Source organism: Sus scrofa, chromosome 14, assembly GCF_000003025.6.
Source record: "Sus scrofa isolate TJ Tabasco breed Duroc chromosome 14, Sscrofa11.1, whole genome shotgun sequence".
Classification (NCBI taxonomy): domain Eukaryota; kingdom Metazoa; phylum Chordata; class Mammalia; order Artiodactyla; family Suidae; genus Sus; species Sus scrofa.
In genome coordinates this window covers 32,620,400-32,908,757 of record NC_010456.5, presented here as the reverse complement: position 1 = coordinate 32,908,757, position 288,358 = coordinate 32,620,400, and the positions used below count along the sequence as shown (strand labels likewise).

Sequence of the window (288,358 nt, the reverse complement as noted above, 5' to 3'; positions counted from 1 at the left end):
TCCTGTTGCCACCTGTTGGAGTTTTACCCAAGCCTTAAAGCCAAGCTCAGTTGCCACTTCTTTCATGAGGCCTTTGCTGTTCTTTCTCCAGCTGTTTTAATCTCTCCTTCTACTGACCACCAAGGGCCTTTCTTTTGTCTTATGTTCTGCCATCTGTTATGGTTAATTCATGTCTGTTACTCTGTTGAGTCAAGGACTGTGTATTTAGAGCACTTCCCACAGTGGGCTGAGCACCTTGTCTGAAGTAGAGTGCGTGCAAGACTCCATTCACGGAGTTCCCGTTGTGGCTCGGTGAGTTAAGAATCCGACTAGTATCCATGGGGATGTGGTTTTAATCCCTGGCCTTGCTCAGTGAGTTAAGGATCCAGCGTTGCCACAAGCTGCGACTTAGGTCATAGATGCTGCTCAGATCTGGCATTCCTGTGTCTGTGATGTAGGCCAGCAGCTGCAGTTTCTAGCCTAGGAACTTCCATATGTTGCAGGTGCAGCCCTAAAAAAAGAAAAAAAAGGAAGAAAAAAAAAAAAACTCTGTTCACAAGTCAAATAAGCATATATTTAACCTCCTTTGATTTACTCACTCTTGCTTAATTCCTTCCCTATTATTATTATTACTGGTTCCCAGTCTTTTAGTTATGATGACCATCCCCTTTAAAAAATCTAATCCAATGGCTTTTTACAATATTTTTGAACAGACTTTTTTTTTTTTGTCTTTTTAGTGCCGCACCGGCAGCATATGGAGGTTCCCAGGCTAGGGGTCTAATTGGAGCCATTGCTGCCGGCCTACACCAGAGCCACAGCAACGCCACATCCAAGCTGTATCTGCGACCTACACCACAGCTCATGGCAATGCCAGATCCTTAAGCCACAGAGTGAGGCCAGGGATCGAACCTGCAATCTCATGGTTCCTAGCCAGATTCACTGCACCACAATGGGAACTCCTTGAACAGACTATTAGCTTATACTTTGTAAGATTTACTGATTATCAGTATGCAATTCAGTAATTTTTAGCAAATTTATAGAATTCTGCCACCATCACTGTGACCTTGTGTTAGAACATTTCTATACACCTGCTCCCCTCCAAAAGTTCCCTGGTGTCCTTTTGCAGTCAGTTTCTGCCCCCACCCCACCCTCAGCCCCAGGCAAACACTGATCAGCTTTTGATCTATATCAGTTTACCTTTTCTAGATTTTTTTATTAAATGGATTGAGACAACAGGTAGATTTTTTGTGTGTCTGGCTTCTTTAGCATAATATTTGTGAGATTCACTTACATTGTAGCACATATCAGTAGTTAGTTCCTTTTTTTTGCTGAAGAGTATTCCACTATGTGGATAATAGTGCATTTTGTTTATCCATTCACCAACAGATGGACATTTGGGTTGTTTCTAGTTTACAACTATTATGAATAATGCTACTGTGAACATAAAATTGATTCCCACACATTTCTTCCTGAAGGCATATGCTTCATTTCTCTTGAGTGGACTTACTATCTGGTATGTAAATTTTTTTTTAGGGCTACACCTGTGGCATATGGAAGTTCCCAGGCTAGGAGTCAAATTGGAGCTGCAGCCACTGGCCTACACCACAGGCCCAGCTACAGCAATGCAGGATCCAAGCCTTATCTGCGACCTACACCACAGCTCATGGCAAGGCATTGAAACTGCCTCTTCATGTTTACTAGTTGGGTTATTAACCTGCTGCACCACAAGGGGAACAACTCTGTGTAACTTAAGAAACTGCCAAACTGCTTTTCAAAGAGGCTTGTATGTGGAGTGACCTCTATGGCACAGCAGGTTAGAATCCTGCATTGTCTCTGCAGCGGCTTGGTCACTGCTGAAACATGAATTCAGTCCCTGGCCCAGTGCAGTGGGTTAAGGATCCAGCATTGCCACAGCTGCAACTCAGATTTGATCCCTGGCCCAGGAACTTCCATATATCAGAAGTGTGGCCGGGAAAAAAAAAAAAAAAGAAGGCTTGTATCATTTTACATTCCCACCAGCCATGTCTGAGAGTTTCAGTTTCAACACAAGAGGACCCTTTTTTAATATTAAAAAAAAAAAAAAAGGAGTTCCCATCATGACTCAGTGGTTAACGAATCTGACTAGAAACCATGAGGTCACAGGTTCGATCCCTGGCCTTGCTCAGTGGGTTAAGGATCCGGTGTTGACGTAAGCTGTGGTATAGGTTGCAGATCAGGCTCGAATCTGGCATTGCTGTGGCTGTGACGTAGGCCGGTGACTACAGCTCTGATTAGACCCCTAGCCTGGGAACCTCCATATGCCACCAGTGTAGCCCTAGAAAAGATAAAAAGACAAAAAGACAAAACAACAACAAAACAAAAACAAAAACAAAAAAAGACCGTGTACTCTCACATGACAGTAGATGTCATTTTATTATCTCCAGAATAAAAGAATAAAAACGACACTAGGGAATTATCAATAATTCTAGAAGGATTTATATTCTATAATCAGAAAAGAATTTAATGGCATGATGTATTTAGTCCTCAAGCAGTGCTTTATATTCACTCTTACAGCAATTCAGTGTCCCCTAAGGATTCATGGTTGGGAGCTACACCATGGTGTGTGGTCCAGATGACTTGTTTAGAAATATTAGAAAAGGAATAAGCTATCTTTTTATCCATTTTCTGTAAAATAGAGACCTACTTCCTAAAGTGGTTTAGAAACTAAAGCATTTGGCCTACAGTATGTGCTCAATTAGTGACAGCTCTTACTACTAGAGATTAGTGTGACTTTATGATAGAGTATAGGCTTTGGAGCCATGCAGGTGAGAATTCTGACTTCCCTGAAACAGGCTACATTTTTAAATTTAATTTTTTCATTTAAAAAAATGTTACTGAAGTGTAATTGATTTATAATGTCTTAATTTCTGCTGTACAGCAGAGTGATTCAAATATACATATACATGTATCCATTCTTTTTCAGGTTCTTTTCCTATATAGGTTATCACAGAATATTGAATAGAGTTCCCTGTGCTCTACAGCAGGTCCCCATTGACCATCCATTCCATGTATAAGTGTGCATATGCCAACCCCAAACTTCGAATCCATCCCATCTCCCACTTTCCCACTTTGATAACCATAAGTTTGTTTTCAAAGTCTGTGCATCTGTTTCTGTTTTGTAAATAAGTTCATTTGTATCATTTTTTAAGATTTATCATATAAGTGATGTCATATATTTGTCTTTCTCTGATTTACTTCACTTTTATGATAATCTCTAAGTCTATCCATGTTGCTGCAAGTGACATTTCATTCTTTTTTATGGATGAATAATATTCCATTGTATATATGTACATCTTCTTTATCCATTCCTCTATTGATGGACATTTAGATTACTTCTATGTCTTATAGCACTGCTGTAAACGCTGGGGTGCACGTATCTTTTCGAATTATGATTTTTCTCCAGACGCCCAGCGGCGGGATGACAGGATCATATGGTAGTTCTATTTTTTTAGTTTTTTAATGAACCATCATACTGTTTTCCATAGTGCTTATACCAGTTTAAATTCCCACCAATAGTGGATGGCTCCCTCTTCTCCACACCCTCCATAGCATTTGTTGTGTATAGATTTTTTTTTTCTTTTTTAGCCACCCTGTGGCATATGGAGTCCTGGGCCAGTGATCAGATCCCAACCACAGCTGGGACCTATGCCACAGCTGTAGCACCCCTGGATCCCTAAGGACCCACTGTGCCTGGCAAGGGATTGAACCTGAGTCCTGGCACTGCAGAGATGCCGCTGATCCTGTTGTGCGGGAACTCCTATTGTTAGTAGACTTTTTAATGATGGCCATTCTGACAGGTGTGAGGGGATACCTCATTGTAGTTTTGATTTGCATTTCTGTAATAATTAGCAATGTTGAACATCTTTATGTGCTTTTTGGACATCTGTTTGTCTTCTTTGGAGAGATGTCTATTTAGATCTTCTGACTATCTTTTTGATTGGGTTGTTTGGTTTTTTTTTAATATTGAGCAGCATGATCTGTTTGCATATTTTGGAGATTAATCACTGTCACTTGCTTAATTTGCAAATATTTTCTTCCATTCTGTACATTGTCTTTTCGTTTTGTTTATGGTTGTCTTTGCTGTGCAAAATCTTTTATGTTTAACTAGGTCCTACTTGTTTATTTTTGTTTTTATTTTCATTACTTTAGGAGGTGGATCTGAGAAGACATTGCTGTGATTTCTATCAAAGAGTGTTCTACCTGTGTTTTCCTCTGAGAGTTTTACAGTATCTGGTCTTACATTTAGGTTTCTAGTCCATTTTGAGTTTATTTTTGTGATGGTGAAGAGAACATTCTAATTTCATTCTTTGACATGTAGCTGTCCAGTTTTCCCAGCACCACTTATTGAAGAGACTGTCTTTTCTCCCTTTGTATATTCTTGCTTCTTTTGTCATAAATTAGCTAACCATAAGTGTGTGGGTTTATTTCTGGGTTTTCTATCCTATTCTATTGATCTATATTTCTACCTTTGTGCCACTATCATACTGTTTTTATGACTTTAGCTTTTTTGTAGTATAGTCTGAAGTCAGGGAGCCTGATTCCTCCAGCTCCATTTTTCTTTAGCAGAATTTCTTTGGCTATTCAGGGTCTTTTGTGTTCCCATCCAAATTTTAGAATTTTTTCTAAATGAAAAATGCCATTAGTAATTTGATAGGGATTTGCATTGAATCTTTAGATTGCCTATAGTCATTTTGACAATATTAATTCTTCCAATCCAAGAACATGTTATATCTTTCCATCTGTTTGTGTCATCTTCAGTTTCTTTCATCAGTGTCTTATTGTTTTCAGAGTATAGGTTTTTTGCCTCCTTAGGTAGATTTATTCCTAAGTATTTTATTCTTTTTGATGTTATAGTAAGTGATATTATTTCCTTAATTTCTCTTCCTGATCTTTCATTGTTAGTGTATAGAAATGCTACACATTTCTGTGTGTTAATTTTGTATCCTGCAACTTTAGCAAATTCATTGATGAGCTCTAGTAGTTTTCCACTAGAATCTTTATACAAACAGTGACAGTTTTACTTCTTCTCTTCCCATTTGGATTCCTTTATTTCTTTTTTTTCTCTGATTGCTGTGGCTAGGACTTCCAAAAATATGTTGAGTAAAAGTGGCAAGAGTGAATATACTTGTCTTGCTGCTGATCTTAGAGGAAATGCTTTCAGCTTTTCACCATTGAGTATGGTGTTTGCTGTGAGTTTGTCATATACGGCCTTTATTATGCCCACTTTCTGTGGAGTTTTTAATCAAAAATGGTGTTGTATTTTGTCAAAAGATTTTTCTGCATCTATTGAGATGATCATATGGTTTTATTCTTCAGTTTGTTAATGTGGTATATCACACTGATTGATTTATGGGTATTGAAAAATTCTTGTTTCCTTAGGATAAATCCCACTTGATCATGGTGTATGACCCTTTTGATATACTGTTGGATTCAGTTTGTTGGTATTTTTTTTGAGAATTTTTGCATCTGTGTTCATCATTGATATTGACCTATAATTTTCTTTTTTGTGATATCTTTGTTTGGTTTTGGTATCAGAGAGATGATTGCCTCATATAATGAATTTGGGAGTCTTCCTTCCTCTGCAATTTTGGGGAATAGTTTCAGAAAGATAAGTATTAACTCTTCTCTAAATGTTAAATAGAATTCATCTGTGAAGTCATCCTGTCTTGGACGTTTGTTTGCTGGAAGTTTTCTGTTTGTTTTTTTTTAATGGAAGTTTCCAGGCTAGGGGTCAAATCAGAGCTGCAATTGCCAGCCTACACCACAGCCACAGCAATGCAGTATCCAAACCTCATCTGCAACCTATACCACAGCTCATAGCAATGCTGAATCCTTAACCCGCTGAGCAAGGCTAGGGATTGAACCTGAATCCTCATGGATACTAGTCGGGTTCTTTACCACTGAGCCATGATAGGAACTCCTGTTTATAGGTTTTAGCTGTTAACAAATAATGCTGTTTTAAGCAATCTTGGACTTCTATTTTGGTAGATGTAAACACACATTTCTGCAGGGTATACACAGAGGGAATTGCTAGGTACAAAAAAACTTTTGACAGCTGCTTTGATTATTCCTGAACATAGAGTCTTAGCAGTGAAATTAATGGATCAGAAGATATAACCATGGAAGATGATTTCAGGCCTTCTATGAATTTACTCCATAATCAGCAAGATTTATTCTATTTTAATTCTTCTACAGTGTAAACCGTGTAAACTTAGCTACACTTGGTTCAGTGTGGAAAAAAACTATAGAATCAGTAAGCAGTTTCTTTGTACTGTGAGCATCAGACTTGTTCTTTTTTTTTTTTTTTTTTTTTCTTGCCTGTACCCAAGGCATGTGGAAATTCCTGCACCACGGCTCACAGCAAGGCCAGATCCTTAACCCACTGAGCAAGACCAGGGATCGAACCCACATCCTCATGGGTACCCAATGGGTATTGGGTTCTTAACTCACTGACCTACGATGGGAACTCCAAAAAATAAAATTCTTAATATTTAAAAATTTCCAGAATTCCCTCTGTGCCACAACAGGATTGGCAGCATCTTGGGAGTGCTGGGATGAAGATTCATTCCTTAGCTTGGTGCAGTGGGTTAAGGATCCCTCATTGCCACAGCTGCAGCTTAGGTCCCTGCTAGGCCAGGGATTGAACCTGCGTCCTCATGGATGAACGCTCAGATTCGTTCACTGAGCAACAACAGAAACTCCTTCACCTTGACATTTTAGGAGTTATATTATAGACAACCATAAGTTGAAAATAACTGAGTATATACATGCTTTCCCTATATTCAACAAACTTGTCTACTTTATGCCTGGCATGGTTCTGAGTACTGGGGTTATGGTGCCCCGTTGTAACTGACATCAGGAGCAGAGACAGTAACTCAATTAACAAAGAGTAAGTGTCAGGTGTGATAAGTGCTCTAGATTAAAATTAAACAGGGAAAGCTCCCATTGTGGCTCAGCAGATTACAGACCAGACTAGTATTCATGAGGATGTGGGTTCAACCCCTGGCCTTGCTCAGTCGGTTAAAGATCTAGCTTTGCTGTGAGCTGTGGTATAGGCCACAGGCGCAACTCAGATCCCATGTTGCTGTAGCTGTGGTGTAGGCTAGCAGCTGCAGCTCCAATTCGACTCCTAGCCTGGGAACTTCCATATGCTACTGGTGCAGCCCTGAAAAGTAAAAAAGTTAAAAAGGGAGGTACTAGAGTTTGACACATATAGGGGCAGGGTGAGCAAAGGAGGCCTCTCTGGTGAGATGACGTTTGGGAAGAGACCTGAGTGAGTGAGGGAATAGGCCTTGGGGCTCTTTAAAGGAATAGTGTTCCAGGCAGCAGGGCAGCAGATGCACAGATGGTGGTGAAGAGTATGCTCAACATGGCTGAGGATGGCGTGGAGACCAGGACAAGAGGAACCAAGAGAACTTCTTCCAGTGGATGGAAGAGCAGATCAGAGATGTGGGTGGAATCTTATAGTCTTGTCAGACATAAGTTCTTTATTATATTTTATTCTGAGTAGAATGGAAAACTTCTAGATGGTTCTGAGCTGCAACATGATATGACTTGGGTTTTTAAGTCTCTGCTGCTTGGAGAGTAGGCTCTAGAAGGATGAGTCTGGAAGCAGAGCTACCACCTGGATGATTACCTACCGCAGTCAGCAGTCTAGGTGAGCAATGATGCTGCCCAGATCTGGGTGGGGAGGTGCAGGCAAAGAGTAGCGGTAGCATGCTGGATATTTCTTTTTGCTCCATATATACTCATAATGCTTATGCCAAGCACTGTCCTAATAGCTTTATAACTATCAACTCATTCAGGCTCCTAACAACCCTCTGAAGTAAAGTTTGAAGGTACAGCCCACAGGATTTGTAGGTGGATTAGATGTAGGTAGAAGGGAGTGGGGAGAGGAGTCTGGGATAGTTCCTATGTGTGGGCCTAAAACTCAGAATGGAGTTGCCATCTTCTGAGAGCAAGAAGATGCAGGAGAAGCCCTAGAATCAGGGGTTTGGTTTTGGTACATGTTGAGTTTGAGATGCACATCAGCTGTCCAACTGGACCTGTTGAGCAGGCAGTTAAATATAGGAGCCCAAAATCAGGGAAGGGGTCGGGGCTGGAGATTTAATTACAAAAGTGGTCTGAGTGTTCAGGAAGGAGTGCCAACTAGGGGTCTGGTTTTTGCTACTAACCTAACCAGAGGTGGGTATGAGGGGGCATTTCCTGTGCGTGTGGTTGTATAGTGGCATTTTTGTTGACTTTCAGATCAGACCTGCATTTGAACACTAGCTCTATCATTTACTGATTAAGTGACCTCAACTATGTGACTTAATCTCTTAGCTTCACTTTCTTCATCTATAAAGCAGGTTGACAGAACATATCCCATAGCATTGTTAAGATAAAATGAAATAACTTGTGTTACCCAGAGCAGTGCTTGGACATGGAAAGTACTTAATAAATGTTCATTATCTTCCTTTTCCTCAGATGTAGTTTGTTGCTTTCTACCCGGATTAATAGAACATGAGCTTCTCTTCCAGAATAAGAGAAATCTGAATTTAAAGCCAATTCCTGCATATACTTTTGGGGTTGCCTATTTAATGACAAAAAGGATTTCACTCAAATCTATTTTCTGGGGAGTTCTCATTGTGGCGCAGGGGAAATGAATCCAACTAGTAGTATCCATGAGGACTCCGGTTCAATCCTGGGCCTTGCTCAGTGGGTGGGGGATCTGGCATTGCCGTGAGCTGTGGCGTAGGTCACAGACTCAGCTCAGATCCTGGGTTGCTGTGGCTGTGGCGTACGGTGGCATCTGTAGCTCCAATTCGACCCCTAGACTAAGAATTTCCATATGCCTCAGGTGTGGCCCTGAAAAAAAAAAGAAAAAATCTAGAAGCTCCCATCGTGGCGCAGCAGAAATGAATCTGACTAGGAACCATGAGATTTTGGGTTCCGTCCCTGGCCTCGCTCAGTGGGTTAAGGATCCGCTGTTGTGGTGAGCTATGATGTAGTTCGCAGACGCGGCTCAGATCTGGCATTGCTCTAGCTGTGGCATAGGCCAGCAGCAAAAGCTTTGATACAAACCCTAGCCTGGGAACCTCCATATGCCGCAGGTGTGGCCATAAAAGGACAAAAGACAAAAAGAAATTTTTTTAAAAAAATCTATTTTCTGTCAGACAATGATAACCTTATAAAAGAAAGGAATTTTGTGAGGTTTATCGAAGGTACAGGGGAAGAAGTTGTGGGTTCTGAGTATGAGAAGATTACCTGTGCAAAAGCAGAGTGAAGGTAGAGGTAGAAGCACCAAGCAGCAAATCCACAGGTTAGTCATGGGTAATTTACATCAAAGCCTAAGGAAATCCACTTGAGTCCTGGAGATGACCTATAGGAGGAAGTAATGCCCTTTTGGGGGATTGGCTGTTTAAACAAAGAGACTTATCTCATTAACTACTTGATGGTCCTGCTAGAAATTTGCTAAAGGGACACTCCTGGGGTTTAGCTTAATCCCACTTCTGTTTTCTACAGTCTTAGCTTGACTATCTCAAAAAGTATTCATTGAAGGTTTTCAAATTTTATTTCATACAGTAAACATTTGAGCATCTACTGTGTGCCATGTGCTTTTTTAGGCAAAGATGAATATGAGATAAAATTCCTATCCTTAGGTCCTTCACAGTATGAGAGAAAACAGACATGAAAGCAAATAAACAGAACAGACTATGTGGTAAACAAATAAACAAAATAGAGTATATAGTATTCAAAAGAGAGTATTTATACAGGACTGAAGATAAGGTAGTCTTTTACCTGAGGAGATTATAAAAGCAATATAGGGTTCACCTCTGAACTGGGCATTTAAGGTTAAGAATTCATCAGGTGAAAATTATCAGGGAAAGATATTTTAAAAAAAGGAGCATACTATCAGTAAAGCCATGTACAGGGAAAAAAGACAAAGGCATGATTTGATTAATAGTTTCATTTTTATGGTGGCGGGAAAAGAGTGACCACCAGTTTGGGAAGCTATTTTTCCTTAACCCTTCTCCAGATCCAATCAGGAACATTTGAGCTTTCTAACCCTCTTTGAAGGTCTAGATGAGTCCCCTGGTGAGCCAAATGAAATAAAAGGCATTAAAAATACTAGAACTGTCTTTCTTTATTAGGACTAGACATGACAATTATTTTCTGAGGGAATCCTGAGTGTGTTCCTGTGACATCATTTGTCTTCCAGTGAAGGACTCCTCAATGTTTATTTACCCCAGCCCATACCTATCACTGACCTAAATTAAAATTTGTTAAGAAGAATGTCATTCAAAGTATCTATCTTCCCCCTCAGCCTTCCTATTTATTATGAAAAGGTTCTTAGTTTCTTTCCCAAGTATATCCGTGTAATATTTTGAAAGCATAAACATTTCAAATTCTGGAAAGTCTGCAGTGCTCCTAGTATTTTCAACCCTGAGGGAACAGGGAGACCTGTTCCAAGACAGACATGTTCTTGCAGACAGTGCATTTCCTCAGTTTAGCTGGAAAGTAATCCTTTTTTTGTTTTTTAGGGCTGCACATGGAAGTTCCCAGGCTGGGGTTTCAATCAGAGCTGCAGCTGCCAGCCTACACCACAGCCACAGCAACGCAGAATCCAAGCCATATCTGCAGCCTACACCACAGCTTACAGCCATGCCAGATCCTAATCCACTGAGCAATGCCGGGGATCAAACCCACATCCTCATGGATACTAGTCTGGTTCGTAACCCACTGAGCCACAACGGGAACTCCTGGAGAGTAATTATTTTAGCTCTGCTATGTTTCCATCTACATTCCCCTTTATAGCCCTGAGACCTTTCAAGGTTTCTCTGTTACCACCACACCACCAGTTAGGACTGTCATTCTCTCCATCTATCTCTATGCCACATTTTCTTAAGCTCTTTGAGATCTGCCCTCTTTTACATTTAATCTTTTAGACTTTTCTGTGCCAGTGACTTGAACATCAGATCTTTGGTGGGGGGTTGATTTTTGAGGTTATTAGAGCTATAATAGTGATAAAAATAACAACAGCAACAGCAGCTCTCATGTATAGTGTTTGCAGCAGAAGCTCTTCTCCGCACTTTAAATATTTTAACTTATTTCATCCTCACAAGGGCCTTTTGAGGTAGCTGCCACTTTGGTCTCATTTTAAAAATGAGGAAACTGAGGCACAAACAGTTACGCAGTTTTGCCTGAGCCTGCACAATACAGTAACTGGTAGAGAAGAAAGATTATATTCTTCTCAGAGCTTGAGTTTGGAAGACAGCTGAGTCTTATTCATGTCTGTATCCTCAATTAAAAGCATAGAAAGCAAGCGTTCCATCCATGTTGGAGTTTGTGCAAAGGGCCAGGCCATTAAGTGGACACAGAGGATTGTGTCATTTTGGCTTTGAAAAAAAAAAAAAAGATAAAAAGACTAAGCGAAGTAAAAGCTCTGATTGTGGATACAGTATATTGTCAGTACCTGGAGCCTGTTTTATTGTATGAGTCCTCATAGGACATTTAAAAATAATAATTTACAAATCTGTTCTGACTTCTTCTGAAATATTTTTCATTTAACTAGCAATAGGGATCTGACACTGATTAATGACCCTCCTCCAGAAACAAAAGCAGATTAGAATTTGTCCTTTTCAATTAAAAGCCTGTTTTGCCAGGGCTTTTGGTCTTTGATGCTGAGAGATTACATTTGTGACAGTGATTAAAAGGATGATAATAAAGTTGTTAGTGTTCTAACTTTAAAGTTAGTTTAAATAAATCAAAATTAGATGTGGCCTCTGTCTAGTGGGCATACACCTTCTAAATCTCAAAGAAGTACAGCTTTTCACATATCTCATGTAAGCAGGCCTTCCCTCCCATGAGTAATATTGCTAGTGGCATCAGGCTCATTCCAGGGGATGAGTTTTTGGCATCCCTGAAAATCATCCAACATGTAACTATTTATTTTTGTCTAAAAGAAAAAAAATGGTATTAAAATGGAAATAAACTGAAAATGATAGTCAAGTGCTAAGTAGCTGTGTGATCTTAGGCAGGCCCTTACTTTCACTCACTCAAGTCATATCAAAGGCCTGTGCAGTGATATGCTTGGGTTCCCACTGGTGTGCATGATTGTGTGTATCAGTTTAGTACACATGTTGGTTCACAAGTTCACTTATTCTGATTTGTTCATCTGTGGGTTCTTGCCATACCCCACCAGCAGCTTTCTCACCACTGCTCCCCAAGTTTTGGAGGTCCGCCTTCCTTGTGCCCATCGTACCCTCTCTGCTTAAGGAAATCTTACCTATCAAGATTCAGCCCAAATCCCATCTTCTGGGCAAGTCTTCTGTAACCATGACTAACTCCTTTAGCTGCCTTCATGCAACTTCAGTTCAGGTCAGCCAAACACTGCAGCCCAAGATTAACTGCATGTGCTGAAACCCTAATATATTTATGGCTCCATGTGGCTCAGTCTGTCCAAAGCATTAAGCACAATTTAACTACCAACCTAGATGTTCCCCTGACAATCTAGGTTGTCTGTTTTCTTTTCTCTTTTTTTTTTTTTTTTTCTTTTTTGCCATTTCCCGGGCCGCTTTCGCGGCGTATGGAGGTTCTCAGGCTAGGGGTCGAATCGGAGCTGTAGCCACAAGCCTACGCCAGAGCCACAGCAACGCAGGATCCGAGCCACGTCTGCGACCTACACCACAGCTCACCGCAACGCCGGATCGTTAACCCACTGAGCAAGGGCAGGGACCGAACCCGCAACCTCATGGTTCCTAGTCGGATTCGTTAACCACTGCGCCACGACAGGAACTCCGTCTGTTTTCTTTTTTCAACCTTCCTTTCAGTCTGTTTTCTTACCCTTATGTAAGTAAGTCTTTGTTCCGATTTTTTTTTTTTAATCTCTTTCTCAGGGTCCAATTTTCTCTCTTGTTCTCCATTGCCCCTTGTCTGTGGACTTATTGCCAGAAATGGAACTGAGAAAAGCAAAATATCCTTAGAAGAATGAAGCAGGGGGAGGAACTCCACAAGCAAAGTGTCACTTCTCTTGAGGATGCTACAGAGGGGAGAGATGTGAACACTTTGACATGAATAAATGCTGTCCTTTCATTGTGCTGAGATCATTGGGAGAAGTACCAAGTTGGGTAAGAAACATTCACTTCCTCTAAGATTTACAAAGTCTTTGCTTTGAAATACACCAAAGCGTTTAATTGTTAAGGCCCAGTGATGTGTTTTAAGGTTGAAAAAACTCTAGTACCACCTGCTCTCTAAAAAAGGTGGTAACCAAGGTATCCATTGAGGTCACTGAATGGTGAGATTTTAGATATTTGGTTATTTAGTCTCAGTGCTTGGACACTGATGCTATCAAATGGAAGGTGTTTTTTGTCTTGTTTTGTTCTGTTTTGTTGCAGACGGTGAGGGGGGTATGTAATTCAAAGCCACATTTAAACAGAAAGACATTCTCTCTCAGAAGCAAGAGGAAAAAACGTGGTCCAGCCTGTGCACAGGCTGCCCTCCTTATTTGCACACATGCGCAAACTCATGAGAGGCTGCCAACTCACCACAACCCTACAGCCCAGCCCTTGGTGCAGCCGCCCCCACACAGGCTGCCCCAAAGGCAGTGAGGAGGCTCCCCCAAGATTCCCTGGCTTTGGAAACAGGCTCACACACTTTCCTGGGCTGGCTGGGGTCTTCTTTTTCCTCTTCCTCCTTTTCCAGGTAAGGCAGCCAGCACCTCTCAGGAAGACCCTCAGAGATGGTAAAAATGCGTGCCTCTGAGTGGAAAGAGCTCTATGGGCTTGTAGTTTATGTCTGAATTCATTGTCTAGCTGTGTGATCTTGGGCAAGTCATGAAACCTCTCTGAACCTCAGTCTCCTCACCTCTCAAATGAGCAGGAAAAAGTATGCCAGTTGTTGTGAGGGTTCAAAATAATACATGTGCAGTCCTTGGCACCTGGCAGGTACTAAATACCTGGTAGCTGGTATTCCATCCAGGAGGGGACAGAAGCCTCTTCTCCAAACAGGGTCCCCAGACAAGCAGCATCAGTTGTTCCCTGGGTTCACAAGGCAGAGCCGAGTTACAGCAGCCATTATAACCAAAGCCCCAGGGCCATTCCTCTGCAGTCAGTCAGGGAGGATGCAGCCTTGGCTGGTCCAGCTGTGCTGGGCCTGGGGTGGGTTGGGGGGGGGCACAGGTCTGATCCCAGCTTGAGCACAGCCTCTTCTTTAGCCCCTCCAGACTCCAGCCACATGTGAATACCACCATGTACTGTAGGCTCCGTATTTAATCTTCATGTGTCAGCTCATTTAATCTTCAGTCAGTCCTGGGAGGGAGTGCTGTTCTCTCTACTTTTCAATACAGAAAACCAGCCCTACAAGATGAACAATCATTTCCCCATCATCACCCAGCTTGTCCATCATGGAGGCAGGATTGAAACCCAGGGTCATTTGATTCCAGAGGCGTAGCTGACCAAAAGCCTTTCCTTGACCAGACTCTCGCTAAACTCTCCTTGACTAAGCTCTCTTCTTGACTGGGCCTCAACCATGACTTATAAAACCTGCAGATTCTCAGGAGGAATGATGCAGGCCACCCCCGTCACATCTGAAGATTCGAACCAACACTAGCAGAGTTTCCAATGGCTCAAGGCGACATCCCTAAGATGGCCTGAGACAGGGAGTATACCTGCCCGAGGAAAGGCTGCCAGAAGTTACTGCTTATTCTAGCCAGCGCCTCGAGAGAGGTTCATGGCTCTCAGTTTCCGTGGGAGGCGAGGAGCCTAACTTCCATAAGCACCAGTTAGCAAACCCAGATGGGTGTCATGTGGACCACTGCCCTCCCCCCTCCCTGCTTTCTGTAGATGTAGCAAGAAATCCCCTATGTAAACCCCGCCACTTCCCCTCCCTGCTCTCTCATTCTCCCTGCAAAATGCCCTCTGTACAAATGGAAGTTGAGGTCAGTTCCTGCCGGGCCCTCTTTCCTATTGTGATAGCGTATTACTGATTAATATCTGTCCCCTAATGCTTTAACTAGTGCCATCGGTGATGGCTCTTTACCACTAGGTTTTCTGTCTAATGCTGAGATGTGATAGAGAATTCCCTGAAGCCACTTCTCTACTCAGCCATCCTGATTAAAAGACCTTGGCCCCAGAGTACTTTTCCAATAGGTGATCACAGGTTTGGATCCCAGGTAGCTGTGGACTCCTACCTCTTTCTGCTCTGACACTCACACACACTGGCGAAGTTGATGGCAGGGAGAGGGCTGGAGCCGAGTGGCCCTGGGGAGGGCAGTATAACTACAGATCCAAATGTCTCAGAGATGCTCAACCAATGCTGCAGCCCTGGCCTTCCAGCAGGTCTCACTATGGTTACAGAGGGGTGAGCAGCAGCACAGGCCTACCATCCCCAAGGCATGCCTAGGGACTCCACAGTGGGAGTGATGGTGGAGAACACTGGAGCCTGGTCATTCAGCATCATTCCTGGGAACATCCTGAAGGGACCTACCCCAGCAAGCTGCCTAGCTTCTCTAGGATTATTCTAGAATTACCTGACAGAATCTGAAGTCAGGGCTTGGGGGAGCACAGGCAGTTGTGGATGTCAAGATCACAAGTCACTTTAGGGAGCATGAGGTTGGGGGTGGGGGGCAGGGGTAGGAATGGGAAGGAAGGAATGGAAGCCCTGATAGGGCTGGCATCCTTGATAGAACCCTGAAGACCTGGGGCCACTGGGGAGGGCTCAGCCCTAGGGGAATCTAGCCCCCAGTGCCTGCCAGGAGACAGCAGAGGACTGTGTGTTCCATTCATTGCTTTGGACTATGAAATAGTTGCAAGGGGAAAAAATCATTAGTCTATTGTGGTTACATTTTGTTCCCTTTCCTAGGACTGGCTACTAAGAAGTCAGGCCCAGCCAGGTAGGAATGGTGGTGAGATGTTAAGTGTTGCACAAATAAAACTGGTCAGACACGCTCACCACCATGCCAAGCTTGTTCATACCCAAGCGTGTACCAACCACACACTGACTCCCACCCCAAAGAAGCCCAGTGCTGGCATTACCACATCAGTTTCTGGCCAAGCAGAAATGCCCCTGCTTGCTGAAGGGGGAAAAAGAGTCAGATAAGGACCTGGAGACATTCCCTTTATTCTTTGGATTCTTCCTTCATATCTTTTAAAGGCCCTGCCCCCATCCCTTGCCTTTACTTCTCTTTTCTTAATTTTTTAATTTTGTGGGTGCCTCTTTTGGAGACCTCTGCAGCACTGGGGAACCAGCTCTAATCCTCCTTTATTTCTTCTTCATTTTAGTGAACTTTGGAGAGCAGAAGGAACTTTTAAAAAGTCAAAGCATGTCACCACTACCTAAACTGTTTTATCACGCTTAGAATCCACACCAAACTCCGCCCCAGGCCCCTCAGGCCCCATGTGACCCAGCACCTCCTCCTCTCTCTGCTCTCCAGGGCCTCTGCATCTGCTGCTCCTTCTGAAATACTCCTGCCCACTCTTGTCATGCAGGTCTGGCCCAAATGCCTCTCCTCGAAGGAGTCTCCCTTCCTGAGCCCCCAGCTCCTCATCCCTAGTACTGCCCACACCACATCATCCACTAGTCCCCTAGCACCCACTACTGCACCTACCACAGCCTTCATAGCACCTACATAACCTCCACCACCATTTCAGGCACTCACCACCATCCCCCACTCGAGATGTGGGCCTCTTGATAATAGCAACTTCACCTGTTTGTTTTCCTGCACATCCCCCAAAGCTTAGACCAGTGTCTGGCCTAGAGTTGTGGTGCAGTTGATAGCAGTGAGTGGAATTATTTCACAGAATCAGAGACTCTGGGTAAGGCCACATCTCTGTGACCTGCGTTCTTAGGGCAGGGTTCCCGAGCCTCCCTGCTTAGCAGTACAGTATCTGAGGGAGATGTGGGGTTGTCCCACAGCACAGCTTCTATTTTCATCCCCACAACTGCACCACTTAACACACAAAGTTAACCTCAGAGGCCATGAGAGAAATTCTGACGCTGTGTGATACACCAACACCGGCCAAAGCACTTCCTTTTTCAAAACCTCCTCTTCCCTAAGGCTCAAAATAAGAACTCAGGCTGCTAGAACCCTGCCAGAGTTAGCAAAAGATTGTTTACCTGTGTGGCTGGTATGATAAATTTGTTTGGGGGTTTGAATTTAACTGTACCTTAGCGAGCAAAAGCAGTAGAGGAGGGCCTGCCTTCATAGACCACTGGGCCAAGAATACCTGGGGAGCCGTTTCACAAGCCCCCGAGGCCCATGGCCCTGGCTGCAGCAGGCGGGCACTCTCTCCTTGAGGGGGTCAAGTCTGCAATGCAGCAGATGAGGGATGGTCCTGCTCACCTTGGCTTGACCTGAAATAGGCAGCTGTTGGCCGCATCATGACACATCATGAGATTAGCAGACCAGGTCCTAATGACCAGGGGTTTATCTCCACCTGTCGCTTGAGCTCATGGGACACCCATTCCTGAAATAGCTCAGACCTCAAGTGAGTGAGCATTTCCACCTTCCTCCAAGCTCTCTGAACTGTAATAGCATACTGCCCACCACCTCCCCCCACACTCTGACTATAGAGCAGAGGGAGGAGTGGCCCTCACACACCAGAAGGTCATGGTCCTTTGCCAACCTTTACATAAGCAGCAGTGGGGCAGCCGATTTGGGACCTGCCAGGGGTCACTACATCTGTGGCCCCCCACACATACAAGTGGGATGATGCAATGGGCAGGATCCCAGGTAAACTCAAATATGAGGAGGCAACAGAATACTGAGACACAGGAGCTAAAGTGTGAGCCTTTATTCTCCATTCATTTTGTATGACATAGAACATTCATGATATCTGAGGTATATTTTCTTGTTCCCCAAAAGTCCATTTCCGAAGTAACATCTCAGTGTTCTGTGTTTTGGACACTCAGAAGAAGAAAATCAGATGGCAGTAGTTTCATGATTTTGGTTTCATTCCTTTTTCCCAAGAGTGCTCCTGCCTTGGGTCTGTAGGCTGCTGCCATCAGCTGGGGTGGGAAATGGGGAGGCAGGGAGGAGGAGGCCCCCACATTGGGAGTAAGCACGGATGGACACAGCACCCCAGCAGCACCCCTGCTATCTGTCCAGACTCTCAGAGCCTGTATGCAACACAGCCAGAGAGACGGGGTCCTGGACTGAAGACCAACTTTCCAGGCTCTGTACCAAAACCCACTCAGCTCTCAGCTAATCCTCTTCCTCCGTGCCTGAAACAGGGAATGCCAGGCCTCTCACAGAAGTCTCTTCTGTGGGGACCCAACAAGGCTAAGTTCACAATGATAGCCACAGGACAGACTGCTGGGCAGGGTGCAAGAGTCACACATACCAGGCCTTTCAAACTGCACCACTTAAAATGTAGGCACCCTGGCCCAGCAGGGACATTCCGGCTCCTGAGGTCCTTGCACATCTATAGGCCATGCTTCAGCTCCATCTTGGCCACTGCCGCCCGGTGCACCTCATCAGGGCCATCAGCAAAGCGCAGGGCTCGGGCCCCAGCAAAGAACTGAGCCAGTGGGAAGTCGTTGCTCAGCCCTGCTGCTCCAAAGGCCTGGCGGACACAGAGGGAGAAGGGAGGAAGTGGGAAACCCTCATCCCTGAGAGCCCAGGAACAAGTTCCTGCTCCTAAGATCCCAGAGAGGCTCATAATAGCCACCTTCCTGGAGATATCCCCTGACACCTGCGTGATAACCATGTTGAGGGAGACTTCAAGTGGGGCCATGCTTGCCGTCCCAGGAATGCCAGACTCCCCAGGTCTGCCCTGCAAGGTGACTTCTGCCATCAGGAAATCTCTACCAGGGCCAGGAGGCATTCTGCATGTCTGAGAGACTAAGCCTGGTGTGGTAAGGACCCACGTTCCCAAAAATCTGAGCCCAACTTCTTGCAAGCTGAGTGACCTTGGACAAGTCCCTTCATTTTTCTGTGCCTGTTTCCACATATTCAAAATGAGGTAGGAATGGGACTCCTAAGGTTGTTCTGAGGAGGAAAAGGAAAGTCACACGCCTGGTGAGTATGCGACAGAGGGCGGCTGTTAGTTTACTGGAGGTTGGGCAGCTGAAGAGAGGGGGTTTGCATCTGTTGTAAATGATCCAAAGGAAACAAGCATCCACCGTCTGTGCTCACCTGAATGGCACGATCAATCACTCGGGAGGCCATGGATGGAGCTACCATTTTAATCATGGCAATATCCAAAGCTGCAGCCTGCAAGGAGGCAGAGATGTGGTGAAGAGGGCAGAACACTTGGAAGAATGATCAGTTTCATAAGGAGTAGAAACAATAGCTCAGAACAGAGACCTGAGGTCCTGCTGGACCACAAGCCATGTGGTGCCCACCCAGCACCAAAGCAGGTAGAGGGGGCAGTGGTGGTAACTAGGAAGGTGACTCAGGATGATGTGTGGTATGGGTGGCTGCCTGGTGAAGGATAGACTATGGGCGTCTTCCCAGGTGACAGGCAGTATCACCAGCACGCAAATAACAGGATGGAGAATGGCTTGTGCTTCATTCACGGTCACTGCCAGCTCTGTTTCCAAAGGGAAGGTGCACCAAAGCCAGCAAGGACTTGGGGAATTGAGCTGCAAGGACCTGCCCTGGGACTGGGATTTGGAGCAAAGCCCCTGAGAGCCCTCATTCCTGGCACTAGAGTGCCAAGGACCCAGGAACTTGAGCCTGGGCCACCCTACACACCCCGTTACTGAGGCCTCTTAGCTAAAGCATGGAGGCCCCATGGAGAGCTGGAGAAGGCAGGGGTCGGTGTGGCATTGTGCCTGGCCATCAGAGGCACTCAGAAAGAACCGTTTAAGGAATAACATCACCCTTGAAAATAAGCTTTTATTTTGGCTAATTCCCTGGCTTACTCTCAGTTTGCCTGATGCCTGGAAGTCCAGGCAGGGTCATAGCTGAGGCTGGGAGCCATGTGGCCCTCACAGGCTCCCTGTCTTGAACCCAGAAGGTCACTGGGTCAGTAAAATAGAAAGTTCAGTCCTCTTTTATTATACCTTTTCTGTTTTTGAAAAACTGCCCAAGTCGTTCCAAGGAGAATTGAAGCAAAGTTAGTTATGTCAAGAAACCAAGCACTTGATCTATGGTTTGCTGAAATGAGGAGGGAAGAGTCTGCATCTAGAGATCCCCAGGCTGGCATCTTTCACTGCGACCTCAAGACCTGTCTTCCGTGAGGCCCCTTGGTCTCCTACCTTATTTCCCGCCACATCCATGACATGGGCAGCTTTCAGCACCAGCAGCCGGGCCTGCTCAATCTCCACACGGGACTGGGCGATGTCTGCCAGAATCGTGCCCTGCTCTACCAGGGGCTTCCCGAAGGCCACACGGGACTTTGCCTGTGGACACAGGAGAAAGGACAGGAGGCACAGGGCTGTGCCTTGCAGAGGAGGTGGGCAGAAGCACATGGGAGAGGAAGGGGCTCGGAAGTAGAACTTCACAGCTCATCAGCCACTTTGCCAGCTCTCCAGCCACAAGAAACTTCCAGGGAGAAGAGCCAGATGCAGGCGTTCATGGGCACCATGGAGCTAGGCAACGTGGTGGCTGCACAAATTACCTTCTGGAAACCCGAGAAGGGCAGGCCTGGCTGCCAGGAGCAGTGCTTGATTTGAGCTGTCTCCCGCCCAGGGCTACTCCAGGAACTAGGCAGTGACTGTGGGTGCTTCACACAAGCCAGAAGGGCATCCTCTGCTGAGGGGGCTGGGCCTGCTTCACACCCTGGGACGCCCTCAGGAGTAAAGTCAGGGTGCCAGCGCCCCCTTGTGGGCAACTGTTACTGCAGTGGGGATTCTAGAGCAGTTGAAAGTTACAAGCAATCAAAGTCTATAAGGGGAGTTCCGTGGTGGCGCAGTGGTTAACGAGACCCCTAGCCTGGGAACCTCCATATGCCGTGGGAGCGGCCCAAGATACAGCAAAAAAAAAAAAAAAAAAAAGACAAAGTCTATAAGGGATCCTTCCCCACCTCACCCCGTCTTTTAACTAAAAACAGTTATGACACAAATAATATATCTAATAGCAAAAGAAGTACACATTTTCAGACAAAAAAAGAAAAAAACACCTGGTATTCCATCATCTAGTCACACTTTATATTTGGTAGATACCTTTTTGTATGCCTACACATACATATGCATTTTTGTACAAAAAAATAGTGTCACACTCTATATAATGCTTTGTAGCCTACTTTTTTTTCCCTGTTAAGAGCACCTCATTGTACATTAAGAAAGAAAGAGATTTCTACATCATTTTGGAATTTCACTGAATGCCCATACCAGGCTTAGCTGACCAGGCTCCAACTGTTATATATTTCTTTCTGGTCTTTTTAGGGCCACACCTGCGGCATATGGAGGTTCCCAGGCTAGGCGTCGAACTGGAGCTGTAGCCGCTGGCCACAGTTACTCTGGATCCGAGCCACAGCTGGGACCTACACCACAGCTCATGGCAACACCGGGTCCTTAACCCACGGAGCGAGGCCAGGGATCAAACCTGCGTCCTCATGGATACTAGTCAGTTGTTTCCACTAAGCCACAACGGGAACTTTATAGCTTGCTTCCAACATATTATAGTCACAGCTGGTGTGAACCTCTATATCTAATCAAATTACTCCCGTGTGACCAAGTCCTATGAGTGGAACTTCCACGTCAATACTATGGCACCTTCTAAGATTTCAGAAATTTACAGTAAAACTACTCTGCAGGATGGAGCAGGAGACTATACCTGAGCCCTTAGCAGTATTTTATTTCAAAATAAAACAAAAAACTGGTCTCAACTGAGAAGAGTGTGGATTTCAGGTTTACTCAGTAATGCAAGCACACCGGACTACATCTGTTCTTTGGACAGAGTATCTTATATTTTTTAGTCTCAAGTGTTTGCTTCATCTTTGTGAAATCGGTACCACTGATACGAATTACTATTCCCAGCAAGAGCTTTCTTTTGGGTGGGCTTCCAACCTTTGAGGGGGTCACAGCAGAACAAAATTTTGGGGCCATGTAGTGGAGAAGGGTGATGCAGGGCTGGACGACAGAACCCCAGGTTCTCTCTGGTATCTAATTTTTTTTTTTTTTTTTTTTTTTGGCCATGCCTCAGCATGTGGCAGTTCCTCTGCCTGCCAGGGATTGAACCCGCACCACAGCAACAACTGCGGTGACAATGCTGGATCCTTAACCTGCTGCACCATAAGAGAACCCTCTGGTATCTGATTTTTTAAAATGTCCTGGTAGTATGAATGGCCCTCAACAGGTCATGACCCTGTGGACCTTGGAACCTTGCCCTCTACTGCAACAAAACCTGGCCTTTTCCTTCTGGTCACCTCAACAGTGTGGCCCGTTCTCTGCAGCATTTCAAATTTCAGCAAAGTAGCAGATGCAAAGCAAAGGCAGGGACACAGCTTCTTATAAAGAATATCACCTAGCTTTACCCACTGAGTCTGCTCTCAGAAAACAGAATTTGGAGTCTGATAGGAAAATAAATGGGTGGTTCTGGGACAGAGACGGGTACAAAGGGAAGCACTCACTCGTGCCTTCATGAGCGCCAGTGCCCTCTCCGAGCACCCTATCAGCCGCATGCAGTGATGGATCCTGCCAGGACCCAGTCGGCCCTGAGCGATCTCAAAGCCCCGGCCGGGGCCCAGGACCATGTTCTCCTTGGGCACACGCACCTTCTCAAACAGGACTTCGCCATGGCCACCTGAAAGACCCAAAGCGTTCCCCTGAGTGATCCGCCTGTCCATTTTCCTCAAACGTGTTTATCCTTTGCCTCAGGCAGGTCACCTATGGCAATGTTCCTGCCCTTCTAAAGCCTTCTAACTGGGACATGGTTGAAGGGGGAGATAGTGTAGGAAGGAGCCTATTAAAGATGGAAAATAGGAGTTCCTGTTGTGGCGCAGTGGTTAACGAATCTGACTAGGAACCATGAGGTTGAGGATTAGATCCCTGGCCTCGCTCAGTGGATTAAGGATCCGGCATTGCCATGAGCTATGGTGTAGGTCACAAATGCAGCTTGGATCTGGTGTTGCTGTGGCTGTGGCGTAGGCTGGCAGCTGTAGCTCCAATTAGACCCCTAGCCTGGAAACCTCCATATGCTGTGGGTACAGCCCTAAAAAAATTTTTTTTTAAATAAAAAATAAAGATGGAAAATAAATCACTGATTTACACTATCAAATGAATAGTTTGGCATTCCTTTTCTAAAACATGACTCTAACTTAAGCTGACACTCCTTAGCGGTATGTGACTAACCACGTCATGATCCCATGGGAATACCGAAGACAAAATGTGAACATCATCAGTAGAGAGAAGCCTCTGTGAGAGGCTCTCCTGGGCTGCAGGCCAGCTGTCCTCGCTGGGATCTGGAAGAGAAAGGCTGTGGGGCACTTCTTGCCCCCTGCTCTGTCCTCTGTGGCCTCCTTACCTCACAGAGTTCTGCTTATCATTTAAGTTTAGAAGAGAAAAAAAGGATAAACGCCTGTCTGAAATTTGCCTGTGTGGCTGATACTCACATATGGAACTGAAATGCAGGAGCATGTGACCTTATAAGTGTCATCATATGCTTACAGGTGTAACTTCCTGAGTGGGAGCAAGCGCTGCCCAAAGCCTTTCCCCAGGCCCAGTCCAGGCCCACACAAAGAGGAGAGCTGTTCCCAGGAGCCAACCTGGTGCATCCTCCAGCCCATACACTGTCAGAGGCCGGATGATTTTTATCCCTGGAGTATCCATGGGAACCAAGAGCACAGACTGCTGTTGATGGCGTGGGGCATGTGGGTCTGTTTTCCCCATAAACACGCAGAGTTGGCAGCGCGGATCCAGGATGCCTGCCGGGAAAAGAGAGAGACAGACCCCCATCATCTGACACCAGGGCCATCAGATCACTCTACAGATGGAGTCCTAGCCCAGGGAAGCTGAAGCCAGCAAGCAGACAGGATCCTTTAACACTTCACAGGAGCAGAATGAGGACATGCAGGCTCTTGACCAGCAATAACAACTGGGTTTTGTCCCAGTGAGGAGACTCCAATATCATAAGTTTCGCTTTTTTTTTTTTTTGACTTTTTAGGGCCGCACCCTCAGCATATGGAGGTTCCCAGGCCAGGGGTCAAATCGGGGCTGCAGCCGCCGGCCTACACCACAGCTACAGCAACACAGGATCCAAGCCACATTTGTGACCTACACAACAGCTCACAGCAACACCAGATCCTTAACCCACTGAGCAAGGCCAGGGATCTAACCTGCGTCTTCATGGATACTAGTCAGGGTCATTAACCACTGAGCCACGATGGGAACTCCATAAGATTTTTTTTTTATCAATTTTTTTTTTAATGCACCAAGTCTAGCTGAAAATATAATGTGGATACAAGGAGCTGAAAACTGCTACTTTATCACAAGCAGTGGGAACATGATGGCTTTAGGCACAGGCTTCGGAATCAGGCCAGCCCTGAACTCTGCATTCCTTACTTTTAATAGGGGGCTACTACCTTAGGCAAGTGACTCAAGTCACTTCTCCATCGTAGTCTCCTTCTCTGTAAAGTGGGGATAATAGCAGGGATCTTCCAGGGAGGGGTGGGGACTCAGTGAGGTGAGGTCTCTGCAAAGTTAACAGCTGGTGAATGACAGAATTACCACTGGTCCTTCTGCTGTAGCTGATCTTATAGCAGGATCACCACTGAGGACAGGACCTGCCTCTCCAAAGGGAGATGCTCAGGGCAGAACAAAGAGAGTCAGGAGGGAATGAGAGATTCCTGGAACTGCCATATGTGGGGTCACCTGGTAACCCCCAAAGAACCTCTCGTTCTCCCAGGATTTGCTGCCTCTGCTGGAAGCAGACTCAGAATCTCCTTTGTGTCAAGTGGAAATGAAGCTGGTCCCTCCCATCGTTTCACAGGCACCAGCAGGGCAGGGAAGACATGCTTATAAATGCAGACTCATGTAAGTATAACCGAAAAATGAATTTCAGGCAGATACCTGAGATCCACCACTTGTGACCATTGATGACATAGAAGCCATCCTCCTCTCGGATGGAAGACTCGATATTTGTAGCATCTGAGGAGGCAACCTGAGTGAGAACACATTCTGATTAAAGCTGGCAAGGATCCCACCATGGTCCCAAATGGCAGAGCCCAGATGGGGTTAGGCAAGGATCTGGCCTGATGAGAAGGAGCACCTGTGAGTGACCCAAGTCCCAGGAACCAGGTACCTGGGGCTCAGTCATAGCAAAACAGGAGCGGGCCTTTCCCTCCAGCAAGGGAGTCAGCCAGCGGGCCTTCTGCTCCTCAGTGCCATACCGCACCAAAACCTCCATGTTCCCTGTGTCTGGAGCAGAGCAGTTGAAGATCTGAAAAGGAGAGAAGGCGTAACGGTGACTCCCACATCCACATTCAAAACTTCAAACCGCCCAGAAGCATGGACAGGACTCCTAAGTCACAGGCCCTCTGACACTGAAAGTCCTTCCTCTCCCCAGGGAAATGTAAGGACCCAAGACACTTTGAATATAATGGCTCAGAGCCCCTGAAGCTCATCCAAGGAGTTCCTTGATAGAGAGAAAGGAAACTGGAGCTGGTGCACGGGGCCCAAAGGAAGCCAGCCAAGCTGTGCTCACACGGAAGATGCCCACCCCCAGCAGCTTCCTTGTCCCGGCTCCAGCCTCCTGCCTGTGGTGTCCTCGCTCATAAGAAGTCAGTGTGCTGGGAGTTCCCATCGTGGTGCAATGGTTAACGAATCCAACTAGGAACCATGGGGTTGCAGGTTCAATCCCTGGCCTTGCTCAGTGGGTTAGGGATCTGGCGTTGCCGTGAGCTGTGGTGTAGGTTGCAGACGCAGCTTGGATCCCACGTTGCTGTGGCTCTGGCGTAGGCCAGCGGCTACAGCTCCAATTCAACCCCTAGCCTGGGAACCTCCATATGCCCTGAGAGCGGCCCAAGAAATGGCAAAAAAAAAAAAAAAAAGAAGTCAGTGTGCATTGGAGCCCCTAGATCCGCTGCAGCTGGAGGGAGCCCTACCAGGCAGGTGGCTAAGCTTGTGTGGAGGACAAGATATCCTCCACAAGGGAGAAGATGTTAAAGAAGGTACCTGGGGGGAGTTCCCATCGTGGTGCAGTGGAAATGAATCTCACTAGGCACCATGAAGTTGCAGGTTTGATCCCTGGCCTCGCTCAGCAGGTTAAGGATCCGGTGTTGCTGTGAGCTGTGGTACAGGTCACAGACACAGCTTGGATCTGATGTTGCTGCAGCTGTTGTGTAGTCTGGCAGCTGTAGCTCTGATTGGACCCCCCATAGCCCGGGAACCTCCATATGCTACAGATGCAGCCCTGAAAAGAAAAGAAAAAAAAAAAAAAGAGTACCTCAGGGGCATACAGAGACGTGCCCATGAGCTCACACAAGTGTGCATACTCCACGTTGGTCAGTCCTGCTCCGTATTTTCTCTCAGGATCAGTCTCTATGGGTAGAAAAAGATTCCAGAGTCCTTCGGCCTTGGCTTTCTCCTATCATGGGAAAAAGAGGTCAGGGATCCATCGTGGGTGATTTCATTTTATTTTGGCCCATAGAAAATGAGGCAAATCGAAACCATCAGGCTAGATACAAACTCAGCAGACCTGTGGGAGGAGAATATGAGGGTCCCCAGGGACAGCTAAATCCTAACTGACTGAAAGTGGTTTACTTCCCCGGTGTCCATATCCTGGACACCCCACGTACCCCACATCCATCATGGTTAGCATTACTGTTGCACAGCTTAGAACTCCAGCCATGAGCACCAGAGAGTAAAGGGTCCTTTAGCAAGCATGATAGGAACCAGCCCAGTAGCCTCAGCTGCCCTGCTGGGTGCCTAAGGGGATCCTCTAAACCAGCTTCCTTTACAAAGCACAACTTCGTTCCTGGGAAAATACCCCGGATTTCTGAATGTAGCTCCTGACAGGGAAAGTCGTAAGTCTAGCCTGGGGGTCAGGAGTCCAGACCGAGTCAGACTGACCAGTTCAGACCCTGCCCCGCCAGATCTGCTGGAAGACCTTGGGCAAGATACCAGATCTCTCATACTTGTTTTGCTTTTTGCGGCTACACTGTGGCATATGAAAGTTCCCAGGCTAGGGGTCAAATCAGAGCTGCAGTTGCAGACCTCTGCCACAGCCACAGCAATGTGGGATCCAAGCCACATCTGTGATCTATTCTGCAGCTTATGTCAACGCCAAATCCTTAACTCACTGAGCAAGACCAGGGATCAAACCCACATCCTCAAGAACAGACACTATATCAGGTTCTTAACCTGCTGAGCCACAATGGGAACTCCAGGATACTGGATCTCCACATGGCAGTTTCCTCATCTGTGAAACTGGATGTCACCACCCACCCTCCCAGTCATAGCTACTGAGTATTACAGTAGGAATGGACTGTGACTAACTGATGGGGAAAAAAGAATGGCGTGGGAAGGTTATCAGAAGCTCACAGTAGATAATGAGGCTCAGAAATGGATAGGAGCCTGGCAGCTCAAGGTGATGACAGGACAGATACTCTGCAGTCCTGCTGTGCAATGAGTGAGTACCAGCTGTTTTCTGTCTTGAAAACTATTCACTCTTCTGGTCCCAGAAAAGAGACAGACCTGCTGGCCTAGCCTGGCCGGGAGGCTGGGCTGGCACCTGGACTGACAGTTCTGCCAGACTGTGTCCAAAGGTGAGGAGAGAGGCCCTGTAGGAAACTGGGGTGCTGCTACCCAAAGGGGAAGAGACACTAGGCAGCCAACCAGTGTCCATAGCGCCTACCTTGCTAGGTTTTGGGAGATTAAATGAGGCAACACACAGACTATGAAGTGCTGAACTCAGAACCTGAGGGCTGCACAAAACATTCATGATTATGGATATTCTTCCCACTGGGAGGGCTCCAGCTGGCTGATTTGTACATTACGTTGGGCCCGGTCTCTATGACACATACTTCTAGAATCAGCACACACACTGGTCTCGTTGATGTGTTAAGCTAACTAGCTCAGAGTGTAGTGACGAAGAAGGACAGATTAGTTAAAACAAACAAAGCAGGAAGAGAAGGGAGAAGTAAGAAGCAAGGGAGTTCTGAGAAGAGGAAGAAAAAGAAAATGAATACAGTCATCTCCTTGTGGGAGGGGGGAAGCCCACAGATTTGAGCCCAGAAGATCTGGACTGAGTCCGGGTGCTATTATTTCTAGCTGTGTCCCTGGACAAATTTGAGTCCTCATCTTTAAATTGTGGTTCATAATGTTCACAGGATTTGTGAGATGCAGTATATAACACCAAGTACTTGTCATATGGGTAGTGATGACATTTTGGATAAAAGCCATGCGCCACAACTTCACTCTACCCAAAAATCTTAGTTGTCATTATGATTCCCTTTCAGGTATGACCAGAAGTAGAATGTTCCCTAATCTAGTTTTCTCCTATGCATTCATTTTAGATTCCAGAAGTGTCTGCAGCATGAGTATGTGCTTTCCCAATCCTTTTTACTTCAAAAAACCGATGCTACAGAAACAGTAAATGGACAGAGAAGTAGGTGAGAGCATTTGTTGCATATGCTTGCACAGGATCCAAACCCCTTCTTATTCTGAGGAACACCCTCACTGTTTAAATTTCAGTGGTGTCAAGTATCCCAGTGCAGAAGAAGAATGAAGTCAGGCACATACCCTGCATCCTGACAGTGAAGGCGTGAACATGGGAATTACGCCCAGCCAGCCGAAAACTCCCAGTTCAAATTTCAAGTCCTAAGGAGGCATCCAGATCTCCTGGCCCCTGCACTAGTGACAGCCTTGGCCATGCTCCCTGTAGCTGGCCTTCCCTTGGCTTTACTGTCTCCTTCAACTGGCTCTTCAGCCTCCATCCATGTTAGCAGGTAGGAAATGTTCTTTGAAGCTTAAGTGACCTGGGGTGACCTAGACTAAGATCCCCAGAGTGTCCCTCAGCGAAGGAAAAGGTGGACAAATTATGGTGCACCCACACACCTGGGGGTCCATCTCCAGGCTCTGACATGCTAGGGTGAGAAATAATTAAATTATATAAAGTGTGAGATTCAAACAACTTTGTTAAAATAGGAATAATATCTATTAGTATATAATAGAAAAAAAAAGAGCTGTGAGCCTAATAAACTAAATTATTATTATCATTTTGTCTTTTTAGGGCCGTACTCATGGCATATAGAGGTTCCCAGGCTAGGGGGTCAAACTGGAGCTGGAGTTGTTGGCCTACACCACAGCCACAGCAATGCCAGATCCTTAACCCACTGAGGCCAGGGATCACACCTGCGACCTCATGGATGCTAGTCAGATTCATTTCCACTGACAAAGAACAGCAGGCATTTCTGTTACCAGCTAAAGTGGTATTACTATGTGCCAGTAGCATAAACAGTTTATAGTTGATATGGCCGTTTAGCTTTGATATTATGAATTCTTTAAAGAGAGACTTATTTAATGGACGTAATTAATATCACTTTGTTTCAAATTGACATGATTCAAATATGCATAAAATGAGCCACCTGCCCCAGGGTTTTAAACCACAGACCTGGCATTCCTCTGCCTAGGTACAGCTATAGGCCACGACAGGGTCACACAGAAGGGGCAGTGAAGTGAAACTGAGTGACCTAGAGCTGGCTCTTTTTGAACACGACGGAGAGAGGAGATCAATCAGCCCTCCCGTCTCTTCACTGCCTGGGAGGAAGCAGATGCGGCCGGTGGGCCAGCTGAGGCTGGGCTGTGCTAACGTGGTCTCCCCACCTCTCGAAAGGCTGCTTTACCTTGAGATCTTCAACCAGAGGGGAAGGGGTCCACCTCTCAGCTGACGCCTGGTGACTCTGCAGCTCTGGCTCAGCAGGGTACACATGTCGCTCTATAAACTGCTTCAGCCGCTGATACACCTCCCGGACTGGTGGGGAAAGGCCTTCTGGAGAGAAGACCAGAGCTCCCTTTGAGGCATGAGCTGGGGAAGAGTCTGTCGAGGTGACATAACTCCTCCTGCCCAGGGTCCTCGGCAGGAACTGTGGCCTGGCCCACGTGTGGTGGGACCTTGTTAATGGTTTGGTGGGTGGCATCTCTTTGAATACCCGGAATCCTTCTTTGACTGCGAAATCCCATGCCAGGTTAGACATAAATTCAGTCAGCTTTCCACTTTGCTCCGCGGTCGCTGAGCTTGCTTGCCCTAAGCAGAGGCAAAGAAAAGCAGTAAGTACCCCCCCAAACAACCTGGAATAGTAATGCTAGCATGGACAATATTATTGTTACATCAGCAGCTACTGCCACTTGCTGAGCACTTGACATGCACCAGACTCAGTGCTAAGTGCTTGACATGTATTACTACAGCTCACTGAATTCCTGGAGCTGTATGACTGTTTTAATCCCCACTTTACAGACAAGGATCTGGGTTTTAGGGAGGAGATGTGCCCAAGCTTACATTCTTGGGATGGGAGCCTGAAGTTGAACTCAGTTGGCCTGCTCCCTGCTCTCAACCTCTTCTCCTCCTAAAGAAACCAAATCAGGAATTCCCCCAAATCACTTCTGCTGTCACCAGTGGGTTACAGGAAGCCCTGCCACAAAACTGATAATAACTGTGTCACAGGGTATTGGATTCAGAGCCAGTTTCTGAGCACCATTTGATCTAGATCAACACCATCATCAGCATCGCAGAACTCATTCTAGTCATGCTGTTTCTTTATTTAATGGGGCGCCAAGAATTTTTTTAAATGATTTTTGAAAAAACTTAATGTATAGTATATTCTCTTTATGAAGTGCACAATTCTGTGAGTTTAGTCAGGCAACCACCACTGCTATCAAGATACAGTATATATATATTCCCATCAGCCCCAAGTTTCCATGGTGTCCCTTTGTACCTTTTCCCCTACCCCTAGGCAACAATACTGATTTCCATTCCTGTAGTTTGTATTTTTTAGAATGTCACATAAATACATACATCATATTTTCAGTGCAGCTTCTTTCACTCAGGTATCTGGGACCCATCTATGCATCTCCTTATACCGTGACTATTGCCTCATATTTATAGTGGGCTTTTTCACAGCCAGCTCTCCTGGATTCCTTTTCGCATTTCCATGTTCTCAAAAGACTATTTTCCTCATTTCCTATGTATCAATAAGTGGATCTTTGCAAAGGTCTATTTTACTTCTGGCTCCTGCCATGGACAAGTGCTAATTCTCAAAAGAACCATTTTTATGCAGCTTTGGTATTAAAGATATTAAGCTATTCCTTACAAATAAGGAACGAGATCCACCCACTACATAGCAGAGGATGCAGCCCTCTGGACCTCAGCAAGTCTTTCCTCAGCCCCTCTGGGTGCTGGATAAGGACCCAGGCTTGGCGGGCCAGTCAGGAATCAGGCAATCCCCTTCCCAAAGTCACAGATGCACAGTGAGGGCCACTGAGCACAAGTGGGCTACATTTTCCCCTCATTACTTAAGGCTGTACACATCTCATCGAAGGGAAAAGTACCCTCCCCTTACATTCACTGTTATTTGTAATGGTTTTCTTTTTTTAAAAGCGGGTATAAAATATTTTCTTAATTATCATCACCTTAATTGGTGATGCTTTCTTTGACTCTTAGAAAGCCACTTGTATGAGCTTGGGTTGACTTAAAACTTTCAGTTCCAATATATTTTCCCAAATGTAGTCCCAGCAGAAAAGACTGTATCACTGGCATCTTCCTAAATTGCAGTCACCAGCATTTTTTCCTTTCTAGAATTTCAGTAGCATCTACAAGAAACTTAAACTTCAGCACCCACTTATTAATGAAGGAAAGTGATACTTGAGGTTGGCTGCCACAGACCATAAATCAGTCCCCAGTCTCTGGACACTGTGGTCCTCCTGCCAACCTAAGGATGAGCCCACAGAGAGAATGCCTTTGAAACACAACCTCTTTCTCCAAACCCCACTTTCTCAGGGCAACACCAAGGATCTCAGCTGTTCAAAGAGAAAAAATGACTTTAACAGCTGATTAAGAAGATAAATGTACAGAAATCATATTTTTATTCAAAAGTTGAATTTTTTCCCCTCATCAAATGATCTTATCCAATTCTTTCAAAAAACAGACTTCACTGTTTTTATGTGAGAAAACTAAGGCACCTCCTCAGTATGCGTGCTGGCTTTCCAGGTGGGAGGGGAGGGAGTGAACAACCAGGATCAGAGGAAGATAGGCCGGGAAGGACAGACAGCACTCATTTTTCTGTGTGGTGGCAAACACCTGGGGTGTTTTGCCTCTGAACTGAGGGAAGCTTGAGGCCACACCAGTGGCTCACAGGATCTTGGAAGGTTTCAAAGGGCTTCCTGATAGGCAACTTGAGGACAGACTGGCAGGGTTAATTGGTGTAGAGACTTTGGCATGGATGATTCTTTTTCTTTAGCTGAGCTACAACTGACAGAGAATGGATAATTCTTAATGACCAACATTGATCCAGCCATCCCCAGGCACTGGAGCAGAACACAGCCAGAACTCTGCAGCCCACCAGAAAATGCCCACAGGCAATCAGGCCTGTTCATCACTGTTTGGATTTCGCAGCCATCCTATTTAATTAAACATTCCTGGCTATGATATAGAGAAGATTAGCATGGCCCCTGCACAAGGATGACATGCAACTTTGTGAAGCTTTCTGCGTTTTTTGTTGAGTACATTTCTTACATCAGATTTTAGTTTCCTGGATATGGGAATATGATTTCACATTTACAATACTGAGGTAGTAAACCTAAAATGTGAGGCTTCAATAGTATTGAGCACTGCCCGGCTACAGTTAACTGTATCCATATTCTAGGAAAAATAAAAGATGCTGAAAATTAAAAAAAAAAAAAAAGTTCCCAGTTAGCTTTCATCACAAAACCATAACAAAAATTGGGAAATGCTGGCTTAGCACTGATGCCTTCTGAAGGAAGAGAAAATATCATTTCCAGGAATTACCACTTATTGAGACCTCACCCCTACTGCCCTGGATTTCACTGAAGTAAATCCCCAACACCATGTCATTTTGTCTATATTTCATTTATGTCTAAAAACAAAGACTTTAAAAAACACAACAATTTCATTATCACACTTAAACAACAGTTAACTATGGCTCCTTAATATCATCAACAATCCAGTTAGAATGCAAATTTCACTGTCTCATAAAAATTGTTCATATAATTTCTTTTTTGCAACAGGGACCTACATAAGGTCTAAATACTGTTTTTGGCTAATATGTCTTTTAAGTCCCATTTAAATCTATGGGTTCGCAACTTCTTCCCCCCCTCCCGCCCCTTTTTTATTTATTGAAGAAACTGAATTGTTTGCCCTGTGAAGTTTTCCAGAAAGTGGATTTTGGAATGGCTGTGCCTCAGTAGTGCTGGTTAACGTGCCCCTCTAAACCCTCCGTTTCCTGTAAATTGGTGGTTGGGACTAGAAGCTCCATCAGATTCAGGTTCGCCTCTTGAGGGAAGCATCAAAAGGTATGGACTGTCTGGCTGCCTCTCTGTGATGTAAGCACTACTAATGCTTATTCTCCAGAGCCATTTGTGTATTGGGGGGCACATTGGTGTTATGCTTATTCTATCACTGTGTCCAGGGTGCTTCTCTAGAGGAAAACTTTCCCCCATCAACTACTTGGTGAGCCTGACATATCTGTGTAGGAAAGATGGGATGAATGTTTGACTCTTTTCCCTTTATTTACCGATTTTCAGAATAACGGGTTGCTTCCCTGGCAGCCTCCAAAGCCACTCATGAGACTCTCTCTTTGTTTTAGTATCACTCTTTACCCATGGATTTAAACACACTTGATGTGTTCCCTCCATTTTGGCTGTCATTCTTACTAGTGCTCCAAGTTCCTGTCATTAACAAGTGGGAACCTATTCAAGTTGACTCCTGAGACTTTCGAATACGACCCTCCCAATCTTAACAACCCCCCTGCTTTCTGGTATGTCAAGATGTTCCAGGTTCATCTTGAGATATTCTGCCCTAGACCTGAAATCAGCCACTTCTTGGAGGAGTCCCAGTTCCTTCTGTTGGGAATGGAATTTAGAGATTATAATGTGGTTAATTAGGGGTACTTAATGCTACTGTGTCACTCACTGTTTCTAGGTCTTTTCAGTAGATTCTATATGCTTGCTTCTACTTGCCTTCCTTACACATCAGAAATTTAATCTGCCTTTTCTATCTTCTTAAACAATTTAGGATGTAGATTATTTCATCTGTTACCCTGTAAAATTTAGAATTAAAACTAATAGGAAAATTCCATGGCCTAGCAGTTAAGGATTTGGCATTGTCACTACTGTGGCTCGGGTTTGATCCCTGGCCCAGGAACTTCCGCATGCCACAGGTGCAGCCAAAAAACCAAACAAACCAAAGAAACCTAATAACATTGTGCCATACACAAACACACACACACACTCTAATCATCAGTTCTAAGTAGCCATACTTAACTTTTCTTCTCAAAAGTTCAAACATAATGGGAGTTCCCATTGTGGCTCAGCAGGTTACGAATCCGACTAGTATCCATGAGGACTGGGGTTCGACCCCTGGCCTTGCTCAGTGGGTTAAGGATCCGGCGTTGCTGTGGTTGTGGTGTAGGCTGGCAGTTACAGCTCCTATTCAACCCCTAGCTTGGGACCTTCTATGTGCCCAGATTCGGCCCTAAAAAGACCAAAAAAAAAAAAAAAAAAAGACTGATATAGATCTCTACATATTCACAAGCAAAGGTCTCAATAAGTCATTGTTAAATGGAAAAAAAAAACCCAACAGATTTGCCTTATATAGGTGTCAAATACATACACACACACAAATATTTCATAGGAATTCCTAAGCATGAAAAATTTTTAAATCAAGGTACTGAAAAATACATATAATCACATTTTTATACAACTTGGAAAGCAGGATGGAGAGAGGTAACAGACATGTAGAAAAATTGGGGGGCCCCAAACTCTTTAATAGTGGCTCTTATTTTTGAGAAATGATACTGAGAAGAATGGAAAATGATTCTATATTCTTCTATATAATTGAATTCTTATCATGTATGTTTTTACTTTAAAAGGGTTTTGTACCTTATTTTAATAATTTCAAAACAATTTTAAATATTATATGTTTATATATTTATATATATTATATATATGTATTATATATATATTTATGTATATATAATATACCCTTAATAATAAATGATTATATATTTCAAAACAATGTTAAATATTATGTATATTTTTATATATTTAATATATATTTATATATATATATATAAAATATACCCTTAATAATAAATGATTGAGCTCACTGAATCTAGTAGTTCAGTCACAGGAGGGTTTCTGAGGGAGAAGTCCCTTGGCTGTGATTCACCTTCCCAGGCCCCCAGTACCTGTGAGTGAGCGCTTGTAGACTCCCTGTAGGATAGCAGCTATGCGGAAAAAGGAGAAAGCCATGTAGAAGTTCCAGTTCTCGGTGGGCGGTATCCCCATGTGAAGACAGTACATCCTGAAATACTCCTCTGCTGTAGGGATTCCCAGCTTGGTCAAATCACAGTCCCCCAAACCTGAGGCGACAGACACAGCCTTGACTAGACAACAGCCCCACACTCCCCTGTGGCCACAAGTATCTGAATTCCGAAAATCACTCTGTCCCTTGGAAATGAGGTTCACAACCAGTTCAAAGGATTATAGCTCATCATTTTAAGATGGGTGGAATCTAAGCATGAAGCTATTATTCACAAGTCTAAAAGTTTCAGATTTAAATTGGCAATAAAGGAAGGAATGAGGGGCTTCCATGTCTATCTGGACCACAGTTCAGGGTGGATGCATTTTATTTTCTATCAATAATTTGATAAAAACCATATTCAAAGAAAGATCTCACCAAATTATGAAAACGATAACTGCAACAAATAAAAATCTTTACCAATTTCTTTCATTTGTAACACTTTGATGGTTTAGAAGCATATAATATATTCCATTCCAAGGAATTATAGTATTACTGCCTTTTTGTGGAAGCATGGGGGAGGTGATATTAAAAAAAAAAGCCTGGAAACAAATATCTAAATAGGAATCAAAACAAATGCCTTGATAAGGCTAATTCTATAACAATTAAATCCTATGCTGTCATTAAAATGATGCTGTAGAAGAAACACTCCATACCTCAGTTTCACAAAGTAGCCCAATCACAAATGTCCACTGAGTTTGCACTGTCCTTTGAGAATGGAGCTGGCTACATCTCTTTTGCCCCCGGCGCAGTTCCTACCTGGCTGAATGGGAAAACTGGATGGCAGGTAGTGAGCCAGGCAGCTATAGGCCACATCAGCAAGGGGGTCGCCTAAGGTAGAAAGTTCCCAATCAAGGACAGCAAGCACCTCATTCGTTTCCGGGTGGAAAAGCAGGTTGTCCAGCCTAAAGGAGCCACAGAATGGAGACAGCGCTAAGAAACTTAGAGGGTGTATTCCATGCTGGGTGTCTCGTGTTGACCCCTGAAGATGCACTCCCCACCTCTCTATGCCCTATGGGCCCTGGAGCCAGCTGCCTGCCCTCTGGTTCAGCTGGGCTGGGCCAACGGAGACACCAGCTGGAGATGGGAAGGGGGCCTGAGTATTAGTTCCCTACCTCCCTCAGCAGGTCACTGAGGGGCAAATGCATTCCTCTCCTGAGGGCCACAGCTTTGATCAGGTGGCCCTCTCCACACAGTGACCATGTCTGGGTTCTGGTAATTAATCATTCCCTGAGATGGTCTTATACAGGTCTGCAAAAGGAAGATCTAACCCTTCAACCCGTGAAGCATCTCACTGCTGACAACTATAATGAAGCTGGAAGTGGTGCTAAGTGACCCCTGAGACCAGGAGAGAAAAGGTGATCAGCTCCTGCCCAACACTCTCTCCTCAGAACACACACCTTTGCAGCCCTGAGCCTTCAGGTAAGAAGTCAGCTCCCTAGAAGTTGCCACACTGGAGAGACCATGTGGGGAACCACAGGGAAAGAGAGAGGTTTAGGGAGCTCAGCTGTTCATGTCTCTTCTGTCCCTGGGCAGGTGTGTGAGCAAGCCCAGGTGATTCCAGCCCCCGACCTGAGAGCCACCCCAGTGGCTCAGACAAGCAAGCCATCCTGTCGCCAGACTGCAGATTCATGACTAAAAACAAATCTGTTACCGTTGACAGGCCTGCAGTTTTGGAGTCATGTGTTGTACAGTAGTTACAACTGGAACCTGTGCTTATACCTTGGGACCTGGGTCGGGGGGTGTACAGCACAGGCCAGCCCCCCTCATCGAGAATCATCTGGCCAAATGTCAATGGTACCAAAGCTGAGAAACCCTGCCTGCAAAGCTAAGCACAGAGAGAGCCCATGCAGCCAATAATTCTCAAGTATTAACTGGGCCTTCAAGACCAGCTGCTTAATTTCTCTTTCATATGCCCTTGCCATTGCTTTCTACATCTGAATGTCAGCCCTTCTCAGGCGGAGTTGACCTGAAGTCCCCATGCACCACAGTGGTCCTCTGCTGACTGGGAAGGTGGAGTGGCAGCCACTCGATGAGCCTCTCCATTGCCGGGATGGTGCTGGTTTCCGTGGCTCTATACTGTTTGATCCATGTTTGCACCTGGCGGGTAATATAGTCCCCTGAGGGAAAGAGGATTAGAACATGGTATGCCATTTCAGCAACCTCCAGAGGTTTCAAAAATCAACAGTGCAGTGAAACCCTTTGTAACACCCTGAGGATTCATCTTCCCATGAATGAAGGATTTCCTGCACAGTGGTCCTGCCCCCTCAACCTGAAAGCCAATGCTGTTTTGTCTTGGCTGGATCCCTGTGATCTGGGCATTGGTCACAGCCACATAGCCTCTCAGCCTGATCCATAGCCTTCTTAGAGATCCTATGAGCTTCCTAACAGCTTTTAATAATTCCCTTTTTGGGAGCTCCCATCGTGGTGCAGCAGAAACAAATTGGTCTAGGAATCATGAGTTTGCAGGTTCGATCCCTGGCCTCACTCAGTGGGTTAAAGATTTGGAGTTGCCGTGAGCTGTGGTGTAGGTCACAGATGGGCTCAGATCCTGAGTTGCTATGGCTTGGCGTAGGCTAGTGGGTGGCTACAGCTCCTATTGAACCCCTAGCCTGGGTGTGGCCCTAAAAAGAAAAAAAAAAAATCCCTTTTTGGCTAAAGGGCAGTGATTGGCTTAGAACATGGACTCTGGGGTGGACAGTCTGGGTTTGGTTTGCAGCTCTGCTATTCTCTGTGTGATCTCATGCAGGTTATTTAACCTCTCTATTCCTTAGTTTCTTCATTGATGAGATGGTCCATAGAGTTGTTGGGAGGATAAAATATGTAAAGTCCCTGCAACTGTTCCTGGAATAAGTACCGCATGAGTATTTGCTATTATTCAGTTCCTTACTAAGAAACCCGAGAGTTACCAGAATTGAGAAACTTGCAAATTACAACTGGGAGTGTAAACTAGCAGGAGTTCTGGAGTCACCTAGCTCACAGTCAAGCTTTTCGATTAATTTGACACTTCTAAGCCTTCACTGCTTCATCTGTACAATGAGTGTACTAACACCTACTTTCCTAGGACTGTTGAGAAGCCCAAATGAAACTCATATATAACATGCCAAACACACAAGGCTGCTCAATGAATGGTGGCCATTATTACTGTCACTGTTAATAGGTGTCAACTGACAACTTCTAATTGACACTATTAAAATGACTAAAAACTAATAAACAACACATCAAGCCCCTAGCTCTAAGCCAAGCCCTCACCCCTCATTTGAGAGACGAGTGTTTCCCGGAAGCTTGAAGAAGACAGAAAGATAGGACTCCTTCTGTGGATTCCACTGTACACATCCAGACACAATTGAGAGGACCCAGCAGGACTGTAAGAGGTGGAGATCAATATCCACAGGAATTTAACCCCAAACAAATCAAACCTTTAGAACTAACTTCCAGTTTACAGAATATCAGGAAATAGAAGACAGCAGTAAATGACACCATAAGATAATATTCAAATCATAACACAATTGACTTGGTCCTTTAAAAATTTCATTTAAGGGAGTTCCCGTCGTGGCGCAGTGGTTAACGAATCTGACTAGGAACCATGAGGTTGCGGGTTCAGTCTCTGCCCTTGCTCAGTGGGTTAACGATCCGGCGTTGCCGTGAGCTGTGGTGTAGGCTGCAGACTTGGCTCGGATCCCGCGTTGCTGTGGCTCTGGCATAGGCCGGTGGCTACAGCTCCGATTCGACCCCTAGCCTGGGAACCTCCATACGCCGCGGGAGCAGCCCAAGAAATAACAACAACAACAACAAAAAAAAAGACAAAAAAAAAAAATTTCATTTAAAAAAACCAGGGGGAGTTCCCGTCGTGGCTCAGCAGTTAACAAACTTGACGAGTACCCATGAGGACGCTGGTTTAATCCCTGGGCTCGCTCAGTGGGTTAAGGATCTGGCATTGCCACGAGCTGTGGTATAGGTCATAGATGCAGCTCAGATCTGGCATTGCTGTGGCTGTGGCATAGGCCAGTGGGTGGCCACAGCTCCGACTGAACCCCTAGCCTGGGAACCGCCATATGCCGCTAGTGCGGCCCTAAAAAAGACAACAACAGCAAAAAAAAAACCCAGAGTGGGTGCTGTTCTAGATTCCTTGATCAGATCCTGATCTGGAAAACAAACTAAAAACAGAACAAAACAAAATAAGACGAAACTCACTTATAAAAGATACAAGGAGGATAATGAAGAAATCTTGAAATATGGACTGGGTTTTAGGTATTCTGGGAAAATAAATTTACTTGGATATGATAATGGTACCGAGGGACGCCCTTATTTTTAGGAAATGCATACTGAAGTACATGGGAGTCAAGTCTCAGGGTCTCTACAACTTTGTTAATCATGCAGATATATAGATATAGAAAGAGATAAACGATGGCAAGTTAACCGCTGTTAAAATCAGTCATGGGAATGTAGTTATTCATTGTACTATTGCAAGTTCCCATGAATTTGAAAATTCTCATAATAAGTAAAACACAAAAGTCACCACTGGGCCTTTGTGGGAGGAGCCCCTCAGGAAAATCTTCTACATGGATTTAGGACATCCTCCCCACCCCCATGCATACACACCACCCATGCTACACACATTCCCTTCTCATGGGAAGCAGAGGCAGCTGGCCCTGGGTCTCCGGCTCTGTTGGCCACTGGTCCTGAGCGGGCCTGCCAAGACTCTAAAACGCCCTTCCTTCCCAAAGCAGCCTGCACTCTAGGATGAGAAAAGAGGATTATGGGCTCCCTGCAAGTCTTTAGTGGAAAGGTTCTTTGTGGTAACTAGACTGTACCTAAAGGATCTTTGTCAAAAGTCCCTTTTGATTAGAGATCATGTTTGTGTGCTTTTTCTTTCCTTTACAAATTTAAATGTGTTCTCTTCAATAAATCATATATTCACATGGCTTGAAATTAAAGTAACACAAAGGAGTACAATAAAGACTTTCTCCCAAGCCTCTGACCAGGTAGTAAGCCCTTTTTCCCCAAAGGCAACCCATGTGACCAATTTCTTCAGCATCCTTTCAGAGATAATCTTCACTTGTGCAAATAAACATTTAAATTTATTCAAATATTTAATGTATTCAAATATACTGAATTTACATAAATTGTGTACGATCTATATAAAACCAGTGCCCCATCCAGCAGGTGGGTTCCTGGCATAACTTGAGAAATTCCAAGCATGAAAAGGAAGATCTGATGGCCCTGTAGCTGGATTAGTGAATGAAATCTGAGGAAGCTGCTTTATGTAGTCAGGCTCAAAACACAGTCAATGGCCAAAGAGGCTGGCTGTGGGTCAGAAAATCACACCAGATTTCTGCTCTCTTTGTCAAGCTAATGGGTAGTGGTAAGTGCATCAAAACAGTCTACTTTAAAGATAAAGGGCAAAGGATCCACTCAGCACTTAGGAGAGCCCTCCTTAAGCTGCTGTCTCTCCATTGCAGGATGGGAGGTCACACTGCCCACTGCTCCTTATGACTTTATTTCCATTCAAAGCACTGGGACAACTGCCATCTCCTTTGCCTTTTCACATTGCCATGTGAGGGGGGCAGGGCAGGGCTTTTTTACTGAAACTTTACTTAAAGTTGAGAAAACTATGACAAAGTAATGGAACTTGCCCAAGGTCATCCCACAAATTAGGACCTGACTTCTGGTTCAGGGCTCTTTCCATCTTGAAACAATGGATCAATATAGGCAACATCTGTTATCTTGGTTGTTGGCCCTTTTACTAGTAACTAGGGCTGCCAGACAAAATACAGGATGCTCAGTTAAAATGGAATTTCAGATAAACAGCAAATAAATTTTTATTGTAAATATTTTCCAGTGAGACCACCAAGATGGAGAGAAACCCCACTAAGTTGGTCACTCTGGTCAACAGGTTAGCAGATGGGAGGATGATATGGATCTGACTGCACCTGGAAGAAGTGGAAAACCCCTTCAACTAGGGCTAGGAAGTCCTGTTCTGTGGGAGCAAAATTTCTCAAACTGTTAGTTCTGAAAATTCAGATTATGTGTCTACGGAATGATGGAATTTTAGGTAACTTGGTAGAAATATGTTAGGAAGTTGATGTACATTGGTCATAAACTGCAGCCTTTGATATAGTCCTAGAGAGAAAAGGCACATTTTGGTTAAACACAGAGAAAGAAGAAAATAGAGCTTAGCTGAGAGATTCTTTTCGACTATGGCCAGGAACGCATATTTATCAAGAGTTAGATAATCTTTAACTCTTCAGGGCAGTCAAAGTGAAACTCTTTGGCTCATGCTAAAGTTTCTGCATGCAAAAGCACAGAGACAGTTATGATGGTGGTTATAAAACTGTGTGCAGGGAGTTCCCATCGTGGCTCAGTGGTTAACAAACCCAAATGGTCTCCATGAGGACGTGTATTCAATCCCTGGCCTGGCTCAGTGGGTTAAGGATCCAGCAGTGCCATTAGCTGTGGTGTAGGTCGCAGATGTGGCTCGGATCTAGTGTTGCTGTGGCTGTAGCATAGGCCGGCAGCTGTAGCTCTGATTTGACCCCTAGCCTGGGAACTTGCATATGCTGCTGGTGCAGCCCTAAAAAGACAAAAAGGAAAAAAAAAAAAAAAGAAAAACAACTGTGTGCATTTGTAAAAATTCATAAAATGATACATTTCAATACAATGCTTCAAAAAAAAATAAAGAAAAAGGGAAAATCTGACAATATCAAGTGCCTACAAGGATGAGGAACAGCTGGAACTCTCAGACATTAAAAGAGAACAAAAAAAGAAGAAAAAAGCAGAAAAAAACTATACAAACAAATACCTTGGCATAACAACTTTTTAAAAATTTATCCCTGTTGAATATTTAAATACAATGGTGAAAAACAGAGAAGATATGTATCTTAAATACTTTTGGCCAACATCAGGGGGAAAAAAAGAAAGATTTAAATGATACAGAGAGACAGAAGTTGCAGGGAAAAGAGATTCTGTAGTCCATGAAGGGATTTATCTCAAGATAAAATGTCTAGGTGATACCTCCACTAAAATGAAACTGGATTTCCATGTAGGAAGCTAATGAGCCCACCTCACATTTACCGATGGTGCCTTAAAACCCTGGCACTATGGGAATCCTGAAAGCAGAGGCACCAGGAAGGAAACATCAGCACAGAAGACAAGAAGTGTCATGCTCACCATGTTTCCCATAGTCTTCTAGGCCCGTGGCCTTGAGGTCCACACTGTGAATCTTACACAAGACTCTGTTCATGGCAGTGTAGATGGCCTGCCTCTGGCTGGGCTCCAGGCCTGGCAGAGAGGGGTCTTTGTAGGTGAGGCCTGAGCAGTACTCCATCACATAGAAGGGGGTGCCAACAATCCTGGGTAGGGACACAGACAGGGTGTTTCAATGGCCCACTGATGTGACAGGCTGTAGCCACAGCTCTGCTCTTTCTGTTCTATGTGTTAGCTTTGAGTGCTGGGTAGGATTTTGGACCCCAAGGACTGAAAACTTCTTTATTCCTTTGCACATAAGCACAGGAGGTCAGAAGTACTCCCTCTACAAACAAATCTACATGGCCAATCTACACTTCCTTGCCAGTATGCTTTTCTTCTCTTTGGTCCACTTGTAGAAGCCTAAAAATTGGATTAAGTGTCATAACACAAGAAAGCAGCATGCTGAGTGGTGGGTTTGGAGTCATATACAAGTAGATTTAAATACCACCTCTGCACTTCCTGGCTGTGTGATCAGGAGAGACTTACCAACCTCTCTGGGCTTTAGTTTTTTTTAATCTATAAAACTTCAAAGGATAGTTTTAAGAATTAAAGGAAAGAATTTTTATTGTGGCTCAGGAGATTAAGAACCTGACAGCGTCTGTGAGAATGAGGGTTCAATTCCTGGCCTCGCTCAGTGGGTTAAGGATCCAGCATTGCCACAAGCTGCAGCATAGGTTGCAGATTAGGAATGGTTCCAGTGTTGCTGTGGCTGTGGCACCTGCACGTTGCTGTGGCAGTTGGCAGCTGCAGATACAATTTGACCCCTAGCCCGGGAACTTCCATATGCTTGGAGGTGCGGCCATAAAAAGAAAAAAAAAATCTCTTCTTGTTACTGATATTTTCATCATTGTGCAGTGGTATGAATGGCATATACACCACCCCAAAGTATTAAGGTGACACACCAAAATGTCATTAATCCATATTTTCGTCATTACTAGAAATCAGTTTAGTACCCTAAAAAGTTGTTTTCAAAACTCTATTATTAAATCTATCCATCTTGAATTAAACATGGACTAGATATTAAATTATATACCTTAAGTGTAATAATGCTGATGCAGTTATGAAGGAAAATGTCTTTTTAAAAAAATGTTACTGAAGTATGGTTGATTTACAATGTTGTGTTAATTTCTGCTGTATGGCACAGTGATTCAGTTATTCATCCATATATATTCTTTTTCATATTCTTTTCCACTATGGTTTCAATAGACAACAGGATACTGAATATAGTTCCCTGTTCTATACAGTAGGACCTTGTTCTTTATCCTATGTATAATAGTTTGCATCTGCTAACCCCAAACTCCCAACCCTTCTCTCCCTTACCCCCTCTCCCCCTTGGCAACCAAAGTCTGTTCTCTATACCTGTGAGTCTGTTTCTATTTCATAGATACGTTCACTTGTGTTGTGTTTATTTTTTCTTTTTTTTGCTGCACCCATAGCATACAGAAGTTCCCAGGCCAGAGATGAAACTCCTATGTACAACCTACACCACAGCTGCAGCAGTGCCAGATCCTTAATTCACTGTGCCACAGCGGGAACTCCTGTGTTGTATTTTCAATTCCACATATAAGTGCTATCATGTGATATTTGTCTTTCTCTTTCTGACTTACGTCATTTAGTAAGGAAATCTCTAGGTCCATGAATGTTACTGCAAATGGCATTATTTCATTTCTTTTTTATGTCTGAGGGATATTCCATTGTATATATGTAGTACATCTTTATCCATCAGTCAGTGGACATTTAGGTTGTGTCCTTATATTGGCTTCTGTAAATAGTGCTGCTATGAACATAGGGATGCATGTATCTTTTCTTTTTCTTTTCTTTTTATGGATGCATCTGCAGCAAATATAAGTTCCCAGGCTAGGGGGCAAATCAGAGCTACAGTTGCTGGCCTATGCCACAGCCACAGAAAGATGGGATCTGAGCCACATCTGCAACCTAAGCCACAGCTTACAGCAATGCCAGATCCTTAACCCATTGATCAAGGTCAGCGATCAAATCCACACTCTCAAGGATACTAACTCACCAAGCCACAATAGGAACACCCATGTATCTTTTAAAATTATAGTTTTGTCTGGACATATGCCCAGGAGTGAGATTGCTAGATCATATGGCAACTCTTATTTTTAGTTTTCTGAGGAATTTACAAATTTACCTTCTCACCAACAGTGTAGAGGATTCCCTAAGAAAATGTCTTTATTCTTAGGAGATGTATGCTGCCTGAAACTTACTTTAAAAGGTTCATGAATAACAATTTATATACATACATATAAAATATATTTACTTATAAAATAATGATATAATTATTTAATAAACTTGTTATAAAATGTTTTAGAAACTTTATTATGTATTAACTACTTCTATAAAGTTATTTTATCTATATATCTATCCAAGTGCATATACATACACATATATACATATATATAGAAAACAAATGTGGCAAAATGTTAACAAATGTTTTCATCTAGATTAAGTGTAATGGGTGTTCATTGTACTATTTTTCTTCTTTAAACTTCTATGTATGTTTCAAAATTTTCATAATTAAAAAATCAGGAAGAGGGAGTTCCCATTGTGGTACAGTGGAAGTGAATCCAACTAGTACCCATGAGGATGTGGCTTCTTTGATCCCTGGTCTCGCTCAATGGGTCGGGGATCTGGCCTTGCCATGAGCTGTGGTGTAGGTCACAGATGTGGCTTGAATTCAACACTGGCGTGGCTGTGGTATAGACTGGCAGCTGTAGCTCCAAGTCAATCCATAGCCTGAGAACTCCCATATGCCCCAGGTACTGCCCTAAAAAGCAAAAAAAAACTGGGGAGGATTTCCCATTGTGGCTCAGCAGGTTAAGAATCCAACTAGTACCATGAGGGTGCAGGTTCGATCCCTGGCCTTGCTCAGTGGGTTAAGGATCCCCTGTTGCCACAAGCTGCACTGTAGATCACTGATCTGACTCAGATTCCCGAATTGCTGTGTCTGTGGCATATGCTGGTTCAGTCCCTAGCCTGGGAACTTCGATATGCCACAGGTACAATCTTAAAAAATTAGAAAAAAAAAAAATTGGGAAAAAGAGACAGACTCAAAAAGCCTCTTATAAAGCAATTCAAAACTGTTTAGAAAGCCCACAATAGGAGTTCCCATCGTGGCACAGTGGTTAATGAATCCGACTAGGAACCATGAGGTTGCGGGTTCGGTCCCTGCCCTTGCTCAGTGGGTTAACGATCCGGTGTTGCCGTGAGCTGTGGTGTAGGTTGCAGACGCGGCTTGGATCCCGCGTTGCTGTGGCTCTGGTATAGGCCAGTGGCTACAGCTCCGATTAGACCCCTAGCCTGGGAACCTCCATATGCCGCGGGAGCGGCCCAAGAAATAGCAAAAAGACAAAAAAAAAAAAAAAAAAAGAAAGCCCACAATAAAAAAAATTAAAACAAGCAACACAAAACTAGATGGATATATATTTTTAGAATGTTAGAAAAGATGTTTCCTACCAAATATCATAAGAGCAGGCATTTATCTTTCAGGATAAGTTAAAGATCTGTGAACTTCTAGGAGATGCTGCTACAAAATATCTTTTCTAGGAAGTTCCCTTCTTGGCTCAGTGGTTAACCATCCCAACTAGGATCCATGAGGATGAGGGTTTGATCCCTGGCCTCACTCAGTGGGTTAAGGATCCAGTGTTGCCGTGAGCTGTGGTGTAGGTCACAGATGCGGCTCAGATCCATGGTTGCTATGGCTGTGGTGTATGCCAGCAGCTGCAGCTCCAATTTGACCCCTAGCCTGGGAACTCCCATATGCCAAAGGTGTGGTCTTAAAAAGCAAAAAATAAAGTAAAAATCTTTTCTACCCAAATTTTATTTGTCTTTGCTCTAGCAAACTGGAATTGGAGCTGGTATAAGGACTTTTCTCTTCTGTAGCTTGAATACACAATGGAAAAAATAAATCTGAACATTACCTTGAATCTTCACAGAGGTCAAGAACTTTGGGGACAGGGACTCCAGCATTCTTAAGAGCTTTCATTATCCTGCCAGAACAAAGAAAAATGAGCGACCCTGCTGGATGATGTGATGAGATTTTTCTTGAAATTATTATTTTTTAATTATTTATTACTTTTTTTTTTTTTTTTTTTTTGTCTTTTGTCTTTTTAGGGCTGCACCCGCAGCACATGGAGGTTCCCAGGCTAAGGGTCAAATCAAAGCTGTTGCTGCCAGCCTACATCACAGCCACAGCAACGCCAGAGCTAAGCCACATCTGCGACCTACACTACAGCTCACGGCACGCTAGATCCTTAACCCACTGAGTGAGGCCAGGGATCGAACCTGTAACCTTCTGGTTCCTAGTCAGGTTCACTTCTGCTGCACCAAGACGAGAACTCCCTTAAGTTACTTTTTGATTTAAAAATCGTACATGCAAAAGTTAAAATGGAATTCTAAAATTAAAATTTTCGGAGTTCCCATCGTGGCTCAGTGGTTAACGAATCCAACTAGGAACCATGAGGTTGCAGGTTTGATCCCTGGCCTTGCTCAGTGGGTTAAGGATCCAGCATTGCCATGAGCTGTGGTGTAGGTTGCAGGTGCAGCTCAGATTCCACATTGCTGTGGCTCTGGCATAGGCCGGAGCTACTGCTCCAATTCGACCCCTAGCCTGGGAACCTCCCTATGCTGTGGGAGCGGCCCAAAAAATGGCAAAAAAGACAAATAAATGAATATATATATAAATAAATAAATATAAAATACTAGTCAGATTCATTTCCACTGTACCACAATAGGAACTCCAAAAGGAACATTTCAAAATAATACAAGAATTAATTCCCTAGAAAGATACTACAATCATAAATGTGTATGTGCCTTAAATAAGGTCCTACTGTATAGCACAGGGAATTATATTCAATATCCTGTGATAAACCACAAGGGAAATGAATATATAAAAGAAAAAAATATATATATATACATATATACACATATCATAAACTAACACAACATTGTAAATTAACTATACTTCAATTTAGTGTATGTACCTAGCAACAGAGCTTTAAAATACTGAAAGTAAAAATTATCAGAATTACAGTGAGAAGTAAATAAACCCACAATCATAGTTGAGACTGCAAAACACCTTTATCAGAAACTGATAGAACTAGACTAACTAGAAGAAGTCAGTAAGACACAGATCTGAACAATGCTGCCAACCAACTTGTAGAACACTTAGAAATACAATAACACAAACAGAACTCCATGGAAACTCCATGGGCTGTAATATATTTATTGTTTTAAACCTATTATTATGAAAATTTTCAAGTATATATAAAAGTAGAGAGATTCATATAATGAACCCAAGTTTCAATAACTATCAACTCATGGCCATGCCTGTTTGGGCTACTGCCGCAATTAACAGAGGCTCAAAAAAATCTAATCTCCTAGAGGTTTAGGTAGAGAAAAAAGAAAACAAACTGCTGAATAAAATTAGGTGACATGTTCTCCTTTGAAACAGTTTTGGAGAGTCATACTTGTGGTGTTATTAAATAAGAGTGCTGACGTGTCACTGTGGAGGCTGAGTGGAGTAAGCACGCCCCTGGCTCTAAGAATTTACCTGAACTCCCTCTCCACTGCATGTGCAGATGGAAGGAGTGTCCCCGGGGGTTTCTTCCTCAAAACCATTTGTTGGTTAGCCAGCTTGATGTAGTAGGTGGGATTTGACTGCCCATGGTCAAACTGAAGGAGCTCCAGTGGGCCTGCGAGTTTGAAAGCAAGGAAAACTCAAACCAGTTCTAGAGAACAGATGTGGACAGACATCCTTTCTTTCTAACAAGTACTGCATTTGGGATGCAGAGCTTCCCGCTTTGGAACGCACCGTAAGGAAAGCATCTCCTTCTTGGGCACCAGATGTGACTGGATCCCCGGCACACCTCCCTGCCCAGCTCGGGTCCAGAATGTCACACTGCAGTGTGGCAAAGCCTACTGTATTTACACCAGAACAATTTTCACTTTGTGCAGGTGTCCAATTTTGTCCTTCTTGCCAACTTCTCCTCCGTGAAGAAAAGCTTTTTAGTTCTGTTTATGGACCACAAGCACAGTCATGGCAACACATCTTGCTAAATGGAATGCTTTAAGCTGAGGATGAAAAGTGCCCTTGTGTGTCCCTCACCCCATACTCAGCCACACCATGCCTGACACTGGCGTGAAAGGAGCTATGGAGAGACCTGCAGCTTGAGCATAAGCTACTTTCAGGAGATGCAGTTCCCTACCCCAGCAGACTAAACTCGGAGGATCCCTTGCAGAAACAAGAGTAATTAACCCTACTGTTCACAATGAGATGAACACCACACAGATTTCTTTCACTTGGTCAGAAGAGCAGGGTATGTGAGTTTGCCTGAGTTGTCTGGTCTAATAAGAAAGGTCCCTCAGCTTTACAGAGGCTCTAGGAACAATCCAATCACTGGAAAACATCTTTACGTGAAGTTGCATACAAAAAGTGTTTTCAAAGATCAGATGGGGAGCAAAACTTTATCTCCAGGTTCAAAATCTGAGGGTTGAATGTGAATAATGAGAGACCTTTGAAGAGATGGAGAAAACTTGTCACATTTTATTTTATTTTTATTTTTTCCTTTTTAGAGCTGCACCCATGGCATATGGAAGTTCCCAAGCTAGGAGCTGAATTGGAGCTGCCTACACCACAGCCACAGCAACACCAGATCCGAGCCTCATCCGTGACCTATGCCACAGCCTGGGGCAATGCCAAATCCTTTACCCACTGAGCAAGGCCAGGAACTGAACCTGCATCCTCACATACTAGTCAGGTTCTTAACCTGATGAGCCACAACAGGAACTAAAAAGTTGTCACATTTTAAATTCGTGCAACTTTTGGAGTTCCCGTCATGGCTCAGTGGTTAACAAACCCAACTAGTATCCATGAGGACACAGGTTCGATCCCTGGCCTCGCTCAGTGTGTTAAGGATCCGGCATTGCAGTGATGTAGGTCGTGTAGGTTGGCAGCTGTAGCTATTATTAGACCCTTAGCCTGGGAACCTCCATATGCCGCAATGTGGTCCTAAAAAGACCAAAAAAAAAAAAAAAAAGAAAGAAAAAGAAAAAGAAAGAAAATTCGTGCAACTTTTAAGTCACCCTCACAAAACAGATTGTCATCTCAAAAATATCAGAAACAGGGAGTTCCCGTAGTGGCGCAGTGGTTAACGAATCCGACTGGGAACTGTGAGGTTGTGGGTTCGATCCCTGGCCTTCCTCAGTGGGTTAAGGATCCAGTGTTGCCGTGAGCTGTGGTGTGGGTCGAAGACGTGGCTCAGATCCTGCGTCACTGTGGCTGTGGTGTAGGCCGGTGGCTACAGCTCCAATTAAACCCCTAGCCTGGGAACCTCCATATGCCATGGAAGCTCAAGAAAAGGCAAAAAAAAAAAAAAAAAAAAAAAATCAGAAACATTCAAACAACCCTAAGCACATATTGCAAGTTCTCCTCCTCAGGGACAGCCGTTTACAGGCGACTGCTGCCACACTACATTCTCACATGGCAGAAGGAAGATGTACATTTTTGGTGATTCACAGAAAAGGAAGTTAATGCTGAGAATAGCAAAACTGAGAATAGCCCTCAGGTCCGCTGGGCCACTGGCTATTTTCTTCAGCACATGGCCTCTTTGTGGCACATTCCACTAGAGATTGAAGGTGAGAGCCAGACTGAAAAGCCTGGCCTTTACCAAAATACAGAAACTTAAATACCTGTGGTTTGGATCCCCAGTAAGTCTCTGAGGTACTTCTCCAAGGAATCTTTGGGAATTTCCATTGTCTTTCTCACAGGGCGGGTGTTTGGAACAACCGTTCTCAACGTAAAACCCAAAAGAGTTTTCAATTCCTTCACCGCAGTCTCTGGGTCATTAACCTGGTTTCAAAGAGAATATTAAACATGGACCTCCCGTCTACCCTGACCTCTCCTCCTGCCTGTTCTCTAGGAGGGTAGTGTTTAGAGGGAAATAACTAAAAACTCAGTTCTCTCTTTCTGAGCAAGGACTTGGGAGCCAGGATAATCAGCTACTGTGAAAACCTCAAAACGAGCTTTCTCTTCCCTTTTAATTCCTAACCACATTAAACTTTCTTATCTGCTAGAAGGAGAGCTGGTTAAAAGTCCAGGATACTCCCTCATGCTAGAAGGGCAGAATATTATGCTATAGTGTCCACTCTGTCCTATGGGCCCATCAGCTTATAATGAGAACCTATACATAGAAAGTTGGATGGTGACCCCCTCTCATGCGGTTTCTTGTACTTCAAAGCACTAGCGTGGCCCATGTGGCTGGTAGCTACTGGGTTCCCACCCGGAACAGCGTCACAAAGCCAGTCAGTCTGTCACCCCAAATGTCCTAAGCCTATCATTCACCTCCTGGTGTAACTCTTTTCTCAAACTGCCTTCTTAGTACCTGTGTGTCTTTCTTCCTACTGAAAATACAAGCGGCTAGTCACCTAGATTTCATAATTAATAAAAAATAAAAGGACTATGGAAGGAATTCCTGTCGTGGCTCAGGGAAACAAATCTGACTAGTATTCATGACGACACAGGTTCAGTCCCTGGCCCTGCTCAGTGGGTTAAGGATCTGGCGTTGCCATGAGCTGTGGTGTAGGTCACAGATATGGCTCGGATCTGGTGTTGGCTGGCAACTACAGCTCTGATTCGACCCCTAGCCTGGAAACCTCCATATGCCTCGGGTGCGGCCCCAAAAAGACAAAAAAAAAAAAAAAAAGACTATGACAGCATGGGCAAAAACCACTAACAGCAAATCCAATGGTGTGTGTAAGAGGACTAGACAGAAATGCTTACACTAGTGCCTAGGCCATAACAAGGGTCCAAAAAATAGTGACCATTACCTTAATGGTGTGAATACCAAGACTGGCAGCTGCTTTTAGATTCGGCCCTAAGTCTTCAAGCAAGATGCACTCAGAAGGCTTCCGGCCCAGCCGCTCTAAGCACAGCTTGTAGATCCTGGGGTCTGGCTTACAGATACCTTCCAGGCAAGACTCCACGACCTGAGGGAGGGAAAGGAAGGAGAGATGAATGTTCTTGTTTTGTTTCATTTTGTTTTTTTGATTTTTATGGCCGGACCTGCGGTATAAGGAATTTCCCCGGCTAGGAGTCAAATTAGGGTTACACCTGTCAGCCTACGCCACAACCACAGCAATGCCAGATCCAAGCTGCATCAGCAACCTCTACCACAGCTCACAGCAGTGCTGGATCCCTGACCCACTGAGCAAGGCCAGGGATTGAACCCAGATCCTCATAGATACTAGTTGGATTCATTTCCATTGCACCACAACAGAAATTCCCATCTTCCCTATCTTAATGGTAGCTGGGAAACTTAGTGAAACTTGAATGGGTTCCAGAATGACAAAGCATTTCGCTCATGTTGGGTATGGTGGCTGTACAGAACAGAAAAAAAGCTACATGCTTTAGCTTTAGAGAAGGTGTTTCACCTTTTTTTCCCCCCAGAAAGTATTTCACCATTTTATTGTTATTAAAAAAAACATGATTTTTAATGTCTATATTTCAAAAGTTAAAAAACAAAAAGCCATACTAGACAGATAAATCCCACAGGAGCTCTGACACCAAAAAGACTTTCAGTGGCAAAGACATGGCTCCCTTCATGCAAAGAGCCTCCTGCATCCTGATGGCCATGCCTCAACCTGCATCTGATGCAGAACTGGTGCGCAGGGAGAGCGTGAGGGGGCACTGCTGAGGGTTCAGAACCCTGAAAAGGCCGTCTCAGTGTCAGGTTCCCTCTGATGCAGCAACCCCGGAAGTCCTCTTACACTGTTCCCAGGGCTTGATCTCCTGTAAGGAGGCCTAAAACAGCCATAGAGGCCTGCAACTAAGAAGGCCTCTATGAATAGAACTAAATCCCTCATTGAAAGGACCCTTGCTCTCCAAGACCAAAGACAAACCGAAGGCCCCTCCCTCTCCTCCAAATTCCAGTTGTTCAAGTTTGGAAGAAAACTGCCCTTTCAGGCAAAAAAATGTCCTGAATAAAGTGGACCTCTCTACTCAGTCTTCCTGATCTCCTAAGAACCTGAATGAACTAAAAGACAAAGAAGTTTGTCCTAAAGAAAATATCAGTAGTGGGTAGTGGAGAAGCCAGGTGTTTTAGGCATCAATCAAGCTACCATACGTCAGGAAAGCAGTACAGCTTGGGGACCAGGGCCAAGTCTGACAAGCAGACACCTCCTCTCCTAGACAATTATGTTTGGGGAAGTGGAAAAATTCTTGAGATTTAAGTTGGATAACATCACTGGCCTTCTCTTTGTTCTATTGTGCAAGACAAAAAAGTTTTGGAGATGTATTTCATAGCCATGTGAATATACTTAATGACACAGAACTATGTATTTGAAAATGGTTAGGATGGTAAATCTTACGTCATGTATTCTTTTAAAGTAAAAAATAATGTAAAAATTTTTAATTAAAAAGCAAATTAGGAGGAATTCCCATTGTGGCATAATGACATTGGCAGCATTCTGGAGACTGGGAAGCAGGTTCAATCCCCAGCCCAGCACAGTGGATTAAGGATCTGGAATTGCTACTGATGTGGCTGGGGTCACTGCTCTGGTGCTGGTTCAATTCCTGGCCTGGGAACTTCTGCATGCCATGGGCATGGCCAAAAAAAAAAAAAAGAAGGAAAAGTAAGAATGAAAAAACAAATTAGATGAACAGCATCTAAACCACATATACTTCAGCATAAATAGATTCCTATAATATTGTTGAAAAGTTCAGGAACAGCCTCGAGTGATGATGGGGATCACAGGCATGGTTACATTAGCTTTTACCAAAATATATTTTTATCCTTATAGCTTTAGAGAAAAAAAAAAAATGTACACTCTTGCTTTTTGAGGAAATGGATTTTCAAAACTACAAGTCCCCTGCAACATCAGAACATGAAAACACATCAGAAAAGCTGAAGGAGGGAGTTCCTGTCGTGGCAGAGCAGAAACGAATCCAACTAGGAACCACGAGGTCACAGGTTCAATCCCTGGTCTCACTTGGTGGGTTCAATCCCTGGCCTCACTCGGTGGGCCTCACCCACCCTAACCCTAACCCTAATCCAGCGTTGCCGTGAGCTGTGGTGTAGGTCACAAACGGCTCGGATCTGGATTGCTGTGGCTCTGGCGTAGGTCAGCAGCAACAGCTCTGACTTAGACCCCTAACCTGGGAACCCCCATATGCAACGGGCGTAGTCCTAAAAGGACAAAAGACAAAAAAAAAAAAAAAGAAAAGCTGAAGGAAAGCACACGCCAGGGGACTTGTGAAGTTTGAATAAATATGTCCATTGTTTTAAAGAAGCTCACAGGTCTTTAAGTAGTTGAAGGGCCCAGTGTGAGCCTGGCCAACTTATTTTGTCCAGACGAAGATATTATCCTGATAGCCACACTGGATGGAAGGGATCTCTGAAAATAATCACAATGTATGAATACTTAATTATGTTCCAGGCATGCCGTAAAGTGCTTTTCATGCATTATTCCCTGGGATTCACAGAGCTACCCTAAACAAGGAAAATTGCCATTCTTGAACTACAGGCAAGAAAACTAAGGTTCAGAGAATCAAAGCTAACCCCACAGTGAGCTGCAGGGACAAGATTCCAATCTGGCTGAGGTCCCTGAGCACCCACAGGGGAGGATGCTTGGAGGAGGGCTATGCTGTGGACGAACAGAGAAACCAAAAATCAAAGTGGGTAAGGAAGCAGGCAGCTGTGCAGAGGAAAGAGAAGTCTATCTCTGACCAGCTCTATACAAGAAGTGGAGAGGTGGCAAGTGAAAACAGCATTGGGTTCAAAGGTTAATTTCCAACATTTGTGCTTCAAATTTCTCCCTGTCAATCCAACTAGAATTTATGTTCTAAAACAGAACTATCCAGGAGTTTCCTAGTGCCTAGTGAGTTAAGGATCTGGCATCACTACTGTGGCTTGGGTCACTGCTGTGGTACAGATTTGATCCCTGGCCTAGGAACTTCCAAAAGCTGAGGGCACAGCCAAAATAAAATAAAATTTAAATTTAAAAATAAAATAGCTATCTAAAGAACTTTCTACAATAGAGATACTATACCTGCCCTGCCCAACACAAAAGCCACTAGCCACACATAGCAACTGACCACTTGAAATGTGGCAAATGCATATTCCAGAGGCAGGCCTTGTATCTGTTACATTAAGCAGAGGATCCCTTCACGCCTAGCCAATGCTGAGCACACAGTAACTGCTCACTGTGTTTTCTGACCAAATAAAGTTTAAGCAAGTCATCTACCAATAATTCGTTATCTATCCCAGGACAGTGTTCTACTTTCCCTTGGGAGATGGAGACTCTTTCACAGAAGTAACCTGACATAGATACATTGACAGTCCAGCCCTTTGCACACAGTCCTATACAGGAGCCATCAGCCATACATGATTATTTACATTTAAGTTCAAATGAAATAGAATTCAGTTCCTCAATGACACTAGCCACACTTCAAGTGTGGTATAGCCATATATGACTAGTAGTGACCATAATGGACATTTCTGTTAAGGCAGAAAGTTTTTTTGGACAGTACTGGTCTAAGGATTAATGTCACAGGAACAGACAGTAATGTGGTTGGTCTTTGAAAAGGTCAAAGGGCCCATGAAGAAGTGAGGGCTGGAGTTCCCATACCAGCTCAGTGGAAACAAACCCGACTAGTATCCATCAGGATGCGGTTTGATCCCAGGCCTCACACAGTAGGTTAAGGATCCAGCGTTGCCATGAGCTGTGGAGTAGGTTGCAGACTCGGCTCAGATCTGGCGTTGCTGCAGCTGTGGCGTTGGCCAGCAGCTGTAGCTCTGATTGGACCCCTGGCCTGGGAATTTCCACATGCCAGGTTTGGCCCTGAAAAAAAAGTTATGGCTGATAGAAGTGCCTGTGTTATCTGATGACTAAGGCTCAAATCCAGAATGAAAGGGAGCCTCTAAAGCTGAGGTTTCAACCAATTATCAAATCCCATAAATGTCTGACCTTGCTAAGAGCTCAGTGATATTTTAAAAGTCCTCTTTTCCACCTGTTATGTCTAATCCTAACTTAGTCAACTGTGTGAATAAAAAAAAAAAAAAAAATTCACTCAAGACCTGCTGAGAGGCAGTGTTAATGCTGCATCCTGAAGCAAGGACAGAGATTCTGATTGTTCAGAATCACTTTGAACTTACCACATCAAACTGTTTCCGGTCCAAGGGCAAAAAGCTTTTCCCATTGGGAAGAAAAAAATTATTGCTCAAGAGTGCAGTTTGAAGGCCTTTTGCCCGAATCTGAGTTATGGCCTCAGTCATCACTGGGAACTGCTTTACCACTTGCTCATTGGTCAGCAGAAAGGAAAAGAAGTCCACAGACATGTCGGTCTTTGACTAAGAATGGGGGAGGGCAAAGGAGAACCAGCAATCAGTAAGAGTAAGAACAGCTTATCACCAACACAGAAAAACACATAATCCTGGCTTTCTACCACTCCCTGGTAATAGGACCCAGGCCCATTGGCTTGCTGCCTAAAGGAAATTTCTCCCTCAGCTCTTCTGTAGAACTTCGCGTATAACGTTGTAAAAAAAAGTGATGTAATGGTTATGGAATGGAGCTATTTATATCAATATTCCAGTTAAATGAGTTCTTTATTTCACTCCCCTCTTGTCAATTTTAAAAAGATTCAGGAGTTCCCATTGTGGCGCAGTGGAAATGAATCTGATTAGTTTCCACGAGGATGCAGGTTCAATCCTTGGCCTCGCTAAGTGGGTCGGGGATCCAGCGTTGCCGAGAGCTGTGATATAGGTTGCAGATGCAGCTTGGATCCCATCCCATGATGCTGTGGCTGTGATGTAGGTCGGCAGCTGTAGTTCCAATATACCCTAGCCTGGGAACTTCCATATACCGCAAGTGTGGCACTAAAAAGCAAAACAAAAAAACAAACAAACAAACAAAAAAAAGATTCAGAAGAACCTAAGAAAATACATCAATCTCTAAAAGTGTATTAAGCAGATGTAATTTAATTTTTAAGATCCAGGAGACATTTGATGATTTTGTATTAACTCAGCTTCACCATTATGAATTGAACATCAATTTCTGATCAATTATTGTGTTTTTAAATTCAGTCTGTGTGGGTTTTGAAAACTCATATTATGTTTCAAAATCTGCAAGGGCAAGTCTACTATTTCATATACATATACACACATATACTTTACAACAGATTTATTGAAATACAATTCACATACTATACAATGACCATTTAAACTATAAAATTCAATGGTTTTTAATATATTCACAAAGTTGTTCAAATATCACCACAATCAATTTTATAACATTTTCATCACTCTAAGAAGAAACCCCATACCCATCAGCAAGCAGTCCACTACCCATTCCCCCACCCCTATCCTCCCAGTCCTACAAAATAACAACTCTACTTTCTGTTTCTACAGACGTACCTGTTCTGGACATTTCATGTAAGTGGAATCACACAACATGTGGTCTTTTGGAGCTGGCTTCTTTCTTTCACTTAGCATAAAGTTTTATCTATATATTTATATTTAAATATTTAATAGCATAACCAAGTGAATGACATTAAGTACATTCATTGTTGTGCAACAAAAACCACCATCCATTCACAGAATTTTACTGTATCTTAAATTATGTTTTAGCAGGGTAACTGTGAGGGTTACATGAATCAATATAAATAGCTTAGAACAATGCACACTCCAGAATAAGGCTAATATTATTACTGCTTTAAATAAGCTTTCTGCTCAAAGCCACCATGTAAGCAACTCTAGTTTCAGATGAATAGCTGGTGGAGGGACTTAGGGAGTAATATTTTTACTTTTTCATTCATGTAGTTAAAGTTGAGTAACTGGGGACAGAAATAATAGCTTAAAATCTTATAATGGGATTATTAGGTTTTCCCTTCTTTATTTTTATTTTAAACAACTTAATGGATGAGTGTTGCATCCACTACTCTAGGCAAAAAGAATATAGAAATTCAAGTATGTTTATCACTCACAATTTCAGAACAAAGTTTCCTAAATTCTTGTAAGAAATCTTCTATTGTTATCTCTGCTCTCATAAATTTCATCCACGGCCCATTTTCACCACCTGAGCTCAAGGCCTTCAATACAGTTCCAGAAGGGATATGGTTCCGTACTTCCCATTCTACCAGAAGCAAAACATTCAGTAAGTGAAATAATATATGGTCAAATGGCTGGAGCTTGGGGAACAGGGGAATTACCATGCAGATTCCTGTGGTTTCACCGTGATGCCAGGTGGGTTCTATCTGAAATTCAGAGAAATTCAGGAAATACAAAATCTCAGCCTTAGACCTCCAAGAGAACAGTGACATTAATTTGTGTGACTGAGGGGACACTGCTGCCAAGCATCAGGTCCATGCCACCAGCTCGAGATGACTCTGGACACTGCATGATGAACTTTCTTCTCACTAGCTGGTTCAGATATATTAGGTCACTCACATGGTCCTAGGACAAGGTAAGGAAGCACGTGAGGAAATAAACCAGATTCTAACAGCAAGTCAAAACAAGCCCTTCATTTTGTAAACTAAGAATCCTTCATGGCGGTGTAACTGGTACACCAAAACACCCACTTGGGGGCGCTATCTTTGAAGAATAAAGAACAAAGTTTCTATCTACAGAGAACTAAGTGGATAGGTGGATCAGTATTGTGTATACTGGGAACACTTAGACAGGGGTTACTTTTCCTTGTACAAGGGTGTCTTTCTTTCTTTCTATAATACAGCTGCTGTGGAGCAAACAATATATATAGCATCTGACATAATGTACTTTACACATCTTTTGTTTTGATAAAGTAATGCCTGTACACTGAAAATATTTCAGACAATATAGAAAGGTGTAAAAAACAAAGCAATCTCCTTCTTCAGAAATAACCAACGTGGAGTTAGTTCCCTAGAGGCCTAGTAGTTAAGGATTTGGCGACATCTCTGCTGCGGCCAGTCCAATCCCTGATCCAGGAATTTCTGCATGCTGCAGGTGTGGCCAAATAAATTAATTAAAAGTGTATTTTATTTATTTTATTTTTTTATTTTTTTGTCTTTTTTTGCTATTTCTTGGGCCGCTCCCACGGCATATGGAGGTTCCCAGGCTAGGGGTCTAATCGGAGCTGTAGACACTGGCCTACGCCAGAGCCACAGCAACTCGGGATCCGAGCCGCGTCTGCGACCTACACCACAGCTCACAGCAACGCCGAATCGTTAACCCACTGAGCAAGGGCAGGGACCGAACCCGCAACCTCATGGTTCCTAGTCGGATTCGTTAACTGCGCCACAACGGGAACTCCTTTTTTTAAAAAAGAAAAGAAGTAACAAATGTGACCAATACAGTATGTCTTTTGAGAGTAGCAGGACTTTAAAAACTCAATCCAAATAATACTACTTTAATTTTTGAACTAAACTGTAGAGCAGAGTTTAGCATCTCAGAGTTGGCCAGCATGCAAGGAAAGTAGCACTCCTGCATGCTGTTGATGGGAGTATAAACAAGCACAACCTCCATGAAGTGCAAAACTTTAAATGCACATACAATTCATGTAGTAGTTCCACCTCCAGGAATTTCTCCCTCCAGATATATTTATAAAAATAAGCATAGATTATGTACATGGCTGTTATATAAAGCTGTTCACAGGAGTTCTGTTGTGGCGCAGTGGTTAACGAATCCGACTAGGAACCATGAGGCTTCGGGTTCAATCCCTGCCCTTGCTCAGTGGGTTAACGATTTGGCGTTGCCATGAGCTGTGGTGTAGGTTGCAGACACAGCTCGGATCCCGTGTTGCTGTGGCTCTGGCATAGGCCAGCGGCTACAGCTCCAATTTGACCCCTAGCCTAGGAACCTCCATATGCTGCAGGAGCGGCCCAAGAAATGGCAAAAAGACAAAAAAATAAATAAATAAAACTGTTTATAATAATAAGAACTGGAAACTTACATATATGTCAATAAAGGGCTTGCTAAATCTACCATGTTACAGCCATATATTTGAATACTATACAGACATTAAAACGCATAAAGTAGACAGAGGTTTGGCACAATATGGGCTGGAGACCTAATCTGGCTCCCATCTGTTTTTTTTTTTTTTTTTTTTTTTTTTTTGCTTTTTAGGACCGTACTTGCAGCATATGGAGGTTCCTAGGCTAGGGGTGGAATTGGAGCTGCCGGCCTACACCACAGCCACAACATCAGATTCAAGCCATGTCTGCAACCTACACCACAGCTCATGGCGGAACCTTAGCCAATGAGCAAGGCCAGGGATTGAAACTGCAACCTCATGGTTCCTAGTCAGATTCATTTCCATTCATTTCCACTGCGCTATGACAGGAACTCCCATCTGCCTTTTTTTTTTTTTTTTTTTTTTGTCTTTTCTGGGGCCACGCCCGCAGCATAGGGAGGTTCCCAGTCTAGGAGTCTAATCGGAGCTATAGCTGCCAGCCTATGCCACAGGCACTGCAACTCAGGATCCAAGCCACATCTGCGACCTACACCACAGCTCACAACAATGCCAGATCCTTAACTACCGAGCAAGGCCAGGGATCAAACCTGCAACCTCATGGTTCCTAGTTGGATTTGTTAACCACTGAGCCACGATGGGAACTCCCCCATCTGCTTTTGTAAATAAAGTTTTATTGGAACACAAGCACACCTACTTGTTTAACATGGTCTATGGCTGTTTCTGGTTCCAATGATGGAGGTGAACAGCTGTTGATAGTAACTGTATGGCTCACAAAGGCAATCTGGCCCTTGACAGAAAAAGTTTGCTAATCCCTGAACTAGACCTATGCCTACTGTTATGAAAAAGTTGCCAAAATGTTGTACTGACAGGAGTTCCAGTCGTGGCTCAGTGGCTAATGAATCCGACTAGGAACCATGAGGTTGCGGGTTTGATCCCCGGCCTTACTCAGTGGGTTAAGGATCTGGCGTTGCCCTGAGCTGTGGTGTAGGTTGCAGACTTGGCTCAGATCCTGTGTTGCTGTGGCTGTGGCGCAGGCTGACGGCTATGGCTCCGATTTGACCCCTAGCCTAGGAATCTCCATAAGCCGTGAGAGCAGTCCAAGAAATGGCAAAAAGACAAAAAAAAAAAAAAAAAAAAATTTGTACTGAGTCCAAAAAAAAAAAAAAAAGGAAAGGTACAGAACAGTTTGTATACTATGACCTAATCTGTATAGATGCAGTTTACACACACACACACACACTCACTCACGTATATAAAGGCAATTTTTGGAAGGATAAACAACAAACTTAACATAATGATGACCAATGAAGTCTGGAATGAGTGGAGACAAGTAGAGGTAGCAGCAAGAAATTTATCTTTGCATTTTTTCAAAGACATTTTTAGCACCAACTATCAATAAATGAGGTTGGCATCACTGAGTTTCTGTACGGAAAAAATTCAACGAAATCCCTATCCTCAGCCACTAACTGTTGCTTGAATTTAATTCAAGAGCAAGAACAGTAACCTGTGGGTGACAGTGCTGCCCAAATGTTCCTCCTGGTCTCCCCTCATCACCCTCTTCTCTACCCCCCAAATCTCCAGACTCCAAAGGTCAAACAGAATCAAGAGCTCACCTGCAGCCATCTTCCCTGGAGAAGGAATGAGAACTCCACCCATGTCAAAAATCACTGCTCTGTAGGTGCTGCCTCCAGAGTGTCTCCATCGCCGGGTTCCCTGGTGCCCATATGGGAGGTGCTTCAGGGAGGCAGCCCTCCAAGCCCGCTGGAGCTGTGAGGACCCTAGAAGCCACCTTATGCACATGTTGAGGCCTAGGCTGTGGAGAATGCAAAGGACACAGTTTGCCTTCACTGCCTCCAACCAGAACTCCCTCCATCCTGCTGCTCAGGGGCCCCACCTGCACATCACTGACCTCCACCAGCGCTGCACACCGGAGCTGGAACTGACTCAGTGTCTCCACCTGCCCTGACCCCTGCTTTCCTAAGTTCCTGAGCTCAGGGAAGTGCTTGGCATCCTCTTAGCTGCCCAAGTCCAGGATTCCCTCAGCCCTCCGCCAGACACTTCCACTATGGGTGCTCTGCGCTGTCCACCCTTCCTTCCAAAGATCTCCACCCACCTCTCTCCACTCTCACTGCATGATCTCACCCACAGACCAGGGCCAATGACTCCCAATGGGTCCTCTTGCCTCCTCTCAAACCCCTTATTCTTTCTTCACTCTTCAACCAGTTACCATTCAAAACTGCAAATCTGACCATATCCTAACCTTGTTCCAAACCTCCAATGGCCTCCCGCTGAAGGTTAAGATGAACTCTCAGTTCCTTAACCTGCCTGAAAAGGCTCTCTAACATCTGCCTCTCCCCTTTGGGCAACAGCTCTTCCTCCTATTTCACCTTAACCTGGATGATCTGGACACGCACAAGCACATCAGCTTCCTCAAACACTTGATGCCCTCCTCCTGAATCTGGTTTTCCTTGGCCTGGGGAGCTACCTTACATGTTACCTGTCTAATTCCAATTGTTCTTTAGGTTGTAGTTTGCCCATCATTTCATGAAACCTCTTCTGGTGACCAGAAAGGACAGATGAGGAGTCTCTCCTGTACACTCCCACGATGCCCAGTTCTCACCTCCTCCCAGCACTCATGCCACCAAACCATCATCCCTCCCACAGAGCAAGGCCATGGCCTCCTGACTGTTCTCCATTGCCTCTTTTCTAAACTTACTTTCAAAAAGCTTAGAAAAAAATATCATACCCACACAACACACATGTATACAGATATATGAATGTATATACACACATACAGACAGAAACCAAATGTGGAAAAATATTAATAATTAGACAATCTAGGTAAAGGGTGCATAATGAAAGGTATATGAGAGATCATTGTACTATTCTTTCAACACTTCTATAGCTCTGAAATAAAAACCCAGGGAAAGGAGTTCCCTGGTGGCTTAGAAGTTAAGAACTTGGCATTGTCACTGCTGTGGCACAGGTTCGATCCCTGGCTTGGGAACTTCCACATGCCATAGGCACAGTCGGGGATGGTGGTGGTGGGGAAACTGGTGAAAAAAATAATTAAACCAAATTCTATCTGCAGTCAGTTTCACTTGAAAATCTTGAAGCTTCTCATGTGATATCTACGGTTAAAAAGCTTACTAGGAAGAAAGATAGAACAAACAGGTTTGTAAGACAGCCTGCGAGTTCATGGTAGTCACTTCAGTGTCACCATAAGGACTAAATAAACTATGTAAGAGTCTAAAGAAAGGATTCTTTTTTTTTCTTTTTAGTCTTTTGTCTTTTTAGGGCTGCATCCATGGCAAATGGAGGTTCCCAGGCTAGGTGTCTAATCAGAGCTGTTACTGCCAGCCTACACCAGAGCCACAGCAATGACAGATTGGAGCCAAGTCTGCGACCTATACCACAGCTCACAGCAATGCAGATCCTTAGCCCACTGAGCGAGGCCAGAGATCGAACCCCAACCTCATGGTTCCTAGTTGGATTCGTTTCCGCTGTGCCATGACGGGAACTCCAAAAAAGGATTCTTAAGAAGTAAATGTTCAGGAGTGCCCGTTGTGGCACAGCGAACTAATATCCATAAGGATGAGGGTTCAATCCCTGGCCTCGCTCAGTAGGTCAGGGATCCAGCATTGCTGTGAGCTGTGGTGTAGGTCACAGACTCAGCTCAGATCCCAAGTTGCCATGGCTGTGGTGTAGGCTGTGGCTGTGGTATAAGCAGCTGTAGCTCTGATTCGACCCCTAGCCTGGGAACTTCCATATGCCGCAGGTGCAAGCCTAAAAAGCAAAAATAAATAAATAAAAGAAATAAATATTCAAAACTGATAAAATGTGTTTCTCATGAATTGGAAATCTGCTGGATTGGGGCATGAATGTCAAAATGAAAAATGTAGAGGCTGACATGCATTTTGGGTTTTACTTATGTTCCTATGTCAAGGCCACAGTTAATGATGGAAGGAGAAATTTATTTATAGGCTTCTAAAAATGTCAACATTTTTTGCAACATTTTGTCAATACTAAGGGCTTAACGGAGATCGAACAGTATCTGCAGGGCCTGAAAGGCTGACTTTCATCCTCACGGAGGACACTGTCCTCACACTTCCGCTAATGGATGAGTGGGCACTGCTCCCACGACCAGCTTCCTCCCTCCAACTAGAGATGATGGTTCTGTCCTAGTCATTTCCCAACACTCTTCAGAGAAGGAAAATGCTGTGATTTCTCACACCGGCTGGTACTGCCCACTGACTAGGACAACTCTGCCTGCTTTATCCACAGGTAAACTTATTTTTTAATCACAGGCTCAGTTTTACCTCCTCCAGAGAGGCTATTCTTTCTTTTTCCTAGAAAACTCTGATACTACTTTTTTTTTTTCACTCTCATTGCTTCTTTTCCATACCTTCACTAAAGCACTTACCCCATCACACAGTCCCTGTTTTCAAATGCATCTGCTCCTATACTTGTAAGCTCCTTAAGGAAAGGCCTTTTTTTTTTTTTTTTTTTTTTTGTCTTTTGTCTTTTTGTTGTTGTTGTTGCTATTTCTTGGGCCGCTCCCGCGGCATATGGAGGTTCCCAGGCTAGGGGTTGAATCGGAGCTGTAGCCACCGGCCTACGCCAGAGCCACAGCAACTCGGGATCCGAGCCACATCTGCAACCTACACCACAGCTCACGGCAACGCCGAATCGTTAACCCACTGAGCAAGGGGCAGGGACCGAACCCGCAACCTCATGGTTCCTAGTCGGATTCGTTAACCACTGCGCCACGACAGGAACTCCCCGGAAAGGCCTATCTTATTTCATCTTTGTGTACATCCCGAGACCTAGCACAGTGTCTAGACACACAGCAGGTGCTTAGTAGAAACATGACTTGGAAAGATGAATAAACTGCATGAATCGGAAAATAGGGGAAAGCAGGAGACAAGCATAGTGGTTGACAGTGTAACAAGCCCAATTTGCCTATCTCTAGCTAATAATTCTAGTTCTCTGGAACTGGCATTTTCCTTCTGTATTTTTTTAAATTTTTTTTATTACTCAATGAATTTATTACATTTATAGTTATACAATGATCATTCCTTCGTTATTATAAAGAACATTTGTCTTCTTGCCTCTCAGAATGAGATCAGTATTTTAATGGGGATTTGCTACCTAAATTATGTTTTTATAAATATGAACACACAGGGTATGTTGTCACATATTAAAGAGATGGTTTAGGAGTTCCCGTTGTGGTTCAACAGAAACAAACCCAACTAATATCCATGAAGATTCAGGTTCGATCTCTGGCCCCGCTCAGTGGGTTAAGGATCTGGCATTGTTGTGAGTTGTAGTGTAGGTTGCAGATGCAGCCACAGCCTGGGTCTGGCGTTGCTGTGGCTGTGGTGTAGGCTGGCAGCTGTAGCTCCAATTCAACCCCCAGCCTGGGAACTTCCATATGCCGCAAGCGTGGCCCTAAATAGCAAAAAATAAAAATAAAAAATAAATAAATGGGAGTTCCTGTCGTGGCGCAGTGGTTAACGAATCCGACTAGGAACCATGAGGTTGCAGGTTCGGTCCCTGCCCTTGCTCAGTGGGTTAATGATCCGGCGTTGCCGTGAGCTGTGGTGTAGGTTGCAGACGCGGCTCGGATCCCACGTTGCTGTGGCTCTGGCGTAGGCCGGTGGCTACAGCTCCGATTTGACCCCTAGCCTGGGAACCTCCATATGCCCCGGGAGCGGCCCAAAGAAATAGCAAAAAGACAAAAATAAATAAATAAATAAATAAATAAATGGTTTAGTAGAGGTTGAGTGTTGGCTCTAAACTCAGACTGCATGGGTTCAAAGTCTAGTTCTGACAAGTGCTGAGTGTGAGTTCCTGAGCAAATTATTCTCCAGGCCTCAGGTTCCTCCTCCCTAAAATGGGAATAATTATAGTTCCTGAATCATGAAACTGTTGCTACTATTACATAAAATAAAGCATGTAAAGCACTCAAGTTAGTTCCTGGTACACCATTAAATGTTTTCTATTATTACAATATACTACAAAAAAGTTCACATGACGTCTCATGTGTTATATACACATAATATGTGCATATGGCATATGGAGTTTCACATAAATCAGTGATTGACAATGGGGCAATTTTGGCCCCAAGGGGACATTTGGGAGTATCTAGAGATATTTTTGGTTGTCACCACTTGGGAGGTGCTACTGGTATCTAGTGGATTAGGCCAGGGATGCTGCTAAATATCTTACAAAGCTCAGGATGTACACTCCCTCCAAAGAATTATCAGAGCCCAAAATGTTAATAGTGCATAAGGTGAGAAACCCTCATATAAAGAGTGTAATGAAACTATTTCATAGGATGCAGTAATATCAAGCTATAAATATCACTTGGTCCTGTTATATGCATTGACAGTCCACACACTCACACGTGTCCACGATGTGCTATGACACATCTTACATGTCCCAATAGCATATGCCTATAACAGCATCCTAGCACACATACACGGTATATGGATTGATTGTGGCTTTCCATGTCTACATGCTAAAGGGAGTCTGAGGTACTGGAAAGGATGCTGACTCATAAAAACTGATGTAAATAGAGCTGCAGGCTCTACTCCTTTCACTCTCACAGCTATATAAGATTATTCCAATTTTACGCAAAACCTAACTCAAGTTCACAAAACTGGTGACCAAAATCTACTGCATAAGAACAGGAACTGGGTGTTTACCTTATTCACCAATGCATCCCCACCACCCCAACCTAGGCTCTCAGTAACCACTTGTGAAGTGGGACCCAGATGTATCTCTAGTACTGGGCTCTTAACCAGCCCACCACCCTACTTTAACAGAATCAGAACCACTGCCATCGAGTTCCGACTCCCCGTGAGCCCTCAGAGAAGTGGCTTCACTTCTCTGAGCCTCAGCGCACCTATCTGTAAAGTGTCACTGACACAAAGCAACTCAGCCTAAAGCTAGGGCGAGAGGTCAAACACTGTAAAAAGAAGCAAGAGCTCTCAGCAAGGCGCGGGTTCCTCAGACTATTCTGAGAACTTGAGGGGAACCAGAGAGACCTTTTGCCGTCAATTGAGCGGGGCTGAAAGCAAGGCCTCTCGGGCCTGGGCGCAAACCCACCGACCTGCCTAACGAGGACCGGTGATCCTCCAGACGGGCCTCTTCCACGACCTCTACGAGATCCCGTCGAGAAGGGCCCAGGTTTACCACCGCGAGGCTCACGCCAGTCACGTGTAGGCCACTTCACCCAATCAGAGCGCGCTGTGGTACGCGCATGCCTAACCTCAAGGGGTCAGCGACGGCAGCCGGGAGGCGGAAGTGAAGGTTGTTGTTGCTCCGGGGGTTGCCCACGGAGCTGCTGGTGCTGCTGCTGAGGTGGCGGCAGAGGCTCTGAGCCGTGGCGGCGCTTCCCGCACCCGGCCGCTCGGCCTCTCGGCTCATCTCCCAGCCTCGCCTGAGCCCGCCGGGGCCCGCGCCGGCCAGCGCCTGCCCTATGAGTGTGTCACTGGTTGTCATTCGCCTGGAGCTCGCAGAACACTCGCCGGTCCCCGCCGGCTTCAGCTTCAGCGCCGCGGGTGAGTTCGCAGCCTCGCCGTCTCCCCCGCAGCCCTCGCCGGGCCCTCGGGGGTCGCTCTCTCAGAGTCTGGGTCCGGGGAAGGGCCGCGGAAAAGGTTTTCGTTCCAGCAGGAAGCCGAGAAGCGGTTGGCATCCCCCTCGTTCCATCCGCCCTCAGGAGGTCTTCCCAGAAGTCATCTCCCAGAAGCCTTACCCGGTCCCTCCTTCCTTGTGCCTCCCCACCGGGCCTCTGTTTGTATTTGGCGCTTCTCTCTCCGCCCTGGGTTAGAGCCAAGTCGTGTGAGTGGATTTCTTCTAGGCTTTGTGAAGCAAGGATTGGGTACCCAGCGACACTGAAGGCCGCTAATTTAGTTAAATCGTTCTGCTTTAGAAAAATACCCATTGAGGCTCTTTGTAGCAATAGTAATAATTACAACCAAAATGTATACATTTTCTAATCTCAGCACTATGCTAAACACGTCGTGTGTACTGTTGTTTTTTTTGTTTTTTTTTTCCAATTATCTTCGTAAAATCCTATCGGTTAGATGAGTATATGACCCTTTTACAGACTGGAAAACTGAAGCCCAGGGACTGAGAGTCTTGCCTGCAATCATGTGTAAGTGGCAAAACTGGTATTCTTACTCAGCTGGGCTTGACAGTCTCAGCTCTTCATTACCAGCCATACGTCCTCTTCAGTGGAGCATGCAAGTATGACCCCTTTGAGACTCCAACAATTACCCGACAACAGCAACATTCATTCAAGAAATACTTTTTGAATCCTCACTGTCACTTGGAGCTTTTTTTTTTTTTTTGATCTTTTTCTAGGGCCGAAACTGCGGCATATGGAGATTCCCAGGCTAGGGGTCGAATCAGAGCTGTAGCCACTGGCCTACGCCAGGACCACAGCAGTGGGGGATCCAAGCCGCGTCTGCGACCTACACCACAGCTCAGGGCAACGCTGGATCCTTAACCCACTGAGCAAGGCCAGGGATCGAACCCGCAATCTCCTGGTTTCTAGTTGGATTCGTTAACCACTGAGCCACGGCAGGAACTCCTCTTGGAGCTTTAATGTGTTCAGAAAGACGTGGTCCTTGCTTTAAGGCACTAGCAGTTCAGTACAGTTCATAGAGACGGATGAATTAAATAGAGAATAAATGTAGAATTACAGCTGTGGCAACTGTGGTGAAGGAAAGGAAGAGTTTGGTAAACTATTACAAGAGGATCTCTTTGGTCTAGGGAAGGGGACTGGGGCTGCTAGGGATGGTTGTTGGAAACTTCCCTGAGTATGTGAATTTTGGGGCTGCAAATTAAAAATTCAATATGATTTAATTGGCTACTGATTTCTGAAAGTCAACTAAATTGACATGGGCCACATAAATACTTATACATGGGTCAGTCATGAGTCATTGATCAATTTAATCAGCAAATATTTAAAGAGCTTCCAGTGTGTTCTGGGCACTGAGGTGTAAAGTTCAGGGGATACAGTGGTGGGCGAAACAGCCCTGGTCTCTGCTCTATTAAAGCTTATACTAAGAGTATATCAGTCAGGTCTCTGAATTCCTTCTCCATATTTGTGTGTTTCAGTGATTTAAGACAATGATCACAAATTTTCAGGGTATGATGGCATAAGACTAACTCAGGGTATTTCAGAAGACTACCCCTAAACGTTTTTCAAAGTTTATTAGTGGACTTGATGCCTTCATTTAAGGCTCAATTAACAGTTTCACTCTACAGGTGTTATTAAAATGTTGGTTCACCTGATCATAATCACCATCAAAGCTCCCATCTAGTTCATCTGCTTTAAAGTGTACGGCTTTCAGAATTCCTGGTGTGCCACAGCAGGTTATTTTCCGCAGTTGTGGCTCACATTCAATCCCTGGCCTGGAAACTTCCATATGCTGCGGGTGCGGCCAAAAATAAATAAATAAAATAAAGAATAAAGTGCATGGTTTTCAATAGAACACCCCTGCTTTTCTGTGCTGATTGCACTGGGCATATATTGACTGTCAGGCACTGAAGGAGCCCCAGAGGTGAGTGAGATGGACACTGTGAAGGCGTCTTTCAGTCTTGGGGGAGGGCAGCAAACCTAAAAGGGAAACCTACAGATGGATACATTGAGAGTGGAGAGGAACTTGTTTTATTATCAGGTATTAATCATTCACGTATTCTTTAGTGGGGGAAATGTCTGATGAGGAGATCAAAAAGAAGACACTAGCTTCAGCTGTAGCCTGTTTAGAAGGAAAGTCACCAGGAGAGAAAGCAGCACTCATACATCAGCATCTTGGCCGTCGAGAAATGACAGATATGATTATTGAGACCATGAAGTCCAACCCAGGTATGCTTCCTAAAACCCTAGATTGTCTCTTGTAACATAAGCCCATCATGGCCTGTTTTGTACATGGTGTGCAGTGACCCCATGATTAAGTCCCACAGCATACTATTATCCTTTACTGCCTTGTGCCTTCCATGAGGTCATCAGGCTGCATTTCACCTTCTCTAAATATTTCTCCTAAATTAATCCTAACAAGCTGGGTTGAGAACTCTTCAGTGAGGAGAACTGCATACATATAGGTCAGTGGCAGATCACCTTGAATCCAGATAAGCATGTTGTGACATCCCCAAGCTCTGCTAGCTGATTCCTTTCAGGGGAGTGGATGTATATTGCATCTCCAGCATGGAGAACTGGTAGGTTTGGTTTTCAGACTTAAAAACTTTGAATATTTGTCCCACTTAAGAGTGCCTAATGGGAGTTCCTGTCATGGCTCAGTGGTTAATGAACCTGACTAGTATCCATGAGGACGCAGATTCAATTCCTAGCCTTGCTCAATGAGTTAAGGATCCAGCATTGTCGTGGCTGTGGTGTAGGTGGCCAGCTACAGCTCAGATTTGACCCCTAGCCCGGGAACCTCCATATGCCACAGTGCAGCCCTAAAAAGACAAAAGACAAAAAAAAGAGTGCCTGATGGAGGACATCTGCTATGTTGTGTACTGTCACGTGTAAGGGCCGCTCCTGAGTTTCTGCAGGTGTTAATGACATTGGTGGGGAGTGGGTAGGCAGTGATCACTTTCAAGTTGAGGTGTTCCTACAACTCTGCTATTCTTTGAATATACTTCTTAATGAAGTACATTACAATTTTTCTATCAAAGTTTATTTTTCTGGGTGTTCCCGTCATGGTTCAGTGGTTAACGAATCCGACTAGGAACCATGAAGTTGCAGGTTCGATCCCTGGCCTCACTCAGTGGGTAAGGATCTGGCATTGCCGAGAGCTGTGGTGTAGGTCGCAGATGCGGCTCGGATCCCGCGTTGCTGTGGCTGTGGTGTAGGCTGGCAGCTACAGCTCCTATTGGACCCCTAGCCTGGGAACCTCCATATGCCGCGGATGCAGCCCTAGAAAAGGCAAAAGATAGGGAAAAAAAAAAAAAAAGTTTATTTTTCTGATTCAAAGTCTTTATCTAGTTAGAATCCTTTAGCATATTTATTTATTTTATTTATTTTTGCTTTTTAGGGCCTCACCCCCAGCATATGGAGGTTCCCGGGCTAGGGGTCAAATCAGAGCTCCAGCTGGCAGCCTATACCACAGCCACAGCAACTCGGGATCCAGGCTGAGTCTTCCACCTACACCACAGCTCACGGCAACGCCGGATCCTTAACCCACTGAGCAAGGCCAGGGATCGAATCCACAACCTCATGGTTCCTAGTCGGATTCTTTTCCACTGCACCATGATGACATATTTCTTTTTTTAAATTATAGTTGATTTACAAAATTGTAATTTCTGCTCTACAGCAAAGTGACTTAGTTATACAAATATAGACATTTTTAAATTAATATTCTTTTCCATGGTGGTTTATTACAGGGTATTTAATGTAGTTTCCTGTGCTAAACAGTAGGACCTTGTTTATCCATTCTATAGATAATAGCTTACATCTGCTAACCTCAGCCAGCACATTTCCTATCACTTTATAATCTGCTCATTTTTGGTTTGTGAAAGATGAGCTGGAAGCTACAGAGGAAGAAAGGAAGTCTTCAGAAGCATCCCCTACTGCACAGAGAAGTAAAGATCAAAGTAAAGAATGTGTAAACGGTGCTCCCGATTCTCCATCCAAACAGCTTCCAGACCAGATTTCCTTCTTCAGTGGAAACCCTTCAGTTGAAATAGTTCATGGTATTATGCATCTATATAAGACAAAGTAAGAAAACCCTCTTTTCTTTTGACCTTATCTTTTGCCATGGGGCAGAGGAAAATTTCTTGCCCTGAAGGGAAGTGGATGTTTTAAGTGTCAGAGGGATAGTACTTCCATATATTGTGTGTTAATTCTTAGATGTTTTATATTTGGTTAAATCTTGTTGATGGGGTCAAAGTTTATTATGAAAGATACATTTCTAGAGAAAATACCTAAGAAAATAATCCCTAAGAAGGTAGGCAGGCAGGCGTTTGAGAAATTGAAAGGAGGGAAGTTTTTTTTGTTGTTTTTTTTTTTGTCTTTTTGTCTTTTTGCCTTTTCTAGGGCCACTCCCGCGCATATGGAGATTTCCAGGCTAGGGGTCTAATCAGAGCTGTAGCCGCCAGCCTACACCACAGCCACAGCAATGCGGGATCTGAGCCACGTCCGTGACCTACACCACAGCTCACAGCAACGCCGGATCCTTAACCTACTGAGCAAGGCCAGGGATCGAACCCACAACCTCATGGTTCCTAGTTGGATTCTTTTTTTTTTTTTTGTCTTTTTGCCATTTCTTGGGCCGCTCCCTCGGCATATGGGAGGTTCCCAGGCTAGGGGTCGAATCGGAGCTGTAACCACCAGCCTACACCAGAGCGACAGCAAAATGGGATCCAAGCTGCGTCGGTGACCTACACCACAGCTCACGGCAACGCCGGATCGTTAACCCACTGAGCAAGGGCAGGGATCGAACCCACAACCTCATGGTTCCTAGTTGGATTCTTTTTTTTTTTTTTGTCTTTTTGCCATTTCTTGGGCCGCTCCCTCGGCATATGGGAGGTTCCCAGGCTAGGGGTCGAATCGGAGCTGTAACCACCAGCCTACACCAGAGCGACAGCAAAATGGGATCCAAGCTGCGTCGGTGACCTACACCACAGCTCACGGCAACGCCGGATCGTTAACCCACTGAGCAAGGGCAGGGATCGAACCCGCAACCTCATGGTTCCTAGTCAGATTCGTTAACCACTGCGCCACGACGGGAACTCTGGAAGGAAGATTTAAAAAAAAAAAAAAAGAAAGAAAAATAGTAAATGATCCGTAACATCGTTATAGTTTCTTATTCTCACAAAGTCATTACTAAAGAAGCTGCCAAGAAGTCACTTAATGAGTTGCAATTTCACCTCCTCTTTTTACCTGTTTCTGTGGTCCAAACAAGGCTTGCTGGAGGCCAAAGGAAAGGAAGTGGTTTTCTAGATAGTCTATAAGCTGGGCCACCAGTTCCTTGAATAATTGGCAGCTGATCTCTTTAAAGACTGTCCTTGTCCTGACTTGTTTGCTAGGTCCCCACTGAAACAGAATACTCAGGTAGCCGTTTTGGATCACAGCTTTTAAAGTGAGTTGGCAGCATTTCAGAAGCAAATTTCAATGTGGGAGTTTTTCTCTCCCCTCTGTTCCAGATATTCCAACCCAGCAACACTTTCTGTAATCTTCAGAGTCGTCACCTCATGGTTCAGAATTCTCTATATTTAAAACTCTTTTCTCTTCTAGACCCTTTGAGAGAAGTCCATGGTTAGAGTTGTGCTTCTAAGTTATCTAATCATAGTCAATATTATTTAAGCTACAGAACACAAGCTGGAAATTTGCCTAATGGAGATTTATATCCATAAGAGCCTTTAACTGAAGGGTAAAAATATCAGTGGTGGGTATAATGTAGAACATATCAAAGCTTACCTTAAGCTGCTGGAGGTACGTTTAAGGGATTCTGCATTTTCCCATGTTGTATGTATTTTCAAGTAAAATAACAATCTGTTTATAAGGTTTTACACTTTTTTTTCCCAATATTCTTGGCCATAAAAGTTGTCTAATTAGTGTTGTTTGAACTAACTATACCTTGTCTATTCAAGACAGTCTAATTATTGTCTTATTAGTAAGATGACCTCCTTAAAAGAAGATGTGAGGCGCAGTGCCATGCTGTGTATTCTCACAGTCCCTGCTACAATGACCAGTCATGACCTTATGAAGTTTGTCGCCCCATTTAATGAAGTAATTGAACAAATGAAAATCATCAGAGACTCTACTCCAAATCAATATATGGTGCTGATAAAGTTTAGTGCACAGGTAAAAGTTAAGATATTAAAAATCTCTTTGCCACAGCAACTGTGTTTTTGAAACTGTGTACTAGCCCTGTGTGATTTACAGTGTTTTGCACGTGATGTCTTCTAGGCTATTGATATCTTTTGGAGTATTATTATAACTCTAGAAATATTTCTAAAGCGTCTTGATATATTCTAGAATATTGTTATAATTGTAGAAATATTTCTAATTCAGCAGACATGCAATTCTGATGTGTACCTGCTTTATATATAAATCTGATTGAGTATGAAATTTCAGGGGGGGGTTGTTTATCCAGTAGTAACTATAGTTAGAACTGTAGTTAGAACAGTAGTTCCCAACCTTTTTGAGGTTGATACTATATGACTACCTGGCATTGTAAAACTGTGCCCCTGCTTCTCTCTTTCTCTTTTTAGTAGGTGTTCTTTGGTGCATTTTAGAAAATCTTTTTTTAGTTTTGGTGACAAGAGGAGTTTTATGACATTCCTTGAATTATTAAAGATGCTTTAGGTCTAGTTAGGAATCACTGCAACAGAGAAACAGAAACACTAAAAGAATGATGAGAATTCTCGTTGTGGCTCAGCAGAAACGAATCTGACTAGTAACCATGAGGACACAGGTTCTAACCCTAGCCTCACTCTGTGGGTTAAGAATCGGGTGTTGGCATGAGCTGTGGTGTAGGTTGCACATGCAGCTTGGGTCCCATGTGGCTGTGGCTGTGGGATAGGCCAGCAGCTACAGCTCCAATTGGGTCCCCTAGCCTGGGAACCTCCATATGCCGCAGGTATGACCCCAAAAAGACACACACAAAAAAGACGATATTTTAAGCTTGTTAAAGTACTTAACTTTTTTTTTTTTTTTTTTTTTCTTTTTAGGATTGCACCTGTGGCATCGTACCCAGGCTAGGGGTCCAGTCAGAGCTGTAGCTGCTGGCCACAGCCTACAGCCACAGCAACAAGGTTTCCAAGCTGCGTTTGCGACCTACACCACAGCTCACGGTAACGCCAGATCCTTAACCCACTGAGCCAGGGATTGAACTTGCATCCTCATGGATGCTAGTCAGATTTGTTAACCACTGAGCCACTACGAGAACTCCAGTACTTGCATATTTTAACAGAGGTTTTAATTTAGGAAGGTTTTGCCATCCAATCCATTTCTTGTTGGATTAAGCATCATTTTGCATGAATCTCAGTTCTAAAAATGATAGATACTCTCTTGGTTTTACATTTTCATTCTTAGAAGTATGCATGTTTCTATATGAATATAAAAATGATGTAATCTTTAGGTGTTACTCAGGTTATTAAAGGGCTGCTTTATCCATAGGTTTCATTCAGTTTGGTGTTACGTTTTGTTTTTTTGGCCATACCTATGACATTCAAAAGTTCCTAGGCCAGGCCTCAAACCCACGCCACAGCAGTGGCAATACCAGATCCTTAACCTGGTGAGCTACAAGGGAACTCCTGTTTTTATTTTTTATGTCCTGTTATATTTTGAACTTTCATTAGGTTTTGAAATGCATCTTCTTTCTCACCTCACTGATGAACAGCCTTCCTAAATTTGCCACAGATAAACACTTACAACTTATGGATGGATAAAGATATGGGTGTGCCTCTAGGCTCGTTTGCCATTGCCTCTGACCAGACACCAAGGCCCACTTATCATCTCCTCATTACAAAAATCCAGAGTTGACAGCAGTAGCAGCCATTCACTGGCCAAGGGGAAAGAATTTAGAGAATTGGATTATATTTGTACCCATTCAGTCGGTCACTGAAAAAGAACCCTTAATGTAGAATTCTGTGTACAAGAGGGTACACAGATGTTATTTTTAAATGCAACACACCTGGAGTTCCCGCTGTGGCACAGTGGGTTAACAGTCTGGCTTGTCTCCATGGAGGTGCAGGTTTGATCCTCAGCCCGGCCTAGTGGCCTAGGTTGCAGCTCTGACCTAGGAACTTCCACGGCCCTAGGAACTTCTGCATGCCATGGGGGTGGCTGAAAAAGAAAAAGAAAAAAGTTATTAAGCTTAACTAATCTATTTGAAGTTGTCCATCTGAAAAAAGATGTCACAGAAAGCATTAATGAGACAAAATAGAGAAATAAAATCAAACAGTTAAAAAAACAACAACAGCAAAGCATCACACCTTTGAAGGAGACATTTAAAACGTGCTTCACTGGTCCTGTAGGCTTAGCCTTACAAGTTGATATTGAGAACAGAGAAGAGCCCTTAACAGCTGCTTTCACTGACTGCTAAAGACCTTCCAAGGTCACTGAGGAGCTTTGCAAACAATGGGCAAGTGTTATGTTAAATCTTACATCTAATGATATTGATGATAACATGCAACCTTTATTGACTGCTTATTCTGTGCCACTCATTCTGCTGAGTGACTCTCATGAATTATGTCATATAATCCTCACTGCTGCCCTGTGCCACCAACTGTTGTTATCCTTGTTTTACATATGACGAAACTGACTGCAGAGAGAGGTTAGTGATTTGGCCAGGGTTATACAGCTAGAAATAAGTGACTAAACTGGAATTTTGGTCCTCACCTTTAATCCCTAGTGTGTAGTCCTCTTCCAGCAGGAGTGGGATGAAAGTATGGAGAAGGGAAGAGGTTCACTGTTTGCAAAAAATTGTGTAATGGCAATATTTTACCTAGAGCTTTTACTGAACAAGCAGGGGTGATCAGCAAGTAACACAAGGAAAATCCCAGAAACAGATTGGGAGCAAAATGTTTAAGAATGTATTAGACTTTTGGAATTCTTCTCATGGTTCAGTCGTTAGCAAATCCGACTAGGAACCATGAGGTTGTGGGTTCGATCCCTGGTCTTGCTCAGTGGGCTAAGGATCCAGCATTGCCCTAAGCTGTGGTGTAGGTCGCAGACGAGGCTCGGATCCCGCAATTGCTGTGGCTCTGGCCTAGGCTGGTGGCTGTAGCTCCGATTTGACCCCTAGCCTGGGAACTTCCATATGCCTCAAGTGCCGGCCCTAAAAAGTAGAAAAAAACAAAGCAAAACAAAAAAACCCCACAAACTTCCCTGTAGCACATGCCATTCTTTACAGTCTACATATAGGGCTATGGAAATTTTGTTACTGGATTTTTTTGTTTTTTGGTTTGTTTTTTGGGTTTTTTGTTTTGTTCTTTTATCTTTTATTTTGGGGCCACACCCATAGCATATGGAGATTCACAGGCTAGGGGTCCAATTGGAGCTGTAGCTGCTGGCCTACATGCAGCCACAGCCACAGCAACGCCAAATCCAAGCCACATCTGTGACCTACACCACAGCTTATGGCAACACTAGATCCTCAACCCACTGATTGAGGCCAGGGATCAAACCTGCATCTTCATGGATGCTAGTCAGATTCATTTACACTGCACCAAGACAGTAACTCTAATTTTGTTACTCTTAATGGATTTTCTTTGTACTTATACATTATTTCTCCACCTCTGTCCCTGTACCAAGTGCAGATTGCTTAAGTTGACAGGATACTCTGATACAGCTTTCTACTACACGCTCTAGGCATAGAACCCTTGACCTTGGTATTATGCATTGTATAGTTTTTCTGTAATGCTGAATTTTAGGGTCCGAGGCTTATCCTGTCAGGGATTTATTGCACCCTAATGAGAATAGACTCAATAGTCACCAACCCTTAAGGACTTACTAGATGCCAGGCCTGTACTAAGTGCTTTCATGCATTAGCTCTGAATCCTCTCAACTATGCCATGAGGTAGGTGTCATAAAACATAGATAAGCCACTTGCCCAAGGCTGCACAGCTAGTAAGTGTCAGAGTTAGGATTCAAACACAGGCAGCCTGACTCCATGGCCTGGGCAGGTAACTTTCTTTTTATTCCTTAAGGTTCTGTTGGCCTTAGCTTTCTTTATGCTGGAGGTGTTAGATGTGCCTGCAGAGTTGTTCTGTGACCTTTAGGAAAGAAACATAGTCTTCTAGTAAGGAATTTGTAATTCGGGGTACAGGAAGTCAGAAGAGGGTTGAATTTTGTAAATCTTTGGGGCAAAAGAGAACATAACCTGTCAATGGAGTTTGTTGGCTCATTTTCATTTGTACTCTTTCATTCATAGGCCTATGAGACCCCTCTTTTGAGAAGTAAAAGTATGGTCTCAGCACTAATTGATCACTGGGACAGTAAAGGGACTTGATCATAATAGATTTTTCTTTTTCTTTTTCTCCTGAGAAGAAAACAATAAAATCAAAAGACTGGGGGGAAAAAAAAAAAACAGGGTTTCTTTAAACCTGGGGTTCTATATCCAAAAAAAGAGTTTTCTGTGTTTTTTTGGCAGTTGGCTTTTGTGTTGTGCCTTTCAGTGGTGGGTTGAAATAAGAACCATGTGTATTTTGTTCCCTGCTCTTGTCCTGTTGCTAGCACAGTGCCTGGCATATGCTGGGTGCTCAGTAAATATGCCAGCAAGTGAAGCTACAGTTCTAAGACCAAGATTTTAAAGAAGAGAACAATGTGTTCAAACATATGCTTCTTTAATATAGCTAACTCCCCCCAAAAAGGAATGATGTATCTGGTGTTGTGTAGGTTTTGTCACGTTCCCAGTATCACAAACCTTGTCCCTTCCTCTGAGGAGGCTTTGTGGCTGAGGAGCACCTACAAAGCTGGAGGTCTTTGGAGGGGCCTCTGGTCCTCAGCTGTCACGTCTGCCACCACTCCTTTTCATGCAAGAGGCCATCAAGAGCTATCCCAGGGCCCTCATTTCCCTCGTGCGTGAGTCCAGTTGCTCACTGCTGCTTATTAATTGGAAAACACCTCAGGAAAAAGCTGTTGCTCTTGAAAAATGGGAGAAGCTATTTGGGGCTGCTGCTTCATAGTATTAAAGAGATTCATTATGCAAAAACTAGCTTTTAACATTTTAAAGCTCAAATGCACTGTACCTAATACACAGATTGTTTCCTTAAGGAAAGCCTCTCCCCACATCCCCATAACAAAATCCCAAAATCTGTGTTCAGAATTGATCAGATTGATCATCCTTCCTTAGTGGCTTAGCTTGCTTGATCATATTAAAGATAAACAGTCAAGAATCCACACTTGAATTATATTACGGGAGTGAAATTAAAAGCTGCTAAAAAACTTAAAGTGGCTGTGAGATTCAGAACCCTGTAAGGGTAGACAGCCAGAACTATTTTTGCGTGGTACAATGTGTATCTCTTCCTAGAGGTTCACTGTGTGGCATTTCCTTTTGCAGAGCATCCTTGCTCTCTTTAAGCAGCTTGTCTTTAGTGGTAGCGCCAAAGCACAGAGCTTGCTATGTTTGGGCTAATGCCTGTGTGGGAGTGAACTCTAGGCAAGCCTTGGCCTCTCAGCTGCCTCTAAAAATTGCTGAGCTTTAAAGACTGGAATTGTCTCTTTGTTACTTTCTACTAAGGCTAGACTAGAGGGTTTGGTTTACTTCTGTCCACATACACAGATGCGTATGCACCTCTGCAGCTTTTCCTGCAGGGGACTGTTTCCACAGATTTCATCTGTCTTCCACCCAAGGGGACAAGATGTTAGTATTTTATATTATTTTATTTATTTGGCTTTTTAGGGCTGCACCCACGGCATATGGAGATTCCTAGGCTAGGGGTCAAATCAGAGCTGTAGCCGCTGGCATCCTTAACCCACTGAGCAAGGCCAGGGATTGAACCTGCGTCTTCATGAATACTAGTCAGATTTGTTTCTGCTGAGCCACGACAAGAACTCAAGGACTGTTAGTGTTTTATTTTTTTTATTTATTTTATTTTGTCTTTTTGCCATTTCTTGGGCGGCTCCCATGGCATATGGAGGTTCCCAGGCTACGAGTTTAATCAGAGCCATAGCCGCTGGCCTACACCAGAACCACAGCAACACAGGATCCGAGCCATGTCTGCAACCTACACCACAGCTCACAGCAACGCCGGATCCTTAACCCACTGAGCAAGGCCAGGGATCAAACCCGCAACCTCATGGTTCCTAGTCGGCTTCGTTAACCACTGAGCCATGACAGGAACTCCAAGGACTGTTAGTGTTTTAAAGGCTGGTTCATCTTGAACCTCTTGACCTTGGCCAAGAGTTTTGCTTTTGGTATTACTTTTTCGCTTGTTTAAAACCTCTTGATGGGATCTTCATCTGACTCATGTATTGCTATTATTTGGTTTATTGAAAAGAAGGGATTGCCAGTTCTCTCCATTCCTGGTCCACTGGTCCTCTATTTTTCTCACATAGATGCTGACATTTGTTTAAAGGAGCTCTTCCATAACAATCATTGGTTATTATTTGGTTCCAAGCTTTGCAAAAATAAGCATTGACTTTCAGCTACTGTGGAAGTGCTGACTAGAGGCAAAAAAAAAAAAAAAAATGACATCAAGGGAAATGTTGACTACAGCTGGTTGAATACATATTAAAAGTGTAGTAGCTGTCAGTTTATTGCACTTTGGTAGCTTCTGTGTGTTCAAGTGAAACTGTCATGTATGAGGAAAAAATATAGAAATGTAGGCTGTTGACCTGCAGAGTTCATTAGCCTATGAACCTGCTGCTGTAGATATTACTTTTGGTGGTTGCTTTTTCTCTTGAGTACAAATTTTAAAGGTGATGAAGAGAATAATTGAAGCCATGCAACTTGAATATGAGGTATGTTTTCAGGATACCTCTCCTTAACTTTTTCCTTTTCCCCATTGGTGTACCTAGGCTGATGCAGATAGTTTTTATATGGCTTGTAACGGCCGCCAGTTCAACTCAATAGAAGATGATGTCTGCCAGTTGGTCTATGTGGAGAGGGCTGAAGTACTGAAATCTGAAGATGTAAGTGTGAATAATTCTTATATTTGATATAAATATACTGGAACAGTATAAATTTGAATGTTAATGATCTTTGGAAATGGTGGGGGGTGGGGATTATTTGTTTAAATGTACAGAATAGGTCAGTCCATAGTAACAGAAAGTAGATTAGTGGGGGAGAAAGAAGTGAGGATCGACTGCTAACAAGGATAAGGTTTCTTTTGGCGGTGGTAGTTGCACAACTTTGTAAATATGCTAAAAACCACTGAATTAGACACTTTAAAATGGCAGATTTTTCATTATGTGAATTTTACCCCAATTTTTAATAATTGTCCAACATATTCTTTTTAAAAAAGAGTATTATCAGAGTTCTGTTGTGGCACAGCAGGTTAAGTATCCAGCATTGTCACTGCACCAGCTGGGGTTGATGCTGTGGCTTGGGTTCAATCCCTGGCCCAGGTGTGGCCAAAAAAGAAAATTGAATTTGAATATGTTTCTATTCCAGATCAATGAAACATTGACTGTAGGCTAAAAGAAATGTTCTTGTTTTAAATATTAACCCTTGATTTTTGTCCTAATTCTTGATTCTGTTTTGTTTGTTTTTCTTTTTAGGGCTGCATCTGTGGCCCATGGAAGTTCCCAGGCTAGGGGTCGAATCGTAGGCCAGGGTGTGCTGGCCTGTGCCACAGCCACAGCAGTGTGGGATCCCAGCCTCATCTGCTCCCTACACCACAGCTCACAGCAATACCAGATCTTTAACCCACTGAGTAAGGCCAAGGATCAAACCCGAGTCCTCATGGATACTAGTCAGATTCTTATTTATTTATTTATTTATTTTTGTCTTTTGTCTTTTTTGTTGTTGTTGTTGTTGTTGCTATTTCTTGGGCTGCTCCCGCGGCATATGGAGGTTCCCAGGCTAGGGGTTGAATCGGAGCTGTAGCTGCCAGCCTACGCCAGAGCCACAGCAATGCGGGATCCGAGCCGCGTCTGCGACCTACACCACAGCTCACGGCAACGCCGGATCGTTAATCCACTGAGCAAGGGCAGGGATCGAACCTGCAACCTCATGGTTCCTAGTCGGATTCGTTAACCACTGCGCCACGACGGGAACTCCACTAGTCAGATTCTTAATCCACTGAGCTATGATGGGAACTCCTCTCTTTTTTTTGGCTTTTTGCCTTTTCTAGGGCTGCTCCTGCGGCATATGGAGGTTCCCAGGCTAGGGGTTGAATCAGAGTTGTAGTTGATGGCCTATGCTACAGCCACAGCAACACGGGATCCGAGCCGCGTCTTCGACCTACACTGCAGTGCATGGCAGCGCCGGATTCTTAACCCACTGCAAGGCCAGGGATCAAACCCACAACCTCATGGTTCCTAGTCGGATTCGTTAACCACTGCGCCATGACGGGAACTCCAGAAACTCCTCTTGATTCTGTTTTGATAACAATTTGTAATTGCTCTGATCTCCTACCCCCGTAGGAAGCTTTCCTATAATACGTGCTCACTTGAATCATTTTATAAAGTAGTAGATTCAGCACGTTACACTTTTTTTTGTTTTTAAGCTTTTTAAGACCGCACCTACAGCATATGGAGGTTCCCAGGCTAGGGGTCAATCGGAGCTGTAGCCACCAGCCTACACCACAGCCACAGCATCGTGAGATCCGAGCCATGTCTGCCACCTACACCACAGTTCACAGCAATGCTGGATCCTTAACCCACTGAGTGAGGCCAGGGATCAAACCCACAACCTCATGGTTCCTAGTTGGGTTTGTTTCTGCTGCGCCGTGATGGGAATTCCTTGTTACACTTTTAATATTCCCCTTTCTTTTCTTTTTTTTTTTTTGCTGCACCTAAGGCATCTGGAAGTTCCTGGATCAGGGGTTGAACCTATGCCACAGCAGTAACCCAAGCCACAGCAGTGACAACATAGGGTCCTTAACCTGCTACATCACAAGAGAACTCTTTTTTTTTTTTTAAACATTCTTTTTTTTCTTTTACTGCCATACCCCCAGGATATGGAAGTTGCTGGGCCAGGCATTGAATTTGAGCTACAGCTGCAACCTACGCCGCAACTGTGGCAACACCAAATCCTTTAACCCACTGCACCAGGCAGGGGATTGAACCTGCACCTTCGCAGCAACCTGAGCTGCTGCAGTTGGATTCTTAACCCACTGCACCATGGCAGGGACTCCATTCCTTTTCCTTTAAAGTAGACCTAGAGTTCCCGTTGTGGCTCAACAGTAACAAATCCAGCTAGTATCCATGAAGACTTGGGTTTGATCCCTGGCCTTGCTCAGTGGGTTAAGGATCTGGATTGCCATGAGCTGTGGTGTAGGTTGCAGATGCAGCCTGATTCCTGCATGGCTGTGGCATAGGCTCCTAGCTGCAGCTCTGATTAGACCCCTTGCCTGAGAAATTCCATATGCCATGCGTGCAGCCCTAAAAAAGCAAAAAAAAATGTATACGTAAAGGTTTTTTTAATTTGAATTCAGCTTGATGGGAATAAGTTCTGATTAAATTGTTCTGTCATTAGACTTAGTAAAATAAAAATGGGCAAATGATGAAACCTGTCTTCCCTTTGGCCAGGTGCTGTGCAAGATGTTGGTTTTAGAAATTTTCTAAATGAACACAGCTTCTTAAGAGATTTCCTATAAATGTGTGCTCTTCAGGGACTGTGGACTAATACGACTTTTCTCAGTGGTCCTTATTGGGATGCCGCCTCACTCTGCATCAATAGTCTTACCACTGGCAGGGCTTGAGTCAGACATTGTTGAGTTAGAGGTGCCTTTCTTGACCACCTAGACCATTATGCCCCTTATTTCACACCCTGTTATAGCTTCCTGTACTTTTCTTCCGTAGCACTTAAGACGGTTGGTGATTACACTTTTTAAAAAGGTTGAGCTGTGGCACAACAGGATTTACGGCATCTTGGGAGCACTGGGATGCAGATTCGATCCCCAGCCTGGCACAGTGGGTTAAAGATCCGGCATTGCCTCAGCTGCTGCTTAGGTTGAGACTGTGGCTCAGATCTGATCCCTGGCCCAGGAACTCCATATGCCACAGGGCAGCCAAAAAAGAAAAAATAAAATGTGGAATTTTGTCTCCACTAGATGCTAAGCTCTGTAAGGACAAGAACAGACTTTGTGTTTGGGGACTTATTGAACCTGTTTTTGCTCACCGTTGTTCCATACCTTGAACAGTGTCTGGCACACATAACAGGGACTTAGTAAGCATGTATTAAATGAATAAATAAATCAGTGTTCTTGATACAATTATCACTTAGCAGAAAGTGTTAAGTTTTAATTTGCGCTGTGGAAAAATCATTGAGATCCACTCCTATTCTCCTGCTTTTTTATCTTCCTTTATAGTCGTGGCCATGAACTAGGCATCTGGTAACTTTTAGATTCTTTGTTATGATTCTGTCAGCAGTCTCCCTTCCTGGAATGTCAGCTCCACCAGGACAGGATCTTTGTCTGCTTTGTTCACTAGGGTGTCCCGAGTGCCCAGCACAGTGCTGGGACTATAGGATATGCTAAATTAGTATTTGTTGCATGGATGAAAATCTTACCAATTTAGGTTATTTTCCACAGAGCAATAATACTGGGAACATCCTGCCAGGAATCAAAAAGTAACAGGAAAACTGTTACTTAAAAAAAAAGAAAAAAAGTTTGAACCCGTGGATGATGAGTGAGGCTTATTCAAGGTGTTTCCCTGTAGGGTGCCAGCCTCCCCGTGATGGACCTGACCGAGCTCCCCAAGTGCACGGTGTGTCTGGAGCGCATGGACGAGTCCGTGAATGGCATCCTCACCACCTTATGTAACCACAGCTTCCACAGCCAGTGTCTACAGCGCTGGGACGACACGACGTGAGTGCGGGAGCTCACCCCCCACCCTGTCAAAGTGCATTGTTATCCCTTCCTAGGATTAAGAACGGCCACCTCCCAAGATGAAACACTCCAAGTATTTGAATTTATAAGCCTGGGTAGCAGGATGATAAAGATGACACATAGAAGGGCCTTCCACATTGCTTCTTCACTTTCCTCAGCTCAGGTGGGAGTCAGCATTCCTAGACCAAGTCCTGTTGGTATGCTGATTCCAAATCCTTGTGGAATGTCCCAGAGCAGCACAAGTTGTTCTTTCAAGACCCAGAAAATGAGAAGGAAGAAAAGAAAAAGTAAAGCATGACTTCGAGGCTCATGTCAAAATGACTTCTAGGTCTAGGAGTTCCCATCGTGGCGCAGCGGAAATGAATCCGACTAGGAACCATAAGGTTGCGGGTTCAATCCCTGGCCTTGCTCAGTGGGTTAAGGATCCAGCATTGCCCTGAGCTGTGGTGTAGGTCGCAGACGCGGCTCGGATCTGGCGTTGCTGTGGCTCTGGCGCAGGCCGACAGCCGCAGCTCCGATTAGACCCCTTGCCTGGGAACCTCCATGTGCCTCAGGCACTGACCTTAAAAGACAGGAAAAAAAATGATGTCTGGGTTTAAAATCTTGTTTATCGCTTGCATTTCATGTCTACCATTTACTTTGGCTTTCTTACCAAAGATTGCTGGGCTACAGAAATCTCACATCTTGGGTTTATTGTGCTATTGATGACTCAGTGGCCAGTAGTAACACTAATAACTAAGTGTGAGACACACACACCATTGTGGTGTCCTGTTTCCGGACGCAGCAGAGGCTTTATTTGTCGGGTGGCATTATGTAGACAAAGAAATGAGGTATAACCTGTATGGTTTGTTTTGTTTTGTTTCATCAAAGGTTGCTGCTCCCTTTGCAAACTGTGTTGTGGGTCTTAGCTAGACCCTGGCCTCATGGATTTCTCAGTACAGAGGGGAAGGTGCAAAATCAAATAATCACACAAATAACTGAAGTCACAGACACCAAAAGTGTTACAAAGAAGCAGTGTTGTGACTAGAGAATAGGCCCTGACGCAGCCAGCACTGACTGGGAGGCAGTATCTCAGGGAAGATGCATGGGGATTAGCCACATGAAGGGTAGGACCCAGAGAGGGTGGTGTCGGGGAGGGGCATGCACAAAGGGAAAGATCACATCCCAAAGCCCAGGAGGGAGGAGAGGTGAAAGTCCATGGGAATCCTTCCCTGTTCTCCACCTCCTTGCGAGCAGAGACCTTGTCTGGCTGGTGACTGCTTTGCCCCTCACACTTAGCAAGACACATGGGATGCAGGGGGAACTATGTAAATATCTTTGAGCAAATTAATAAACCCTGGCTTTTCCATGGCTAATTAAACTGAAGGGGAATCTTGCCCCAGTTCTGTAGAGTCCTTGGTCACTTCTGGGGTATCATTTGGGGGTTCTTCAGGGAATTGTCCAGGTTTAAATTTGCCTTGAATAAAGCCAAGCTGAGATGTATGCATTCCATAAAGTTTTATTTGTATCTTGTATCCATCTGTTACAGCATTTAAGGTCAGGATGCTTCTTTGTTTTCCCGCCGCTCCAGATTTTTATTTTCTTTCAGTCAAAGTATTGATTTACAGTATCATGTTTCAGCCAGTACAGCACAGCGATTGTTATGCATATATATACTTTTTGAAAATCTTTTCCCTTATACAGTTCCCTGTGCTATACCACCATTCCAGCTTTATTTTCAGTACAAGTTAACAATTGTAGAACCAGGAGTTCCCATTGTGGCGCAGTGGTTAACGAATCCGACTAGGAACCATGAGGTTGCGGGTTCGGTCCCTGCCCTTGCTCAGGGGGTTAAGGATCCAGCGTTGCTGTGAGCTGTGGTGTAGGTTGCAGACGCAGCTCGGATCCCCCGTTGCTGTGGCCCTGGCGTAGGCCAGCAGCTACAGCTCGGATTAGACCCCTCGGCTGGGAAGCTCCATATGCCACAGGAGCGGCCCAAGAAATGGCAAAAAGACAAAAAAAAAAAAAAAAAAAAAAAAAAAAATTGTAGAACCATAGCTGTTTCAAGTTGGAAGTTTCCTCAGAGACTATCTTGTCCAACCTCCTCATTTTACAGGAGAGGAAACTGAGGCTTAGAAGTGAAATTAGCGTGCTCAAAGTGTCAGAATAGTGAATGCTGGAACTGGGACCAGAATTCAGCCCACCTGGCAGCTGCCCTCAAAACCATACAGTGCCTTCAGCAGGGGGTTTTTGAGCCTTTGTATATGCACACTTCATTGCCAAGGTGGGGAGAGTCACTCGTCCTCCTTAGGGACATTGAGGCTGCTAAGGGAGAACCACATATCCGTATATACTTAGAGCTCAAGGTAGAGACTAGAGATGGAGGTGGCTCCCCCATGGGGGTGGCCTGGAAGGCCTGCTTACATAAGATAGTATTGGCACCAGGCCTCAAAGGGTGGTTTCTTGTCAGGGAAGGTCATTCTGACAGGATTTCTCCAAGTATCTCCTCAGGAAAATAAGATGACAATTCACAATTATTTTTGAAGGGGCAGCAGGAGGAATTTAATAAGCTGTTTTTTGCTTTTTTGCTTTTTAGGGCCACACTTGTGGCATATGGAAGTTCCGGAGGCTAGGGGTCAAATTCGAACAACAGCTGCTGGCCTACAGCACAGCCACAGCAATGCAGGATCCCAAACCCACTGAGCAAGTCCGGGGATCAAACCCACATCTTCATGGATAGTAGATGGATTTGTTTCCGCTCGCCACAACAAGAACTCCCAATTATTTTTTATAATCTTTTTTTTTTTTTTTTTTTTTTTTTTTTTTTGTCTTTTGTTGTTGTTGTTGTTGCTATTTCTTGGGCCGCTCCCGCAGCATATGGAGGTTCCCAGGCTAGGGGTTGAATCGGAGCTGTAGCCACCGGCCTATGCCAGAGCCACAGCAACGCGGGATCCGAGCCGCGCCGCGTCTGCAACCTACACCACAGCTCATGGCAACGCCAGATCGTTAACCCACTGAGCAAGGGCAGGGACCGAACCCACAACCTCATGGTTCCTAGTCGGATTCGTTAACCACTGCGCCACGACGGGAACTCCCCAATTATTTTTTAATATAGAGAGGAGATGGTATATCACAGAGTGCTAATAATATAGTACACATACGTTTACTTTTGTAATTTTTCCCCCTTTTGCCTTCTTATTCTCAGGATCATACATTTCTGAAAAATCATTCTGAAACAGTGTAGAAAATTAAATTTCAGAATTCCGCCACTACTACAGCCACCACAAAGACTGAAGGGATGACCCAGAGCTAGTTTCTCCCTTTGACAAGACTGCTTTCAGTATACTGTTGCCACTTCTGTTATTTCTTCAAGTTTTCCTGTCTTCTCTTTTGATACTGAAAAAAGAGACACAATAAATCCGTTAGCTTTCTCTTGGGAAACATAGTCCTTATCTGTGACAAGGACTTAGTGTTCTTCCTGCTTATTTCCTTTGCTTGGTTTTATTGGTTCACTGGGGTAATCAAGTGAAACAAATTATATTCTTTTTTGCAGGGAGGGGGGGCCTTTTTAGAGCCGAACCCACAGCATATGGAGGTTCCCAGGCTAAGGGTCAAATCAGAGCTATAGCTGCCAGGCCTACACCACAGCCATAGCAATGCTGGATCCAATCCTCATCCGGGACCTAGCACAGCTCAGGGCAACACCAGATCCTTAACCCACTGAGCAAGGCCAGGGATTGAACCTTCGTCCTCATGGATGCTAGTCCGCTGAGCCATGGGGACGCTAGTTATGTCTTGAGCATTCTTCCTTCTTAGTGCCCATTCATTTAGCCTCAAACATAACCCACTTTTCATTTTTGCCCATTGGACAAAAGTGTTCCTGCCTGGTATTTAGCGTTACTTTGTCTTGAATATAATAAACAAGAGTTAATGGTATTTTTTCAATTTCTTTTTTTCCAGTTTCATTGAGGTATAATTGACGGTCAAGAGTTATATATATTTAGGAGTTCCCATTGTGGCTCAGTGGAAATGAATTTGACTAGTATCCATGAAGACTCAGGTTGGATCCCTGGCCTTGCTCAGTGGGTTAAGGATCCAGCGTTGCCATGAGCTGTGGTATAGGTCGCAGATGTGGCTTGGATCTGGCATTGCTATGGCTGTGTTGTAGGCCAGCAGCTGTAGCTTCAATTGGACCCCTAGCCTGGGAACCTCCATATGCCACGGGCTCGGCCCTAAAAAGCAAAAAAAAAAAAACCAACACATGGTACAGGAGTTCCCTCAGCGGTTAACGAACCTGACTAGCATCCATGAGGATGAGGGTTCGATCCCTGGCTTTGTTCTGTGGGTTAAAGATCCAGTGTTGCCATGAGCTGTGGTGTAGGTCACAGATGCTGCTCGGATCCCAAGTTGCTGTAGCTGTAGTGTAGGCTGGCATCTGCAGCTCCAGTTCGACCCCAGCCCAGGAACTTCCACATGCCATGGGTTCTCCCTAAAAAGACCAAAGACAAAAAAGAGAAAAGAGCACAGTACAATATAATCAACTATAGTTAACATTGATGTACACCAGTTCTTTACAACTTACTCATCTTGCATAACTGAAAGTTTGTACCTCTTGACCAACCTCTCCATATTTTCTCCTTTTCTCAGTCCCTGGTAACCAACTTTCTTCTCTATATCTATATGAGTTTGACTTCTGTGCCATTTTTATTGGCTTTTTATAAATCCAAACTTTAGTATTCACGGAGCACTAGTATCTTCCTTCACTTGAAATCATTATATGATAAAATGTATGTGTTTCATGAGGTACATTACCATTTTGTTTTGCTTTTTTTAAATTAGTGAAATTTACTACAGATTTTAGTTCTAACTCTTAGGAGCAGCCTTGAGAGGACAGGATACATTTTGAATGATTTAAAACTTTGGGAAGGGAGTTCCCGTCATGGCGCAGTGGTTAACGAATCCGACTAGGAACCATGAGGTTGCGGGTTCGGTCCCTGCCCTTGCTTAGTGGGTTAATGATCCGGCGTTGCCGTGAGCTGTGGTGTAGGTTGCAGACGCGCCTCGGATCCCGAGTTGCTGTGGCTCTGGGGTAGGCCAGTGGCTACAGCTCCGATTCAACCCCTAGCCTGGGAACCTCTATATGCTGCGGGAGTGGCCCAAGAAATAGCAACAACAACAACAAAAAGACAAAAAAAAAAAAAAAAAAAAAAAAAAAAAACTTTGGGAAGTGAAGATAAGGTAGATTGAAAATATCTTAAGTCTCTAGTTATAACCTGTAAATATTGATTACCTAAACTGTGGACAGAAAAGTGGAAAACGAGGAAGATCAAAACTTCTCCCTTGTTCTCATTTATCAAGATTTTGTATATTTTTTTTTCATTTTGTTTAAGAATGGCTTGAAAGTGTTTGTCTTTTGAGTGATATTCTTAGTTATGAAGAACTGAAAGTATTAAATAAGAGGGAGGAATATAAAATTTAGTTTTTGACTTTTGGGTTCTATAACGGTTCTATATTTAATTTGTGTAATTTTTTGTTGTCATCCTTTATAGGTGCCCTGTTTGCCGATATTGTCAGACACCAGAGCCAGTAGAAGAAAACAAGTGTTTTGAGTGTGGTGTTCAGGAAGTAAGTAAAGGGCGGTTGAGAAGAATAATGAACACAGCTTTAATTGTCTGAGGTTTTTTTTCTGCCCTGTGTGGCTTAAATTCTTTCCAATTCTTTTCGAGACTGATTTTTTTTTTTTTCCTTTTTGTCCCAAGTCAGGCAAAAAAAAATCAATACACAAACTATTTTACTCCTAAGCAAAATACTTTATGCTTTCATTCTTTGGCCTTTGAAAAGGCCTAGACTTCTGTTGATAAATTGTAATTATTTTTTTCTTGCTGTTTGCATAGAGTTCCATAGAGATCAAAGCGAAGAAATAATTGATCCATAAAAGCATCCTTGCTTATTGGGTTTTAAACATATTAATTCAGGAGTTCCCATCATCACTAAGTGGTTAAGGAATCTGACTGGCATCCATGAGGACACAGGTCTGATCCCTGGCCTCACTCAGTTGGTTAAGGATCCGGCGTTGCTGTGAGCTGTGCTGTAGGTTGCAGATGCAGTTTGGATCCTGCGATGCTGTGAAACTTCCATATGCTGCACCTGCAGCCCTAAAAAAAAAAAAAAAAAAAGAAACATTAATTCAGAGCTCCTTAGAGAAACAACCAAAAATCTTGGGAGTTCCTATTGTGGCTCAGCAGGTTAAGAATCTGGCTGAGGAGTTCCCATCATGGCTCAGTGGTTAATGAATCTGACTAGGAACCATGAGGTTGCGGGTTCGATCCCTGGCCTTGCTCAGTGGGTTAAGGATCCGGCGATGCCGTAAGCTGTGGTGTAGGTCGCAGATTCAGCGTGGATCCTGTATTGCTGTGGCTCTGGCGTAGGTTGGTGGCTACAGCTCCAATTTGACCCCTAGCCTGGGAACCTCCATATGCTGAGGGAGTGGCCCTAGAAAAGGCAAAAAGACAAAAAAAAAAAAAAAAAGAATCTGGCTGGTATCCATAGGATGCAGGTTTGATCCCTGGCCTCCCCCAATGGATTAAGGATCTGGTGATATCGTGGCATCATAAGTGGCAGAGGCAGCTCACATCCGGCATTATTATGACTGTGGCGTAGGCTGCCAGCTGCACCTCTGATTCAACCCCTAGCCTGGAAACTTCCTTATGCCACAGGTTCGGCACTTAAAAAGAAAAAATTCTGAATCTTACCTTGTGTCAGTCCCGTTTCCACCCTAAGTGGACCAGGCCATGTGTTTTTATGTAACTAATTAAAATCTTTCCTCCTCCTTGGCAGAACCTTTGGATTTGTTTAATATGTGGGCACATAGGATGTGGACGATACGTAAGCCGACATGCTTATAAGCACTTTGAGGAGACCCAGCACACATATGCCATGCAGCTCACCAACCATCGAGTCTGGGACTATGCCGGAGGTGAACACCACTCTCATTTTCTAACTTGGATTCATTGTGTATGAAATCGTCTCTGTCAGAACCTCTCCACTTTCTCTCTCAGCTTGAAATCTCATAACAGCTCTGGCAAAGTCCAGTTCTCACGGTGCCCCATAGGGCACTGTCCCCTCTTAAGAGCCTGCATTGCACAGGTTATAAAGAGAATAAACATACACTCTCACCCCTCACTCTTTTTAAAATTCAAATGATTTAACCCATTTTTAAAGAAATATTATAGCAAGGCATTTAACTTGGATCTATAAAAACCAAAATGTTGTCACAGTTAAAGGCATATGGCGACCCTTTCATCTGAAGAAACAGGCCTTGGTTGACGCTTTCTTTCCTTTAGATAATTATGTCCATCGACTCGTTGCAAGTAAAACAGATGGAAAAATAGTACAGTATGAATGTGAGGGTGACACTTGCCAGGAGGAGAAAATAGATGCCTTACAGTTAGAGGTAAGATCCTAGGAATTACTAAATACCTATGTCTACTGCTTTTTACTATTCTTTTTTTTTTTTTTTTTTTTTTTTTTTGGTCTTTTTCAGGCCACGCCTGCAGCATATAGAGGTTCCCAGACTAGGGGTCAGACTGGAACTGTAGCCAATGGCCTACACCATAGCCACCGCAATGCCAGATCCAAGCCACATCTGTGACCCTCACCACAGCTCATGGCAATGCCAGATCCTTAACACACTGAGTGAGGCCAGGGATTGAACCTGCATCCTCTTAGATGCTAGTCAGGTTCGTTTCCGCTGACCCACGATGGAAACTCTGCTTTTTACTATTCTAACTTGAAAGGTTATTTGGGTTTTTTAAATTTTGCTGTTTACCCTGCATGTCAACTTTTTTTAAGTTCTATATTACTGTGAAGGATTATTTAAATATTTTTATTGTGGTTTTTTTTTCAAAGTCTTAATTACACTCAGCCTTATTTTCATGTCATGTTCCTAGTTGTCTCAAGTTCAGTATTAGGGTTGTCCTCTGTAGCTGTGATAAAAATAAAAGTTAAGGAGTTCCCGTCGTGGCACAGTGGTTAATGAATCCAGCTAGAAACCATGAGGTTGCGGGTTTGATCCCTGGCCTTGCTCAGTGGGTTAAGGATCCAGCGTTGCCCTGAGTTGCGGTGTAGGTCGAAGACTCAGCTTGGATCCCGAGTTGCTGTGGCTCTGACGTAGGCCAGTGGCTACAGCTGTGATTAGACCCCTAGCCTGGGAATCTCATATGCCAATGGGAGTGGCCCTAAAAAAGGCCCCAAAAGACCAAAAAAAAAGTTAAAATTCTTCCAATTATTATCGTGGTGGCAGTTGGAAATTGAGCAAACTTAGGTTGAGGAAACCCCAGTAGCATCTTTCCATGCATGAAAAGTCTTTTTGCATATATTGGGCTGGCATTTATGAATTAGACACATATAAATAAAGCCATTTGGGAATATTCATATAATCAAAGAAGCAATGGAATTAGCACAGTTTGATTTTTCTTCATAGCAGTATATCCCAGCTACTGTAAAGTTGATGTGTTAATTTTATGTTAAGGAAAGAAAAGTTTCACATGAGTCCATTTTATATAAATTTCAAAATGATTTTTTGTTGTCTTTTGTCTTTTTAGTGCCACATCTGCGGCATATGGAGGTTCCCAGGCTAGGGGTTGAATCAGAGCTATAGCTGCTGGCCTGCACCTACAGCCACAACAACGCCATGTCCGAGCCACATCTACAACCTACACCGAAGCTCACCACAACGCTGGATCCTTAACTTACTGAACAGGCCAGGGATCGAACTTATGTCCTCATGGATATTAGTCAAATTCATTTCCGCTGAGCCATGACAGGAACTCCCATAATGATTGTTTTATTTTATTTATTTTATTTATTTTTTTTGTCTTTTTAGGGCCGCACCTGGGGCACATGGAAGTTCCCAGGCTAGGGGTCAAATCGGAGCTGTAGCTGCTGGCCTACACCACAGCCACAGCAACACCAGATCTGAGCCAAGTCTGTGACTTACACCACAGCTCACAGCAATGCGGCATCCTTAACCCACTGAGGCCAGGTATCGAACCTGGGTCCTCATGGATACTAGTCAGATTCATTTCCCCTGAGCCATGACGGGAACTCCCAAAATGATTATTTTAAAAACAAATACCTTAGGAGTTCCCGTTGTGACTCAGTGGTTAAGGAATCCGACTAGGAACCATGAGGTTTCGGGTTCGATCCCTGGCCTTGCTCAGTGGGTCAGCGTTCTGGAGTTGCCATGAGCTGTTGTGTAGGTCGCAGATGGGGCTCGAACCCCATGTTGCTGTGGCTATGGTGTAGGCCGGCAGCTACAGCTCCAATTAGACCCCTAGCCTGGGAACCTCCACATGCCGTGAAAGCAGCCCTAGAAAAGGCAAAAAGACCAAAAAAAAAAAAACCCAAAAAAACAAATACCTTAACCTTGGGAGGAAATGGACATTTGAAAATTTGCTCAATCTAGGTCAGTGGATGGTCTAAAATGGGACTGATGTTACCATTAATAATTGTATTGATGTGGAAAAAGTTCAAATTTTTAATGTTACATTTTTAGTAACACTTCCAAATTAACTGTGTTTATTCAGTGAATTTTTACTGAGATTGCTGTTTGTCAGCCATTTTTCTATGTGCTGTGAACTCAGCATTGAGCAGGCTCCCTGCCCTCGTGGAGCATGTATTATAGTGACACACACACGTTCCCCCAATCCCTTTCGCTGTTGCTCTTCAAATCTCTTCTCTGGCCAGCAAACATATTTAGATCTCTTCCAGTCTCTTAGAATGGTCTTTCCAACATGCAGATGTGATCTTGCTTCTCCTTGGCTCACATTTCACCACATAATAACCCAGAGCCTTCCACAGGCCCTATCTTTCCATACCACACACCCCAGGCTCATGTGTCTTCACTTCCAAGAGATGCTGAACATCCACCACTCACACATCATGGTACTCCTCTGGAGTCTATCTCCTCCTCCTGTCTGTCAGGAGTCCTCTCAAATCTCACCTTCTCTCAGAAGTCCTGCCAAATCCTACTTCTCTAAGCCATCTCTCCTTTCTCTGTACATACACAGCACTATTGATTCATTCATACGCTCAGCAAACATTTCTTGACATCCAAAATGTGCCAGGCACTGGGGGTACAAAAATAAAGATATAATCCTCACTTTCAAAGGGTTACAGTTCAGTCAAGGAGAAAGGCAGGTAAGCTGTTGATTACGTGCTAATGTCATTAAGTGCTATTAATGATAGGCACAGTGCTGAGGGAGCCGAGAGGGGCACTTAACCCATCACGGGAGTGACAGGGACAGCCTCCTGAGGAAGGTAGATGGATCGGCTGATTTAACACTTTGCTTTAAAACCATGTGGTTCCATCTTAAAGTCAGCTTAAACAGAAACATAAGAGGTTTTTAATTGTACTTTTCTCTGTCCATAAGTAGATGATAAGCCCAGGAGGACAGAAGTGTAATTGTCATCTCTGTGTTCCCCTGGTTTGTTGAGTAGAGTGGACTCAAGGTGTAATATATTTTCTGAATGTTCCTCTTACTTTTCTGGAGGTCGTTAAAAGTCAAGTTTTAGTTGAATTTCAGAGACCAACAGCAGTGACTTATGTTTGGTATTCATTCTCCGTTTCTAGTATTCCTATTTACTAACAAGCCAGCTGGAATCTCAACGAATCTACTGGGAAAACAAGATAGTTCGGATAGAGAAGGACACAGCAGAGGAGGTAAGTTTCTGATGTGGTGACTGCTGAAATGCCTCTTGGTAGGACATCCTGAGCTTGTGTGGGAGAAGGCAGAGGATGGGGGAAATGAAATCTTAGAATCTTTCTTCTTAGTCTTGTCTATAGGCAGAGAACTGTTTTACTTCTACAGAGAAACCTTTGTTATATGGGAGTTGTATCTTAACAAAGCTGGGGGTTAGCACGAGGGGAGAAAAAAGAGGAGATTTGGAATTAGTTGGCTTATTCCAGTAACCTAATTCTAGATCAAGGTTCCAGGGAGAAGTAGTAAACACCTGAATTGTCATTTTACTGGAGACTTAGCCCCTGAAGGCAATGTCAGGGAGCATGAAATGCCAGACTACAATGAGAATGAAATTAGTCAAAAAGGAAAGGAAGAGATAAAAATACACTATTGCAGATGTAATCTACTAAGTATAATTTAAGAGAAGGGAAGCAGAGATAAATTCTTACCTAGGATTAGTAAATCAAGAGTTTGTGTGCTCAGCCCTGTACTATACTAAATCAAGGAAGAAATAAAATATATATACCTGAAAAAAAGAAGCCTCAGATTTAAAAGCTTAAGTGTTTTGGCATTTGGGGTTGGGACGTTGTTTGTTTGTTAACCTCAATCAGGTTTTCTAGTGCCTTGTGCAATTCCATTTAAAAAATAGAAGTATGTACGCGAGGGCTTGTAATTTGAGTCAGCCAGTTGGTTTGTCAGCTTGGGAACAGCTGCTTTGGGGAGCTGAGTATGAGCTTCTGAAGCAACAAGATGGGGCTTTGAAATGGAAGGAAATAAAGTTAGTCAGAGATGCTGATCACCATGGCACTTGATTGGTCTAGGGCAGTGGTCTTCAAAGTTTAACAAAGTAGGAGTCCCTGTTGTGGTGCAGTGGAAACAAATCCAACTAGTATCCATGAGAATGTGGGTTCGATCCCTGGCTTCGCTTAGAGGGTCGGGGATCCAGTGTTGCCATGATCTGTGGTATAGATTGAAGACGTGGCTGGGATCCCACATTGCTGTGGCTGTGGTATAGGCTCTGATTCAACCCCTAGCGTGGGAACGTCCATGTGGGGCAGGTGTGGCCCTAGAAAACAAAAATAAAAAAATAATAAGTAAATAGAAACAAAATTTAACAAAGTAATCCTTTAAAGAAGAGGCCATTTACTCTTCCAATGGGAAAAGAGAAAAGTGTGATTTTGGTAGAAACCTGGCTCAAACTGGCCCAGAGCTCCACCTGCTTGGTTTTCCCTTTGTGTTTAGTGTGTACAAGGAATCCTGAGGCTTCCAGAGGAAGGAGTTTGAAAATCAGTAAGCATCTGTGTATTCATGTATAACCTAGAGTTCTAGGAACCATTCTCAGGACCTAGAGACAGTATTCATCATTCATTGATTTCCTTAGAGTTAAATGAAAGCTTTTAGGAGTTCCTGTTATGGTAACAAACCCGACCAGTATCCATGAGGACGTGGGTTGGCTCCCTGGCCTTGCTCAATGGGTTAAGGATCTGGCGTTGCTGTGAGCTGTGATGTAGATCTCAGATGTGGCTCGGATCTGGTGTTGCTGTTGCTATAGCATAGGCCAGAGGCTGAGGCTCTGATTCAACCCCTAGCCTGGGAACTTTGATATGTCATGGGTGCCAACCTAAAAAAGACCAAAAAAAAAAAAGAAGATTTAAATTTTTTAATGATTGATTTTTTTTAATAATTATTTTAATAACTTTATGAATTCCCTCCAGTAACTGAGCTTTCAAATGGAGAACTACAGAGCAAGGTTGGAGCTCAACTCAGTGGTAACTAGTGTTGTCCTGGGGCTTAGCAGGCAGGGTCAAGCTCTGACGTTACACCAGGTCCATCGACCCTAGTTTCTCAGTATGCCTTACAAATGAGAAGTCAGATTTTTTTCCCTAAGGCCTAACACCAGCTTTTAAATGATCTTTGGTAAAAGTTCGTGATGAAATTCTTACAAGAACCAGAGCTCCTATCGTGGCTTAGCAATTAACAAATCTAACTAGCATCCATGAAGATGCGGGTTTGATCCCTGGCCTCAATCAGTGGGTTAAGGATCTGGCATTGCTGCTGTAGTGTAGATTGCACACGCGGCTCGGATCCTGTGTGGCTGTGGCCCTAGGCCAGCAGCTACAGCTCCGATTTGACCCCTAGCTCGGGAACCTCCATATGCTGCGCCCACAGCCCTAAAAAGCAAAAAAAAAAAAAAAAAAAAAAAGAGAGAGAGAGGAAGGAAGGAAAGAAAGAGAGAGAGAGCAAGAAAGTCCTCATGAGGATCTTCTGAGCAGTGGAAGTGCCTTTTCAGAGGTGCTTCATTCAGGTCACTTGACATACTGTTCTGAGTAGGGCTTGATTGGAATACGTGTGGGAAGGATGTGTCTCCAGCAGCATTCAGGAGGCAAAGGCAGGGGTCACTGCCACTTGGGGTCAAGTTTTAGATTCCCAGGGAGGAGCACTGGCGACTCTGGGCAGCCTCACTTAATGGATTTTTCCACAGACTGTACCATCATGATCACCTAGAGCTTTGTGCAGACCCTTGAAAGCTAAGCTCAGGATTCTCTGCCTTTTAAGATTCTTTAGGATTAACTGCATTCCCTAACACATGCCCATGAAGAACAAGTTGAGGGGCAGGAAAGCTAAAAATGTGAAACTTGTGTTTTACTTTTACGTAGGGGTAAGGTGGAGGCAAGGGCAGCCCTAAATTAAAAGCTCGAAGGGCTTGAAAAGGATTTTTTTGGTTTTCTAAGAAACTTATTTTAGTAGTGATACAAGCCTTTTGTTCCTGCCATTGTCCTCCTTTTGACCAGTCCTCTGTCCATTGGCACCTCCAGCAGTGGAGCACATGCAGGGAGAAACAGAAACTGACCCTGGGTTTCACTGGCAGAGGTTCTTGGTCATGGGCCTCATAAAAAGTTAATGTGGAGGAGAGGAGGGGCTGAAGGTTGAAATTCACTCTGGTGTTCAGTTAAAATACTATTCCAGTCCGCCGATGCTTTAGGTAGTGCAGTTATTAGAGTGTGTGAGCAGAATCTGTTCTAACAAGTAAAGTTCATACCCACTTGAAGGTTCCTAGTTTTCATGGGACCATGAATGAAGAACATACAGTAGGCCATCGGTACAGGCAAATTCTCTTTTCTCTTTAAACTTCTAGCTCCATACATAAATCACTGTTTTTCTACCTGTGGATTATGAAATGAGTTTGGTGGGCCACAACTGGCATTTTTTAATTAAACAGAATAGGGAGTTCCCGTCGTGGCACAGTGGTTAACGAATCCGACTAGGAACCATGAGATTGCGGGTTCGGTCCCTGCCCTTGCTCAGTGGGTTAACGATCCGGCATTGCCATGAGCTGTGGTGTAGGTTGCAGATGCGGCTCGGATCCCGCGTTGCTGTGGCTCTGGCGTAGGCCGGTGGCTACAGCTCCAATTCAACCCCTAGCCTGGGAACCTCCATATGCCGCGGGAGCGGCCCAAGAAATAGCAACAACAGCAACAACAAAAGACAAAAGACAAAAAAAAAAAAAAAAAAAAAAAAAACAGAATAGGATGGGAGTTTCCACTGTAGCTCAGAGGTAATGAACCCAACTAGTATCCATGAGGATATGGGTTAAATCCTGGCCTTGCTGATTGGGTTAGGGATTCAGCATTGCTGTGAGTTGCAGTGTAAGTCACAGACTCAAGTCGGATCTGGTGTTGCTGTGGCTGTAAGCGTAGGCCTGCAACTGCAGCTCAAATTCAACCCCTAGCCTGGGAACTTTGGTATGCTGCACATGCAGCCCTTAAAAGAAAGAATAGGATAGCTATCAGAGTGATCACATTTAATATGGTTTTGTGAAGCTCTTGTTTCATGTGTGTACATGTTCTGTTTCCTACTGAAGGCTAGTGGTCAGAAATGTTTTGGTTTTGGGGGTTTTTTGTTTGTTTGTTTGTTTTTGTTTTTTTGCCATTTCTTGGGCCACTCCCGCAGCATATGGAGGTTCCCAGGCTAGGGGTCCAATCGGAGCTATAGCCTCTGGCCTATGCCAGAGCCACAGCAACGAGGAATCTGAGCCGCATCTGCGACCTATACCACAGCTCATGGTAACGCCAGATCCCTAACCCACTGAGCAAGGCCAGGGATCTAACCCATTACCTCATGGTTCCTAGTCGGATTCCTTAACCACTGAGCCATGATGGGAATTCCCCAGAAATGTTTTTTAAACCACTAATTTAAGCCATTGTAACATTCGCCTATAGCAATATTAAAACCTTTTTTGAGGTTACTTGGTATTTTTTATCTTAATTTAAATGTGTGTGTGTGTGTTATTGTCTTTAGCAATCAAAACAGTTTGGTTCCTTTTGATGATCATTTCTGTCCTTTCCAATTTCCGTAAACTGATAGGAGTTAGTTTAAGAGAAAATGTCAAAAGGGGTCTCACGGTCTTATTGTAAAACAATATTGAGGAGAAAACTAATACCAAATAGAACCAGAATAATTTGAAAGCTATTTTTATTTTTATGACATAGAGGAACTTTTAGAAATCTCCCTTTAATTGCATGTTTTTCCAGCTTAATGACTTTGGCTCTAAAGTTAAATTCTACAAAACACGTATTTTCTTATTTAAAAAAAGATCAGGGAGTTCCACTGTGGCGCAGTGAGTTAATGATCCAGCTTGTCTCTGCAGAGATACCAGTTTGTCTCTGGCCTGGTTCAGTGGGTTAAGGATCCTGCATTGCTGCAGCTATGATGCAGGTTGCAGCTCCTGCTTAGAATCCATCCCTGGCCTGGGAACTTCCATATGCCTCATGCACAGCCAAAAAATAAAATATAAAAATTAAAAAAGGGAGGTACCCATTGTGGCACAGTAGAAACAAATCCAGCTGATATCCATGAGGATGCAGGTTTGATCCTTGGCTTTACTCAGTGGATCGGGGATCCAGCATTGCCATGAGCTGTGGTATAAGTCTCTGACGTAGCTTGGATCCCAGTATTGCTGTGGCTCTGATTCAACTAGCCTAGGAACTTCCGTATGCCATGGATGCAACCTTACAAAGCAAAAGATAAATAAAAATACATTTAAAAAGGGAAAGCAGTGCAGTTAGAGACCAGTGCTGCCAGGCAGGCTGTATGGCAGATGTTTAAAAAGAAGGCATTAGAAGCAGTGGCCCTTTTTCTGATTTTTTTTTTTTTTTTTTTTTTGCTTTTTAGGGCCACGGATGCAGCATATGGAAGTTCCCAGGGTAGGAGTCAGATCGGAGTTGTAGCTGCCAGCCTATGCCACAGCTACAGCAATGCAGGATCTGAGCCTCGTTTGCAGCCTACCACCACAGCTCATGGCAGTGCCAGATACTTAACCCACTGAGCAAGGCCAGGGATTGAACCTGCCTCCTTGTGGATGGTGGTCAGATTCGTTAACTGCTGAGCCATGATGGGAATTCCCCTTTTTCTGATCTGATGGATGTTTCCTGTGTCACGGATCTCTGCTAAGAGTTTAAATCTTGCCCAGAAGTCACTTTTCCTTTGCTGTAGAGCTTTAGCCTCCTGTCCATTGCAGAGAGAGTTTTAGAACTTGGCTTTGAACTCAGATTTGGGGTCCAGTACTGGACCCACCTCACTCTGAGTGGGTGACCTTGGGGTATACTGCCTCACCTTTCTCTCAGCCTCAGTTTCTGTAAAGAAGTTCACAAACCTAAGTTATAGCCTTGATATAAAGAATAAACAAGATACTACCTATAAAACTCCTAGCTGGTGCCTGGGCCATAGAATTTAAATTCTCAGTCACTTCCATTTCCTGTTATTACTTCGTGATCCACCTATTTCCTCCCTGTGTCATTAGGACAGTAGAATTGAAGCATTTCTCAGGTCTATAGATCTTCCCACCTGTGTGAACCCAGTGTCTACCTAACTAGACTGCAGCAGATGCCTAGCCAGGATTGCTGCCATCTGACACATACTACACCAGAATTTTTAATTTCCCTTAAATTTTTAAGACAATGTAATAGCAGTTATTTCTCTCTATAAATTGCCTTTATATAAACTCAGTGAAACAAGAACTGCTTATATCCCATGTGGCTAATGGTACATAAGAAAATTAATAGTGAGTTTGGAGGGGAAAAAACCCAAGCACCTAGAATCAGCTGTTACAAGTATCTTCAGATTATTTGGGTAATACAGTTGACCCTTAAGCCACATGGGTTTGAACTGCACAGATCCACTTAGATGTGGATTTTTTCAGTGGATACCTGCTACAGTACTTCAGGATCCAAAGATAGTTGAATCCACAAATGCGGAAGCTCACATAGGGAGAACCGACTATGAAGTTATACTCAGATTTTTTCCTTCGAGCAGGATCAGCACCCCTACCCCCATGTTGTTCAAGAGTCAAGAGCAACTTTTGGAATGTGATCTCGGGCTAAAAGTAATGGTGAGTTAAGAATGAACGGTTCTGGAGTTCCCGTTGTGGCTCAGTGTTTAAGGAATCCAACTAGGAACTATTAGGTTATGGGTTCGATCCCTGGCCTTGCTCAGTAGGTTAAAGATCTGGCATTGCCGTGAGCTGTGGTGTGGGTCACAGACACGGCTCAGATCCCACATTGCTGTGGCTCTCTCTGGTGTAGGCCAGTGGCTACAGCTCCGATTAGACCCCTAGCCTGGGAACCTCCATATGCCATGGGAACAGTCCTAGAAAAGGCAAAAAGAAAAAAAAAAAAGAAAAAATTAGAGGTTCTGCCTTCCTACATTGTTGGTGAGAATGTTAAGTTGGTATAACCACTGTGGAGAACAGTACAGAGCTTCCTTTAAAAACTAAAAATAGGAGTTCCCTTGTAGTACAGCAGGTTAGGGATCTAGTATTGTCACTGCAGCAGCTCGGGTTGCTGCTGTGACTTGGGTTCAGTCCCTGACCCGGGACTTCGACGTGCTGTGGTAACAGCCAAAATTTTTTTTTTTAAATACTAAAAATAGAGCTAACATATGATCCAGCAATCTCACTCCTTGGCATATATCCAGAAAAGACAAAAAACTAAAAGATATATGCACCCCAGTGTTTATAGTAGCACCATTTGTAGTAGCCAAGACATGGAAACAACGTAAGTGTCCATCAGATGTATGGATAGAGAAAATGTGGCCACATGACAACAGAATATTACTCAGCCATGAAAAGGAATGAAAATACTGCCATTCGCAGCAACATGGATGGACCTAAAAATTATCATACGAAGTGAAGTAAATCAGACAAAGACAAATATCATATGATATCACACATGTAATTCTAAATCTAAAGAATAATACAAATGAGCTTATTTACAAGACAGAAACAGATTCTCAGACATAGAAAACAAATTTATGGTTACCAAAGGGGAAAGGAAGAAGGTTGATCGCATAAATTAGTATGGAATTAACAAATACACACTACTATATATAAAATAGAAAAGCAACAAGGATTTACTGTGTAACACAGTGAACAATATTCATTATCTTGTCATAACCTATAATGGAAAATAATCTGAAATATATATATACACATATGAATCACTTTGTTGTACACCTGAAACTTAGAAAATATTATAAATCAGCTATACTATACTCCAGTTTTTTTCTTTTTAGGACCTCACCTTTGGCCTGTGGAAGTTCCCGGGCTGGGGGTCAAATCAGAGCTGCAGCTGCTGTCCTACGTACGCCATAGCCACAGATCCAAGTCACATCTGCAACCTATGCTGCAGCTTGTGGCAATGCCAATCCTTAACCCCCTGAGCAAAGCCAAGGATCAAACCCGAATCCTTGTGGTTCTTAACCCTCTGAGCCACAACGGGAACTTCTGTACTTCAATTTAAAAAAGAATAGGAGGTTCTGGTCTGATCTCTGTCAAACCAGCCATCTTCTATGATACTGCCTGAAGCTCTTTCTTTACTTTCTAACAGTTTTGCTTGACATTCAGTAGTAGCTCTTGATCCTTTATTTATCTTGGTTTAGGAGTTCCCGTCGTGGCACAGCGGAAACGAATCCGACTAGGAACCATGAGGTTGCAGGTTCAATCCCTGGCCTCTCTCAGTGGGTTAAGGATCCGGGGTTGCCGTGAGCTGTGGTATAGGTTGAAGAGATGCGGCTCGGATCTGGTATTGCTGTGGCTGTGGCATAGGTTGGCGGCTACAACTCTGATTAGACCTTTAGCCTGGGAACCTCCACATGCCGTGGGTGCGGTCCTAAAAAGACAAAACAAATAAAAAGACAAAAAAATAAATAAATATTCATCTTGGTTTAGCAAAATGGTAAGGAAAAGATTTCTCAAAATTTTTATTCCTATTTCAAAAATTTAGAGTAGTCTCACCTTTTCTAAGTTTGGTTTGTGAAAGTTAGAGACAGGTACTTTAAAAAAATAATTGTGAAATTAGCCCCAAAGGTCACACAGCTTTGTCTTTGTGAAATAAAACTGATCTCTGTTTGCCCTTTCAGATTAACAACATGAAGACCAAATTTAAAGAAACAATTGAGAAATGTGATAATCTGGAGCACAGACTAAATGATCTCCTGAAAGAAAAGCAGTCTGTGGAAAGAAAGTAGGTATAATTGGCCTCTTAATTAACTGTTTTATTCTAACAGGCTCCATAAACAGATAATTTCCTTTTTTTTTCCTTTTTTTTTTTTTTTGACTTTTTAGGGCCATACCCATGGCATATGTAAGTTCCCAGGCTAGGGATCAAATCAGAGCTGCACCTGCCAGCCACAGCCACAGTCACAGCAACTCAAGCCACATCTGATATGTACACCACAGCTCACAGCAACACCAGATACTTTACCCACTGAGCGAAGCCATCGCAGAACCTGCATCCTCATGGATACTAGTCAGATTCATTTCCGCTGAGCCACAGCAGGGACTTCCTGATAATCTCCTCGATGCCCATGGAGACACTATCACTGTCAAGTGTGTGTCACCATTTTCAGAGGTCTCCCTATATGAGGAGCAAGCCTACTGTGACTTCCTATTTATTAAAAACGTCGGTGTTGGGAGTTCCCATTGTGTCTCAGCTGTAACAAACCAGTCTAGTATCCATGAGGATGTGGGTGGGTTTAATCCCTGCCCTCACTCAGAGAGTTAAGGATCCAGCGTCACCATGAGCTGTGGTGTAGGTTGCATATGCAGCTCAGAGCTAGCATTTCTCTGGCTGTGGTGTAGGCCAGCAGCTGTAGCTCCGATTATACCCCTAGCCTGGGAACCTCCATGTGCTGAGAGTGTGGCACTAAAAAGCAAAAACAAAACACTGCAGCATTAATAGAAATAAAAATTCAAAATTCTCCTATACTTTTACCACTCTAACAAATTGAACTCTTCCAAGAATTTAAAAGTTAAAACTAGTTTTTTTTTGCCTAAGTCCTGCTTTCTGCAAGTAATCATTATTAATAGTACCAGTGAATATTTGCTGTTATAGATTTTTTGCTGTGCCTATATAAACATCTCACACACATCTTTTTTCTACAAAAATTGAATAATGTATTTTTTTTGGTAAAATACTGTTTTGGAGATTTTTTCTCATACTGGCACATCTGGATCTTCTTAATCACTGTAACATCCTATGAAGGTCTCATAATAATTTTAGCCAGTTCCCCACTGATGGACAAGTAAGTTGTTTCAAGTCTTACACTGGTATAAACAATGTTGCAATGAGCATCTTTCTCCATATGTCATTTAGCACAGTTCTGAGATTTTTGTTGCTACTCTTATTTTTTCTTTTTAAGGCAGCACCCTCTAAGTCTGCACCGACGGCATAAGGAAGTTCCCAGGCCAGGGGTTGAATGAGAGCTTCAGTTGCCAGTCTACGCCATAGCCACAGCAACACCAGATCCATAACCTACTGAGTGGGACCAGAGGTTGAAGCCACATCTTCTTGAATAGTCAGGGTCTTAACCTGCTGAGCCATAACAGGAACTCCCCGAGGATATTTATTTTATAGGATAAATTCCTGGAAGTAGAATAACTATGTCAAAGAGCAGGTGAAATTTTAGTTTTCATAGATGTTGCCAACTTGACTTCCAAAGAGTTTGTACCAGTTCCCACTCCAGTGCCAGCATGTGGGAGCACCCCTTTTCCCACATCTGAGCTTGTTGGCATTCTGATACATAGAAATGGTATCTCCATTGGTATTTTAATTTGTAATTCTTTACTTATGAGTAAGATTGAGCATCATTAAAGGCACTCCCTTTTCCTGAAAACTCTTCTCTAGCAAATGCAGTGCGGTCAGAGCACTTGACTCTGTAAGAATGTCACTTTTCCTCATAACTTTTTTATCACGGCTATCATCTCTAAGTCACCCATGTAAACAAAACAGAGAAGCAGCAGAAGTTTTACCATGAATCACAGAATAGTTTCTGCTATTGAAAAATTTCTGATCCTTTGGAGTTCCCACTCTGGTGCAGTGGGATCAGCAGCATCTTGGGAGCACTGGGACACAGGTTCGATCCCCCGCCTGGCACAGTGGGCTAAGGATCCAGCGTTGCTGCACCTGCGGCTTGGATTCACTCCCTGGCCCAGGAACTCCCATGTGCTTCGGGACAGCCAAAAAAGAAAAAAAAAAAATTTCTGAGCCTTTAAAAATTTCTGAGCCTTCAAAAAAAATTTTATTAAAAAAAAAAAATTTCCTGATCCATTACCACCCTGCTGCAGTGGTAGCAAATATGTCTCCCTCACCATGGGAGGGAGGAGTCTGCCCTAACCGGACTCTGAGCTCATGGCTGCTCTGTTCAGTCCCAGAGCAAAAAGGGGGACGCTGCCAGCAAATGAAAAACCCACCTTGTCTCCCTTTGTTTTGTAAAAGGTGCACTCAGCTAAACACGAAAGTGGCCAAACTCACTACGGAGCTCAAAGAGGAGCAGGAAATGAACAAGTGTCTACGAGCCAATCAAGTCCTCCTACAGAACAAGCTGAAGGAGGAGGAGAGGGTGTTGAAAGAGACCTGCGACCAGAAGGATATGCAGATTACCGAGATCCGGGAGCAGCTGCGGGACGTCATGTTCTACCTGGAGACACAGCAAAAGATCAGCCATCTGCCTGCTGAGGCACGGCAGGAAATTCAGGAGGGACAGATCAACATCCCCATGGCCTCAGCCTCGAGCCCCTCCTCTTCGGGGGGCAGTGGGAAGCTGTCGTCCAGGAAGGGCCGCAGCAAGAGGGGCAAGTGACCTTCAGAGAAACAGATGTCCCTGAGACTGTCTTCCCTGGCACCTCAAGGCTGTGCCAGGGCCTTCAGCTCAACATGAGGGTAGACCCTAAATAAGTACAAGCGAGGATCAAGCCGCAGTCGTATGGTTCTTTCATTTGCTAGTGTGTGGTGTCACAGGGTAGAGGGTTGACGAGGAGAGCTGAGGGAAACAGCGGTGTTATAAAAGGTGGCTGCTTTTTTCAACTGTAATAATTCACTAACCTCGGACGTTCTAATGACCATTTTGCCTTCCTACTTGGATAGATGCCCCAACTCTGCTATGCGTTTTTCCGTTGTATTTATTGAGTTGGTGTATTTGACATTCAGTTCTGGGGTCAGTTTTTGTGTTTTGTTTAGTTTGGTTTGGTCCCCTCAAAGGTAATGTTACCTTAGCCCTAAAGCAGCAGACCTCCCTGAGGTCAGGGCAGCTGCTTGAGAGATTCCCACTGGCCACTGAGTTTTTATGAAAATCCCCTAACATTACTCTCACCTGACTGTCATTACCTGCTTCTGGGGAACTGAAGAATTGGTCAAATGTTCCATCAGAAGAGGTTGGGTCTATAAACCTGGCATTGGCTTGTCACTAGCAGCCATCTCCTCTTGCTCCGGGGCTGGCCAGGAAAAAGCAGCCCCGGGCAGGCTGAGTGGACCCAGTGTAGGAAAAATGGTGATGTTTCTACTTTGTTTATTTTTGATGCCTCCACACCTCATTATGAACCTCAAAGAAGGAAGCTCAATGTTTGCGCCAAGGCTCAGATCTCAGAGTGGATTTTCATAACATGCATCAAGGATAAGCAGCCGGATTGATTTATCGTCCATGTGGAAAGGTAGAGTGAGGCCTCTGACTGGCTGACTATATTTTGCTGGGATCAGTATTTTCTGATTGTTTACAAAAGACGGGACTGCACGTTCGGTTTGCGGCTAGAGAGAGCTTGGGCAGGTTTTCAATTATGCTTTCAAGATATAACCAAAGGCTGCTGCTAAATTCGAAAATTAGAATTTTAACAGAGGCCCCTTTAGAACAGTCGTGTAATGCTGGTTTGTGAGCCAACAGAGGGGCTATGTACTTTTTCTAGAAACAGAAATGTCAGGAAAAAATTGTAATATGCAGTAATTAAGCCAAATTAAAGAAGATGCGTGTTGGAATTTCGCTTCCAAAAGAGGTAGCTGGATAGGGTAACAAGGTAACAAGGCATACTGTTAAATGATGGGTTTCATTTTCTGTGTTTATAATTAGCCAAAGTTTTCAAATTATTACACTTAAGAACTGGTTCTTAATCTGTGATCAGGCCTCATCCTCTTTGACCTAAATGTCTTACGTGTTACTTGTACGCACACCAACCATCCATTTTTGCGGGATGTGCGGCAGCATTTCCCAAAGAACCTGACATGTAACTTTGCATCATGAATGTACTCAGACATTCTCAATTTTTACTTAGGGCAGACCAACTCCATAAGTCCCCCTTGGACTTATGTATACAGATATCGTAAAGCAAGAGTGGGAATGGGAAGCTAACCTAATTCTCTTCCTATAGAGATTCTATTTTATTTAAAATCTATTTTTACACTAGTTAGACTCCTGCTTTTTTGGCCAAGTACTTGTCTTGCATGTCTGACCTTGTGGAAGCTGGAGTGGGTCGTAGCATATTAATTAAGAGAATTAGTAGTAGTTTACAAAGCTTGCTTCCTCCTCGTTTCTCTATGACCACCTCTGTCAAGCAGCCCTACCACCAGCTAAGAGAAGAGATTTTCAGCATAAAATCTGAAAGGTAGCATAAATGCTCTTGAAAGGCTGTGCCCAGAGGAATGAGCAGATAGGCAGATGTTTCCAAACTACTTCAAGGTTTAAAAGAAATGTTCCAGAAAAAAATCTTGTCAAGATATGTAAAAAAAAAATTTTTTAATGGTCAAAAGTCATGTTTGAATTTGACAAAATTGCATAAGATAGAAACTGTTAGTGTTTTCTGCAGGATGAAAATGAACCACTTAACATATCCATACTACCTTGAACAATGAAGCTGCATTAAAATAGCCAAACTTTGAGATGAGTCTGCCCTTTGTGACATCTGTGTCTCTTTGATTGATACTTGCTTGGGAGCTTGTACCTGAATAATCTAAGAAAGTATCTGCTCCAGGTACAGAGAATTCAGGGGAAATCCTCCAAATTTGGAATTTGGAGGCTTGGGTTAGAGAAAACCCAGGCACACAATTCTGCAAAGCAAAAGCTGTCATTTTCTACACCTGAGATTTTTTTTTCCAGCCCCTACCCCAAGCTGAGGTGGAAAACTGTCATAAATGTGACTTGTTAGGATCCCCTGGGTGAGATAAGTCACCAAAGCAACCAACCCCTCTTCCCTGCTTGCTCAATGAAGTGGTCCTCACTACGAGGGCTGAGAAGCTGATCCACACAGCCTGCCAGCAGAGTATGGAGAACCTGGTAAATCACGAACGAACGGCCTTCTGGCATCACTTGGAAACCCTTCTCCTTGTGTAGTCAAGATATACAAGCTACACACACTACCCATAATATTTGGCTGCTATGCCCGATACCACGATGCTTGGGCTGATGGCAAATTTTGGCTTGTGAGCCAGTCCATGGGCTTATCTAAAAAAGAAAAGTCACTCTTGCCACATTCGAGGAGAGCTATTTTGTTTTCTCCTGGAGAAGGCCTAGTTAACTCTCTTAGAGTGATTCTGCTATGGTACTTCCCTCCTGGCAGCAGAAGGGGAATTTTCCCGAGATTGATTTATTAAGACCCAGCTCCTGGAGTATCAGGAGTATCCATGAGGACTCTGGTTTGATCCCTGGCCTAGATCAGTGGATTAGGATCCGGCATTGCCATAAGCTGCAGTGTAGGTTGCAGACTTGGCTTGGATCCCACGTTGCTGTAGCTGTGGCCAGCAGCTGCAGCTCTGATTCAACCCCTAGCCCAGGAACTTTCATATGTCAAGGTGTGGCCGTAAAAAGGAGAAAGAAAAAAAGACATGGAGTTCCCTTCATGGCTCATCAGTTAATGATTCCAACTAGGATCCATGAGGATGTGGGTTTGATCCCTGGCCTCACTCAGTGGGTTAAGGATCCAGCATTGCCATGGCTGTGGTGCAGACTGGCAGCTGCAGCTCCAATTTGACCCCTAGCCTGAGAACTTCATATGCCATAGGTGCAGCCATGAAAAAAGTAAATAAATAAAGGAACCCTGAGTTTTACCCCAGAGCCAAAACCATGTGTCTCTGCGATGTGAAGTTGATTTTCCCTCCCTCAAATGGAGTACTGCAGTCACCCTGGAGCATTCAAAAGACAGTCTTTGCAAGAGTTCTGTGGCACAGCAGGTTATTGCTGCCAGTGCTATTGCTGCTGTGGTGCATGTTTGATCCCTGGCCCAGGAAATTCCACATGCCATGGGTGCAGCCAAAAAAAAATTTTTTTTAATTTCATTTGTTTATTAGAGGACTTTAGGGAATTATCTAAGCCTTTTTTGCTTTTTTTCAGGGGAAGAGGAGTTGTGGCCTCTTTACCCTGATTAATGTCATGTTCGACTCCTTTACACCTCTTTCCATTTTTTAAAGATAGTGGTAACCATTTACCTCTTGACGGTAACCCTTCTTCCTTGCATCCCTGAAACACGCGCCCTCCCTGGAACGCTGTCACTGACGATAGTAGGTTCTATCTGATGTTAAGTTTGAAAGCTGTACTTGCAGAGGCCGAAACAATTGCAGAATCGTTTTAGCTATTATACTTGCCATACACGGTTTCTCACTGTAATTCTGCAAGCTTAGGAGAGCCCAGAAGGAGCTCTGTAGTTGGTTCTTAATCTGGATTTTGAATTCTTGCCACATTAAAAGAAGCCCAGGAAGAGATGAACAATCTGGGTTTTTTTTGTTTTTTGTTTTGTCTTTTTGACATTTCTTGGGCCACTCCTGCGGCATATGGAGGTTCCCAGGATAGGGGTCTAATCGGAGCTGTAGCCGCCAGCCTAAACCAGGGCCACAGCAACTCGGGATCCGAGCCACATCTGCAACCTACACCATAGCTCACGGCAATGCGGGATCCTTAACCCACTGAGCAAGGCCAGGGATCGAACCCGCAGCCTCATGGTTCCCAGTCAGATTCGTTAACCACTGCGCCACGACGGGAACTCCAAAGAATCTTGTTTTATACAAGATAACTATGGTCTTTGGAGCCTAATACTCAACTGCTTCGGGTCAGAAACTTCCCACTGGAATCATCTGCAAAATGAGGTTTCAGTACTTGGCGAGGAGCTGTGCTGGTGCAGATAACATTTGTTACTCCAAGGCTAATTACCAAGCACACGATGTGAACTAAAGCAGCTTTGCTTCTTTTCAGACAACGTCCTAAATCCCCTGACCCTAAACTCCTTTCAGATCCAGGCTCTCTCAAAATAAACGCAGAGAGGTTTGAGGGTGGGGTGTCTGTCAAAGAATGAAATCACCTGCAAGGTCCACAACCCCCAGGATAAATCTACCCTAGTGTGATACAACTGATGGTGCAGTTCTTTTCAGAAGATAAAAGTGAACACAGCATAAATGTTGAATAGGGAAAACAGTTCTGACTTGGCCTCCGTGGAGATGTCTTTTGCCATTTTTGCCCGGAAGAGGCAGCAAGTTCCACATCCTAAATTGTTTCCTCATTTAAAAAGAAAGAGCCAGCTGTATCAATTCCTCATTCTAAATTCTCAATCCCTTGGTGGCCTAATAGGCCAAAAGTTCAGACTTTCCCCACAGGCTGGGAGAAGGGAGAGCCACTAAAAAAAAAGAAGGTGGTATTTCCACCATTTAAGAAACTTTCTTGTATCATTATACACCATTACCAACATGCCAAACACCGAAAGACTGCGGCGGTGCCAGTAACTGGGGAGGTGGGGGGGAAGGGGAACTCAAACTAATTTCTGGGCAGAAGAACAGATCACAGAGAAAGACCTAGAAATGAAGAAACGGAAAATTTTAGGAGGAATCAGGAGAATTGCTTGCTTGGAAACCCTCCAGTGGAGAGCAAATTGGGACTTATCCCACACAGCCAGCGGGTCCTCCAGCAGCATTTTCCAGGAATTCTCTTTTGTGAAAGACTTAGCCCACTCACACGTCATGATTAGCTTATGCTCACTCGAATCCATGAGCCCAAAACCGTTCGCCAAAGGGACTGCAATAGAAGAGCCACATCACAACTCCTCCACCTCCCTGCTCCACCTGTCCTTGGGGAACAAAATTAAAAGCCTCCTTTCAAAAACGCATGCCTCAGGAAAACAGCCTTCGCTGCATTTGTTTCCATGCTGTGCAAAATCAACACTGACTGGCTTTGATCCCAATCCGGGCCAACTGCAGATTCTGCAGCCTCCAGCCGCCCTCCCCCAGCACATTCGACTTCAATTACGTGGGAACAGGCCTGGACTGGGGGGGCGGCCGCCAGACTCTCCTGGCCCCAACTGAGGAGGCCCCGAGCTTGTGGCCCAGAATCTTTCCTGAAAGTCTGTACAGGATCTCTCAGTTGCTGCCAATCTTGTACTTTCTCTTTGGCGAGATTCCTGGTTCTGTTTGGCCACAGTCAAGCTAACGCTCTCTTTTGTTCCTTTTTTTTTCCACCTATATGCCCAGGATCTCCTCTCCTTACAGCCCCATTGCCCCTCACAGTTGTAAATAAGAATGTTCTGGGAGTTCCCGCTATGGCGTGGTGGGTTAAGAATCCGATTGCAGCAGCTCCGGTTGCTGCGGAGGCTCAGGTTCAATCCCCAGCCCGGAGCAGTGGGTTAAGGATCCAGCATTGCCAAAGCTGCAGCTTGGATTCAACCCCTGGCCCAGGAACTTCCATATACTGTGGGTGTGGCATTTAAAAAAAAAAGGTTCTGCCTTTCAGAACCAGAATCCCCTCCACCCCACCCCGGCCAAATAATCCACACCAAGAAGCCCCTTCCTGCTCCTTTAGCCCTCAGGAAAGGGCTTGCCTTTTCGATGAACTGACCGTGGTGTAGGCCAGCAACTGTAGCTCCGATTCAACCCCTAGCCTGGGAACATCCATATGCCATGCGTGCGGCCCTAAAAAGCAAAAAAAGAAAAAAAGAATGGTTATGTGTATAACTGAATCACTTTGCTCTACAGCTGAAAGTAACATGACATTATAAATCAACTGTACTTCAGGAGTTCCAGTCGTGGCTCAGTAGAAAGGAATCCAGCTAGGAACCATGAGATTGTGGGTTCAATCCCTGGCCTTGCTCAGTGGGTTAAGGATCCGGTGAGCTGTGGTGTAGGTCGCAGACGCAACTCGGTTCCCGCATTGCTATGGCTCTGGTGTAGGCTGGCAGCTACAGCTCTGATTAGACCCCTAGCCTGGGAATATCCATATGTTGTGGGTGCGGCCCTAAAAGGGAAAAAAAGACAAAAAATAAAAATAAAAAATAAAAGGAGTTCCCATCGTGGCCCAGAAGAAAGGAATCTGACTAGCATCCATGAGGACACAGGTTTGATCCCTGGCCTCACTCAGTGGGTTAAGGATCACACAGAAACAGAAGATCTCTTGAGTCAGTGTTAACATTTGTGAGATAATGTTGTGTGTTCAGCTAGTGCTCACTAAGTGCAAGGTTCTCTGGGGGACATAGACGAGCAGCACGAGGTCCCTGCCTTCTAAGAGCTCACTGTGGATTAGCAGAGATCTGGCAAGTAGACCACCGAACTCAAGCAGTAGTGTGGTGCTGTACTTATGTGCATGGGCCTGGAGTTAGCCTTCTTGAGTTCAAATGCTAGCTCAGCTGTTGCCTGGCTGTGTGATCTAGGGGAAGCTGCTTGACATCTCTGAGCAGTGATTTCATATCCTGCCAAATGGATAATAGTGTCTATCCCTCACATGATTGTTGGCAGGATTCCAGGAAAGTAGGTCTCAGCTCAGTGGACACTTTCTGTGGTCTCTGTGTTAGAGCTTTTTTCCCCATCCCTGCTCGCCAGTGGGGACTATTTTCCTTCATCTGCATAAGGCCTGGCCCTGAAAAGCTCCTCAACACAGGACTATTGGAATGAAAGAATGAAGGAAGGAAGAAAAGCCAGGCAGGGTAAAACCAATCAGACTTTGCACAACTGAAAGCAGTCACTTGGCAAGTCCATCTGTATGATATGAGCACCTAGCATACCCCCAGAAGACACAGGGCTTTAAGGATAAGGAAGGGCAATGAGAATGTAGAGAAATGCTGGAGGATTCAGAAGCAGGCACGATGACCAGGACTGGGCATGCCAGGAAAGGCTCTCAGGACAAGGCTGCAGGACTTTAGAAGGACAGTGCTGGCTAGTAGGCCCTGTTTCCTCTGTCTTTGGAGCCCCAACAACAAGTGTGAAATTATTGCCTTGAGCAAATTCTGCCTGATTAGAGGAGAGAGAGTATGTCTTCAGCTGCAAATAATAGAATCCCAACGCAAAATGGCTCCCACAATAAGGGGATTGATGATTTCACAAGGCAAGAACGGAGGCAGGTCAAGTTCTAGAGCGGTTAAATGACTGGATCAAGAACATCATGATGGAGTTCCTGTTATGGCTCAGTGGATTGTGAGCCCAACTAATATCCATGAGGATGCAGGTTTGATCCCTGGCCTCGCTCAGTGGGTTAAAGATCCAGCGTTGCCGTGAGCTGTGGTGAAGAACTGCAGACAAGGCTTAGATCTCAAGTTGCTGTGGTGCAGAATGGCAGCTGCAGCTCCAATTCAGCCCCTAGCCTGGGAACTTCCATATGCCACAGTAGCCATAAAAAGCAAAAATAGGAATTCCCGTCATGGTTCAGTGGTTAACAAACCCAACTAAGAACCACAACATTGCGGGTTTGATCCCTGGCCTTGCTCAGTGGGTTAAGGATCTGGCATTGCCGTGAGCTGCAGTTGCTGTGGCTCTGGTGTAAGCCGGCGGCTACAGCTCCAATTAGACCCCTCACCTGGGAACCTCCATATGCTGTGGATGCGGCCCTAGAAAAAGGCAAAAGGACTAACCCCCCCCCCAAAAAAAAAGACCACCTAGACAATCTGGCCTTAAAAGCAAAGTGATGCTGGCCAAGAGGAGGAAGGAGGAAGGATCTTGGACATGCAGGTCTGAGGGTTCTGCAGAATTTCTAAGCAGAAATGAATAGCAGACAGCAGATGGGATGGGTCTGGAGCTTGGAGCAGGAAAGACTTGGGAATTCATCATGTACATGTGTGGCCAAGGCTAAGGTGTAAAATGGGATGCCTAGAACAAAGTGTTGATGCAAGATCACACGAAGGCTTAAGATAGAGCCTGGAGAGAGTTCCTGTTATGGCTCAGTGGGTTAAGAAACCAGCTATTATCCATGAGGATGTGGTTTTGATTCCTGGCTTTGCTCAGTGGGTTAAGGATCCGGCATTGCTGCAAACTGCTGCATAGGTGGAAGATATGCCTTAGATGTTGCTATGGCTGTGGCGTAGGCCGGCAGCTGCAGCTCTGATTCAACCCCTAGCTTGGGAACTTACATATGCTGCAGATGCAGCCCTAAAAAGAAAAATAAAAAAAAGACAAAGCCTGGAGAACAATGGCAGTTGGACAGGAGTGAAAGAAATAGAAAAGAACATCCTGAGAGGTCAGAGGAGGGCCATTTGGGAAGATATCCAGAAAAAAGTCTTATCAGGGGAACAGGAAATGGTGGTCAGTGGTTTAGTATGTGGCTGAGAAGCCAGGCAGTATAGGGACAGAAGGAAGGCCACTGCACTCGGCACTGGGTCATTGATGACCACTGCTAGACCACTTTGAGTGGACTGGTCAGGTTGGAAGGCTGGTTATCCAGGACTGAGGAGGGCATAAAAATTTGGGAAGTGGAGCAGCCAGTGTAGACTAGACATCTGGCAGCAAAATGAAGGAGAGTGAACTGCAGAAGCTCAAGGGAGATGCGAATGTCTTGTTTCATTTGTAGGTTGGAGGAGACTTGGGCATGTTTACAGGAAGTATGTTTAAAGTTAGATGGAGATCTGTTCTTTTACTTTTTCCTTCTCCTAAGTGCACTTTTCCTTTGGGGAACTATCTTTCCCTCACTCCTTGATCCATAGCCTGCCCTTACTCTGCAAGTAGTCATGTGACTCAGGCCTGGCCAATCAGGATGTTCTAATGCCCCAGCCACAGTGATAGGTTCACGAAAGAACATGTGACACAGTTCTACCTAATGAGCATTAGCCCTAGGACTTTTGCTGGAACCCTGTCTTCTGGGATTGCCAAGTTGGTCAGAATGGAAGCCTGGATCTTTGCTACCATGTAAGGAGGAACTGCCTGGGAAATGAAGACAATACAGATGATAATAACAGACCTGAGAAATGGAGAGGGACTGAGACCCCATGACATCATTTGGGTCCCCATGTCTAAAACATTCCTCAGACAGTTTGTGCTAGGCTTTCATGCCACTTGAAATGGAGAGTCCTGCCTTAAATAGGGAAGAGGGGCTATGATTTGTCCTGGACAGGGTGACACCAGTTCTCACACTCACTCACATGTTCGTTGGCCTTAGTTCCCCACTGGCTATCGCAGAAGGCTTTGGTTCCTTGCCATCTGTATTTCTCTACCAGTGGCCCCAGTATCCACACAACATGGCAGCTAGCTTCCCCCATAGTGAGTTGTCTGAGGAAGAGAGAGTAAGAGCACCAGCCCACGATGAAAGCCACAGTCTTTTTAATAACGTAACCTTGAAAGTGGCACACCATCAGTGCCACCATGTCCAGTTTGTTGAAAGATAGTCGCTAGGTCCAGCCTAGTCACCAGGGGACTAGGATTAAGCTCTACTTTTGTTTTTTTAACATTTTGGGCATGCTGCAACGTGCGGAAGTTCCTAGGCCAGGGATCAAACCCACACCACAGCAGTGACAATGCCAGATCCTTAACCTCTAGGTCACCAGGGATCTCCAAGCTCTGCTTATTAAAAGGAGGCATCTCGGAGAATTTGTGGGCATGTTTTTTTAAACCACCATACCACCACCGATCAAGCTTTCTCCTAGCATGTCATTCATCAGATTTGGGTCACATGGTTATACTGCAACCAGTCACTTGTAAGGGGAATGGATTATTCTAAGATTAGTCACTTCTGGGGTTAGTACGGCTTCTTGGAGGCTCCCAGCTATATGGGGGAAGGGAGATGCCTGAACAAAATCTGGGAGAGAGGAAAGAATAGATGCTGGTGAGACACCAACAGTGAGTGCTGTAGGCCATCCCCAGCAGGTGAGTAACTGTGATAAGCAGGGAAGGTGTTTCAAAGAAAGAGGAGCTAAATTTAATACTTAATTAAGTCACAGATTCTTTAGTAGTATATATTTACCAGAAGAAGGAGAATAAGATGAATGGAGTTTCCTTTTTGACTTGGAACTCTATTTTGTCCCCTCTGCCCTAGAAATTTTATAATTTTTAGTTCTCTGCAGAGACACAATAATCCTTTTTATCACTGGATCTTTGCAAAAATGCTAACTGTTTCACAGTGAAAGTCAAGGTTGTGAAAATTAAAGGCTCTAACATGAAGCCAAAAATAGGATTTTTTTCTTATTGAAGTGAAACTCACATAATATAAAATTCATCATTTTAAAGTGAACAGTTCAAAAAATAATAAACAGTTCAGTGGTATTTAGTACATTCATAATGTTGTACAACTACCACCTCTGTCTAGTTCCAAAATATTTTTGTCATCTCAAAAGGAAACCCTATACCCATTAGCTGTCACTCCCCAGTCTCCCCTCCCCCCAGGCCCTGGCAACCATCAATCTATTTCTGTCTCTATGGATCTACCTATTCTGGATATTTCATGTAAATGGAATCATATACTATGTGGCCGACTGTGTCTCAATTTTTTTTATGTAGCATAATGTTTTTGAGGTTCATTCATGGTGGTATATATATATCAGAACTTCCTTCTTTTTTATGATAGAGTAATATTCCATTGCATAGATACATTATATTTTGTTTATCCATTCACCCAGTTATGGACATTTTGAGATGTTTCCACCTTTTGGTTACTGTGAATAGTGCTGTTATGAACATGTATGTACATATATTATTTAGAGTACTGTTTTCAGTTTTGGGGATTTACACTAGGAATGAAATTGTTGGATCATATGGTACTTCTGTGTTTAAGCTTTTTTTTCCTTTTTACTGCCACACCTGCAGCATATGGAAGTTCCTGGGCCAGGGTTCAAATCAGAGCTACACTTGTGATCTGTGCCACAGCCATGACAACACTGGATATGAGCCACCTCTGCGACCTAAGTCACAGCTTTCGGTAATGCCAGATCCTTAACCCACTGAGTGAGGCCAGGGATTGAACCCACATCCTCACAGAGACAACATCAGGTCCTTCAACTTACTGAGCCACAATGGGAACTCCTAACATTTTTTTTTTTTTACCACACTTGAGGCATATGGAAGTTCCCAAGGCCAGGGATCAAACCTGAGGCACAGCAGCAACCTGAGCCACTGCAACGACAATGCTGGGTCCTTAACCTGATGTACCACAAGGAAACTCCTAAGATAAACTTTTTTTTTTTTTTTTTTTTTTTTTTTTTTACTTTTTTGGTGCCAAACCTGGGACATATGGACATTCCCAAGCTAGGGGTCAAATCAGAGCTATAGCTGCCAGCCTGCACCACAGCAACTTAGAGTCCTAACCATGTCTGAGGCCTACACCACAGCTCATAGCAACACCAGATCCTCAGCCTACTGAGTGAGTCCAGGGATCAAACCTGCATTCTCATGAGTACTAGCCAGGTTCGTTACCACTGAGCCACGATGGGAATTCCCTATGTTTAACTTTTTAAGAAAGAAACCGTTTTCTTTTTTCTTTCTTTGTTTCTTTTTTTCTTTTTTTTTTTTTTTTTTTTTTTTTTGGTCTTTTTGTCTTTTCTAGGGCCACACCGCAGCATATGGAGGTTCCCAGGCTAGGGGTCGAATCGGAGCTATAGCCGCTGGCCTACGCCACAGCCACAGCAACTCAGGATACGAGCTGCATCTGCGACCTACACCACAGCTTACAGCAATGCTGGATCCTTAACCCACTGAGCGAGGCCAGGGATTGAACCCACAACCTCATGGTTCCTAGTCAGATTCTTTAACCACTGAGCAACAATGGGAACTCCAACAAACTGTTTTCTAAAACAGCTCTACCATTTTACATTCTCACCAGAAATGTACAAGTTTCCAATTTCTCCACATCCGTGCCAATACTTGTTATTTTCTATTGTTTTGAATGTGGCCACCCTAGTGGGTGTGAGGTGACAAGACAGATTTTATAGAGGTGCCCATCATTACCTAATTATCTACTTCAACTGGGTCAAAATCATGCTTTTTATTAAAAAAAGAAGTGCGAGGGAAACATTAGGCTTTTGAAGTTCCCTGGTGGCTCAGCAGATTAAAGATCTACTGTTGTCACTGCCATGGCTCGGTTTGCTTCTACGGCACAGGTTTGATCCCTGGCCTGGGAAGTTCTGCATGCCATGGACACTGCCAAAAAAAAGAAAAATGGGAGAGTTCCCATTGTGGCTCAGAGGCGATGAACCTGACTAGTATGCGTGAGGATGCAGGTTTGATCCCTGGCCTCATTCAGTGGGTTAAAGATCCAGCATTGCTGTGAGCTGTGGTGTAGGTCGCAGATGTGGCTCAGATCCTGAGTTGCTGTGGCTGTGGCGTAGGCCGACGGCTACAGCTCCAATTCGACCCCTAGCCTGGGAACCTCCATATGCCGCGGGAGCGGCCCTATAAAAGGCAGAAAGACAAAAAAAAAAAAAAAAAAAAAGAATACAACCCAGTTTCCTGTTGTGGTGCAGTAGAAACGAATCTGACTAGTAGCCCTGAGGCTTCGGGTTCAATCCCTGGCCTCACTCAGTGGGTTAAGAATCTGGCGTTGTCATGAGCTGTGGTGTAGTTCTCAGATGTGGCTCAGATCTGACATTGCTGTGGCTGTGGCGTAGACTAGAGGCTACAGCTCTGATTTGCCCCCTGCCTGGAAACCTCCATATGCCACAGGTATGGCCCTAAAAAAAAAATTTTTTTTTTTAAAAAAAAGATCAATAAGACAACCCATGGCAATTCCTGTTGTGGCTCAGCAGTAACAAACCCAACTAGTAGCCATGAGAATGTGGGTTGGATTCCTGTCCTTGCTCAGTGGGTTAAGGATCCGGTGTTGCCATGGGCTGTGGTATACTTTGCAGATGAGGCTTGGATCCTGCATTGCTGTGGCTGTTGTGTATGCTGGCAGTTGCAGCTCCAATTTGACCCCTAGCCTGGGAACTTCCATATGCTGTGGATGCAGCCCTTAAAAAAAAACAACCTGCAGGCACACACCACACACATAAATTCATTTAAAACCATTAATTTAGGAGTTCCTCTTGTGGCTTAGCAGAAACAAACCTGACTAGTATCCATGAGGACTTGGGTTCGATCCCTGGCCCTGCTGTGAACTGTGTGTAGGTTGCAGAGGCAACTCGGATCTGGCATTTCTATGGCTGTGGTATAGTCCGGCAGCTGTAGCTCCAATTTAACCCCTAGCCTGAGAACTTCCATGTGCCACAGGTGTGGCATTAAAAAAGAAAAAAATATTCTGTTAAATACTCAGTAATTCACCAGAACATTTGTTGAGCATCTATTAAGTGTCAGGTAGTGTTCTAGGCTTTGGAACTGCAAGCAGTAAAGTTCCTGTCCATGGTGGGCTTACTTTCTAATAGTAGGCAACAGATAATAAACTACCTAACATATATTTAGCAGTAATAAGTGGCGTGAAGAAAAGTATACCAGGTTAAGGGGGTACTGAGTGAGGAGGTGGGTGCTTCGTATATAATAGAGTGCTGAGGGAAGAATTCTCCAATAAGAAGAACCCAAAATGAAGTCACACATCTAAATGAAGAGAAAGGTTGAGCCGTGTGTATACCTGGGGGAAAGACCTTCCAGCCAGAAGGCACACATGCAAAGGCCCTGAGGCAAGGGTGTACTTGGCAGCTTGGAAGGCACTTCTTCAAGAAGAAGAGTGGAAGGAGTGAAAGATCCAGGAGGTAGTGAATGTTCAGATATGTAAGGCCTTGGAAGTAAGAGGCGAGGCATGTGGCATTTACTGCCATGGGAGCCATCTGAAGACTTTTAACAGAGGAGCCACATGCCATGACTTGTGTTTTTAAAGGACTGCTCTGGATGTTATTTGGAAAACAGACTTACTGTGGATAAGGAAGGAACACGCACGTTAGGAGATCCAAGCAACTGTTGGAATTAGAGATAATTGTGGCTTGGCTTACGGTGTAAGTGCTGAAGGTGGGAGAAGAAGCAGACTCTGGATATACCTGAAGGTGGAGGTATATCTGGCAGGCTCAGGATCAGGAGGTGGGGAGTGAGAAAAAGAGGAGCCACGGAGAGTCTGGTCGTGGTGGTGGCGGTGGTGCTGGTGATGAATCTGAGCAGCTGAAAGAGCAGAGGTAGAGTTTCCTGAGGTGGGGGAACAGGGACGAGCAGAGCTGAGCTCTGGCTATAGGGTGAACTCGAGAAGTCTGTTAGAAATCTCAACGGGACAGGTTCAATACCTGGCCTTGCTCAGTGGGTTAAGGATCTGGCATTGCTGTGAGCTGTGGTGTAGGTCTCAGACTCGGCTCAGACTCTTTGTTTCCATGGCTGTGGTGTAGGGCAGCAGCTGTAGCTCCAATACAACCCGTAGCCTGGGAACCTCCATATGCCATGGGTGCGGCCCTAAAAAGCAAAACTAAATCAAACAAAAGGAGATCTCAACAGGAGATGTAAGCAGTCTGGGAGTTCCCCTGTGGCTCAGCATGTTGAGGGTCTGGCATTGTCATTCCTGTGGCTCTGGTTACTGACTTGGTGTGGGTTCAATCCCTGGCCCAGGAACTTCTGCGTGCCTCAGGCATGGTCAAAATAATAATAATAATAATAATAATAATAATAATAATAATAATAATAATAAAAGAGTAAGCAGGCTGACGTTCCTGAGGGGCCAGGGCTGAAGAAAACACCGTGGGAGTCGTCAGGGAATTTGTGGTACGTAAGTCAGTAAGTAAGATTGGATCAGAAACCATCTAGGGCCTGTAGACAGGCTGAACAGAGGACGCCTCCATGGGTGCATGGTGACTGGTCAGGGAGGTGAGGAGGGACTTGTGATGGGGCTGGAGAAGGAACGACCAATGAGGGACAAGGAGGACCATGTGAGAGTCAAGACTAGGGAGCCAGGGGATGGAAGTATCCCCAGAAGGAGGCAGTGATAAACCAGGACAAAACTGATAAGTCCAGTAAAAGGATGATTGAGAATCGGCCATCAGAATTCGCAGTGGGATCACCATTGCCAACCTGGGTGAATGCATTTCTTCAAAGTGGTGGGGCTCAGAGAGAAGGGGAATGGAGGGAAAGGAGGATGGGGATGGACACCCAGTGGAGGGTGGCGAGGCAAGGAGGGGGGTAGCCGAAGAGGAGCTAAGCATCAGGAGAGGATTATGTCTGTAAAGATGAGAGGTACCACAGCATGCTGCTTTGCTGAAGAGGGTGAGCCAGGAGAGAGCAGAGCCCCGGGAATGACCTTCAGTGGAAGAGAGTCAACAGGATGTAGATGAAATCCAGGCAGATCATCTATTATGACTGTGGACACTCAGAAAACACAAGACAGTGTCCTGTGGGTGAGCCTGCTACTGAACTTTTTGAGTTTGAACCCCTTGCAGTTTGTGTAATAATCTAAGAGCATCTCCCATATTCTCTTAGCTCCAAAGCCATCTGACAGTAGTGTATTATTTGTTGCTACTTTAAAAAATGGTGTTAAAGGAGTTCCTGCTGCAGTGCAGTAGGTTAAGAATCCAACTATAGCAGCTTGGGGTGCTGCAGAGGCATGGGTTTGATCCCTGGCCCAGCACAGTGGGTTAAAGGATCTAGCATTGCTGCAGCTGTAGTGTAGGTTGCAGCTGCAGTTCAGGTTCAGTTCCTGGCCTAGGAACTTCTATATATGCTGTGGGTGCAGCCATAACAACAACAAAAAAATGGTGGTAAGATGTACATTAAAATTTCCATTTTAACTATTTAAGTGTACATTTCCTTGACACAGAGTTGTACAACCATCATGGCTATCTACTTCCTAAACTTTTTTTTTCTTTTTGTCTTTTTTTTTTTTTTTTTTTTTTTTGCTATTTCTTTGGGCCGCTTCCACGGCATATGGAGGTTCCCAGGCTAGGGGTCCAATTGGAGCTGTAGCCGCTGGCCTACACCAGAGCCACAGCAACGCCGGATCGTTAACCCACCGAGCAAGGGCAGGGACCAAGGGCAGGGACCGAACCTGTAACCTCATGGTTCCTAGTCGGATTCGTTAACCACTGAGCCACAACGGGAACTCCCTACTTCCTAAACTTTTTTATCACCCCAAACAGAAACTCTGCAATCTCTTTTTTTTCTTTTTGGCTTCAGCCACGTCATTTCCCGGGCCAGGGACTGAACCCACAGCACAGCAGTGACCTAAGCCACTGCAGTGACAATGCCAGATCCTTAACCTGCTGCCCCACAAGAGAACCCCCTGCACACCTTGAACTCTAATCCCCCATTTCCCACCTCCCCTTAGTCCCTGGCACTACCACTCTACTTTAGTCTCTATGAATCTGACTAATCATCTAAGTACCTCATATAAGGTAAATGAAATCACATAGTATTTGTCCTTTTGGGTCTGGCTTCTTTAGCATAATGTCCTAAAGATTCATCTATATTGACTAATGTATGAAATAAGCTAGGAGTTCCCATTGTGGAGCAGCAGAAACAAATCTGACTAGGAACCATGAGGTTGCAGGTTTGATCCTGGCCTCGCTCAATGAGTTAAGGATCCGGCATTGCCCTGAGCTGTGGTGTAGGTTGCAGACACTGCTTGGATCCTGCGTTGCTGTGGCTGTGGTGTAGGCTGGCAGCTGTGGCTCCAATTCTGCCCCTAGCCTGGGAACTTCCACATGCCACAGGAGTGGCCCTAAAAAGCAAAAACAAAAAGAAAAAAAAAGACGTCATGCCACTCACTGTGAGCAGGCCTCTCACCCAGAGTCACTTCTGTCTGCAAAACATGAGACAAAACACTCTGAGTTCCAAATGCCAGGCCACCCACAGCCTCCATAGGCCAGAGGTGGAAAAGGTCAGGAGGGCCTGGGCCTAAGGGACAAGAAGGCACAGGCACTACACACCCAGTCACTTCTCCCTTCCCCGCAGCTTCTCCCTACTCTGCCCCGGGTTGTGCAGGATCTGAAGGGGCAAGCTCAACCTAATTCTTACTTTTCCTTTGGAAGGAGAAAGAGATGAGGGTGAATGAGTCCATTATTTAGTTACTACAGGTCAATCTAGAAAACAAACAAAAAAACTCTTGGATTTTCCCTGGTGACTCAGCAGTTTTAAGATCCAGCGTTGTCACTGCTGTGGCTCTGGGTACAGCTGTGGTGCAGATTCGATCCCTGGCCTGGGAACTTTGGCATGCTGCGGGCACGGCCAAAAAAAAAGAAAAGAGAAAAACAGTTCTCAAACCTTGGCATGAGATAGCCTCAGTTAAAATGTCATTTATCCATATATACACTGGGGAATTTTTCAGCCTCAAGAGAGAAAGAAATTCTGACATCTCTACAGCATGGATGAACCTTGAAGACATTATGGTAACTGAAGGAAGCCAGACACAAAAGGACAAATACTGTATGGTTCCACTTATATGAGGTACTTAAAGTAGTCAGAATCAGAGACAGAAAGTAGAATGGTGTTTTTCAGGGGCTGGAGGAGAGGGAAATGGGGAGTTGGTATTTAATGAGGACAGAGTTCATTTCGGGATGATCAAAAAGTTCTGGAGGTAAAAGGCGGTGGCGGTTGCACAACAGTGTGGGTGTACCTGAAGCCACTGAGCTGCCCACTTAAAAATGGCTAAAATGGGAAATTTTATGGTATGTACACTGTTACCACAATAAAAAAGAAATAGCCCAAATGTCAGAAAGTAGACTAGTGGTTGCTAGGGGCTGGGGGAAGAGGGCAGTGGGTATGGGATTATTTTGGGCGATGATGAAACGTTCCAAAATTATACCCTGATGATGGTTGCACAACTATATATATACTAAAAAAACAATGAATTGTACACACTTCACTTATTTATTTTGCTGTATGACTCTCCTTTTCCTTTTCTTTCTTCTTTGGCTGCATCCGTGGCCTGTGGAGTTCCCTGGCCAGGGATCAAGTCCGTGCCACAGTAGAGACCCAAGCTGCTGAACTGACAATGCTGGATCCTTAACCTGCTGAGCCACAAGAGAACTCTCCACTTTTCTTTCTTTCTTTCTTTTTTGCTTTTGAGGGCCACACCTGCGGCATATGGAAGTTCCCAGGCTAGGGGTCCAATCGGAGCTGTAGCTGCCGGCCTGCACCACAGCCGCAGCAACTCGGGATCCAAGCCTTGTCTTCGACCTACACCACAGATCTCAGTAACACTGGATCCTTAACCCACTGAGCGAGGCCAGGGATGGAACCCATGACATCAGTGGTTCCCAGACAGATTCCTTTCTGCTGCACCGTGACGGGAAGTCCTTCCCCTCTTTTTATACCTAGCACTGTTTAGTATTCTGCTAACCCTGAATGCTCTTTAAGGCATAGGTGAAAGGAAAGGTTTTTAAGGTCAGCCTGGAATAAATGGTGTATTTTGTAAAGTGGTGTAATAATATTGCCCAATAAAATGAGATCAAAGGGTTTAATCAGGCCCATGGGAAGGAAAAGTAGAAAATCATAGTCACAGACCATGCCAAAAATCTGGATGAAAGCTGAAAATTTCAGCCCCATGTCTGGCTGTTTTATCTCTACAAGCAGGGCTCGGGCCATTCAGCATGTGGCCTGTTCTTTCGTTTTCCTGCAACAAACCTTTGAAAGCTTCCTTATGACTTGAGAACATCCAGTGCAGCCCTCATTCTTGATGAAGGGCAAGGGTGACCTTCTCAAGGTCATGTGATTGCATTTCTGGGGATGTATTAGTCAAGACTCTCCTGAGAAACAGAATCAACAGGACCTCAATCTGTTTATCTATCTCTATAGAGAGGGGTTATAAAGAATTGCCTCCCATGATCATGGAAGCTAAGCTGTTCCACAATTTGCCATCTGCAAGCTGGTGACCTGAGGGCTGGTGGTATAGTTCCAGCTTAAGTTCAGAGGCCTGGACACAAGGCGCACTAATGGTGGAAGTCCCAGTCTGAGGTCAGGACAAGACCCATCAGTGTCCCAGCTCAAGTGGTCACTTAGAAAATTCTCCCTTCCTCTGCCTTTTTGTTCTAGTGGGTGCTCAGTGGGTAGGATGATGCCCACACACACTGGAGAGGCCATCTGCTTTACTCAGTATACTAATTCAAAGGAAATGCCTTCACAGACACAACCAGAAATGTTTAACCAGACATCTAGGCATCTCGTGGCCCAGTCAAGTAGACACATAGAATTAGCTATCACAACCAGAAAGTGTTTTGCAGAAAGTTCAACTGGTTCTATTTTCATCAGGATGGTTTTAGCAGTCCTCAGTGAGATGATCAAGAGTCTGGAGGTTTAGAAGTCATCAGATTGTTAAAAGTAGGTCTCTCAGCTTTCTTCTGAACATTGGGAGGGATCTTATTTAAAAAAATATTCTAATTGATTTTTCAAATATCTCTAATTTTGATGAGATGACCAAAAAAACAGCTTTAAATTCTTTCCTCCCTGTATGCTCATCTTATGCAAAGTGATTCTGCAACTTGTTCCATCAAAAGATGTAGTCTATTTCCCCATCCTTCAAATTTGGACTTGGCCATGTGTCTTGCTTTGGCTAATGTGATATTAGAAAATGTGACACAGAGACCTGACAAGTGAAGTTTTGCTGCTCTTGGGAATTTTGTGACCACCACGTGAATAAGCCCAGGTTTGCCTGCTGGATGATTAGAGACATGTGGCCAAGTTGTCTTTATCATCTCCACTTGACCTAGAGCCAACTGTGAGACATGTCAATGAAGCCATTAGACCACCCAATCCGAGTTAAGCCAGTCCAGAATGTAAGAATTAATTAGTCGAATTTAAGAGATAAAAAAAGTTTATTCTTTTAAGCCACTGTGTTGGGGGTGATTTGTTACACAGCAAGTGCCAACTGATACACAAATACTCAGGATTTTTGTTTTGTTTGCTTTTTAGGGCCATACCTAAAAAGGACCAGGCTAGGGTTAAATTGGAGCTGCAGCTGTTGGTCTTTGCCACAGCCACAGCAACGTGGGATCCAAGCTGTGTCTGCAACCTACACCACACTCATGGCAATGCCAGATCCTTAACCCACTGAGCAAGGCCAGGGGTTGAACCTGCATCTTCTTCGATACTAGTTGGGTTCATTATCGCTGAGCCACAATGGGAACTCCAGGATTCTTTAAAAGGCCTATATAAACTTAAAAAAAAAAAAAAAAAAAGACTCATGTGTCTAGATCATTAAACTGTAGTCGAAGGATTTCGGAGTCATTTCCAGGATAGCAGAAGCCTATCAGTTGCTTATTCCTGTGTGAAGACTTGTCCTGTGTTGACCTTCTGAGGACAGAAATGAGCCACATGCAATGGAAGAGAACCCTGATCAAAGGAGAGTAAAAATAGCGCTCATGGAGCCTCAGCTCCATCCTCCTCAAGCCTGCAGAAGGCTGGTGACTTAGAGTAGTTCCCCCAAAGCCTCCTCATGGTTTCTTGGCTCCACTGCCTACAAGACCACATCACAAGCTATTAACTGGAAGGCAAGTAAGTTTTATCTGGTGGTGGATGAATGCAAACTGCAGACCACGTATGGTGGAAACATGTGGGTGAGGAATGCTAGCTGTTTAGCTGTCCCTGTCACTGCCTGGAAATGCCTGGGTCATTAAGGAATCACCTTGATGTCAGTCCCGTCATTGTGACCCATGGCTGTTAGCTATCGGTAGGTCTGAATAGGAAGCATATGCCATTTCAGGAGTTCCCGTCGTGGGGCAGTGGTTGACGAATCCAACTAGGGACCATGAGGTTGTGGGTTCAGTCCCTGGCCTTGCTCAGTGGGTTAAGGATCCGGTGTTGCCATGAGCTGTGGTATAGGGTGCAGACTCGGCTCAGATCCCATGTCGCTGTGGCTCTGGTGTAGGCTGGCGGCTACAGCTCCGATTAGACCCCTAGCCTGGGAACCTCCATATGCTTTGGGTGTGGCCCTAGAAAAGGCAAAAAGACAAAAAAAAAAAAAAAAAAAAAAAAAAAGGAAGCATATTCCATTTCAGGCCAAAGAAGCAAACATGTATAAACTGAGAATTAGTCTATCAAATAAGATCAATTCAGGTTTATTAAGTGCTTACTACATGCAGACTGATTTGGTACACGTGGTGGGAGTGAAAAGTTCTACCTGTATAAACGGCCCATGTGGCTTTTCAGCAGAAAATCAACAAGTGTGGCAGAAAGGGATGCAGGGGGTGAAAAGTTCATGAAACAGGCCTTTTTTTTCCATTTTTATGTAACCTAGGATTGACTGCTTAGAGAATGGCAGTTTGTGGTTCAATAAAACAGACTGAAGTGATAGAGTCTTGCTTTGGGAAATGAGGAAGGGCAGTATTCAAGGTCAGCAGTGAGTGACCTTGGGTAGCTCATTCCACTTCTCTGTTCCAGTGTTGCCATCTCTATAATGGGGTGAGTGCCAAAGGAAACAATGCAAATAAAAGTGCTTTGTAAATCATGAAGTACTATATAAATGTCAGTTATTCCTCCTTATGTCCTAACATTTTATTAGTTTTTTGGAAAAGATAGTATACAGGGTTTAAAAGGCATGGTAAAATAAATTTTCAAAATAAACTTCCAAACAGTGTTATGGGTCCCTAGTACTCTAGTGTCAGTTTTTTGTGCCTCATCTATCTAGATGTATATGCATAAATACACAGAAAAAATATACACATACCATATTTTCCTTTTGTTTAACATAAGTAGGTGTATACCATACAAAATATTCTACACATTTATGTTTTGTTATTTTGTTTCATTTTTTACTTTTTGGTTTAACAACAGGTCTTTCTTTTTCCCAGCTTTATTGAAGTATAATTGACAAATAAAATTGTATATACTTAAAGTGTACAACATGATGATTTGATATATGTAGACTTCCTAAAATGATTACTGCATTGGTGTACCTGCCATGACACAGCAGGTTAAGGATCCAGTGTTGTCTCTGTGGCGGTGAGGGTTTGATCCCCCCTGCCTGGGAACTTCCACATGCCATGGGTGCAGCCAAAAAATAAAAAATAAATAAAATGATCACTACAATCCAGGGAATTAACCTCACATAGTTACCCTTTTTTTTAACAACAGGTCTTAAAGATCCTTTCAGATCAGTGCAAAGAGCTCTCTTATTGAACAGCTGACAGTGTTCCATATTCCATTGTACTTGGGACAGCCTACAAGTCATTTAACTGTCCGCTGCTGATGGAGTTTTTATTCTTTTTTTGGGGGGGGGGTCTTTTTGCCATTTCTTGAGCCGCTCCAGCGGCATATGGAGGTTCCCAGGCTAGAGGTCTAATTGGAGCTGTAGCCACCAGTCAGAGCCACAGCAACACAGGATCCAAGCCGTGTCTGCGACCTACACCACAGCTCACAGCAACGCCAGATCGTTAACCCACTGAGCAAGGGCAGGGATCGAACCGGCAACCTCATGGTTCCTAGTCGGATTCGTTAACCACTGCGCCACGACGGGAACTACGGAGTTTTTATTCTTTGTTCCAAACAACACTGCAGATTATCCCTGTACCTTCATTTTTTTTCACCCTTGTTGGGCCTAGGGGAAGGTCCAGTTTAAGTTCTGATAGGCACTGCCAGCTTGTCTCCTGCAGATGGTGACTTTTACAAGAGTCAGTTATTTCTCTAATCAAGAAACAGGCAGTAGGAAGTTCCTGTCATGGCTCAGTGGAAACTAACCCAACCATGGGTTATCCATGAGTATCCATGAGGATGTAGGTTCGATCCCTGGCCTTGCTCAGTGGGTTAAGTATCTGGCATTGCTTGGATCTGGTGTGGCTGTGGCTGTGGCATAGGCCAGCAGCTGCAGCTCTGATTCAACCCCTAGCACCAGGAAACATCCAAAAAAAAAAAAAAAAAGAAAGATAGAAAGAAAAGAAACAAGCAATAATCTGTGGTGCCAGTTCCCTAGAAACTTGCATTTGATGAAACTAAGATTATTTTTCCAAGAGAGCCAGCTTGGGCCAATGCTATATTTCAATTAGCAAACCGGTTTAGAACCCAGATGTTGGAGAGACTGCTTGGCTTCAAATCCCATCTATCATTTAATGAGTGTGACTTTAGGCAAGGTGACTTAGCCTCTCTGTGCCTCAGTCTCCCCATTCATCAAATGGGAATATAATAATCCTATCAACTTCGTAAGGTGACTGTAGGGTTTCTCAACCAATCCCAGCACTCCTGACATTTAGGGTTGGATAATTTTCTTGGGTAGGAGGCCAGATTGTCCTGTACATTCTAAGGTGTTTTGCAGTCTCCCTGGCCTCAACTCACAAGATACTGGTAGCATTTCCTCTTCAGTGGTGACATCCAAAAATCTCTCTTGACATTGCCAATGTGAGGCAATGGGGTGAGGCAAAATTGTCCCCTCCCTATGAGAATCAATGGGTTGTTGTGAGGCTTAAATGAATTACAATGTAGAAAGAACTTAGAACAGAGCTGGCACATAGTATATGCTGTAGAGGGTCTGCAATCATCATCATGATCATTCTGAACTTATGGAAAAGAAGTACTTTTGATAATATGGGGCTCAAGGAAGACAGTGAGTATTGCTAAGTCTGTATCTGTTACGATTTTTTTTTTTTTTTTTTTTGGTCTTTTTTGCCTTTTCTAGGGTCACTCCCATGGCATATGGAGGCTCCCAGGCTAGGTGTCTAATCGGAGCTGTAGCTGCCGGCCTACGCCACAGCTACAGCAATGCGGGATCCCTAATCCACTGAGCAAGGTCAGGGATCGAACCCGCAACCTCATGGTTCCTAGTCAGATTCGTTAACCACTGAGCCACAATGGGAACTCCTGTATCTGTTCCACTTTGGAACAAGAATCCAAGTCTCTCTTCCAAGACCATGGGTCAGCATTATCAGTATTAATTAGAGTCTGACCCTCTGGGGTTCCATTATAGGGCTCCTGGTACTGTAGCAAACTGACAAGATCCCATCTTCATGGCCAGCTCAGCTGTCACTGGTGCACCGGTGCTCAGCTGCACAAAACCATTTAAAATCCCCTCCTGCATTCTCTAGATGGTACATACCTCACATCTTTGGGTTTCCATAAATCTGTGGCCCCTGAAACAATTAGCTGTCTGCAAAATTCACCCTTAAAACGAAAGTGAATGGAAACAAAAACGGAGAACTCGGAACAACAAAAGGCTGAGTTTCTTTAAATTTCTGGCTCTGCAGAGCACAAGCACTTCCACTGAAAAATAAAGAATTCTTTCTTCTGTGTCTATTTCAGCTGGCATCCAGCTTCTGTCTTGTGAATAATGTCACCACATCATTATTCTGTCCCACAAGGTGAAACAAAATGAGCAAGTGAACAACCAGAAGTGTGCTTGTGTGGAGGAAATGGCTCGTTTAAAAGCTTTTCAAATAATGTTGCTGTGTTCCCTACTATTTTGTCGCACCCCTCAGTTTTTTTCAAACCTATGGGAAAGTCATTACACACAAGGTGTGTAAATAATGCCCTCCTGGAAGCATCACACCACACACTTTCTTTTTTTTCAATTGCCTTTAGTCTTTTGGGATTCCTGGAGTGTCTACAAATAGATTAGCCTCTAAGAATTCTGAGTAACCATGGTTAGAAAAAAAAAAAAAAACAACACTGGTTTAATTAGCCATGGTCCTATTTTTGAAATTACATCTGCTTTTTTTTTTTTTTTCAAATGAGGATTGGTCTATGCAAAAACTTGAAGAGGGTGGATTTGGGGGGGGTGCATGTTAGTTTTGATTTGAATTAATTTTCATGCTTTTGAAAGTGAAATCAAGAGCATTGAGTGAATAATGTTTCATCATACATTAAACATGTTCAAATGAAGGGGGCTGAAAAGAAATGATTGCAGAAAAATGAATTGCTGGAAATATCAAATCACCTGTTGTGTGCTGCTGTACTGAGTGATAGCAAATCACTCTCTGCATTTCTCCTTTGCATGGCTACATCACTTTTTCATCTCCAAATCCTCAGGCTTGATTAATCACTGGTGATGAAAATTAAAGGGCCATGTGGCACACTGAAGGGTCATTGAAAATCAGAAAGCAAGTACAGAATGAATCCACAGGACTAGATTCCCAAGTTTGAAAGTTTTTCTCTATATGGCTTCTCACTGGGTACTTTTTTCTTTTCTGAAATAGTGGTTGAAATGTTACAGCTATTTTTGAAGGATTTGAGCAATACTTCTCAACATCTGAACTCTTTCGGGACAATGTTCTTCATTATCTTTGATGACAACTTGCCCATGATGCCTTTTTTTTTTTTATGATTTTTATTTTTCCATCATAGCTGGTTTACAATCTTCTGTCAGTTTTGTTTAAATGGATGCCTGAAAGGAGTTCCCGTCATGGCTCAGTGGTTAACGAATCCGACTAGGAACCATGAGGTTGCGGGTTCAATCCCTGGCCTTGCTCAGTGGGTTAAGGATCTGGCATTGCCATGAGCTGTGGTGTAGGTTGCAGACGTGGCTGAGATCCCATGTTGCTGTGGCTCTGACGTAGGCCGGCGGCTGCAGCTCCGATTCGACCCCTAGCCTGGGAACCTCCATATGCCGTGGGAGCTGCCCAAGAAATGGCAAAAAGACAAAAAATAAAAATAAAAAAATAAATGGATGCCTGAAAATCATTTGGGGCAGGGGGAAGTGTTCCAAAAACTCAGCTTCTATGGGATATAGTATTAGCTTGTGACTTCAGTATTTGTCTTTAAAGAATTCTGAATACACACAGAAATCACAGGAAATGTACCCTTTGGTGGTGGTGGTGGGCATGTATATTAGTTATCTATTGCTGAGTAACAAATTATCTCAAAACTTAATGACTTAAAAACAAAAGATCTAAGAGTCTCTAGCACAAGTTCTCTAACAAGATATATTGACTAGGACTACAGTGATATCAAGGCTTGATTGGAGGATGAGCCTCTTCCAAGCTCATTGACATGGCTTGTTGGTGGCCATCAGGTTGTCACTGTGGTTGATGTTGCTAAGACATCAATTCCTTGCCATGTAGGCCCCTCCATAGGGCAGCTCACAACATGGCAGCTGCTAGCCTTCTTTAAAGCCAGGGAGTGAGAGTGGGGACTCCAAAAGAAAAGCCATGGTCTTTTTGCAACCTAACCTTGGAAGTGAAAACCCATTAATTCTTTCTAAATTTTTTAGACCTAGGGAAGCCACTAGGTCTAGTTCATATTTAAGTGAAGGGGATTTAACAAGGTCTGAACACCAGGAGAACAGGATCATAGGGAGTCACTTTAATGGCTGCCTGCCACACCATTTTGTCCTAAGATACATCATCTTGGCAGTTTCACCTAAAGCTAAAGCCCTCTGACATCAGTTGTTGTTCAATAATCATGTCTTCAGAGATCCAGAATTCAGATGAAGGGTGTGCAATAAGAGACATTCCTTGGCTTTGGGTGATAATCCTCCTTCCACAAAAAAAGGGGGTGCTTTTTTTTTAAGGGCCACACCCATGACATATGGAAGTTCCCAGTCTAGGAGTTAATTCAGAGCTACAGCTGCCGACCTACACCACAGCAGATCTGAGCCACGTCTGAGACCTATACCGAAGGTTGTAGCAACACTGGATCCTTAATCCACTGAGCAGGGCCAGGGATTGAACCTGCGTCCTCATGGATACTAATCAGATTCCTTATGGCTGACAACTAGGAACTCCTGTTTCTCTTTCATAAATAAGTTCATTTGTATCATTTTTAAAGATTCCACATAAAAGTAATATTATATAATTTGCCCTGTCTGACTTACTTCACTTCCATTAGTTTCTATTTTACTATAAGATCAGATATCAAATTTTAATGATTAAACCCTTAAACATTTCAGGTGTGGACATAAAATGGCACAATCATTTTGGAAACAAGATTGACACTATCTTTAAAAAGTTAAAGTTGGAGGTCCCATCGTGGCTCAGTTGTTAGTGAATCTGACTAGTATCCATGAGGATGCAGGTTTGATCCCTGGCATTGCTCAGTGGGTTAAGGATCCAGCACTGCCGTGAGCTGTGGTGTAGGTCACCAACACAGCTTGGATCCTGTGTGGCTGTGGTGTAGGCCTGCAGCTGCAGCTCTGATTTGACAAGCCCGGGAACCTCCATATGCTGTGGTGCAGCCCTAAAAAGCAAAAAAAAAAAGAGTTAAAGTTAAATTTATCATATCACCCAATATTCCATTACTAGGTATCTACTCAAGAGAAATGAAAACATATGTCCATGAAATGTTCATAGCAGCATTATTCGTAATAGCCAAAACCCTGAAACAATTAAAATTCATATTTGTGAATAGATATGAAAAATGTGGTATAGTCATCTCAGTATCCTCAGGGGATTGGTTTTAGGAGCCCCATGGATACTAAAATATGAAGATGCTCAAGTCCCTTATATAACATGGTATAGGAGTTCCTGTTGTGGCTCAGCAGGTTAGAAGCTCATTTTGTATCTCTGAGGATGAGGGTTGGATCCCTGGTCTGGCTCAGTGGGTTAAGGATCCAGTGTTGCCACAACCTTCAGTATAAGTCCCAGATGTGGCTCAGATCTGACATTGCTGTGCCTATGGTGTAGGCTGGCAGCTGCAGCTCTGATTCGTCCCCTAGCCTGGGAACTTCCATATGCCACAGGTGCAGCTATCAAATAAATTAATAAATAACAAAATGATGTAGTATTTTCACATAACCTACAAACATTCTCCTGTATACTTTATTTTTATTTTATTTTTTGCTTTTTAGGGCGGCTCCTGTGGCATAGGGAGGTTCCAGGCTAGGGGTGGAATGAGAGCTACAGCTGCTGGCCTATGCCACAGCCACAGCAATGCAGGATCCAAGCCATGACTGTCACCTGGATCCTTAACCCACTGGGTGAGGCCAGGGATCAAACTCGCAACCTCATGGTTCCTAGTTGGATTCATTTCTGCTGAGCCAGAAAGGGAACTCCCATCTCCTGTATACTTTAAATTGCCCCTAGATTACTTATAATACCTAATACAATGTAAATACTGTGTAAAAAAAATAAATACAATGTAAATACTACGTAAATAGATGCCAGATCTTGGCCAATTCAAGTTTTGCTTTTAGGAACTTTCAGGAATTAAAAAAATTTTTGATCTGGAATTCCCATTGTGGCTCAGTAGGTTAAGAATCTTACCAGTATTGCAGTTCTCGTCGTGGCTCAGTGGAAACGAATCTGACTAGGAACCATGAGGTTTTGGGTTCAATCCCTGGGCTCCCTCAGTGGGTTAAGGATCCGGCATTGCCATTAGCTGTGATGTAGATCAAAGACATGGCTCCAGATCTGGCATTGATGTGGCTGTGGCTGTGGCCGCCAGCTGTAGCTCTGATTAGACCCTTAGTCTGGGAACCTCCATATGCTGTGAGTGCAGCCCCAAAAAGCGGAAAAAAAAAAAAAAAAAAACCCAAAAAACCAAAGAATCTTACTAGTATCCATGAGGATGTGGGTTCAAGCCCTGGCCCCCCTCAGTGGGTTAAGGATCCGGCACTGCTGTGAGGTGTGGTGCAGGAAGCAGATGGGTCTCAGATCTGGTGTTGCTGTGGCTGTGATATAGGCCAGCAGGTGCAACTCCAATTTGACTTTTTTTTTTTTTTTTGTCTTTTTGCCTTTTCTAGGGCCACTCCTATGGCATATGGAGGTTCCCAGGCTAGGGGTCTAATTGGAGCTGCAGCCACCGGCCTATGCCAGAGCCACAGCAACGTGGGATCTGAGCTGCTTCTGCGACCTACACCACAGCTCATGGCAATGCTGGATCCTTAACCACTGAACGAGGCCAGGGATGGAACCCACAACCTCACGGTTCCTAGTCAGTTTCCTTAACCACTGCACTACAATGGGAACTTCCTGATTTGACTCTTAGTCTGGGAACTTCCGTATAACATAGGAGTGGCCTGAAAAAGTTGAAAAAAAAGATTCCATCTGTGGTTGGTTGAATCCAAGGATGCACAGATTCCATCGATATGGAGGGCCAACTGTATATCCACACAATGGACTACTACTCAGTAATAACAAGGAATGAAACACAGATCCATGCTATGACATAGATAAACCTCAAAAACATTATGCAAAGTGAAAGAAGGCAAAGAACACATTGTAAAATTCCATTTATATGAAATGTAAACAATCGATAAATCCACTGAAACAGAAAGCAGATTGAGTGGCTGTTGGGGCTGAGGATGGCAACCAGGAATAACTGCAAATGGATATAAAGGATCTTTTTAGGGTGATAGAAATGTTCTGAAATTAGTGATGGTTGCACAACCCTGTAAATTTACTGAGGCTCATTGAATCGTATACAAAATGGGTGAATTTCATCTCAACTAAACTGTTAAAATATATTCTTTTTTTTTTTTTTTTTTGCTTTTTAGGGTCACACCGAGGCATATGGAGGTTCCCAGGATAGGGGTACAATTGGAGCTATAGAAGCCGGCATACGCCACAACAACGGCAACTGACCTACACCACAGCTTACAGCAATGCTGGATCCTTAACCCACTGGGGGAGGCCAGGGATCGAACTTGCAACCTCATGGTTCCTAGTTGGATTTGTTTCCAATGTACCACGACAGGAACTCCCTAAGATATATTTTCAGTAATAACAGGTGAAAATGAGCTTTCTCACTGCAAATGAAATCAAGTTCAGCTATGTCAGCTTCAGGCCTTCTTAGTCCATTTACTTTTTTTTCTCTCATCTCTCTGGAATTTGGTCCTAACATTGAATTCTGGGAACTTGGTCCCAGATATGGGTGTCAAATCATTAAGCCGGAGAAAGTTGATTGTATTTCTATTATGGTCCTTCTATTTTTTTTTTCCCCCTCATCTGGTTTTTAGTCTTAGTTTTCTTTGGGTTAATTTTTAAAGGGTTGTGCAACTGTTGGCTTAAAAGAATGCTACTCTTTCCCCCCCTCAAACTCCTTTTAACCTCAGATGGAAGATAAATCTGATATCCCACTTTTCAAGTGTTTGCAGAATATAGTAATCATTTTTGCCCAGACTATGTAGGAGACTAATTTCAATTTGGCTACTGGAGGCTCATGGCTTAATCATTTTCCAAGTTTTTCTACGTCTTTGCCTTTATCTGAAAATTTTGGGAGATTGAGGTAAATTTTGTTATTCCCTTTAGTAATTTCGCTTAAAAAAAAAAAAAACCTAGATTCTTCACACAAAAAGAGCAAAATTATCTACTTGCTTCTAGTTTAACGTCAATACATTAAAAACAAAAAGCAAAACCAAAAAACCACGCACTATGCTGGCCACTAAGCTAAGTTAAAGTAAAACTTCTAAAGGGGCGAAGGTTTAAAGTTTGCATATTCTTGTGAGGCCCGTACTGTCTCCACTCAAAGAGACCCCATTATCCATAGGTCTACCAATCACATTTCCTTTTGAGTCTCATGAATGAGAAAAAAGTTCAAGTGAGAGCAAATGGCTTCAGATGAAGATCAGATACCCCAAAGAGTTTTATGGTTGCAGTGTTGCTGGGGTTGAAAAAGTGGGGAAAGGCTAACCAGATGTACGTGGCCGCGGGAAGTCGATCCAGGGTTCCAATTCTGATGGTCTAGGCAAGGAAAGACAGGAGAGCCTGTCTTTGACACCCAGCTGTCACAGCGAAAACCTACTGTGTGCCAGGTGCCGGAGATACAAAAAAACCATGGGATGCTTGTGTTCTAGGTGCTTTATATGTAGCAAGACACAGTCTCCGTCCTGAAGACACTCGCAGGTCACTCGAGGTTGCATCAGGTGGGGGCAAACACGCATTCTCCCAACAGTCTGAGAATGCAGAACACTTCGGAGATTAGGCCGGCCCTGCAGGGGAAGACAGACACGCCCTCTCCGAAGGGCAGACCCGCCTCGAGAAGGGCGGACCCGGGCAGGGCCGGCAGCCGGGCCCTCGCCCGACCCCCGCGAAAGCGGCCCAGCGCAGCGCCCGCTCCTCACGTGTCCCTCCCGGCCCCGGGGCCGCCTCACGTTCTGCTTCCGTCCGACCCTTCCGACTTCCGGTAAAGAGTCCCCATCCCGCACCTCCGCGCCCACCCGGCATCGCCACGCGGCACCTCTGTGTGCCCGGCCCCCGATGCGCTCGGCGGCCGCAGCTCCTCGGGGCCCCGCAGCGGCCATCGAGCCTCGTCGCTTCGCCGCGGCCAGGTGGCCCGGGAGGCGCTCGCTCCCGCGGCCGGCGCGGCGGGGCGGGCGGGGCGGCAGCGGCGGGGCTCCAAGACCGTATCCCTCCGCCGCCCCTCCCCCGCCCGGCCCCGGCCCCCCTCCCTCCGGGCAGCGCTCACCTCCCTCCGCCTCAGACTGTTTTGGTAGCAACGGCAACGGCGGCGGCGCGGCCCGGCCCGGCTCCCGGCGGCTCCTCGGTTTCGGCGGGCCTCCCCGCCCCTTCGTCGTCCTCCTTCTCCCCCTCGCTCGCCCGGGCGCCCCCCCGGCCGCGCCAACCAGCGCCTCCTCGCTCGGCGCCCGCGCGTCCCCGCCGCGCTCCGGCGTCTCCTCGGCGCGCCCGGCTCCCGGCTGTCCCCGCCCGGCGTGCGGGCCGGTGTATGGGCCCCTCACCATGTCGCTGAAGCCCCAGCAGCAACAACAGCAGCAGCAGCAGCCCACGGCCGCCAATGCCCGCAAGCCTGGCGGCAGCGGCGGCCTTCTCACGTCGCCTGCAGCCGCGCCGTCGCCGACCTCGTCCTCAGTCTCGTCGTCCTCAGCCGCGGCTTCCTCCTCCTCTACGGTGGCGGCGGCTAGCGCAGGCGGCGGGCGGCCGGGCCTGGGCAGGTGGGTGTCGCGCCCCAGTCCCCTCCGCTTAGGGCCTGGACCAGCCTGGGCCTCGCGTCCCCTCCCCCGCGGCTCTCACCGCCGTCCCCGCCCCGTGACCGGCCGGGCTTGAGGGGGGCGGGGTGGGCTGGGGGCCCGCAGTGGGGGTGGGGCTCCTGTCTAGATCCTGGAGGGTTGGGTGGGGGGGCGCCGGGGAGACCCCTCTGGGAATGTCAGTCAGTGTCCTGCCTCCCGCACCCTCCCCACCCCCTCCCCCAAACGGTCAAGATGGAAGGACTGGGCAGCCTCGCTCTCTCCATTTAAGTGTTTGGGAGGGGTTCACAGGTCTCAGCAATTGTCAACCCATGTTCACCTTGTTTAAGCCTCCTCCCCACCCATGCGGGGGGGATGCTTGGGCAGTGCCCCCACCTCCAGCTTAAATATTAGCGTGGAAAGGTCTTAAGGTTTAGATTTCTGTCTTCCGAAACTTGCCAACTCCCTCATTGGGGAATAACGAGGGAGGGGGGAAAGTTAGGGCAGCGCCCCCCCCCCGCCCCGCCTGTTAAAGGGGCAGCCACAGGCTCATCTGGAATCATTAGGGTCTGTCCAGTCTGTTTACCCACCTCCCTTCCTGCCCAGAGAGAGATCGAAGGAGCAGGTTGAGGTGGGTGGGCAGTGACACCCCCCGCACCCTTGCCGGTTTAAGTCTAAAGGCGGCGGCGGGGGCTCCAGAACTCCTCTGGAATCCTTGGGCTCTGTGCAGTCTCCTGCAGCGTTCCGCCTTCCCCCACCTGAGGAGGGGCTGGGGAGTGCCCGGCCCGCTCCCGGCCTCCCTCCTACCCCCGCAAGGCCTCGCTGGCGCGGGTGGTGGCAGATCCGCATTGCTGTTCCGAGGCTGCTGAGGAGAAGGCGCCTTTTAATACTGGTGGGCGAGGGCCGGACCCAGGCGTGCGCCAGAAGCTCAGGCCGGATTGGGGACCTGGAGGAGAGGTGGTGGTGGCGGCGGGGAGCGGGCACGCTGTGTATTTTTTCCCAACCCTTGCCCCAATTTTCGAAATTTCAAGAGGAGAGGGATTGCAGTTGGGGACACGGTGGGGTTCTGGAAGGCAGAAATGCGGGTGTTTACTTTGTTGTCTCCCCCGACTTTCCCCCATGACCCAGGTTTATGGTAGAGACTGGGGGCTCAGTGTTGTCTCAGCTAACCGGGTCTGGCTCTGGAGGGTGTGTGTGCGGGAAGGGAAGGCCAGTTGTGGGTATGTGGTGGTGGGGGGCGGGGTGGTTGTCAGTTCGTATTTCACGAACCAAGAAAATGCTTAGTGTTCCGGTGGGGCAGCAAATGTCAATAGACTCCATTCCATTGTGGCCAGTGTCCTTAACTTGGGGAGTGCCGCCAGAGCTCACCAAGGGCACGCAAGTCCATTTCCCCTGTGCGCAGAGCCCATCCATGTTGCTGGCATTGCCATGCCTCTCTTAGGCCGGGTTGGATGGCACCTTATGTGAGGGTCCTCCTTAAATAGATTTCCTGGGCTTTAGAAGGTGAGATAGGGGGATTTTTATCATGCAGAGTTTTCTTTTTGAAATCAAGTCTTTTTAACAGTCATTTTCAAAGACTTCATTTTTAGTAGAAGTTATCCGTCTAGATGAACTGGAGCTGATTGTTTAAGGAATTCTGCCTTCATTGTGGGGGGCAATTGGGAACATTGGGTTTTTTCTTACTTCCAGCCTTCCTCCCAGTCCTACAGTTTCTCCTTTGAAGCATCTACAAATGCTGCCTAACAAAACTAGTTCAAATGAAGTGCTTATTTTCCCAGCTTTGTCCATGTAGGATTCTGAAACCTGTTTTCCTTTCTCAGTGGCATCTGTAGTTAAAAAAAAAAAAAAAATTTAAATACAATTTTTATAGAAAAGGAAGCACTGTTTTTCTTCTTGGGATCAGATAGAATCTGGCACATATATTCAACTTGTTCAAATAATTAAAGGTTAAAATGAGATTTTCAGAGTGGTTTGATCAAAAATATTTGGGATGTCTTAGTACCACAGATTTTTTTCCTGTTCCTTGAGACTTCACACAAACATTTAAGGTTAATTTAGATTCTTGCTTGCTTTAAGTTATTTTACCTGAGGCATAAATTATAGACCTTACTCTTTTTGATAAATGAAGTTTTGCTAAATGTATTGATGGGGTTTATATTGTGTGAATTTTGTTCTTGTACATCTCTTTAGATAATGTACTTGGAGAATTCCTTTCAATTTTGAATCACTTATTGGGTTCCTTGTATATCAGTGATAATTTTTGGAGTTTCTTGCCTTAATGTTTTTGTGTATCAACAGTTAAAATACTTTTCTGGGACCAAAGGTGAAGGAAGAAAATGCACCATTGGGTTTGACATGTTTAGAGTCAACAGGATATTCTTAAAAGTCTAGACATCTGTGTTTTTCATTTTTATGTAGTTATAGTGATTGTGTATGCTATTTTGTGTTCAGCTTTTTTCTTGGAACACTGTATCGTAAATTTTCTTTCTGGGTTTCTGCTTAACCATTCTGTTGTGGGGATTTGGGTTTTCACATTTTCGCTGTTATAGATAATGGTACAGTAAACGTTTTTATACTACTAGCGTTTTGCTTCAGTCTATTTCCTTAGAGAAAGTTCCCAGGAGAGGCTTTAGTAGGTCAAAGGGCTTCAAGTTTTTATGACTTGCTAGCTCTTATACTCTTCAGAAGATTTGTGTTTGTTTCCAAAGCCCAGAAGGTAGCTCTTACAGAATAGTTTCTTTGTAGATTGTCAGACACTTTGGGGGATTTTTCAGGTAAACAGTTGCATTTACTGTGAAGTGTGTACATAATTAAGTGCTTTTGTTAGTTACTTGTTTGTCTTTGAATTTGATTTCTCTGAAGATTTAATGAAATTATGTGTGTGTGGGTTGTTTGAAAACTGTAACTGTTAATACTAATGTTATATCTATTGTGCTGATACTTCTGCAGAGTAAGTAGAGGAATGACAGTTCTGAGGAACTTTTTTAAACTTTTTTTGTTTGGTTAATCTTCCTCATTCATCTAAAAGTATTTTTTACTAGCTGCTAGCTTATGATCATATGATTTTTTGGTAACTTTTTTGGTAATTTCACAGCACTATTGAGAATTATCACTGGTTAGCTATATCTCTTCCTGCTGCACATTACCTTCCCTGTTTAAAAAAAAGTGTGTGTGTGTGTATAGTAGGTTTACAATCCTATTACCATATTCAAGATCCTAAATAATATAGTCTTTTTTTTTTTTTTTTTTCTTTTTGCAATTTCTGGGGCCTCTCCCGTGGCATATGGAGGTTCCCAGGCTAGGGGTCTAATCAGAGCTGTAGCCACCAGCCTACGCCAGAGCCACAGCAAGGCGGGATCCCAGCCACGTCTGCAAACCTACATCACAGCTCACGGCAATGCCGGATCCTTAACCTACTGGGCAAGGCCAGGGATCGAACCCGCAACCTCATGGTTCCTAGTTGGATTCATTAACCATTTAGCCACGATGGGAGCTCCCTAAATAATATAGTCTTAGAATTTCTTTGGATACAGGATAAAGTGTGAAAAAAACTTTTTTAATAATTTTCAGCTTAGTACTTTTACTGCTTCTTTCTCTTAAGGCATCACAACTTAGAAATTATGCTGCAGCTCAGTGTAATTGTTGTTCATCATGTTTCCATTTATGTATTGGTGAGGTGTTTGTCTCTAAATTAAATATCTTACAGAAGAGCCTAAAAAGATCTATATTCATTCAACACTTAAGTTTATTGAAAATCTATGTAGAAGGGAGGTGTAGATTCTTGGGACTTTATCAGTAAATAAAAGAAAAGATAGTTGCCCTTTTTTTGTTTCATTCCAATATGATGAACCAGACGGTAAACAAGAGACATTAAATTAGCAAACTGCATATATTAGATAAAAGCTATAGGATTAGAGGAGAGCAGAATAAGGGCATGATATGGGAGTGTGGGGGAAGGGAATGGGTTGTAGTTTTAAATGGGTTTGGGAGGTCTCATTGAGGTAACATTTGAGCAAAGCTTTAAAGGTGAGGTAGTTAGCCATTTGCTTTTTATCTAATTAATCATTTGGCCCCATGTGTAATTTATTTAAACTCTATCCTTTGTTAATTCATTCTGTTAATGTGGATATTGATAATCAAATTTGAAATTGGGCCAAAAAATTATTGACATTTAGGTCATTGGAGGTAAAATGTAGATGGCTGTTAAAATAGGTACATTTTTGGTTTTGTCTGTCTGTCTTCCTTCCTTTCTTCCTTTCTTTTCCTTTCTTTCCCACGCTTGTGGCATGCAGAAGTTCCATGGAGCCACCAGGGAACTCCACATTTTTGGTTTTCTCTTGGGCTTTTTTACTTTACCTAATCAGTTAATTTTTCATTCCAAGTACCTAGAGAAAATACAGTTAAGGTAAACCTATAACAGATTGCTTATCTTTAACAGTTAAAAGTAAGCCTATAGTTGCTTGAAGATTTTGCATTCTGAAAAGTCAGCACATTTCATGGTATCAGTCATAGTGTTCCTTTTTTGGTTAAATGTAAACTTGTATTTCTCTAATTAGACAGTTATACTCTTACACAGGGGATGTTAACTCATATCATAGCTATTTAATAGCCATATGTTTCAACTTAAAGGAGGATTTGATTTTTTTTCTTTTTGTAAATAGCTACAGCTGTATTAGAACTTATTTTCACCACTACAGTATTTTTAAACCTTCAAAAGGACTTTAAATTTTTTTAAGGTTATTTTTTCCCTAGAATTGTAATTATCTGTTTTGGCTAGATAGTATTTTTGGTATTGTTTTAAAGATTTAAGCTTGAACAAAACCTTGTCTTAGTATCCACTTCAAATGATTGTGATAATCTAAACGAAGATATAGTTTATTAGGCCTACCTGTGTCTGTGTTTTTTTAATTGAAAGTAGTGGCTTTTTTTTTTTTTTTTTAAAGCATATTGGGTCATCTATGACTGTTATCATAACACGATTTTAAGAGGTCCATACAGTGGTCTTTTTTTTTTTTTTTTTTTTTTTTTTTTCCTCCTGCTTTGCTTTTTAGGGCTGCACCCATGGCATATGAAAGTTCCCAGGGTAGGGGTCCAATCAGAGCTACACCTGCCAGCCACAGCCACAGCAATGCCAGATCCAAGCTGTGTCTTTGACCCACACTACCGCTCACAGCAATGCCAGATCCTTAACCCACTGAGCCAGGCTAGTGATGGAACCCGCATCCTCATGGATCCTAGTTGGGTTTGTTAACCACTAAGCCACAAAGGGAACTCCTACAGTGGTCTTTTTTAGCAAGAGTTATTAAAAGTAATTCTGTTGTGGTGCAGGGGATTAAGGATCCGATGTTGTTGCTGCTGTGGGATGGGTTTGATTCCTGGCCCAGGAACTTCACATGCCATGGGTGCACCCCCCCAAATAAATCCAGAATTTGAAATATAGGTACTTTTGACCCTTAATCTCTGCTAACATTACTTATGACTGGAAATAGTTTGGCCTACATCTTAATGTGTTTTTTGATATCCTTAAAGTATACTTTTCTACTCAAAAATAGTTTCATATAAGATTTCCTGTTGTGGCTCAGCAGGTTAATAACCGAACATAGTGTTCCTGAGGATGTGGGTTTGATCCCTGGCCTCACTCAGTGGGTTAAGGATCCAGTGTTGTCACAAGCTGCTGCTTAAGTTATGGATCTGGCGTGGCTGTGGCTGTGCCTGGCAGCTGCAGCTAACGTTTGACCGCTAGCCTGGAAACTTCCATGTGCTGCAGGTGCAGCCTTAAAAAGAAAAAAAAAGTTTCATGTATGTCCATAAATATGGAATTTAGTGCTTTGGGCTGTATGGACATATATAGAATGTGTCCACACTGCTTATAGTGTTAAGAGATAAGAGATACTTAAGTCAGTGTCCAGATTCTTAAAATTAATAAGCTGAGAAAGGTTTTTATGCAATTATTACCTCGTTTATATCTGACAATTGTCTCATAAGTTGAAAAACAGTAAGTTTTAAGTACTTATTTTAGATGAGTGCAGAGAATTAAAAAACAAACTCCTTTAAAATTAAAATCTAGGAGTTCCCCTCGTGGGGCAGTGGTTAATGAATCCGACTAGGAACCATGAGGTTTTGGGTTCAATCCCTGGCCTTGCTCAGTGGATTAAGGATCCGGTGTTGCCGTGACCTGTGGTGTATATCGAAGACGTGGCTTGATTCCTGCATTGCTGTGGCTCTGGTGTAGGCCAGCAGCTACAGCTCCAATTAGACTCCTAGCATGGGAACCTCCATATGCTGCAGGAGTGGCCCTAGAAAAGACTAAAATAAAATAAATTAAAATCTACCAGAAGTTCCCATTTGGTTCAGCCGGTGGCAAACCAGCTAGTATCCATGAGGAGGATGCGTGTTCAATCCCTGGTCTACCTTTGGTGGGTTAATGATCAAGCATGGCTGTGGCTGGCAGCTGCAGCTCAGATTGGACTCCTAGCCTGGGAAGTTCCAAATGCTGTAGGTATGGCCCTAAAAAAGACCAAAAAAAACCAACTACAGTCTTTTCTTCGAGATAGAAAACTTTGGTGTACCTTTTTTCAGACTTTTTAGAAACACATATATGTTAAACAAAATGGAGTCATATGGTACATATTGTTTTGGATTCAGAAGTATATATTTTAAAATATTTATTTTTCCCCTAAAATTGTAGAATTTTAGACAGAAAATCTTACCTTAAAGTAGAAGGAAAAAAACCCTAAGCTTTGAGAGTAGAGGGAGAGTTCCCAGCGTGGCCCAGCGGTTAACGAATCTGACTGGCATCCACAAGGATTCAGGTTCAATCCCTGACCTTGTTCAGTGGGTTAAGGATCTGCCTTGAACTGTGGTATAGGCTGCAGACAGGGCTCAGATCCTACGTTGCTGTGGCTGTGTTGTAGGCCGGCAGCCACAGTTCCGATTCGACCCCTGGGAACCTCCATATGCCGAGAGTGTGGCCATAAAAAAAAAAAAAGTAGAGGGAACTTGCCCAAAGCAACATATTTGTAGAATTATGTTACATCCCTCTTTTAAATAAATGCAGATATAGGTATAAACAAGATCATGTTGTATGTTTTATTGTATTGTTTTCTTTTTTCCTTTCAAGGCTGCACATGCAGCATATGGAGGTCCTGAGGCTAGGGGTCACATCAGAGCTGCAGCTGCAGGCCTATGCCACAGCCACAGCAACACTGGATCCTTAACCCACCGAGCAAGGCCAGCGATTGAATCTACATCTTTACAGGGACTATGTCGGGTTCTTAACCCACTGAGCCACAGTGGGAGCTTCCATGCTGTGTATTTTTTTTTTTTTTTTTTTTTTTTTTTTTTTTTTTTTTTGTCTTTTTGTCTTTTTTTTGCTATTTCTTTGGGCCGCTCCCTCGGCATATGGAGGTTCCCAGGCTAGGGGTCGAATCAGTGCTGTAGCCACCAGCCTACACCAGAGCCACAGCAACACGGGATCCGAGCCGCGTCTGCAACCTACACCACAGCTCACGACAACGCCGGATCGTTAACCCACTGAGCAAGGGCAGGGACCGAACCCGCAATCTCATGGTTCCTAGTCGGATTCGTTAACCACTGCGCCACGACGGGAACTCCTTTTTTTTTTTTTTTTTTTTTTTGTTTTTGTTTTTTTTTTTTTTTTGTCTTTTTTTGTTGTTGTTGTTGTTGCTATTTCTTGGGCCGCTCCTGCGGCATATGGAGGTTCCCAGGCTAGGGGTCGAATCGGAGCTGTAGCCACCAGCCTACGCCAGAGCCACAGCAACGCAAGATCCGAGCCGCGTCTGCAACCTACACCACAGCTCACGGCAACGCCGGATCGTTAACCCACTGAGCAAGGGCAGGGACCGAACCCACAACCTCATGGTTCCTAGTCGGATTCGTTAACCACTGCGCCACGACGGGAACTCCCATGCTGTGTATTTTAATACACAACCACAGACAGTCCTTGTCCTTCAGTCTGTCTTTTGTACCCTTGAGTTTGGCTCAGTAAAGTAGAAGGTCTAAGTCTTTATTTTTTTTTCAAATATAGTGTGAAATCTTATACTTAAGTGTTAAGTCTTTTTTTTTTTACCTTTTTTTGGCTGTGTCTGGTGTGTGGAAGTTCCTGGGATGGGTTGTTGAACCCAAACTATGGCAGTGACGCAAGCTGCTATAGTGACAACACCGGATCCTTAACCTGCTGCACCACAAGGGAACTCTGGTTTTGATTTTTGGGTTTTTTTGGTCATTTTTAGTTGCCCCATGGCATATGGAGCTCTGGGGCCAGGGATCAGATCAGAATCACAGTCACAGCCTAAGCTGCAGCTGGCGGCAACAGTGGATCCCTCTGCTGGATTTCCCAGCAGCTCCCAAGACTCCGTCCATCTCATTGTGCCACAGTGGGAGCTCCCAGTTTTGTTATTTTTAATGGTTTAGATTGTTACAGATCTGGGCTGTTTATTTTTATTCATTACTTTTGGGGGTCGCACTTGAGGCCTGTCGAGCTTCGTGGGCCAGGATTGAACTAACACTGCAGTTGTGACCTACGCCATAGCTGTGGCAACGCCATATCCTTAACCTGAAGATCTTGGGATCTTCCTATTTATGAAAATTTGCCACAGTTATTAACCTTGAGTTTTATTTGCTGAAAATTATTTGTAGTTGTATTCATGTGAAAAATTGAAATTCTCTTTGAAATAACTCTCATGTAGATGGCTTATGCTTAAGCCTTGAAATACAATCGAGTGGCTATAAAATAGCAATTTTGGAGTTCCCGTCGTGGCGCAGTGGTTAACGAATCCGACTAGGAACCATGAGGTTTTGGGTTCGGTCCCTGCCCTTGCTCAGTGGGTTAACGATCCGGCGTTGCCGTGAGCTGTGGTGTAGGTTGCAGACGCGGCTCAGATCCTGCGTTGCTGTGCCTCTGGCGTAGGCCGGTGGCTACAGCTCTGATTCAACCCCTAGCCTGGGAACCTCCATATGCCGCGGGAGCGGCCCAAGAAATAGCAACAGCAACAACAACAACAAAAGACAAAAAGACAAAAAAGACAAAAAAAAAAAAATAGCAATTTCATGCCATGATTAATAGCTAGCTGCATATTGGGAACTAGGTAAAATGGCATGCTATAATGGAGTCTTTGTAATTCTTAGCAGTTTGTGGTATGTGGCTTATTTTTATTAAGTGTATCAGAACTTTAGAATGTCCTCTTGAAACTATTACCTTGAGAGGCTTTAGTGTTTGTGTTGTCAATGTCTTTTTTTTTTTTTTTTTTTTTGCTTTTTAGGGCCATACCCGTGGCATCTGGAAGTTCCCCAGACTAGGGGTTGAATTGGAGCTGCCAGCTGCCTACCTGTAGCACAGCCACAGCCACAAGGGATCTGAGCCACATCTGCCACCTACACCACAGCTCATGGCAACACCAGCTCCTTAACCCACTGAGGGAGGCCAGGGATTGATGTTCATGGATGCTGGTTGGGTTTGTTACCTCTGAGCACAACGGGAACCCCAATGTCAGATTTTTGTTGTTGCTGCTGTTGTTTTGTTTTTATGGCTGCGCCTTTGGCATGTGGAAATTTCTGGGCCAGGGATTGAATCCAAGCCACAGCTACAACCCATGCCTCTGCAGCAACTAGAGCCACTGCAGTTGGATTCTACCCAATGTGCCACAGTGGGAACTCCCAACATCAAATATTTTTGATCATATTGCTTTTTATAAGTTGCATCCTAAAAAATATTGTTAGTAGTCTTTGTAAGTAGTCGAGTAATCTTGATTATAGTTTGTTGTAAAAAAAGGAAAAGCTGGTTTTGAACCAAATGATGCATTCTTCCTTTGGGGCTCATAAAAAGCATTTTTTTTGTGAACCTTGTATAGTTAACTATTTTCACTCCTGAAGCATACTTGAAAATCAAGTAGATAAAAAAAAAATTTAAGGTCTTTACATTGACGCTTGTGCTGATTATAGAAAGGGGAGTGCTTCAGGGCTTCTTTTCTTCTCACTTTATACATGATTCTGTAGAGCTTGCTCTTTTGATTTACAGATTGCAAGTAAGAAAGATAAAACTTTTAGGGGCCAACATATTGGTAGCAATAAGAAGTAATAATAGTGTGATAGAAAGTTGAGATGCGAAAATTATAAAAAACAGATACACGAGCTTAAAAGTTTACCATTGTGGGAGGTGTTGTGTTTTTGTCTTTTGTCCTTTTAGGGCTGTACCTGCTCCATATGGAGGTTGAATCAGAGCTGTAGCCGCCGGCCTACACCACAGCCACAGCAACGCCAGATCTGAGCCGAGTCTGCACCTACACTAAAGCTCAGGGCAACGCCGGATCCTAACCCACTTAGTGAGACCCGCAACCTCATGGTTCCTAGTCAGATTCGTTTCTGCTGCGCTGTGATGGGCACTCCCATTGTGGGAGTTTTGACTGTAAGTTCATAGCTCCATGCCTTAGTAGACCCCAGAGACAATACTATTTTATGACATAATATAATTAATTGATATGTTCATAATGGTAATGTAAGACAAGGTTAAATTATTTTTCATGTCTTTCAAAGAAATGTATTTCAAGTGGTAGGTCATGACCCCTTAGTAGATTTGTAAAATCACTTTAGTGGGTCATGACAAGCTTTTTTTTTTTTTTTTTTTGTCTTTTTGTCTTTTTGTTATTTCTTTGGGCTGCTCCCGCGGCATATGGAGGTTCCCAGGCTAGGGGTCGAATCGGAGCCGCAGCCACTGGCCTACACCAGAGCCACAGCAACTCGGGATCTGAGCCGCCTCTGCAACCTACACCACAGCTCACAGCAACGCCAGATCATTAACCCACTGAGCAAAGGCAGGGACCGAACCCTCAACGTCATGGTTCCTAGTTGGATTCGTTAACCACTGCGCCACGACGGGAACTCCTTGACAAGCATTTTTTTAAAAAATGAAAAAAAGAGTGAAAGATATTACAATGTATTGTGTTTTAAGGAACTTGCTTTTCGCTTAGTTTATGTATACTGTGTTGCAATTTAAGCTGTAGTTTTTCATTGATGTAATCAAAATCACTGATTTAGAGGCACCAAGATTCAGTAAAAGGATTGAGGAAGAGTTTTGCAGTTATATCTACACTAGGGTTGCTAGATTTAGGAAGTAAAAAATAGAGGATGCCCACTTAAACTTGAATTTCTAATAAACAGTGACTAATTTTTTCGTATAAATAGGTCCCAAATTGCAATTATTTAATTTATTTGAAATTCAAATTTAATTGGGCATTCTTTATCTAGTAACCCCAGTCTAGGCTAGAATTGGGGTTCACCTCTTGGTGACTAAAATTTAAGCTCTGTTCCTTTTTTTTTTTTGCTCATAGTTGTCTCCCAGTCTCCTGGACCAGTGCTTGGCACTTACTAAGTGCACAGATGTTTCAGTGAATGAATGGGCACATCACTTTTAGGCTCAGTTTCTGTACTTATTAAAAGGTGAAAAGAGGAGTTCTTGTTGTAGTGCAGTGGTTAACGAATCCGACTAGGCACCATGAGGTTGCGGGTTCGATTCCTGCCCTTGCTCAGTGGGTTAAGGATCCGGTGTTTGCCATGAGCTATGGTGTAAGTTGCAGATGTGGCTCGGATCCTTTGTTGCTATGGCTCTGGTGTAGGCTAGTGGTTACAGCTCTGATTAGACCCCTAGCCTGGGAACCTCCATATGCCGAAGCAGTGGCCCTAAAAAAGGCAAAATAAATAAATAAATAAATAAGTAAGTAAAAGGGGAAAAGAATTCCTTTCTTAAAAAGTAAAATAGGGAGGAGTTCCCATCCTGGCTCAGTGGTTAATGAATCCGACTAGGAACCATGAGGTTACAGGTTTGATCCCTGGCCTTGCTCAGTGGGTTAAGGAGCCAGCATTGCCCTGAGCTGTGGTGTAGGTTGCAGACGCAGCTGGGACCCCGCGTTGCTGTGGCTCTGGCATAGGCTTGGCGGCTACAGCTCCAATTAGACCCCTAGCCTGGGAACCTCCATATGCTGCAGGTGCAGCCCTAGAAAAGGCAAAAAGACAAAAAAAAGGGGGGGGGAGTTCCTGTTGTGTCTCAGTGGAAATGAACCCGACTTGTATCCATCAGGATGCAGGTTTGATCCCTGGCCTTGCTCAGTGGGTTAAGGATCCAGCATTGCCATGAACTGTGGTGTAGGCCACAGACGTGGCTCGGATCCCAAGTTGCTGTGACAGTGTGCGTGGTAGCTGCAGTTTTTTTTTTTTTTTTTGTCTTTTTTTTTTTTTTTTTTTTTTTTTAGCTATTTCTTGGGCTGCTCCTGTGGCATATGGAGGTTCCCAGGCTAGGGGTCCAATCGGAGTTGTAGCCACTGGCCTACCCCAGAGCCACAGCAACTCGGGATCCGAGCCCCGTCTGCAACCTACACCACAGCTCACGGCAACGCCGGATCGTTAACCCACTGAGCAAGGGCAGGGACCGAACCCGCAACCTCATGGTTCCTAGTCAGATTCGTTAACCACTGTACCACGATGGGAACTCCCACAGCTGCAGTTTTGATGCAGCCCCTAGCCTGGGAACTTCCGTATGTCACAGGCGCGGCCCTAAAAAGACTGGGGGAAAAAAGTGAGATACTAGAGTTCTTTTGTGACGCAGCACATTAAGGATCTGCCATTGTCACTGCAACAGCTTGGGTGGCTGCGGTGGCGTGGATTTGATCCCTGGCCCAGGAACTTCCATATGCCATGGGCATGGCAAAAAAAACCCACAAAAAGTCCCAAAAGGTGAGATACTAAATTTTATTACATTTTTTTCTTGGCACATAGTAAGTTCTCAGTATTTAGATGTATACAAATTTGGAGTTGGAAGTGGCTCTGGTTCGGTTCTTATTCTCTTTACAGATGAGGAAACCATGACCACGAAGATTATTTGTGCCAAGGTTCTCTCATTATTGGCTGCCTAGCTGGCTTTAGAATCTCTTTCTCTTTTCTTTATATTGTAGCATATTTCTTAAAAACTTGTTTTTAGGAATTCCCATCGTGGCGCAGCGGAAACAAATCTGACTAGGAACCAGAGGTTGTGGGTTCGATCCCTGGGCTCCCTCAATGGGTTAAGGATCCGGCATTGTGGCGAGCTGTGGTGTAGGTTGCAGACATGGCTCAGATCTGATGTTGCTGTGGCTCTGGCGTAGGCTGGCAGCAACAGCTCTGATTAGATCCCTAGCCTGGGAACCTCCATGTGCCACAGGTGCGGCCCTAAAGAAAAGACAAACAGAAACAACAAAACTTGTTTTCTAAATTTGCTATTCACTTAGAAATCTGAGACCCACTTGTCCAGAAAAAAATTTCTAAGTGTTCCAATTAGCAAAGACTACTATTTTTTGGGGGGGGGCGGTTCTAGGGCTACTCCCACAGCATATGGAGGTTCCCAGGCTAGGGGTCTAATAGGAGCTGCAGCCACCAGCCTAAGCCAGAGCCACAGCAGTGCAGGATCTGAGCTGCATCTTCGACCTACACCACAGCTCACGGCAACACTGGATCCTTAACCCACTGAATGAGGCCAGGGATCGAGCTTGCAACCTCATGGTTCCTAGTTGGATTTGTTAACCACTGAGCCACAACAGGAACTCCCTCTACTATTTTTTGTTTATTGTCATATTTAAGTGGAAGAGTGTCTTTTTAGTCCTTTTGATTTAGGAACTAGAATCCAAAATGAAGTTCCTCAGTTTCTACCAGGCATTCCTTTTCTCTGTGACTATTCCTTCCTGTTCCTTAACCTAGCTGGCAAGTAGGTTTCACTTTGTATGATAATTATAGTTAGTTGGTGTGTTGTTTGGAGGATTCTGAGATTTGGTTTGGCTTTAGAGAAGAGATGTAGGTAGAGAAGGCTTAGGGTGAGTCTTTGTATCATGGGCACCAGTGGGTATTTGTTGACTATAGTTTAGCAAACTTTCAAATTGATGGTCTTCTTGTCCAGATACTTTCTATATTCTCCATAGCCGTAAGAATCTTCTCCAAACATCTTTCACTGTTTACCAGTACTATTAAGAAAACTTTTTTTTTTCTTGGCTATGCTTGTGGCTTGTGGAAGTTCCCAGGTCAAGGATCGAACCCATGCCATAGTAGTGACCCAGGCTGCTGTAGTGACAATTCTAGGTCCTTAACCTGCTGTGCCACAAGGAAGCTCCTCTTAAGAGGTTTGCATTTCTAGCTGAATCAGATCTAGACTATTCAGACTGTTAAGCCCCCAAGGACTGTACACACTGAATTCTTCAGAATAAATTATGTCAATCTAGTCATTCTCTTAAGCAAAGTTTTTTGGGGGTTTTTGGGTCTTTTTTAGGGCCGCACCCATGGCATATGTAAGTTCTCAGACTAGGAGTTTGAATCAGAGCCACAGCCGCTGGCCTGCACCACAGCAACAGCAACACCGGATTTGAGCTGCATCTGCAACCTGCACCACAGGTCAAGGCAATGTCAGATCTTTAACCCACTGAGCAAGGCCAGAGATCAAACCTGCGTCCTCATGGATTCTAGTCAGAATCGTTTCCACAGAGCCACGACGGAAACTCCAAGCATAGGTTTTTTTCGAGGGTTTGGCACAGATCCTCTCTTGCACAGTGTCTCACCATATTTACCCTAGGAAAATGGGATTCCTCCTGTAGCTTTTGGCAGGTATCATTCCTGCAGCGTTCAGTGGAGAGTGTCTTGTACTTAAGTGCAGCAGTTTCTCCACTTACAACCTTTCTCTTTTGAATGAACTCTAAGAGCAGAGCTACACCACAGAAAAAAAAGGGGTGGTTAATCCCACCAACAAATGACCTTTTTAAAAATAATTTATTTTTGGGGGGGTTATGATTATTTTGCAGTCAGTTATTCCTGTCATTTAAAAATTCTCTGTATGATTACTGTATTTGAGCTTAGTTTATTGTTGTTAAAGCTATCATTTTCAACAAGTCCAGCAGCAGTGAGTATTGATAGTGCCCATCAGAAGAAAAAACATTTAATTTTGGTAGAATTGAGAGGTTTTAAAAATTTAAAGTCACAGGGACAGGACAAATTATTCTGAAGGACAGAGAGCAAAAAGCACCATGTTTATTAATCAGTAATAATCAGTAAAAGATAAATTTTATTGGAGTAGAGTTGTCTTAGAAAGTTGTATTACAGAGTTCCTGCTGTGGCATAATGGGGTTGGCGCTGTCCTTGCAGCGCCAGCACACGGGTTTGATCCCTGGCCCAGCCCAGTGGTGAAAGGATCCAGCATTGCCGCAGTGACATAGCTTGCAACTGTAGCTCAGATCCGATCCCTCGTCCCAGAACTCCATATGCCCCGGTGCGCCCCCCCCAAAAAAGTTTTATTAGTTTCAGGTGTACAGCAAAGTAAATCAGTTACGTGTGTGTGTGTGTGTATTCCTTTTATACACACATACACATATATATACTCCTTTTCAGATTCTTTTCCCATATAAGGTATCACACAGTATTGTGTAGATTACCCTGTGGTATACCATAGGTCCTTGTTGACCATCTACTGTGTTTTTGTCTTTTAAAGTCCACACCCATGGCATTTGGAAGTTTCCAGGTAGGGGCGAATCAGAGCTACAGCTGCCAGCCTTTGCCACAGACACAGCAATGCAGGATCCAAGCTGCACCTGTGACCTACACCACAGCTTATGGCAACTCCGGATCCTTAACCCACTGAACGAGGCCAGGGGTCGTACCCACGTCCTCATGAATACTAGTCAGATTCATTTCCACTGTGCCCTTTTAGTGTACAGTTTTTGAGTTTCGACAAACATACAGTCATGTAGCCACTACCACAAACATAGTATCATCCCATAAATTTTCATTGTGCTCTTTTTCAGTCGGCCCCCCTCCTCCAAGGGGACAGTCACTGATCTGTTTCCTGATATTATAGTCTTGTCTTTTCTAGAATGTCATATACATGGTGTGATATAGTATACAGTCTTTTGTGATTGGTTTCTCTCATGTAACATTATGCTTTGAGATTCATTCATGTTACTGCATGCAGTGTTTCTTCCTTTTCCTTTCTGGGTAGTAGTCTGTTGAATGCATGTACAGTGTTTATGAAGTGATGGACTTTTAAACTCTTAGCAGTTTTTGGCTATTATGAATAAAGTTGTTATGAGTATATATGTACAGGTTTTGGGTGGCAATAACAATTTCATTTCTCTTGGTTAAGTACATAGAAATGGAATTGCTAACTTGTATGGCATTTATTTATTTATTTATTTATTTTGTCTTTTTGCCATTTCTTGAGCCTCTCCTGTGGCATATGGAGGTTCCCAGGCTAGCGGTCTAATCTGAGCTGTAGCCACCGTCCTATGCCAGAGCCACAGCAACGTGGGACCCGAGCCACGCCAGCAACCCACACCACAGCTCACAGCAATGCCGGATCCTTAACCCGCTGAGCAAAGCCAGGGATCGAACCCACAACCTCATGGTTCCTAGTCGGATTCCTTAACCACTGAGCCACGATGGGAACTCCTATATTTATTTAATTTTAAAAGAAATTGCCAAACTGTTTGCTAAAGTGACTATACCACTGTGTATCCCTCTCAGCAATGTGTGAGATTTCTATTTGCTCTGATTTCTTGGCAACACTTAGTATGCTAGTGTGTTCTGTTTTGTTTTTCTTTGCTTTTTAGGGCCGCACCCATGGCACATGGAAGTTCTCAGGCCAGGGGTCAGAATTAGAGCTACAGCTGCCGGCCTATGCCACAGCCACAGCAATGGGGGATCCAAGCTGCTTCTGTGACCTATACCTAGCTCATGGCAGTGCCAGGTTTCTGACCCACTGAGTGAGGCAAGGGATCGAACCTGTATCCTAATGGATACTAGTGGATTCATTTCTGCTATGTCACAATGGGAACTCTCTGATAGTGAACATTTTTTTGTGTACTCATTTGCCATTTGTTTATCACCTTTGGTGACAAGACACTACTTTCAATCTTACTTGTTTGAAAGTAAAGGAGCTTCTGAATTTGCATTGCCTGCTTTCTAGATTTAGAACATCTTGAGGATGGAGTGCCTTGTACCACTTTGTATACTTAGTGGTAAATTATTTGTTGATTATATGAGTACTGGTTTCATTTTTTTTTTTTTTTTTAACTTTTTAGGGCCACACCTGTAGCATATGGAGGTTCTCAGGCTAGTGGTTGAATCAGAGCTGTAGCTGCTGGCCTGTGCCACAGCTACAGCAACACTGGATCTGAGCTGCATCTGCAACCTACACCACAGCTCATGGCAATGCCAGATCATTAACCCACCGAGCAAGGCCAGGGATTGAACCTGCATCCTTGTGGATACTAGTCCAGATTAGTTTCTGCTGAGCCATGATGGGAGTTCCAGCGCTGGTTTCATTATTAAGCAGATGGATTTATTCTGCCAAGGAAGAGTTTTCATCTCAAATGGAACATAGCATTTATTTTATAGTCATACTATAGTTAATCTTTTTCAGTACCTTCTGTTTGCCAGGCTCTGGGATTATAGTGGTAAACAAGCCAGATGAGATCACTCCCTTCCTGAAGCTTACATACTGGAACAGCAGACAAGGCAGAAAGTTCAAACCTTGCTATCCCATGATATGTTTGAGTTGCTAATGCTTAGCATGCTTCCATCTTATAAAATATTGGAAAGAAGACTTTTAGATAAAGGGGGAAGAAAGCTTTTTGCTTTTATCTTAGGCCCCTTATGAGTTGTCCAGTAGGTTGCTAGGGGTATTAATCCTTTCAGTGCTTTTGGGATAGGCACTGGCTAGTCATAGAAATCAGTGTGTTTGAGGAGCCTCCTGGTCTAAGCTTGTGAAAGCTGATTAGGGTCATGACTGAAAGGGAGAAGGAAAACATTTATTGAGTGGATCTACCATGAGCTTCCTATTCTGCTAGGGCACATACATACATTATATACATGCCCACACATTTTTTTTTTTCATTTGATTATCACAAAATCCTATTAGATAATCTGTTGCCCTGTCTCATTTTACCCATGAGGAAGCAAAGGTCCAGAGAGGCTAGGTGATCTGTTTAACTTTACTCAGCTAGAAAGAGGCAGAGATGGAATGACTTACTATTGTTGTATATAAGATCTTTGAAAAAGTATATGCAAATGAGAGTAGGAGAAATCTGGTGATGGATTTAAGGAATGTTACAATTAGTTTCTTATTTTAATTGACCAAGAACTTGAGTGTTAGCTTCACTGGGTGAGGGAATTTATGTCAGCAGGTTCCTTAAGGGTGACAGTTGTAAAAGGAATTTGCATTTGTGACAGGTAAAGGAATTTAGTTAGTCATGGTCTGTAAATATTATAGGAAGTCTGCATATTTTTAACCCAATGTAAAAGGTTAGAAAATAAATGAGAATTCCTATTTATTGTAACACCTGTTTTTCCTGTGTAAAACACTTGAGGAAAAAAAAACTACCGTTTCTGAGCCAAGTGGAGATAGTAGCCATTTTCCTGAAAAGTTCAGATATGTATGATGTGAAAACAGTTTATAGAGAGCTTTCTATTTATATAATGATAGTTAGCATTTACTTTGTGCCTGTTAGGTTTCAGGAACTGTGCCAATTACATTACTTATATATCCTTTAATTCTTAGAACTCTGCCTGTCAGGTTGGTAGTGGCATATCCATTTTACAGACGAGGAAATGGTGGCTCATAGAAATTGAGGAACTTACCCAAGGTCAAAGAGCTAGGAAGTGATGAAGCTGAGATTCTAACCCTGTAAGACTTCAGAGCTTTTGCTTTTAATGGCTGTGCTTCACTGCTTCTAGTTTAGCTTTTGACAAAAGCAGATAAAAATCAATGAAGAAAACAATTCAGTCATTGTTAGACATAAAATAGCTTCAGTTAGCCAAATTTAGTCTTGGCAGTTGTATTTATAATGCTGGATCCAAAAGCTTATGATTTTTATTTTAAAATTTGGAAACAGTGTTATAAATTGTGATTAGTTTTCTGCACTTAGCAGTCAGTTGTTACCTGTAATTAATTTGAACTAAATATCACTGTACTATATCATAGGATAAGAAGGCATTTTTGGCTTGATCTAAGAAACCAAAAGCCACTTAATGTTTCTGTAGGGAAAATAAAGTGCTAAAACCCACTTCTCCACTTTCCCTGTCTTGGTCATGTTGAAGGCTTCATAGCCCTGGGGCTTGAGGAACACACTGAATCAACACACTTAGTAAAACTTCAACAGGACACATTAGTCCTCCAAAAAGAAGAGATTAAATAGGTAAAGAAATGATTCCTGTTCTCTGAGGCTTTAGGGAAGTTCCTGGCTATGCTGCAATTATTTATACGGGCCAAATAATCATGTTAGGCAATCACGCCTTTTATTTTTTTTCCATTTTTGGCTCCCCTGAGGCATCTGGAACTCTGGGGCTGGGGATCAGATCCTAGCCGAAGTTGCAACCTAAGCAGCAGCTGCGGCAACACCAGATCCTTAACCTACTGTGCCAGGCTTGAGATAGACCCTTTGTTCCCAGGGCTCCCAAGACGCCACCTATCCCATTGTGCCACAACAGTAACTCCACATTTTACTCTTAATTACTGCAACAAATTAACTTTGTCCACCCAATTTTACCTGACCCTCTTTTTTTTGTTTTGTTTTTTGTTTTTTTCTTTTTTGGCCACACCTGCAGCATTCGAAGTTCTTAGGCCAGGGATCAAACCCAAGCGACAGTAGCTTTTTGACAATGCTGGATTCTTAACCTACTCAGCCACAAGAGAATTCCTGTCTAGCCTTCCTTTTGCTATTAGATTGAAACTTTACTTTTGTTGGGTCACCCTTCTGCTTGAAAACCATCCTTTTCTCAAGCCTGAAGTTCTCTTTAACCTTCAAGGCTTTCCATAATCTAACCAAGGCCACATACAGTCTTTTTTTTTTTTTTTTTTTTGCATATTCTATTTTTAAAAACTTTTTAAATGAAAAAAACGTTTTTAGCTCTGGGCTGTATAAAAGCAGACTGCAGGCCCATGGGCATTTGCCAAACCATTTTATCATTCTGGTTGTTTTTCATTCACTCTTTAAAACATGACCTCCATTTAAATCAGCATGGTCTCCTTTTCTCATTGCCTCTAAAGGTAGCAAGTTCATCCTTGATTCCCTTTTGGCTTTTCCATCATTATTCTTCTTTTCCACATCCTCATATTTATCCTCTAAGATTTAGCTTAAGTCATTCATGAAACGAATTCTCATTTATTTTTCTGTTTATTAACTCCTGTAGAACTCAGCTTGTCCTATATGTTAGCTTTCTTATTTAAGAACATGTTCCATGTTTTTTTCCTTGGTAACTTGCTATAAACTACAAGAATAAAACACATTTCCCCTCAAACTGTTTTCTAGAGAATGCCTAAAGTTACTATTGCTCCTCCCCTAGATCTGAATTTTATAGTTCACCTCTCATTTGAGATCATCATGACTCATCCTTTATATTTTACACAGGAGCAGGAACTTTAAATGACTTGTCCAGAACACAGTTTATTTAGCACCTTAGGCCTTTTCTTTCTGACTTCTAGCAGGTTATTTCACTTTTGCTTGAGTTTCTCTGTGAAATAGGAATGATGAGGATTAAATGAATTATGTATGTGAAGTGTTTAAATCACTGCCTGTCATGTGATACACTGCTCAATAACTTTCAGCTGTTAGAGTTCTCCTGCTGTGAAACATTAAGGGAACTTCCATATACAGTGGGTGTGGCCAAAAAATTTTAAGAAACTTTGAGCTGTTATTAGCATGTTATTAGCATGTTTGAAAATCAGTGAACAAGTTAAGACAGAAAACTGTGTGTTGATGGGTTTGGGGAAGTGTTCTATTTAGTAGAGACAGTTAAGCATTTTGTTGAGTTTATATGTATACTGATGATTAATTCAGTAGAAGTTTGAAGCTGTCAGACTGGGATAGTTAAAAGATGAGTAAAACATCTCTGCATCCAAGTTACACAGAGTGTGTAGTGGGGAAAGGCAGCCATGCAGGTGGTGTGAACTGGTAGCACTGAGGAGTGAGTAAATGACTGCTTTTGGTGGCTGGTGAAGAAAAATCTTTAAATATTGATGAGCGTTGAGGTGAATCTTAAGAAATGATGATAAGCAGTTTCCAATGAGGCCATGGAAGGGAGGAGAAAGCCAGGCAGGGAAAAGTTCGCTAAAGTACAGAGATGCCTATAAACATGGTTGTGGGTTGAAAAATTTGGTTTACAGTGTGGTGAAAGAATTGGAGGGAATAAGTACTGAAAGCAGAGAGATAGATTTGGAAGCCCTTATAGTTAGAGAAGAAAGTGCTCTTGAAATAAGTGCTAATTAGAAATTTTTTATTAGAAGATTTCAGCATAAAAATAGAACAGTTTAATGAGCCTTATGTATCACTCAGTTTTAGCAGTTATTAGTAAATGGTTTATCTTGTTTCTCCTATATTCCCCCTTCCCCATTATCACTTGTAGTCTTTTGAAGAGGATTAAAGTTGTTTTGAGGCCCTGGGAAAGATTAGTGACTAATTGGTAAAATCGTTGGGAGAGAGACTTGAATTCACCACAAAGAAACACTCTGTGCACTAGTCAAGAGGGGAGGGATGCTTTGGAGGGTAGATAGCACCTGCTCTTGGAGAAGCTCAAAGAGAGAACTGGAACTGCACTGTTGAGTATGATGGCCACCGTCCAGGTATGGCTATTTACATTTAGAATAAGTTAATTGAAACTTTAAAAAAATAAATAAATAAAAAATAAAAAAGGAATTCCTGTTATGGCTCAGTGGTTAACGAACCCAACTAGCATCTACGAGGATGCAGGTTTGATCCCTGGCCTCACTCAGTGTATTAAGGATCCAGTGTTGCCGTGAGCTGTGGTATAGGTTGCAGACATGGCTCTGATCCCAAGTTGCTGTGGCTGTGGTGTAGGCCGGTGGCTATAGCTCTGATTGGACTCCTAGCCTGGGAACCTCCATATGCCACTGGTGTGGTCCTAAAAAGACCCAAAAAAAAAAAAAAAAAAAATCAGTTCCTCAGTCACACTAGCCATATTTAAAATGCTCAGCTGCCACATGTGCCTGGTGGCCACCATATTAGGCAGCATGGATATAGAACTTTTTTTGGGGGGAGGGGCACACCTGTGGCACATGGAGGTTCCCAGGCTAGGGGTTGAATCGAAGGTGCAGCTGCCAGCCTACACCACAGCCACAGCAATGCAGGATCCAAACCATGTCTATGACCTACACCACAGCTCATGGCAACGCCAGATTGCTGACCCACTGAGCGAGGCCAGGGATTGAACTGAATCCTCATGGATCCTAGTTGGATTTGTTAACCACTGAGCCACGAAGGGAACTCTGAACTTTTTTTTTTTAAATCATTACAGAAAGTTCTCTTGGACATGCTGGACTTGAGCCCTGGGATTCCTTTTTATCTGAATTGTGTGGAGTTTTTGGTGTGTCTAGGTCATACCTAATTGTGCATAGCTTTATGGCCAAACTCTATCTCTTCCTCCAAGGCATGTGGAAGTTCCCAGGCTAGGGGTCCAATCAGAGCTGTAGCCACTGGCCTACGCCAGAGCAACAAGGGATCTGAACCAAGTCTTCGACCTACACCACAGCTCACAGCAACGCTGGATCCTTACCCCAATAATTGAGGCCAGAGATCGAACCCACCACCTCATGGTTCCTAGTCGGATTCATTTCTGCTGCGCTACAATGGAACTCTAGCAATGCTATATTCTTAACCCACTGTACCAGGCTGGGGATCAGTACAGCACTCCCAAGACACTGCCAATCCTGTTGCACCATAGTGGGAACTTTTAAGTAAAAGTTCATTTGAAGAGTTTTTTGGTTTTGTTTTATAATTCTAGTGTATGCTGTAATATGAGGAAAGTAAATGCATTAGCTAATAATTATTAAGCAGTTCATAATGTGCCAGTCATTATTCTTAAGCTAAGCTGTCTATATGTGATGTCATTTAATTTTCATTTTCTTATGAGAAGGTACTTTTTTTTTGAGTACTTACTACTGTTTTTATCATACATTCTGTAGATGTTGAAATTAAGACACAAAGAGCTGAAGTCATGAGGTTAAGGCCCCAGAGCTGGAAAGTAGTAAGGTCGGAATGTGAACCTAAGCAGTTTGCAGAACTGAAATAGTTCTTTTGGAGATGGTTCTTAAAACATTGATTCTAGATGATTACATGATTGGATTAATTCCCCAGTTGTGTCAATTTAGAGTTGTCAGCCCTCCTCAGTTTACTATGGGTTGTCACAGCCCTCCCTACTGCTACTTTGTTTGACTCATCTTTTCAGTGAGGAAGTAGTTATTCAATAAGTATTGGATATATAATTTCCCTTTCTAATAAAACTGAACTGGAAAGAACAAAATGACTCATCTGAGTTAACTGTAAGAGCTGGAGTTAGATTTCTAGTTCTTAGTTAACTGTCCTTTCTCTTTTTTTTGTTTTTTAGGGCCGCACTTGTGGCATATGGAAGTTCCCAGGCTAGGTGTCAGAGCTGCAGCTGTAGGCCTACACCACAGTCCAGCAATTTGACCTATGCTGCAGCTCACAGCAGTACCGGATCTTTAATCCACTGAGTGATCTTTAATCCGCTGACCAGGGGCAGGGATCAAACTTGTGTCCTCATGAATACTGGTTGGATTCATTTCTGCTGAGCCACAGTGGGAACTCTGATTGTCCTTTCTCTTGACTGCTGTAGTTTTTCTATAGGAAGAAATTGAATTGGTCAGTACTCATCATAATTCATATAAACTATACTATATACTTAATTTATTCAACAATTTAGAGTACTGACTGTATGCCAGGCTCTGTTCTTTAGCCCTGGGCACACAGCGGTGAATGAGACAGAAGTGTTTGCCCTAATGGAATATGTCTTTTGGAGGTGGTAGATGTATAGAGACAGAAATAAAGTAGATGGACATATAATAATATTTCAATTAGTAAGTATTATGCGGTACTAAATATGTGTTACTTAACTGCTAAAACAGTGATACAATAATGGTTGAGGAGCTACTTTTGATGGCTTAGTCAGGGTAGGCCTCTGAGGAGTTGACATGATCTAAATAACAACAGGTAGTCAGCCATGTGAATATTGGGGGAAGAACATTATTACAATTTTATTGGAGGGGGTTTCAGGAATGTAGTATTCTTAGTATGCCAAAGAATATTAGTTATATCGAAACAGTTAGTCTGGTTTTAGAAATTTGGGTCAACGAAGTATTTTAATTGGGTGCATCTATCACCCAAGCTTGTTCGAAGAGCTGTAGAAAATAGTGAATGATTTCTATAGTTACAGTTTTGCAAAATGGTGATGAGTGAACAGAATGGTGAAAAATGAAGTAAAAAATTAAAAGTTCTGTAATTACATGGTGTGGTGGCAGTACCAGCAGAAATTGCATGTTTGTCTCTTGCCAAACTTTGAAACAATAATGGAAGGGAATTTTATTCTTAGGTTATTTAATATGTTTTACTAATCAGTGCTCTTGGATTTTTTTTTTTTTTTTTTTTTGGTCTTTTTAGGACCTCATTTGTGGCATATGGAGATTCTTGGGCTAGGGGTCAAATTGGAGCTGCAGGTACAGGCATATGCCACAGCAACAATAGATCTGAGCTACATCTGTTATTTGTGCGGCAGCTTTCAGATCTTTAACCCACTAAGTGAGGCCAGGGATCAGAATGCAGCCTCCTGGATACTGTGTCAGGTTCTTAACCCACTGAGCCACGAGAATCCAGCCACAAGGAACTCCTCAGATTGTTGATGTATTTTTTTCCAATTTGATAATTCTTGGTGTTCCTGCTGTGGTGTAGCTGGATTGGTAGCATTTTTGCAGTGCCTGGATGCAGGTTCAATCCCCAGCCTGGCACAGTGGGTTTAAGTGGTCTGGTGTTGCTTCTGCAGTTCAGATCTGATCTCTGGTCTGGTAACTATGTGGCATGGGGCGGACAAAAAAAGAAAGAAAGAAAGAATTCCGGTGGTGAGAGAGACAGGTAAAATATACATATGAAAATATGCTTTTAATTTCCTTCCCTAGTCATAACTTCTGATGTATAAGCTGGTTGAAGGCAAGGCTGTATTCATCTTGTTTTCTCAGTAAATATTTATTATTTATTTATTTATTTTAAGGGCCACACCTGGGGTATTTGGAGGTTCTCAGACCAGAGGCTGAATCAGAACAGCAGCTACTGGCCTCCACCACAGCTAGAGCAACACCAAATCCAGGTCACATATGTGACTGGTACCGAAACTTGTAGCAGTGCTGGATCCTTAATCCACTGAATGAGGCCGGGGTGGAACCTGCATTCTTTTGGACACTAGGTTGGGTTCTTAACCTGCTGTACCATAGCAGGAATTCCAATATTTGTTAAAGGTAAACCTTAGAAAAGCTGCAGTTTTTTTTTTAGGGCCACGTGTGTGGCATATTGAAGTTACCAGGCTAGGGACTGAATTGGAGCTACAACTGCTGGCCTGTGCCACAGCAACGTGGGATCCGAGCTGGGTCTTCGACCTACACCACAGCTCACAGCAACGCCAGATCCTTAACCCACTGAACGAAACCATATATCCGAACCCACATCTTCATGGATACTACTTGGATTCATTACTGCTGAGCCATAATGGGAATTCCAAAAAGAAAGCTGCAATTTTGAGGGTTTCTTCTGTGCCAGACTCTTTAAAATGATTTTACAATTTTATATGCCGTGGATGTGGCCCTAAAACGACAAAAAGAGCAAAAAGAAAAAAGGAGTTCCTGTCGTGGCACATTGGAAATGAATCAGACTAGGAACCATGAGGGTTGCGGGTTTGATCCCTGGCCTTGCTCGGTGGGTTAAGGATCTGGTGTTGCTGTGAGCTGTGGTGTATGTCGCAGACTCGGCTCAGATCTGGTGTTGCTATGGCGTAGGCTGGCAGCTGTAGCTCCGATTAGACTCCTAGCCTGGGAACCTCCATATGCCACTGGTGTGGCCTTAAAAAGGACAAAAAAAATTTTTTTTTTTTTTTTGCGTCTTTAATAAGGCATAATTAACACACAATAAATCCCACATTTTAAAGGGTACATTATAATTTTTTTTCACTTTTTAAAATTTTATTGAAGTATAGTTGATTTACAAAGTTGTGACAGTTTCTCCTCTGCGTTATATTAAGTTTTGACCAAATGAGAGTGTGTATCTTTAGCTTATTATTTTATTTGTTCCTCAACAACCTCTTGACCTTTCTTATTTCCATTTTGTAGATAAGCAAACCATGGGCCACAGTGGTTAAATAACCTTCCTGGGGTCAAGTAAGTGGCTGAGCCAAGATTTTGAAATGCAGTTGTCTAAAAAGTGCCCCCCCCCCTTTTGGTTTTTCTGTCTTTTCCAGGGCTGCACCCTTGGCATATGGAGGTTCCCAGGCTAGGGGTCTAATCGGAACTGTAGCCGCCGGCCTATGCCAGAGCCATAGCAACTCGGGATCCGAGCCTCATCTGCAACCCACACCATAGCTCATGGCAACGCCGGATCCTTAACCCACTGAGCGAGTCCAGGAATCAAACACACAAACTCATGGTTCCTAGTCAGATTCGTTAACCACTAGGCTATGATGAGAACTCCAAAAGTGGCCCTTTTGAGCCAAGATTTTGAAATAGAGGTGTCTAAAAAGTGACCCTCTCTGTTTTTAAGCACTGCACTCTGCAGTCCTGGTGCCTTGGGTTTCCTTTAGTTAATGTCTGAGACCTCCTCTGTAATTTATCCACAGTCCCTTCTCACTTGTTTCATTATTGGTGTATTTAAAGTTTTTTTTTATTAAGATATAGTTGATTTACAGTGTTTCTTCAATTTCTGTTGTATAGTAAAATGACCCAATCACATACAGTTTCCTGTGCTGTACAGTTGAACCCCATTGTCCATCCATTCCAAATACAGCAGTTTGCATTCAAAAACCCCAAACTGCCTGTCTATCCCATTCCCTCCCCCTTCCCGCCTGGTAACCACAAGTCTGCCCTCCTTGGCCATGATCTGTTTCTATTTTGTAGTTAGGGTCATCTGTGCCCTATTTTAGATTCTACAAATAAGCAATATCATATGGTATTTGTCTTTTTCTTTCTGGCTTACTGTATGAGAATCTCTAGTTCCATCCATGTTGCTTGCTAGTGGCATTAGTTTATCTTTTTTATGGCTGAGTAGTATTCCATTATATATATGTACCATATCTTCTTAATCGATTCATCTGTCAGTAGACATTTAGGTTGTTTCCATGTCTTGTCTATTGTGAATAGTGCCGCGATGAACATAGGGGTGCTTGTATCTGTTTCAGTGAAAGTTTTGTACAGATATATACCCAGGAGTGGTATTGCTGGATCATATGGTAGTTCTGTATTTAGTTTCCTGAGCTACCTCCATACTGTTTTCCATAGTGGTTATACCAATGTACTTTCCCACCCACAGTGAAGGACGGTACCTGCTGTTGGTGTATTGATGTTTTCTTTTCTTTCTTTTTTTTTTTTTTTTTGGTCTTTTTGTCTTTTAGGGCCACACCCTCAGCATATGGAGGTTCCCAAGCTAGGGGTCCATTCGGAGCTGTAGCCACAGCCACAACAACTCGGAATCTGTGATCTACACCACAGCTTATGTCAACGCCAGATCCTTAACCCACTGAGCGAGACCAGGGATCAAACTCGCAACCTCTCGGATGCTAGTCAGGTTTGTTAACAGCTGAGCCATGACGGGAACTCCAGTGTTGTCTTTTGTAACAAAAAAGTTTTAAACCTTGATCAGGTCCCATTTTTCATCTGTTGTACTTTTAGTATCATATCTAAAAATCCATTGACAAATCCATTGAGGGTGTATTCCCATGTTTTTTGTACTGAGTTTCGCTCATACATTTATGTCTTTAATCCATTTTCAGTTAATTTTTATGCATGGTATGGGATAGGGGTCCAGCCAGATTCTTTTGCATGTGGTTGTCCAGTTGTCCCAGCACTATTTGTGAAAATAATAGTCTTTCCCCATTGAATTGAAACTCACTGAGTGAGGCCATGCTAGTCAGTTTGTTAACGGCTGAGCCACAACAGGAACTCCAAGTCCACCAATTTTAAGTGTACAGTATGATGAGTTTTTATTACAGTAGAGTTGATTTATAATATAGTGCCAAAATAATGAGGGTTTTTTTTGTTTTGTTTTGTCCTTTTGTTTTTTCTTGGGCCACAACCACAGCATATGAAGCTTCCCAGGCTAGGGGTCCAGTCCGAGCTGTAGCCCCAGCCTACGCCAGAGCCTCAGCAGCTCAGGATCTGAGCCATGTCTGTGACTTAAACACCACAGCTCACCGAAACACCGGATCCTTAACCCATTGAGTGAAGCCAGGAATTGAACCCGCAACCTCACGGTTCCTAGTTGGATTTGTTAACCACTGAGCCACAACGGGAACTCCAATAATGAGTTTTTATGTCAGATTTATTTGGTTATAATTTCAACCTTGACTGATTGATTGATTGATTCATTCCTTTATTTTGGCTGCACCCATGGCATGCAGAAGTTCCCAGGCTAAGGATCGAACCCGCTACAGCAATAAACAGAGCCAATAAGCAGTGACAATGTTGGATCCTTAACCTGCTGAGTCTCCAGGAAACTCCTAGTATATCTTTTAAGGTTTTTTTGGATCTGCCTTTAGTTTGGGGAGTGGCAGTTTTTTGAGGTATAATTTACATATAGTAAACTCATTATGTTTAGTGTTAAGTGCTTTGAGTTTGACCAAATGTATATAGTTATGTAATCACTACTATAGTTAAAGTACACCAGGAGTTCCCGTTGTGGCTCAGTGGTTAACTAACCCGACTAGGATCCATTAGAATTCAGGTTCTATCCCTGGCCTTGATCACTGGATTAAGGATCCAGTGTTGAGGTGAACTGTGGTGTAGGTCTCAGACGCAGCTTGGACCTCATGTTGCTGTGGCTGTGGCATTAGGCTGGCAGGTGTAATTCCAATTCAACCCCTAGCCTGCGAACTTCCGTATGCTACGAGTGCGGCCCTTAAAAAAAAAAAAAAATACACCACCCTGAAGTTCCCGCTGTGGTGCCGCAGCAGGACCTGCAGCATCTCTGGAGCACTGGGATTCAGGCTCAATCCCTAGCTTGGCACAGAGGGTTGGGGATCCACCATTGCCACGGCTGCAGCTTGGATCTGATACCTGGCCCAGAAACTCCACATGCTGCAGGGCTGCCAAAACAGGAAACAAAAGAAAAAGATACATGATGCTATAAAGTTCCTTCTTGTGCCTGTGTGTGTATTTTTTCTTTTTAGGGCTGCACCCATGGCATGTGGAAGTTCTCAGGCTAGGGGTCAAATTGGAGCTATAGCTGCCAACCTACACCACAGCCACAGCAACGCCAGATCTGAGCTCCATGTGCAACCTATGTAACAGCTCACACAATGGCCGATCCTTAATCCACTGAGGAAGGCCAGGGATTGAACCCACATCCTCATAGATTCTAGTCTGATTCATTACCACTGAGCTACAACAGGAACACCTGTATTTTTTTTTAATTTAGTTTTTATTTTATATTGTAGCATCGTTGATTTACAATGTTGTATTAGTTTTAGGTGTATAACAAAGTGAGTTGTCTGTATAACCATTTTTCAGATTCTTTTCCCATGTAGGTTATTATAGAATGTTGGTGCTATATGGTAGGTCCTGTTGATTATCTATTTGATAGATAGTAGTATGTATATATTAATCCCAAATTCCTGACTTATCCCACCCCATCCTCCTTTCCCCTTTAGTAACCGGGAGGAGTTTGTTTTCTGTGTCTATTTCTTGATACAGATAAGTTCATTTGTATCATTTTTAAAAGATTCCATGTATAAGTGGTATCATAGGATATTTGTCTTTGCCTAACTTGATTTATTTATTTATTTTTATATATTTTTTTTTATTTTTATTTTTTTTTTTGTCTTTTTGTTGCTGTTGTTGTTGTTGCTATTTCTTGGGCCGCTCCCGCGGCATATGGAGGTTCCCAGGCTAGGGGTCCAATCGGAGCTGTAGCCACTGGCCTACCCCAGAGCCACAGCAACGCGGGATCCGAGGCGCGTCTGCAACCTACACCACAGCTCACGGCAACGCCGGATCATTAACCCACTAAGCAAGGGCAGGGACCGAACCCGCAACCTCATGGTTCCTAGTCGGATTCGTTAACCACTGCGCCACGACGGGAACTCCCTGCCTAACTTGATTTAGTATGGTAATCTCTGTGTCCATCCATGTTCCTGCAAATGACACTCTGCCTTTTTTTTTTTTTTTTTTTTTTGGCAGAGTAATACTCCATTGTATATATGTACCATTCCTTTATCCATTCCTCTGTTGATGGACATTTAGGTTGCTTCCATGTCTTGGCTATTGTAAATAATGCTGCAGTGAACATTTGGCTGCTTATATCTTTTCGTTTTTAGGGCCGCACCCATGGCATATGGAGGTTCCCAGGCTAGGGGTCAAATTGCAACTACAGCTTCCAGCCTGCACAACAGCCACAGCAACACAGGTCCTAGCCATGTTGGTGACCTACACCACAGCTTACAGCAACACCAGGCAAGGCCAGGGATGGACCCGAAACCTCATAGTTACTAGTCAGATTCATTTCCACTGTGCCACAATGGGAACTCTTCTTTTTGAATTACTGTTTTCTTTGTATATAGGCACAGGAGTTGGGTTGCTGGATCATATCGCAACTCTATTTTTAGGTTTTTTTGAGAATCCTTTGCACATTATTAGGAGGGTCCTGTTTTCTCTGTACCCTCTCCAGCATTTATTGTTTGTATACTTTTTTTTTGCTTCACCTTTGGCATGCAGAAGTTCCTGGGCCAGGGACACAAGCCATAGCAGCGACACCACCAGGTCCTTAACCTGCTTAAACCACCTGCGAACTCCTGTTTGTAGACTTTTTGATGATGGCTGACTGGTGTGTGGGGATACCTCATTGTAGTTTTGATTTCCTTTTCTCTAATAATTAATGATATTGCCTATCTTTTTATTTTTTATTTATTTAGTTTTTTACTTTTTAGGGCTGCACCTGGGGCACATGGAGGTTCCCAGGCTAGGGATCCAATCAGATCTGCAGCTGCTGGCCTACACCACAGCCACAGCAATGCCAGATCCCAGCCATGTCTGCGACCTACACAACAGCTCACAGCAATGCTGGATTTTTAACCCACTGAGCAGCGAGGCCAAGGATTGAATCTGCATCCTCATGGATGCTAGTTGAATTTGTTAACCACTGAGCCACGAAGGGAACTCCAAGTTGTCTTACTTCTAATAGGGTCTTTTTTTTTTTTTTTTTTTTTTTTTTGGTCTCCTTAGGACCATACCCACAGCTTATGGAAGTTTCCAGGCTAGGAATCAATTGGAGCTGTAGCTGCTGGCCTATACCACAGCTCACAACAACACAGATCCTTAACCCATTGATTGAGCAAGGCCAGGATTGAGCAAAGCCAGGGATCAAACCTGAGTCCTCATGGATACTAGTCTGTTTTGTTACAGCTGATCTGTGATGGGAACTCCCTAATATTGTCTTTTTCGTAGATTCTCTGCATAAATAATTATGTCGTCTTTTATTAAAGACAGTTTTTTTCTTCCTGTCCAATCATCGTACCTTTTGTTTCTTTTTCTTGCTTTATTACACAAAGTAGAACCTCAAGTTTGAGTGTGTTGGGCTGGGGGTCAAACCCAAGTCCCGGTGCTCTCAAGATGCCGCTGGCCCGTTGTACCAAGGCGGGAGCTCCTGATCTTAGCTTCTTTGAGATTCAGTTTTTGAATGCTTTGTCCTGAAATACTAAAGAAAAAAGTGAAAAGTTAAGCATAATCTGAGTGCATCCAAAAAGAAAAAAAACAAGAATGAATTTGAGCTTTTCTCAGTTTCAGAGAATGCTATTATATGCTAACATTCCCTTTGGGTGTTAAGCACCTGGTAAATCAGCAGTTTCAACACTCTTGTACCACATTATACCACTGTGAGTCTTTTATTATTTTCCTTGTTGACCAGTTTGTTCTATTAAAAAGCAATTACTCTTTTTATTAGTCAAAGATACAACTGTATAATCAATAAGAAAAATAGTGTGACTTCTATAAAGGAGTTTTATGTTTTAAATGCTTTTAAATAGCCTTGAGGGACGCTCTTGAATTTAAAGGCAATTAGTGGCATTTGTTTAAGCCTTTTAACTGTGGCATCTCAGCACAGCACACTAGGATAAGATAATCATTCTGAGCAAGATTTAGCTATTTTATAGCCTTTGGCTACTGACTACAAATAAATAGAGAAACTAATAAATTCAGATAGTGTTTGAAAAATGAGGGAATTGGGTTACACTTCATTATGAAAAATTTCAGAGAGACAGCATAGCCTAAAAATGAAAAGTCTTTGGATTATTTGGATCAAATGCCAGCTCTACTGCTTATGAATTGAATGATTTTGGTCAAGATATTTAACTGCTAAGATTCAGTTTCCTCACCTGTAAAGTAGGGATAAGAGAATTTGACATAGTGCTCACCATAGTGTCTAGTTTGTAGTAATAATAAATGATATGTTACTGGTCATATTTCTTAGACTTTCTAATTTCTCTACCTGTGCTGTGTATGAGGTAAAAAGTTACTGTTAGAAATGGAAGGAATCTCAGAAGTGATTTGGTTGAAGACAGTATTTCCTAGGTTAGAGAAGGTGATAGAGTTGGAAACTAAAACCAGCTGGCCTCGAAGTGCTCAGTCTTGCTTTAGACTTCTCGCCTGAATTGTGCTTTTCTTTGGATGTTTTGTATTTGTGGCTTAATTTTAATGTTGTGATTGTTTTATTAGAGTGAGATTCCATTACTGTTACTTCGGGGTAACTGATATTTTAGGAATGACATTTTACTGTATTAAATTTTTTTTTTCATCGTTTCTTAAAGGGCTTAATCTTTTCCATTGAAGCAAGCCTTTGGGTGCATTATATTCTCTAAGTTCACTTGGAAATAGAGCCCATGTTACTGGAAATTATTTGATAACTGACATTGGTGTACTGCATTGTTTCAGAGGGAGGGCTTTGTCAGAGAAAGGCACTTGTTACATAGATCCTGACAGAGGTGCTTATTATTTAGAAGTGAAAATGCTTTGATACTTATTTAACTTATTTTCAGATGATTTTCTGCATTGCAAACCCAGTACTTAGTTTTAGAGGTGAGGGAGAAATATGGGATATAACTTAATGTTAGTCAGATATGTCAGTTAAATCAGGAATAGAATCTATATATTGTTCCTGAGTGTAACTTTTCATAAGTGATTGATTACTTTTGGTGTAAAGATTATTATATTTGGTAATGGTTATTTCTTTAAGTAGGCTGTTTTTATTATTACTTCATTTATTTGATTTTGACCATATGCATATTCTTTTCTTTGGCTGCACCCACGTCATACAGAAATTCATAGGCCAGGGATCAATACTGTACCACAGTAGTGACCCAAGCTACAGCAGTGACAATGCTAGATCCTTAACCTGCTGAGCCATTAGGAAACTACCCTCCCCACCACCCCTTTCTTTTTGGCCATACATGTTCACATTCTTCATCCTTCCCATGACCTATAACTGTTCTGGGCCTCTGAGCCAACAAAGCACAGAGAGACTCATACTTAGGCAACCTTTATACTAAATATTAGACGAGCCTCCCCTCCCCCCTCCAGATAGCCTTTGTTTTATTTGGATGAAATTATAAGTTATTTTAAATTTAAAAATAATTTTTAGCTTGTTTAGCCTGTTGAATTTAGTAAACATAACATTTAATCTTTTCAGAGGTCGAAACAGTAGCAAAGGACTGCCTCAATCTACGGTGAGTGACTTTATTAATGTTACTTGTTTGTAAAAATTGCAACTATAATATGACTTCTAAGCCATAGACCAAAAGCCAAGGCTGGGGAAAAAAATTCCCTTCTTTTGAACTTTATATCTCAGATAACCTTTATAAGTCAGTACAGTTTTGTATAAAATTATTAGCTATGTCTGTTGTTTTTCTGATGATGACTCTAAAATGTAGAATTGTTTATAAATAATATTTTTATTTTTCATGCTTAATAGCAGTAGCTCTTTTGTTCCTTTATAGATGACTAAAGGCAAATGTAAATGATTAATGGGAAAGATGGAACTAGGACCGGAGTTTGCAAAGCTCCTTGGGTTTTTTGATTTTGAAGTAATGTGCTATCTTTGGTTTCTTTCAATTTCCCCCCTCGGGAAAGGGCCTCTGGTTTTAAATTTTGGAACTCTATCAGTTAAACTGTGCACGAGGGGCGGAAGGTCTAAGTTCCGTAGGATGCAAGAAATAAATCAGAAGCGGTTAATAATTTTTGAGACTTTGCCTTTATCGTGGATAGTTTTTCTTCTTTAGAATCAGGACACAGCTTTATCTGGTGTGTGATAAGTCGTGATGTGGTTGATTAGACCTTAGAGCAGTATCATTGGTTTAGATATGCTAAGAGAAGATAGTCAAGGGTCTGCTGCAGAGGTTCCTACCACTCCATTTATTTATTAAGGTATACTTAATCCTAGTTAGTGTATAGTTCTGTGAGTTTTGATGCATACAATTATATAAGCACCACCACAGTCATATTAGAAGTTTTATCACCTCCAGAAATCCCTCATGCCACTTTGTAGTGAATCCTACTCTTCATTCATTGATTGCTCTTCTGTTGCTATGGTTTTGTCTTTCTTCATATTTGAAAGTTCTCTTTTGCTTTTTGTATCATATATAGTCAAAACATTGTTAGTTGGTATGACTGATTTCACTTTGAGAACTGATACTCTATGAGGCAAAAGATTATGGTAAATGAAGTCTTCCTTTAACTAAACATTTTGTAGCAAAAGAAATATTAACTTTAATATTTATACAAAGATAATGTGCTAATAATGTTTTTTCTTAATATTTCAGATTTCTTTTGATGGAATCTATGCAAATATGAGGATGGTTCATATACTTACATCAGTTGTTGTAAGTTATGAGTATTGGGGAGAACCTGTCTTGGGAGTGGAATAAAATAATTTCATGAAGTTAAAATGTGAATAAATGATTCTCAAAGTAACATTTCTTAGGTCATGTTTAATCAGGATGATTTAGAAAAAACTGATTAGAACTTTATTCAAGCTGTTGTAACTTGCTATAAAAGCATTCTTGTTAACCCTGCTGCATACGAAGTAACGTTACTGGTTGATTGTCTTTAGTGCATTATTTTGTCACTTAATAAAACTAGAGTCAAAAATACAAAACTTTAGTATTCAAACTTATAATGTAGACTTTGGACAGGGCTTCTTGAAAAATTTTGAGAACTCAGTGTATTTAACCTTTTTTATTCTGTCATTGATGACCTAATATGTTGAATGAAGTCCGATGAACTATAAGAAGTAAAATGAAAGCAGTTATCCCCCATGACTGCATCACACACTGTTGCTTTGATAAATTTTATGTTTTTAGGGATCCAAGTGTGAAGTACAAGTGAAAAATGGAGGTATATATGAAGGAGTTTTTAAAACATACAGCCCTAAGGTAATTTTCACTCTTTTTCTCTTTTTAAAATGTAAAATCCCATGAATCAGCAACTACTGTATGTTTTTATGACTTTCTGATAGTTTTATGATTTTGTTATTTTTGATTTAGCAGTTTATAGTTATGAGGTAGATATGTTTGTTACATTTTCATGCTCAGTACTTGACTTTGAAAGTGCTTTTTAAACTACTTAGAGTGATCTTGCTCTTCAGTTTCAGATAATGATTATTTTATAAACAGGTTTGTCTAATCAAAAAGACCTGTTGAGAGTTCTTGTGGCTCAACGGTAACGAATCTGACTAGGATCCATGAGGATTTGGGTTTGATCCCTGGCCTCGATCAGTGGGTTAAGGATCTGGTGTTGCCGTGATTTGTGGTATAGTTCACAGACATGGCTCCGGTCCCATGTTGCCATAGCTGTGGCATAGGCTGGCAGCAACAGCTCCAGTTCGACCCCAGGCCTGGAACTTTCCCATATGCTTCAAGTGTGGCCCTAAAAAAGCAAAAAACAAAAAAGAGACTTGTTGGTCTGTGTGCTTATTAATATATCTTGGCCTTTTTAGTCCATTGTGACTAGAAGAGGGATCTGGTGGTTCACTGTTTTCCTCTTTACCAGTATTGTGCCTCAGACAGACCATGTCAGCAAAGGCCAACTTTTAGATAAGAGGATTTTTCAATATTGGAATGGATCATAGATTGTATTTCTGAGAAAAAGGTATGATAATGAGGATATCTTGAAATAATTTTTACTAATGGCATATAAGAAATAGTCCCCTGGGGGTTCCCGTTGTGGTTCAGCGAAAAACGAATCTGACTAGCATCCATGAGGATGCAGGTTCCATCCCTGGCCTCTCTCAGTGGGTTAAGGATCTGGCGTTGCCGTGAGCTGTGGTGTAGGTTGCAGATGTGACTCCATGTTGCTGTTGCTATTGTTGTGATGGAGGCCAGCAGCTCCACTTGGATCCCTAGGCTGGGAACCTCCATATACCATGGGTGCAGCCCTAAAAAAGACAAAAAACAAACAGATGCTGTACCCTGATGTGCCAAAGAATTCCTGTCAAATTTTATTTTATAAATATTTTGAATATTTACTGATGTTTTTCTTCCTAGTGTGATTTGGTACTTGATGCTGCACATGAGAAAAGTACAGAATCCAGTTCGGGGCCAAAACGTGAAGAAATAATGGAGAGTATTTTATTCAAGTGTTCAGACTTTGTTGTGGTACAGTTTAAAGATATGGACTCCAGTTACGCACGAAGAGGTGAATTTTGAGTTCCTAAACATGCTTCATGGTTTATTAGATTTATTCAAGCAAAGACTCTTCATTGACCATGTGTACTTTTCTTTTCATTCTTTTTTTTTTTTTTTTTTTTTTTTTTTAAATAAGGGCTTTTTTGCCTAAGTAGGAATTTTAATGTAAAATTCAATGCTGGAAAATATTTAAAATTTCAGAGGAAGATTCCTTGGTCCTTCTGGTAGGATAAATAATGGAAGTTTGTTTTTTATTAAAAAATAGTTTGTAGGAGGTCTTTTGTGGCACAGCAGGTTAAGGATCGGGTGTTGTATGATGGTGGGTCAGGTTGCTGCTGTGGTGCAAGTTCAGGCACCGGCCTAGGAACTTCCATATGTAATGGGCATGGCCAAAATAAAAAGTTTGTAAAGCATTTTCGACAGTTTTATGGTCACAAGTGCTACTGATTATACTCAGCTGATAATTCCTTGTTTCCATTAGACTTAAAATGTTTTAGCTTATGTATATTTTTAGTTTTATAATGTTTGTAAATAATGCTTACATAATTTTACTGTGCTTGTTCTGCAGATGCTTTAGTTTTTTAATCTGTAAAGAAATCAAAACCACAGAGCTCAGGGAGAAAGGCAGGAGCTGTGGATGGGAAACTAGTGTCCAGTGAAGCTGAAAAATGTAAAGAAGTAGGACATGTATATTGGAAAAAACATTGAGAGTGTGGGACTGTATATTTTATTTTATGTTTTGAGAATATAAAAATGGTGATGTATCTGTATTAAAATTCACTCTATTTCAAGTGTCTGTTGAGAAGGAAAGTATGGGAATTGCTGTTAACCCATTTGGAGTGCTGAGTGTTCAGTAAAACATTGAAAGGCCTTTCTGGGAAAGTTTGAAATTGGTTCCCAATTTCTTAGATGATTTTTTTTTTTTTTTTGAAGGGAAGAGGGAGACTTTCTCTAGTCATTTCTATTGCAAATTACAACAACAGTTTTTGATTTTCATGATGGCATCTGTACTAGCAGCTGTTTTAGTTGTTGCACTGATTTGTCTTTGTTGTTATTTAGAAATTGCAAGCCGCCAGAAAGTTAAAGCCTTTCTTCTGGACCTCTTAATAAGGTTCTCACCTATAGTTAGATTCTTTTTTTCAGAAGCTAGTAGTGCTAGGTACTCTGTAACTGCTTTGCGATGCTGAAGAAAGCACTTTGTTCTGGTATTGTATCTTCTCAGATACCTATGACAGATATCTCTTTGTTAAAAGTCCTTCAGTGGCCCATACAAGGAGACAAGTCTTTTTTTTTAGTTACTGCCTTTGGAGTTGATCTTGTTTATGCCTAGGAGCACCACAGCTCACAGCAGTGCCAGATCCCTGACCAACTGAGTGAGGACAGGGATGAAACTCACATCCTCATGGATACTAGTTGGATTTGCTTCCGCTGTGCCGTGGCAGAAACACCCATGTCTTAAATTTAAATATTTAAGCCATTTTGAGTTTACTTTTGTGTATGGTGTGAGGGAGTGTTCTACTTCATTGATTTACCTGTGGCTGTCTAGCTTTCCCAACACCACTTGCTGAGGAGACTATCATTTCTCCATTGTATATTCTTGCTTCCTTTGTTGATGATTAGTTGACCGTAGGTGGGTGTATGGGTTTATTTCTTGTCTCTTTATTCTGTTCCATTGAGATGTATGTTTTAGTGCTAATATAAAAAGTAACATTCTTTTTCTTTTTTTTTTTTTTTTTTTGTCTTTTTGCCATTTCTCGGGCCGCTCTTGCGGCATATGGAGGTTCCCAGGCTAGGGGTCGAATCGGAGCTGTAGCCACTGGCCTACACCAGAGCCACAGCAACGCAGGATCCGAGCCGCGTCTGCAACCTACACCACAGCTCACGGCAACGCCAGATCGTTAACCCACTGAGCAAGGGCAGGGACCGAACCCGCAACCTCATGCTTCCTAGTCGGACTCGTTAACCACTGCGCCACGACAGGAACTCCCCACATTCTTTTTTTTTTTTTTTTACGGCCAGTCCTGTGACATTTGAAAGTTGGAGCTTGCAGCTTTGGCCTTTGCCACAGGCATGGCAACACCAGATCTGAGCCATATCTGTGACCTGTGTGATAGCTTATGGCAGCACCAGATCCTTTTCCCACTGACTGAGGCCAGGGATCAAACCTGCATCCTTAAAGAGACAACGGTCTCAGGTCTTTAACCCGCTGAGCCACAGCGGGAATTCCAAAAGTAGCATTGTTGAACTCCCTCTTAGGTAATTTAAATGGGTCTAGGACATTTTTCAGGAGGACAATTCACTTGGTAATATTGTGTAATGCTAGTATACCCAATAATGCCTGTTTTTAGTTTTTATTTTTTTGATTTTTAGGGCTGCACTCAACAGCATATGGAGGTTTGCAGACTAGGGGTTGAATCAGAGCCGTAGCCGCTGGCCTATGCCACGGCCACAGCAGTGCCAGGTCCCAGTCATATCTGCTTCCTATACCACAGCTCACTGCAGTGCTGGATCCTAAACCCACTGAGCGAGGCCAGGGATGGAACCTGCGTCCTAATGGATGCTAGTTAGATTCATTTCCACTGAGCCACGACGAGAACTCCTGTCTGGTTTTGGTTTTATTTTCTTTCTTGCTCTTCACAGTCTCACAAAGTTTTACAAATAGAAAATTTAATATTAAAACTAGTGGAGTTCGAATCGTGGCTCAGCAGAAACGAACCCGACTAGTATCCATGAGGATGTGGGTTTGATCCCTGGCCTCACTTAGTGGATTGGGGATCTGGTATTGCCGTGAGCCATGGTGTAGGTCACAGATGTGGCTCAGATCCTGCCTTGCTGTGACTGTGGCATAGGCCAGCAGCTGCAGCTCTTATTTGTCCCCTAGTCTGGGAACTTGCATGTGCCATGGGTGTGGCCCTAAAGAGTAAAAAAATAAAACTAGTAATAAAGCATGGCAGTGAAGGAATGTGGGTAAATTTTCTCCATCTTAATTTTTATTCCATCTGACTGTAAATAGGAATTGACTGCTTTTTTACCCAGATCAGACTTGGCAAAGAGTTTTAAGTGAGCATGTGTACTTGAACAGTTGTTCTTCTAATTTATATTAGAAAAGAACAGTCTGAATCTGTAAAATGTTTTGCATATCTGCTAAGGAAACAGAATGGTGTTTGTATAGCTGTTTAAGAATTGGAATTAATTTCATTTATTAACTTTTTTTTAAACCTATTTCTGAACACTTTTGCTGTAGGTTTAAGAGTTGTAAAAAGACTACCGTGCTGGCTAATATTGGGAAGGACCATTCCCACATTCTGTTTTTTGATTCCCTCACACCTCTGAACTTAGGTTGGGTTTTTTTGCCCTAAATTTTCTACCAAATCACTTTCTTTCCCTTATCCTTTCTCTTTCTTTCACTGTTGAGATGAAATAGTACCTTTTATAAAAAACTGCTTAGGAGTTCCCATTGTGGTGTAGCGGAAACAAATCTGACTAGGAACCATGAGATTGTGGGCTTGTTCCCTGGCCTTGCTTAGTGGGTTAAAGATCTGGTGTTGGCTGTGAGCTGTGGTGTAGGTCGAATACGTGGCTGGGATCCAGCATTGCTGAAGCTGTGGCATAGGCCTGTGGCTGTAGCTCTGATTCCACTCCTAGCCCGGGAACCTCCATATGCCGAAGGCGCGGCCCTAAAAAGCAAGCAAACAAACAAAACCAGACTATTTCATTCTTTCAGATGGCACAGGCTAAAGACTCCTCCTCCCCCCCTCAAAATGGGGTTCAAAACCAGGAGCCTAATAGAGGAGCTTAAAACAGAATGTTCATCTCCAGATGCTGGCCCCAAGTACTTTAGTCAAACTTGTGGGTAGTATTGTAGCATCAAAAACATTTGAGTGGTGGGGTTTCCATTGTGTCACAGTGGAAATTAATCTGACTAGTATCTACGAGGATGCAGGTTCAAACCCTGGCCTTACTCAGTGGGTTAAGGATATGGTGTTGCCGTGAGCAGTGGTGTAGGTCGCAGACTTGGCTCAGATCTGGCATTGCTGTGGCTGTGGTGTAGGCCAGCAGCTGCAGCTCCAATTCAACCCCTAGCCTGGGAACTTCCTACTGAGCAAAGCCAGGAATCAAACCTGTTTCCTCATGGATGCAGATACCATTCCAGATACCATTTCTTTTGATGTCTTTGTTAGAAATTCTTCCGATTTCTTTTGGTGATAATGTGGGAATTAGAAACCTAACATTTGGAGTTCCCATCATGGCACAGTGGAAATGAATGTGACTAGGAACCATGAAGTTGTGGGTTCAATCCCTGGCTTCACTCAGCAGGTTAAGGATCCAGCGTTGCCGTGAGTTGTGGTGTAGGTCGACGAGGCTCGGATTTATCATTGCTGTGGTTGTGGCATAGGCTGGCAGCTATAGCTCTGATTAGATCCCTAGTTGGGAACCTCCGTATGCCACTGGTGTGGCCCTAAAAAGACAAATAAATAAATAAATAAATAAATAATCTAACATTCCGTGGCACCTATCACCTTGTTTTTTTTTAATTTGGCAAGCTTCAGGAGGTAGGCTTCCATTTTTCTCTTTTTCTTCTGCATTAATCTGGCTTTACTGTAGAATTTGGTGTGCCATTTGACTCTGTGAAGTCTTGACTACTGATCTTCATTCAGATCTTCCAAAGGAATCTGGTTTGTGGATTTAATTTTTTTTCCCTCTGATCCTTGATTGATTGAAGTCAAATACAAGAGCATTTTATTTATTTATTTATTTATTTATTTATTTAGGCCAGACCCACAGCATGTGGAAGTTCCCAGGCCAGGGATCAAACTGGAGCCCCAATAGCAACCTCAGCCACAGAAGTGTCAATGCCAGATCCTTAACCTGCTGAGCCGCCAGGGAACTCTCAGCAGCATTTAAGTGATAGAGTTTCTAGACAATTTCAGCTCAAACTTTTAGGTAGTTTAGGTTTTAAGAAAATTGCTTTCGAAATGTTAAAGTATTGATTACAGTGCCTATTGGGTATATAATGGCCCTAGTAAAAGCGAGGTGAAATATTTTGTCTTAAAAAAATATTTTGGGAGCCACATTCCTTTGTGGCTCAGCGGTAATGAGCCCAGCTAGTATCCATGAAGATGCAGGTTCCCTCCCTGACCTTGTTTAGTGGGTTAAGGATCCAGCATTGCTGTGAGCTGTGGCGTAGGTTGCAGACGAAGCTCGGATTTGGTGTTGTGACTGGTATAGGCCAGCAGCTGCAGCTCCAATTCGACCCCTAGCCTGGGAACTTCCAGGTATGGCCCTAAAAAGCAAAAAAAAAAAAAAAGCCTAAAGTTTTAACTCAGGAATCTAATTTATAAATCTCACAAATAGTTTATTAGTTAAGGAAAATAAAAACTTCTTTTTAATATTTAAGTAGTACACACCACATGTTTTTGGTAAACCTGGTACTAAACCGTTCATAGACGACCAGCTTCTGTGTTGGGGATTCGTATGTAGCAGGGCAGCTTCCTCGCTGCAACTTACTGTTAAGGGCTATTGAAGGTTAGCCCTAGACACAAGAGTTTGAAAAAACAAATAAGAAAGAAAGAAAAAGGAAGAATTTAAGTAAGATATATTTTTCTCTCAGGCATTTTTTTTTCTATTTTTATCTCATTTTATCATAGTATTGTAAAATTTAATAGTTCATTGTGTATAGGAGGAAAATAAGGTTTCTTTTCTTTTTTTTTTTTTTTTTTTTTTTGTCTTTCTAGGGCCACACCCGTGGCATATGGAGGTTCCCATGCTAGGGGTCTAATCGGAGCTTTAGCTGCCGGCCTATGCCACAGCCACAGCAACGCCAGATCCAAGCCACATCTGTGGCCCACACCACAGCTCATGGCAACGCCTGATGCTTAACCCACTGAGCGAGGCCAGGGATCAAATCCGCAACCTCATGGTTCCTAGTCGGATTTGTTAACTACTGCACCAAGATGGAAACTCCTGTCTTTTTTTTTTTTTTTTAGGGCTGCATATGGAGGTTCCCAGGCTAGAGGTCGAATTGGAGCTATAGCCACTGGCCTACACCACAGCCACAGCAATACCAGATCCTTAACCCACTGAGCAAAGCCAGGGATCAAACCTGTGTCCTCGTGGATGCTAGTCAGATTCGTTTCCACTGACCCACAATAGGAACTCCCAGAAAAATGCTATTTTTAATACTGTTCTAGTACATATTGGAGCCTCTTACTTCTCGCCACTTAATTGCTGCATTTGTTTTTGAAAGGCTAGATTAGCTGTCCCTTTTTCTTTTCCTCTTTTATGGCTACAGCTGTGGCATATGGAAGTTCCCAGGCTAGGGGTCAGATTGGAGTTGCAGCTGAGGCCTGTGCCACAGCCACTATAACACAGAGTCTGAGTTGCATCCACAGCCTATGCTATAGCTTGTGGCGATGCTGGATCCTTAACCCACTGAGTGAGGCTAGGGATCGAACCCACATCCTCACAGAGACTACATCAGGTCCTTAACCTGCAGAGCTGTAATGGGAGCTCCCACCTTTCACTTTTAAAGCCACAGCCTTTTGTTCCTCAGAACTTTTTTCTTAATTCTATTTTAGCCTTTTACACATTAGATTCTAAAAGATGTGCTTCAGGAGTTCCTCCTGTGGCTCCATGGGTTAAGAATCCAGCATTGTCTCTGGCAGTGCAAGTTTGATCCCTGGCCCAGCACAGTGGGTTAAGGATCTGGCATTCGCTCTCTGGTCAGGGAACTTCCGTATGCCATGGGTGTGGCAATAAATAAATAAATAAAAGATTTGCTTCAGCTCTGAATTATTCTCCTTCAACTGAAGAAACTTCTGCAGCAAATGACAGGGATTGTGTCTTCGTCAAATACGAATCCCCAGCTCATACTCAGTAATACTAAAATTGAATAAAAAATGGTCTCTTAGTTGCTTGGTTGGCACCCACTTAAAACTGATGCTCTGTTTTGTATATATTGGTTCACATAAAGCTCATGGTACATTATGGGGAACTTTTTTAAACTTGTTGGAAAATGTCACAGTATTAATAATTTGTCAAAGCAGAAAATTATTGGGAGTTCTTGTCGTGGCTCAGAGGAAATGAATCTGACTAGCATCCATGAGGATACAGGCTTCAATCTCTGGCCTTGCTCAGTGGATTAAAAGGATCCGGCATTGCCACGAGCTGTGGTTTAGGTCACAGACACGGCCAGATCTGGCGTTGCTGTGGCTGTGGCATAGGCCGGCAGCTGCAGCTCTGATTTGACCCCTAGCCTAGGAAACTCCATATGCCATGGGTGCAGCCCTTTAAAAAAAAGGTATCATTGAAATAGTATTGTTGAAATCTGGAATTTTAGTGTTTGAGAAAAAGCAGATTTAACTGAGAGATGAAATGGGTAGTGAGGATTTTGGTGAAGACTTCTGAAAGCACTTGTGAAAGCTTCTGATATCAAATGTGATAAGGATTTTTTGATTTGGTTCAGTTTTATATCATTTGTAGGCTCTTTATGTTACGTCTTTTTAGGGCCACGCCTGTGGCATATGGAGATTTCCACGCTAGGGGTCGAATCGAAGCTATACCCGCTGACCTACACCACAGCCACAGCCATGCCAGATTCGAGCCTCGTTTCCGTAGAGCCATGATGGGAACTCCTCATTTTGTAGTTTTAATAAATTTATTTTTATTAACTTGAACTATGTCACTAGCATATTAGTGTTCTTCACCACTATTCTGGCCATTTAAAAAATTCCCAGACAACTTCGACTTTTCAGAATCATAATTGGCTGAGAGATAAAAGAGGAAAAGCTGAGGAGCAGAGCACATATACTATTTCCTGGGTGTGGGGCTCAGGGAGACCAAAGAGACTGTGCTTTAGTTGAGACATATCTTTCCAGTCACCAGCAGGTGGCATCACTGGCCCTTAATGACTGGGTTTCTGCCCCCAATCAGAAGGAAGGGAAAGTTTGGAGGTAGGGCATAATCTTGTGCCGTGTCCCCTTTTCCCTAAATTGGATGTTATAGGGCAGGAAATGAAGCAGAGCTTCATTATCTTTTATTATCTCATCTGATCACTTTTATTTTTTTTCTTTCTATAGTTCCTTCAGAAAGAGATAACATTTTTCTGACAGTCAATTTCTTTCTATACTTCCTTCAGAAAGAGATAACATTTTTCTGACAGTCACAATTTGTATTGTTGCATCTTGCTTTTAAATACTTTTGCTTTTTTACCATAGAGGATAATGGAAAATTAATATACTCTGAATTTATGGCATTGGAAAAATCTGCACACAGAATTCCACACTTGAAATTAGATTAAAGCCAATAGATTTTCTGAATTTTGCAGAAATCCTGACAGTAACATTGTACTATTTAATACCAACAGTGGTTTTTCAAAAATCCAAGCATGGTGGTTAATAAAATAACATATTCAGAATTTACAGTAGTGGGTATTGGTAATAGTGTAGAATGGAATATCCAAGTCTAGCTTCATTCTAGCTAACGATACAATGTTGACCAGAAGTACAGTGTTTTTTTTTTTTTTTTTTTTTATTGCTTTTTAGGGGCCACCCTGCGGCATATGGAGGTTCCAGACTAGGGGTCTAATCAGAGCTGTAGCCACTGGCCTACACCACAGCCACAGCGACACTAGATCTGAGCTGCGTCTGTGGCCTACACCACATTTCATAGCAACGCTAGAGCCCTGATCCACTGATCTAGGCCAGGGATCAAACTCACCTCCTCATGGGTCTTAGTTGGGTTCCTTAACCCCTGAGCCATAGCAGGAACTCCTGAAGTACAGTATTTATGATGAGGATATTTCCCTGCATCCTGACACTATAGCCTCATTTTGCTGACTCTCCACTTCTGCAAACTTACGCATGTCTCTCTCTAAACAATTCACTCATCTTTAAAAAGGGACTTTCAGGAGTTCCCATCGTGGCTCAGTGGTTAATGAATCCGACTAAAAACCATGAGGTTACAGGTTTGATCCCTGGCCTTGCTTAGTGGTTAAGGATCCAACGTTGCCATGAGCTGTGGTGTAGGCCGGAAGCTGCAGCTCCAATTAGACCCCTGGCCTGGAAACCTCCATGTGCCACAGGAGTGGCCCTAAAAAAGGCAAAAAGACAAAAAAAAAAAAATTTAAAATTTAAAAAAAAAATAAAAGGGACTTTCTTTGGGGGACTTTCTTTTTACATTAAGGAGTATTATTTCTGGAGTTCCCATCATGGCTCAGTGGGTAACGAATCAGACTAGGAACCATGAGGTTGTGGGTTTGATCCCTGGCCTCACTCAGTGGGTTAAGGATCCGGCGTTGCTCTGAGCTGTGGTGTAGGTTGTAGACGCTGCTCTGAGCCTGTATTGCTGTGGTTCTGGTGTAGGCTGGTGGCTACAGCTCCAATCAGACCCGTAGCCTGGGAACCTCCATATGCTTCAGGAGTGGCCCTAGAAAAGGCAAAAAGACAAAAAAAAAAAAAAAAAAAGGGAGTATTATTCCTTATTAATAACACCCTTGTTTTCCCTTCCCTCATTTCTGCCTTGATAGGAAAACATAATGCTAAGTAACATGTGAACAGTTAATTCTTTTATAAGATTGGTATTATAAACAGAAGATGTAACATAAAAATGTAGCATTGAAAAAAATATGTTATTTAATAATGGCCTCCTAATACAGCCTAAATTGAAATCAGCAGGGTAAAACTTGGTTCAGTGAAGTTTTATTAGATCCTTGCTTTTTCACATTGGTTCCCATTCAGGGATCTTTTTTGATTTTGTTTAAAATAATAGTGATAGAAGTATATGTAAGCTATTTTTATTGTGTATTTATTTCACTCTTTCAGCTTGAGGACAGTGTGGTTCAGTCCCTCGTCTGCCATAAATGCTTTGACATAACACACACATACCCTGCAATGATTAAAAAGTCCATTTATGTGATTCTGCTTTAAAAAAAAAAAAAAAGTGTCTTGCTGTTCTGGGGTTTTTCTGTTGTTGTTATTTTGTTTTGTTTTGTTTGGGGCCTCACCTGTGGCATATGGAGGTTCTTAGGCTATAGGTCAAATCGAAGCTGTAACTGCAGGCCATGGCCATAGCCACAGCAATGGGGGGACCCGAGCTGCTTCTGCGATAATATCAGTCTGTTAGAACCTCTTATAAATCTTTTCCAAAATACACCTCTCTTCCAGTGAATGCTCATCCCACTCCTAGTTGAAGCCTGCTGCTTTGAGGATGCCACTTGGTATGTTCTTGGCTTTTATAATTGCCAGCAACGGGAGCCCTGCTACCTGATAGAGCTGGCAGCTAAGCCCATAGTGCAGTTATGCTTTAATTCCCTAGTATGCATGAACACATACCCACATCCACCCATCCACTCCTGGTTTGAGGTGAGAGGATATAGGAGTTAACTAGGTTTACAGTGCCATGCCTATAAATTTGCTGGCTCAGGTGTTTTATTTTGCCATTAACTTGCCTACTTGGGAGTCAAAGATGGTTACAGAAATAATACCAAATCAAAAACCCCTCTGGAATTGTATCTTTTGAAGGAGACACAACTGTTTATTCTTTCCTTCCTCCTCCTTGGTGGCAGCTTGCAGGAGGGGTGAAGGCAGAGCCAGATCAGCAGTATTACTTAGGGGATTCCCTGTAGGTCCAGCCTTCTAAATGCAAGCCTATATCTCCAAAGCATTTCCTAACACTATCATTGCCCAAGTACACCTTTATGTATCTGGGTCCTAACTCCCAGCTAGAGGAAAATTTCCTTTCCTGGGCAGCAGCTATGAGATATATAGTTCCTGTCAGGTGAGCCTACTGATGCCATGTTGCTCTCACAAGCTGGTTCTCAGTAAAATTAGTAGAGGAGCAGAGGATATATTAGTTGAGAATGTTGACAGGAAGTCCAGGTAGTCCTACCTCCTGAACCTTCTGGAGATAAGTAATACCATAGGGCCTGAACTGTGTACACAGTGGCTGTCAGGAAATACCGGTTCTGTGAGGAGATGGGTCACTTAGAATGGCTTCAAATACTAATGTCAAGAGTGTGTTAGGATACTCACTCCTGCATATAGACATGGATTTGGAAAGTTTAAAAAATTATATATGTGGAGTTCCCGTTGTGGTGCTTCAGAAACCAATCTGACTAGGAACCATGAGGCTGCGGGTTTGATCCCTGGCCTTGTTCAGTGGGCTAAGGATCTGGCGTTGCCGTGAGCTGTGGTGTAGGTCGCAGACAAGGCTCAGATCTGGCATGGCTGTGGCTGTGTATTAGACCCCTAGCTTGGGAACCTCTATATACCGCGAGTGTGGCCCTAAAAACAAAACAAAACAAAACACAAAAAAAAAAACCCACTACATATGTTTGGCTGCAGGAGCTTTGAGGGTAAACGTAATTAGTGTATCTGTTAAAAGAACTTTTATTTTAATGGATTGGTAGAAACTTTCTGGACCAATTCTGAAACACAAAGTAATTTTTTTTTTTTTTTTTTTTTTTTAGGGCTCCACCGTGGCATATAGAAGTTCCCAGGCTAGGGGTCGAATTGGTGTTGTAGCTGCTGGCCTGCGCCACAGCAACAGCAACTCGGGATCCAAGCGGAGTCTGTGACCTACACCATTGCTTATGGCAATGCTGGATTCTTAACCCACTGAATGAGGCCAGGGATCAAACCCAGATCCTCTTGGATACTAGATGGGTTCTTAACTCACTGAGCCACAATGGGAACTCTTAAAATAATTATTTTTAATATAATTTATGACTTATGTGAAAATATTTTAACATTTCATGTGGCTTAAAATTACATAGGTAAAATATTCTTTCATCCTAATCATCTGTGATGCATTTAGAGAGTTAGGTTTTTGGAAGGTTATAGTATTAACTGAAGCATTACATTTCTGAAAGCATACTGTTAATGCTATTCTTTCTGTATCAGAAATTCCCTTTTCATAATTATTTTTACCATATATATCTTTAATAATTCATATATGTATTTATGTAGTCCATTGTTTGGTTGTGTGATCTTTCAACCAAAACCATCCTTTGCAGATGCTTTTACTGACTCTGCTATAAGTGCTAAAGTGAATGGTGAACACAAAGAGAAGGACCTGGAACCCTGGGATGCAGGTGAACTCACCACCAATGAGGAACTGGAGGCTTTGGAAAATGATGTTGTAAGCAAAATCTTTTTGATTAGTATCCCATCACTTGGTTTTAATTTAAGTATGTTATTGTTTTAGTGACTGTATTTAAAGCAGTTTTATTGTGTAAATGGAGACTTCCTACCAGGCAGTGTATACAGAATGTTTCTTTGGGATGCTTATAAATTACTTCTGTTTTTTTGTTTGTTTTTGGTTTTTTTGCTTTTTAGAGATGCTCCCACAGCATATGGAGGTTCCCACACTAGGAGTCCAATCAGAGCTGTAGCCACCGACCTGTTCCACAGCAGCGTCAGATCCGAGCCGTGTCTGCAACCTACACTACATCTCACCATAACACGGGATCCTTAACCCACCGAGCAAGGCCAGGGATTGAACTTGCATCCTTACAAATGCTAGTCAGTTTCCTCTGAGCCACAACAGGAGCTTCTATGTTTTTATTTATTTATATATATATATTTTTTTTCTTTTAATTTAATTTTCCTTTTTAGGGCCACACCCATGGCACATGAAAGTTCCTAGGAAGGGGTCAAATCGGAGCTGCAGCTGCTGGCCTGCGCCATTGCCCCAGCAGTGCAGGTTCTGAGCTGTGTCTGTGACCTACACCACAGCTCAAGGCAACGGCAGATGCCCGACCCCCTGAGCGAGGCCAGGGATAGAACCCTTATCCTTATGGATATAGTTGGATTTGTAACCCATTGAGCCACAATGGGAACTCCTTTGTTTCTAAAGTAAGTTTTAATAGGAGTTCCCATCATGGCACAGCGGAAACGAATCTGACTAGGAACCATGAGGTGGCGGGTACGATCCCTGTCCTTACTCAGTGGGTTAAGGATCCAATGTTGCTGTGAGCTGTGGTGTAGGTCAAAGATGAGGTTCGGATCCCGAGTTGCTGTGGATGTGGCATAGGCCAGCGGCTACAGCTCCGATTAGACCCCTAGCCTGGGAACCTCCATATGCCACGGGTGCAGCCCTGAAAAGCCAAAAAGCCAGAAAAAAAGAGTAAGTTGTAATAAGCAACTTAAAAATTTAAATTGGAAAGGGGGGGGGTGCTAGAAACACTGGCATGTTTTATTTTGAATGTTCTGCAAAATGAGGCAGCCTGAGGAAATGGTGTCTGTTGACTACCTAGAGGTGAGGTCAAAGTGTGACTTTGAGGGTTCTTTTCTGTGGAAGAGGTACTCGTTACTAAGATATATAGGTTACATTAGAATTAGAGCTAGAAGAAGTTCCTGTTGTGGCTCAGCAGTTTAAGAACCTGACATAGTGTCTGTGAGGATGCAAATTCAATCCCTGGCCTCATTCAGTCGGTTAAGGATCTGGAGTTGCCGCAAGCTGCAGCATAGGTCTAGATGGAGTTTGGTTCTGGTGTTGCTATGGCTGTGGCATAAGCCTGTTGCTGCAGCTCCAGTTCAACCCCTGGTCCAGGAACCTCCATATGCCACAGGTGCGGACCTAAAAAAGAAAAGAAAAAAAAAAAAAAATTAGAGCAGTAAGTGAGTTTCTTGGTCTTAAAATTAGGGAACATTCTCTGCAAAAATCTGTTTCCAAAAGTCTCTTGGCATATATTATTACTTTTCCAATAACATATCATCTATAAATCAAATACTTAATAATGTCTATCATTAGGATTCTATAGATTCTATTTCTGAACTGTAAAGATAAAAGCAAAGTCTCTTGTCATTTGAGTATTTAGGTAGCAAAATTTGAATTGGATAAAAAAATCTTTCATTGAATATTTAGAGAACTCTTTTTAACAAATTTGTGTTTGATGTTTAAGTCATTTCCACTTGTAAAATTGGAAATACATAGGCAACTTGTCATTATTAATTTTCGAACTTTTAAAGAATTATATATAACTTAATGGGGATGTTCTTGGCTTTGTGTAGCACATTACTTTTGTGGAGGATATGGAGAAGTAGGCACTGTATTGATAATGAAATGGATAAATTGATAGGCACTTTCTAGAGAGCGTTAATGACAATGTTTATCAAAATTTAAAACACACTTTTATCAATTCTACATTTGAGAATTTATTTTTGCCGTAATATCCATAAGATATTCAAATAATTATGTATGAGGATGTTTTTCACAGCCTTTTTTCTAATTGAAACATCCTACCTGCCCATGAATAGGGAATGGGTTAAATAGATTTATTGTACCTCCACTTAATTGAAATACTGTATGTCTACTGAAAAGAATGGTATTCTGTAATGGGAAGATAAGACTTATTAAGAGAAAAAGCACGTTGCAGAAAAAAGATGCCTACTTGAATTTTCAAAACAGCTGATTGCAGAGTTGTGCAGTAGAAATGAATCTGACTAGGAACCATGAGGTTGCAGGTTCAATCCCTGGCCTCACTCAGTGGTTTAAGGATCCGGTGTTGCCGTGGGTTGTGGTGTAGGTCGTAGACGCGGCTCAGATCTGGCATTGCTGTGGCTGTGGTGTAGGCCAGTGGCTATGGCTCAGATTAGACCCTTAGCCTGGGAACTTCCACATGCCGTGGGTGTGGCCCTAAAAAGACAAAAGACAAAAAACAAAAACAAAAAACAACCAGCTGACTGTAATGATTATATTCTTATATATGCGTAGAGAATGTCTGGAGTTATGTCCAAGAAGTTGTTGATGGTAGTTATCTCTGCATGCTGGGATTGGAAGATTTTATTTTTTGCTGAATGTCCTTCTGCATGGTTTAAATTTGCAAGGAGCATATACTTTAAAGTAATTGTACAGTTTTGATAGGTAACTAATTTCCTGTCCACATGTGTTAGGCCAAAGGAGTTGATTTAGTGGTAGAATTACATTATAGTTTTATCTGGAGTAGCACAGAAGGAGCTAAGGTTGATGGGTATCCTTAGGGGCAAGCTTTAGTGTTGAAGTTGCCATCAGCATTGCTCAGATGATGCTGTGCCCTCTTCTGAGATGGATAACAATTATGTGCCGTACTTTACCCTTTATGACCAGGGTAAAACTCAAGAAGGTTTCAGGTAGGAGTTCCCGTATGGCTCAGCAGGTTAAATATCCTGCATTTTCATTGTATTTGCTGCTCCAGCACGGTTTTAATCCCTTGCCTGGGGTAACTTCCCACATGCTGTGGGCACAGACCAAAAAAGGGAAAGAAATACTAATCTTTGGAGCTCCTCTTGTGGCTCAGTGGGTTATGAACCCAGCTAGTATCCATGAGGATGTAGGTTTGGTCCCTGACCTTGCTCAGTGGGTTAAGGATCCAGGGCTGCCATGAGCTGTAATGTAGGCCGGCAGCTGCAGCTCCAAATTAACCCCTAGCCTGGGAATTTCCATATGCCGTAGATGTGGCCCTAAAAAGCAATACATAAATAAGTAAATAAATGAATTAATGAATAAATAAAAAGGTTTCAGGTAAATACTGTAGAGAATGAACTCTGGTTAATACTTTATGGAAAGATTATTGTTAAGGAATAGTGAAAGGAGAGAACCCTGACTTGAAGGCTCATATTTTATGAGGTAACTAAAATGTTGTAAACTTTTACTAATAACATTTCAAATAATTGTTTTGTATACAGTTGACCTTTGAACGCAAGTTTGAACTATTTACTTACAGGCAGATTTTTTTTTTCAATGGAAAATACTGTGTACTGCACAGCCCAAGGGTCATTGAATCTGTGGATTTTCTACTATAGGGGGAGTCAGTGTCCCTTACACTCCATCTCCCAAATTGTTCAAGATTCAGCTGTAGTTAGTTACCACCTTTTAGGGCTGATATGTAGAAGTTTTTCTAAGGACGCTTTTAAAGGAAAATTTTGCCTATTTTTTAATCTTGCTAGATTTTTCCTGAATAGTATGATACTTTTTTTTTTTTTTTTTGTCTTTTTACATCTGCACATGTGTAACCTCGGCATATGGAGGTTCCCAGGCTAAGGGTCTAATCGGAGCTGTAGCCATCAGCCTACACACAGCCACAGCAACGCAAGATCTAAGCCACGTCTGTAACCTACACCGCAGCTCACGGCAACGCCTGATCCCTAACCCACTGAGCGAGGCCAGGGATTGAACCCGAAACCTCATGGTTCCTCATCGGATTCATTTCCGCTGCGCCACGATGGGAACTCCATTGGATTGTATGATACATATTGTTAACTGTGGATATCGACTGTAGCTGAATTTAAAAAGACGAATACTTTGTCATTTTTGAAAATGAGCATCATTCTCTTCTAGTCTAATGGATGGGATCCCAATGATATGTTTCGATATAATGAAGAAAATTATGGTGTAGTGTCTACATATGATAGCAGTTTATCTTCGTATACGTAAGTTTTTAAAGTTTGCTTTTATTTTAATGCATTTGCCTTTGATTTCATCACCTTAAGTTATGTTGAATAAATGTTTTTGTTGGATTTTAAGTAAAACAATTATGTGAAAGAATTTTCCTATTATACCCATGTTGATAAATTCTTATTAAAACAGGGATTATTAGATATAGTTTACTTACACCGTAACTTTTTGCTCTAAATAAATTTTGTTTTATTTTTACATTGTGAAAACTCTCAGTTGGCAAGTGTAGAGGTAATGGGGGAATAGTCGGTTTAACTGGTTTTGGAAATGTTATATTCCTCTAAGGAAAAGGTGACAGAAAAACATTCAAATTTTGATTTATAAATAAAAGACGACTTTAGCTTTCTTACAGTTTTACCACCACTTTAAACACTAAGCTCTCTTAATAGTTGATTGTGATAGATATATAAACTCTGACTTAAAAACACTAATTTTAACTTTTCCTTTCCTAATGTTTCAGGGTGCCCTTAGAAAGGGATAACTCAGAAGAATTTTTAAAACGAGAAGCACGGGCAAACCAGTTAGCAGAAGAAATTGAATCAAGTGCCCAGTATAAAGCCCGGGTGGCCCTGGAAAATGATGATAGGAGTGAAGAAGAAAAGTACACTGCAGTTCAGAGAAATTCCAGTGAACGTGAGGGCCACAGCATAAACACTAGGTATTTAAAGGAAATCATGATGCAGTATTTTGGATACACAACTCAAGGTCTGTGTGAGAAGGTGTATTGTTATTATTATATTTCATCTTCCTTTGACCTAGCTTCGGTAGAGAATGCAAATGGAGTTGGTTTAAGATTCTCTTAGAGAAGAGATTATAGTAATCTTGGAAAATATTTTTTTTGAGCATCACCTCTATGAAGCTGGGTGTAGAATATACAGTAATGAGTACACCAAGGTCTGTAAGAACTTGTTAAAGGGTAATGAATAGGTGGTAGGGTGCATATAACATAATTACAGTTGAGTTTGGTTTGCTAAATTGGAGAAGTGGTCAGAGTACTAGGAACATGTGAGAAGGAAACTAGTGTAACCTTGTAGGCTTGGTGAAAGTCTTGCAGAGAAGGTGGTTTTTGTGATAGGATAGTAGATCTGTCTGCCACTCAAAGAGACATAAAAGAGAGGAATTCCTTGTGTGGTGAAAGTCAGATGAAAGAACTTGCCCAGTAAAGGCAAAACCGATTTGTTTTCATGGAATACAGGATGTATGTTGAGGGTGCAGTCGTGGTAGCTGGTGATAGGAAGTACGGCAGGGAAGCTCTTTATGTGTCATGTTAAAGAGCACCCGGTAGGTAGAGGATGGCATGGACCAACTTTGGGACATAGAGAACTGACTGAAACATAGAAAACAGTTATTGCATTGAAATAACTCGAGTGTGAGAACTTGGTAACCAACTTAAGCAAGACTGCTAATAGGTTAGAAAAACCAGGGGTGACCTGAGGTTTATTTGATAGCCAAGCAGATTGGTGATTGTGTTGGTAATGGAGATTAAGAAAAAAAAAAATGGAGCAAGCTTGAGGAGAGATATAATGAGCCATTTGTGCAATTTCTTGCATTTGAGGGGCTCACAGATCTTTTGTGCATTTATTCTTAAACATTCTGCATACGCAGTAGAAGATACATTTTCTGTCTTCAAGGCACTCATAGTCTAGAGTCATGATTTGAATTAAAGTGTTCAATGAGAGATGTTGAGACTGTGGGATTGACAATTTGGAGTTGGGGATTGATGTTGAAGCCATGAAAAACTGATGAACAGGAGAAGAGAGAAGAAATCAGAGAAAAAACGAAGTAGAGAAAACCAAGGAGGAAGAGTTTTAAGGAGACATATAATGATTGAGAGAATCAGCCATAAAGAGGCCAGGTAGGATAAGAGTGAATACACATCTGTTAAATTTTGTCCTTAGGGAGAGAATCTGAGGGAAAGGAAAGGTGAGAGGCTGGAGCTTAGGGTAGGATGGAAGAACCGGGTGTCTGGGGGTGAGGCAGTTTGGTGTAAGTGTTTAACTTTTTAATAACAAACATTCCCTTCTGCCTAAGTTACTTTTTAGAAATGTTTCATTGGCCTGGTACTTATTAGGATAAAATGATTTAGAGAATCTCTCATTTTCAGGGAAAATAAATATATTCCTCCTGGACAAAGAAATAGAGAAGTCATATCGTGGGGAAGTGGGCGACAGAATTCACCGCGTATGGGCCAGCCTGGGTCAGGCTCCATGCCGTCAAGATCCACCTCTCACACTTCAGATTTCAACCCGAATTCTGGTTCAGACCAAAGAGTAGTTAATGGAGGCAAGTATTTTGACCAAATTTCTCCATATCATTGATCGAAATATACTGTTTTCTAAATGTTTACATTTTATGTTAATTGATAAGGACATGAATACATTTAATGATTTTTGTGGAGTAGTTTTCACTTAAATTATTTTAAATTTGCCATTCTGGATATCAAATTAGTAAAAAGTAATATAAGTTAATGGTGTATACAGTATTTAGTATGATGAATTATAAAGTGCTAAATTTAACCAAAACCATTCACTTGGCAAAAAAGCACTCCACATACAAAGAAATTGGAAACTTTGGGTAGGTTCTCAATTTTTAAACCACTGGGTGATAAAATTATTTAGACATAGTTAACATTGAAAAATACCAGTTTGTGTAAAACACCTAGTGCTTAATATAGATTCATTTTTATGAACTGTTTGTTTATATATTTATATTTTGTTTATTTCAAGGAAGGATTTGAGGTAACTTGTAATACAGTACATGACCAAGAGTCATGTGAACGTGGTGAAGGAAAAAATGTGCTTAAAAAACAATAGAAACAACTCTTAGTGTAAGGGTGGATATTAGAGTTTAGCTTAAGTAAAAGAAAGTTGCGTCTTCAGTAGGAAGATATTTTTTCTACCTCAAAATTTAGGTTAAATTAGCTTATTGGTCATGGATCTCTCGTACAAGTCAGGGATACTGGACAGCTGTACTAAAGACTGTATGGAAATATGGTAGTTAATAATACTGATACTGTGTTATTACCAGGGAACAGTGGCTTTCAATTTTAGATATGTGAATTTGGAAAGTTAGAAAAATAGAGAACACTAAGTTTCCAATTTCATTTGTTTTCATTGAATCTTTCTCCAGAATTCCTCTCCAAATGAACACTCTTGAGTATTTTCTGTACTTTGTATTGGGGGTGAAATTTCTTTGCTCACTGAGTAAAGAGTTTTAGTTGTTTATGAACAGAATTTTCAAAGTAAAAAACCTGAAAGGGGCTAGGAAATGTATGATACTCAAGTGTGTGGAACCCTATGGAGAGGAGACCTGGACTGTTTCCTAAGATTGAGGTAAGTGATACGTCATGTTACATGTTAGCTGTACATCGACCTGTGCATATTTCTTGGTGTCAGTTATTTGGTGATGACTGCTCTGTAGTTGCATTGTTTATTAAGCAGTCTCTTAAATGAATGTTTAATTGCATAAATTATTTAGAATGTCCCCCTTTTTCCCAATTTGATAGGATTAAAATAAGTGAAAAGGCAGTGGATATTAACCTGTCACTCCTGTGACTCTAGAAAATAGCAGAAGTAATGTTACATTTCTCCTTAAATGGTGTTGTTTAATGAGATTTCAAACTGAGCTTTGCATTCAAATATGAACTAGAAGAAAATCACAGATAATTATAAGAAACTAGCATTTTTAATGGGATATAATAGCTGATGTTTCAGAAAGCTAAAACTAATATAGTAAATAATCCGATTCCTGAGTTTTGTGATTTATTGTGTGAAATTATCTAGTGTATGTTGTACTCCTTTTAACAATTGATTACCGAGAAACAGTTATAGAAGCAGGATTAATAGGCATAGTCTTAACTGTCTTCTTCAATAGTATGTGTAGATCCTAATTAACCCTTTGGGAACGTGTGTTCATTTAAACAGAATTTTAAGGAGGTTAAAGTAAAATGTGAATTTATGTCAGTTAAGTTATGCTAAAACTTATCACAAATCAAATGACTGTCCTCAAAGGGTTAAAATGTACAAGAAATCATTTTTGTCATTTTACTTTTTTTTCTGTTTACTTTTTTTCCCTCATTTTTTTCTTTAGTTTTTATACTTTCCTTCATATCATTTGTTCTGTCAGGTGTTCCCTGGCCATCGCCTTGCCCATCTCCTTCCTCTCGCCCACCTTCTCGCTACCAGTCAGGTCCCAACTCTCTTCCACCTCGGGCAGCCACCCCTACACGGCCGCCCTCCAGGCCCCCCTCGCGGCCATCCAGACCCCCGTCTCACCCCTCTGCTCATGGTTCTCCAGCTCCTGTCTCTACTATGCCTAAACGCATGTCTTCAGAAGGTACAATACCACAATTTGTTCATGTTTTTGTTTGTCTTTGTTTAACTCCTATGTGAGTTTATAATTACAAAATAGTTTCCTCTTCATTATTTAATAACCTATAATTTCCGTGTTTTAACTTTAGTTTATTAAAACTATTTCTATTAACCTTTTGTTCACTAGAGAGAAATTTGATAAATGCGTGTGAAGCGATGAATTATCTTGAATTGTAAGAATGGGGGTTTAATCTCTGCCTGGTAATGATGCTACTGCTTTATAGCCCAAGGCCTTCTCCCTCCCACTTTATAATGTATGTAGTGGTTAATGGTAAAACGTGAACTTTCTTCACCAGTCTTGGACTTACTGTAGAGCCTGTCATTTTATAGCTCCCTGCCAAGGTTACTCGTGATTCTGCCTGTTGGCCAAAGGCAGGAGTGGTGATTTAAAGGTCCTTTTTGAGAGGGACATTGCATGTAGCTGCCCCTGTGTGTTTGCCCATAGATGACAATACAGAGTTTCATTTTGTGTTTGGGAGTTTTAAAAAAAAAAAATTAGCTTTGTAGTATTTTATTGTGTAATATTTATTTAATCTGCAAGAAGTCCTTGATCTAAGATAAAACTGTTAATAAAAACAATGTATGAATCTTTAAGGGTCTTTTTACCCTTGTCAAAAAATAAAATCCTGGAGTTCCCGTCGTGGTGCAGTGGAAATGAATCCGACTAGGAACCATGAGGTTGCAGGTTCAATCCCTGGCCTTGCTCAGACGGTTAAGGATCTGGTGTTGCTGTGCCTGTGGCGTAGGCCAGCAGCAATGGCTCTGATTAGACCCCTAGCCTGGGAACCTCCATATGCCGCAGGTGCAGCCCTGAAAAGACAAAAGACAAAATAAATAAATAAATTAAATAAAATCCTGTAATTCTCATTCAATGTTTGATGCTAAATCCACCATTGCTATATATCAGATACATAGATGTGTTGTAGAAAGGTCACATTTTTATTTAAATGTAGTGAATAAATTAAAAACCTATTTTCTGAATGATAATGGCCTTTGATGTTATTGAGAGCATTTGATATTAAAATTTTAATCTGATTTGTTCATTAAAATTGCAGGTAATATTGCTTATGTTGAAACTGATACAGTTTTCTGGCATAAAGTGCTTGCCTAGAGAAAACATGTTGCCTGCTGTTTAATAAATATTTGCCATCTAGGCAGGGAGGTCATGTGATCCTGACTAAAGAGGCTAACCTTAAACAGCCCATTGCACTGATTTTCAAGGTTACTTCCCTACTCAAAAGTGTCTGTGATGGTGGCTTCTAAAAGAAAAGTTTAATTCTGATGAAGTATTTATTTGGTCTATTATTTGCATAAGTGATGTTCATATCATGAGAATATGTTAGATAAAAGCAAGACTCATTAGTGAGTGTGAGCTTGTTCACCATGGTTAGATAGAAAGATTCACGTCAGAGTATACCTTCTGCATATTCAGGGATGCTACATTATTCACTCTTTATTTTTAACTAATTGAATGAAAATAGGTTTTCTAGTTGTGTAGTTAGGTGACACTGAAGTATTTTTAAAATGTAAACTTCAAAATAAAGCTATTAAATATAATGGTTTTCTGTATTCAATATAGGGAATTATTTTGTTTCTGCAAGTATTTTACATACTGCCAAAAAGACTGAATTTTTTAAAGTTAAATTCTAACTTTGATTTCATTGAGCTATGCCAACCATCTTTCTTGGTCTTTTTCTATAAAGGGATATAAAAATATGTATAAATATGCAAATACCCAGTTCCTAATTCAATCTTCAGTATAAATTGTATCTTCAGTTTAAAATTATATAACATTAACATTCTTAAGGTATGTCCATGATTGAAGTACTACTAAGGACATAAATGAATTTGACAGTTTAAAGAGTTTGGCAGCAAGGTGCCAGTTCAGCAGCTTTGGCATTGACATTAAGAATGAACTTTGGGAGTTTCAGTTATGGCTCCGGTGTTCCCATAGGCTCTCGTGTAGGTCACAGACGAGGCTTGGCTCTGGTGTTGCCGCGGCTGTGGTGTAGGTCTGCAGCTGTAGATCCAATTTGACCCCTAGCCTGGGACTCCATATGCCACGTGTGTGGCCCTAAAAAAAAATAAAATAAAAAAATAATGAACTTTGCACTGTCAGTGATAGTACAAAGCCTGACAAGTGTTAGCACTATCAGGCTTCTCTGGTAAGAGCCATTCTGTCCACTGTTTTCACCTGATGTTTTGTTTGAATGCACAGTAGACTTCTTTAGAAATAGAAATCGCTAATGGGGTGACAGAATTGATGTGGAATTTTGACAATTCATATAGTGCAGATTTCTTCCCCAAGTGTCAGTTACTCTAGTCTGCAAGTCCTGCCTTAAAACCAGTAGAATTTTTAGCTCCCAGACTGTTAGTTAAGACTGTTAAGTCTGAGAAACTGCTTACAAGTGAGGACTGCTTTAAGATATGGATTATAAAATTGATCATCATGGCAGAAAAGGTTAATAAATTAAGGTTTTAGAGAAATTAAGGGAAATTTGAATATAATCCTTAGTACAAAAATGTATTGAGGTTAATAGTTTTCTCTTTAAAGAGTTTTTTTCCCTGGAGTTCCCTGGCAGCTCAGCAGGTTAAGGATCATCAACATTGTCATTGCTGTGGCTCGGGTCACTGCTGTGGTGCGGGTTCCCTGGCCCGGGAACTTCTGCATGCCACCTGCACAGCCAAAAAAAAAAAAAAAAAGATACTCTAAAAAATATATTTTTCTTCTAATTTTATAAGTAATGTATTAAAGAAAATTTGAAGGAAAAAGCTAAAAGTATGTGGTAAAATAAAGATTATTACATCATGTAGCTATAACCTTTATAAATGTTCTATTATTTTTATATGCCTATAAATTATGGACATAGAGTAAACAAATTGCTAAAATCTTTGCAGAGTTATGACATCTCACTGTTTGATTTCTTACTGCCTCCTTCCCTTTCTTTAAAAATAAGGAAAATAAACTTTATTGTTAAAATTTTATGTCATTCCACAAAATAATTCTGAGAGTATGGCCAAAAATGTAAATGGCGTTTGTTTTCTTTTTTTTTTAACCAAGAAGAAATGGGGGGGGAAGGGGAGAAATGTGTGTGTGTGTGAGAGGGATAAAGAAAAAGAATAGGGTGTGTGTATTTAACAGAAAAGTAGTACTGGTGGACATTGTGGCATTTATGTGATGTTCACTGTTCCTTTCTTAGGGCCTCCAAGGATGTCCCCAAAGGCCCAACGACACCCTCGAAATCACAGAGTTTCTGCTGGGCGGGGTTCCATTTCCAGTGGCCTAGAATTTGTATCCCATACCTCACCAAGTGAAGCAGCTGCTCCTCCAGCAGCAAGGACTAGTCCCGCAGGGGGCACATGGTCTTCAGTGGTCAGCGGGGGTAGGTAACACTTGGCTTAAAGCATAATATCAATGACACTTTGTTATTATATTTGATGTAAAAGGGCTGAGCTTGAGCTCTGTTTGAGGAAGTCTAAGTGTATATATTTAAAATAGTAGAGTAACCAGGAATTTGGAAAACAGTTTTTATTCTGGGTTCTACCACTTAAGTCACCATATGTTGGAGCAAATCAAGTGATCATTTTGAATTTCAGTTTTCTCAGTGAGTAAAGTAGTTTTTGCCTAGTCTACTTTAGGGTCTTGTGATGAAATTCATATGGGGTTCATAAATATGAATATATTTTATTATGGTTTTATAAAGGGCCACTCAAATGGGAGGCAAATACAGTGCATAACAATTTTTGGAGGGGATCACATTTCCTGTCTTCTTAGAAACTTGGTTCATTGATTCCACATTTATTTTGGGCTTACAGGCTTGCAATGCTATGTGTTTCTTTTTTTTTCCCCCATTCATTCATTTGAAACATTTTTATTGAGGTTTTTTTTTTTTTTTTCTGTCTTCTTAGTGCCAAACCCATGGCATATGGAAGTTCCCAGGCTAGGGGTTGAATTGGAGCTGTAGCTGATGGCCTTCGCCACAGCCATAGCAACGCATGATGCAAGCCGCATCTTCGACTCAGCCACAGCTCATGGCAATGTCAGATCCCCAAGCCCACTGAGCAAGGCGAGGGATTGGACCCATGTACTCATGGATACTAGTCTGGTTTGTTAACCACTGAGCCACTATGGAAACTCCCTATTGACACTATTCTGGGCCGAAGTGCGGGATCCAAGCCGAGTCTGCAACCTACACCACAGCTCACGGCAACACCGGATCGTTAACCCACTGAGCAAGGGCAGGGACCAAACTGGCAACCTCATGGTTCCTAGTCGGATTCGTTAACTACTGTGCCATGACGGGAACTCCCTATATATCCTTTTTAAGGATTAACAAACACAAGGGCCCAAGTTTTATCTGTGACCAGCCTGAAGAATGTGCTGACAGCAGCTATAAAAATGTAAAAAGTGTATACTTTGATAGGACCTTACAATTAGGTTAAGATTGCTTTTGCTACTTAATGTTTTGTTTCTATGATAACTAGAGTTGGAGCATGCAGTGACATAATCTATCTTAATCAGTGCATGGAACTTTTAAAAGAAAAATCTTTAAACTGAAACAAAGAAAAATATACCCAACTCCATTAAATGTCTTTAGTTGATATACATTTCTTACTTTCATGTAAGTGTAATTTTATGGTAAATTCCTTTGAACTTTCTATTTTTCTAATTTGGTCTTCAGTTACAAGGAAATTATTCAGTTGACAAAAAATAGTTTCTAAAATCTTAATTTCTTCTGTGTATCAGTAATTATTTGACAGTATTCAGATGATATGGAAATGAATTTTGAAAGTAACAACATGATTATAGAAGTGAAAGAGTAGGGAGTTCCCTTGTGGTGTAGCAGGTTATGGATCCAGTGTTGTCACTGCAGCGGCTCGGGTCATTGCTGTGGTACAGGTTTGATCTCTGCCCAGGGAGCTTCCATATGCTGTGGGCCACCCCACCACCACCACCAAAAAAAAAGAAAGAGGTGAAAGAGTAAAATCATAGTTGTTAATAGATACACCCAGCAGTATTACAGGTTTGCTCTTTATACTAATCAGAAAAGTGACAGTTGTTGAATAATAGTTTCCTTCCATGACCCTTGTTACTTAGGGTGAAGAATCACTAAAGTGAAGCAAATTGAACTATTTCCTCTAAATCTTTGAATCTGAATAGGTTTATATAAAATACGAAACCTATTAGATACTCATTTTGAAGTTATGTGGAATATGAACTCTTCCTTGGATTATCTTCCCCTTTGCCCTAATTTGAGTTTCCAGTTTCCTTAGTTACTGAAGAGTGGATTTTGCTGTGGTAAATAAACTGCTAAAATGTGTTTATTATTTGAAGGAGAAACAAATAAGCCTACGTCTTAGGGATTCTCTTCCCCTCCTCCACACATGTATTTTAAAGAAACAGTCTCACCTTTTAGTAGAGAATGTTGTTATCTTTATCCTAAGAAGTAGCACTTGTCCTTCCTTAGAAATCCAGTTTTTAACTTCATTTAAAACACTGCCTTTTAGAATTCATATATTTAGTTAGGAGGGAAAATGACTGTTGTACATGGTTATTAGTAATTGTTTTCATTCTTCAGATATTTATACTTTGTCGTCACCATTATTCCTGAGACTTTGGAAAAGAAAACAGGTGATGAGATGAGTAATTGGGAGGTCAGATAGAACTGTTACCTAGATCTTTCAGAAAAGCCTTTTTGATGAAGCGACATTTTAGCTGAGGATATAATGGGTAACTTTTCTCTTTCTTGTAGTTCCAAGATTATCCCCTAAAACTCACAGACCCAGGTCTCCCAGACAGAATAGTATTGGAAATACTCCTAGTGGGCCAGTTCTTGCTTCTCCCCAAGCTGGTGTTATTCCAACTGATGCTGTCCCTATGCCTTTACCAGCTGCATCTCCTACGCCTGCCAGTCCTGCATCCAACAGAGCTGTTACCCCATCCATTGAGGGTATGTAAGAAAGGGCTTCTAGATCCATGATGTCATTGGTGAAATTGAATTTTAGACATTTAACATTGTGTGAAAAATGGTTATGTTGTTTTATCCATAGGTAAGTATTTGATGGCATATTAAAAATTTTATGTAAATAAAGTTAGTTGTTTAAGTAATACTGCTAATTTCAGGAGTTCTCATCATGGCTCAGCAGTAATGAACACAACTGGTATCCATGAGGACACAAGTTCGATCTCTGGCCTTTCTCAGTGGGTTAAGGATCTGGTGTTGCTGTGGCTGTGGCGTTGGCTGCCAGCTGCAGCTCCAAGTCAACCCCTGGCCTGGGAACTTCCCATATGTAGCAAGTGTAGCCTGAAAAGAACAATAAAAATAAAACCTGCTAATTTCATATATGTTATTCTGAAAGTTTAAGAGAGTTTACATTCCTGGGTAGTAAATAACAATATAAGTAAAATTTATTAGTGGAATTTCCTGGTGGCCTAGCACTTAAGGATTCGGTGATGTGGCTCAGGTTTCTTCCCTGGCCCAGGAACTTCCATATACCATAGGAGCAGCAAAAAAAAAGAAAAAATATATTTCATATGTCTGCGAAGTAGGAAAGTCTCTGTTTAAGTGGAAATATTCTTTTCCAAAAACACAGGATCAAATGGTTGAGTATTTTCCAATTTTACTTCTATAGCTTCTATTAACCTTTTTATATAAAATACTGTTTTCTAGCTAAAGATTCCAGGCTTCAAGATCAGAGGCAGAACTCTCCTGCAGGAAATAAAGAAAATATGAAGTCCAATGAGACATCACCTAGCTTCCCAAAAGCTGAAAGTAAAGGTTAGAGCTTTAAAAAGTCTTTAGGTATATCTGTAGAAATAGGAAGGAATATGTCTAATCTGATGCCCAGTACATATTACTTTTTTGGTCAACACTTTAATTTCTTAGTGTTGTGATATTTAAGTGCATAATTTGACAAATGTCAAAATCTATAATATATTGAAAGTTTTGTTATTTTGGATAGAGGTTATTTTTCATTTCCACCATCCCATCCTAAAAAAAATCTTAAAGATTAGAAATAAATCTAGGAGTTGTCCTGTAGTACAGTGAATTGAGGATCCAGTGCTGTCACTGCAGCAGCTTGGGTTGCTACTATGACACCAGTTTGATCCCTGGCCTGGGAACTTCCACATGCTATGAGCACAGCCAAAAAAATTAAAAATAGAAAAAGAAATCTAGATCTAATACTTCATATTTTTACAGGTATATCACCAGTTGTTTCTGAACATAGAAAACAGATTGATGATTTAAAGAAATTTAAGAATGATTTTAGGGTAAGTATTGTATTGACTAATGAATTAGAATTTTTAAAACAATTTTTTAAATATTACTAAGAATTTTTATATCATCCATTTACAAAAATGTATTTTATATGTATACCCAGAAACATCAAACCATATTTGTAGAAAGCTAAATATTCTTAAGTTGTCTGTGTGTGTGCTTTAGGTAGAGTAACTAAAATCATGAGATTTAATAAGAACAATATAGCTATTAAATGAAAGAGAATGTAATTTTCATATTGGAAGTCATCATAAGTTATTACTTCATGTTCATTTGATTACTTTATTCAAATATGATAGAGCAAAGGCAAAAGGCAGCCTTTTCCTAGCCTGTGTTCTACCTTCCTAAAAATTAAGTTTTTGCTTGATAGCTTCATTTTTGACTTATTGGCAGTATTCAAAATATTAAATGTTGTTTCATACTTTAGCACATTTATCTGGTCATCTTTAATGCTATTAACAGTTGTGAATTTAAATTTTTTTAAGCTATAATTAATGCATGGACATGATAAAAAGAATAATAACTGAATGCTCAGATGGTTGCTACTCAGCTTACTTAATATGTCAAGCACTCTACTATAGTTAAAGTCCTCCTGGGTACTTGCCCACCTCAGCTACATCCTTCTGTAGGAGTGAAGGATTTCTTTCCTTGTAATTCTTTACACTGCATATAAGTAGATTCCCTAAGCAACAGATGATATTATTTTGCATCATCTTCAACTTAATATAAATATGTTACAGGTGTTCATGCCCATTTGCTTTTATTTCCTCAACATTATTTTTTACACCCAGTCCTTCATGCCCTTAGAGTAATACATTTGCATGAATTTATTACATTATGAAGGAAAAAAATTGTTTTTACTTTGAAGCATATAAGATAGAATGTTTTTGTAACAGTTTTATTGAGGTATAATTTACATATGGTTTAGTCATTTAAAGTATAGTTTAGTGGTTTTTTAGTATATTCATAGAGTTGTATAAGCACCACATAAGCCCTTAGCAGTCACTTCTCATTTGCTGTCTTTTTTTCTTTTTTCTTTTCTTTTCTTTTTTTTGTCTTTTCTGTCTTTAGGGCCAAACCCACGGCAATATGGAGGTGCCCAAGCTAGGGGCCTAATCGGAGCCACCGGCCTAAACCACAGCCACAGCAACACCAGGTCTGAGCCGCGTCTGCGACCTACACCACAGCTCAGGGCAACGCCAAATCCTTACCACTGAGCGAGGCTAGGGATCGAACTCTCAACCTCATGGTTCCTAGTCAGACAGAACTCCTCATTTGCTTTCAAATACTTCTCCCCACCCCACCTCCACCCTAAGCCACCACTAATCTACTTTTTGTCTTCATGGATTTGGCTGTTCTGGACTTTTCATATGAAAGGAACCATACAATATGTGGCCTTTTGTGGGTGGCTTTTTTTCTACTTACTGTTACGTTTTCAGGGTTTATCCATGTTGTTGGGTGTGTCAGTATTTCTTTGCTTTTTATGTGAACTCCATTGTATAGATAGACCACGTTTTATATATCCATTCATAATCAGTTGATGCCTTTTCCTTCCCCCTTACCCCTCTGGTAACCATAAGTTTGTTTTCTTTGGGGGAGGTGCTATACCTCTGGCGTATAGAAGTTCCCAGGTAGGGGTCCAGTCGCAGCTGCAGCTGTCAGCCTACACCATAGCCACAGCAACACAGCATCCAAGCCACGTCTTTGAGCTACACCACAGCTCACAGCATCTGGTTCCTTAACCCACTGAATGAGGCCTGGAATTGAACCTGCATCCTCAGGGGTACTAGTTGCATTGTTTCCGCTGAGCCACAACAGGAACTCCCAAGTTTGTTTACTTTTTTTTTTTTTTTTTTTTTTTTGTCTTTTTTCTTGGGCCGCTCCTGCGGCATATGGAGGTTCCCAGGCTAGGGGTCGAATCGGAACTGTAGCCACTGGCCTACGCCAGAGCTACAGCAACGCAGGATCCGAGCTGCATCTGCAACCTACACCACAGCTCACAGCAACGCCGGATCGTTAACCCACTGAGCAAGGGCAGGGACCGAACCCGCAACCTCATGATTCCTAGTCGGATTCGTTAACCACTGCGCCACGACGGGAACTCCCCAAGTTTGTTTTCTATGTCTGTTAGTCTATTTCTGTTTTGTAAATGAGTTCATTTGTATCAATTTTTTTAGATTCTACATGTAAGTGATATCATGTGATATTTAGCTCTTTCTTCATATAATAATCTCTAGGTCCATCCATATTGCTGCAAACGACATTCTTTCATTCTTTTTTATGGCTGAGTAATAATACTGCTGTATATGTGTAACACATCTTCCTTATCTGTTCATCTGTCAGTGGACATTTAGGTTGCTTCCCTGTCTTGGCTATTGTAAATAATCCTGCTGTGAACATTGGGGTGCATGTATATTTTATAATAAGAGTTTTTTCTAATTATCTTTTGTGGATATATGCCCAGGAGTAGGATTGCTGGATACACGGTAAATCTGTTTTTAGTTTTTTAAGGAACCTTCATACTGTTTTCCACATAGGCTGCACCAGTGTATATTCTGAGTAGTTTTTTTTTGTTGGTGGTAGTGGTTTTCATTAGTTTTTTTTTTTTAATGTAGTGTTAGCTGGGGTTTCAAATTCAGTCTTTTGCATATGGGTAACATTTGCCACAGCACTGTCTTTTGAAAAGACATTGAATTATCTTTGCACCTTTGTTGAAAATCATTTGGCCAAGTGGAAGAGCTTATTACTAGACTCGGTTCTCGTCCATAGATCTCTATATATCTATCCTTTATGGCAGTACCACACTGTTTGAATTAGTGTATTTTTTTAAATGCTTATAACTTCTTCATTTAAAAGAAAACATTTTGGCTCTCATATTATCTGTTCACAACTTTCTGTAAACCTTCTTTAATACTTGACTCTTAAATTCCAGGTAGTTGCAGCATTATATTGCTATCTCTTTGGGACTTCTACTCTTAATATTTTGGGGGAACCTGAAAATGCAAATGTATTATTAAATTTCTTATGAACAGCTTAATCATCTGTAAGTGAAATAATAGAAAGCAACGAAATGATTTGATTTGATTTGATTGTCCTTTTTTTTTGGCTTTTTAGGGCCACACTCGAAGCATATGGAAGTTCCCAGGCTAGGGCTTGAATCAGAGCTACAGCTGCTAGCCAGCACCACAGCCACAGCAACTCGAGATCTGAGCTGTGTCTGCGACCTATAACACAGTTCATGACAGTACCGGATCCTCAACCCACTGAGGGAGGCCATGGGTAGAACCCGCATCCTTGTGGATACTAGTCAGATTGTTTCTACTGCAGCATAGTGGGAATTCCTGTCTTTATTATTTTTGTTTTTTTCGGGCTGCACCTGCAGCATATGGAGGTTCCCAGGCTAGGGGTCAAATCAGAGCTATAGCTGCCAGCTTACTCCAGAGCCACAGCAACACCAGATCTGAGCCATGTCTGCCACTTAAACCACAGCTCACGGCAACAGTGGATCCTTAACCTACTGAGCAATGCCAGGGATCAAACCCACATCCTCATGGATACTAGTCAGGTTCGTTTCCACTCCGCCACAACAGGAACTCCTATTTTGGTTCTTTAAACATGCAATCTCTGGTGTTCCAGCTGTGGTAAAATGGGTTAATGATCTGGCTTGTCTCTGAGGAGGCACTGGTTTGATCCCTGGCCCCGGCACAGTGGGTTAAGAATCCAGAATCCTGCAGCTGTGGTGTAGTTCACAGCTCTGGCTTGGATTCGATCCTTGGCCCTGGAACTTCCATATGCTCATGGACAGCCAAGAAAGAATAAAACAACAAAAAACATGCTGTTTCTTTTGCTTGCACTAGTATTCCTGTTTTGGAACTCCACACCTGCCTTCCTCCCTCAACATCTTTCACACTTTAAACTATATGACACTTCCAAAGAAAAGCCTTCTCTTTCCATAAATTGCTTTTTCCTACGGCATCTTTTAGCACTACCCCAGTTGTTGTTTGTCTATTCTCATCCAGATGGTAAACTTTGGGAGGATAGGAACTATTTCGCATTTCTATGTCCTACATACAGAATTTCTGACACATGGTATGCACTCCGTAATTTTTTTTTTAGGCTAGGACATTTGCGTGCTTACATGACTAGTTACTGTGTATAGACATACTGTTATTGTTGCCTTATAATGAAAACATTATTCATAAAGTATGAAAAAAGCTTTTAGTATACTCATGCCTACAAATACTAGTTTTGCTCATGGAACAAATTGATTACTAGACTAATTTAAAATATTTAAGTATAATTATTTCCTTTATTTAGTTACAGCCAAGTTCTGCTTCTGAATCTGTGGATCAACTGCTAAACAAAAGTAGAGAGGGAGAAAAATCAAGAGATGTGATCAAAGACAAAATTGAACCAAATGCTAAGGATTCTTTCATTGAAAATAGCAGCAACTGCACCAGTGGCAGCAGCAAGCCGAGCAGCCCCAGCATTTCCCCTTCAATCCTCAGTAACACGGAGCACAAGAGAGGACCTGAGGTCACATCTCAGGGGGTTCAAACTTCCAGTCCAGGGTGTAAACAAGAGAAAGATGATAAAGAGGAGACGAAAGATGCAGCTGAGTGAGTAAACCTGGAATTTAGCACATCCTTCATTATTTTTTCGTAGGGTGTCCAGAGCCTTCCAACTCTAGAATTTGTCTAGACTTTTAGACTGCTTTATAAGTAGCCCTCAATTTATAACTAACTGGCAATGAGATCTTAAGTAAATTAGGTCATTGCACCCTATACTTTTCTTCTGTCCACTGCTTTTGCACTCCATGGCACAAAAAATCCTATGCATACATTAAGAATGGCTTTTTTGGTAAATATACAAATAATTGAAAAATTACTGGTTTTTGGAAAGCTTCCACTGTGGTACAGGTTCTGTCCTGGCCCAGAAACTTCTGCATGCCATGGGTGCAGCAAAAAAAAAATTACTGGTTTTTGGGACCAATATCCCTTAGATGCTGGTCAGTACCCACCTTTTGGCTGTGCTGCTAGGACTAAGAACTGTCGCTAGAAGTACCTAGTGCCCCTACTTGGAATTTATTGTATTTTCCACCAGAAACAATGTTCTAGGAGTTCGCGTTGTGGCTCAGCAGTTAATGAACCCTACTAGTATCCATGAGGCCTTGGGTTCAGTCCCTGGCCTTGCTCAGTGTGTTAAGGATCCAGCGTTGCCATGAGCTGTGGTGTAGGTCGAAGACGTGGCTCGGATCCCAAGTTGCTGTGGCTGTGGTAAAGGCTGGTGGCTATAGTGCTGATTCGACCCCTAGCCTTGGAACTTCCATATGCTGCCATTGTGGCCCTAAAAAGAAAAACAGACAAACAAACAAACGGTGTTTTAGTTAATGGTTGGATTTGTTAAGACAGAATTCATTCTGACACCTGAACCTAACCCAACATTGTAAATCAACTAAACTTCATTTGAAAGAAAAAGAAAAAAAGATGGAATTAATTCTGTACATCCAATATATTGCCAGTTAAATGGGCTTTTGTGAGCTAGCCTTAGAACCTAATTACGCACAATCTATTTATTTGTTCTGGCTCCATACAACCCAGTTATAGCTGAACTTTTGGAATGCACCTTGTTGATAAGTAGGGAGAATTTTTTCTTGACTTGAGGCAAAAATTTTTATTGAATTCATGATTTTTCCCAAGATATTTCATGTAGGAAACACTTTGTCAAATAAAAAAAGTATTGCATGTTTTATAATTGGTATATTAAGGATTGCTTTTAAGGATTTTTTGTAAGGGGCTACTGTCTTTTCTGTTTAAATTCTTGTTGATTGCCTTTGAGATAAGTTTTGCATATTACACTTTATAAAAATTTTGTTCTTTTTTTGACTAGTTATCAAATTAAAGAGAAGTACGTGTATGTGTATGTGTTTCATGAAGGAAACTAATGATCTTCTAGTGAGAATTGCTTAGATGTTTAGCAGTTAAGAAAAAAAACTGTCAGGTATAAAAGACTAGAGAAGCATAAATTCCTTGCAGATTTCACTGGCCTTTATTTTTTTCTTCTGGTATAGGCAAGTGAGGAAATCAACATTGAATCCCAACGCGAAGGAGTTCAACCCTCGTTCCTTTTCTCAGGTAAGTTTCTCTCTCTCTTTGAAGTAATCTAGTTTTTTAAAAAATTATTATTACTCCTTTTCCCACACCTGCCATCTAAATTCAGTTATAGTATGCTAAAACAACTACTAGTTTCTTATGTAGCAATTAATGAATATTTTTGAGCCATAGAAAAAAATTCCTAGTTTTGTCATCAATTAGATATGATCTAGGTCAAATCTTTGAATCCTTTCTGATTCAAAATTTGAAGATGATTGGCTTACTAGGTTCTCAGGTTCATAGATGATACTGTTATTATTCTCCTGACTTTGTAAGAAGATAAGGTTTATTTTTAATTTTTTAAAATACTTTCTCCAGAAGTTCCTGTTGTGGCTCAGTGGTTAACGAATCCGACTAGGAACCTTGAGATTGCGGGTTCAGTCCTTGGCCTTGCTCAGTGGGTTAAGGATCCAGCATTGCCATGAGCTGTGGTGTAGGTCGCAGACGAGGCTCGGATCCCGAGTTGCTGTGGCTCTGGTGTAGGCTGGCGGCTACAGCTCCAATTCGACCCCTAGCCTGGGACCCTCCGTATGCTGCGGGAGTGGCCCAAAAAATGACAAAAAGACGGGGAAAAATAAATAAATAAAACTTTCTCCAGCTGCTTAAAAATCACCTCTGCTGTTTTTAATAGTATTGTTGATTAAAGTTAACATTAACTTGCTACGAGCATATTTTTTTCTTTAACTTGAAACACATGGAAGTTTATTTTCTATTAGGTATTTTCATTAAGAGGGCCTAATTAAAAGTGAGTAAAACTAAGAAAGATGGGGGGAGTTCCCATCATGGCTCAATGGTAACAAACCTGACTAGTATCCATGAGGACCCAGGTTCGATTTCTGGCCTCTCTCATTGGGTTAAGGATCCGGCATTGTTATGAGCTGTGGTGTAGGTAGCAGACACGGCTCGGATCCCACCTTGCTGTAACTGTGGCGTAGGCCGGCAGGTGCAGCTCCAGTACTCTAGCCTGGGAACTTCCAAATGCCATGGATGTGGCCCTAAAAAGACAAAATAAAATAAATATTAAACTGAAAAAAGATAGGGGTAGTTAGTCTTCAGATTGCAATAATAGTTAGCTTTTCATTTAAGATAGTTGATTTTTGTTTTTGTAGCCAAAGCCTTCTACCACCCCAACCTCACCTCGTCCTCAAGCACAACCTAGCCCATCTATGGTGGGTCATCAGCAGCCAACTCCAGTTTATACTCAACCTGTTTGTTTTGCACCAAATATGATGTATCCAGTCCCAGTGAGCCCAGGTGTGCAAGTAAGTCATAGAATTTGTTCATTTACCCTCTCTAAGCTATTTGTATGTGACACCAAGTATTCCGAAGGTGTGCAGTGACTTGAGGTAGTGATGGTACAACAGAGGTATTTAAAAAGTGAAGGCTTGGAGTTCCCATTGTGGCTCAGTGGGTTACAAACCTGATATTGTCTCTGTGAGGATTTGGGTTCTACCCCTAGCTTCACGCAGTGGGCCAAGGATCCAGCCACAAGCTATGTCGTAGATCCCAGATGCAGCTTGGATCTTGTGCTGCCATGGCTGTGGGTATCACCTCAGCTACAGCTCTGATTCAACCCTTAGTCTGGGAACTTCCATATGCCGCAGGTACAGCCGTTTTTTTTTTAAAAAAAAAAAAAAAGGCTTGCAGTGTGGTGTATTGTTAATATAAGGACCTAAGTCTGAGACTATTTTCTGGTAAAAAAGATGGTTTATATTTTTTGTAGTTTGGGCTTTTCTTTTTAACTGTGGGTGTGATTTCATTTTTTAATGACTCATAGAGAATCAGGACATCTCAGAGGTGGCTCTCAAGCAATGTGCGACTAAGAGTGGTAAGATAAATTCTTAATATCTTGAGAGCCTAATCGTCTTTTTTTTTTAATTCCCTCAAGCCTTTATATCCTATACCTATGACGCCCATGCCAGTGAATCAAGCCAAGACATATAGAGCAGGTAAAGGTGAGAATAATCCTGCCTGTGTATGCTTATAATCTGCATGCTGCATGCATTAAATAACTCAATTTATAATGAATAAATATTTGTGGTGCAGTTTGACTTTAATGAAGCCGTTCATTGACTTTTGATGCCTAGAATATTACATCAGATACTTAGATGTGTTTTTTTATGAGCAAAAACAGGGAAGGAGAAATACTTATGAGTTGGGAATATTAGGTATCCTCTTCACAAAGAATAATTTCTTTTTGATGTCTTCAGTGTTAAATTTGAAAAGAGGGTTTGCTAAATTGATTTACTCATTCCTGATATTTTATATGACATATAATTTTTCCCCAAATTTAAAATTTCTTTTTGAGTAAACAGCAGCTCATTTCAGAAAACATCAAAATGCTGTTTAGAGGGATGTTTCCTCATCTTTAAAGTGAGAGCGTTGTATAATCTAGTATTCTTTATTTGTGTACAAGAGCCTTCATAGGAAAAAACATGTATTTATCTTGAGGAAATCTTTTTTTTTTTTGGTCTTTTTTAGGACTGCACCCACAGCATATGGAGGTTCCCAGGCTAGGGGTAGAGTCGGAGATGTAGCCACCAGCCTCCACCATAGCCACAGCAACGAGGGATCTGAGTTTGTCTGCAACCTATACTACAGCTCATGGCAACACTGGATCCTTAACCCACTGAGTGAGGCCAGGGATCAAACTTGCATCTTCATGGATACTAGTCTGATTCGTTACCACTGAGCCATGATGGGAACTCCTTAAGAGGAAATCTTTTAATGTTGAGTAATGCTAAAGTATTACCCTTTTTGCCATTTAAGTAATTGAGAGCAATTATTTGCTGTCATTTTATTGAGAGTAGAGTGTAGGGTGGCTTATATAATAAGGTTATTTCTCAAGCCCAATAATTGTCTTCCTGACACAAAAATTTCACCCTTTTATTTTTATTTCCATTGTAGTTTATTATAGAATACTGAGTATAGTTTCCTGTGCTGTACAGTGGGATTTTGTTGTTTATCTGTTTCATATATCCTAGTTTGTGACTGCTAATCCCAAACTCCTAGTTATCTCTCCCGCATCCCCTTAACTTTTGGTAACCATAAATTTATTTTCTATGTCTGTGAGTCTGTTTGTTTGAAAATAAGTTCATTTGTGTCATTTTTCAGACACCTCATATAAATGATATCATGTGTTTGTCTTTCTCTGACATCACTGTTAGTATGATAATATTTAGTTCCAGCCATGTTGCTATAAATGGCATTCTTTTTTAGGGCTGAGTAGTATTCGTGTGTATGTGTATGTGTGTACGTGTACACACCTGTGTACACACGCTGTACCTTTACCCATTCATCCGTCAGTGGATAGTTAAGTTGTTTCCATATCTTGGCTATCATAAATAATGCTCTGGAGTTCCCGTCATGGCGCAGTGGTTAAGGAATCCGACTAGGAACCATGAGGTTGCGGGTTCGGTCCCTGCCCTTGCTCAGTGGGTTAATGATCCGGCGTTGCCGTGACCTGTGGTGTAGGTTGCAGACGTGGCTCTGGCGTAGGCCGGCGGCTACAGCTCCAATTCGACCCCTAGCCTGGGAACCTCCATATGCCGTGGGAGCTGCCCAAGAAATAGCAAAAAGACCAAAAATAATAATAATAATAATGCTTCTGTGAACATTGGAATGCATGTATCTTTTTGAATTAGAGTTTTCGCCATATAAATGGCCTAGAAGTAAGATTGCCAGATCATGTGGTAACTCTAAAAAAATTTCAATTGTTAAATTAATAAGCTTTCCTCAGTGTTTGAAGTAATTGTTATTTTGTGGATGTTAATAATGAAAACTTAAAAAAAAAAGTTGTATGAGGAGTTTACTCTGTGGCACAGTGGTTTAATGATACACCTTGGCTTTGGAGGCACTAGCTTGATCCCCAGTCTGGCACAGTGGGTTAAAGATCTGGTGTTGCTGTAGCTGTGGCATAGGTTACAGCTCTTGCTTGGATTTGATCCCTGCCCAGGAACTTCCATGTGCCGCAGGTACAGTGAAAAAAGAAAAAAACAGAACTTTTTTTTTTTTTTTTTATAAGGACCGCACCCACAGCATATGGACGTTCCCAGGCTAGGGGTCAAATCAGAGCTGTAGCTGCTGGCCTATACCACAGCTCATGGCAATGCCGGATCCTTAACCCACTGAGTGAGGCCAGGAATCGAACCTGCCACCTCATGGATACTAGTCAGATTCGTTTCCACTGAGCCACAAGGGGAACTCCAAAACCTGTATGGTATTCTTTATCTTTGCCTTATAACACTAAATGAAAGAACTCTAAATCATTTAAAGTTATCTAGTTACAAGGTTAATTTTTTTCTAAGGACGTGCCATTTCATTTCTACATACTTAATGAGTATCTTTTAAAAGCATGGACATTTTTACTAGGCAGCCAGAGTGTTGTTATCACACTTTATAAAATAAGCAGTGATTCCTTTTTATCATCTAATAATTATCATAATCAATTATTCCTGATTGAGCCAAGAATATATTTTTATAGTTGGTTTATTTTGAGTATGGATCAAAACAAGGTGTGTGCATTATTTGTTACATGTCTTTTAGTTCCCCTGCTATTGCTTTGTGGCAGAAACCAGTTGTTATATAGCATGTCCTGTGTTCTAGATTTGTCTCCTTATTTCTTTTTCTTTTTTTTTTTTTTTTGTCTTTTTGCTGTTTCTTGGGCCACTCCCACGGCATATGGAGGTTCCCAGGCTAGGGGTTGAATCGGAGCTGTAGCCACCGGCCTACGCCAGAGCCACAGCAACGCAGGATCCGAGCCGCGTCTGCAACCTACACCACAGCTCACGGCAACGCCAGATCGTTAACCCACTGAGCAAGGGCAGGGACCGAACCTGCAACCTCATGGTTCCTAGTCGGATTCCTTAACCACTGCGCCACGACGGGAACTCCTGTCTCTTTATTTCTTAAGATGTCATTGATTGCATTCAGGTTTAACTTTTTTGTGGGAAGAGATAGGAATACTTCATAGATATTTGTGAGTGCTCTATATTGGATCATTCAAGAGGTGTATAGAAGTTCCTCCTGTGGGTTAAGTGGGTTAAGAATCCCAGTGCAGAGGCTTGGGTCTCTGTAGAGGCACAGGTTCAATCCCTAGCCCGACACAGTGGGTTAAAGGGCCCAGCATTGCTCCAGGTGTAGGTCAAGTTCAGTTCCTGGCCCAGGAACTTCCATATGCAGAGGTGTGGCCATAAAAGGGGGAAAGGGCTAAAATTAAAATTTAAGAAAGGTGTGCAATATCTGATCCTACTTTAAGTTATGGTAAGATTCATTAAGGGCTCAGATAGTGATAGCCTGATCCTCCCCCTCTCTAGTTGTAGTTTTATGTTCCTCTTTCATCTGATTCATTGATGATTGATCCTTAACATCGTCTTTTCATTAGGGCAGTGGTTCTCAAATTTTAGTGTATATTAATTTCACTTGGAAAGTTTGTTAAAAATACAGATTGCTTGGTCCCATCCTTAGAGTTTCCAATTTAGTGGGTTTGTGGCATAGCCTGAGAATTTACTTTTCTAGTGCAATTTATAAAAACCCAATTCCCTAGTAATGCTGCTGGTAGAAGACTATAGTTTGAAAATCACTGTAGTTAGGAGTTTAAAAGAGTGATTTCTGAATTTCTAGCATTTCTTCTCCATTTATTAGTTAGAATCATTCTGTAAAGGGCTATTTTTTTCTTTTTCTTTTCTTTTCTTTTTTTTTTTTTTTTGGTCTTTTTGCTGTTTCTTGGGCCGCTCCTGCAGCATATGGAGGTTCCCAGGCTAGGGGTCAAATCGGAGCTGTAGCCTCCAGCCTATGCCAGAGCCACAGCAACATGGGATCCGAGCCGCATCTGCAACCTACACCACAGCTCACGGCAACGCCGGATCATTAACCCACTGAGCAAGGGCAGGGACCGAACCCGCAACCTCATGGTTCCTAGTCGGATTCCTTAACCACTGCACCACGACGGAAACTCCAGGGCTATTTTTTTCAACAAGGGCAGTTTGGGTATCCTGAAATAGTTTATACAGGAGAGTGATGAACACATGGGTTTTCATGTAGTTTTATATTGATTGTGTTTCAGTCAATTATTATTTTTCCTGCTCCCGTTGTTCCAACTTTGATCAATGGTAGTCCCTTCAAGATGGGTTCTTTGTCCTTTTGATACTACTTATTTATAGACCCGATCAGTAGTCCTCCAAGCAATCCTGATTCTTTTTGCTGAGAAATAGTATTTAGAAACCAGGAGTTCCCATTGGGAGTTCCCAACTAGTATCCATGAGCTCCAATTTGACCCTTAGTCTGGGAACTTCCGTATGCCATAGGTATGGCCATAAAAGAAAAAGAAAATAAAAAAAAAAGAATCCACTTTCTGGTCATTGGATATGCTCATATGCTCATTGCTATTGACTTATTATCTGTTTTTTAACAAATTGCCACAAATCTTAGCTGCCTAAAACAACAAACATTTTATTTCACATAGTTTCCGAGGGTCAGAAATCCAGGAGCAGCTTTGCTGAGTGGTTCTGCCTTAGAGTCTCTTAAGAAGTTGCAGACTGGAGTTCCTGTCGTGGCGCAGTGGTTAACGAATCCGACTAGGAACCATGAGGTTGCGGGTTCGGTCCCTGCCCTTGCTCAGTGGGTTAACGATCTGGCGTTGCCGTGAGCTGTGGTGTAGGTTGCAGATGCGGCTCGGATCCCATGTTGCTGTGGCTCTGGTGTAGGCCGGAGACTACAGCTCCGATTCAACCCCTAGCCTGGGAACCTCCATATGCCGTGGGAGCGGCCCAAGAAATAGCAAAAAGACAAAAAAAAAAAAAAAAAAAAAAGAAGAAGTTGCAGACAAGTTGTTGGCTAAAGTGGTGGTTATCTGAACTAGGGCTGGTGGATCTGCTTCCCGACTGAGAGCCGTTGGCAGAATAATTCTGGTCATAACATGGCAGCTGGCTTCTCCCAAAATGACTATTCAGAGAGAAACTGACTTAAATGTGAGTTGCAGTTTGTAAACCTAACCTGGAAGTGACATATCCTTACTTTTGTCATTTGCTGTACACATGGTGCCTGTGACTGGAGACTACAATATGGGTTGTGAATACCAGGAGGCAGGATCATTGGGGGCTATCTTAGCAGCTGGCTTATTTAGTATAATGTGTCTAAGATGTTTTAAAAGTATTTCTTCTCTGTTAGACTTCAGAATAAAATATAAGATTTCTTTGGAGTGTTACTTTTCTCTAGCATCTGTTTCACTAAGAATTCCTTAAGTGTCAGTTTTCATTCAGGAGTTGCTACCTTTTTTTTACTTCCATAATACTGTCTTCTATATAGTCACTGAGTTAAGTCAGCAATTTGACACACAGGTAGGTTAATCGAGTTTGTTATCATTTGTAAGGATAGTTTTTTTTTAATTATTTCAATTTTATTTTATTTATTTATTTATTTATTTTGTCTTTTTTTAGGGCTGTACCCACAGCTTATGGAGGTTCCCAGGCTAGGAGTCGAATCTGAGCTGTAGCTGCCGGCCTATACCACAGCAACTCAGGATCTGAGCCACATCTGTGACCTACACCACAGCTCACAGCAATGCCGGATCCTTAACCCACTGAGCAAGGCCAGGGATCAAACCCGCAACCTCATGGTTCCTAGTCGGATTCGTTTCCACTGCACCATGACGGGAACTCCTCAATTTTATTTTTATGTGTAAAATATTAATATATTTTCAAATGGAAATTACATAAAAAGATTATACGGGGAGTTCCCGTCATGGCTCAGTGGTTAATAATCCTGACTAATATCCATGAGGATGTGGTTTTGATCCCTGGCCTTGCTCAGTGGGTAAGGCTCCAGCATTGCTATGAGCTGTGGTGTAGGTCGAAGACACGGCTTGGACCTGGCATTGCTGTGGCTGTGGCATTGGCCATCGGCTACATCTCTGATTCGACCCCTAGCCTGGGAACCTCCATAAAAAGAAAAAGACAAAAAAAAAAAAAAAAATTATTCAGCAAAGTATTACTTTGATCCGAGTTTCTTCCATTTGTACTTGACCTCATCACTTCCACCCCAGTATGTGGATGGCCCCTTACATCATTAGCAGCTGATCATTTTAAATTATTTTCTAGAGTTCCCTGATGGCCTAGTGGTTAAGGACCTGGCTTTGTCACTGCTGTGGTGCAGGTTTGATCCCTGGCCTGGGAACTTCCACATGTTGTGGATATGGACACCTCCCCAAATTATTTTCTATCCATCCTTAAAATATTTATTTTCTGGAGTTCCTGTCGTGGCACAGTGGTTAACGAATCCGACTAGGAACCATGAGGTTGCGGGTTCGGTCCCTGCCCTTGCTCAGTGGGTTAACGATCCAGCGTTGCCGTGAGCTGTGGTGTAGGTTGCAGACGGGGCTCGGATCCCGCGTTGCTGTGGCTCTGGTGTAGGCCGGTGGCTACAGCTCCGATTCGACCCCTAGCCTGGGAACCTCCATATGCCGCGGGAGCGGCCCCAAAGAAATAGCAAAAAGACAAAAAAAATAAAAAATAAAAAAAAATCAATTTATTTTCTAAGTATATATTTCTAAGTATATATTTGTTTCTTTGCAGATATGCATTCTTTTTTTTCTAATAGCTCTATTTAGATACACAGTTGATCTTTGAATGGCTTGGGTTAGGGGCATTGACCCTTTTGTGCAGTTGAAAATCTGCTTATAATTTATAGTCATTCCTCCATATCCTCAGTTCCAGATCAGTGAACATTGGATCTTTTTTGGCTGTATTATTGACTATTAGAAAAGATCTGCAGGGAGTTCCCATTGTGGCTCAGTGGAAATGAACCTGATTAGTATCCATGAGGATGCGGGTTCAATCCCTGGCCCTGCTCAAGTGGGTTAAGGATCTGGTGTTGCCGTGAGCTTTAGCGTAGGTCACAGATGTGGCTCAGATCTGGTGCTGCTGTAGCTGTGGAGTAGGCCAGCAGCTGTAGCTTCGATTTGACCCCTAGCCTGGGAACTTCCATATGCCTTGGGTGCAGCCCAAAAAAGCAGAATTAAAAAAAGAAAGAAAAAGATTTGCATATAAGATGATCCGCACAGTTCAAAGTTGAATTGTTCAAAGATCACCTATAATTGAAATGCCGTAAGATTCATCCATTTGAAGTATATGGCTTGGTAGGTTTTAGGATAGTCCCAGAGGTCAGTCATTACCACAGTCAATCTAAAAAATTTTATCACTCCAAAAAGAAACCTTGTATTAATAATTACTCCCTTCCCGCCCCATGCACATATACACTCACACCCTAGACATGTTAATCTACTTTCTTTTCTCTATAATTTACCTGTTTTGGATATTTCATAGGGATGAAATCATACTCTATGTAGTCTTTGTTGACTGGCTTTTTTCTCTTAGCATAATGTTTTCAAGTTTCATCTATGTTGGAGTACCTGTCAGTACTTCATTCCTTTTATGGAATTGTATAAACCCCACATTTTATTTATCCATTCATCAGTTGATACTTCTTTGGGTTGTTCCCATTTTCTGACTAGTATGAATAGTGCTGAACATTAGTGTACAGTTTTGTGTGGATTTACTATGTTTTCATTTCTCTTGGAGTGGAATTACTTTGTTGGAATTGCCACACTGTTTTCCAAAGTGACTGTCCCTTTTTATATTCTTACCAGTAGTGTTCAAGGTCCCAATTTCTCTACATCCTTACTAACAATTGTTATTGTCTATTATCCTAGTGAAGATAAAAATAGCACCTCATTATGGTTTTGATTTGTATTTCTCTGGAGATTGATGATGTTAAGAATCTTTTGATGTGCTTGTCAATCATTTGCATATCTTCTCTGGAGAATAGTTTATTCAAATATTTGATCTAGTTTTTAATTAAGTTGTTTATTTATTATTTTTATTTTTATTTATTTTTATTTTTTTAGGGCCATACCCACAGCATATGGAAGTTCTCAGGTTAGGGGTCAAATGAGAGCTACAGCTGCCAGCCTACACCACAGCTCATAGTAACACCGGATCCCTGACTCAGTGAGTGGAGGCCAGGGATCAAACCCGCATCCTCATGAACATTAGTCAGGTTCGTTACTGCTGAGCCAAGTTCCAATGGGAACTCCAAGTTCTTTCTTTCTTTTTTTTTTTTTTTTCTTCTTTTTTCTTTTTGATTTTCAGGGCTGCACCTGTGGTCTGTGGAGGTTCCCAGGCTAGGGGTCGAATTGGAGCCACAGCTGCTAGCCCATGCCACAGCCACAGCAATGCCAGATCCTTAACCGCCTGAGCGAGGCCAGGGATGGAACCCAAAACCTCATGGTTCCTAGTAAGATTCGTATCTGCTGTGCCACAGCAGGAACTCCAGGTTATTTATTTCTTAATCACAGGGCTGTAAGAGTTCTTTGCATATTCTATATATAAATCCTTTATCAGATATAGGACCCACAGATATTTTCTCCATTTTATGGGTTGTCTTTTTACTTGCCTGATGGTGTTCTTTGCAGCACGGAAGTTTTTACTTCTGATGGAAGTTTGATTTGTTCTTTTGTTTTTTGTTTTTTGTTGTTGTTTTCTTCGTCTTTTTAGGACTGCACCTTCGGCACATGGAGGTTCGTAGGCTAGGGTTCAAATTGGAGTTGAGCTGTAGTTGCTGGCCTCAACCACAGCCACAGCAACTCCAGATCTGAGGCTCGTCTGCAACCTACACCACAGTTCACGACATCAGATCCTTAACCCACTGAGCACGGCCAGACATTGAACCCAAGTCCTCATGGATACTAGCTGGGTTTGTTACCACTGAGCCACAGTGGGAACTCCTATTTTATTTTTGATTTTGCTTTTGATGTCACGTCTGAGAATCCATTTCCTAACTCAAGGTCAGAAAGATTTGCTATGATTTCTTAAGAGAGTTTGCTGTGATTTCTTTCAGAGTTCAGCTCTAACATTTAGGTTGGTGGCACATTCTCAGGTAAATTCTGTGTATAGTATGAGGATAGGATTCACATTTTTTTGCATGTGGATATTCAGTTATTCCAGTACCATTTGGTGAAAAGACCATTCTTTTTTCATTGAATTGTCTTGGCATCCTTACTGACTTTATATTTTTCCCCTCATACAAAAAAGGAAGCACATCATATGTACTGTTCTGCACTCATGGGATTTTGGTTTGAAGACCTCCTGTTTCCTCAGAAGTGCTATATATCAATATATCAAGATTTTCCTCATTTCTTTCTAGTGGCCTGAGCCACAGCAGTGACAACACTGGATCCCCCACCTGCTAGGCCACCAGGGAACTCCACCCCACTATTTTTTTATTAAATTGTTTATCTTATTGAGTGAGAGGAATATAGGTGGATACAAGTCTTTTTCTATATTTCAAATATTTTCCTGTAGCCTGTGGCTTATTATTCTTTTTTCTTTTTTTTTTTTTTTTGGTCTTTTTTTTTTTTTTTGTCTTTTTGGCATTTCTTGGGCTGCTCCCGCGGCCTATGGAGGTTCCCAGGCTAGGGGTCCAATCAGAGCTGTAGCCGCTGGCCTACGCCACAGCCACAGCAACGTGGGATCCAAGCCGCGTCTTCGACCTTCACCACAGCTCACAGCAACACTGGATCCTTAACCCACTGAGTGAGGCCAAGGATCGAATCCGCAACCTCATGGTTCCTAGTTGGATTCGTTGATGGCTGAGCCACGACGGGAACTCCTTATTATTCATTTTTTAAAAATTTATTTGAAAGAGTCATTTTCAGTTTTGGAGACCATATGGTCAATTATGGTTGTGTGTTTTTTTTCCTATATTAACATACTTGAAGGTTGCAAAGATTCACTCCTAGAAGTTTTATGGTTTTCTCCTGAGTTTTGCCTTTTGATTTTTTGATTCATGGTTTTAAAGATTTTGCCCACTCATGTTTAATAAAATAAATCATATGCCTTCTACAATTTATATAACTTCTCCTTTTTTACATTTAAATTTATGACTCGGGAGTTCCTCTTGTGGCCCATCAGGTTAAGAATCCTGCAGGAGTTCCCGTCATAGCACAGGGGAAACAAATCCAACTAAGAACCATGAGGTTACGAGTTCAGTCCCAGGCCTCCCTCAGTGGGTTAAGGATCCGGTGTTGCCGTGACCTGTGGTGTAGGTTGCAAATGCAACTGGGATCTGGCATTGCTGTGGCTCTTGGGTAGGGCGGCAGCTGTAGCTCCGATTAGACGCTTAGCCTGGGAAACTCCATATGCCGCAAGTGCAATTCTTATAAGACAAAAGATTAAAAAAGAAGAAGAACCCTACATAGTATCTGTGAGGATGCAGGTTTGACCTCTAGGCTCATTCATTGGGACCCTTAGTCCCACGTTGCCACAGGTCGCAGATGCTGCTTGAATACAGAGTTGGCTGTGACTGTAGCATAGGTTGGTGGCTGTAGCTCCATTTCGACCCCTAGGTCTGGGAACTTCCATATGCTGCAGGTATAGCCATAAAAAGATTTTTAAAAAATGCTCATTTGGAAATTATTTTATATACAGTGTAGAGCATAAATCTAGTTTATCTTGTTCCAAATGGCTATCCAAAATTTTTTTTTTTTTTGTCTTTTTGCCATTTCTTGGGCCGCTCCCGCGGCATATGGAGGTTCCCAGGCTAGGGGTTGAATTGGAGCTGTAGCTGCCAGCCTACGCCAGAGCCACAGCAATGCGGGATCCGAGCCGCGTCTGCGACCTACACCACAGCTCACGGCAATGCCGGATCGTTAACCCACTGAGCAAGGGCAGGGATCGAACCTGCAACCTCATGGTTCCTAGTCGGATTCGTTAACCACTGCGCCACGACGGGAACTCCTATCCAAAAATTTTTAACCCATTATATTATTCTGTAATTTAGTACAACAAAATATGTTTATTTAGGAGTTCTTCTGTGGTGCAGTAGGTTAAGGATCTGGTTTTGTCACTTCAGTGGCTTGGGTGGCTGCTGTGGCATAGGTTCAATCCCTGGCCGGGGAACTTCACATGCTGCAGGTGCAGCAAAAAAAAAAAAAAGGAAAGAAAGAAGTGTGTTTAAGTGTACATTTTGATGAAAACTCTGCTCCACTACCACGCACTCCAGGCAACCATTGATCTGCTCTCTCACACTTTTTTTTTTTTTTTTTTTGGTCATTCCTGAGGCATGTAGAAGTTCCTGGGCCAAGGATTGAACCCAAGCCACTGCAGTGACAATGCTTTTCAAGGCTGCACCTGTGGCATATAGAATTTCTTGAGGTAGGGGTCAAATTGGAATTACACCTGCCAGCCTATACCACAGCAAAACTGGATCTGAGCCACATCTTTGACCTACACTGTATCTTCTGGCAACGCTGAGTTCTTAACCCACCAAGTGAGGCCAGAGATCAAACCTGGATCCTTATGGAGACTATGTTGGTTCCTTAACTCACTGAACCATGGTGGGAACTCTCCCCTCCCCCCCATTAATTGGTTTTTGAATATTGAAACAGCCTTGCTTTCCTGGTATCCTATTTATACACTTAGTTGTAGTGTATAATCTTTATATGACTTGATCTGATAGTATTTTATTAAAGAGGTTTTTGTCTGTGGTCATGGGAAATACTGGTCTGTAGTTTGTGTTGCTTTGTAATGTTTTATAAAATTTTGATACCAAGTTAATACTGGTTGTCTAATTTTCCAAATTTAACGGTTTAAGGTTGTTGATAATATTCCTTTATCTTTTTAATGTCTTTAGGATCTATGCTGATCTATACTCCTCGTATTGATAATTTATGTCTTTTTCTTCTTTTTTATTGATCAGTCTTTCTAGTGACTTATCAATTTTCAAAGGACAACTTCTACTTTCATTGATTCTTTATCATTTCCTTTCTTTTGCCTTCTTGTGTGTGTGTGGCGGGGGGTGTGCTTTTTAGGGCTACACCTGTGTCATATGGAAGTTCCCAGGCTAGGGGTTGAATACAAGCTGCAGCTGCCCGCTGCAGCCACAGTGATACAGGGTCTGAGCCATGTCTGTGACGCTGCACCACAGCTCATGGCAACGCTGGATCACTGACCCACTGAGCAAGACCAGGGATTGAACCCACATCCTCATGGATACTTGTTAGATTCATTTCCACAACAGAAACTCCTCTTTTGCCTTCTTTAATTTGCTGTTCTTTTTCTAGTTTCCTAAGGCAATTGCTTAGGTCATTGAGTTTAAAACTTTCTTTTTTTCTAGGGAGTTTCCGTTGTGGCTTATTGATAACGAACCCCACTTGTATCCATGAGGATACGGGTTCAATCCCTGGCCTCGCTCAGTGGGTTAAGGATTCAGCTTTGCTGTGAGCTGTGGTGTAGGCCAGCAGCTACAGCTCTGATTCAACCCCTAGCCTAGGAACTTCCAAATGCTGTGGGTGCGGCCCTTTTAAAAAAAAAAAAAAAAAGTCAAAACTTTCTTTTCTAGGAGTTCCTGTCATGGCTCAGTGGTTAATGAATCTGACTAGGAACCATGAGGTTGCAGGTTCGGTCCCTGGCCTTGCTCAGTGGGTTAAGGATCTGGCGTTGCCGTGAGCTGTGGTGTAGGTTGCAGATGTGGCTCAGATCCCGAGTTGCTGTGGCTCTGGCATAGGCCGGCGGCTACAGCTCCGATAAATTAGCCCCCTAGCCTGGGAACCTCCATATGCCGCAGGTGCAGCCCTAGAAAAGCCAAAAAAGAACACAACTTTCTTTTCTAATAGAAGCATTTTAAAGCTGTAGATTTCTAATTACTGCTTTAGCTAAATCCCTGAAACTTGACGTTGTATATTCATATTTTATTCAGAATATTTTCTGTCTTATGATTTCTTCTTTGACCAATGGTTTATTTAGTAGTATGTTTTTTTAGTTTCCAAATATTTGGGTATTTCCAAATGTATTTCTCTTTTTGATTTTTTTCATTCCATTATGATCAGAGAACACACTGATGTGAAATGACGTTTTCGTCATATATTATGTCCACGTATCTCTATATTTGGATTTTCTCTTCTGTCCTGTTTTAGCTATCTGATAAGACTACTTTCCCATCCATCCACTCCTGACTTTTGATTTTTTTTCTCCCCTCAGGTTTTCTTGACTTCTTTCTTTTTTCTTTCTTTTTCTTTTTTTTGTCTTTTGTCCTTCTTTTAGGGCCGTACCCATGGCATATGGAGGTTCCCAGGCTAGAGGTCCAATCGGAGCTGCAGCTGCCGGCCTACACCACGGCCACAGCAACTTGGGATCCGAGCCTCATTTATGACTTACACCATAGTTCATGGCAACGCCAGATCCTTAACCCAAGTGAGGCCAAGGATTGAACCCTCATCCTCATGGATATTAGTCAGGTTCGTTACCGCTGAGCCACAATGGGAATTCCTTTTTTTTTATTGTTAATGTAAACTATTTGCATCTTTTCCATTGCTTCTTCCCATTAGTTACTTAAGACATAAATTTATTGCATACTATTTGTTCTCTTCATGTTAATGTTATATCCTGCTACTTTGCTCTGTCAAATGACAGAGGAAATCAAGGACATGCTTCAGAAATGCAGCCATAGATCATATCTTTCCCGCATGAAATAGTAGGGCCCTTCTGCACAGAGACAGCCTCTTTGTCTTCTTGGCACATAATGTAGTCATTGTTTATTGCATCCTGTGAGAAAAAGTGAGTTTGTGTTTGAAAATGTGCTGAAGTCAAGAATATTTTGGGACAGATATTCTTTGGCGGAGTGGAGGTAGGGAGTGTCCTATGCATTATAGACTTTTTATTAGCATCCCTGGCCTCTACCCATTAGATGGTAGTAATAACCTTCATTTCCCTAATTGTGACAACCCCAAATTTTTCCAGACGTTGTCAAATGCCCCTTGAAAGGCAAAATTGCACCTAGTTAAAAATCATTGACATAAAGAAATGGCTAAGGTATGGCTCATGTAAAGACTAGGTAGATTGGGAGTTCCATTGTGGCACAGCAGAAAACAAATCTGACTAGTATCCATGAGGATGCAGGTTTGATTCCTGGTCTCGCTCAGTGTGTCAGAGATCCATTGTTGCTGTGAGCTATGGTGTAGGTCACAGACACGGCTCAGATCTGGCGTCGCTGCAGCTGTGGTGTAGGCCAGCAGCTGCAGCTCCAATTCAGCCCTTAGTCTGGGAACTTTCATATGGCATGGGTGCAGGGCTAAAAAGTGATCACACTGTCATCCTTAAGGATACTAGCCAAGTTCGTTATCACTGAGCCACAATGGGAACTTCCTAACTAGGATTTTTTTTTTTAATTTAAAAAAAGTAGCAGGCGTTCCTGTTGTGGCTCAATGGATTAAGAACCCACCTGGTATCTATGAGGATTTGGGTTCAATCCCAGACCTCACTCAGTGGCTTAAGGATCCGGCATTGCTGCAGACTGTGGTGTAGGTCACAGATGCATCTCGGATCCAGTGTAGCTATGGCTGTGGCATAGGCTGGCAGCTACAGCTCCAATTCAGCCCCTAGCTTGGAAACTTCCTTATGTCACAGGTGCAGCCCTAAAAAGAAAAAAGTAACCTTAACTGGTTTTTTGAAAAAAAAAAAAAAATTTAATGTGTGAGGGTTATAAATCAAGCATCTAAAGAAATAGTGAATGAGTGAAGCTCATTTAGCTTAATTAAGCAAACCTCTGATAAAAATGAAAAAATGTTATTAGAGTTTGGAGTGGCTTTTTTTGGAGGGGTGCACACCTGCGGTATATGAAAGTTCCCAGTCGAGGGGTCAGATTGGAGCTTCACCTGCTGGCCTGTGCTATAGGATCTAAGCCATGTCCATGACCTACGCTACAGCTCTTAGCAACACCAGATCCTTAACCCACTGAGCGGGGCCAGGGATCAAACCCACATCCTCATTGAATATTAGTTGGGTTTGTTACTGCTGAGCCATATCGGGAACTCCCTGGAGTGGCTTTTTTTCACTAAACAGGATGCCTTCTCAATATGTGGGAACTCAAGATTAAATTAGGAAAAAATATTACTGTGTTTGTTTCCTTTGTTTTCAGGTTTGCTCTTGTAACTAGTTAAAACAGTATATAACTAGCTATCCTAAATGTCAGCAACAGTCATTAAAAATTTTTAGCAAAAAGGAGTTCCCCTGTGGCTCAGTGGTAACAAATCTGACTTAATATCCATGAGGACGCAGCCTTGCTCAGTGGGTTAAGGATCCGGCGTTGCTGTGAGCTATGGTGTAGGTCACAGATGCAGTTTGGATCTGCTGTTGCTGTGGCTCTGGTGTAGGCCAGCAGCTGTAGCTCCAGTTGGAGCCCTGGCCTGGGAACCTCCGTATGGTGTGAATGTAGCCCTAACAAGCAAAAAATAATGATAATAATAATGAAAACCAAATTATATCTCTACTTTAGCAGTTTCTTGTATAGTCGGTTCTGTTGGTTTTGTGAATGTACTTTGTGCCTCATATCTTCTGGAAGCAATGGTTGACAGTTTCTTTCCTTAAGTGGCTTAGTTAACATAGCATGTCAACCCATCACAAACAGCAGTCAGTGCTATGGTAAACATGTGAGTAAAAGGTACACAGAGCATTCAGCTAGCTTTTTGTAGGCGGCTAGAAAACATGTTACAGAGGAGATGATAGTTGAGCTAAATTCTTAACTAGAGCTCTAATGAGGACCATAGGCAGAAATTTGTGTGGAATAATAGAAGACATAAAGTGGAGTTCCCGTTGTGGCACTGCGGAAATGAATCCGACTAGGAACTATTGAGTTTATTGGGTTCGATCCCTGGCCTCACTCAGTGGGTTAAGGATCCAACGTTGCCATGAGCTGTGGTATAGATTGCAGATTCCACTAGGATCTGGTGTTGCTGTGGCTGTGGCATAGGCCAGCAGCTATAGCTCCAATTCAACCCCTAGCCTGGGAAGCTCCATAGGCCACGGGTGCAGCCCTAAAAATCAAAAAGAAAAAAAAAAATAATAAAAGACACAGTGTCATTTTTTTTAAGACTATTAATTTAGAAACATGCTACATGATAGCATGTGATGCTGTTTGGGGAAAGAGCAAGACATATAGGAATTCAGTGGCGGAAAATTTTAAAAGATGGATTTAAGATTAGTGTTGGATCAGAGTTTCCATCATGGCTCAGCAGAAATGAATCTGACTAGTGTCCATGAGGACACAGGTTTGATTCCTGGCCTCACTCAGTTCATCAGAGATCCAGTGTTGCTGTGAGCTGTGGTGTAGGTTGCAGATACGGCTCCGATCTGGTGTGGCTGTGGCTGTGGTGTAGGCCAGCGGCTACATCTCCATTCAACCCCTAGCCTGGGAACCTCCATATGCCACAGGTACAATTTAAGGCAAAAAAAAGAAAAAAAAAAATTAGCATTGGATCTATTCTGTTTTTTTTTTTTTTTGTACTTTAGTTTTTCTTTGAATAAATTCTATGCCCTTCTAGCATGTAGAATAATTTAGTATATTAAACAGGGATTTTCCTCAGAAGTGTGAGGGAAATGTTATTTTCATAGTCTTATAGTTACAGGGACTTGATCAAATCTGGGGGCAGTCATGGAGGATATCTCTGAGGATGTTGCTTTCAAGCCGACGCTTGAAGGACAGTTCAAAATTTTCCTACCTGAGAATAGGGGGTTGGGGTTTGAGGCTGCGGAATGAACATATGTGATAGGAAAATAGCCCAGAATGGCTGAAGGTGGGGGGGGGGTGGTATAACGGCATTGGAGAGGTAGGCAGAAGAGTCAAATCATTCAGAGCCCAGTGGACCATGTTCATGTATTTTATGCTAGGGAGATGTTATTTTCTAATATTAAGCTGTCTTTTTCTGCAGTACCAAATATACCCCAACAACGGCAAGACCAGCATCATCAGAGCACCATGATGCATCCAGCCTCAGCAGCAGGTCCACCAATTGTTGCCACCCCACCAGCTTATTCCACACAATATGTTGCCTATAGTCCTCAGCAGTTTCCAAATCAACCTCTTGTTCAGCATGTGCCACATTATCAGTCTCAGGTAAGCCTAATTTGACCTAATAACTCTTGTTATTCCACTTAAATAACTTTTAATATGGTAAAGAGGGTTTCTTTTTTTATTTTGATCTATGTGTTAATGGTGAGGTAGACAGCTAAGGATTTGGGGGCCCTTTTTCATAATGTGTTAGAAAGTTGCTGATCAATGTAAGTGTTTAAAAGAAAATAGTCAAGAAAGGATTTAGAAGTTCCAAACTTGTTTCTGAAAACCCAGAGTTAAGACATCTAACTAAATGTACTTGACTTTATTTTATACTTTAACCTTTTTTCTTTTTCTTTTTTGTTTGAACACAGCATCCTCATGTCTATAGTCCTGTAATACAGGGTAATGCTAGAATGATGGCACCACCAACACATGCCCAGCCTGGTTTAGTATCTTCTTCAGCAACTCAGTACGGGGCTCATGAGCAGACACATGCGATGTATGGTAGGAAGCACTTTGTTTGTCTTTTTCAGTGTGTATGATTCTTTTTAATATGTTTTTAAGCTCTGAAAGATACTGTGTTTAAGAATCAGTCTGCTGGAGTTCCTGCTGTGGCGCAGTGGAATCTGTGGCTTCTCTGAAACACTGGGAACACAGGTCTGATACCTTGCCCAGTGTGGGCAACTCCACATGCCATGGTATAGCCAAAAGGAAAAAGGCAAAAAAAAGAATAACTCTGCCCCCCCCCCCTTTTTTTTCTTTTTAGAGCCACACTCACAGCATAATGAGGTTCCCAGGCTGGGGGTCATATCTGAGCTACAGCTGCCCACCTACACGACAGCCACAGCAATGTGGGATTTGAGCCTCATCTGCAGCCTACACCACAGCTTACAGCAATGCTGGATTCTTAACCCACTGAGTGAGGCCAGGGATCAAACCTTTGTCCTCATGGATACTAGTTAGGATTTTTTTAGGATCAAACCCTTGTCCTCATGAATACTAGTTGTGTTTTTTATCCCTGAGCCACGATAGGAACTCCAACTCTGCCTTTTATGACATTGAGTGTCAAGAATCTAAAACAACAACAAAAAAAATTTCTCTCTGATGTGCTCTGTAAGTCTTGTCAAATCATTTCTACTTCTGTTCTTTAAATTCCTCTGTCTTCAAATGTCTCTCTCACTAAAATGTAACAGAAAGCATCTTTTGTAGAGAAAGAAGTCTTTCTCATCAGTAATAACATTTGGTATTCCCTTCCTAAGGCATGCAAGGAAGTTTTAACATAATGAAAGCTCTCTAGAAAAACATTCTACTTCGCTCCTTGGTCTGGATTACACAATATATATAAGGGTAATAAGCTGAAATTACTGTCTTAATTTTCTGGCCAGAGAACTTTGTGTTGGTCAGCTTTTCAGTTGTCTAAAGTACTAAAACAATGTTTTATTTTAATTAATGTTTTCAGTGTTGAGATTGTAAAATAAGATTTCCACTTATATCTTGTAATATAGATTGTTTTTTTCCTTTTTGGTCAAGCCCACAGCATACATAAATTCCCGGACCAGGGGTCGAACCTACGCCACAGCAGTGACAATGTCAGATCCTTAACCTACTGCACCTCTGGGGAACTCCCTCTTCTAATATAGAATTAATAGGTTATCCCATGTTATGTTTTTCAAAGGGCACCTTTAATTACTACCAGTTTTATTAAGATCTAAATTTTGTTTTGAACTTTTCCAGTTGGCATTTTGGTTTTAACTTTAGATAACAGTTTATAACATTTCATAAGTTCATGACAGGCAGCAACAGTTATCCTTGTCACCTGTAATTCATCGCTAATGCTTTCTTTCTATAGAGTCATGCCGTTGTCCCACTGGTTTACTAATGGTAGGAATTTTGCATGACTAAAAGCATTATTTTTATAAAATATTTAAGTCAGATCTTAGTTTTCCACACTTCAAATTTTCTAATGTGGATTATTGCTCTTTAAATTAAAATGATGTAATTGCTACATTTGGGGAAACATTTCTTCCAAGAAGCCCTTCCATAATTTAATTGAAAGATTGTCAGACTGATCTAGCTTATTCTTTTGTTTATGATCTTTTATCATTGGCTTCTCTTTAGTTTTCTAAACCAGGACTAAGTATGTGTGAAAAGGCATCACTGACTTATCACACTTAACTTTTATGCAGTTTGTATATATTTCACTAATTTTCCGGTTTGCTAAAACCTTAGTTGAAAAGTTCATTATGAGTGTTTATACATAGATTTCTGAATACATCATGATGTAACAAGTGGAAAAAACACTTCTTTCTTCCAATTTTTCTGGCATACTGCCCTTGGAAATAAGATCTGAAACTTTTTGAGCTTAAATTTCCATTGCTTTTAGAGAAAGCTATTTGTGTGCCCATGCCTTTGAGACATTGTAGTGATACTGTGATGTTGAGCAGAATCTTTCTTCATGTATTCACTCACTGCCAACATCTGGCTTTGTCTTTTGGATGGATATTCACTGAAATAGCCTGTACAGTAAATACTATATTTGAGGCACTAATGGTTTTTAAAACTGCCTCCCCAGAATATTCCCATTTAAAAAAGCAGTTGGCTTTAGACCCTCAAAAGTCCATTCAGGTGTAGGTAAGTAGGAGATATTGCAAATAAAATTCTAGACCTGATTTCAAGTGAAATCTAGAATGAACTAGTTATCAAAGCCAGTTCTTTGATGCCAGGAGAAAGTTGCTCAACCAGATCTGAACTACTCTCCTGCAGTTTACACAGATTGTATTTAATTGGTGTCTGTTGTTGAGGGCGGGCTAGGGACAAAGCTATGGATTTGGTATGATTCTTGCTTGTTCTCTTTTTGGAGAACATCATACCCTGAAAAGAACACTAGAAAATGAATTATTTTGTTCTTGCCACAATAAGCCATAATTTAATCTCCTATAGCAAGTTCATTAATTCTTCAGTAATTTATTTCACTTACTAGATCTTCCAAATCTAATTACACCAAGCATGGACGCATTTTAAACTGTAAGGCAAAACTTGCATAGAAATGCTGATTTTATACTCATTTCCTTTGAACAGTTTATGTTACCAAAGGAATCAATATTTTGAGTGTCAATTATTTTTAAGCTACATTCCATATGTATTTTTTAAACTTTTTATGGAAACAGAAGAATGTGGGAGTTCCCATTGTGGCTCACCAAAACGAATCTTACTAGCATTCGTGAGGATTCAGGTTTAATTCCTGGCCTTGCTCAAGAGGGTTAAGGATCCGGCATTGCTGTGAGCTGTGGTATAGGTTGCAGATGCAGCTTGGATCCTGCATTGCTGTGGCTGTGGTGTAGGCCAGTAGCTACAGCTCCAATTCGACCCCTAGCCTGGGAACTTCCATATGCCGTGGGTTGCAGCTGTAAAAAAACAAAAAAGAAAAAAACAGAAGAACGTGCATCCAGATAGTAATGACTATTGTATGTCACCTTTTTGTCATTCATTGTTATGGCCATAGCAAAAGCCTTTGAAATGACTGTAAAATAAAATGTTGAGTATCATTTTTAAAGTTTTTGGTATATTTACTATAAATATTCTAACAAAGCAGTGAACATTTACTAGGAGATATATATAATACACATTCTAAGTAACTATTGTCCTTGTTCGCTTTCTAGCTATCTTAGGAAGGACTTTGATCACAAACTTCGTCTCTTTGTCCTTAATCTCATTTCATCATCGCCTCTGCCCTCTTCCTCCTAAGTTACTTGTTTCCTTACATCTCTTCTAATTTATCTAATTTCGTTTCATGGCAGTGGTATTTTTCCTTCCAGAAATAGTAATAATGAAACTTTCTCTTCGAACTGAAACCATCAGGAAGAGTTAAAATCCAGAATCCTTTTTAAATTTATTTTTGGTAGTTTAATGAAGATAAGGCAAAAATTTTAAATGCATTTAATCTTCTACTTGACCAGCTAACTACCTTTAACATTTTGGTGCATTTCCTTCCAACACATGCACACACACACACCCCTCTTTATATAGATATTTTGATAAAAAATTAAATCATACCTTTGTTTAATATTGTTATTATTATGTTTCTGAATTTTTGGATCCTGTATCAGATGCCTAATAAACACTTTACAGAATGACATTTCTATTAATAATGATTTGCAAAATTGATAAAATCTTTTGAATTAAACTTGGTAAATATCATTTTATTTATATCAAGGTTGTTCAGTGGAATGCAATGTTGGTCTTTCTATTAGATAATAATTTTATTCCTTTCATTTAAGCAAGAGAGCATGTGGAACTTGACACCCCTGTGCAGAAGAAAAGTGTCTTTTGCTTCAACCCTATATTATTTAATTTTGCAGCAATGTTTACAGTGCTTGTCATATCTTGTAAAATAAGAAAATGAATTATGCATGAATACAAGAAGAAATTACTAAATATGTCAACCTTTCCAGAAAACTAGGAAAATGCACACCTCAAAAGGCTAATTAACCTTTCTATTTCCCAAATTCAGCATGTCCTAAATTACCATACAACAAGGAGACAAGCCCTTCTTTCTACTTTGCCAGTGAGTTGGGTTTTTTATACTAATTTTAATTGAACAGTAAAACACTTTTTAAAGAATACATGTTAAGGGAGTAGACTTGTTGAGCAATATTTTTCTTGTGCCAGACAAAATCATTAAAAATATGTATATCTGAAAATAATTGAGTTTTTAAAAAGGAAATATAACCCAGCTTAAGAAAGCTGGAGTTGATGTAAAAATTGAGTTGTTTCAGAAATTAATTTTTGCATACCAAGCAAACATGTGACTATTTTGGAAATGCCTGATACTTTCCTTGTTCAGAGAAACTTTCCCCAAACAACCTTTTTTTTTTTTTTTTTTAAACAAAACAAGTGCAAGCTTAAAAATTAGGGTTTTTTTAATATCCTGATAAGAAAAAGAATCACAATGATTTTTAATTGAAGAGAATTGAAATATAGGGGAGATATGGTTCAGTATTTTCAGTCTTTGCATGACTACAGGTTTTAAATATTCAGGTAGCAGACACTTCACAGATGTCTTGAGCTTAAGCAGGAAAGCATGACCAAGCACAACTACCTGAGATTATCTTTGGCACTACCAGCCTTTTCTTACCACCAGTGGATAGGTAAATGATTGCTCCTAAATGGAGAAAGTCTGAGCAGGGATTTCTTTTGGAAATGAACCAGTAAGGTGTGTTTTCTCTATTTGTAGGGCAGTTTTTAAATAAGGCTTATTCACGGACTTTTGGTATTTGGATAGGAAAGTTACTAACTTGCAGAAATCCTTTAGAAATGTATAAAAGTATAATATGTGTCAATTTATGTAAAATCCTATATTTTAGGGGATAGTGAGGATTAAAATTTTATGTTGGACACTACATTTTAAATGATTTTAGGATGACTCAGTGTGTCAGTCTACTAGATGCCAAATTTTAAAAAGCATTTAGAAAACATTTTGACTTAAATTTTCATTAATTGTGCCTTGACTTGGTATCCAAAAATAAGTGTGTACATATTATTTATTTGGTGCTAAGAAATGTTAACAAATTTAATCCTTTAATAGATGCTCTTTAAAAAGGAGTCTTGCTGTATATATGACTGTTAAAAGGAAACTCTGTATGTGATATAGTATGTAAAAGACAGTATCGGTGCCTTTATTATGTTCTCCAGTTGAGGTCTCAAATGTAGTTATCCTCACCATCTTACTGTCTCTGTTGGTAGTTTTGGAGTCAGTTTCCTGGTAAGTAGCTAAAAGGTCCTTAATCATCATACCTAAACATTAACTGTCTTAGCTCAACTTTTCCTAAAAGGGAGTATTAGTACTTTTTAAAAGAAACTAACAGTGAGACTATTATTTATAATTGAATTTGTTGCTTCATACCCTTATTCCCACCCCCTTGTACGAATTTTGTCCTGGTTTGTTCGGTCTAGTTGCCTTTCACTCCCTCTTTAATGAGTACCTTTATTTCCTTTTCTTCTGACTTTAACATCAGATTTAAAAGTTGGGAAATTTTGTTGTGTTTCAATTGGAAAGTTTTACCATGCTGGCAATCTCTCATGACTTGTGTGTCCAAGGTCAAAAATGACAAAACGTAGTTACAAATTAAACCCATAGCCTTGTGGACTAAATTGTCTTCAGTAAGATCATGGCTTAGGAAACTATTTTGGGGCTGTGGTTAGTGTTTTGAGGAACTGACAAATCACATAATTAGGAGTTTTAAACTTTAATGTCAAGGAACATGGTGAGTGGGAAATTTCTGGGATCAGTTCTGACCCCCCCAAAATTGTTATTTGTTTGATTAGTTTGCCCTAATTCAGATTTTGTGAAGGCAAGTTTTATGCATAGAAGTTTGATGAATAGCTAAATCAGAATTATTAGGAAAAATCACTTTATTTTTAACCTCTCTGGAATCTTTAGTTAAATTAATGAGCAGTTATAATAAAAGCAGTTAAATGATATAGACTTAGCTCTAGAAAGCACAATTTACTGCCTTTCACTCTCCACTTCCCCCTTTCCCTAATTCTCTTAGATTTTTTTTCCCTCATTTACTCTGTCTTGGTTCTTTTCTTTTGTCTTTCTCCCCTTCCAACCTTTCCCCCAAGCGGTTTGGTTTTTTGGTTTTTTTTTGTTTTTTTTTTTGTTTTTTTTTTTTTGGCTGCCCCACAGCATATGGAATTCCCAGGTCAGGGATCAGATCCAAGCCGTAGTTGTGACCTCCACCACAGCTGTGGCAATGAGGGATCCTTAACCCACTGAGCCAGGCCAGGGATCAAACCTGTGTCCAGCACTCCAGAGACACCACTGATCCTGTTGTGCTACAGCAGGAATTCCCTATCCCTCCTGTTCCACCTTTCTTTGTCTCGTACTTAATGGGACTTTCAAGGCATCAAACTATATTTTTGTTGTTAATAATATTAAAGTATAGGTTCCACATTTTGGAGTTCCTGCCATGGCACAACAGGATCATTGGCCTCTTGGGAGCTCTGGGACACAGGTTCGATGCCAGGTCTGGCACCGTTGGGTTAAAGATCTGGTGTTGCTACAGCTGCGGCTGAGGTTGCAACTTAAACTTGGAATCTGATCCCTGGCCTGGGAACTCCTTGTGCCACAGGGTGGCCAAAAAAGAAAAAAAAAAAAATTCCGCATTTTTCCTAGGTAACAACTCAGTTTTCATATGTGAAGGGGGAAAAGAATTCCCGGATCAGGTACTTGCTTAGCCGACCTGTTTTAAGCAAGGTGATGAAAAAGGAAGATATTTCTAATCAAATATCCTTACAGTTTATTTGCAGCTTATAATGTATGTTTATATTTGTTTATTTTTTTCTTATGATGCATTGTAGTTTACTGGTGTTTGGGTAGGGAAGGGATGGTTTTCTAAAAACAAAAGCCTATGTAGCTGCATTCAGCTTGGATTTCTTAAGTATTTGTGCTATGAATGCAAATGAAGTATAGACTAGAATATTCTATGGCCTTTCGGCATTGGTAAACTATCACAGAAATGCCTTTTTAAAATGCACAGTAGAAAGTACATCTTTAATTTTCAGATTTCAGGATTTTAACATTTTTCTAATTGATGAGTAACAATTATGAGACTTCATGGGCATAATCTCTTTGTGATGTTAATGCTTTTTTGTGTGTGAAAATTAATAAAATTGCACCCAGCTAGAGTTTATTATTGTTACTTTTTATTTCCTTATACCTTGTTTAAAAGATAATTAAAAGTGAAATTTAAAACTTTTTAGTAAAAAATTTTGAGTAAATAAGGTTAAATAAATAGAAACTTTGGGATTCTATGCTCTGTCCTTATGAAACCTCATAAATAGAATTTGGATTTGGGAATTGCTTTCCCCTAGACAGACTTATTACAAATGAAACATTTGAGAATTTATGGAAGGGACGATTTTTTTGTTTGTTTTTGTTTTTTGTCTTTAGGGCCACACTCGCGGCATATGGAGGTTCCCAGTCCAGGGGTTCAGTCAGAGCTGCAGCTGCCAGCCTACACCAGAGCCACAGCAATGCGGGATCCGCGCCACATCCACAACCCACACCACAGCTCACAGCAACACTGATCGAGGCCAGGGATCAACCAGCCTCATGGTTCCTAGTTGGATTCGTCAACCACTGAGCCGCAATGGGAACTCGGTATGGTGGGGAGGGTGTTAATGCTAATGGTTTGAAAATAAGGGATCATGAGTGACTCTAGACATCGCTATCCTATAGAACTTTCTGTGAGGATGGAAATGTGCCACAAATTGTTCAATCTAATCAGTAGCCCCTAGCTGCATGTACCTGTTCTAATTATTTAAAAATAAATTTGACAATAAATGTAAGATTTTTACAAGAACAAAGGTACAAAGTTTATGTCAAGTCTTTTTTTTTTTTTTTTTTTGGTCTTTTTGCCATTTCTTGGGCCGCTCCTGCATCATATGGAGGTTCCCAGGCTAGGGGTCTAATCAGAGCTGTAGCTGCCAGCCTACGCCAGAGGCATAGCAACGCGGAATCCGAGCCGCGTCTGCGACCTACACCACACACAGCTCACGGCAACACCAGATCGTTAACCCACTGAGCAAGGCCAAGGATCAAACCCACAACCTCATGGTTTCTAGTCGTATTCGTTAACCACTGTGCCATGACGGGAACTCCTATGTCAAGTCTTCTAGACTAAGTCAGTGCCTAGATAATTTGGAGGGAATCTTGAAGTTAATGGTGTTAAAGAATAGCCTTTTAATAAGCCAATGAATTAGGGGAAAAGCACTGACTGCTTTCATAGATTCATGGAACTGTGAAGCTAAAGAAAGTAGTTATTAGTACATTATTTTGCCCACATCCCAGAAAACAGTCACCTACTTCTTAAAAAACACCCAGGGAATACATTGTCAATTTTCCTTGTTAATATGTTTCAGTGTATGTTAACTGTTAGAGTTAGGGGAATTTCCCTGTGTATAAACAAAAGTGTTTTGTTTAATCCAGTCTGGGTGTTAACATAATCTTAATGCCCCCCGTGGTATTGGCAGTGGATGCACCGGTGATCCTAGCACTGGCTCTGCTTCACCCTTCCCTCTCTGAAGGATAAATATGCAGTTCGGGAGGTGACCACTTTGGCTGAAATGTGGTGGCTCTTGGCCCTACAATGTCAAGCATTATAGAATTGTTTCATGTGTATAACATTGCATAACATTTACATGGGATACACTCAGAATCATTAATGCTGGTGAATCTCAGAAACCTTGCCTTTTAGACTGCTGGATTAGGGTACCTGATTCCAAAGTGGTGTCTGCTTCTCCCCATCAGCCTCCTATATGTATCTGCTAACACGTCATATGAAGAACATGAGGAACTATTTTGGAGCAGTTTCTGTGTATGGGCCTATCCTGTCAGGGTTTTTAGAATTAATTTGAGAGAAGGCCAAAAGTCATATGCTGACTTCCAAGAGATAATGTCTCATTGCCACATCAGTTTGCTGTCAGCAGTCATTGGGAACAGTGAACCCATCTTCTGCTTCTGATTCTTTTTTTTTTTTTTTTGTCTTTTTGCCTTTTCTTGAGCCACTCCTGCGGCATATGGAGGTTCCCAGGCTAAGGGGCTAATTGGAGCTGTAGCCACTGGCCTATGCCAGAGCCACAGCAACATGAGATCCGAGCCGTGTCTGTGACCTACACCACAGCTCACGGCAATGCCAGATCCGTAACCCACTGAGCAAGGCCAGGGATCGAACCCGCAACCTCATGGTTCCTAGTCGAATTCGTTAACCACTGCACCACCACGGGAACGCCGCTTCTGATTCTTAAATTGCTCTTTTAGAAGATGTAAACAAATGAGTTTATACCTGGTTTCCCTGTTTTGTGCCAAAATATGATCTGTGCTGAGATTCACAAAAAATTGGCTTTGGGTTCTTATCTTTAATGAACATATTTTTACTAAAACTAGCCCATCATATTTCTTTTGAGGTTACTCTGGCTAGTGAAATTCTTTCTAAAGGCTGGAATGCTTTGAAGGGAGTTAGTTTTTCTACAGTAGTTTAGGTAATCCTATTTACTAGATTTTATAAAGCAAAGATGAAAGATCCTTGAGCAAGGAAGCCCAGGGAGCAAACTGAGTTGCTTCTGCTATCAGCTGAGAGAGATTGTGGTCATTTGGCCCTGAAGATAGAGCCCTGACCTTGCCACACACCTTATCCAGCCCCTTACTCCAGCTTTGGTAAAAATCTGTGCCCACAGATCACTGTGCCAGCTGCAGGGCAGTATCATGGTGAGGTTAGCCAGATGATGGCCTTGACCTAAAGTATGTGTATGTGTGCGATTGAATAGTTCTGTTTATGCTTTTAAGCTGCCTTTTCACAAAAACCCAGTGACTCTTTTAAAAGTAAATTAAAGCTAATTAGATTTTGATATAATGTGTACAGCTGTGTTAATGTGAATAAAATTCTAGTCTGGTTGGTAAGCAGTAACTTCACATTTATTTTTTCAAGAAATGGATGGTTTAAATGGAGTTGGATATAGAGATTGGCATTGAGCATCAGAACAGCTCAGTTGATCAACTGAGAGTTGTCAAGGCATAGAGGAGTGATCAAGATCATCACACACGTCTGTTATACACACTCCTCTTTCTTTCACTTTAGTTTCCACTGGCTCCCTTGCTCAACAGTATGCGCACCCTAATGCTACCCTGCACCCACATACTCCACATCCTCAGCCTTCAGCTACTCCCACTGGACAGCAGCAGAACCAGCATGGTGGAAGCCATCCTGCACCCAGTCCTGTTCAGGTAAGGAGGAACTCAGAGGTCTTCACCAGAGCTTCCTCATAATATTTGCTGAGTGTTTTTTTAGTGTCAGACAAGATGCTGGGTACCACGTGATCAAAATACCTAGCAGCGTATAGCTTTGCAGGCTGCGTCCCTAGGGTTTAAGTCACATATTGAGAATAAGGTGATTGGTTAAGTTCTGGAAGCTTACCAACACTGAAAAATCTAATTTAACATAAAGTAAGGAATTTGCTTGGGACTTTTTAAAAATTTAATTCCTAATGTTTATATGATGAGGTGTGGGGTTGGTTTTTTGGGGGTTTTTTTTGTTTGTTTGTTGTTTTTCTTGTTAGCTTTTGTAATCATGTTTGTTTGTTTGTTTTTGCTTCTTTTTTTCAGGGCCGCACCTTGGCATATGGAAGTTCCCAGCCTGGGGGTTGAATCGGAGCTGCAGCTGCCAGCCTACCACAGCAATGCCAGGTCTAAGCCACATCTGTGACCTACATCACAGCTCATGGCAACACAAGATCCTTAATCCTCGGAGCAAGGCCAGGGATTGAACCTGCATCCTCATGGATCCTAATTGTTACTTCTGAGTCACAATCCAAACTCCTATCATGTTGTTAGCAGGACACTTAGGGAGCTCTTTGATATGGATCAGTTCCCTGGGGCAATAGTCTTATTTTACCACCACTTGGTTGAGGGAGTGTAGGCTGAGAATCAGGCTTTTCCCCCCCAGAAAGGGATGTCTCTGAGAGGCCTCTCACCCCAGCCTGCTCTTACCACTCTGTACTTTCTCTTGTACTTGCCATTGCCCCTCCTTTTATAAGGATGGGCCTGAGTGGAGCCTGTTTTCATGTGTAAAACTCAGCTTTGTGTGTGACGCTTAACTGCTTTTCTTTAAAGAAAGTGATTTTCTCAAGTCTTTTGTCATTTTGCAGCACCATCAGCACCAGGCTGCCCAGGCTCTCCATCTGGCCAGTCCACAACAGCAGTCAGCCATTTACCATGCAGGGCTCGCTCCAACCCCACCTTCCATGACACCTGCCTCCAATACGCAGTCGCCACAGAATAGCTTCCCAACAGCACAACAGACTGTCTTCACGATCCATCCTTCTCATGTTCAGCCGGCATACACCAATCCACCCCACATGGCCCATGTACCTCAGGTAAACCTGCTTTAGCCAACTTTCTGTGAAGACCAAGTAGAATATGAAGGTTATCAGATAAACAGCAAAGAGCCAGATGCTCTTCAAGCTAGGAAACCTTGTGTGTGATACCATTTGCTTGTCTCCCTTTTCCTGCTCAAATACATGTGATCTGGCCCTAAATGAATGTTTGTGTGGCTTTGTAATGGGATCAGTGAAGTTGCTAATTAGTCAGTCTTTTAACATTTCTCAATTGAGACTTTAAAAATATCTTTGACTCTGGAATGCAACTTAGTTCTTTTCCTTGCTGTGTCTGCTTTGTTATGTTTATATAACTTCATTGTTATATATACGTATATATACATATATTCTTTCTCTCTGTCTTTCTCTCTGTCTCTCTCTCTCCCTCTCTCCCCTTCCCCCCCCCAACCCCTTCTCATACACACACACAGACACACAAGTCTGGTAAAGAAGATGGGATTTCACAAATTCTCAACTCTGAGGTGATTACCCTGGTCCTGTCCGCTTGAATGTTAGTCACATGAGTTCCAGAGAAATCTTTCCACTTGTTTTCCCTGGTTGTTCATACATCTGCTTTGACCATATGTTGTACTTCTTGAAAGGGCTTGGCCTTGTACATTGGTGCAGTGTAACTTGAAGCTGGAAGCTCCCAGGTGTTGTTCCCATTTTTCTTAAAGAGCAGCCCTGGAAGCACTTTGGAGCTCACCTCCAGTGTAAGCTTGTAAAGGTTGAAAGGTGTGTTTTCTGTCTGCATTAGCTGCTGACAAAAGTCCAATGCAATCCAGGGCCAAGTTGGATTGTCTTAATGAGGAGAAGGAGCTGCACTGAAGTTGGGCTCTAATACTGTCCTTTGATGCCCTCCCTGGAGCTGTTAAGGGTGAATCGGCTGTATTTGATGTCTCTTTTTGCTGCTTTCATAACAGAACTCTCTTAGGCGGGTCTAAGCTAGACTGCCTCACTGAACTCTGTTTCCTGTCAAGCAATGCACCACTGAGGCTCTGGCATGGTGGGGGCTGAAGATGTTGCTCAGTTGGAGCTAAATCTCAGAAGGCGACCTTGTAACTAGAATCCCACAGCTCTGGGAAGTTGGGGGCGTCCTCCCCAGCAAATGTGTAGGGTCTATAGTGTGGACTGCAGTGGATGATTTGCTTTTGATGGTGGGGAGGGAGCCAGTTTAGTCAGGTGTGGGCCAGCATGGTTTGGCTGAATCAGGAGCTTCATGAGACCTGGGGGCCTGTCGATGGCTAGCAGAGGCTGGTGGCTAAGTAGTTATGTGAATTTACATGTAAGCTGGGGTTCCTAAAACCTCACTTTTGTGTTTTTGTGCTGAAAGAGCAAAAAGGTTAACATTTACAGGGAAGCCCAGGCATGTCCTGGGTCCATTTGAAGAGTTAGAACAGCATTTCATTTAAGGCTTACCGTGGTCTAGAACAGTGCACAGTATGGGAGGCAGGAAACGAGGGCTTTTCCTGGTTCTGCCAAATCCCTGCAGAGCTGGGATCCAGCTGTTTGGGCTGACTAAAAACCTTTCCATCTTGACAGTGAGACCAGGCTGAACTCACTATCACTTGGTACAGGGACACTGGGCTGGCCCAGATAATTTCAGATCACCCCTCCCCACCTCACGGGAGCCTTTAACTGCAACCCCTGCTGCTTTAGCAGCATATCTTTCAGCAGAGTCAAGGGGCCTGAGGTTCTCTTTCTCACTGCCGACTCATTCTTCACTGAGGTGTGCTGGTGAGCAGTCAAGAAGCAGAAGGGGAGGAGCCAACAAAGAGAACAGAAGATAACAGCCCATTTGTTATATAATAATCTGCTTCCTTACATGAAAGGGATGTTACCTGTAAAAGTATTTCAGGCCCCACCTGGAAGCCAGATTCTAAAGCATCATTGCATCTAACCTTCTACTGAGTTGAGAAAGCTGCCCTTGGATCGGGGTCTTATCTTCGTGAAGACCTTGCCCCATACCTAGAGTCCAGTCATCAGAAATGTTGAAGGCTAGGACATTGCAGCCCTGACTTTTACCCAGGCTCCTGGGGTGCCTGCTCCCTCAGCCTTGCAGGCTCTGCCAAAGGGTGAAACATGTCTTTAGGTCAGTTGATGATCCACTAGGGAATGTCCCCAGAGGAAAAAAAGGGCCCTGAGGGCTGAACCACTGTTGCCCTTTCCTGAGAGCCCTAGCCCACTGAAAGGAACTCAGTTGACATGTTGTTTAAGCTGGAGATGTTGCCTGTATGCGTAAAAGAGCTCTCTGTTTCAGGCTCATGTACAGTCAGGAATGGTTCCTTCTCATCCAACTGCCCATGCGCCAATGATGCTAATGACGACACAGCCACCCGGCGGTCCCCAGGCCGCCCTCGCTCAAAGTGCACTACAGCCCATTCCAGTCTCGACAACAGCGCATTTCCCTTATATGACGCACCCTTCAGGTGAGGCGTGTGTGTGCAGGGGCCGCCGGGCACCCCAAAGCATTCTGCTCGCACAGGTCAAATGGCAGGCAGGGCCAGCGCTTCAAGCCCCGCATCTGAGAACTAGCAAGACCCGTCAGTGTGCACAGTAGGGACTGTGATGATCAGCTCAGTATCAGGTGTGAGGCTTCCGAGAGCCCAGTCTGTGTGTGTTCTGATGGTATACAGGATTTGGCTTGATGAGAAGCAGCAGCAGCAGCATTCTGTGTAGCTGATGCATGCTTAGGACTCAGTTGGCCTTCCTTGTTATCATAGGATGGACAGGGCAGTGTTTTCCTTCCTGAGTCCCAACAGTCTGACATGTGGGGGGTTACCACCATGGCAGAGTTTGATTGTAGCTCTGGAGACAACTACTGATGAGAAAGTGCTGTGTATGGATTGGTTTTGAGTATAGTATTAGCTCCAGTCTATTCCCTGCTAGGGAGAGAATGCCCGTGATTGTGCTCTAATACTTGATGGCTGCCATGGCGATATTTCAGTCTAACCTGTTATTCTGAAAGCAATTACTGGTGCTTGGCTATTTTTGGGGAGGGGGTATGTTAAGGCCTTTTTTTGTACCCCGTGAGCAACAACTCTTCTGGGAGTTTTATCTGAAGTGGTTTATGTCTGACTGGTTTGTTTCTACCCACCCACCTACCTCTCCCCCTTTGGTACAGATGTGGGGGTGGGGGGGTGGTAAAGAGAATTGCATTTTTTGAGTCTTATTCAGCTAGCACAAGGATAGTTAACAGTCATGTGCTGCAGATTCACTAGGCTTAATGTGTGGTGTTGCCAGTTTTCTGTTTAAATATTCACTTTTCTTTTTTACAGTACAAGCCCACCACCAACAGCAGTTGTAAGGCTGCCCTGGAGGAACCGAAAGGCCAAATTCCCTCCTCCCTTCTACTGCTTCTACCAACTGGAAGCACAGAAAACTAGAATTTCATTTATTTTCTTTTTAAAAAATTATATGTTGATTTCTTGTAACATCCAATAGGAATGCTAACAGTTCACTTGCAGTGGAAGATATTTGGACCGAGTAGAGGTATTTAGGAACTTGTGGGCTGTTCCATAATTCCATACGCTGTTTCTGAGTCCCGCAAGTACCCCAGCTCTGCTTGCTGAAACTGGAAGTTATTTATTTTTAATGACCCGTGAAAGTCATGAACACATCAGCTAGCAAAAGAAGTAACAAGAGTGATTCTTGCTGCTATTACCGCTTTAAAAAAAAAAAAAAATCAAGACTTGGAACGCCCTTTTACTAAACTTGACAAAGGTTCAGTAAATTCTTACCGTCAAACTGACGGATTATTATTTATAAATCAAGTTTGATGAAGTGATCACTGTCTACAGTGGTTCAACTTTTAAGTTAAAGGAAAACTTTTACTTTGTAGATAATATAAAATAAAAACTTTAAAAAAAATTAAAAAATAAAAAAAGTTTTAAAAACTGATACCAAGTTAATGTGTGTTTGTATGAGCTCTTTCCATTATAGGATACTGAGTATCTGAGCAGAAGGGCTGACTCTGCTTCTTAATACCCTGGAAGGTTGGCTGTCAAATGATTTTTCTTCTTCACCTTTAGTTCTGGTTCAAGGTATCTCTAGAAAAAGACAAGACTGAGATATTCTGTTGGTGGATAGAGGTCTGCTTCAGAAGGAGAAAGGCTGGCCAGAGTTGGGCAGCACTGAAATTCCACGTCCTCAGCCTGCCACTGATTCTGTAAGCTTTCTTTTTAATATCTCCTGAACCAAATGAGTGCTAGAAGTTGTCCTAATTCAGGCATCAGTCTGTTTTACCAGTAGGGGGCAGGAGACAGACACACACACAAATTGTAATAAGTATAGAGGGCTGAAAATATGTAGCCATGTACAAAGCTAGGAAGGGGACAAACAGGGAAAACCAAGTACTTTGCAGAGAGCATAGTTATTATAGAGACTTTAAATACTGTGGCAACAAGTCAGGATTCTGAAAATTTCCTTTTAATTCACATGTAGCAGTTTGTACATTATAGCAAAATTTGCATTCTTCAAGAATAAGTTACTTATACAGTACATATACAATACATAAAAATTTGCCAAATACCTTCTGCCTATAAGATGAATCCATTTTCTGTTTTGTCATTACAATATGCTGCTTATTCCAGCTAAACACTGGATGTCAGATGTGTCCTTGTTAAGAGGCAGTGGATAATAAACTATCAAGTTCCTCTAGCCTGTGGGAGATATTAGCGCTCACATTTGCAATAAGAGACTTAGCCCTCAACAGTAGCATGAAGGAATCACAGGCAACCCTTAGGGAAGGGTTCTCAAGGCCTTGATTTTAGGTTAAGAAACTGTTATGTAAAAATAGTGTTCTCTGGCTTAAGATTTTAATAATTGCTATTCCTTTTTCCTACACGGTCCAGAAATGATCAAAGGCAGAAGATTTATACCAGATAAAGCCATATGGATTGCTGGTCTAAAATTCAAGGCAGGTTAGTTGACTTAATTCTTTGGTGCTGGTGACTGTTAGTTTGTAAAAGTTCATTAAAGTCGGATGAAGGAAGGGATGATGATGGGAGCAGTCAAAGCTGTCCTTGTCTGTAACTAGAGATAACCAGAGGGCTTACTGTCCTTTGGCACTCAGAGCCTGGGCTCTCAGTGGAGGCTGCTGGCTTGGCTTCTTGCTGCCAGCAGTGGTCACACTGGGACTGGAAGGAGGGTGGGGGAATGTGCTATGACTGTGGTGGGCTGATTGCAGCCATCAGGGTAGCTGCCTCACTGCCTGTGAGGATATCAAGCCTAGGAACCCATTGCTCCCCCCACCTCCAGCTCTGCTCTAGCAGAAGGCATTGGCTTAGTGTCACTTCTTCCCAGGCCATGAGGGAGCTTTTTGTCAGAAGGTATTTGAGCTGTCCTGGTAACTCAAACACATTTAGAAATGTTTTTCTTCTCTGTGAACATTTTACACTGAAGCAATCTGGAAGTTGTTGACTCGGTCACAGAGTTTGAGCTTGCACTTTGTAGCCAGTAGGACAGAGGTGCTTGCTTGCTGTGCCTGGCTTGCCTCTCCGCACTACCTGAGAACTCGATGACAAGAGGCTAAGAAGTGAGTGCCGCTGTGGCTTGAGGAGGTCATATCCCAGATGTTTGTTTACCCTTCTGAGGGGAGGGAGGGAACTTACTTATTTGATTCATTGTCTACCTCGCCCTTTGCCTGTGCAGACAAGGGGAAAAACTATACCAGTGATAAGTCAGCATTGACTTTCTTTGAGAAATCCAAAATAGTGCTTACTCCTGGCTCACATTTTGCTTTTAGCATTCCTTATTCACAGAGACCTACTTGATATGTGGACAGTGAAGGAAAGACAGGTGACCCCAATGCAGATCAGGGTTGGATCTGCTTTACCATCTCTGAAAACATCCAGGAGTGTGGGTTTTAAAGTGATGGGAGGGAGAGGTGGCTGCTGACCTTCTTGCCCCTCCTAAAGCCTGACCTCTCACCTCTTAGTGTACAGAGAATGAATGGCTGGAGGGAACAGACCAAACCCTCACCCCAGAAATAGGCAGTTTAGTTCAGGCCAAGGTTTAAATTTAGCCTTTGATTGAAGTATCTATAAATGTTAAGCTGTGCTGAACTCTTGGTTTCCTAGAAGCCACTTTGGTCAGCCTGGCGGCTGTACTGAATGGCTCTGCTGGCACCCAGGAGCAGCTGACTCCATTGGGTCACTGCTTCCCTTGTTTCCAAGCCTCTGCATGAAAGTTCTGGGAGGAGCCAGCCTCCTATCAATTGTATCATTTGTGAAAGGCAAGTATAGATGGAGATCCAACTGCAGAACCTCCCTGGATGTTGAGGGTATGTGTGCCTATGTATGTATACACGCACACACGTTCTTCATCACATGAGGCAGTAACCAGCTAGAACAGAACAGTAATTGCGAGCTGTTAAAGGATTTTCTCATTAGCTGTGGCACCAGATTCCCAGCTTCCATTTTGGCTCAAGAATGAGCTTAAAACTTTGTGGGATAATTTAATACACTTTCAGATGCTTGGAGGCTCTGAGCCAGCCCTGTTGGCCAAGAGTTTACTAGGAAGGGCCCAGCAGCCCTTCTTTCCTTTTTGCTTGCCCCTTCCTTACCTCTCAGTTTAACTCTCGCTGTAAAGCTACTATAAACCAGAATCGTTTTTTATTCATAAGGCACCAGGGTGGAACTATTCCTTGCCACCCTCCTATTTCAGTAATTGCCTGAATTTCCCTGAAAGAGTGACACGCTTTTTACTTCTCTACATTTAGGAAGGACAGTGGCTTCTCAGGAACAGGTGACTGTTCTTTGGAGGCATACTAGACAAGGAAGCCAGTCAAGGAAGGTTTGCATAGCTATCTCTGACTACAAAAATCGCATGGGTATTAATTCAGACAGTGCAATGAAATAAGCAATGGTTTAATTTTTGAAACCTGAATCCTTTGAAAAGTTAATTTGAGGTAAAAATGTTTAAAATCATTTTGATATTTAGCTTGTCCATCTGCCAGAGCTTTGTCCTAAAACCGAGTCAAAGCAGGATAAGTGTGGTCACCTGTGGCATGGGTACATCAGACCTGCCACGTGGACTGAAGCTACAATGGGAAACCTATAGGAGAAGCCAGGGCTTGTTAGTGTTTTGGGCTTCCTGATGCCCCCCACCCAAAGTAGAAAGTCTGTCAGCTGTGACAGTGTCAGTGAAAAATAGAACAAGTTTCCACTGCCAACTCGGGCCCTCACCCTACTACCTCCTCCAAAACTGATGGGGACTGGTCCTGGGAACCCCGGGCAGGAGCTGGTGGCATCCGTGAACAAGAACTACATCTGTAAACAATAGGAGACAGTCAAGTGAGAATGAAACTTATAGGAGGCCCTTTAACAGGCCTAATAGAAGGGTCACATCCAAACTGGAATCAACAGTTAACAGTGTCCCTTAAATCTCTCTCTGGAAGGAAGGAAAGAAAATTACATTCACAAGTTCATGTCTCTGCTTGCTTATGTTCCTCTGGGGCATCTGGGATTCCTCCCAGCCTGTCAGAGAGGTGTGTACTGATTGTCTATGGCCCGCAGGTGGCTCCGGGAGGAGGAGTCCATTTCATAGTCTGAGTCCCGGGCTCGACTGGCAGGCTCAGGCTCCAGGTGCCTCAGGCTGCTGGCCAGTTCCTCAGGCGAAGGCACCAGGTGGAAGATCTGCTCTGGGGGAGAGGATCGGCCTGGGAGACCCTCTGGGCCGAGCCCCCTCGGACAGCCAGAAGCACTAAGGTGGGGAAGGCCCAGCTCTGAATCCCAGCGAGAGAGGGAGAAAGGGAACAGGACGGCATTGGAGGAACCTGGGGGGAAAAGTGACCAAGAGAGAAACCACTGTCAGTCTTAACAGAGCAGGACCAAGTGTTGGAAAGACACAAAATGAGGTCTCTGCCTCCCTGAGTTTGCAGTGAGCTTTCACCCTCTACCCGGTTGCCAGTGCCACCGCCCCATTTACCAAGGGGCATTAGGGTCACACCTGGTGGCTGGGAGACAACTACCACGTAGCTGGATAGCCGGACGTCACAGGCGGCACCGCACTCGAGTGGGATGGGTGAACGCTGGAAGTGGTGGAGCATGTGCATGACCGAGGGGAAGTGGAGGTGTTGTACTCGGCACTGGCCCCGCTCAGTCAGTGACAGGCGCAGGTGCTGCAGGAAGAGGATGGCCGGGGCTCAGGCATTGACCCCTAAGGGCCTTGAAAATGAAGAGGGTGAAGCCCTCCACCCCACCTCACCCTGTACCTTGGCTATGCCCTGGAAGTTGAATGTGAGCACATATTCCCCACGCCTCGTCTCACTCTGCCGGACCAGGAACACTCCGTGAGCATCAGGACCCTGCAGCTGAACCAGCTGTGCTGCCTTCACCCGGGAGATGGGGCCATGGAACCAGGGGTAGCAGGACAGGAAATGATCTGTTTTCTGGCAGGCTGGGTCTAGCAACCCCCCAGGAGAAGCACCTGGCAGAAAAGAAGTTACGTGGTGGTGACCCTTTGTTGGGTACCTTATGTCCTGGGCTAGGGCTGGGATCCAACGTTACTGGAGGAAAAAGGCCCTGACCCCCTCACCTTGGTTCAGGGAATCTGTGCTTCCCCTTGGAGAGTTAAACGTGCTGGGCTCTAAGGCTGAGGATATGTGCGTCTCTGGGTCTGTGTTCTCCAGTCTGCTGGAGAAGAGTCTGGGGTTAAGGATCTGGGTAGGTCAGAAGTAGCAGTAAAAGCTGCGCCAGGAGGGGGGCCCTAGGGTCTGGGGCCTCACCCTTGGCCTGTGCACTCCCGAAGCTCAGCCATCCATGAATTCAGCTGCTGCTCATCTCCAACCTCAAAGATGATGTCTGTCCGGTCCTTCACCTGGCAAGGAGAAAGGAACAGCTATGTGAGACCCTCAAGGTCTGTCTATACCGCACTCTCCTTCCCCCCACCCTGAGTGTGGAAAGCTGTCTCTCACCTTCAGCACAAAGGTGTAGAGGTTGTCGGGCATCTCGAGACGTGTGCATCGCCGAATCTCCTGGATGCTAGAACAGGCTGCTTGTAGCTTGGGCTTTGAACTCTAGGAGACCAAGGGAGACATTCAAGGCTTGTCCCACTGACCCTTTGATCACCCAGGCCTCTGCTCTTTTCCGCAGTCTCTCCAGGGGCCTAGCTTGCTGAGCACATGTGAGTGATGCATGGAGTGGTGCGAGCTCAGGTACCCTGGGGATGGAGTGGGTGCCCGCGTTCTCGCTTGCAGAAGGTGTACTCGCACGCGCGCGCGCACACACACACACACACTGAGCTCCCCAGAAACATTTGGGCTAAGGGCCAATCTCGGCTTCACCTAGATCTGTAGACATTCCAGCTCTGACAGGTATTTGCTGGCTGAAATCTTTCTCTTCCCACTGGGGGAGCAAAACTCCCCAATCCCTAACCTGGCCAGTCACACTGGCTGCTGACTCCTTCATCCCAGCAAACCCAGAGAGCAGACATGAGGCTATCCAACCCCAGGTCCCTCTGTGGTGCTGGCTGACTGCCAGGGGCCCCAGGCCTTTACCTTGCCTTTAGCTCCACTCCTCCCCTCCACTGGCTGTCCACTAGCACAGGTCTCTCCCAGCCTAACAGCAGCCCTAGGAAGCAGATACTATCACCGCAACTTAAAAAGAAGAAACTTGGAGTTCTTATTGTGGCTTAGTGGGTTAAGAACCCCACCCTGTCTCCTTGAGGATGTGGGTTCGATCCCTGGCCTTGCCCAGTGGGTTAAGGATCCAGCACTGCCGCAAACTGTGGCATAGGTTGTAGATGTAGCTTGGATCCAGTGTTGCTGTGGTCATGGCATAGGTCGGCAGCTGCAGCTCCAATGCGACTCCTAGCCTAGGACCTTCCATATGCCACCGGTGTGGCCCTAAAAAGAATAAAAATGAAAAGAAGAAACTGAAATTTTGAAAGTGAAGTCATTTGCCTGAGGAAGTGGACCTCTCTCCACAGAGCCTAGAATCTCAAGCTCCCAAACACACCTAACTAACCTGTTTTGCCTTCAGGTGTTAGGACCAGCAGACATGGATTTGGCTGTGGGGTGGGGATTGGCAGAGCAGCTTAGCTTATGGACTCGGTGTTTCTGCCAGTGTGCCCTTTTGTCTGGCTTGGCTGGCCCCAGTTACAACCAGCTGGAAAGCCACACAAAACCTTGGGCTCTGGAGCCTCCCACAACATACAGCACACACAGGGCTCAGAGTGGGTCGGGGTGACCCTCTACCCTTTTACCAGCAAAAGGCTCCTGACTGAACCTGGCTGGAGCATGGGCTGACCCTGCAGATGTCTGTTCCAGGGTGCAGGAAGTTTTTGCAGAAAGGAGATCACACTTTACCACCCCCATCTCCACATCCTCTTGTGATAAGGCTGATGAGATTGTTTCCCTGGGATCAGGAGATGATTGATGGCTTCCAGCAGAGACCAAAAGAAGATGAACATGGAGGAAGGAGCAAGATGCGGCGAGTGGACAGAGGAGACCCAACTCCAATGGGGCCCTTCTCCCTCTAACAGCTCTTTTCCTTGGAGCCAGGAGACAGCAAGGTGCCCCTGGAAAGTGCCACAACCCCCGCCTGCCAAGCCAGCACCAGATGGGGAGAGGGAACAAAAGTGAGTTCCAGGCACAATGGCTTTTCTGGTCCAGACCCCACCCACCCACCCCGGGCAGGTGTCGGAGCTCCTAGTCCTGCCCCGGTTGTGGGACACAGCAGTCTGGGGAGAGCAACTCTGGTTACGAGCATGGAGAAGCTGCACAACTAGTAAATCCCAACCCTGAGTGACCTGCACCAGCCGGGACATTAGCACCTTTCAAGTTCTTTTATGTCCTCCATGACCCAATTTCTCAGCCTTGGAGCCATGTGAGACGCAGGGATCCCTGGAGCCTTGCACGGCACCTACACGGGCACTAGACGTGCCTGAGAGCACGGGAAGCAGAGCCTCTGCTCTCCTGGCAGCTTTCAGTCAGCCAGTCTCTCGTTGTCTATTTTCTGACTGCAAAATGGGTTAGGTACAGAGAACTAAGTCCTTCTCCCACTTGTGCAGTTGGCCCTGCCTTGTCCCCCCAACCCTCCCCACTGGCTCAAGGCCCACAGGATCACTGGGAGGAAGTAGGCCAGGCTAAGAGGGGAGGCCAGGCCTAGTCTCCCTTTCAGTTCCGCTGCGGGCCCTGGGCCTGGCCTCCAGTGTGGGTGCCAAGATTAAGCAGTAAAGCCACTGGTTTCATTCTGAATGTGGGGCTCTCTGTGCCAGCTCCACCCCCAGCAGCTGAGGAACTGCTGACCTGGCAGGCAGTGAAGAGAGGATTCCCCTCCTCACCACGGCCAGCCTTTGCTGCACAGATGATGGTGAAACTCATCCTGGCTCCCCCTCTGCACACTGGCTGAGTGTGATACAGCCTCTTTCATCTCTTCACAGCAGCCCATTTGTCTTGCCCAGAGTCGCACAACCCGGGAGGCTGAGCAGGGGCTGAACCCCAGCCTGCCAAGGATCAGAGCCAGTGCATCTAACTACTGTGGTGGGTGGGAGATGCCAGAGGCTCTGCCCAGGTTGGAGGGGTGATTGAGAACACAGCAACAGACATCTCTGCCTTTGGCCACAGCCCTAGCTGGACAATCCAAAGCAAGATGCAGGAAGACTGGGTGGAGGGACCAGGGGGTGCCTTTCTAGCTGGGTGCTGTGACAGGACAGAGCTGGGCTTGAACAGCAGCCCCAGAAACACTCGGGGCTTTAGGTCCACCTCCTTTCTGCACCCTCCCTCCCACCTGCCTTGCAGATCCACCTGGCCAGCAGTTGCTCCCTGGACTCACCTCAGAGTCACACAGCTTGGGACCCAAATGACCAAACTGTTGCAGTATTTGTGGTACAAGCAGTAGACTGTCACCCCCTACACTCTGCAACATTCACGCCTGGAGAGCTAGTCCCATTCTTAGCTTCTAGCATCCAAAAAGCTAGCTTCTTAGAGCCACTGTGACTCCAGAGGTAATAACCCATTTCTTTCTTTGCTGTGGCTAAGAAACAAAGACAGATGTAAACCAGCTTTGACATTGTCCTCAAGTAGGGCTTGTGCATTTATAGGGCTTTTTAATTCTCTTACCTCTCCAGGCTAAAGGTTCAGTCTAGATCCTGTTCTTGTATAACCCTGGATAAGTGACTCAGCCCTCTGTGCCTTAGTTTTGTCATCTGTAAGGTAGAAATATTTAATAGTCTCTCTCTTTTCACAGGGTTGATATGGTGAATGGGTGAACTTTTGCAAGTGAAAGAAATGCCTGACTGATAAACAGCTGTTGTTAAATTTCCAGGCTGGGGTCTGAGGCCAGCCAAGATGGGGAAAGCCTGCTAGGGTCCACTACAGTGTTGCAGTGCTCCTGTGTCACTTCAGCGAAATTGACACATAATAGAACCTACCTGCATACATACCTTAAGTAAGATAAGAGGGAAGTAATGGAATGTAATTGATGTTAAAATAAAATGTATTTCGGTGTGACTATATATAGCACAATGAACTACTTGGGTGCTTCTGTGTGTGTTTTGAGACGTAAAGCTGCCAGAAAGTACGGTGAGCCTGAAAGGACTGTTAGTCTATTCAGTGGACATTAAAACTGGGCAGGAAGTTCCATGTGCTTTTGTATAAGAGAGCAAAATTCTGATTCTGGCTTTCTTTTCTCCTGTGCTTTTGGAAGGCGTTTTGGTCAGCTGTGCCTCAGCACCCCCTGTCCAAGGCTCTCCTTTCCCAAATGGTGTTGGGGGTGTGGCTTTGGACCTAGAATCTACCTGGGGAGAATGAGAGCACTGATTGGAACCAGACCTTGCCTTCCCTCAGCCTGCAGCCACTCCATGTGCTCAAGGTCTGGGATGGCCCATCCAGAGTCTTTCAAGGTAGCAGCTGTACCCTGAGCTGCCGTGTCCTCATAGCCACTGGTACCCACAAGACGCTGGCAGAAGGACTGGGACCGGCCAAGCCTTTAGTGAGCTCCAGGGGCCGGTGCTCCAGCAGGAACAAAACACACACAGTCCCTGATTCTCAGGCTTCTGTGCTAGAAGGGAGACAGCTTTTCAACAGGCAGGAGCTGGTAAGAGCCATATAGCAGTGTGTGGTTCCCATAGGGCCTTGAGGCTGTGGGAGTCAGTCTGGGCTTATTCTAAGATGGAGATATGGAAGCGGCAGCTCTTTGTGCAGATCTGATACTCACAGTAGTTAAGTACCTGCGAGCTGGCCAGACCCTGCTCTCACCCACCTCCTCCACAGGAAGCTGGAGGGGAGACGGCATCCATTTCATTCCCAAGCAGTAAACTGGGCCTGGCACAGAGGGCCCCATGGTATGGGCAGTCCAGGCCCTCGCAATGGTCTTACTCTGTCCACTGGAAGGGCCTTTATCCCTCAAGTGAAAGCCTTGAGGAGAGACCGCGCACCATTTGGAACCCCCCAGGCCACACCAGGCCCCAGCAGTCTTCTCTCTCCCAGGGCTTGGGGCCTTCATTCCTCTCCTATAAAGACAGCAGTGGAAGTGGAAGTAGGGTACAGTTTATGGCTGGAGGTCTGGGTCCAAGCCATACTCTTGCCACAGCACCCAGGCCCCCAAGATAGCAGCCCCACAGCCTAGGGCCAGGGTTAGGCAAGCTTAGTTCTGTTGCTTACTCCCTTGGAGATCTGCCTGGCATTCACCACAGCCTTGGTTTCCTCTTTGGTAACATGAAGACCAGCAAATTCAAGATCCCAGTCACGGATAATTGAGTCGCCACACCCCCGGCCAGTGGCCAGAACCCAGAACGGATGCTGCCTGGATGGGTGAATGAGAAAATGGACATGATATCATTCTGGGAAAGGCTTAATCAGGTCTGATTGTATCAAGAAAACCTTAGAACACACACACACACGAGAAAGAAAATGCCATCTTGTTCCAAAGTCATATCTCTAACTTTAGTCAAGTTACAGGAATACTCAGAGTGGGAAGAGAGACAACAGCTAGAACACAGACCAGAGTTTCATTTGCCACAAATTTGTATCTGAGCTTCCTGGCAACCAATGCAAAGAGGGATTGTCCAAGAGAAGGCAGCCTCTTGTACCTGGAGAATCATGTGCACAACAGTCCATTAAAGGCTCTGAGAAGAACTGGAGCAGAGAACCCTGCTAAACACACATGTTCCCCAGATTTTGGCCAAGTGTCCTGCTCAGAAACCTCTCTGGGGTCTGCACGACCACCGCAAGCAACCTCCTCCTCCTGGGTTTTGGAAAGTAGACAGTCCTAGCCTTAAGTCCCAACTCTGCCTCATCTTCCATGGACAAGTGACTTGCCTCTCCTAGCCCCACTTTTGTAAGGTGGGATAACAGGGCCCCCACCTGCCATGAGCATTGAGCAATACAGGGTTAGGGTTAGGGTGTGGAGCGCTCCAGGTGGGTCTGGAGAGATCCATGTGGGGAAATGGCACCAGGTGGGGATGAGCACAGGGCCTCAGGAACCCAGTCTTAGGAATACCTGCCCTGCTCAGAAGCAAATAGCTCCTCTGGAGGAAGCTTCCACCTTTCATAGCTGTCTCCACTACGAGACCATAAGCCCAAGGCAGCCTTCCTGCTCCCTTCATCTGTGTGTCTTCCACAGGGTACAGAGGAAGTGGTATAAATGTTTGCTGAGGACTCTCCAGAGTGGAGAAGGTGGAGGAAAAGGCATTAGAGGCTAGGTACAGCAAAAGCCAACACCCAGAGACCAGAAAGTACACAAAATGCACCAGGTGGCAGGGGTGTCAGCTGTGGCTAGAAATTGTGCTAATAGGCCCCCGCACACCAGCCTGTAATGAGCATCTGCTGTGTGCCAGGCACTGGGGCCTGGGCTCTCCATCCAGGACACTTTCAGACTATTGAATTCACAAGCCAGCACCATTTCCAGAAATTTCCAGTTTCACAGAAAAGAGCATCATATTGAGGAATGGAGGTACCAGAACCAAGGAAGCAGGAAGGACATTGTCTCAGAGCAAAGAACAGACGTCGACATCAATTATGGTGATGTGTTAGTGAGAAAACCCTCAGCATCCCACTCTGGACCATCTGTCTCTCTGAAGAACAGTGGTGGGCGCCTCCCATGACCCCCCAGCAGCCCATGAAACCAGTGTTTTATCCCCACTTCACAAATGAGCCAAGGCTAAGAGAATTTCTAGGGGGTGGGGGTGGGGGGCTGGTCACGACACAGAGCACCCATCACAACCAGCAGGCCCAGAGCCACGGAAAGTCAGCCTGGGATCCACATTTAAGACAGGCCTGGGGAGTTCCCGTCGTGGCTCAGTGGTTAACGAATCCGACTGGGAACCATGAGGTTGCGGGTTCGGTCCCTGCCCTTGCTCAGTGGGTTAACGATCCGGCGTTGCCGTGAGCTGTGGTGTAGGTTGCAGACACGGCTCGGATCCCGCATTGCTGTGGCTCTGGCGTAGGCTGGCAGCTACAGCTCCGATTAGACCCCTAGCCTGGGAAACTCCATATGCCGCGGGAGCGGCCCAAGAAATAGCAAAAAAATAAAAAAATAAAAAAAAATAAGACAGGCCTGGGTGTATTTCAAACCCACTGCCATCTGAGGGGAATGCTGGGCAGCAAGGCCACCCCACTCCTCCTCCCCCAGGCACAAGAGGCTTGAAGGAGGGAGAGTACAGGCCATCCCACAGGCAGAATGGTGGGTGCTGAGGGCAAGGGCTCTGGAACCAGGCGGACTGCATTCCAGTCCTGAGCAGCTCCTGGGGGCAAAGGGGGTGCTCACAGAGCCCCCACTAAGAGTGAGGTGTCAGAGACACCCTGAACCCCCCGAGATGCGCAGCATCAACATTGAGTTGCCATCCATCAGTCCTGTCAGTGCTACTCCCAGAGACATCCAGGATCTACCTACTTCCCATCCCCCTCTTCTGCTCCAAACCCTCCCGTGGCCCCCATCTTTCCGGGAATAGAAGCACAGGTCCTCACTGTGGCCCACAAGATGTTGCGTGACCTTCTCAGCCTCATCTGCCCTCCCTCACTTTTCCAGCCACACTGGCCTCCACCGTTCCTTCAAGTCATCAAGCATACTCCCGCCTCAGGGCCTTTGCACCTACTGTTCCCTCTGTCTGAAAGGACAGTTCCTCCACATCTTCACAAATCTGACTCTTCTCAGATTCAGGTCTCAGCTCAAGTGTCAGCTCCTCAGGAAGGCCCTCCCTGACCACGGTGTCTAAATACACACAGTCACCATCACAAAACCCCCTTTACTGCATTTACCAGCCCGTGAACACTTATCTAAGCCATCCATTTACAGATGGGGAAATGGAGGCCCCGAGAGGCAAAATCACCTGTCCCCAGTCACAGAGATCACAGAGAGAGGAGCTGAATGGAGCTGAGGCTGAGACCCTTGTCTGCCCAGCCCCAGAGCCCACAGCAACCACCTCCATCTGGTTGTCCCTCCCAGCTCATGCTGTCCCACAGCCAGGCCCGATCCCAACTGCAGGTCTGCTCTGGGGAGCCTTCTTTGACCCCTAGGTCGTGGTCAGTACGATTCCTATGCCTCTCCCTCGGCACAGGGCTTATCAGGCCTGGCCATAATTTCCTGATGGTGCAGCTGCCCCCACCATCTGACTGGGAGTTCCTCTGGGGGTGGGGACAGGGCACCAAGCCTTGTTCCTAGCTGAGGCCCAGCCCTGGGTCCAGCCTAGAGGAGGCACTTGGAGAGTGTCTCTCAGATAGATGGGTGAGTAGCTGGGTGGGTGCCTGGATCCACAGCCTTCAGATGTCTGGGAGCAGAGGCCAATGTGGGGGTGTGGCGAGTTATCTCACCCCCTGGCTGCCTGGCTCCCTTGGAGGCAAACTGAAGGCAACAAGCCAATTTCAAGGACTGAACAAATGTTGGAACTACGGGCCACAGGTCACTTCCTTCCTCTGCCCCAACTAGAGCCCCCTCCCCCCACACACACACCCTTCAAATGCCTGCCTCAGCCACTCTTCCTCTGTGTGACCCTCAGCAAATCACTTCGCTTCTCTGCATTTTGTTTTTTCATCTGTAAAATGAAGGTGATACTGGAACATCCTGCTCCACGCGCCCTGGGGCTTCTGTAAGTGCCTCTTGCCTGAGTGCCCTGGATGCTCCCAGATCCACCCAGTCCACTAGGGGCCAGGTCTTCCCCCTTGGTCTGCCCCTTGCCACCTCATGCTCCCTCTCCCCACAGGGAACCAGGAAAGGGATGGGAGAGGCTTCCATAAAAGCCACCTGGATCGAGGCAGCTTCCCTGGCCCGGCAAGTGAGCCGGCCAGTGCCAGAAAGAGAAAGGCTGATGCTGACATGGTAAGACAGACCTGATGGGACAGCCTGCTCAGAGACAGAGGCCTCATCATTTTCCTCTCCCGCGCTGGGCAGGAGGCATCCCCAGATCACACCCTGAGTGAGCGTGAAGGTGAAAGCCTGCCCCCTACTGTCAGACCCTAAGAGGCCTGAAGGAGGCCATGTGGGAGGGGTAAGTTGGCCAGAGATGTGGAGACAAAGGGGCTGGGGGCTCGTCTAAAAGCCCACCTACATGGAGTTCCTGTCATGGCGCAGTGCTTAACGAATCCGACTAGGAACCATGAGGTTGCGGGTTCGGTCCCTGCCCTTGCTCAGTGGGTTGACAATCCGGCATGAGCTGTGGTGTAGGTTGCAGACACGGCTTGGATCCCGCGTTGCTGTGGCTCTGGCATAGGCTGGCAGCTACAGCTCCGATTCGACCCCTAGTCTGGGAAACTCCATATGCCGCGGGAACGCCAAGAAATAGCAAAAAATAAAATAAAATAAAATAAAACCCCACCTACAGTGAGCTCCCCCTCCAGCCCATCAGAGTCCCCCCTCACATGTCAGGACAGACTTGCAGTGACACAGACACAAAGTCCCCTCTCAGAGTGACGGAGACCACCCCCACACACAGACTCACAGTGAGAGGGACACAAAGCCCCTCTCAGATGCTGCATCAACCTCCCCCAGGAACAAACTCCCAGAGACAGAGACCCCCACAGAGAGACAGCACCACCAACACACACAGGATCCCTCAACAGCCCCTCCCGAGATGTGGAAGCCCAGGTCCATAGCGAGTGTGGATAAGCCAGCTGTGGGGATGGGCCTGGGGGCCACACCCAGGTTTGAGGGGCTCTGTGGCCTAAGAGGGACTACCCTGGAAGTCCCTCTCCCTGCACCCCCTTGTCAGCATAGGTGAACTAGTGAACCAAGGGGCTTATGAGCCACCAATATCTTCACCAGCTGCGCTCACCTTCCAGGCCGCACACCCCAGCTGGGGGAGGGATGTGCGGGGGTCGGGTAGAGGGCTGCATGCTGATGCCTCTGAGGCCTCTCCCCTCCACATAGGGTGCCACTCTTGCCCAAAACCTTTGGCAAATTAGGATCAATCGCTTTGCAGCTCCTCGAGCTGCTCAGCAGCCAGGCTTGATCAAGCACTCCTCTGTCCCTGGCTGGCCTGAGATGTTCTTGAGGACAGAAGTGGCATCTTTGCCTGGGAACACTCAGCTGGCACTGGGGCCTGGGCCACCTGGGGGTCCAGAGCAGGGTGTGGGGGGGCCAGCCAAACGCTCCCCTACCCCCACCACCACCGGCTGCAAACCAGCTGCCACCAGCCCACGCCTTGAACGACCACATCCTGCTCCAGGCTTCCCGCCAGGAATCCTCCCTGCCCCCACTTGGCTGCAGAGCCCCAAGGCCCGTGCGCCCAGTCCCTGTCCCCCTTCTTCTCGTAGTGCCACTGGGCCACCTCGATGCCAGGGACACCCCAGGCCTCGAGTGCCGGGCTGTGGTCAGCCCCCCAGACAAAAGGGGAAGCCGTGGCTCCGAGAGGCAACGCCATGTGCCCAGGCCCCAGGCAGGAGGGGGCTCACCCGTGCTGAACTTGGCACGGGCCCTGGGGCCTTCCTGCTGCAGCAAGGGTGTGCTCTGTGGTCCTGGGGGGAGAGCAGAGGGACCCACCTGAGTCTGCCACAGGGCCAAGGGTCCCAGAGCTGGCCGGCCCCCAAGGGCCTTCTATGGCCTGCCCACCTCCCAACCCCACCGAGGAGCAGACCAGCAGGGGAAGCCCCTCACGCAGCAGCGCAGCCCCCAGTTGCACCCTGGGCCTCGTGTCTGCTCCGCGCCGGGCAGGGTGGAAAAAGCTGTGGTTAAGAAATAACAAATAACCTCTGTCACCAGCCTCAGGGAGGGGTGTGCACCGGAGGGGAGGGGGGCTCGTCACCACCAAGATCCCCAAAAGCCCCAGATGGTGGCCACCGCCTGCCTTCGAAGAATGATGATTCAGAAGAAGAGGTGAAAGCGAGGGCCTCTGGGGCTCAGGGGGCTGCAGGGACACCAAGGAGGCTCAGAGTCACCCAGCAGAGCCTGGGGCTGAGCTGATGGGGAAACAAGGGTGAGACCCAGAGGCCCTAGAAGCTGGTCGGGGCTGCGGCCACCACTCCGGGAATCTCCGCCCTTCCAAGCTCAGTCTGCCATGAGTTGTTTTTATCCTTGGCCCATGTTTCGTGAGCACTCACTATGTGATATGCCATGATACACAGCATCTCACTGACACCAAAAAACAACAGGAAATCACACCAGCCACAAAGAATAAAAGCCAGCTGGATTAAATAATTAAATGCGAAAAATAAAACCAAGACAAGACTGGAACAGAAGAACCTAAGTACTTATCTGACATTGGGGCACTAGGGAAGGCCTTTCTAAGCAGAAAAAGCAAAGAACAAAATCAGAAAGGAAAAGATCACTGTATTTCACTGCCCGGACTTAAAAACTTCCAGAAGTCAAGTTGAAAAGCCAAGTGGCAAACAAGGGAAATAGTTGCAGTGTGTGACAGAGCACTAATATCCAAGTAAAGAGCTCCTGCAAATCAACAGGAAAGAGGCAGCCAGTGCAGACGAGAGGCACGGAGTAAATGTTCATGACCAAGAAACATAAGAGAAACAGTCAAAATCCACAGGGACAGAAAGTAGGATTAGTGGGTGCCCGGAACTGGGGAGTGGGGATGGGACTGGAGGCTGCCTGCTAACAGGCACTGGGATTCTTTCTGACGGGATGGAAATGTTCTGCAGTTAGACAGTGGTGACGGCTGCACACACAGTGAATATACTAAAAACCAACAAGCTACACTTTAACATGGGGAATTTGATGTTATGTGAATGACAGCTCAAAGTTTCTAAAAAAGAGAAATGGTCCATTCCATTCATAATCAGAAGGGACAAGATAACCATGTCCCTTAGAAGTTGGGAAAAGGTTTTAAAAAAAATACCCAGTGTTAGCACCACTACTTGAAGATAAATGGGTATAAGAACCTTTCTGGAAGACTACAGGAAAAGGATCTATTAGCAGCCTTAAAAAATAGCTGGTCGGAGTTCCCGTCGTGGCGCAGTGGTTAACGAATCCGACTAGGAACCATGAGGTTGCGGGTTCGGTCCCTGCCCTTGCTCAGTGGGTTAACGATCCGGCGTTGCCGTGAGCTGTGGTGTAGGTTGCAGACGCGGCTCGGATCCCACGTTGCTGTGGCTCTGGCGTAGGCCGGTGGCTACAGCTCCGATTCGACCCCTAGCCTGGGAACCTCCATATGCCGTGGGAGCGGCCCAAGAAATAGCAAAAAGACAAAAAAAAAAAAAAAAAAAAAAATAGCTGGTAAGCACATGAAAAGATGTTCAACACCAAGAGCCATCAAGGAAATGGAAATCAAAACCATTCAAACCCGCTAGGATGGCTACAGTCAAAAAGATGGATGCTAACAGATGTTGGTGAGGATGTAGAGAAACTGACACCCTCATTACTGGTAGGACTAGAAAATGGTGCAGTACTTTGGAAAACAGTCGAGCAGCTCCTCAGAATGTTAAAACATAGAGTTACCATAGGATCCAGCAATTCTACTCCTAGGTATGTACCCAGGAAAAAAATGAAAACACAAGTCCACAAAAACTTATTCATGAATGTTCATGGCAGCACTATTCATTAATCGCCCCAAAATGGAAATAACCTAATGTCCATCCACTGAGAGAGGCATGGATAAACAAAATGTAATCTATCCTTACAATGGAGTATTATTTAGTAATAAATAGGAACAAAATACACCTTGAAAACATGATGCTAAGTGAAAGAAGACAATCACAAAAGACCATACATTGTCTGATTCTATTTATACGAAAAGAACAGAACAGGCAAACCTATAGATACAGAAAGCAGATCAGTGGTTGCCTGGGGCTCAGGAGGAAAGGAACGGGAGTGACTGCTAGTGGGCACAAGGTCTCTTTTTGAGATAATGAAACTAGTCTAAAATTAAATTGTGGAGATAGCTATACAGCTCTGTAAATGTACTAAAAACCATTGTACACTTGACACAGTTTCATAATTTGTAAACTATCTCTCAAGCTTTCAGAGAAAGAAAACATGAGAAGCACTCACAAAGCCTTCAACCCAGCACTTCCCTTCTAGGAATGTAGCCTAAGGAAATAATCAGACATACGTACCAAGATTTACACACAAGATATTTGTCACAAGGTTATCTATTTGAGCAGAAAAGTTATAAATGATTGAAAGAGGAGTCTAGATAATAATAAATATATCAGGGGTTATGTAAATGAAATACTGTGCAGCTAGGTTATTTAAGACATTCTTGAAAAATGTTTAAGCAAACAAAAATGTTTGAAACAAGCTTTAAAAAAAGGTAACAAAACAGTATGATGAGTACCAGTCTCACAAGGGCTGGGGTTTTTGTCCCAAAGTTTCTGCCCATAGTCCCCAGCATGCTTGGCACACAGAAGGGGCTCTAGAGATAAGTGCCAAATGAAGAAGTGGTGAATGCTAGGAGTTCTCACTGTGGCACAGCAGGTTAAGGACCTGGTGTTGCCGCAGCTGTGGCGCAGGTTGCAACTGTGGTTCGGGTTTGATCCCTGGCCCAGGAACTACCACATGCCGAGAGTGTGGCCATAAAGAAAGAAAGAAAAAAAAAAAAAAAAAGAATTAGTGAATGCAGATGGAATTGCAATTTGGGGGGAAAGTTAGAGAAACAAATAGAAAACAAAAGATTACAAAGACATCTACTGAAATGGAAATGCTGGTTTTCTCCAGGTAGTACAATTGTGGGTGGTTTTTAAGTTACTGGTCCATTATTCCTGCCATGAGTTTTATTAATTGAAAAAACAAAACCAGAAACACTAGGAACTCAAACGTGGGAGGCCCTGGGTCAGGCACACAATTTCCTAGATTACACAAAGATGTGAAATGAGATGCAGCAGGACCTCCAGTTATAGAGGGTTCCCTGGAGAGAGACGTCTGTCTCTGCTGCCTCTGTGGACCTCAGACACCCGCACCGGAGCCAGAGCCAAGCTGCAGTCCAGGTTCAAGTCAGGCTCAGGAGAGGGGATCGGGCAGAGGCAGGGAGGATCCAGAGCCCAGGTGCCCTGTGATCACCCCACCCCCACCCCCGCACGCTGTCACCCACTGGTGCCAGAGGCTGAGCCGTCAGCGGGGTCCGTGGACTGAGGGAAACAGTGGCCTCCTCCCCAGCGCAGAGGGCAGATAGGAAAAAGGGGTGTGGGGCCCCAAAAAGGAAGCTGAGGCGGCCCCTCCTGCCTTGGGGAAGGAAGCTACCCCCACCCCCACCACCAGTGAGGGCCAGCCGCTCAGAACGCGATCTCTTCTGGTGCACTTTGGTTTCCTTTTCCATTCACAAAGTCGTGGGTGGGGGATTTCCAGCAGGCCTGCCTGGCCAGCCGTGCCATCAGCTGGTACCACTGGGAGTGCCATCCAGGTCGCTGTCCCTCCCAGGGAGAGCCTCTGCCGCCCCACCTCCAGGGTCTGCTGACTTCTCACACAGGAAGCCCCTTCTGTTTCTCACAGTGGAAGCCTCGTGCCAGGCCCTCCAGGAGCTGGTTTCTGACTCCAGCACCCTGAGAGGCCAGCACTGACACTCCGTTTTCAGATGGGGAAACTGAGGCTGAGCCCAGGGTCTCAGCCCAATGCCACATAACAAGGACACAGGAACAAAGATCTGAACCCAACCTGTCCACCTGTCTTTCTCCCCGGCCGCCAAGCCCACAGCCCAGACGCTGCAGTTTTGTGTCCCAACACCCAGTCCCTCAAACAAAGGAAACCAGAAGACCAACTTCCAAAATGCTGGCAACAGCTAACAGGCCCTGGGCGCCATGGGTGAGGGGTGGGGGCAGTGTGGAAACAGCCCCCAGGGGCACCAGAGCTGGGGGCGATAAGCAGTGACCTCCCTTCGTTCGTCACTCTCCCCTGTTGGATTGAGGGCACTTTCCCGTCTCTGGATTCACAGAAGTTGAGCTGCGAGAAGCACAGCACGCAGATACCATCTGCCCGCGGTTTCGGCGTGGTTGGGGGTTTCTTCTAAGCGGCAAAGTACTTTTCAAAAAACGATCTTACACGAAACCCCACTAAGGGGCAGATAGGGCTGCTGTGTGTGTGGTTGGGGGCCCCTCAGAGCCCTGCCCACCACTACCCCGCCTTCCTTCCCCCTCCAGCCCCAGAAGGCCCAGAGCAAGCCGCTTGGGCGCCCACTTCACAGCTCTGAGAGGGGCGGGGACCCACCTGGGCACGAAGCAGCCCCGGGCAGAGCACCCACAGGAATCCCCCCTCACCCTGGATGCCTTCTGCCCCTGGTCCTCCCATGAGAGGGTGGGACTGAGGAGCCCCTGGCCTCTGGGGCGCTGCCTCCCCTGGGACAGCGGGGCTTGGTTTGGTGGATGAAGATCCACAGGGCTGTAGGGGGAGGGTGGGTGGCTCCTCTGCCTGTCTGGGTGCAGACACAGCACCCTCCCCCGCCCCGCCTTAGCAGGCCTGCACCGGGTTCCCTTCCTGCTCCTCAGCCTCCCAGATGTGTGGCTTTGGGCAAGTCTCTACCTCTCTGAGCCTGTTTCCTCATCTATGAGATGGCTTCATCACTGTCCCCGCCTCACAGGTTTGTCACGATTGCATGGGTTGTGTCAAAGGCAGGACCCATGGTGCTGAAAACAATAAAAATATCAACAACTACAGCAGTGAAGCCTTGTAGAGACCACCAGCAGCTAGTCTACACCGACCCGAGGTGGGTGCCATCACTCAGCTCTTTTTACTGGAGGAAAACGAGGCCCAGAGAGGGCGAAGTGCCTTTCCCAAAGTCGCACAGCTCAGGAGAGACAGAGGCAGGACTCGGGGCCAGGCCTGTCCGAGCCCCAGGAGGCTGCCCCCTCCCGCCCGCTTCCTGCCCGGCCCTCCTCTTCCTCCTCGCACTCCTGCCTCCGGGAGGAAACCGCCAGGCCCCCGGCGGACGTCCCTTTCTTTCTGCTTCCTCTTTCCCACACTCGGGGCACGGCTTCGGGCTCAGGCCCCCAGGGGCCAGCAGTGGCTCCTTCTGCGGCTCTGAGCCTCAGCGTCCTCATCTATAAAGCGGGTGCAGCGGCAGTGCTGACCCTGGAGAGTCACAGGAGTGCTAAGGGGGCTAACTGGGTACTGCCCTCACCCACGCCAAGTGCTCAAGACACTCGGCCCCTTCAGCAGCCGGGCCTCCACGAGCACCCACTGCCCGCGGGCTGCTGGCCTTGCTCATGCCCAGTCAGCACCTACCATGTGTACAGGCTTCTCTACCTGCACAGGCGCTGGGACCACCCCCATCCTACAGATGAGGAAACTGAGGCCCCGTCACTTGCCCAAGGACAGCTCAGAAGGAGCAGAGGGGGCATGGTCTGACTGCCCCCATCCCAGCCACCCCCAGGACCAGCAGATCCAGCCATTCCCAGCCAGACCACTTCCTCCTGGGGTTCCTGGAGGCCTGGGGTGCAGGGGGGAGCTTGGGGCTGTGGGTGAACCCCATGGGAGTCCCCAACCTCCTTCCTCTACCTCTTCTCTGAGCTGAGCAGCAGAGGCCAAGGGCGGGGCACGCTGGGTCCACCAGCTCTTACACGCTGGGTGAGAGGGGCACTGCCAGCCCCCTCTGGGCCTCAGTGTCCCCATTCGCAAATTGGTGTCATGGACAAGAGGGCCACAGAGAGCCTTTCCTGGTCTGAGAACTCAAAACAGATGCCCCCACCACTGGCTGACCAGCATCCCCACCCAAGACCCACGTGGCACCAGGTGTAGCCAGAATGCCTGGATCCCACCCCCATCTTGGCTGTTCAGAGCTGGGTGACCTTGGGCAAGTCATCTACCCTCTCCTGGATGCCATTTCCCCATCTGTGATATGGGGGCAACCACACCAGCTCCTCTACAGGGCTGCTGTGAGGGTTAAGTGAAGCCAAGGCAGCAAAGTGCCTCCTACATAACAAATGCCAAATAAATGCTACCTAAAAAAAGCATTTTTTCCAACAACAGCTACTAGGAATCCATCACTACCCTTACTACACAGATGAGAGAAGCTGGGTCTCAGCCCCTGGACCTGGCAGGGCTGGCCAGGCTTTGAGACCATCTCAGCCAGCCCAGGCCTGGACATACAGGGAAACTGAGGCCCCAGAGAGCGAAAGGCTGGCCCCAAGGCCATGGCCAGCTCAGATGTGCTCCATTCGAAAAGGGACCCCCAGCTCCTAGGAAAGCCCAGCCCTAGGCCAGCCACCCCCAGCCTGGTGGCTGCTCCTATAGTCTCTCCTCCACCCTGGGGCCCCTGCAACCCCTGGTCAGGCTCTTCCTCTGCAGAGCTCAGGCAGGGGCCAGGATGGGACACACTTCAAGTGATCCAGCACTGCCAAATCCTCCCATTTACAAGAGAAACCAGAAATCTGGGTTCTTATATGAAACCACTCCATTTTATGGTTTTTAAGTACTGGCAACCAATCCAACTTTCTTGTTTTCAACTGCCCAAGTGAGATGGCAGATCTCAGGCCTGGTCTGTCCGGGAGCTGGTTCTCTGCACCGTAGCTGAAAGAAGACGGTTCAACAGTGTGGCTGGGGACTCAGGAGTAGGGACCCATTGGGATCAGAGGTTCAGATCTCCCTAGGGGCATGATCCTGAGTGAGACTCTTCACCTCTCCCAGCCTCGGTTTTCTCATCTGTCAAATGGGCCAATACACTTGCCTTTATGGGAAGGACTTGAGGTCAAGTGTTTAGGGCACTGCCTGGCACACAGTAGGTGCCTATGTAAGGTAGTAGACATATGCTCCCCCTGCCCAGCCCAGCCCACCCCAGGCTCAGAGATGCCCGAAGGGAAGGAGGAGCCACAGGGCAAGTGGACATGGTGACCAGAGGATCTTCTAGGAGAAGAATCATGCCACACTCTCCCAGAGCTGGAAGGCCATAGGCAGCTCCAGAGGGTTCCTCAAGCCCATTCCCACTGCTGGGGAAGTGTCCCAGCCCCTCTGGGCCTAAATCCTCCAAGGGCTCTCTCTGCTCTTAGTGTAAAACCTAAGGCCCTCACTGTGCCCCAGAAGGCCCCACCTAGTCCAGCCCCAACACCTCTCCAACCCCATCCCTCCTTCCCTCCACTCCAGCCCCTGGCCACCTGGTTGCTCCTCAAAGTCTCCTGGTTCATGCCAACGCCAGGGCCTTGGCACTTTCCAGTTCCTCAGCCTGGGTGGGACCCAGCTCTTCCAGGATAGGTACCTTCTCTCATCCCAGATTCACCTCCTGGCAAGGGGCCTTTCTGACCACCCCCAGCAGAGGCAGTCCCCAGCCTTCCCCTGAGGGCCAGAGTGCAGCAGAAGGACGGGTTGCCCCACCTCCCGCCCGCCCGCCCACAGTGATGCCACTGAAACCAGACTTCGGACTTTGGGAACCAGCCACAGATGTCTCCTCCAAGAACCCTCCAACCACACCCCACAGCAGCCTGTGGCCTCTACTTACACACCACCTGTGATGGGGTGCTCTCTCACCACAGCCCTCACAGTGACCCTCGGCCCCTGACTACTGCTGTCACCCCCACTTTACAGCTGAGGAGCCTGAGGCTCCGAGTGAGGAGGTGAGCAGTCCAGGGTCAGAGGCAGAGCTGTGACCCAACTCCAGGTGAAACTGACCCACAAGTCGTGGACCACCTGGCCTCAGACTTCTGGATGGCATTAGCTTGGCTGAGGCCCCAGTGCTGTCCCTGGGCAGCTGCCCTCTCTCAGTCCTCATCCTCCAGGCTTCTTCCCATTCTGAGCAGACAGATGCTGAGCACCCTTTAAGTGACAGAGCTTGGGTGTGAACCCAGAGCTCATGCCCTGGCAGTCAAACCTTCCTTTCCCTTTGTTTAAAGCTGCTCTGATGGACGACTCCAAGTTCAAGGTCTGAGGTCAAGGCTGCTCACCCAGCAGGCACACTCAAGACTTCTAGTCTAGGTTTCCTGGGCCCAGAGACTGGACTCTGAGTCATTCCAGGAAACCTTCAGAACAGCCCCAGAATGTTCCTGGAACAAGGGGACATGGTCAGAAGCCCACTGAGCTGGGGCCTGGTCTGTCAGACCAGACACTCTGCAGAGGTGACAGGAGATGCCCCATCAGGGCTGCTTACCTTGTAGGGGACACCCCAGGTCACAGAGGCACCACCAAGCCTATAACAGAAGCCCAGGGACCCAGCTACCCTCCCCCAGCCCTGCTTCTCCAGGACCAGACACCACTTCTGAACCCAGGGACTCTGACCCAAAGGACTGGAGCCGTGGTACAGCCCAGCTGGGCACTGAGCGCCCAAACCAGCACTGGAAATAAATCCGTTCTCAGCCCCAAATCATGTAGTACCACAACAACCAGAATAAGGAGGAGAACGGTAACACTTACTGTGCCAGGCGCTCAGTAGATGAGCCCTCCCAGTTAACACAACAGCCCCACAAGGCACAAACTCTGAGCAGCCCCACTGTATAGAGGAGGAAACTGAGGCCCAGAGAGGGAATGCCACTTGCCTAAGGCCCCAGAGCTGAGAAAAAAAAGCTAATTCATCATTTGAACTTGGGCCCATTACACTCCCGTCACTGGGTTTTCCAGGATGGTTTATTTTAAGCAGCAGCGGTTGTTTTCAAAGTTTTATAGGGAACCTCGCACTATCATGCAGATAAGACCATGTGTCTGGGGTTTATTTGCTTTTCATGCTATTAGGGCCTTGAGACTTTTTAAAAACAAAGAGTAGAGTCTTTATCTGCACTTGCATTTTTCCAAAAGCTTTACATTACATTTGGAATAAAATATGAACTCCTCACGGGACCCTCTGCCTGCACATCCTCCCCCTGCCCCATCTTCCCGTCTGTGCTCCCACCACACTCTGTTCCTTCCTTGCTTGCTTGCTTCTTCCCTTTCTCCCTCTCTCCCTTCCTTCCTTTTTTTTTTTTTTTTTTTGGCTACACCCAGGGCATATACAAGTTCCCAAGCCAGGGACTGAACCTGTGCCACAGAAGCAACTGAGGCCACTGCAGTGACAACAGTGACAATACCGAATCCTAAACCAGCTGCACCACAAAAAAACTCCCTATTCTTCTTTCTTAAAAACACATTTGGAGTCTCTGTTGTGGTGTAGCGGGTTAAGAATCCACACTGCAGGAGTTCCTGCTGTGGTATAACAGGATTGGTGGTGTCTTGAGAGCACTGGGACGCAGGTTCAATCCCCAGGCCGAGCACAGTGGATTAAGGATCGTGTGTTGCCACAACTATGGCTTAGGTTGCAACTGCAGCTGGGATCTGATCCCTGGCCCAGGAACTCCATGTGCCACAGGACAGCCAAAAGATAAATAATTAAATAATCCAGAGTTCCCGTCATGGCTCAGAGGAAACAAATCTGACTAATATCCATGAGGACGTGGGTTCAATCCTTGGCCTCACTCAGTGGGTTAAGGATCCAACATTGCCATGAGCTGTGGTATGGATCGTAGACACAGTTTGGATATAGCATTGCTGTGGCATAGGCCAGCAGCTACAGCTCTGATTCGACCCATAGCCTGGGAACTGCCATATGCCACAAGTGCAGCCTTAAAAAGACAAAAAATAGGAGTTCCTGTCATGGCACAGTAGTTAACAAATCTGACTAGGAACCATGAGGTTGCGGGTTCAGTCCCTGGCCTTGCTTGATGGGTTAAGGATCCGGCGTTGCCATGAGCTGTGGTGTAGGTTGCAGACGCGGCTTGGATCCCACATTGCCGTGGCTCTGGTGTAGGCTGGTGGCTACAGCCCCGATTGGACCCCTAGCCTGGGAACCTCCATATCCCATGGGAGCGGCCCTAGAAAAGGCAAAAAGACAAAAAATAAAAAATAAAGAAAAAAGTCCAACTGCAGAGGCACAGGTTCGATCCCTGGCCCAGGGCAATGGGTTAAGGGATCCAGAGTTGCCACAGATGTGGCTTGGTTGGATTCAACCCCTGGCCTAGGAATATTAAGAACTCAGTTCAAAAGCCACCTCCTCATTCCAAAATATACAAACATCTCATACACCTTTATATCAAAAAAACAAACAACCCAATCACCAAATGGCCATAAAATCTAAACAGACATTCCGCCAAAGAAGCCATACAGATGGCCAAAAACACATGAAAAGATGCTCAACATCAGTAATTATTAGAGAAATGCAAATCTAAACTATAATAAGATATAACCTCACATCAGTCAGAATGGCCATCATCAAAAAGTCTACAAACAATAAACGCTGGAGAGGGTGTGGAGAAAAGGGAACCCTCTTACACTGTTCATGGGAATGTACGTTGGTGCAATCACTATGGAGAGCAGTGTGAAGGTTTCTTAAAAAACTAAATATAGAACTACCATATGATCCAGCAATCCCACTCCTGGGGATATACTCAGAGAAAACCATAATTTGAAAGGATATATGCACCCCAATGTTCATTGCAGCATTATTTACAACAGCCAACCTAAATATCCATCAACAGAAGACTGGATAAAGATGATGTGGTACATATATACGATGGAATATTACTCAGCTATAAAAAAGAACGAAATAATGCCATTTGCAGCAACATGGATGGACCCAGAGATTATCATACTAAGTGAATTAAATAAGACAAAGACAGATATCATATGAGATCACTGATATTTAGAATCCAATTTTTTAAAATGATACAGGGAGTTCTCTTGTGGTGCAACAGGTTAAGGATCTGGCATTGTAACTGCCCCAGTGACGTGAGTCACTACTGTGGTACAGGTTCAATTCCTAGCCTAGGAACTTCCATATTACAAGGGGTGCAGGGAAAAAAAAAAAAGAAAAAGAAAAAAGAGAGAGAGATACAAAAGAACTTATTCGCAAAACAGAAACAGACTCAGATATTTCAAAAGGGAAACGTTGAGGGGAGAGATGGATTGGGATGTTGGGACTGGCACATACACATTACTGTATACAAAATCAATCAGTGGTAACAAGAACCTACTATATAGCTTGGGGAAAGGTACTCAGTACTCTGTTATAGCCTATACAGGGAAAGAATCTGAAGAAGAACGGACATATATGTTTATGTATGGCTGATTCACTTTGCTGTACACCTGAAACTAACACAACACTGTAAGTCACCTGTACGCCAGGAAAAAAATAAAAAAGTCATCTCCTCAAGGTTCACTGTGAAACTTCTGTGATTAAGAGGGTAGTGTTGGAGGTTTCCACTGTGGCTCAGTGGTAACAAACCCAACTAGGATCCATGAGGACACAGGTTCAATCCCTGGCTGTGCTCAGTGGGTTAAGGATCGATCTGGTGTTTTGCCATGAGCTGTGGTGTAGGTCACAGATGCAGCTCAGATCCCGCATGGCTATGGCTGTGGTGTAGGCTGGTAACTGTAGCTCCGATTCAACCCCTACCCTGGGAACTTCCATGTGAGTGTGGCCTAAAAAAAAAAAAAAAAAAAATGTGGTGTTGGCATAAGGACAAACACATAAGCCAATGGAACAGAAGAGGGTCCAGAAGTACACAGATAGACACTAGGTTTAGGATGAATGCAGCATTGCAAGCCAATAGGAGAAAGAGGATCCAATAGGAAAACATCAGCATGAAGTGCCAGAACTGAAAGAACTTTGACCCCTACTGCACATCATACACAAAAACTAATTCAGGATAGATCTCGTGAAGGCTCGTCAATATGACTTGGCCCAAACAATAAAGACACTAGAAGAAAAGACCAGAAAGATCTTTATGGGGGAGTTCCCATCATGGTGCAGTGGAAATGAATTGACTAGGAACCACAGAGTTGTGGGTTTGATCCCTTGCCTCGCTCAGTTGGTTAAAGATCTGGCATTGCCATGAGCTGTGCTGTAGGTTGCAGACGCAGCTCAGATCTGGTGTTGCTGTGGCTGTGGTGTAGGCTGGCAGCAGTAGCTCCAATTAGACCCCTAGCCTGGGAACCTCCATATACATGCAGGCATGCTCCTAAAAAGGAAAAAAAAAAAAAATCTTCATGGGAGTTCCTTTGTGGTGCAGCAGGTTAAGGATCTGGCATTGTCACTGCAGTGGCTTGGGTCGCTACTGTGGCACTGATTCAATCCCTGGCCTAGGAACTTTCACATGCCACAGGTGTGGCCAAAAAATAAATAAAATAAATAAAAAAGAAAGATATTCATGACCGTGGGTAGGCAAATATTTCTTAAATAGGATGCAAAAAGTACTAACCATAAAGGAAAGCAATTGATAAATGGACTTCATTAAAATGAAGAATGTCTGTTCAAGAAAAGATTCCATTAAAGAAGTAAAAAGGCAACCACAGAGCAAAAAACAATCTGTACAATACAAAGTGCATTCAGGATCTGTACACACTTTTACAAATCAATAAGGACAGACAACTCAATAAACATGACAAACACTTGACGAAAGAATCAATCCCAATGGCCAAAAAAAAAAATATGAAAAGGTGCTTAACCTCAGAAGTCATCAGGGAAATGCAAATTAAAGCCACGTTTGAGATACCAGAATACATTCACTGGAAAGGCTGAAATGAAAAAGACTCATACACTGTTGATGCGGATACAAAATGCTACCACTTTGGAAAAAGTTTAGAAGTTTCTTATAAAGTTAACCCCATACTTACTATATGACCTAGAACTTCTAGGAATCTACCAGAGGGAAATGCAAGTGTATGTTCATACAAAGACCAAAGAGCAAATTTCATTACAGCATGGTTTATAAAAGTTCCGAAGTGGAAACAACCCAAATAGTCATCAACTGGTGAACAGATAAAACAAACAGTCTGTACATCCATATGACAGACTGGATTTACTTAGTGATAAAAAAGAAACAAACTCTGATGCACCGGAGAACATGGACAAATCTCTAGAACATGCTGGGTGAAAGGAGCCAGACAAACAATGTAACATGTGATTTCATTTACATGAAGTTCAAAACAGAGACGGCAATCTGCGGGGGTAGGAGTGGGGGGGCCGGTGTTGGGGGGTGCTATTGCGGAGGAGGTATGAGGAAGTGCCTGGGGCACTGGGCCACAGGCATACACAGAGTTTCAGGTGTACTTCATATGCATCAGGTAGTATGTCTCCCAGAGGCCCCATTGCTTTCCCTCAGAACGCAAAATACAATTTATAATCCCATCTTCATGTTTTGTTTTCGTCCTTCAACAGCCCCCACCAAGATGCCAATTCCCCCAGTACCTAGCACGTGCCTGTACTGAGCAGGTGTTCAACAAGAACTTTTTTTTTTTTTTTTATGGCCATACCCACGGCATATAGAAGTTCCTGGGCTAGGGGTCAAATCAGAGCTGCAGCTGCAGGCCTATGCCACAGCCAAACAGGATTGGAGCCACATCCAACTTCAACGGGTACCTTTTTTTTTTTTTTTTTTTTGTCTTTCTAGGGCCACACTCACTGCATATGGAGGTTCCCAGACTAGGGGTCAAATTGTAGCTGTAGCCACCAGCCTACACCAGAGCCACAGCAATGCAGGATCTGAGCCACGCCTATGACCTACACCACAGCTCACAGCAACACCAGATCCTTAACCCACTGAGGGAGGCCAGGGATCGAACCCGCGTCCTCATGGATGCTAGTTGGGTTCATTAACCACTGAGCCATGATGGGAACTCCTCCAATAGGTACCTTTAGAACGAATGAATAATTGGTCTCCTCAACCCAGACGGTGATCCCTCAGGGCTGGGGACTGTTTTCCTCGCTCTCTAGACCAAGGCCTTAGGACATAACAGGACCACAAAGAGAAAGGAATTAAAGGAAAACCACACCGTTCCATCAACTTGACACATCTGGTCAAAGATGGAGTATGTCAGGTGTGCAGAACACGGTGACCCTTGAGCCTCCTCAACTGCACAGCTGGAATTCAGTTAGTTGCAAAGGGGACAGACAAAAATGTTTCAACTTGAAAGAAAATAAGACATCCACAAAGCATGGGCAGCCCCAAGGAATCCATGACGGTTTTGAATGGCCTAGGAGAAATCTTCCTATTTGACACGGTCAATCTGAGTCAGGATTTTCAAGGACCTTGGACCAGGCTGCCTCTAGCCCACATGATGACCATCTATGGTGTCCCCAAACATTCTACAAAACCCCTGACCAGTACTCCTCAAAACTGTCAAGGTCAAAGGAAACAAGAAACGTCTGAGAAACTGTCAGAGCCAAGAGGTGCCTAAGGAGACGTAACAATGAAATCTAATACAGTATCCTGAACCAGAAAAGGGACATTAAGGGAAAACTAGCAGAATCCAAAGAAACCAGAGATTTAGTTAATAATAATGTACCAACTTTGTTCCCAAATTATAACATGAGTGTGCACACTAATGTAACAGGTTAACAGGAGTCAACGCTGGGTGGGGAGCAGCATGGGAACTCTGGACTATCTGCGAGTGGAAGTGATTCGCAGAGGAAAAAGTTCATTTTTCAAAAGGCATGCTTTCCTCTGGGTACTTAGCAGCCACCTGCTGTAAAACTGTCACAACCTGGAGCCACGGGAGCAGCGCTCTTACCTTGGGCGGGTCAAAGAGCTCCAGCACCCGGTCCGAGCTGTCGGGGCCGCCAGCGCGCCGCAGAGCCAGCCGCCCGCGCTGCCAGCGCACCCCGCTGTCCATGGAGGCCTCGTCTGCCAGGCTATACCGCAGCGTCGCCTCCTTGAGGGCCTCGGGCGGCGGCTCCCGGGCCAGGCTCCAGGGCAGGAGCTTTCGGGCTAGGCCGGGCCTGGCCGGGGCCTCACCTGCCTCCCCCGCGGCCGCGGCTGCCGGGGCCGCGGGCAGCTCACCGGCAGAGCGGTGGCGGAAGATGTGGCGGAGGCTGTGGCGCAGGTGCTGGAAGGAGCAGGCGGCGGACGGCCGCGGCGGGGCCAGCTCCTCCGAGCTGCGGGCCTTGGGCAGGGCGGGGGCGGGGGTGGCGGGGCCCGGGCCCGGCTCAGCCGGGGGAGCCTCGGCCTTGGTCGGGGGCCCGCGGCCCGTTTCACGGTAGTCGCGGGCGGGGGCAGCGGCCCGGGGTCCCAGCGGCCCGGGCGCACAGCCCTCGCGCACTTCGCGGCAGAAGTAGCGCTGGAAGAGGTCGGTGAACTGCAGCGACACGAGCTCGGCGCGCAGCGGCGCGTGGTGCGGGTGCTCTCGGGCGAAGAGCCAGTACTGTCGGGCCAGCTCCCGCGCCGCGGCCACCGCGTGCAGCTCGCAGAACTCGCTCCAGCCACGCGGGGACGGGGACGACGCCGAGGAGGCCGAGGACGCAGAGGAGGCCGAGGAGGGCTGTAGGGTGGGCCCGTTCATGGCGGAGACGGAGGTGGGGCAGCCAGGCTGAAAGACATGGTGGGTGGGGAGTGAGCCACAGAGGAGAGAGCGGACAGGTGAGAAGATGACCACTTTAAACCATCGTCAGACGCTCTACTCACCAGGCACAAGGTCAAAGAGCGAAAAATTTCCCTTAATACCCAGTGCTGGTGAAGATGAAGCCAAATGGGCACTCTCTTACAGTGCTTCCAGTACATTAGGGGTATGACCTCTTTGGAGGGCAATTTTGGCAGGATTATTTTCAGACCTAGTAATTCCACTTGTAAGTATTCAAGAATACATATGCAGAGAAGCATGTACAAGATAATCCCCTGCTAGGTGTTTTCTGCCCCAAAATTTATAATGCGGAAATAGTAAATAAAACCTATTGGCCACCAGAGACTGGTGAAATAAACTGTGATACATCTGCAGGCCGCAGTATGCAGCAGCCGTGGAAGAGGAGGAGGATGGTCTATGCTACAACCTTGGGGAATCTCTAAGGCACAGCATTAAAGAAAAAAGCAAACTGTCTGTGCAAGCCCGTTTACATGAACACACAAAACCAAACTACCAATTCTTTTTTGTCTTTTGTCTTTTTAGGGCTGCACCCTCAGCATATGGAGGTTCCCAGGCTAGGGGTCGAATTGGAGCTGTAGCTGCTGGCCTACACCACAGCCACAGCAACACTAGGTCCTTAACCCACTGAGCGAGGCCAGGAATCAAACCCACAACCTCATGGTTCCTAGTTGGATTCGTTTCCGCTGCACCATGACGGTAACTCCACGAATTCTCATTTGTACATAAATGTATTTAAGTGGTGAGCAGGAAAAGTGTGGCTGGAGAAAACCTATCCAGAAACAATAGTGACCTGTGGGGGAGGGAGCAGAATTTGGGGTGCAAGGGGAGAAGTAAGGCTTATTACTTGTCTTTAGAAAATATGATTAAGAACATGGTGCCTGGAGCCTGGGTTCAAACCCCAGCATGACCACTTACTAGTTAGGTGATCCTGGGTGAGTGATTTCTTTCTGCCTTATTTTCCCCATCTGTAAAATGGAGAATGTGACTGCACCTACTTCATAAGAATGTTATGAGGATTCACTGAGTTAATAGGTGTAAAGGCCTTAGAACGTAGGAAAAACCTAGTAAGGCTTGTAATAAATGTTATGAGAGTATATTATTAATGTCAATAAAAATAAATATGAAATAACAAATAAAAAAGAATAAATCAACAAGACTCACATGTGGTACAAAGATATTTCTTGCTCTGATGGGGGGAACACCAGGACAGGCAGACCCTTGCCTGCCCCATCTCAGCTGGAACTTCCACACAAAACAGAGAAGACCCCTACCCTCTGCTGTCCACGGTGCTGAACCCTGGCCCTCTCTAGCTACCATCAGTACCATCCTTCCTTCCAACTAAGCCTGGCTGGGCCCAGGTCCCATCATGGCTGCTTATTCACCCAAATATTACTGAGGGCCTACGGTGTGCTGGATATTGTGCTAGGCCCTGGGGATACAGCACTTACCCAGACAGAAATTCCTGCTCAGAGTTCCCATTGTGGCTCAGCGGTAACAAACCTGACTAGGATCTATGAGGACTTGGGTTCGAACCCTGGCCTTACTCAGTGGGTTAAGGATCTGGTGTTGCCGTGAGCTGTGATGTAGGTCGCAGATGCAGCTTGGATCTGGCATGGCTGTGGCTGTGGTATAGGCCAGTAGCTGCAGCTCTGATTCAACCCCTAGCCTGGGGAACTTCCACAGGCCGCAGATGCAGCCCCAAAATGACACTAAAAAAAAAGTATCCAGGAGAAATTCCTGTTCTTCTGGGATTATATTGCTCACATACACACAAACACACCACAGAGCACATGTGTGCTCATTGGCTGTGTGGCCTCTGATACCTGGCTGGACCTTTCTGAAGCCTGGTTTCCTCATATGTCAAATGGAGAACAGCATGGTGTCCGCCTCCTAAGATGGCTGTAAGGAGGTTTTTTGCTTCTTTGTTTGTTTAGGGCAGCACCAGTGGTATATGGAGGTTCCCAGGCTAGGGGTCTAATTGGAGATGCAGCTGCCGGCCTACACCACAGCCATAGCAATGCAGGATCCCAGCCGAGTCTGTGACCCACAACACAGCTCATGGCAACACCTGATCCTTAACCCACTAAGCGAGGCCAGGGATGGATACTAGTTGGGTTCTTAACCTGCTGAGCCACAATGGGAATTCCTGTAAGGAGTCCTTGAAAGGGGACTCAAGGTGGAGATGTGAACCCAGAAACTGGGGTTCTTTCTGCCACACCCCACTGTACACCTCTAGCCATGGTGGCGACCCTGTACCAATCACAGCAACACAGCCCATACAGCACAAAGTAGGTGCCGCTGCACCAGCTGGGAGGGTACTGTGCACACACTTGACATTTTTGTACATCACAGAGTTGTGGGCACCTACACACAGTAGGCAGCCACTGGAGGCTATCAGGCAGAAGGGCCACGTGTGCCCATGGCCACCACACTCTGCCAAGAAAACCACCCCCGGTGCTGAAAGTGAGGGTTTTACCTGCACGTATGAGTAGTCTGTCCTGCGTCAACCCTGCAGCCACTCTACACTTTGATACAGGTGAGGCCAGCACTGTCCTCAGAGGTTGGGAGAACCCAGAGAGCCCTCAGATTCCAGACACAAGCTCCTGTCCCATCCACAAGACCCCATGTAATCTGCCCCTAGGCAACTGCATTAGGTGTCTCTGTGCTCTGAGCTCACCAGCAACTGAATCCTGAATGTGCTGTCATCAGCTATGATTATTTTATTAGTGACTCTCTTCCCACCAGACTGTGAGCTCCATGATACCAGGAGTCACTCCCGGCCCCAGCCCCAGTTCCTAGCATGTAGCCGGAGCCCAATAAATGCCCACTGAATGAATGAACGTAGGAATGCAAGAGGTTGGCTGGATTTGCAAATTCTGGCTCCTCTGGCAGATGCGTGGCAGTACCTACAAATAGCCACCTCCTCTCCCTGGGGCAACCCCCCTTCTGGTCACCCAGGCCCTTCCTTTTGCCTGGAACACCTGACCCGTTCACCCCTATAGGTCAAAGTCCTGAAGCCCAGCTGCAGCACCAAACCCTGGTAGGAACCGTCTCAGAATAGCTGTGCCCACACCAAGCTCCCTCACCACCCAGGCAATGGCTAGCAGCCCTCCTCACTGGCCCCCTACTCCAATTCCTCACGGACAAGTAGTGTGTACTGAGCACTTAGTACACATCCAACGTTAACTGTTTTTGCAAAACATTAACTCTCCCAAATTCATAGTAGCACTAGGAGGTAGGGCCAGTAATTGCTCCTGTTTTACGATGGAAACGCTGAAGCACAGAGGTCTCACAGCTAGCAATTAATGGAAACCCTACACAGAAGGCACCCCTAAAACACTGGATCAGTACCCAAATGCGCACAAGGAAGACTCACTGCCAGAGAATATTTATCCAGAGGAGGGGATATAAAAGCTTCATTTAGCTCCTGCTGGAGTCAGGAGGCCTCAGCTCCTCCATCCAGATCGCAAACCCACCAGGTGGTTGGAAAAGAGCCACAGGGTGAAAATTTTTTTAAATGGGAGTCCCCATTGTGGTGTAGTGGGTTAAGAACCTGACTGCAGCAGCTCAGGTCACTGTAGAGGCATGGGTTCAATTGAAGGATCTGGCATTGCTGCAGCTATGGCATAAGTTGCAGCTGTGGCTTGGATTCAGTCCCTGGCCTGGGAACTTCCATGTGCTGGTGTGGCCAGAAAAACAAAAATTAAAAATTAAAATTAAAAAAAAAAATAGGGGAGTTCCTGTCGTGGTGCAGTGGTTAACGAATCCAACTAGGGACCATGAGGTTGCAGGTTCGGCCCCTGCCCCTGCTCAGTGGGTTAACGATCCGGCGTTGCCGTGAGCTGTGGTGTAGGTTGCAGACGCGGCTCGGATCCCACGTTGCTGTGGCTCTGGCTCAGGCTGGCGGCTACAGCTCCGATTCGACCCCTAGCCTGGGAACCTCTATATGTCGCGGCAGCAGCCCAAGAAATGGCAGAAAGACAATTAAAAAAAAAAAAAAAAACAACAAAAAAAAAACAGCCATCCTCAACCCCAGGAGCGGCCCAAGAAATAGCAAAACAAAACAAAACAAAAACAATAAATGACACTATTTCACACATTTTAAGTGCCCTGACCTGTGCTGAACACTTTGTAGTCATTCACTTGTTTATTCCCCAATGGGGCAGGGGGAAGGAGGTGGAATCCTAGCAATATACCCATTTTATAGATGAGAAAGCCCAGGTATAGAAGGAATGGCTTGCCCAAGATCACAAGGCCTGCCAGGGGCAGAGCTTGGATTAGAACCTGGCTTTGTCTGCTAGACGTGCCAACTAAACATGAGCGATACTGCTCATTGTCCACTTCCATCAGCCTGTAGTGTCTGCCCCCAGGGCCAAGAAGCCATTGCACTCCTGCTCACTCCGCAGGGTCTGGTCAGAGCAAGTGCACCAGAAATATTACTTGTATGAATTCATGAACCTGTGCCTCCTGGGGTTGAGGCCGGCTGTTTTCTTTTTTCTTTTTTTTTTTTTTTTTATTGTCTTTCTGCCAATTCTTGGGCTGCTGCCGCGGCATATGAAGGTTCCCAGGCCTGGGATCTAATCAGAGCTGTAGCCACCGGCCTATGCCAGAGGCACAGCAACGCAGGATCCGAGCCGCGTCTGCGACCTATACCACAGCTCACAGCAACGGTGGATCCTTAGCCCACTGAGCAAGGCCAGCGATCGAACCCAAAACCTCATGGTTCCTAGTCAGATTCGTTAACCACTGAGCCTTGACGGGAACTCCGAAGCTGGCTGCTATTTGATAGTCATACACTTGGAGTCATGCGCCTGACCTGTATGGACAGACAGAAATGGCTGAGGGGCTCTGAGAGAGCCACCACCACTGATGACCTCTCCACGGGGGAGCCACCAACCAAATCTGGGTTCACACCCTAATTCTGCCACTTCCTTGCTGCGTGTTGCACAAGAGAAAGCTTCCGTCTCTGCGCCTCAGTGTCCCCAGCTGTAAAATGGGCTAACATTCTTCTCTTGGCACTCGCTAGGAGCTTTCTAAGAACTGCTCTCTATGGGGTGTTTGGTGTGGGGTTGAAGAAACAAATGGCTGATCCTATTTTATCACTATTATTGTCAGAAAAGAAGAGCACTAGCTCCAGAGAATGTCAGAGAATGCCTGCCTGCTGCAAAAAGCCACAGGGAGGGGGGCAGCTTCATGGGCTGGGCCAGGCAAGGGGTGTCACGGGAGCCTGGACACCAGGCCTTCTCAGGGGAGAAGCGCAGCTCCGGCAGCTCCAGCCAGGAGCTCCAGGCAGGAAGTCACTGGCCAGAGCGCTCAGCTGGGGCCTGTGCTGGGGAGGGGGCTGCGCCTGGGAGGTTTCCTGGCTGGAGCAGGCAGCCAGACTGCAGGAAGATGGTCCCTTCCTTGGGCCTCGGCCCAGGTGGGAGCATTTATTGAGTGTTTACTCTGTGCCAGACACAGGGGAAGAACAATTGATCAGATCACGCCAATCCTGGGAACAGGGCCTAAAAACTTTTGGCACAAAACAGTTACTAATCACCTGGGGGTTCCCAGGTGCTCCCAGGCTTCAGCTAGTGGCTATGAGTAGAGGGGTCTTTGGGGCATTTCTATCCTCCCCCCACCCACCCCCACCTCAACCCCCCTACTGGAGCATCTGAGAGCCAGTCCCTTCTACCTCCTCAGCCTGCACTTTGGGGCAGGGAGTTCTGCTGGGTAAGGGAGCTGGGGGTCCAGAGTTTCCCAAAATCCCCCAGCAATGAGAGGGACAAGGATGATGTGACATGAAGCAGGAAGATCAGATTGCAGCCTGTCATCCCACGCCCAAGACCCCACAGGAAACACACGGAAATGGAGGCTGCTACCTCTGGGCCCATGTCAGGGTGAGGGTGGGTTTGCCTTTCAGGATCCCAAGTGTTTTTGTTTTTGTTTTTGCTTCCTAGGGCCGCACCCACGGCATATGGAGTTCCCAGACTAGGGGTCAAATTGCATCTGTAGCCACAGCCACACCAGATCCGAGCCACATCTACAACCTACACCACAGCTCACGGCAATGCTGGATCCTTAACCCACTGAGTAGAGGCCAGGGATGGATCCCGCATCCTCATGGATTCTAGTCATATTTTTAACCTGTGGGCCACAACAGGAACTCCTTGGAGAGAATATTTTAAACTGCAGTAAATGAAGTTAAAATGAGCCAATCCAGAGCCTCCATTCTCCCCCAGGTCCACTGCTTAAGGAGGTTTGGGCAGGAAGTCATACCTTCAGAGGGAGATGCCTTCTCCAGGGAGGCCTCCGGGTTCACTCTAGGCTGCTACAGGCATTTCTGCCTTTCCTACCTGCAGCACCAACCTCTCCAGGAGCCCAGACCCCAACACACACCGGCTGGTGGGAGGCCTGCTGCCCTTCCACACCATTCAGACTGGCCAGACCGGAGAAGCCTATGGGAAGTACAGAGGGAAGGCACTTGGGCCCTGGGAGGCTGAGAAGTGGGTTCTGTCCTAGACCACTGGCAGCCAGGGGGCCTTGATGCACTCTCTCTAGGGTCACCTAGTGCCCAGGACATTTATCACACCAGCGCAGTTGGTCAGAACAGGAAATGTCCTCTGGCTTCCTCTGCTCCCACCCCCTGGGGCTGACACCCTGGCCAACAGCTAGGCTTCAGGAGGTGGGGAAGTCCAGCCTCCCCTCAACCTCCCACCGCCACTCCAAGAATAGGCAGAACTCTCTAAGCCACCTCCATCCCTGTGACACCTTCCTTTAACTGCCCCTGGGCTGAGGGGATGAGAGGGAAAGCCTCTCAGCCAGCTCTGCACATCCCGCCCCACCCCATCCACAGACGGTGGCTTCTCAGGATTTCAGGACAGGCGACCTCTGTCCCTCCTGTGTGCCTCTCCTTACATTCTCACCCTCTCTGGGCTTCTCCTCCTATGAGATGACACCAGAGTGCCGGCTCTCAAAGGACAGATTCTGTGCCAAAATCCCTCTTCTGTATTCACCTCCCCTAATCATAATTCCAATCCCCCAAGCCCTCAAGGCCAGGGTCCCCCTCCTGCATCGGGCGCCTTGTGAGTCAGCTCCCGGTGAGCAGGGCACGGACTTCCTCCCTCCCAGGCCTCCCTGGGGACACTCAGGGCAGTGGCGGGCTCACCCCGTCCAGCCGGGGTGGGGGCCCACATCCGGGCAGGCCCCCAGGGGCTCTGGGCCTGGTTCACGAGGAAGCCTGCAGCCCGGCCCCCCTCGCCGACCCCTGACAGGGTGGCGTGGGAGGAAAAATCTTCCAGCCATCTGCTCAGCTGCTGGGTTTCCGGGCGGGGCGGGGCAGGGTGAGGAACAGCCAGAAGGACTCGCTCTCCTGGGGAAGCGCCCCTTGCCCCTGCCTGGAGGAAAGATGCCTGGCTGAGAAGCCCAGTGATGGGTACTGGGACCCTGGAACCCCCATTGAAGAATGCTGGTCACCCCCGCTTTGAGGCCCAGTAAATGGGTGTTCAGCTGTGCTTTGGACCTGCCTGGTCCCCAGGGGACCTCAGGCCCCAGGAAGCCAGGGAGCTGGGGCACAGGGCTCCTGGGTCCAATTAGGCCTGACTCAGCGAGTGACCCCAGCTGAGTCACTTCCCCTGGGCAGCCTGCCCGCCTCAGTTTCCTCAGGGAGGGCGGGTAGCTGGGAACAGGGTCTGGCTGGGAACAAGCAACTTGTATTACACCTCTGGACTCTCCAAGGCAGGCTTCTCTCGTCTGCCAGATGGAAGCAGCTTCCTGCTCCGCCCAGCCAAAGATGCTGAACACCCGGGGGGCCCCCAGGGACTGTTTTCCCAGGAAACCTGGCAATTAAGTGCCAGCCTCCTCTTGGGAATCAATGGCAATTGCTCTTATTGAGCGCTGACTGCATGCCAGGCATTGTGCATGCCTCTTCTCCAAACAACCTTATTAGTACTCTCATTCATAAATGAGGAGACCAGGAGCTCAGAGAGGGTAAGGGACAAGCCCAAGGTCACTCAGCCATAGCAATTATACCCAACAGTTCAAGCCCCTACTCTGAGCCAGGCTCATACACTTCACATATGAACTCACATACAGGCTCATATATGCTGGAGAAGCTGGGATTCTTGGCCCCTATTGGGCAGGTATGACACAGAGAGGTTAGGTAACTTGCCCAGGGCCTCACATCTAGAAGCCAGCAAAGCTCAGATTTGGCTCCAAAGCCTATGCTAAGTGTGAACTGAACAGGAAAGGCTTCTCATTTTAATAATAATAACAACAACGACACTATTCCTAATTGAGTGCCGCAGCCATCACTGAGTGCTCTATGTGCCCTGTCTCCCCAACACAGAGTGGGTCACACTGGGACTGGTAGCTGGAAGGTCCTTCCAAGTGCCTCTAGCCCCTCTGCCCTCAGGGAGGCTCCACCTGGGGTGGCACAACCAGACAGGACATGCAGGAACTCCTGTAGGCTGAACAGCTGCAGGGCTACCCAGCACTTGGGCTTAGGCTGCCACCACATTAGGAGCTGTTCTACAGGATCTAGATTTGTACCAGAAAGGTCTGTTTGTTGGAGAAAGATGAGCCCAGGGTTCAGAAGAATGGGGGTTGGGGGGAGGGGAATCCCTAAGAAAAACAAGCAGAGCTAATATCCACAACAAAGATAATAACAATCTCACCCTTATGACCATTCCTTCTTCTGACCAAGTCATTCTAAACAGTTTGTGGAGTTACTAATGTATGGTCCCAATGACCCTAAGAAGTAGGTCCTATTACCACACCCATTTGACAGATGAAGAAAGCAAGGCTGTGATGGTTAAGCAAGGCCTCATAGCTATAGCCTCCAGAATTCTCTCCAAGACTCAGGAAAACCCAGAGCTGCACCTGCGGGAGGCACTCAAGGGAGGCTGATGAATTATCAAGGGATGCTGAGGAACCAAGGCTCCTCAGCCGGTAACAATAGCACTAACGATGGTAGGGATGAAATCCACCACCAGCACTGCCACCTGTACTTGATCCCTTTCAATGCCAGGCACATTACATTCCTGCCACAAACTTATTACCCCATTTCACATAGGGGGAAACTGAGGTTCACCGTGTCACTTGCCTGTGCCCTCAGCTAGAAAAAGGCGGTGGGGAAACTGAACCTAATCTTCCAGGACCCACCTCTGCCGCTGCTCAGCCCCTGAAGGTCCTCAGACGCCAGCAACCGATACTTTAGTCCAACCCCTTCCCAGCCGGCTGCCTCTGTGGCCCACAGGGACCCACACAAGTTCTAGGAATTTCACCCTTTGGCTCAGAAGGATTTTCCCTCCCAGAGGGGGGGTGGTGGGAAAAGGCTCCGAAAAAAACTACATTAAAAACCCTTCCAACTTCCCCAGTGGGCCCTGGCCTCTCATCTGCTGACCCCAGCCTGACCAGGCGGCCTCAGCCTGCTCTCCCCCAACTAGGGCTGGGTCTCCGGCCCCCACTGGCCCAAGTGAGCCTCCAGAGCTGTTTCCATTCTGGCAGCCAGGTCGGTGATGGGAAATCCAGACACAACTCGCACCCACAGCCCTAAAGACCCATGCGTTCACCGCCCTGGCAGGGGCCCGGGAGATGGACTGTAAATGGGGACCCAGGATGGGCTGACTGTCCCAGCTGAGCCTGGCAGCTGGTAGGTGTCAGGGGATGCTCATCTCCCAGGTGAGGGGGTGGCAGTCAGATCTCTGCCCCTCCAGCTCCCAAAGCTGGACCCAGGCCCTTCAGAAATGGCTTTGCCAGGCCCTCTGTTCCAAAACCCCTGCCTGCAGCCCAATTTCACTTCCTCCCACTCAGTTTGGCCTGGCCATTCCCCTCCCTGGAGGCCCCCAGCTGCAGGCAATGACCTCCTCACCTACATCATTGTGGCCCAGGAATAGGGAAGAGAAACAGGAGAATGAGGAAACTAAAGAAAAAAAGTGGACTGGCAGGCAGGGCCCCCTCCCCAGTTCCTCAAATGCAGTCCCTTTTGCCCCAAAAGTCCCAGGAACAGAATGAGGGAAGGGGGAGGATTTCTGCACCAGGCATTATTAGGGGCCTCTGAAATACCCTCCCAGCCCTGCTGACCTATAAGGCCAATGACCTGTGTCCCATTGTTTTTGGTGGGAGGATTCCCCTGGAGCCCCAGGTCCAGGGTGGGAGGGTACCAACCCAGAGACCTGAGCTCTGAGAGCCCTAACCCTTTTGAACCCTCAAATGCAGCAGCATAGGGTTACATGGGCCATTCTACCTCCCGGATGCAGGGAATGGGGAGAGCAAGTCCTGGAATGGGAGGGGAGGGCTACCCTCTTAGCCACATGGGCCTGGCCAGGGAGAGTGGGGAGGGGCCTGAGTCTAACTCCCGAATGACTCTTCCCTTCTCAAGAGTTCAGGTTTACTACTTTCGCTTTCAAGGTACCAAGCAGGTGACCCCTGACCCCTCCTCACCAGGCACAGTTGACTGGCTGAGCTACCTTAAGAGGTGGACTGGGACTGTTAGCCATATCCTCTGGCAGCGCCTCCCGCACGACCTTCACTTATACCCCCATACATCCCCAGCACGTGTGTGGGTGGGGTGTCGGCTGGGAGGGTGTCGCAGGAGCTGGGAATCGGTCACCTCAGAACACTCTCATCTGAGTTAGCTGCAGGACAATATTTAGGTTGCTGTGGGAGTGCGCAGACACTGTGTAGAACGGGACCCGGGCCCTCCTCTTCCCCCCATTAAAGCTCTCCCAGACCCAGAGGAAGGCAGCGCTGGGAAAGACAGGCTTACCTGAGAGAGAGGGGGTCCGGGCCCGGCCGGCCCATGGCGTCGCGCGCCCCTGGGCCCCCGAAATCCCGAGGGGGCAGGCGGGCCCCAGCCCCGGGCGCCTTCTCTCCCGCGCGCCGGCTCCTGGCTCGCGGCTCGCTCGAGCGGGGCTCAGGCAGGAAACCCAGGCTCGGAAAATGGCCAGCGCCTCATCATTTCCGCCGCCAGCGCTTGACAGTTGCGGGAGGATGCGCCTCCCGGCCGCCACCGGGGAAACTTTGCTGCCGCCGCCGTCGCCACGGCGAGCCGCGACAGTCCGGGCGGGCGGCCGGGCGGAGGCAGTGGCCCGAGCCCATGCCGCCCCGCGCCGTTATGTAAAGAGGAACCGGCTGTGAGAGCAGAGCCCGGCGGGGGAGGGCGGCCACGGCAGGGGCGGGGCCATGGCAGGGCCGGGCCACACGAGGCCCCGCCCCAGTCTGCCCGCGAGCCGGACCGCTAGAGGGGAGCAGGCCCCCGGGGGGCGGGGCCTGCTCTTACCCCGCCCATCATCCCTGCTCCGCGGTTGACCAGGTCCTGGGGTCTCAAACGCGAATCCGGAGAGAGGGCGTGGCCTTTGTCACGCCCATAGCTCGCCCACCCGATTTTGCATCGCGCAGCCTAAAGAAGGGAACGAAAGGCAGGAGAGGCGGGACAACCTTGGGCCCACCCACCTAGCTCCAGCGACCACCGGGTGCCTCCGCTCTGCGGGGGCGGGGCCAGATGAAGGAAAGGCGGAGTCTAAGGGCGGGGCCGGGCCGAAGCGCCAGACTTACGGGGGGCGCGACCCTGCCGACTCCCTCCTGCAGGGCCTTATCTGCAAGCGCCGGGCCGGTCAGTGCAATAGCGACCGCAGCTTTCATCATCACCCGGGGAAGGATCCCAACCCCGCCCGGCCCAGACTATTGACTCTACTGAGCCGACCCCCATAGCGCCCCCAGTTGGGTTCTGTCCCCACCCTCAGCTTTTCTCTTGTCTCAGCCCTTGCCTCTATAGACTGGCCTCTATGCCCTCATCTGTCCCCTAACTCCAGGAGCGCATCATTCACCAGGAAGCCCTCCTAGACCGCTTGCTCCCATGCCCTCTGGGCCTCCTCCTCTGGTCTCCTCCGGGCTACTTTCATTTTATCTATGAGCCTTATGTGGGGTGAGGTTCACAGTGGGGTCCCCAATTAGCCTGAGGTGGAGCATACACACAGCCAGCCCTTCCCCCAGCTCATGAGAGGGAGGAGAGAGAGGAATGTCTGCTCTTCTCTCCCTCCCACAACAGGAAACAAGTTGCTCACACCCCCAGCTTGCGGGGGGCCACATCACCCCTTTCCAGACAGCATACTCTTCCATTCCACTGCCTCCCCCTCTTTCTGGCCTTGGGCAAATGACTTGACTTCTCCATACCTCCATTTCCGCATCTGTGAAATGGAAATAACACCTTTTCACAGGGTTGTGAGGATTAAATGAGTTAATGCATTAAAGAGCGGTTAGCAAAGGGCTCTGCCCAAGGGAAAACACTGCTGCTTGAGTGTTTGTTAAACAATCAGGCCTGAGTCCTGCCATTGGAGCTACAGGAAGGGATTCCCCCAGAAGGTGGGGATTTCCAGATTTCACCCAGATAGCGGAAGGGGGCCCGTCTGCTGTAGGTTCCTTGGAGTTCAATAACCTTGAAGAAACTGGCCACAATCACGTGCTTTCCACAAATATGTATTCAATACCTACTGTGTGTCAGGCATTGTTCTAGGTGCTGGGGACACAGCAGTGAACAAGACAAGACAAATATCCCCACACTTGGGGGCATCCCTTGTCCTCAGCTGACATTCTGGTGAGGGGACACTGAACATTAATTAATTAATGGGATACTGTATTATGAAGATGACAAAACAGTTACAAGACGGAGAGTGCTTCTCAAGCTTAGACTGGAGGCTCAGAGGGCCTCTCTGAGGATCTAATATTTGAGATGAGATCACCCCTCCCATCTACCCCACAGCAAGAAGGATCCAGGTATAATAAGGAATAGCAAGTGCAACGGTCCTGAGGTGGGAATAAACTTGCTGCATTCAAGGCAAGTCAAGAAAGCGGTGGTGATACCTAGGCTAATAGATGGGAAGAGATGAAGGCAGGCCCATCATATGAAGACTTGAAGGTCCTGGTGGCAAGTGTAGGAATTATCTTGGGAGCAATAGAGAGCCATGGAGGGTTTTGCAGAGAAGGACCTGTTGAGCTTTGGGTTCAAGCTGCAGAGTCTGCAGCTGGGAACCCCCAAGGATGTTCATACATCAGCTGAGGGTGCTGGACAGGGGTGTAGGTTATCAGGGAAGCCTAACCCGATCACCCTAAGTTATTCTCTCTTTCTTACTCGTGGGGAGACTGAGGCCCACAGAGAGTAATTACTTGCCTGCAGTCCCACAGCTGCCAGGTGGCACCAACAGAGCAGCCAGGTACACAGCAGTTGTCAAATGGTTGCTGAAATCTGCCAGCCACAAGCACTTTCCCTCTCACTGCCCAGACAGCAGCTCTGCTGACTTAAATGGAGACTTGTGGTTCTTCCCCTTTTTAATCACAGTGCAAGCCTTTCTCGCTCCAGATTTCTCTGAGGCCCGAAGTGCTTTCCTTTCTCGCTTAATTTCTTCTTGCCACGCGTCCCCTCCGCAGTCCAGTTTCTTGTTTCAGTGCTCTCCGCGATCGGAGACTTCTCGCTCTGCTTTTGTTTTTCCTTAGAAAGGCAAAGGGTTTACAGCGAATACCCCTCCACCGCCTTGCCCTAGATTTGAGAGCATCAGGGCTCTGAGCAGCGATTTCGTCTCCGCGGTAGGCTGGCCGCCCTTGGCTCCTCCCACTTCACAGGTCACTGGGGCCCAAAGGGGGAAAGAGGTTTATTCGAATTCCCCGAAAACAAGCCAGGCGGTCTTGGCGCAGCAGACCGCCCTTCCTTCCGAGGGTGAAAAACCGCTGAACCGGAGCGCACCCACTGCTTGCCAAGTTCCGGGGGCCGGAGACGCTCAGAATTAGTAACAGTAACGAAACAGTAGTTAATAACCATTAATAAATATTTATTAGGGCCATTAATAGTGATATTAACAACTGGTATTAATAACAATAACAAAGATTAACCAGTACAAGGTTAATAACAAAAGGATTGATAACATTAAATATAATAATGTAACAATAGTCATTAGGTCTAATTAATCATAAAATAGTTACTACTCACTATTACAGAATTAATAGTAAATATAAAATATTAG

The 288,358-nt window shown here is 44.0% G+C and overlaps 4 protein-coding genes across 55 annotated transcripts; 2 read left to right on the top strand and 2 right to left on the bottom strand.

Moving 5' to 3' along the window:
- ACAD10 (acyl-CoA dehydrogenase family member 10) lies at positions 17,775-66,895 on the bottom strand. 10 transcript variants are annotated; one of them, XM_021073834.1, is made up of 22 exons: positions 66,744-66,848; positions 61,240-61,439; positions 57,888-58,131; positions 57,663-57,811; positions 55,837-56,031; positions 51,512-51,670; positions 50,375-50,534; positions 48,237-48,378; positions 46,606-46,674; positions 42,587-42,768; positions 37,386-37,536; positions 36,176-36,321; positions 35,304-35,477; positions 29,727-30,127; positions 26,327-26,467; positions 25,184-25,321; positions 24,952-25,042; positions 23,649-23,807; positions 22,515-22,687; positions 20,200-20,343; positions 19,133-19,210; positions 17,890-18,560 (listed from the first exon to the last, which is right to left on the bottom strand). In XM_021073834.1, the coding sequence occupies exons 4-22, from the start codon at positions 57,732-57,734 to the stop codon at positions 18,420-18,422; spliced, it is 2,916 nt and encodes a 971-aa protein (XP_020929493.1). In that variant the 5' UTR covers positions 57,735-57,811; positions 57,888-58,131; positions 61,240-61,439; positions 66,744-66,848; the 3' UTR covers positions 17,890-18,419. The 10 variants fall into 10 exon arrangements, 9 of the variants coding, with proteins under 9 accessions (XP_020929490.1, XP_020929493.1, XP_020929495.1 ...); XM_021073831.1 differs by lacking the exon at positions 57,888-58,131 and having other exon boundaries at positions 17,775-18,560; positions 66,744-66,895; XM_021073836.1 differs by lacking the exon at positions 66,744-66,848 and having other exon boundaries at positions 57,888-57,932; positions 61,240-61,378.
- Positions 66,874-108,016, top strand: BRAP (BRCA1 associated protein). Its single transcript, XM_021073840.1, has 12 exons — positions 66,874-67,194; positions 69,348-69,509; positions 71,165-71,363; positions 73,262-73,451; positions 80,115-80,228; positions 83,922-84,070; positions 89,620-89,695; positions 90,908-91,046; positions 91,414-91,523; positions 94,704-94,793; positions 103,228-103,331; positions 105,585-108,016. Exons 1-12 carry the CDS (start codon positions 67,113-67,115, stop codon positions 105,946-105,948), a joined length of 1,779 nt encoding a protein of 592 aa, XP_020929499.1. The 5' UTR covers positions 66,874-67,112; the 3' UTR covers positions 105,949-108,016.
- ATXN2 (ataxin 2) lies at positions 136,676-252,221 on the top strand. 41 transcript variants are annotated; one of them, XR_002338542.1, is made up of 27 exons: positions 136,676-137,934; positions 171,702-171,738; positions 172,831-172,890; positions 173,371-173,442; positions 174,553-174,703; positions 186,707-186,831; positions 191,011-191,102; positions 191,588-191,785; positions 193,232-193,410; positions 195,217-195,462; positions 198,698-198,880; positions 201,251-201,448; positions 202,169-202,276; positions 202,700-202,770; positions 207,095-207,396; positions 208,848-208,911; positions 210,039-210,191; positions 210,818-210,884; positions 227,687-227,871; positions 228,183-228,315; positions 232,322-232,375; positions 238,452-238,597; positions 239,518-239,745; positions 243,777-243,913; positions 244,599-244,667; positions 250,114-250,326; positions 251,937-252,221. XR_002338542.1 is itself a non-coding variant. In XM_021072915.1 (26 exons), exons 1-25 carry the CDS (start codon positions 137,243-137,245, stop codon positions 244,630-244,632), a joined length of 3,915 nt encoding a protein of 1,304 aa, XP_020928574.1. In that variant the 5' UTR covers positions 136,676-137,242; the 3' UTR covers positions 244,633-244,667; positions 251,937-252,221. The 41 variants fall into 41 exon arrangements, 33 of the variants coding, with proteins under 33 accessions (XP_020928574.1, XP_020928568.1, XP_020928567.1 ...); XR_002338543.1 differs by having other exon boundaries at positions 250,016-250,326; XR_002338541.1 differs by having other exon boundaries at positions 244,599-250,326.
- Positions 244,152-285,472, bottom strand: SH2B3 (SH2B adaptor protein 3). 3 transcript variants are annotated; one of them, XM_001929523.5, is made up of 8 exons: positions 285,112-285,472; positions 273,519-274,313; positions 248,663-248,764; positions 248,474-248,565; positions 248,284-248,378; positions 247,961-248,175; positions 247,696-247,867; positions 244,152-247,522 (listed from the first exon to the last, which is right to left on the bottom strand). In XM_001929523.5, exons 2-8 carry the CDS (start codon positions 274,284-274,286, stop codon positions 247,227-247,229), a joined length of 1,740 nt encoding a protein of 579 aa, XP_001929558.1. In that variant the 5' UTR covers positions 274,287-274,313; positions 285,112-285,472; the 3' UTR covers positions 244,152-247,226. The 3 variants fall into 3 exon arrangements, with proteins under 3 accessions (XP_001929558.1, XP_005670717.1, XP_020928599.1); XM_005670660.3 differs by having other exon boundaries at positions 248,284-248,381; positions 285,112-285,458; XM_021072940.1 differs by having other exon boundaries at positions 248,284-248,393; positions 285,112-285,447.

Coding starts and splice junctions, on each gene's coding strand:
- ACAD10 (XM_021073831.1), bottom strand. CDS start 61,426: ATGTGCATAAGGTGGCTTCTAGGGTCCTCACAGCTCCAGCGGGCTTGG. Junction 30,128..35,303: donor CTACAAGCGCTCACTCACAG/GTACTGGGGGCC, acceptor GCCTCTGCTTAG/GGCAAGCAAGCTCAGCGACC. Junction 18,561..19,132: donor TGATTGATCGTGCCATTCAG/GTGAGCACAGAC, acceptor TGTGTCCGCCAG/GCCTTTGGAGCAGCAGGGCT.
- SH2B3 (XM_021072940.1), bottom strand. CDS start 274,286: ATGAACGGGCCCACCCTACAGCCCTCCTCGGCCTCCTCTGCGTCCTCG. Junction 247,868..247,960: donor ACTTCCAGGGCATAGCCAAG/GTACAGGGTGAG, acceptor CTCTTCCTGCAG/CACCTGCGCCTGTCACTGAC. Junction 247,523..247,695: donor AGTTGTCTCCCAGCCACCAG/GTGTGACCCTAA, acceptor TTTTCCCCCCAG/GTTCCTCCAATGCCGTCCTG.
- ATXN2 (XM_021072908.1), top strand. CDS start 137,243: ATGCGCTCGGCGGCCGCAGCTCCTCGGGGCCCCGCAGCGGCCATCGAG. Junction 191,103..191,587: donor AGCAGTTTATCTTCGTATAC/GTAAGTTTTTAA, acceptor CTAATGTTTCAG/GGTGCCCTTAGAAAGGGATA. Junction 208,912..210,038: donor ACCCTCGTTCCTTTTCTCAG/GTAAGTTTCTCT, acceptor TTGTTTTTGTAG/CCAAAGCCTTCTACCACCCC.
- BRAP (XM_021073840.1), top strand. CDS start 67,113: ATGAGTGTGTCACTGGTTGTCATTCGCCTGGAGCTCGCAGAACACTCG. Junction 67,195..69,347: donor CTTCAGCTTCAGCGCCGCGG/GTGAGTTCGCAG, acceptor CGTATTCTTTAG/TGGGGGAAATGTCTGATGAG. Junction 91,047..91,413: donor AGTCTGGGACTATGCCGGAG/GTGAACACCACT, acceptor TCTTTCCTTTAG/ATAATTATGTCCATCGACTC.